Genomic DNA, 288,358 nt, shown 5'->3' with positions numbered 1-288,358 from the left:
CCACGACAGTGGGGGAGAACCTGAGCTGTATTAGCATCTGTGTCTCGGGAAAGAAGAGCCGGTCTTCTCATAATACTTATTTTTACAGAGCCACACCCATGCTTTTGACTTGCTACTATTCCTTTCTAGAGAGAGATCACACAGGCCATCTTCCGGCTTACAGGTGATGGGCAGGTATGATAAAGATATGTTCATGAAGTCTGAATGGTTGTCTGAGGACCTGAGATGATGCTATGGCTGGTTTATGTGTTATTCCTCTGTACAAACAGATCCTTGGCTAAGTGCAATTTAACTCCTTTGATTTGGACAATGAATGATGATATTGCTGTTATCTAGAAATAAATAGGTAAACTTGTGTGATCTGTGTTGGAGGAAGTAGTTCAATAATTCATGTGGAGGTCTCTACAGTCAGTTTCAGGTGCTTGGAGGAAGAAATGGGAAGGCAGGGCATGCAAAAGATACAGATTTGGTGCTGGACAGGTTGCTCGGAGATCAGGAGAACTTGCTGTTCCTCCAGAAGACCTGGGTTCAGTTTCCACAAAGTAGCTCACAAACTTCTGTAACTCTAGGTCCAGGAGATTCAAACACCCTCTTCTGGCCCTTGTGGGAACTGCATGTTCCCAAGCTTCTTCCAAGATCTCTCTCTCTCTCTCTCTCTCTCTCTCTCTCTCTCTCTCTGTGTGTGTGTGTGTGTGTGTAGAAGCAGGGGACTCACTTTGTAGCCCTACCTGGACTGGGACTTGCTGTGTAGACCAGGCTGGCTTCAAAGTCACAGAGATCCTTCTGCTTCTGCCTCCCAAGTGCTGGGATTAAACATGAAACATAAATTATTAAAGAGACCAAGAACTGAGAAGGGGCCTCCAATTTCCTCATTAATGCGCTGGCTTTAAGAAATGCTAAAGGAAGTTTTTGTCGCTGAAGGGAGATGAGATTTATGGGAATCCTGAGCCAACAGGAAACAGTGGAAAGCTCTGGAAATAATAATGCACACTGAGGTATCAAAATCCAAGTCTCCCTTAGATTTAAGAGAATGTATTTAAATTAAAAACAATACCACAGAACTAGATTATAAAGAAATAAGACACAAGAGTGTAAAGAGCAGAGGTGATAAACAGGGTCACACCATCACTAGTCCCTTACCTTAACAAAGGTATGTTAATTGCTGACACAGGTAAACAAAAAGTCATTGTCTAGTTGGATTAAAAGCAAATAGGAAAAAAAAAATCCCAACTGCGTGCTTTCTCTGGTCATATGCTAAATTTATATTCAAAAACAGAGCTAATAAGGACCTTCAAACAATAAGAACAGGTGTGCTGGGTCTTTGCACCCGAGCCTCGTTAGTTGTGAGCAACAGATGTTACAGCTTATTTTTGAAGGGAAAGGGATTTTTTTTTTAAAGAAATACTTCTTTATTACATAGTCTGAAGCTATTACATAGCTTCAAACTCCCCCGATTAATGTTTGTTTTGTTTTGTTTTTGATCTTTTTAAAGAATTAATTCTACTTTCATCTCAGTCATAGGCCCCTCCCTGTTCTTTTCCCCACCCTCCCTTCCACATCCCCACTCCCCCATTCCTTAGACTAGGGGAGCGAGCCCACCCACCCAAACACCCCAGCTCATCTATTCCCTGTGGCCTGGTAGGGAAGTCCCATCAGGGGGAAGTGATCAAAAAGCAGACAACACAGTCATTGTCAGAGATCCCCGACTCCCCTGATTAGTGGACCCACATGAAGCCTAAGATGCCCATCAGGCTTATCTTCTTGGGGTCTGTGCATTGTAGTCTGTCCTGTACTATATGGCTAAAATCCTTCAACCAAAGAATGGATAAAGATACTGATAGATTTACACAATGGAATACTACTCAGCCATTAAAAAAACAATGACATTTGCAGGCAAATGGATGGAACTAGAAAAGATCATCCTCAGTGAGGTAACACAGACCCAGAAAGACACACATGTTATATACTCACTTATAGGGGAAAGGGATTTACCGAAAGAAGCTGGACAGCTCCTAGGTTCCCCAGGTATGATGGAGAAACAGCGCCAGAAACTATGAATCTAGAAATAATGCCCCAAAGTGGCTGTTTGGAAACACAGTTATCCTAGGAGGACATGGACACAGAAAGTTGGACCACCAACACCCAAGGTGGCCCTGGGATGCGGCAGCAAAAACACTGCTCTTCGCTGCCTCCTGGAGAATAGACGCAGTTACTGTCCTTGAGGGACGTGAGGGGCCTGCGTCTTCCTTGTGCTACTGCGTTAATCCTGTCTGGAGGCACAAGTCCGAACCGCAGAGCTTCGGGAGACACATGTGGGTGTGTTTCGTGGCTTCAACAGACTACTTGACAGATTCAGAATACATAAGAAGGGAGCTGTGACTCAGAGATTGGGGCCTTTTCTCCCAGCAGAGAACTGGAAAGGGGATGGCCTGTGATACATCCCTGCCAGGGCCAAAGCGTTCAGTCAGACGCCCTGCTTATGATGTATGCTCACCCAGCGAGACAAGCTGCGTTATGCTCTCCCAAGCACTGGTTCGCTGCAAAACGGTTTCACGTTGAGTCAGCTGTGATTCAGCAAAATGACAGCAGTGAAGTATTTATTACAAAATTTTGTGCCGAATAGACCGATGGGATGATGTTACAGACAAGTATTGCAAGCGTTATTTCGGGGGAGGGGGCATCTCAGCCGGAAACAGTGGGATGGCTTGCCAGGGTAGCTGTTAAATTTGCTTTTGAGCTCACTGAAAATAGAAAGGTTGAGATGTATTCATGCCACTCAGCCTTATTCCCCCCCACCACACAGCAAAACAGGTGACATCTGCATGAGGTCAGCTGTGTCTGCTCTCGAGAGTCCATCACAGCTGGGCATCCTGGACCACTGTTGACATCCGTCATAGAAGGAGAGGGTGGGAGGGTCACTGGATCCTTAATTTATCACCCAGCCGCTCCTCTCAGCCATTTGTACGCAATTCTGCCTTACCTGCACGCAGCCTGGAATCTCAGCACAGGGCTAGAGTATGTAGCCGGAGGGGGTTAGTTGAGAGGCCCTCCATCTTCACAGCCTGAGAGAGCCGCATCCATACTGGGTGCTCATGTTCCAAAGTGTTTGCTCTAGGTCCCTCCATGTCCCCACTGGTAACTCCTCACCCACACTCTGTTAGAAAGCACAAAAACCCATTGGTTCCTCAGAGTGAATTTTGGTGGAAACAAGCTATGATTTGCCACTGGTATCTTAGAAGGTGGTTTGAGTAGGCCCCCTCCCCCCACCTCCCCTCAGGGGTAAAAACAGGAAGATGTTGAGTATGCTGGGCAGAGTTTGTGGATCGGCACCACCAAAGATATTTCATGAATTTACCACTTTGGGGTGGGAGATAACTGGAAGAGGCGCCTTTGGATGGAAGCCACACACACGTTCCTCTTTCTTGAAAAGACCGAATCCACAAAAGAGCCCTTTACTTCCTGATTAAGATTTAGATCTGATAATAAAAAGGGAAATGAAGATAATACATATTTTATGCCCCAGCCTCTCTGGAAATGATTAATATTTCTTCATGCCCCGAGGGCAGAGCAGAAGCCATTGTTTCACAGTCATTTGTGGATATGAAATACAGTCCCCAGTGGTGCGCGATACATCAGCCATGCAGGTTTACGGCTGTCCCCACCACGCTTCCTCAGAGACCGGTTATCCTGGAGTCATCTTGGATTCATTACTCGGGTATTTTGTAGTTATTTTATTCACAGAAATAATCTTGTGCTGAATTTTGGTACAAACCCCTTCAATAAGACTTCTTTCGGCCAGTGAGATGACTTCGGAGGTAAAGGGGCTTGCTGTATGCACCTGGTGACCTGAGTGTGATCCCTGGTACCCACATAAAGGTGGGCGGAGAGAACTGACTCCTCAAAGTCGTCTTCTGAACACCACATGAGTTCTGAGACCCAGGCACTCCCCACACATCACACACATCTCACGACAACGTCGATGAAGATGCTGACGGAGAAACCAAAGACTTTCTCATCTGTGACATAGACTTGGAAATATCCTTTTACAGAAAGTATTTTTAAAAGCCTGGTAGATGCTTATTTTAAAAATATTCCCGGAGTTAGAAAACTTTCCATAAGACTGTAATCATGGGGAGTTTAGAGGTGGCCCAGTGGCTAAGAGCATTGGCTGCTCTTACAGAGGACCTGCTTTCATTTCCTACCACCCACATGGTGACTCATAACCATTTGTACCTTCAGTTCCAGGGGATCTGAAGCCTTTTCTGGACTCTGTGGGTACAAGGCATGCAAGTGGGGAACATACATACAAGCAGGCACACGTACAAATAGTTTAAAAGTTCTTTTTTTTCTCCCCAAAGATGGTAAGCCTAACTTGCTCCATGGAAGCGTATTGTAGCCTAGATTCTGCCAGTGCTTCTGACTGCAAACACATGAGTGGTTCTCAACCTGTGGGTCTTGACCCCTTTGGGGATTACATAGCAAACATCCTGCATATCAGATGTTTATTTACATTGCAATACTTAACAGTAGCAAATTTACAGTCACGAAGTAGCAATGCAATAATTTTATGGTTGGGGTTCACCACAACATGAGGAGGAAGTGTATTAGAGGGTCACGGGGTTAAGGAAGGTTGAGAACCGCTGGTCTTGGAGGTATTAGAGAGGCGTTGTCTGTTATGTCTTGGCTGACTGCTTTATCCCAACAGGACTCATCTGTGCTGTTCTCCCTATGGCAACCCAGCGCTTTCTAGTGAGCCCCTTAGCAAGCTTGGTTCTCCAGACGCCAGTCCATTCTCCATCTTGTAGGTGAGGAGGAAACCCTAAGACTGAACTCTGTCTGTGCCACTCACACTTAATTGACAGTAGTCCAGTAATCCCACCACGCAGAGGGCTGTCTCCTAGTTGTGGGACACACCCAAGACCTGTGTGGGCCCCTCCACCATCTAGCTATGTCCTTCAGAAGAGATGAAGCAACGCTTTCCTTGTCCAAACTAATTTTGATGTGACATTATTGTTTCTTAGGCTGGAGCTCATGATCCAGTTTTATAGAAGGGAACACCGTGGTGACTAGAGGAGCATTGTCCCCATACGCTCATGTATGTGGATACTTGATCCCCAGGGGGTGGTACTGTTTGAGGAGGTTATGGAACTTTTAGGAGGTGGAGCCTTGCTAAAGGAAGTAGGTTGAGGGTTTACAGCTTTTTTTCTACTTCCTGCTCTCTCCCTCTATTTCCTGTGTACTGTCTGGATGGAAATGTCACTAGCCAGCCTCCTGTTCTGGCCCCTGTTGCCACAACCTTCTCACCATTATGGACTCTGCCCCTGTGGAACCATAAGGCAAAAATAAACTCTTTCTTCTTTAAGTTGCTTTTGGTCGTGGTGTTTAAATCCCAGAGACAGAAATGTAACTAATACAGACATGGACACTAGAATTCATCTACATGGGTAATTTTTGTCATTAACTTTGGGTAATTTAGAGGAGTTAACTAATTTTCCTCCTAATATAGCTATGAAAGGACAAAAAAAAAAAAATCCAGAAACAGCATCATCCTCTGCTGAGACCCAGAAGTCTGTAGCCAGAGGAACCAAGTTCACACCCCGAGGAAGGCAGGGGAGAAAGCTGGACTGACACAGCCTTCAGGACAGTCTTGGGCTTTAGATTTCCAGTCATGCAGCCACCTTTCCTCCGGGCTTCCTGCTCAGTGAAATAATAGAGTCTGTGCTCTGGAACTCACTTACCTAGGTGCCCTTCTGACTTGTAGCCTCTTCCTCCTAACGGCTTCCCCTCCAGAAAGCTACCCACTGAAATAAATACCTTTTTTTGTTGCTGTGATAATCACCGTGAGCAAGGTGACTCCGGGGAGAAGAAGTTCACGTTGGCTCAGTTCTCAGCCCATCATGGTAGGAAGTTTCGTGGCAGCAAGAGGCAGGCATGGCAGTCAGGGCAGGAAGCTGAGGGATCGTATCCTCAACTGCAAGCACAAGGCAGGGATCAGACTAGAAGTAGAACAAGGCTTTTACCTCTTAAAGCTCTAGGGACATATTTTTTCTCCGGAAAAGCAACTCCAAACCTCCCCAGACGGTGCTGCCAACTTGACTAAGTGTTCAGATGCAGAAGACCGGGGGTGGGGGGGTGGGGGGTGGGCTGCCACAGCTACTTTTCTTCCAGCTCTTTAGAATGGTTCTCGCTTCTGAGCCTCCTGCTGTGACTTTCTTTGCTTGCTATGCTGTCTTCCCCCACCCCATCACATATGACTTCATCCTTAAACCGTACAGGTTAGAGAGCCTCTGCTCTGAGCACTCACGGCTCACCTTTGCCTTCCCACCTTGGCCGAGCATTCTGGTGGAGCATCTATTTCCCTCATTAGACTCTGCCCCAAGAGTATAGGAATCATCCATTTTACTTAGCATTACAGTGTTCTCATTATGTTCTTGCACAGTGCAGGTTATTATCCAAAATATTTCTCCCATGCAACAATGGCACACAAATACTAGAAGCTCATCACTGGAGGCTGTGTCCCAGTTCCACTTCTACGGTGCAAAGCACTTCACCTGGGATGTGAGTTTTCTGAGCTGAAAAACTGAGAGAGCCGCGGCACTCACTCCTGTGCATTTAAACCTCCAGATTCCTGTTGTAAAGTTTTCCCGAGGAGACATAAAAACCACCCATGTACTTTTGGTATGAGCTTCGTTTCTGTTGCTGTGATAAAACCCCTTGACCAAAGGCAACATGGGGGAGGAAGGGGGTCTATCTACTTGGTTTGCAGTTCCAGCACCAAGGGGAAGCTAGGGCAGGAACTCAAGCAGCCGGTCACAGTGCACCCACAGTTAAGAGAAGAGAACAAAGGGCTTACCTGTCCCACTTGCTCTCATCCAGCCCTCTCCTTTCTTAAGGAACTTTCAGAATCCCACCTAGGGATTGGTGCCACTCACAGTGGGCTGGGTCTTCCTATGTCAATTAATATCCCAGATAATCCTCACAGACATGGCCACAGACTGATCTGATCTAGACAACTTCTGAGGTGAGACTCTCTTCCGAGGTGATTCTATGCCGTGGCAAGTTGATAGGAGTAACCAGCGCCCCCCCAAAAGAGGAGCTTACAGGCAGCTGTCCCACCAAAAAACTGTCATACCTCCAGTCAACTTTCTATCTTGTTTGTTTAGTACTTCTGAGATGACATACAGCTGAGGCCAGAGTGAGTTGTAGTTAGATTCTCACACCATTCAGGGGAAGATCCCTTCAAGGGGTAAGGTTAATAGGCCCATCCCCACAGACCTAGCCACATACTGTAGAATTCAGCAAGTTCATTTGTGCAATGCAAGACCAGGTCTTTAGCAGGTCACCACAGCCGCCCTGTTTCATCATGACAACGGTCAGGGCAATCCCAGTGAAAGCGTTTATTGTGCACGATTATTTAAGTTGCCTAGTTTATAAACAATTCTGTCATTATGTATGTTTCCATAGTAGCTTTATCCATGAGTTTAGGTGTGTGTCCAAACAGTTCTATAGTCTCTGTCTCTAGCTTGCTGTATGTAGCTGCACTTATGAGGATCACAACTCCATAGCCTAAGTATTTTTAAGTCTTTGAGCTCAGTACATGCCTGGTATTTTGGGAAATATGTCTTATCTGGTAAGTAGTTCACCAGTGCACAATTGTGTTTAGAACAAACAAATGTTTGCAAGGATAGAACTATAACATCCCTTTCCTCACTGTAGTGGTGCGAATGATAAGCGCTCCCTGTAGGAACAAGCATTTCAATAGTTAGTTCTCAGTGGATGGTGCTGCTTATGGCTAAGGAAACTGCCTTGCTGGAGGAAGAGCCCAGCCAGGAGTGGGTTTTAAGAGTTTATAGCCTTGCCTGGTTCCCTCTCCTCCCTCTGCTTCCTGTATGGAGATGAAATGTAATCAACCAGCTTCCTGCTTCTGCCACCATGCCATGCCATGTCATCTCTGTCACGACGGACCCTGTCTCTCTGGAGCCATCAGCTAAAATAAACCTTTTCTTCCCTCAGTTGCTTTTGGTCATGGTGTCTTGTCACAGCAACCAGAAAAGTAACCACGGCACTTGTTTACTCTGCCATCTCAATTGCTACAAGAGGATGATGTGAGGAAAGAAAATTATAGTGGTACCTTAATATCTTAACACCACCCCGGAACCCTTCGCTTCCTTATGCGGCTCTCTGCAATGTATGGGCCAACGTTGTTTACTGAGAGGTAGTTTGAGAAAACATGTAGACGTAAAGGAGAGGTGAGAGCTGCAGAGAGCAGAAGCAAGGACAGAGCAAGGGGAAAGAAGGGGAAGCCCCCCCAAATCTGCACAAGCCAAAGCATACTTTAATAAATTGTAAGGGACAGTATGCAGCCATTTTAAAGGTTAGTTGTATCTTTGAGGGTTAACACGGTACATCCATGGCATATTAAATTACAATGCAAATTGTAGTATCATTTGCGTAGAACACACACTCTCTCTCTTCCTCGTGTGTGCATGTGGACACTCTCACACACACACATGCACACACACACACACACACACACGACACACATGCTTGAGATGCCAAACTGTGGTGAGAGGTGAACAGCTAGGCTTCCAGCTCCTGTCACCGTACGCTCCACAGTGTGACGGACTCTGTGCCTCTGGACTGAAAGTGGAAATAACACTTTCCTCCCCTCAGCTGCTTTTTGCCAGGGTATTTTTGTCACTGCAACAGCAAAGCAGCAGCAGTCCAGGTTGGCCTGGAACTCAATCCTCCTGCCTCTGCCTCCCGCTAGCATTATAGGCATGTCCCATTGTACTTGACTCTACTTTTTTTTCCCTTTAATATTAATACCGTTATGAACATTTAAGTGAAGTCGACCTGATGAACACGTAAGCACTTTTGTATGTTGAAGAAAACTTTAAAAATTCAACAAAACCTCCCTTATTTTGAATGGATGCCAACAGCAACATTTGAAAGCCGGTAAAATAGCTTACGCTGTTGTTAATGAATCTGATACAGAGGAAGCACATAAATCCTGCCCTCCACATTCATTAAATGCCAGCATTTCCTTTTATGGCAACGGGGTGTCACTCCGTATTGTTTTATCACCGGCTGGGGCTCCCGTGGTTATGAAAGAGCATCATAAAACAAGACACCAGATGTGCTCGACACCTAAATAATCTAAGTCCTGCTCATTAAAGCCAAGATCAATAGCGTGGTGAAGACTCTAACACAGATTTCCTACTTACCATCTAGCTCAGCTCCACCTTCCCAAAGCTGCCACCCTTTAACACAGTTCCTCATGCTGTGGCGGCCCCAACCGTAGAATTATTTTCGTTGCTGCTTCACACCTGTAATTTTGCCACTGTTATGAATCTGTGTTTGCTGTTGCTCTTAGGCGACCCCTGTGAAAGGGTCCTTTGGCCCCCAAAGAGGTTGCCACCCACAGGTTGGGAATTCTCGCTGGAGCATTGTCCAGTTGGTTTCTCTCCCACTTACTGTGTCGCTGACCGAAGCTCAGCGGAATCGCCACATTTCACAGCTCTGCACCTGGCCTTCCCAGGCTCGGGGCACTAGCTCTCCTGGTAGACTCAGACTTACCCTCTCTTGTTCAACTTGGGCTTCTGTCTGCATACCGCACTTTGGAGAATGCCTTCATGTCAGTCCCCTACCTGAGACAAATCCTGCCTTGTCATTCCCATTTCTACGGTATATTGTTTTACCAACAAAATATAAGGTGTCTAATTCACTTTAGGTTTCAGAACCAAATATTTTTTAGTAAAAGTATGTCTCACACAGCATGGGAGAAATACTTCTATTAGAAATGTATTTATTTCTCTCTTACATAAATACTTGTATGAAATCAGGCAAATGTTTTGTTAGAAGCCCCGTTCTAGCTCATTCTAAGAGAACACACTATGCTGGCTTTTTAGAGGTGTCCCTATAAACTACTTGCTGATCTAGTGGTTTGAAATAACGGCAATGCCCTTTTCCCCAGTCAGTTCTGGAAGCTGGATGTCTAAAATCAAGGTGTACATAGAGTTCTGTTTTGTCCCCTCCAGGCAGACAGCCTCTCCACCGGGGGCTTCAGCACAGAGGGGCAGAGAGACGGCAAGTCACAGATATTTTTTTTTTCCCTCTTGACTTAGCAAAAGTATTTGGACCAAGGACTCATAATCAAATTATCTTGGTCCCTTTCCCAGGCTTAAAACTTCGAGGGATTAGAAGAATCTCGCAGGGACCACAGAATGCTGTGTTTTAAATTCCTGCTGGGTTTGATGGACATGGCGGAGGTGCCAGGAGCAAACAGGGCACAGCGCTACAAGAAAAGCATTTGTATACTCTCTGATAAGCCCTCCCAGGCTAATATGAGCATGCTCCCTTGGAGTTCATTGCCACGAAGGATGGAACCATGTTTCCAGGGTTGCCTCCACGGGCATCCTGGGCAATTGCACCGTCGTTAGAAGCCCCGCCCCTCAGTTTAATGGTCTACTGTTAACTTCTGGACAAGGGACCCCACATCTTCGTTTTATATTGCGCCTTACAGATTTTACTGTGGGTCAGCTCATTTCAGTACTTTTGGCATAATTTACAGTTATTTTGGTTTTCCTTGGGGAATGGCTTTTGGGTGAGTCAAGTGAATTTTGTAAGCTTTTTGGGACAGGGAACATAGACCTTGGGGGTCACTGGGGTCTGACGTTGAATCCTAGCATTGCTGCATGCTAGCTGCCGCTCCCTGCCAGCCTGAGTCAGTGCCTCTTTATGTGTCACTAGGAATATCTCTCTGGGTCAGGAAGACTTTCGTAAACATCGTGGGTTCCCAGCTCCGCGCTGGACACAGGGATTTAGACGTTGTTTTCACGACACGCTCTTGAGCAGCGAAGACAGCGTGGGGTGACCAGTCACATGGTATCAACTGAACATCTGGCCTTATGGAGCAGGTATTGCCAGCATGCCAGCTGGGCTCCCGGTAAAGATATGGCTGAGTAGGTAGATAAGGCCCCTGGTCTTCCAGTTCTGCTCTTGAGATAAGAAAGGAAATGCCAGAAAGCAAGCATGCAAATCTAGCAACCATAGAAGATCCGACAGTAGCAAATGACAAGGAAGCAGATCAAACGGCTTGAGGGATGGAGTGACCTACATCCAGGCAGGGTGGGGGTGCCTTTGGATTTGAAGCTAGGGGAGAGCTCTTTAAGGAAGCTGCATGGAAGCTTAAACCTCTTGGTATGAGGGAGAAAACTAGAAGCTCATAGAAGAGGGAGGGTCTCCTAGGCATAGGGGCGCAGAGGGCAGGTGTCAACTGGGGGGGTGCATATGGAAGATTGGAGCACCTCCTATTTGTAACCTCAGAATAGGTGCAGCAGTTGGTGCTTGGGAATAGCGTGGTCCTATTTCATAAGCAGCCTTGGGATCTGCCCGAAGACTGTGCTAAGGGAGAAGGAGCAAAAGTGAGCTGGTTATGGCCACTGAGGGCCGCTGCCAGTGCCAGGCGAGAGATATACATTCATTAATAATTCTAGTGGAGGATGAAGGACAGCCTTTGGAGGAGTGACATTAGTATTCGTGTATTAGTATTCCCAGTAGAGGCCTGGGATGTAGCTTAGTTGGTAGAATGCCTATGGTGTATGAAGGTCTAGGTTCTAATCCCAGCACTACATCAACCAGGCATGATGACACACTGCCTGTAATGCCAGGACTTAGGAGGAGGAGGCTGGAGGAGCAGGAGTTCAAGTCAGGCTTGGCTACATAGGGAGTTTGAGGCCAACCTGGGCTACATGAGACCCTGCCTCAAAAAATATTAAATTTAGATTATGTTTTTTTTTCTAAACTTTTTTTTCTAATGAGGTTGATGAGGCCAGTTTGTTTTAGGACTGGGAAACACAAATGAGATGGAGAAAAAAAAAGTTTGGAAATCTTGTCTCTGCAGCATCTTTGTGAATAATGAGGAGTAGGGGGAAGGAGACTAAAGATTAATGTGCTTCAAAACCGTAAATGCCCTGTTTCTTTAATCTGAAATCAGTGGCCGCCAGCCCATGGCTGGCCGTTTCGCATCCTGGACTGTTTTATTGGCTCGCTGCAAAAATCTTATAAATGAAGAGACCGGTGTTCCATGTTTGTTGTTCCCCTAGAGTCCTCATGTCTATCAGGGACCCTGGCAGAACCCTATCTCTTCCAGGACCCTAGTCAGTCAGAATCCTCCAAAGGAACGTATTTTTCCCCAAGTCAAATTTCTGTACTATGTTCCCTGAATCCTGTTTGCTAAGCGCGTACATAGACATGTATTTTATCTTGTCGTATTCTATGTGTCCATTCAGCATCTTTATCTAGCTTATCCATCACGCCTTTTTTCTCCATGTGTGTGTGTTTATCTAACTATGATTTATCGTTTATCCTACTGTTGCCAGCACCTTTTCTTTGTGAAATTCAGAAAAGCACAGAGAGTTTGGGAGGCTGAAGAGGCGGCACAGCACTTAAAGAGTATAAATTGCTCTTGCAGAGGACTCAAGTTCAATTCCCAGAACCCATGTCAGGTGGCTCCAACCATCTGCAGCTCCAGTTCCAGGGCCATCTGTGAGGTCTCACCTCATGTGTGTATACTTACACAAATGCCCATAATTAAAAACAAAGTAAATCTTTAAAAAAAAAAATGTTACTTTTAAAACCAATATATGATGTGACTAACTTTTATAATTTTAAATAAGTTTTAAGAATAAATATATCTGTATACATAGTCAAGTAATGCTTATTTTGTTTATGCTCGAGTTCTTTGTTTTTTACCTCGTGGCTCCAGATTTTTTATTAATTCAAGTGATTTTTCTTTTTTTTTTTTTTTCTTTTTTTGCTTTATGGCTTTAGATTTTATGTTTATTCAGAAGCTTTGGCCTGTCCCCAATATTGAATTTTATATTTTCTTCCTTTTGATGGAATCAGGCCGATTAAGCAAACAAAATGAAAATGCCAATGCTTATTGCATCATACAGTATAAATCTCTGCTCTCGTGGGGCTCTGGAATTGGAGATCTAGGTTAGAGATTATTTACTCCAATAAACTTTCTCTGGAGATGGTTTATGTAAATTTCTTTCTGCCACAGATGCAAAACATTTACTATTCCAAGAAGTAAACAAGCTGTGTGCTTGAGAAACAAGATAGGTCCCCAGTAGCCCATCAGATTCACAAGTGGGTTTGCAGTTTTATTCTTGGGAAATTGGCCAGAATGACTCTGTATCACCCACAGAACCTAATAATTACTAGACTGGATGCATTCTCAGTGAAGATAATGAAATGCCATTCCCTCACCAGGTCAGCCGGGTTATTTCTGGTAGCACTGCATTGTCCGTCTGTCTGTCTGTCTGTCTATTTATTTATATTTATTTGGGCTTGCTGCCAGTATGGTCATCTTGTCTGATAAGCGTATGTCTGAGAAGAAATTAAGTGAGCTACAGACCTCTCCCTTAATTCTGAAGCTACTTGACATAAGATTGCTGTGTATCAAAGATGTCTTTGATGATTCCTAGATTACACAAGTTTCTGAATGATATCCCCTATAATGTGACATAACAGGACTTAATTGCTGGGTGTCATGACATGGTATGAATATTCACATGAGTTTTATGCAAATAGACATAGGCTTTTGATGAGGAACATGATGCTGTGCACAGGTTAATTTTCCCCCAATGAATTTATCAGTTGGCATTTTAGAGATACTGTCATTGGAAGCACATGGAAGAACCAACACATCAAATTTGAAACAAAGACAGTTTATTTGGAATAAACTTTAAACAGCCGAAAATCAATTTCAGGAGCTGGGGAGATGGCTCTTCCAGAACTGGGATCAGAGCTCCAATCCCAGTTCCCACCAGGCAGCTCACAGCTGTCTGTAACTACAGTTCCAGGGGCTCTGACGCCCTCTTCTGGCCTCCTCGGGCACTGTATGCACGTGGCCCACAGACATGCATTTATTCAGAACACCCCCCCCACACACACACATAATAGAAACAAATCTTAATTTAAGAACATGATGACTGAGGAAGGGGGAATTTCTCGTGCCAGACAAAAGTTCTTGTTAGAAGGTTCGCTTGTGAGAGGGGTTAACCCAACAGTGCAATGGCTAACCCTCCCCGAACAGTTGTTACACTTTATTTGTGCCTGATGTGCGTAAATAAAGGAAATGTAGAAGGAAATATAGCAGGATGCCAGGTCATGAGTAGAGTAGGGGATGTTTCAAGGTTGCATGGGACGCTTGTTCTCGGCGTCTAAGTCTGAGCTCCCATTTCTGAGCTACGGAATGGTGCTGATGAGGTGTAGCCTTTCTGTGAGGGGAGAGCCTCTTCCTTCCATTAGTCGTGGTGTTTTTATTGTCTTTTTGAGAGAGTGTCGCACTCTGTATCCCCTGGCTAGCCTTGAACTCACAATGTAGCCAGATGATATGGTTCCCTTAACCACTAGCAACAGGAAATGAACCATATTTGGTGTTTCGGCTCCTCCCCCACCCTAGAGCCTAACCAGGAAAGGGTCCAGGAAGCTGCAGCACTTGCTGTGCTCCCTCCTTCCCCAAGACAGCAGACTCACCGGAGCAGGAGCCCGGGCTTGTTTTTGTTCTGAGAAAATGCTGTCTGGTGTGGTCCTTGGCAGTTTGCGAGTTTTAAAAATCACAAGGAAATGTTTTGTCAGTAAAAGCGTTCTGCTCTTGGGGAGCAGTTACATGACCAATAAGGCATCATTTCCCAGGCTCTAATGGCCGTAACCCATTTTAACTATTGCACATTAGAATATCCATAAAGCCTTGGTCATTTGTTAATCCTGTTTTCAAATCTTCATTTCTCAGTGAAGAAGTTAGAAAAGGTCAGAACTGCTGTCAGCCCTCGATGATAAAGAGCAGTATGGCGCTTGGGGAAATGGCAGCTCCCACAGCGTTAAGGACTATAAACTCTTTAAATTGAATTGTAAAAGTTTATAACTAATAAAGAAACTCTTTTAGATGAATTTAATGTTATTTGGCCGTTTGAAATATTTCACAGACGGAAACAGATGGCAAGGTCGTGAAACGGGCGTCATAAAATGTGAACGTGTCCTCCGAGTTGAAGATGCAGTAATGTAGTCATGGAACAGGTCATTATCTGTTTCCAACTGAAGTCAGAAGCTTTTGTAGCTCCCGCCTGTTACAGGAAGAGGGTCCACAGCTTCCACTTCCAGAAAAGGAGCCAAGCAGAGCCAACAGATAACCTTTTAGTGAGAAGAATAATAAATGTTTCCCATTTTCTCCTTCAAGTGACCTTGACCAGTTCCTTTTATGAGCCAGTAAAGATGTCATCATCTCTTGAGTAGAGGCAGAGGCAGAGGCAGAGGCAGAGGCAGAGGCAGAGGCAGAGGCAGAGGCAGAGGCAGAGGCAGAGGCAGAGGCAGAGGCAGAGGCAGAGGCAGAGGCAGAGGCAGGTGGGTCTCTGAGTTCAAGGCCAGCCAGTTCTACAGAGTGCGTTCTAAGACATCCAGGGCTACACCTGGAAACTCTGTCTCAAAAACCAAAAACAACAAAACAACAACAACAAAAACAATGGGAATTCCTAAGGCTGGAGAGATGGTTCAGGGATTAAGATCATTGGCTTTTCTTCTAGAGAGCTCTGAGTTGCCAACATTCAGGTCAAGTGGCTCTCACCTGTGTGTGTGCGTGTGTGCGCACACACGCACACACACACACCAGATGCATGCATTCATGCACACAGAGAACACAAGCAAAAATAAAGTAAATCTTACAAGAATGGGCCTGCACTGGCATGGAAGGGCAGTTTCACAAGCCGCCCAGCGCCTATGAAGGGAAGTACACTGCATTACTTTCTTTGCAGGCAGGTTCTTGGTCTTTTCATTCACTTAACAAATTAGTGAGGACCTGCTATGTGCTGGGCATCTTTTGCAGATGTTTAGGATCTATCAGCGAGCAACCAGACATAGAAGTTCATTTCTAATAGGATTTACATTCAAGTCAAGGGACCTCCAAAAAATAAGACAGGAAAACAGATTAGTGTGCCGGCATCGGTTCAGTAGCATGTGACAAAGCGAGAAAATACAGTTGCCAAAAGAAAACAAAACCTGATCCAAATAGATCAAGAACGCTGAGCAGCTCGTTGTGGTGGTAAACACCTGGTAATTCCGGCACTAAGATGGCAGAGGCAGGAGGCTTACTGGTTAGAGGTCTACTTGGGCTGCAGAGTGAGACCATGCACATATCTAAAAATAATTGCGAAGCAGGATTGTTAGGTCTAGAAGTAGCTACCCCCTTTTCAGTCTTTCCTCTCTTCCCCCAACTCCCCTTCTCTTCCTTCCCTACTCCACCTTTCCTCTCTTTCCTTACCCTCTCATTTTCTTTTTTTCCCTTTTTTTTTTACCTTTCTTCCCTCCCTCCTTACCTGCTTCTCATCCACATAAGCGTATATTAAACAAAAATAAGTCTAAAACCCGTGGGAGTACTACCCTGTCTTGCTCAGTCAGCAAAATCTCTTGAAAGTTTTCCACTTCGGTAGTTATTTTTCTAACATGTGAATAAATAAACACAGCAGGCAGGAGAGTTCTTTTCGGGTAAGGGACCTTCGGGTGAAGACAGGAGGGAAACAGACACGTGCTTCAAGATGGAGAGAGCTCCAGGGAGGAGGAAGAGCCAGGATCGAGGTGTGGGTGTGAATGTGTTTTCCACTCATTGCAAGGATAGAGGGAATGGGTGGGCGGCTCAGGATCATTTATGGTGCCTTTTGGGACCTTGCTGGGACCTTGGCATCTACTTAGTGTGGGGTGCACTGGAGATTCTTAAGCGGATGAGGGCTGTGATGTGACTTATGACACGTAGGGAATGTTCTGGGATCTGCTGGTACATACATGTCTAGCAAGCCAGGATCAAAGCAGGAAAACTAGGCAGAAAATAATCTTGGAGGCATGGGGCTCCTCACACCAAAGCTGGGCACTGGATGTGGTAAGAGGCTGTGGCAGGCTTGGCAAGAGGACCAGCATGCTGCCCTGCTGATCTTGGGCTGGCTGTGAAGGAAAGAGAGGGGCTGACAACGGCTCCAAAGGATGAAGCAGCCGTTCCCTGGCTACATGAGGCCAGAGGAGGATGGAGTTTGGTTTCCATTCAGAACAAACTAAGTTTGAGGAACATTAGTCATCCAAGCACAGGTACCCACTGAGCATGTGTATATATGCAAAAGCCTGGGCCAGAGATATGGATCTGAGAGTTGTCTGCGAACATGGCATTTAAAGCTGAATGTCATATGCTATGTGGTATGTGCATCCAAGGGTCTGGACCACTTGAACGCATTTAAGTAGGTAATTAAATGAGAGGTCTCCGGAAGGGCCCACGCTGGCTTTCCCTAGCTAGCTGAGTCAAACAGTAGAATGAATCACCGTGGTGACCAAACCCGCCTCCACACTCAGGAACTGGGATGAAGGGCTTCAAGGATGTAGCTCGTAGAACAAAAACGTCGAGCTGTTCCTTGCTGGGTGGCTTCTCCTAGATCCAGGATGGACATGGAGCCTGATGAGGCACAGAGAGAAAGGGAACATGTCAGAAGCCTGCTGTGTTTTGTTCAGGCATTCATTGATGACACACATCTCAATGATAAGTTCCAAAAGCCAGCTCTGCGCTAGGCATTTTACTCATGTGTGTGTGTGTGTGTGTGTGTGTGTGTGTGTGTGAGTTTGTGTATGTGGCACGTGTGTGTATGGGCACAGAGTCCAGAAGGGAGACACGGATTCCCGGAAGCTGGAGTAATAGATGTGGGTGATAGGATATGGACTCTGGTCTTCTGGAAGAGCAGCGAGTACTCAACCACTGAACTGTATTTCCAGTCCCGTGTACGACCCTTAGACCAGTGACCCGAGCCACACTGATCCTGCGGGACCAGGCACTAAGCAGATGCTTGTGAAACTCGATTCTTTCTTCATCCTGTAATCCTGACTTTTCAATGGGTAAAAAGGAAATGCTGAACATGGTCCCAGGTCATCATTGTGAACCACATACATGCTTTCAAAATGTCCAACAGCTCCTAGGAGAAGTCAAAAGAAACGGTTTTAGAGACATGTTTTATTTATCTCATTGCACTATCAACATTGTCATTTCAATAATCATTTTAGTAATGATTCATTGTCTGTGTATATTATTTTTCTTGTACTTTTCATACAAGCCTTACCTTAATCTTTAATTTTCATGTGAATCTAATGGTTCTGCTCATAGGAGTGTAGGGTTAGGGTCCATTCAATATAAGGCGTTCATTAATTTTTAGTTTTTATAGAAGTTATCTGTGTTCTGAAAGGAGTGAGATAGTGAAGTTCCAGTAGTTCCTAATACAGCATCATCCCTTTGTGGTGAAAATTTGGGTCCAGTATGTCCTGTGGTTGTCAGAATCCACACACCCTCAAGTCCTTTCTACACAATACTGTAACAATTAATACACAACCCGAACACATTCTCCTTGTAGCCAAGCTAGCTTATATCATCTCTAGGTTATCTTGAGAGCTAGCAAAATACATGTTATGTTAGGGGACAAGGACAAAGAGGTCTTTATATAATCAGTACAAACATATTGCAGTTTTAAAAATCACTTTCAGGGCGGGTGGTGGTGATGCACGCCTTTAATCCCAGCACTCAGGAGGTGGAGGCAGGCCAATCTCTGTGAGTTCAAGACCAGCCTTTTCTACAGAGCTAGTTCCAGGATAGCCGTGACTATACAGAAAAACCCTGTCTCAAAAACCAAAGAAGAAGGAGGAGAAGAAAAGAAAATTCAATCAATGCCACAGATGTGTACTTTATAGGTATATTTCCTTTTGCTTAGGTTGACCAGAGTACATTTTTTTTCTTTCTCAAAATTAAAACTATACTGGCTTTCTGCTTTTATATTAGAATGAAGATGAGTATGCCTTAAATTGAGACATTTATCCCTTTTAAATCTCAATATTTTAGTCTCAATATTTATAGATTACTAAATAAACTAGATCTGCTTATGTTTGTGTGAAAACAAAACCCCTCCAAAACATATTAATAGCTTTAAACGATGGTTCATCTTCATTGTCAGCATGACTGAATGACCTGGAAGCCCTGTGTTTGTGACGGTGCCTCCAGAGAGTTCTCCCTGAGGAAGGAAGACCTTTGCTAAGTATGGGTGGTGCTATCTTAAGGGCCAGAATCCCAGGCTGAACAGAAAGGAGAAAAGTAACATGCATTTATCTCTCTCTGCTTCCTGATTGCAATACAATGTGAGCAGCCTCCCAAGCTCCCACTGCCATGGGGGACTGTGTCCCTCAAACCACGAGCCAAAGAAAACCCTTAATTCTTGAGTTGCCTTAGTCAGAGTTTTGACCAAAGTCCCCAAAACAAACACAGCAGGATTCTGCTAATGTTCCCTAACAGTGTGAGGGTGTGCACTTGAGGAGACACATGCATGGCTCTTAAATGAAAGAAAGCTTATCCTTGCTGGGCAACACGGCCTGACAGAACACGAAGAGCCAGTAAGTAGTTGGTCTGGTGTAGCTGAGTCTCAGCCAGAGTCCAATGCTGCATGCTTAATCCTCAGGACCTCACGATGGGATCATGTCTACCAGGATTGAACTGAGGACCTCATGCAAGGGTGAGTCAGAAACGGAGTGCATGGTCCTAAATGGAACACTCTACCACCATCAATGTGCAGAAGTGGAGGCAGAAAGAATGCACCAAGCAGAGGACAGAAAGAGTCCTGTGAGATGCTGCCCTCTGGGCATGACATGGCTACCACACTCACGGACTCACAGCCTATATGGGCAAAATGCTATCCTCTGGACCAGACTTGGATATCACTCATAGACTCACAGAAGATGTAGTTATCTGTACAAGAATGATACAAGATGAAGCCAGCCTAGATCCCAGCATAAACAATTAATTGCACGATCTCCTAACCTCACCCCTTACTGAGGAGCTATTTGCTGTAATAGCTGTGTGTTTGGGGGTTTGGGGGAAAATCATTCTTTTTTTGAGGATGTGGTCACTGGGAGATTTCCCATGATCCAGTGGTTGCCTGATACCATGCACATATGAACACTAATTACTGGACATAGAGGGCTATAAAAAAAAGATGTGAAGTGTGATGTTGAGAAAGAGCAAATTTGAAAAAAACGAGGTGAACTGAAGGGGGAAGTGGGGAGCAGACAAGATCACATTTAGCCTACAGGTGTGAAGTTCTCAAAGGCAATAGAGGAATTGAAATAAAAAAAAAATGAACAGGTCATTGAACAATGTTTTGTATTCATACAGGACTGAACAAATTCCTTTTGGGTGTGGGGCTTTTTAGAGGCATGCGAGCATGGGTTGTGCCTCGTCAAGTACCCACAGTGTAGGTGGAGCTCTCTGGCTTATCTGGGTGATGAGCACATTATCCTGGAGTCAGGTTGTTCTGGAACTCCTGTAAAGAAATGATGACTTAGCTGTTTCACACCATCTGCTTGCCCAAGTGGCACAAGCCTGATCCTGGCAGACAGGAAAACTCGCCTGGAGGGGCCATTGTGAATCCATTCTGATTTCTCCTGAAAACTGAACCCCCTTCCCCCGCCCAATAGAATTTCGACCAAGGCAGAAGAAACAAATGGCTTCCCTACTGTTCACACTTCTGCCCCATCTGTGTCAGGAAACACCGTAAAAAGAAAGTTAGATTCCTGCAGCAATAAATATGCAAATTCCAGCTTTCTTCAGCAATGGCTAGGGAGGGCATCATTTCCCCCTTTACCACCTCAGAGTCCCTAAGCAGGCTTTGAAAGTGTTGACAAAGCATTTTAAAGCCATCTAGCTAGCTTTTGTTTGGATGCTAGCAATCTGTGATCCACACTCCCAGGGAATTTGAATAGAGTCTCTCTCTATCTCTCTCTCTCTCTTCCTCTCCCTTTCCATCCCTCCACCTTATGCCCTTCCTTTACCTCTCCCTCCCTTTCTTTCATCCATCTCTTTCTGTCTTCCTCTTCTCCCCTTCCCTCCCCTTTTCATTTTTTATTTCTTGGCAATGTTGCCATTGGATGGACAAATTACAGCTCATTTAATTATCTGCCTGCTGAGCTCAGGTTGCTACCAAAAAATCTCTTTCTATGCCATTGGTGAGGTAATGGCTTGAAATGGTTATGTTTATCCACCGTTCAATCTTTTGCTTCAGTCTTCTGCTGACATCAAAGGAGATTTGCCTGTGGAAGGATGAGGTCCTACTGTCAGGGTAGAAATGACTGTTTTCTGAGATTTGCATGGCGCCTACTTGGTTTTCTAGAGCTTTCACTGCATTCATTATTGCAAGTCTTCAGGATCCTCAAAGCAAGGAGTGTGGAGTTGAAACATAACCACGTATTTATACCTCTGGTCAGAGTTAGAACTTGGCAGAACCATGGCAGGACAGCACTCCTGAGCAGACAGCGTAGCTAACAGCTGTGCCGGTTCCGCTCTGTGGCCCGTGGCCAGAACAGCTGTGAACAGGAGCACCTAGAAACTACTTCTTAAAGGAACAAATAGGCAGCTCTTACAAGGCAGGCTGCTCCTGCTGTGGATGCCTGTCCTGTCCAGCCCAGCTTAGCTTTAGAGTTACACGCCAGGCCTAGTTCAGCTACGATGAGAACGATAACTTAGTAGTTGATACTGGCTCCAGAGCAAGAGCCTTGACCCTTTGCTTTCAGCCCTTTCTCACCTCTTGGCTGTGGGCAATTGTGTATGAACCTCATGTTCCTCATCTGTGGTAGAGAAGGCCATAGCTCCAACAGGTATACCATCAGGAAGGCTGGTTCAGACAATGTATGGAGACCATCTGTGTGTGTGTGTGTGTGTGTGTGTGTGTGTGTGTGTGTGTGTGTTTGCCATATCAGGAGCACCTGGCTCATGTTATAAATTGCAAACTGGGCAACAAGTTGGTTCTGTGTCCATGTCAAGTATAATAGTATGTGGTCATGAGCTTTGTAGTAAAGATTTTGGCATCAGCCTTTATAAATACAGCATCTGGTCCAAAAGGAAAATGTAACTTATTTAAGAGCACCATCAAAAAATCACCCCCCCAACCCACCTCCACTAATCATATGTGGAAAAACATTCTTGGCTGTGAAGAGCATTAAAAGCTTTACAACTAATATTCTTAAGTAATTGTTCAAGGTGCTGTTGTAGAGTCTCAGTGGGACGGTTTTGTTCCTTCATGGGGCTCAGAAATGCCTGGAGATATTTCTGAGTCTTACAAGTAGGGATAGAACTTTTTTTTACTGGCCGCTAGAAAGTAAAGAGCCTTTGTCTGTAAATTCTAGCACTCTGGTGCTAGAGGCAGGAGGATCAAGAGTTCAGAGCCATCTTCAACCACCTACAGGTGAGTTCAAGTTCAATCTACCTCAAAAAACTATGCAGCTTATGTCAGATTCTCTCAGAGTCAGCACATCTTGAAGAGAAATAATATATAATAGCATTGTTTTCCGTGTCTGCAAAGCTTAGAAGCAAGTGGCTGTTTTTTTGGCCATATGTCTTGGTAACAGACACCAGGACATGAACACTTCCTGGAATGTGTTTGTCAGATGGCAGCATCAAGACCGCTGTGTCTCATCCTGAGGAGAAGCCCAAACAAATGTTCTTCACAGTAATGGCTGTACCAGTTTTTAAGTTTTCAATTATGTGTTTACGTATATATGTCTGTGTGAGTGCAGAGCAGCTGTGAGATTCCCAATATGAGTGCTGGGAACTGAACCCAGGGCCTCTACAAGAGCTACGAGTATTCTTAACTGCTGAGCCATCTCTCTGGTCTCTCAAGAATATTTTTAATTGATATAAACAAACAAGCAAACAAACAGACAACCCAGATGTGCTGCTTGGTAACAAGAACCCTAAGTAAGCAAGACTCCAATAAACCTAGGAAGAACACTTTGCATCTAGAAGACATTACTTAGAAAAAAAAACAAAACAAAAAACAAAAACAAACAAACAAACAAACAAAAAACACCAAACATGTAAGGTAGGTAGAGGAGATGAATTCTAGAGAATTACAATGATGGTGATGATGGTGATGATGATGATGATGGTGGTGGTGGTGGTGGTAACTGTAATGATGACTATCATTGTGATGATGATGGTGGTTATGGCAACAGCAATGGGTGATCATGACGGTAATGATGGTGATTATGATAAAGTTGATGGTGATAATCATGGGGGCGGTGATGACTGTGGTGGTGGTGATGTCAGTTATTTGTTAAATATGGATGTGATGTTCAATAATGGTAGTTGAATTAAAAAAAAAAAAGAAAGAGGGAAGAGGATCCAGGCAATCCTGATGAGTCTTGATAAGCTAGGGGCATATGGCAGGGGAGGAGAACTCCCTCTTTCAGTGAAAGAGGATGTGGGCGGGAAGAGAGAGGGAGGGTGGGACTGGAAGGAGCTGAGGGAGGAAACTACAATCATGTTAAAATGAATAAATTGTAAAAAAATAAAATAATAATAAACAAAAAATAACCCCAAACCAAAACAACAACAGCAGACAGCAGCAAAAACCAAAAAGAGAAATGGGCTCTGGAGTTCTCCTCCCAAACATATCATCTGCCAGCAGTGTGGATCTGAGCCACTTGTTTCTCCTGTAAATCTTATATTTTAAGGTATAAAATAGGAGCAGTTGCAGTGTCATTGTTAATCTTGGTTGCGACCCTGATTGGATCTGACATCACAAACACAAACATATCTGGGTGGGTCTGGGTGGGTGTTGCCTGAAATGATTACCTGAGAGGAGTGTGGAAAACCCTCCCCCAGGATGGGGGAGGGGAGACCTTCTGGTGACAGACTGCATATAATCAGGTCTGAGGGGAAAGCTATGGCCTTTTGCCTGCCTACCTGGCCTCTTGCTGGCAAGGGCATCTAGCCTCCTAAAGCCTCTGTCCTTTGCTGCTGTCAGAACCCAGCTTCTTCAGTCTCCCAATATGGGCTGAAGAGGCATGGCTTCAGTCCTCAGGGCTGACTGGGCCGCTGAGGAGTCTAGGCTCTTGGACTGACAGGCTGTTCTGGAGAACACATGGTCTATCTAACCTGACTCATGGAAGTCAGTCTAATGAAGCCTTTTGTGATAGAACTTCACTCTATCAGTTGCTCTAGAGAACCCTGTCTGATACCTAAAGCATATGTGTTGAATTGCTTGGAGAATTAAGCAGCAGAATGACTGATGTGTTTGCCTTTAGTAAATGCGAGTTAAAAATAATTCCAGTGACCCAGAAACAGGGTGAAGGGAGCCGGTTAAAAACTGGGCCAAAGCGTAGTTACATCACTCAGGTCCCCACAAACACCGAGCAGCTCAATTGAGGTGGATTCTAAAACCCACTGAGTAAGCGTCTGGTAAGCCTTGAAGAGGAGTTGGCAGATATTAGGGGAAAAAAATACCAGTGACAGAAGAAGAAGGAGAAGAAGGAGAAGAAGAAAAAAAAAAGAAGAGGAGGAAGAAGACGAAAAAACATCTCTTCTCTGAGGTTCTGTGACCCTAGGAATCAAGTGAGGAAAGACGGCACACCAGGAGGAAACAAAACAAAACTTACTTCATCAGGGGGCAAGTAACAAATATGGAAACCCAGAAATGCAGTTAGACTTGGAGGTTTATGTAGCATGTAGAGAACTTGTGGACAGATTAAGATGGCTCTGAGCTTGTAGGAGAAATGAGCAGCGGGAACATAAATAATGGGAAAATGTATGGAAGATAGGCGCTAGGATGTAATTTTCTAGACTGTATTTGTTTGTTTGTTTATTTTTATGTGTGTGTGTGTGTGTGTGTGTGTGTGATGTGGATCTCCAAGACTAGCCGCTTCAAGGTCCTGCTGCCTGGACTTCCCTGCAGGGCTGGACTGTGACCTGGGATTGTGAGCCAAATAAACTTCCCTTCTCTCTTAAATTGCTTTTGCCAGGATGTTTTTGTTTTTGTTTTTGTTTTTTTTTTTTAATCTCAGGAAACAAAGTAAAAACAAAAGTTAGTGTTACAAGGTTACATATTTTTTTTTCCAGACCCTTTGGGGAAGGAGTCTAGTGTCCTTGGCATGATTTAGAGTTGTATTCTTGTTGCAGGACCTTGAAAGCGGACAAGTGAAGCAGAACAGCTGGAGACGGAAGTCTAGTATAAAGCCTCACAAAATTCCATATGGAAAATTAAGAATACCCCACTCCCAAACCATACTAAGTCTATCTACTGGAACAAAAGTGGAGGCAATCCAGATTGTTTGAAGACAGCCTTTAGCTTATTATGACCCTAAAACACACCTCTGGGTGGAGATTTAAGCTGCTAATAACACAAAGTTGCACACAGAATTACATGTAACAGCATGCAGTGAGAAGCTCACACTATGCAAAGGAGCCAAGAGGCCTCACATTAAGTCATGTGACCCCCCCCCCCTCCAGCTCTTTGGAGTAAGGGACCATTTGAGTTGGTGAATTTTTTCCCTTTGCTCCAGCCTGCATTTTCCCTTGGAAACATATCTTTTCTCTCTTTCTTTCTTTTTTTAAATAAACTTTTTATTTTATTGTATGTCTTTAATTACTTTACAGCCTGATCCCAGCCCCCTTTCTCCTCCTCCTCTCCTCCCAGTCCTGCCCTCACACTCCTTCCCCACCCCTCCTTCTCAGAGAAGGGGAGGCCCCTAAGGGCTACCAACCCACCTGGCACCTCAAGTCACAGGAGGAATAAATACATCTTCTCCCACTGAGGCCAGAGAAGATAGCCCAGCTCAGGGAAAGGGATCCAAAGGCAGACAACAGAGTCAGAGACATCCCCTACTTCCATTGTTAGGGGACCTGTATGATGACCAAGCTGCACAGCCGCTACGTATGTGTAGGGTTGGTGGTCCAGTCTCTGTGAGCCCCCATGGGCTCAGGTTAGTTTACTCTGTCACTCTTCTTGTGTCCCTGACCCTTCTGGCTTCTTCTAATCTCCCTCCCACCCTTCCACAAGACTCCCCCAGCTCCTCCTATTGTTTGGCTGTTGGTCTCTGCATCTGTTTCCATCAGTTGTTGGATGAAGCCTCTCAGAAGACAGTTATGCTGGGCTCCTGTCTACAAGCATAGCAGAGTATCCTTAATAGCGTCAACAAGTTGGCTATCTCCCTTTGGGTGAGTCTCAGTTTGGGCTAGTCATTAGTTTCCCATTTCCTCAATCTTTGCTTAATTTTCATTTCTACACTTCTTGTAGGCAAGACAACTTTTGGGCTCAAGACTTTATGGGTGGGTTGGTATCGTCCTCCCTCTACTGGAAGTTCCATCTGGCTATAGGAGGTGGGCATTTCAAACTCCATTTTCCTGTTAGGCTCTCAGCTAGGGTTAACCTCATAGACTCCCAGGGCCCTCACCTGTCCCAGAGATCCCAGGGATGCCCCCCCACACCGATTTTTGTTTTCTCTCCATGTCTTTTCTCTCTCCCCATATTTGTTCTCCACCCTCGTTACCCTTCCCATCCTTCTACCCTCCATCTACTTCAGATGACTATTTTATTTCCTCTTCTGCATGAGATTCAAGCATCCTCCCATGGGGCCCCCTTGGCTTCTTTGGATCAGTGGGTTGTAGCATGGTTATCTTGTACATTAATGGCTAATGTCCACTTATAAGTGAATACATACCATGAGTGTCTTTCTGTGTCTGGGTACCTCACTCAGGATGATCTTTTCTGCTTCCATCCAAACGCCTGCAAATTGCATGACATCTTTGTTTTTAATAGCAGTGTGGTATTCCATTGTGTAAATGTGCCATATTTTCTCTACCCATTCTTCAGATGAGGTTGTTTCCAGTTTCTAGCTATTATGAATAAAGCTCTATGAACATAGTTGAACAAGTGTCCTTGTGGTATGGTGGAGCATCTTTTCGATATATGCCCAAGAGTGGTATAGCTGGGCCTTGAGGTAGATGGAAATGTATCTTTTCTTAAGAAACTAACTCTGTCTCTGTTTCTGCCAAACTGTGTGTCTTGTCTCCATTCTTTGTTCAAGATACAAGAACCTGGAACTCCTGGTGGCTGTCCACCAAACTCTAATTTTAGGTAGACACCTTAACAGAGGCAAGGGCAAGGGGTGCAAGTGGAGAGAACTTTATTTTCTACTCCCACTGCTTCTCAATTGCCTTCTGCTCAAAACAACTCTTATACCAAAGTAATTTACATTGGGGTGGCTTGTTCTGACCCATTTGACTATTGAATGAGATATCCTCTTTAACCTGGTTTCATTGTTTCTGATCATGAGAGGCAACTTTGAGTTTTCAAGTTTCTAATGTAGATCTTAAAATACTCAAATGATATGGATGGTGGGTGTAACTTTGGGCAATTGTCCATGGAGAAATAGCAAGAGCTTGTTTTTTTTTTTTGTTTGTTTGTTTTTGTTTTTTTTTTAAACTAAGAATTAACTCTTTTTTTTCCTGGTTGTTGTTGTTATTGTTCTTCTTCTTATTATTTATTACAGTTTATTCAATTTTTAGCCTGGCTGTGGCTCCCTCCCTTGTCTCCTCCCAATCCCACTTTCCCTCCCTCTTCTTTCCCTATGAGACTCAGCATTAGAAAAAGAGAATGTTTAGCCAACTAATGGAAGGACAGACATGAAGGATGACCACATTCCTGTTAGTTGTAACTCCTTGCTCAAATAGGTTGTTTGCAGACCCAGCTTTGTTGTGAGGTCCAAGGTGCCCTCAAACTATTCTGCCTTTGGGTCTCAAGTGCTGAGGTTACAGGATGTTCCACTATGGCGCATAGCTTTAGAAATAACCCAAAATAAATATTCATTTTTATTTTTATTATTTATTAATTTATTTCTAGTCCTTTTTCTTTTTTTTCACTTCTACTTCTTTTTTGATGTGCATACTTATATGCACAAAGTAAATATCAAGATTAAAATATATAATGGTAAATAGTGAGAAGGGAATGAAACATTTTATAAAGTTATATAAAATAAGGTTGTCAGGGACGGCTTTACTGAAGGTTGGCTGTGAAGAAGGGACAGCAGAAGGATGGAGAGATGGTTGTGATATAAGTTCACATAAGGTAAAGTAATTGAAAGAGACAAAGTGGCCAAGGCCAAGGTCAGTCCGTGCCTAGCGTATTGAAGGAACAGTAGAGAGGCTGCATGTAGAATGAAAGAAACTTGGGAAAGGGTGAAAAAACTGACAGGTGTGGGAAGGGCACCAAGAATGCAGGAATTGTTTGTCCTTACGGGGTTTTATTTGGAGTTAAATGAGAAGAATGGCAAGGTTCTGGGCAGACAGGTAATGTGATTTGGTTTACCTTTTATCGGATCACCAGTGGCTTCAGAATGGGAAATAGGTGACAGAGACTCAAATGGTGGCCCAGTAAGGAGGCCGTTGTGGATGGCATCAGCAATGAGGAGGCCATGGCAGACAGAGATTGATGGGCAGCCTCACTGAGCAGATTGGAGAGGAAGAGAAATGTCGGTGTAGATATATCTGAGGATAGAAAGATCAAGGATTATACATGAAATAAAAGTTACCCAAAGGCTTTTAAAAATAGTTATGTAATATGTATCTTGCAGCTGTTAAATTTTGTGACCTGACTGGGCTAAGGGTCTCTAGGTGGCTGGGAATGAAACATCTGAAAGGCAGATATTTAGCTTCTAAATATAAAAACATTATAAAAACATTAATGTTTCTGGATGGTGGTAGTGCACACTCTTAATCCCAGTACCCGGGAGGCAGAGGCAGGCTTGTCTCCATGAGTTCAAGGCCAGCCTGGTGTACAGAGCGAGTTCCAGGACTACACAGAGCAACCCTGTTTCGAAAAAATAAACAAAACCAAAATCAGAAAATACCAACCCCAAACAAGAACATGACTATTTCATTACATTTGTTATCTTGTGTGTCAGGTCACATGTGTGTTCTCTCCTTCTACCATGGGGGTCATGGGGTGGAGAGAACTCAGGTCTTCAGGCTTCGCAGCAAACATCTTCCTCCACTGAGCCATCAAGGTAGCACTCAAGATGTCTTCCAGAATGGCTTAACTCCAGTGCTCACAGAACAAATATGTGCTCTGATTTGTTTGCTCTGGAGACAGACTCCCATTCTGTGCTTCAGAACGAGCCTGACCACAGTGTGTAGCTCAGAGTAGACCTGAATTCAACGAGGTCCTTTGTTCTCATCCATCTTTTCCAAGTGCTGGGATTCCAGGCACGGGCCACCACAGGCTGTTGAATTTGAATTTTTAGAAGGGTGATTGTGATTGTTTGGTTCATAATTTGGTTCATGATTACCCATTTACATATATAGGGAAAGCCGTCATTTTTTTTTTCTTCATATCTGATCCAGACGGCTTCCCAAAATGTCTCTCTGTGGTTCCTGAGAACAAGATTGGTGGTTCTGAGTTATGATGACAGCCAAGCTTTTTGAGGTAGCTGATCTTGATCGCTTCTCACAGGCTCCAGGCAGGAGGATGAACTGCTGCCCGGGACTTGGCACCACTTCCAGCCCCGTAAATCTGCTTTTGCAGTGCCTGCTGGGAGCTGTGTGACACGCTGGTGAGGCTTTTCAGCTGTGTCATCATCACTTGATGGATAAGGTGTCACCAGGAATAGATGTCTGTGTCAAAGGCCCAAGCTGGTCTCATCTAACATGATCAAACACAGTGCTAAACCTTGTCCATATCAAGAAAGTCCAGATCTGTGCAGCACAGTTTAAAACTTGAGAGTATTCTGCCGTGTCCAAGAACAAATCTGTGCTTTATACTTGATGTTTTTCTGAGGGTGAAGTGGATAAAAATAGCCACCCTCCCGTTCTGTGTAGACTTTAAATAGCCAGAGATTCCGGGCTAATGGAGTTTGTCACACCCTTCAGGATTTCTGACAGATTCTCTGTAATTATTTGCTAAGTTAGAGTCCACTGTGACATAACTATTTATTTATTTATTTATTTTTAATACTTATATATTTATTTTTAAATACATGCATTCAGACAATTTAGAGATTGTCACACAATGCCAGCAGCTGATTTATTTTGCTTAAGGGCACTGGTGACAAAAACTAGCACCAAGTGACATGTTTGGAAGAGCACGTGGCCAGCAAAGGGGGAGCCACCTATGTTCTATCCCACTGGAAGAAGTTCGCTTAAAAGCATTGTTTCAGTGACACCTTCTGTCAGAATGGAGACTGCTCCAAACTTGTCACAGTGTTCGTTCCCTTTCTCTTTGTGAGTCAGTTACAGATTGTGTAGATTGAAACAGCTCTTGTTAGGCTCAGGAAGGTACAAATGGGGCCTCTGTCCCCCAAGACAGTGGTACTGCTTAGTGTAAATGGGTGCTTTTCAGCCTTGCTCTTTCTGAGATTTACTTTATTTTCATGTATGTGTGTGAGAGGCTGTGTGCACATGAGTGCAGGCACCCTTGAGGCCTGAAGAGGGCGTCAGATCCCTGGAGCTGGAGTTACAGATAGTTGGGTCCTAGAAATCAAACTCTAGTTCTAAAGTGCAGCAAACTTGTTTGCCTTGTGGTTGTTGATGCTAATGAGCTTGAGACCATTTTCGAAGGTCACATCAGAACTATAGGGACTGGCCACTAGTGGTTAGAGCATGGGTGCTGTTAAAAAACCCATAGAATACAGGATAGCACTCCTCCCCCGCACACCAAGGTGTACCTTTCCAGATAGACAACATCGTGAGCTGAAAAGCCTTGGAGTAGTGAACTAAATGGCTGCCAGCATTTGTGAGACTTTAGGTACAAGGGATGTAGGATGCTTTTATAGAGGCTTGTAGACTTCTTTTGAACATCTTTTCATAATTGCCTGAATAGCAATTTTATGTGTATTTATTTATTAATTTTTGAGTAAAACAGGAAATGATCTTTTCTTGCATAACATTTTAGAGATTTATTATTTTAATTTATGACTGTTTCACCTGCACGTGTGTCTGTGTGCAATGTGTACTCAGTACCCAGAGAGGCCAGAGGAGAACATCAGATTCCCTGGAGCTGGAGTCAGAGATGGTTGTGAGCTGCCCTCCATAGGCTGGTAACCAAATCCCAGTCTTCTGGAGCAGTAGTCTGTGTTCTTAATCACTGAGCCATCTCTCTAACCTTTTGTGTAATACTGATAATAGAAATTTTTAGCAATTTGGAGAAAAGAAAACTCTTTGACAACATGTACTTTAGCTCAGAGATTTCAATTTTAAGAATCTATTTTAATGAAATAATTTTTTCACAGGCACAAATTTACATCTGAGAACATTTGCTTGTATTTTGAAAGCTTGTGACATGCTGAACTTGAAGCTTTATAATGCATAAATTGTATCTGGATAGAGCTAACTTTTAAAAACATATATATATCTATATATTAGATTTATTTTATTTTATGTTTATAAGTGTGTTGCCTGTGTTATGTATATGCACCACTTATGTGTTTGGTACCCTCAAAGGTCAGGAGGGTACCCTCAAAGACCAGATCCCCTGGGATGGGAGTTATGGATGTTGTCAGCTGCTATATGGGTGCTGGAACTGAACCTGGGTTTTCTATCTAGAAAAACAGCCAGGACTCTTAACAACTGAGCAACTCTCCAGTCCCTAGAGCTGACTTTCAAAACATGACTAGTATAGCCAAATATTAATAATTACCTTCAGCACATCAACATGAGATTGGTTAGTACATTCTGATTATACATAGATTAAAGTTATGTAACAGCAATAATGTTATTATAGTTTTTAAAAGTTGAGGTTAAGGTATCCATGGAGTTGGGGAGATGGCAGAACAGGTAGTTCATGCTGAGGAAATATAAAAGCCTGAGGTGAAGGGTCTGGAGAGACAGCTCAGTGGTTAAGAGCGCTGACTGCTCTTCCAGAGGACCTGCGTTCAACTCCGAGCACCCACATGGCAGCTTACAACCGTCTGTAATTTCAAGGGCTGACATCCTCACACAGACATACATGCTGGCTAAACACCAATGCACATAAAATAAAAATAAATAAATTATTTAAAAAAAAAGCCTGAGGTGGATGGCCAGGATCCACATAAAAAATTCTGAGCATAATGGATGCACTGGGCAGGGGTGGAGACAGGAGGATCCCTGGGGGCAGAGGTGTCACAGGCCAGGCAGCCTCCCCCAGTCAATGATCTCCAAGCCAGTGAGAGACCCTGCCTCAAAAAAGATGTGCAGGACATGTGCAGAGAGAGACCCCAGGCTGTCTCTGACCTTCATGTGCATGGGTACATGTGTCCACGCATGTTTACATACATGCATGCTCATAGTCACACAACTGCAAATATAATTTAATCGTTTTTTTTAGATTACATTTAAATTAGAAAGGTAAGTATGCATGGCAGGTATATGACAGAGGAGTAATGGTGGCGGCTTCTGAGACTTGGGATCATGGGAAATATTTGGGTTCTCTATGCTTTGTCCGAGTTTTATATTATAGGCATGAATTAGAAATACGCTCAAGTTACATACATGTTTAAACAACATAAGTGTTAATAGTTGAGTGTTGGAGTTTTGGAGGCCAAAAGAAGGATCCAAATCGCGTGTCCCTGCCTGTCTTTGCTGACAGTCGGCACTGCCTGTGCTCAGCCAGGTCACACCCCCTGGGCACTCCCTCTAGTACTCTCCAATTTTCCAACTTTCCCAGCGCTTGTGCAAAGACAGCATCACCTCAAAAGGAGATGAGAGAGAATTAATTCTGGAGTCACATATGGGTGACCGTGGCCCAGGAAACACAGATGCAAGTCCCTTCAAATTCCATCCATGTTCCAATGTGGCCGCAGGTGATGTGGTCAAGTTTCTGCTGTAACAGATCAAAGGAAAAAAAAAAAAAAAAAAAGTCAAGACACTTTTCAAACACCCTGGTTGAAACATCAGGTGCAGTGTGACTGTATCCCTAGATGTTTGGTTGGTGGAGGCTGGGGTCCTGTTTGTACGTTCCGGAGCATTTACCCAATTGTCACAATGGTATGAGATCACATATGGAGGAGGCCACCAAATGGCTATTAAGGGTGTGTGTGTAGAGTTTAACTTGGACTTGCAACATTTCCACGTCTCTACAGTCACTGGAGTGTTAATCAGTCACTCAGCCTTGCTGAAGGCCTAGTGGAAGAAGGCAGGTGTATCTCCAAAGACGTCCGGGGCTGTTTCTGGTTGGAGTGGGGTTCTGCTTCCCCTGAACTGCAAGACAGTGAGTCATGGACTAGGCAGAACTGGATGCATTTTTAATCTCTCTCTTTTTTTTTTTCCATCTAGTGTTGGAGGTTGAACTTAGGATCTTGAGCATGGAAGATAAGTGCTCCATTTCTGAGCTAAAACCTCACTCAGCCCAGAACTGGATAAGAAATTGTATAATGATGGAAAAGAAGTGGAAACAATAAATGCTTTGTGTGTGTGTGTTTTCCTGAGGCCTCACTGTGGTTGCTTTCTAACAATATGTGGTTGAGCACAAACTTACAAAAAAATATTTTGAAAAGGCGTGGGTTCCTGGAATGACCTCCTAGAAAGTCCGTATCAGCATCATTAGCAGGATTAAGCTATGGGATGACACTGCCTAAGAATTTTTTGGGGGGGTACTCTCCTCTTATTTCAGTAGTCAGCCACACATAGAGACCAACGTCAAGAAAGCCTGTTTATTTGATAGCCAGCACACCTCCCCTCCCCTGTCGTATTCACTATCTCTTTAAAAATGACTGCACCTTCCTAATTAACTTATAAAACCTCAGAGTCAGGGATGGCTATTGTTATCAGCATCATTAGCATTTGCAAGAAATCAGTTGTTTGTCCTAAAATGAAGCTTGGTAAATGGGCAGTCTTAGTGCACTGGGCTTCCCTTTAGGATGATTGTAGGAGGCAGTGTAAAACACTAATGAAACATTGATGAGGTCCTTAGCAAAAAGTGGACAATGGCAATAAATGAACTCATCTGAATGCCGATAGGTAGGCCTCCATTTTCACTTTTGAATTTGTGTTTAATTCTGAAAGGCTTCCAATCAAGCAAACCATCTTTTTTTTAAAACTTACAGTATTTTCACAGATTTTTTTTTTCCTCCTTAGGTTATATCTAACCAAACACGGTCTTGTGGTTTTACTTTTAATGAGTAGAGCTGTGGATTGCAAAATAAATATGCAGGAACCTATTAGCAGGCCAGTGAATTAGGGTATAAGGAGAGAAGTTTCTTACTACTCAAAGAACACTAATTTACATGCAAATGTACAGGAGGAAAAAAAATGTATGCTGGAATTTATTTTTAATGGGTGTCAGATCTCGAAAGGAGACAAGAGGCACAAATTGATGGCATCTCTGACACATTGTGGGCTTGGGCGGTGAAGAAATGGGCCGACGTCCTCAGGATGAACTATTTTAATAATAATCTTGCCACATGAGAAAAATTATTAATTCACCCAATTAACATTAGTATGTAAATTATTCATTAACGCAACTATCAGAATAAAATGAGAATTTCCAGCCTCATAAATTGTCCCCATTCTGCCTTCTACCGTGTAAGAGATGCTGCGTTTCGGAAGAATAGCACTCTGATGAAATATCATTACAGGAGGCACGGCGAAGCCAGGGCGGTGGTTGCTGCAGCGAATTAGCTCTCAGCAAATATGTGCGTTGGGCTGTTCCCCATGAATATGGGGCAAAGTCTACCAGCTATGTGTGAATATTTCCTTAACAAAATGGCACTACGTTGGTAGTGTCTGTCTGTCTGTTTCCTCTTCAGGCTCAGCAGCTGGTTTTCTATGGAGCAACCAAATGTGTCGTGCCAGTTCTCCATTCACTCTTCCTGACTTGGCCACCGTCTCTTCCTCATTATCCGGCCGTGATCTTCTTACTGTCTGCTGTGCCAGAAACGGCTTAATAGAATGGACGGAAGGGGAAAATACCCCGATCCAGGAATATCCAGGAATAGCTTCCACTGAACACCTCTCCCTTGAAACCAGGTTCCCTTCAACTTACGCAGAGAGCTGGAACCCCTCTACCAACTGGAGCCTTCGAAGTAACAAATCGGTGTGTTTTGTCTGGAGGAAAAAAAAAAAAATCTCCCTGAAATATATCTTTGGGTAGAGAATTTGTTGGATAATTTTACGTGTCTATGTAGTTTTACTGACATGTTATGCTTTATAGGTACAATACACGTACACAGCACACGTGTATCATGGTGGGTGTATGCATGATAAAGGGCCCCGTCCTGTGTTTTCATCCTGGCATCCCCATGAGAATCAAAGCTGAAGCACCCCCTCACAACTCACTCCCGTGGTTTAAAAAAGGGGCTTCCCCTGTGACCCCTGTGACCCCTGTGGCCCCCTGTGCACACTTGACTTCAGGTTTTCCTGGTCCTTCTCCAGCCTACGTGGTCTTTTGCTTCTCCTTGAATTCCTCTGTATTCCTGTTTCAGGGTTTGCATTATTCGGTTCCTCTTCCTGGAGTGCTCTTCCTCCTGAGGATTCCATGACTGCCTCTATGTTGTGTGTGTGTGTGTGTAGCGTACATGTGGACACGAGGAGGCCAGAGGCTACTGCTATGAGGTGTTCTCCTGCATTGCTCTCCAGCTTATCTTTTGAGGCAGGGGCTGTCACTGGATCCAGCCTCACAACTTGCTAGACTGGCTGGCCTGTGAGCTCTGGGGACTGCCTGTCTCCTGCACACATTAGGGCTACTGCCTGTTTTTATTTATTTATTTATTTTATTTTTTAGTGGGGTGCTGGGGATTTCAACATAGCTCAACTCCGCAGTCATTTATAGATCCTTGTAAAGGAGCTACCCAGGCTGTTTGTCACAGGCCCTTACTTGGAGAGCCGGGGGCGGGGGGGGGAGTAGTCTGCTGGCCCATCCCCAGCGTTTCTGATGCACCAGGAGCATGCGGCCCTGAGCCTTTCTAGCAGGTTCTGGGTGATGGTTTTGCTGCTGGCTTGGAGTCAATTCCCCCGAGAACCCTTCCCCACCACGTCTCATTTTAATCCTCCGAATGACACTTAGTATTATCCAATGTTTTCTTTTCTCTTTAAATATTTGTCTACCCTCTGTCATCTCAATGAGGACATAGTCTCTGTGAAATCCAGAACACCCTCTACTCTTGATTATATGGTATCTTCAGAGTCTACAATGAAACCCGTCAGGCGACAGATGACAAAATGGGGCTAGTCATTGAGACAAAAAAAAAAAAAAAAAACCATCCTTGGGGGCTGGTGAGATGGCTCAGAGGTTAAAAGCACTTGTTACTCTTGCAGAAGACCCGGATTCAGTTGCCAGGACCCACACCAGTTGACTTGTAACCTCCTGTAACATTAATCCCATGGGATGCACTATCTGGCCTTGGTGGGCACCCACACTCACATACGCACATAACCTGCCTTCTCCCTCCCCCACATACATGTAATTGAAAATGAAAAAGAGAAACCATTTTGCATTCTCATTTTGTTCCAGATACCAGGGAAGGGGCCTAAAGGGACCAGAATGCATAAGCATGGTCCTTTTCTGAAGGGCTTACAACCTACTGAGACATAGCACCATTGTCTCTAAGATATGTGTGATCTCCTATGGCCTGTGAGCACCCGTACTACAAACCCACTGTTGTCTCACAGCACAGCCGACAGTGGTTGAAGGGGGATTCTTACAGACGTACACTCTGGACGTGAAGTTGCATAACCTTTTGAATCTGCCTGTGCCTCGGAACATGGGGTTGGCAACCAGGAAATGCTGAAGTCTCTTGATTGGCAGCCTCCCGGCAGAGCTCATTAAGGATTTTCTATTTTTAAATGACTTTAGAGGGAATCATCATTATATTTTTTTCTCATTTGCATTTACAGAGCCCAGCAAGAAATAGGCTCTCGGGTTATTTTTTTTTTTTTTTTTTGTGGTTGGCCCTAGATTCTTTTTTTTTTTTTCCAAATTAATTTTTAAAGATAATCAGGAATTTGGAATGTTTGAGGCTGAGGATGAGAGAGATTTTTAAACACAATAATGTTAGGAAATTGAGTGGGTTAAGTTTTGAGAAAGAAATATAAATACCGAGTCAAAGCTGTATCTTATCCCCACCCCCACCTTTGGAGATCAGCTTGGCTACAGGCTGAATTGTACACTGGCTTCCTCTCTAGAAGAGACTGGCCTTTTATCCCAAGAGCACACTTTCTGTTTGTGTATTTGTTGCTGGAGGAAGGAGGAAAGATCATTTTGTAAACAAGCCAAAAGAAGTATGATTCTCCAGCCGCCAGATTAAGGCTGTTTATCATTCATTTCTGTAAGAATAAACAAGTTGTAATGTTTTGAGTGCATCAGAAGGTAAATAAAACCAAATCATATTACGGAATAAATCGGCGGAAAGCTGCCTCTGTCTTTCAGAGCAATTAGCTGGGTGATTCGTTATTGTTTTTGCCTTGAGTTTTACATTGGAAAATCAAATTTGAAAATTAGGCTGGGAATGATGCGAGGCATTTGCCGCATTTATTACCAATTACCTCTTGAAGGCTGTGTTTACTCATAAAATTATCCCAATTTCAACATCGTGAGCAAAATTCCTGATCTGAAAAAATTTGTTTAAAATTCTAACCTGGGGACAAAATTCATTAGTCAGCTCTTACATTATGTAGGGCCCTTGCGACAAGAAAGTGGCATTCCAAGAGAATTATTTGTTGCTCTATTGCTTTCCAAGGCCTTTGCTGTTTACAGAGCATGAATGGCGCACGTGCTGTGAAAGATGGTTTGTTTGAGATCGGTTTACACACTTGAATATGCAGAGCCTCTGTGGTTTCAAGTCATAATTATCAACCTGAAATTAAAGTCATTGGCATTTTGGGAAATGCTCTTACTTTTTATTATCATGGTGTTCTGTGCATGGGACCATAAATATTTCTGTACCTACAATATCTCTTTATTGGCTCTAAAAGGCAGATACGGAAAAGAGACAAAAGGATGGTTTTGGGGGCAGGACAAAGGTCACACTAAGAGCAGTTTGCTCTGTTCTCTTCTGGGCTCTCTTGAAGATTTGAGAAAAAAAAAAAGTAACATATCAGTCCCAAAGCTCTACCGTCTTTGGGACAAGGTCTTTCAGTGCTGGGATCCACAGTGACTCATTGCTACCGTGTTTTCTGTCTCTGCCCCAGTCCTGAAACGTACAGGGTGACCAGCTGCCCCTGAGTGGAGCTACGCGTAATGACAGAAAAGCAAATCATGAATGGAAGTGTGAGAATGAGGCCACGTGCTCCCATCCTTTTCCAGCTGCCCTGCTTGGGGTGGACATCTTTGACATCCCATACATGTGAGGCAGCCCCCAGTGGGGGGGCGAGCAACAGCCCTACCATGCACATCAACCCCCACGGGATGACAACGTTCCCTGATACAGCAGCATAACTGAATCTGTCCTCGGGAACACAGACATTGCACCTGTGAGGCAGGATCTCTTTGTATTAATTTAGATGGGACGTTATGCAAATGAAGACTCAAAGTTATAAACATTTCACTGGGCTGTTTACAGCATTTTGATGCATTCTAGGGGCTGCTTACGGAGTCCAGCCTGCAATATTAAGGCCATTAATCTGTACATACCATTACCTTTTTTTTCCTTCTTGCAAATGACATTTTTGGATACACCTGAATATGGTTGCCCTTTTGTTTAAAATTCTCTTTACAATCCAGTTATGCTCAGGTCCAGGAAATTGCTGGCTGATCCCAAATTGATTGGGTCAATAAAAATCTAATTTCCTGGCTGGCTGCGTCAGACTATTTCATCTAGAAAACGCTTTTGTGTTTAGAACTTCAGGAAAATGAGAAGAAATTGATAAGTATTGGGTACTTAACTACATTCTGGTCTTGAGTAAAATGTTTCCAGGCAACACAGTAGGTAGGCAGAGCTAACACCTACTGCTAACTCTCGTTTTCAGAGGCGGCGACAGCCAAGTTCCGCCACACACAGCTTCCCTTACTGCCAAGCACAGAGCCTGTGATTCAGCCTAGCCTAGAGCCTCACTAGATTTCATGGCAAAAGCTTGGGCTGCAGTGGCCCCAAACCGCTAGGCTGAGCCACCAGCTCTGACATGTCAATTAGAAAGATGAATAATTTCAAGAAACAGAAAAGAGATTCACTCAAGTTCGGCCACATTGGGAAGAGGAAGAGATAAGTGGTCTAGTCAAAGTCTGTCTTGGGGATACTTAGGCCTGCACACCGGAGGACTCCGGGGAGAAATTGAGACGTACACGCAGTTAGCCAGTCCTGGCAAACGTTGATCATCATCTCATTGATCATCTTGGTTCTGGCTCTGCCAGGCGCTCTGGAGATGTCTTTACTGATTTAGTCTTTCTGGTGAGTGCCACACCCTGTAGTTTACAGTTTAGGCCATATGAGAAGTGGGACTTATTTATCAGTCTCCAGTTCTTTGCTATATCTCATTAGAATGTATCTGTTGGGTCAGGCTTGGTGACTGACAGCTGTAACCCCAGTCCTTGAGGACCAAAGCAGAAAGTACAGGAGTTAGAGGCCAGTGTGTGTGTGTGTGTGTGTGTGTGTGTGTGCGTGTGTGCGCGCACATGTGTGTGCGTGCTCGATAGTATGTCATGGTGACATGATATAAGCAAGAAGCATTTTTACAGGGTTGCTCGTCCTATGTACACATGCAGACAAGATTAGTAAAGGTCGGCCAGCGACCATCAGCATTGCAGGTGCAACCAAGCTCAGCATGAATCCACTGTCTCAAGTCCCTCCTGACAGCTCCACTCCCTGCTTTTCCTCCCTTCGACAAGTCTCTCTTCCTTACTGGGGAAAGAGAGTGGCTGCAGAGACAGGTACCGAGGGATCGCCCCATTTGAGGGAGAAGGCATCTCTTAGCAAGAATCTGCTCTGCACGTGTTCACTCAGTTACGGAGGCCACCCAAGATATTCTAATGAGGGAGCTCCTGTTGGCCTCCTCCACAGGAAGGCAGGCGGAGGAAGAGCCAGAGATGTTTGGGAAGATTTCCCAGGGGAAATGGTGGTGGTGGTGGAGGAGGAATCTCTGTCTGCTAATTAAAAGAATGAACTCGAGTTAAAGAGCCATGAGGGACGGTTGTCGTAGTAACGCAACCCATGTAAGAAAGCGTTTCTGGACATCGCCATTCCGATCCCTGCTGGTCTATGAAGTGATGTTTGTTATGAAAGATGTCTTGTTTTCAGCCCTACACTGGGAAGACTTGGAAGATTTATGGTGTGACAGTCACACTAATCCTTCGACATAGGCAAGATGGATTATAATAGTATGCAAACAGTATTGAACAAAAACAGAAGATAGTTTCCCAGCCTCGTGTGTCAATGTTATTAAATGCTACTGAAAAGAAAATAATTGGGAAAACACATTCTAACGGCCCACATGCCTCTGCCCTAATTTATTCTGAGTGGCTAAAGCAGCAGTAGATGAGTGTGTCATATTCCAAATAATCTTATTAGGGTGTACTCAGTATTTTTACTTATGTAATATACAAAATACATCGGCTGGAAACAATTCCCTCTTTCAAGCTCTGTGGCTCAAACTGCAAGTCTCAATATGGCTCAGTGGGTCAGCTGAGTGTCTCCAAGGAGGGTCTGGGGGGGGGGGTCAACGAATCTCAGTTGACCTTACTCTGTGTTGACCAGATGTCTACTGAGTGGTTCTGTTTGATCACTTTTTCTGGTGGTTACAGAAGTTGTCGCTTTAGGTTGGTCTAAAATGGCCTTGGTCCAAACAGCAGGCCTCTTCAAGTGAGGTCTCATCCACTGACTGTCTGCTTCAGGTTTGTTTAAAGAGGAGGCAGGACTCCCGGACAGAATAGACACTCTGTAAATTCTCATCAAGAAGCACACCCGTGATGCCAGCTACATTGTACCGGTCAGCTAAATCACGAAGTTAACTCAGGTTCAAGGGCTGGAGGAGACTTCACTGCCCGTAAGGATGGCTGTAGGAGGTAGAGAAACAAAACGTTAGGAAAGGTGGACACACTTTAAAACTCAACCTGCAGTAGAAGGTGTTCTTTTTCTTGTTTTGGGGATGATTTACCAGAGTTGAGCAGAAACAGTGGTGAACTGTTATTCACTGGAAACAGTGGAATCAGATTCAATGGAGAAGATACCATTGGAAGAGTGTGCCTTGTCTTCTCGTGGACAGAGGGTTAAAGAATTCAACTTCATACAAAATTGTGGTGCACACTACTTTCTCACTTACGCCTGTGAAGGAGGCCACTAAAGACGCCTCTCCTCCAGAAGCAAGCAGACATTCTGAACTAGCTGGATAGAGTTGGGGTAATTACGTTTGAAATATTCTGCCTATGTAATAATACGTCAGGAAACCTAATACATTAAAAACAAATGTGGATATGCCAGAATTATGAAAAGTGGCTTATATCGCAAATACTTATAGCCTGCAAATGAACCCGAGACACAGGAGTATGGTGCGAAGCACTTTTATAGTTATATTTTATATAACTTTTGTAGCTATAGACAGGATCATAAAATACCAGCTCAGTTGATCTAGTTATAATCAGTGTCATCCGATAAATGTCTTCTTCTGTGCTTTAAGCATGTCACTACCACATTTGCTACATCTTATTTGGACATGTAACATTGGAGGCTTAAATCTGAGGTCTTTCCATCTTACAGGGGTCAAGAACAGGGGTGAAGCAGTCTTCTTAACATACCCTGTGTGAACCACACTCACGCCATCTTGTGAAGCTCCTTCATTTAGGTTGGACAATGACAGTTCCCCAAACTACAGTAATTTGACTTCTAGGACTGAAATAGTTTGATTGTCTGGATCCTTCCCTCTCTGTCCTAGTGGCTGCCAGCAATGGGCCGTCCAGAGAGATGGCTACAATCCCCACCATTCTTTAACTCACTCCTCCCTGGTTATCAACTATGAACCAAAATAAGGAGACCTCTCAGTCCCCTTCTCCCTTCCCCTTTCTTTGTAATACCCTAGTTTGCAAGCAGACACTGGGCTCTGATTCTTACAGCAGAGTACCCCACACTCCAGGCTTTTCTACCAAATCAAAGTCTCTCGTGGAGGTCTTTATTCCCTTGTCTGTCTTCCCAGTTTGCCGTCTTACTTCAACGCTGTTACCTACAGAGCAGTAAGGCATTCAACCCCGTCTTCCTGGGGTGCAGAGGTTGGAGGAGAAACGCCCTCCCAACTTCTCCTGAGGAACTCCTTTGAAACTCATCTTTTTCCATAGTTCTTTCCTGGCTTCTTTGTTTTCAGGTCGTTCTGTCCTCCATACTTCCATACCTCTCAAACACTGCAAGAGGACACTGGCAGACCACTCTCCAATCCGGCTCCAGCATCATTCCAATTTTCACAGTCTCCACTGAAAACTTTAAAAGAGATCTTACATCTATGCAATTACTCCATTGAATCGAAATCTTTTCTTCATTGTCTCCCCACAATTGAGATGTTTTACACACACACACACACACACACACACACACACACACACACACAGACATGGACACACACATACACACAGAGACATACACACATATCTACAAAGTTAGATCCATGTTGTATTAATTTTTTAAATTGAATCCCCTCGTGCAGTCTATATTGCACAGCTACTGAATGAGATGAATGGAATGTATCAGGACTCCAGCCTCTAATCCTTTGGAGTGTCTGCCTTCTATCTCTTGGTTTCTCTTTCATATACTATAGCTTTTTTGTTGTTGTTGTTTGATTTTCAACACTAATTCAATTTGCCACAATACTAAGATGGTTGCTAACTTCCCTGGGACATTTTGATTCTGTACTTGACCTTAACCTTCATCAAGGCTTTATCATGACCTTGAGTCTTGGCAGTTAGCCAGAGCTGTGCCATTTTGTAAAGCTCCTCCAGTTTGGTTGAATAGTGAACTGCAGAAACCACGGTAACTTGGTGTGCAGAATCCAGGTATTTTTTTCTCTATATCGTTGCCTTCCCAACCTCTCAACCTCTCAGTCATAAGATGTGGTTATCTACCAACCTTGGGCCCCAAAAGGAAACTTTTTGATCCATCACCTTGCCTTGCCTCTTCCCACTTTTCTCCAGTCACCCCATCCTGTTGGCACACAGCCACCTCTCTGGTTCCTTGACCTAGAAGAGCACCCTCTGTAGATTTTCCCAGACGAAGCCTGTGCTCTTGCAGAGTCCTTGGCTTCCTTGCTTGTCTTCTTTCAGCTGACTACACATCGCCTGGTTCCCTCCTCAGTTGAATTCCCTGCTTAAGGAGAAGCCTCACCTGGCTTCATTGTGGCCATACCCTCCCAGCACTCACTCAAGCATTTCCTGAAGTTTTGTAGGTTTGCTATCCTCCGGGGCCATAGTTTTAATTTTTTAAAAGGCATTTTTTCTAGGACCTGTATACGTTCCCGCTTTCTCTTACGAACTCATCCTTAGCTGTTTAAAGCTGCAACATGGTCTCCACTCAGTATATGTGTGGTTTCTTTTTTTTTTTTTTTATAGCATCTCTCTATCCTCTCCATTTATTCAATCAACAGCGAACACTTCCTGATTCAGTTTTCTGGAAGGGGAGACAGACAATCAACAGACGGCCCCATGATTTATCACATGTGGAGAAGGGTAAAGTCCCATAGCCGGAGGCTGCTCGCCTGAGGCCGATCCCATATTCTTTAAGTCTCTACAGCCAACAGCAACCTCAATGTGAACGTACTGACGCTTAACCTAGGAGAGCAGCAAAAAGCCGAGTTTCAGCCAATCAGGGACAGCCAGCTCTCACACCATTCCAGGCCTAAATAAGGCCCATCACACCATCTCAGGATGCTTAGCCGCAGCCAATCAGCTGGTGCCTGTACTCTGCGTCAGGGCCCAGCCTACAGAAAGGTTACCGTTCGTACTCCCCCAACCTCTTCTAGTTCTTAGGGCCGCCTGACTCATGAGTCATTCCCTGTGCAAATAAACTCTGAAATTTAATATGCATAAAGTTTTATTTATTTATTTCTTCTTTGAACAAGGGACACACGGGAAGAAATACTGAGGGAGCCACGGGTTTCGGTTTTAGACAAGGCGGCCAGAGAGGACCTCTCGGAAAGAGCGATGTGGAAGCTTAAATTCGAGGTAGCTAATTGGTTTCCTGAAACACACTGTGTGCAGTGCCCACTTGGTTCATATCCTACCAGCCTACAGACGTTAAGCCCTAGTGCTGGCTGAGCTTTTTTTTATACTTTTGAAAGTGTCTGTTCTTTATGGAAACTTAACTTCTGCGTGAGTCCTGTGTTTCATCCCTCAGGCTTACCATCCCACTGAACTTGGAACTAGGTGACCTTACTTGGGCGCTTCCCCACCATCATGGCCCATCCTCGACTAGGCTTGTGTCCTCTTGGCCTCAGAGTTAGTTGGAGGTAGGTTTTTATCACCTCCCCACTGAGAACAGGTGCCGCCAACACCACCAGAGTCTACTTATTTCTGCACACAGCAGAGAATCGATCACCGCTTCTTTGTCTCTGCTGGTTTAATGGATGCTCAGGGTGTTGGCATTGATTTTGAAATGAGAACATTTGCTAAGTAAGCACTTCTTCGGGGCAACAGCCTTTTACCCGAAGGTACCATCTCCAGTGTGCCATCTCCAGTGTGCGTTTCTTCAGAATATTAGGAGGTCTCTGAACAGTCTCAGAGACAAGTTCAGGGGGGCCCTGAGATGGATCGTTGGGGGTGAGGTAAGGAGTTTATTAAAAGAGTTACTGATGCCGTGCACAGATAGGAAGGCAGCAGCATGCCAGGGACACGGAAAAAGGAAATCAGGGCCCATGGCTTTGCTTTTGTTTGAACCTGTGTATGTTTGTTTGTGTGTGCATGTGTGCATGTGTGTTCATGTGTGTCTTAGTTTCATTTGCTCTTGCTGTGATGCAATACTGACAAAAGCACCTTAAGGGAGGAAGTGCTGATTTGACTCCTAGATCTAGACTGTAGTCCTGGATGGTAGGGAAGTCATAGCGACGGGAGCTCGAGGGAGCTGCTCATATCGTATGTACAGTCAAGAAACACAGAGGGAGAAATGAGCATATCCATCTGCTTTCCCCTTCTGATGCAGTTCAGGACCTTCTCCCTAGGGAATGGTTCCACCCATGGTCAAGATGGGTCTTCCCACACCAGTCAATGTAATCAAAATAATCTCTCACACTCATACTCAGCAGCTAACATAAAATATCAAAGTATGTTTGCAGGGTCACGAGTGTGTACGTGAAGGCTGAAGGACAGCCTCGGATGCCATCCACATTTGTTATTTTCAAACTGAGAGTTTAATATATGCATGTTATGTTTTGATCAAATCCACCCCTATTTCCTCCCCTGTAATTCCTCCCATCACCTTTTTCTCCCAACTTCATTCGTTCATGATCACCCCCCCCCCACTCCACTGTTGCCAACATAAGCTGCTTGTAAGCACTGAGCCATCTCTCCAGCCTGTGTTGTTTGTGCTTTGATGCCGTATCCAAAAAACTCGAGCCCAGGTAAATGATGAAGCTTTTTCCTCTATTTTCTTTGCCCGGAATGTTTTCAACTAGCCTACCCCTTGTCATTTCCTTCAGGCAGACGGCCAACTCGTAGGAGGAGGAAAACCATGCTAATTTTAATATTCTTGTTTTCAGCCTTAAAAGAACTAAAATGTTACTTCAGAAAGAAACCGGGCTCAGGTCCAGCCACCACAAACATCACTGCATCCCATGGTCTCTTGAATCTGATTCTACTTACTACACTCCACTGCCGGTGGTGGTTGCCATGGGCTTCTTTTCCTGCAAAGATACTGGATTAGAATCGGCTCACCACTCATTTCTGCATCATGGAGAAGACAGGGGCAGAACACAGCTCATCCTGAAATCAAATGTCGGCAGTGGAGGAGCAAACACGCAACAGGACTTTGCTGTTGCTGTTGCTGTAGTGTGTTTTAGTAGGGTGAACTGCTTTGTCTGGTGATGGTTCCTTTGTTTTAAAAATTTCTTGCAGTTGGATAAGTATAGTCAAGATCATATATATATATTTTTTCTGGTGAATATGTGTCTGTGGCCATTTACTCTTTGCCATAGACCTGCTTTGAGGAGCATGTGTCTGGGACATCTCATTAGAATGCAGTGGCATTCTAGTTTGCTTTATGTCGCTACGATAAATGCTGTGACCAAAAGCAACTTGGGGAAGAGATGGTTACAATTCTAGGGTGACACTTCACCGATGAAGAAAATACACTCGTGGCTTGCCTACAGGCAGGATTCACACTTGAGAGTCTCTTTCCCCAGATGACTCTAGTGTGTGTCAGTGGACAAATAACTAATCAGGAGAGGGAGGAAAGGGCTTACTTGGCTTACAGTCTTAGGTTGAAATTCGTCACTGCGGGGAGTCAGGGCAGGAGCCACAGGGGACCACTGAGTTGGTTGTCTTACTCTCTGGTTCACGCTCAGGGCCCCCTGCTTAGGAGTGGTGCGGCCTACAGTGGGCTGGAACCTCTCCCATCAATCATTAGCCAAGACCGTCTCTCACAGACATGGCCAGAGGTCAGCCTTATTGAGGCGCTTCTTCAGTTGAGGTTCCCTCTTTTCAGATGACTTTTGGTTTTGTCAAGTTCACAAACCAACCAGTTACATAGTGACTGGTCGTGGCGTCTATCCCCTAAAATCCCCATTTAAACCAAAACCAAATAGAAAAGTGAAAAACAAACAAACAATTTTTCACCACCACCAGCAACCAAGAAACACAGGAACAAGAAGAGGTGGCCTACTTTTCTCTTAACTTCATATTTAGGATCAGTCTTCCCAGTAAGTCTTGAGTAATACAGTTCTTAGTGGAAGTAAACATCTGTATCTAAATAAAATGCATGTTTTTAGCCTCATTCTCGATTGAAAAATACTGCTGATGACTATAGGCTGAATGTCTGAAAAATTTTCTCAATTCTTGGTCCAATGAGAAGAAGTGAAAGTCACATTCCAGTTTGAGTGTATCAAGGAAATGTTACATCACTAGATCATGCAGAGAAAGCTTTGGGGTTTACAATAATTCTACCTGTGAGACATTACATCCACACATAGACATACACACACATACACACACAGACATATACAGACATGCACATACACAAACTTACACATGGACACATGCACACAGACATGTATGCAGGTATACCTCTAAGTGCATATGACCACCACACACACAGACATGAAGGCACGTGTGTGTGTGTGTGTGTGCACGCACACACACACATATACACACACATACACACAAACAGACATGTGTAGGGCCCATGTGAACTGAACTACTAGGGGAACTGGCCCAGAGCAAGAGTGAGGTTGAGAAGTGTCCAAACCCTAAAAACCTTGAGAGCAACAGGGGTAGCGATCACTCCCTCCCTGTTCTGTGCCTGCATTTTCTGGTACAAGTAGTCCTGCTACCCCACCCCCACCATTCTCCAGGTAGTCATGCAGCCTGGTGACCTAGACATGTCCAGCTAGCACCTGGAATTCCTCTCTATGCAAGTGAAGCATGCCTAGCACCTTAGCCCCACCCACCCGAAAATCCCTCTCCACCTCCCCAAGGCTTATATAGCTCTTACTCCTCCCAATAAAGAGAGCTGTATCTTTGAAAGAGCTGTGTCACTGAAAGGGTTGTATTGGAGAAGGCTATCCCCACCTCCCAACCTCCCAGCCAAGCATCATTATGTAGCCAGCATCTGTATGCCTTGGTGCCTGAACTCTCTAAGTGGAAGAAATGAACCCTAGGCGCTAGAATGACAGACATAATGTAGACATACACAGATACTCATATAGACACATACATGCACAAACACACAGATACACACCACACACGCACACACATATACACACACACCCTCACACATACATAGATTAGCACACATACTCAAACTTGCAAATATATAAACACATACACATACCACATGTATGCACACACTTACAGAACACATGCACAACTACATACACAGATAAACACACAGGCACACATGTATGAGCATGCACACAGACACACAAATGCACAAGCACTGACATAGATACACATACATGTACACACAGAGAGACATACACACAGAGATACAGATAGCCTGACCTCTGTGCCATAGCCTGAGCCCCAACCTTAATCTGCTAGTCCCTCCCCTTTCTATGGAAGATGTCTTGGTCCCCACAGACAAACAAGGCAAATGACATTTGTCTTGGTAGCAGTTGCAGATTAATGGCCTCCTCAAATGTGAAGACTAAAAGAAATGATAGCCAGTTAGAAGAATTAATCATTTTCTGACAGCTCGCCTGAACAGACCATTTCCTCAGCTCTGTGGGAGATGGTGCACCGTCTTGGCCTGAAATCCATTCAGTTATATATCAACCATTTCAAATAAAATAATTATATATATTATCATGTTTGGTGTATAATGTATTTGCAACAGCCTTCACAGTTTTCAATAAAAAAAAATCCAGAATCATGAAGGTAGGAGATAGAAAGAGGGAGAGGAGGAGGAGGAGGAAATAGAGGGAGAGGGGAAGAGAGAGGGAGAGAGCAAGTGAGCGTTGGGAGATACATTTTCAATGAACCAGGGGGATTCCTGTCAGCTTTGATTTTTAGTTAAATGCAAACAACAACAATACTGAAAACATGACCAAAGAGCTCTGCCTTTAAAGTCAGATAAAAAGCACACAGAAAAGGTGAGCATTCCTCCTCCAAAACAATGCCCCCAAGCTAGGAAACGTAAATAAACCTTGGCTGTTTGTCCTGTTTCTCCTGCTTGACCCATGGGAATATTTCTCTTTAATACATACTTATTTTATTTACTGTTATAATGGGTCAACATCATAAATGTTCATTGTCCTTTAGTGAGAACTGGCAAGGCATATTTGGATTTGGCAATGTTCATTCCAACCTTAACCACGAGAATTGGAAATACAATTTGTAACTAAGTTTTAAAATTATTTTATGTAAATAAATGCTTGCCTGCATGTGTGTATGGGTATCACGTGTGTGAAGTACCCATGGAGGCCAGAAGAGGACATCGGATCCCTTCAGACTGGACTTACAGGTGGTTGTGAGTCCCCATGTGGGTGCTGGGAATCGAACCAGGCCTTCAGGAAGAACAGTCAGTACTCTTTTTTTTTAAATTTTTTATTAATTACACTTTATTCACTTTGTATTCCCCCTGTGGTTCCCTCCCTTCTCCCGTCCCAATCCCTCCCTTCCTCCCTCATCTCATGCATGCCCCTCCCCAAGTCTACCCATAGGGGAGGTCTTCTTTTCCTTCCTTCTGATCCTAGTCTATTAGGTCTCATCAGGAGTGGCTGCATTGTCTTCTTCTGTGGCCTGGTAAGGCTGCTCCCCCCTCAGGGGGAGGTGATTAAAGAGCAGGCCACAGTCAGTACTCTTAACTGCCACTCTCTGACCCAGTATCAGTTACTTTCCTCACTGTTACTAAATATCCAACAAGAAGAAACTAAGGAGGAAGGGCTTATTTGGGGCTTACAATCCAGGAGAAACAGTGTGCCAGAGTGGGGAAGTGATGGTGGCAGGACAGGTGGTGGCTGTCACATTGTATCCACAGTCAGGAAGCAGTGAGGGATAAATGGTTGTGCTCAGTTCATGTTCTCTTTATTTGGCGGCCTGGAAACCCAACCCATGCCAGGATGCTGCTTGCATTCAGTGTGGGTCTTCCTACCTCACTCAGAAAGTTCCTCAGACATCGCCAGAGGTCTGTTCTCATGATGAATCTAAATCTGCTGATGTTGACAACAAAGATTAGCTGCCAGATCTTTCAGTCCTGACACACCTTTCTCTGGTAGCCCACCTTTCTCTGAGTCAGGCCCTGCCTTGCTTTGCAGAGCCTGTCCCAGCCCTGCTTTCTCCTCCTTCAGAATGGAAACAAAGCCGCTTTGTAATCCACACGGTCCTACGATACGGGCTTGCGAATGTCAGCCTGATGGCCTAGCCCTGCCTGTGCTCATTTCAGTACAGTTGGCAAGCCCTCCCCCCCAAAAACAAAAACAAAAACAAAAACAAAACAACAACAACAACAACAAAAATCTTTAAAACATTTCAAATGGCTGGAAAGACCTCAAATGGAGAACATTTGCAGCTTGTGAAACGAACAGGAAATTCAACTGTTGGCTTCCACAAATAAAGTTTTATTGGCACACAGCTACTCCGTTGTGTTAAGTGTTTTCTGTGACTGCTTCCATGCTGCAGTGGCAGGGTGAGGTGTCTTAGTTAAGAGACATGTGCAGCCTAGAATGCCACAGATCTGTACCATCTGACTTATTCCAGGAGGGGGAAAAGGGTGCCAGTCTCAGCTGCTCTCCGTCATAGCCCAGCTCTGTTCTCATTTTCCACTTCTTTCCAGGAACCACATGGCTTCCCGAATTATTTTTCTTTAGACACAGTCATCTCTTTACCTGGGCCCTTTGCTTCACTCTACCAGAAGATATAGTTTTAATTCCACAGGGGCCTGCGCTTTTCCTCTTGTGAGTGAGTCAGACTCCGCCCTCTTCCTGAGACCTTCTGGGCAATGCTGTTTTAAAGCTCAGACCTCCTCTTTTTATTCTTTCCTCTCTTGCCGTTGATGTGTCCTCAGTATTCTCACATTTTCAAGTTTTTGCCTAATTATTTTGTCCAAGCTTGCTGCAGTGTAGCGATCAGTTGCTGAAGGCCTGGTGGCTTTCTGCAGAGCCACAATACACACCGTAAAGAGACTGTTTTCTGAATGTTTTTAGGGGGTTATTGGATCTACTACTTCTAAGTGACAAGCTACCACAGCACCAGTGAGGAGACAGAGTTACATCACTGTCATTGTCATCATTCCGTCCCCTCAGTTCCCATGGATGCCTCATCTGATAGACTCTTGGTGGGACCAACAGTGCAGCGTCCTCAGCAGCCTGCCTGCTTTGTTCCTTCACAGCTGAGGTCAGCCCAGGATGCTCACCCTCAACCCATGTTAAGAGAGGTGTTTCTGTTTGGGGTGCAGCAAGCAGTCTCCTCTCTTAGTAGAGCTGAGTAAGTTGTTTGATCATGGCCTCAGCTGCACCATCAATAATTAAGGGAAACATCTTACCGGCGTGCATCTTTGGATTTTCTTTTTAATTCCTAGAGGGGAAAAGCATTTAATGAAACAGTCAAGTAAAACTGGCTTTCCTTCAGAGCTGAATTTCAATGGGAACTGCAAACAGCATCTATAGGATCACCGAGAAAATGTACAATATTGGATACTCCTGCCTAGACAAATGCGAACGTTCTCTCTCTCTTTTTTTTGTCTGTCTGTCTCTCTCTCATGTGGTTATCTGAATCTGTAATTGTTCATGTGTGCAACAAGCAAAAGTTGACATTTAGTGTCTTTCTCTATCATGCTGAGCCTTTTTTTTTCTTTAAGCAGATCTTTCTAAACCTGGAGCTCACCAATTCAGCACAACCAGCTGACCAGCTTGCTCCAGGGATCCTCCTGTCTCTGCCTCCCCAGCACTCGGATTACAAACATGAGCTACATCACCCAGCTTTTTGACATGGGTGCTGGGGTCCAGTCTTAAGATCTGAAACTTTGACGATAAACATGACCAACAGGGCCATTTTTCTAGCCTATGTTAAACTATTTACAGAACAGAATATCCATTCAAAGTAAATGCAGATTCTCTGTAGGGCCTAAGATCGTGTCCCGACCTCATCAGGGTTTTGTACGAACTTCTTAAGATAATGGCTAAATTAGTCAGCACAAGCTAAGCAGCGCTTCAACAATGAGTATTGTACAACCACAACAGAGCTTAGTGTCGGAACATAATAAAATTTTCCATGCTCAGTACATCCCAGTCTGGTGCCAGTTAGCAGCTGTCCTCCACCTGGGTCACAGGGTCTCTGAAGTTACTGAGGCAGAGAAAAAAACAGAGGACACACATTGGCTCTGAGCTGCACTGGTTCCCTTTGCCCTAACATATCTTACCCCGGAGGACAAGTATGGGAGGAGGAAGCTGAGCCAGGCAGAGATGGGGATGGAAAGGCTTGATCTGCAATCTGTGACCCGGAGATTTTCATGGGGGGTTGGTGGAGGTGGCTTTCCCTAGCCAACTGCACCATTCTGTCTTCTTGTCGGTTTCAGAGGGGGCAGCGGGGAGATGGAGTCTCACTCATACCATTTAATCGATAGATATCCCCTTGCAGATGCTCTCATTCAGATTGTTTCTGATTTGCAACGGCAAAAGAAGGGGGGAAGGTTCGTTCTTTAGTTAATGTGCACCCATTAAATAGGCCGCCCCGCCCATTGCCCCAGCTTGCTTAGGGTACTTGGTACATTTCTCTTGAAGAGAACAGTTCAGGTTTGTTGGGATGCTTGCCATTTCTTTTATAGTAGCTGGGAGGGCAGAGAGAGAAAGATGCTGTTACACGTGAGCATGATCTGAACGGGCCCAGAACCAAACCTAATATGTGTCACGTATACTGTGTGTCTATCCCGAATGAGGTTGGGCCAGTGTGACCATTTCCAGAACACATCCCGTGGTGTGTCTGCCACAAGAGGCCACAAACATATCCCCTACATTAAGATTCAAGACCATAGAGAAGGTCTGTGCCACCCACTGGCACCATGCAAAACGTTACAGCAGACACACAGGCTGACCATTATTTGCAGAGTTGTGTGTTTACATGTCACGGCTGAAGTCAAGCTGTTATTATCTTTATTATAGCTTAGAATGATCAGGCATAAAATCAATGCTCCCATATGCTTCTGGTAATACAACTTTCTGGGAATCACAGAGTAATTCAGCCTCTGTCACAAGGGGCTCCTGCTGTGGCCTGCTGGGAGTAGACGGGAGGAGGGCATTTTTGTTTGTTCGTTTGTTTAATCTAGATATGTTTTGCTCCTGCCTTTTAGCTGCACACCCTGCTGAATGTCCAGCTTTTGTTTGTGTAGAGGGCTAAATCAATACTTAGAATAAGTGATTAAATACAGCCTGAAGATGCCAGTCATGGGTTCATTCATTAAGGAGGCAGCGTTGGGGAAGACAGTGAAGAGCAATACAGAAAACGTGAGTTGGAGCTAAAGGGGGCCAGGATTCTAGTTCTCACTGTCCTTTTAAGTGGCTCGTCAACCTTTCCTTTGCTCCTGCATTTTCTCATGTGTTTTGTAGGAGATTAATCTGGAACATTCTAAAAACCCATCCTCCACTAAATTTTTTCGTTATGCGCTCTCTATAAAAGACAGTGTGAAGTCCTGATGAGACCTGATAGACTAGGGTCAGATGGAAGGGGAGGAGGACCTCCCCTATCATTGGACTGTTGGAGGGGCATAAGAGAAGAAGAGGAAGGGAGGGTGGGATTAGGAAGGGGGTGGAGGAGAGGGCTACAGCTGGGATACAAAGTGAATAAACTGTAATTAATAAAAATAAAATAAAAAATAAAAAAAGACATGGTGAAATTAATCTGTTCTTTAGAATGGCCCCTAAAATAAACAGGTTTGGTCTTTTTCTTTTGTTTGAGACAGGGCCTCATCTATCCCAGGCTGCCAGTGAGTTCACTAGCCAAGGATGACCCTGAACTTCAGATCCTCCCACCTCTGGGTCTTATCTGGCGTGTTGGGATGGCAGGTGTGTGTCACCAGGCTTGACTGGAATCGACTTTTGATGCAATTGGTAAGCATCCAGTAAAAACGTTAAAATAATTAATAATATACCTCATCTTAGGAGAAATAATTCTAAAATAAAGTCATCACAACCTGTTTCTAAAAATGAAAACATGCCTAGGTAGGAGGTGAGTCATGGAAACGAACAGCTGTTCTTTCTGAGTGGCTTAGAGATGGTACTCGGTTTTTTTTTAATGTCTTCAGTATTTTGTAAATTTTCGAACTCTAGAATTAAAGAAAATCCTTTTTCATTGTCTTTAAATTTGACCACTTACTAAATATCTAAATTTTTATCTCCTCTGGTGTCTCTCAACCCATGAGGACACTAGCCCTGCTTTCCCTATTTCTAAAGCACATACTTATAAAATAATTATAATGAAATAAAATCAGAAACAATATAATTCAAGATTGCATATGTCATATGTGTGGAGGGGTCCTGTGACCTCGGGCACTGAGGGAAAATAACAGAATCTCAAGTCTCCCTCTTATCTTTATTAAATGCTTATGGAACTCACATCAATAGGACAATGGAGACCTGTCCCCATTTCTCTTCTCCAGGAAGAAACAGCTACAAGAATCTGTGTTCCGTACTGATGCCCACCATCCCCATCATTTCTCACCAATCCCGTTCATCTTTCTGTTCCCTGGGCACAGAGTTTGCCACGTGCCTTTGTAGTTCCCATGTGTTTGTTCATCTATAAAGGGTGTCACACCTCCTGCTCTGGCCTCAACGTCATCATCCTTCATCAGCTCCAAGATGCCTTTGGCCTTTAAGGTACAGCGTTATGTTACATGCCACAAGGAAAATTCAGATGCTGCTAAGAAGCCCATGGCTTATGATTAGATATGATACGCATCCTACTTCTGAGATGCAAAGTGGAAACTGAAAACAGTGAAACGAATCTTATCCATCTGAAGCCAATTGTGGGGCACAGGAAGGCTTGCTCATACGTGGCAAGGATGCAGAGATTCAGTGCCCTGGATCAGACTTGAGCGCCATACCTTGGGTATAGCGCTGATGTTAAGCTGAGCGTGGTGGTTAGGATTTGAGAGAATCACACCAGATGATAAGCCATATCTGAATGTTGCTCAAGACAAAAATCATAAACATACTTAAAGCACCACGAGCTTTTGCATTATTATTTCACAACTCAGTTGCACAGTTCTATACCTTGGACTTTTTGCCTGGCAATGCCCAACATCGTGTTGCAGTGTCAAAAGGTTGGGCTTGTCTGCTGTATCACACTCATATCCAGCACACAGTGTGTCCTCAGTGGTTACTAGTCCCCGTGCACTGTAATTTATCATGGTAACCGTCACGTCACCTCCACTGTGAATCTGGTTCTCACCATCAGAGGAGTTTCTTCCTCCGACCCAATGACAGTCATGTTCAAAGTCTCATTCTCTCTTTGTTTCCCAGCCTTGAAGTACAAGCTTTGAGAACAAGGAAGGCCATATCACCTCAGGAGCATGGACAGAAACACATGTAACCCCAGGAACATGGACTGAAACACACACAGAGAGTCTTCAACCAGCCTTTGAAGCCAGAAGGAGCCCTAGATGTTTGCTTTTCAAGATCTCCTGACACTTTGGTTAAAATAACAGAGTTCATCGGAGCCCTGTCATGTGGAAAGATGTAGGAGATGCGATCTGCTTCACACACCTTACGACCCACTATGCCTGCCCCATACCATTCTTCTATACTCAGCGGCCATTCAGAAAGTCAGCAGATGCCTTAGATACTGCCAAAGGTCACACAGGGGTAAAAGTGGATGTTTGTGTGTAGGTGGATGTGCACACGCATGCTTAACACACACACACACACATGAACACTTACCCAGGGCTTGAAAGGAGAACCATCAATCACTCAGGTCTAGGAACAGTCACTGTCCCTTACTCTATGGTAACTCTACAGCTGGGACCTTGCAATAGCTTTTCAGCCATAACCCCCTTTGATTTTTGTGAAAACCCCATGAGGTAGGCACAGTAAAACCCCCAGTCCCTAGGAAGGGAACTGACAGCTCAAAGATGGGGGAGCTGAAGTGAAGCCCTCTTTTCCTTTCCTCAGCTGTCCCTCTTTATATCCCTTTCCTGTCTTCACTGAGTTCTGGTTATGCTGCCTGGACTGGCCTTAATGTCCTCCTGCCTCCAATTTCCAAGCAGCTGCCATGACAGGTGCATGCAACCACACCTAGCCTCCACGACCTCTAATTCTAGAGTCCCAAATGTGAGTTCTCGACATATCTTTGGCTCATTAACTTAGTGTCAGGACCAAGTCTGTAATCACTTGACTTTTCTCTGGAATGTTGACTGGTTTCTCTGCCAGTGATCTTTCCCACTCTGGGATTTAGATAAATTGTATTCGTTCATTTTTTTTTTTTTTTTTTAAGAGTGCTTTGGTCCTCTACAGAGCTGTGTTTGAAAGACAGGATGATCTGCTTTGGGTGAGTTTAGTCCCAGAGAGCAAGCCAGGCTGAGAGCAGAGAGTGGGGAAGTTAGATTCCATTAATGCTTCTAGCCCAATTCTGTACTGGGATACAGTTCTGGAAAGCAAAGAGAAACAGCTCTCAGATAAACCAGCATCATTACAGCAGGCATATGGCTCCCCCAGATAAACAGCCAGGCTCTGATTTCTCTCCTAGGAAAAGCACAATAGTGTCCTTTTACATTTGATGGCTTGAAGTCCAGGGAAAGCAAATGTAAAGACTTTTGTTAGGTCTTTGCGGATTTCATTCCCTTTGTTCTGTTTTTCTCCCTCTCTCTCCGGTGAGGCATGCTCTTGAAAACAGGGCAAAAATGAGGAAAATTGTAACCAACAGCTTCGTAAATATGCGGGTCATTTTCCTTCCTTGTTCCCTTTGGAAAGAATGGCGTTGCAAATTTAGCAATTCATTTCCATTCCCCGGAGAGACAGCAACAGCAGAACTATCTGTTAAGAAATGTGTGGAGCTGCCAAAACCCTGCTGAGCAGGGCTCAACATCTGGAAATCAGACTGTTGCCAATGCAGGGTGTGAGCAGGCGAATTCTCCCGCTGTTAGCCGCAGATAAAGCCATGCTCATTAAGGCTTAGAGTGATGTCCAGGGATTCGGTTTGACTGTTCAAATCCCTATCATCTGGTAGGGGTCTTGCTTCCTGTTCCTAAAGCCTCCTGAAGGAACACATGATGCCGTTCAGTGCAAGGGATGACAGCCCCTGCATCGAGTTTCTCAGTTAAAGGCACCTCCTTTAAACACACAGCCACCATTGGATTTATAGTCCACGTTTGCTTGGAATTTAACCCAAATGAAATGTTCTTAGTCAGCCCTTCAGTTGATGTCCGTAATGATGTGTCTGCAGTCTTACTGTAGCTTTCGATTTTCTCTGAATTATAAAATGGATTTGAACTGCTTCATAAATTTTAACATCAAAATTTGTGACTGTAGATGCTTGCCACCGCAAAGCAGTCTCTCATCCCCATGTAAGTCTGTAGCACACGACAGGCTGGGCTTGGTGGTACCTGACCGCAAACCCAGCTGCCAGGAGGTTGGGGTATGTGGACTGTGAGCCTGAGGTCACCTGTGTTATATAGCAAGAGCCAGTTTCAAGCAGTCCAGGCTTGGATGCAGCTTGACCACAGTCCTCGCCTGCTGGCTGTGTGTGCACAGCCCTGGGTTTGGTCCATAATGTCATGAAAAAATATATATAACTATGTAATTTAAAGCATGACTTGAAAGCACAATGCCTCCCTCCAGGGTTCAGTTCTAGCCCATTATTCAACAACTTCTCGCCTCTAATCTCTGGAATCATATTGCTCTGTTATTAAATGAACCGTTAACTTGCGGTAACAAAGCTGACCTGGAGGATTCAGTCAGCATCCGGATGAGCAGAATCCTGTTGATCTTAGAGAAGTGGTATGGAGCAGTGTATTTGTTTTGTACATCATGACCGTCTCCTTGCTACTGAGTGGTTTTCTTCAGGAAACAGGAAGCTGGTGAGCAAACTGAGGCCATGTTAATGAAATGTATCAGCAATCCATATACTTAAGGGATTAAAATGGGGCTAATTATAATTATGTATAACGATGTCTGTAGTACCATATATAATTATAAGGTAATAAATAATTCACAATTAATGTTCATGAGTTAACAAGAGACTGCACACAACTAGCAGCAACAGAAAACACAGAGGAATGCAACGCCACGCATTCATGCTTAACAGAGTTTGCAGGAAATGCTTAGACGTTAAGTGTACCAGCCTGCATGGACACAGGCTTATATCTATCACCATCCCCCAGACCATGTCCTTTGCCTTTCTCCAACCTTCCACTTGTAACAGACAAGAACTGCCACCCTTGGCTTTTCCGAGAACTTTCTGCCAGTGAGCTCAAACCATTCTTTTGTCTCTGTTACCTTTCACTCAGAAAAAATGCCTTGCATTGAGATTATAAGTGCGATCGCATACAATAGCCAATTCTTCTCATTGTTTGAGCGCTACAGTGCATAAGCTGTCTTTTCTAGTCTCCTTTTCTCATCATCAGTGGACCTTTGTGCTGTTTCCGGTTTAGTGTTGCTATAGACAAGCTGCTGTGAGAACATTGCTAGGTGAGTCATGGAAATATGTGTTTTCACTGCAGCCCATGTACAGAAGTAGAATTACTGGTCAAACGGTGGGGGTGCACACAAACTTATGTGAGACAGGCGGATCATATTCTAAAACAGTCGGGCTATTTCCCCACCCCAGGCACCAGTGCGTGAGAGTTCTAGGTGCTCCACAGCCTTGTCAGTGTTTGATGGTGTCAATCTTCCTTGTTTCAGCATTGTGGGATTCATACATGCTTAGGCATTAAGTGTGTTAGACATACACCGTGAGTGTCACAAAGGGGCAGCTTGCTGCCACTGTATCCTGTGTTTTTCTGGTGAATACATGTAGTGTGCTTGCGAGCTTGTTGGCCGGTGTGTGTGTGACACGCATGTGAGTGCAGGCAGACATGGACCACAGTGTACACACAGAGGTCAGAGGACGACTTGTAGCAGTTGGTTCTCATCTTCCTCCCTAAGCCTCCACGAGGGGCTTTGAATTCAGGTGGTCATGGGGCACCTCACCCATCGAGCCCGCTGAGTATTAGTTTTCACCCTTTTGCTTTACCCATAGAGTTGAGCCCTCCTTTGTTAAGCTCTCATCTAATGCGTCTTTCCCTTTGCTCAACCGTGTCTCGTTTGGTAGTGTCATGTAATGCAACTGTTAATTATTATTTTTTTTTATGTCGACCGACCCGCTTCATTTTCTCTTTTCCCTACCTTTCTTTGATTTTGTTTTCCTCCATTTCTGATTTCTTTTGAATTGGACGTGGGCCTTTAAATGCATATTTTATTTTGTGTTTTCCTTGGTGTTTGTTCTCTTGGGTGTTGTTTTTGAAGAGATTACTCAGGATAACAACAAACATCCTTAACTTACTACAGTCTTCTTGAGTTCAATTTGTGCCACTTCAAATATAACTTTAGGATCCCATGGGAGTATGCGTAGTCTGCCTTCACAATACTTTCTGTACTGTTAATTTAGTTTTACTTTTTAAAAGCTTTATTTGTATGTGCTTGGGTGTTTTGCCTGCATGTCTATCTGCACCACGTGTTGCAGTGTCCACAGAGACCAGAAGAGGGCACCAGATCCCCTGGGACAGGAGAGGCAGATGTTTGTGAGCTCCCATGTGGATTCTGGGAACCAAACCTGGGTCCTCTGTAAGAGTGTCTAGTGCTAACCACTGAGCCATCTCTCCGTCCCCTTATTCTTATTTTTCTGGTGGCTTTTACTCCATCATAACCAACTACAGAAATCTCTTCCTTGTATCAAAGTCAGCAGAAAAAAATAGGTTTATTTAATCCGTGATGACTTTATTTTATGTTAGGAACCATGGTGGGTTTGGTTTGGGAGATTTAAAGCTATAAGTGATTTCAGCCTCACTGTCTATGGGAAACAACTCAAGACGGGCAAAGAGCAGCAGTCCATAAAAGAAAGTTACAGTAAGTCACTTTCTGTAAGTCACTTTCTGATGGAGGACTGGAGTCTCTCTTAGGCCATACAACCCTTGGGGTGCCTAAATGGTACCCAGTGTGGGTGGCACCCACAGAGTGTGGGAAAGAACAGCAACAGAATGAACCAAGCAATGTGGCTGTGGGAGCGCCTAAACAGATGTATGTGCCTTCAACTAAGACTTCATCCAGTAAGACCCAGACAACCGCCGGGTATGTACAAACAAGGGAACACTTCATTCAAAACTTTTAAAGAAGGACTGTCATGGCAAAAAGGTAAAGAGCGTATTATCGGCTTCGGAAATTTTGTATAGGAGAGTGTTGCCAGCTCAGCAATCACGCTGACAACGTCAGGATAACATGTCTAAAAATGTGGTTCCGTCTTCTGAAAAAGTCCACCATCTGTTTGCAGGAGTCAGCGAGGCAGAGTCTCTTTATGGAGCTCTGCACACACTAGAATTTGCTTCACAGCCCAGCCTTGATCTCGCAATCCTTCTGCCTCTGCATCCCATGGGCTGAGGTTACAGGAATGTGGTGCAGCCACGAATAGCACTATTTTAACTGTGCACAAGTGTTGTATCTTTCCTATGGCAACTTGACAACTTTATTGAATGGATATATATTTATTAATTTGTTATAGGTAGCAGTGAAATCAAACACCAGAAGTAAGATGTTATGAATTCTCACTTCCCTTTCACAAATGGAGAACCTGAGACTTAGAGAAAGTACTCCAGCCAGATGCCTTTGCAGAGCAGAATTTGCTCATTTATTTACATTTTGTAATGAGACAGGCAAAGGGATTGCAAGCCCAAGGCTGGGCTGTGTAGGAAATTCTAGTGTGGCCTGAGCTACATAGAGAGACTTCTGCAAACAAAAGATGGAATTTGTCAGAAGATGGTACCACATTCTTAATAAACACACACATACAACACACACACACACACACACACACACACACACACACACACTCATGAGCAAACTTCAGACTCTATAAGTTGATTAGAATAACAGAATAAAAATTTTAAAAAGAAAAAAAAAACATGGTTTATCAACATTAGGATACAGAAAATAAAATCAATTATTTTCAGATTCCTTTTTTTTCTAAGATCTAAGTGAGAAAAGAAGTTAAACTTAGAGTAAATGCCACAAGATGCTGAATAAAACAGGCTGACAAAATCAATAGCTTTTTCCATGTGCTAAAAATGGTGACAGAAAACAATACAGCATTCTTGAAAAATAAAAACAAAAGTAGAACCAATAGCACAGTAAAGTAGAATTCAAAGTGAAATACAGAGGAGAAGAGAGATTGATATACATACTTCAACTTGAGAGAGACGCAGGGCAGCCAAACTAAACATGAAAAGAAGCAAGATGCCTCAGAGGAACATAAAAGAAAACAGGAATGAAGGAGAGCCACGGCTGTTGGATTAAGGCAAATTAAGACGAGAGAATAGTTATCTGAGTCATCGCCCGCTCATTAAAAGCCGGGCTCTGATTGGCTTAGTTTATCAGTGCTGCACTCTGAGCAAATTCCCAAGGTAATGAGACAGGTCACCTATACATTTGTTAACAGGCGCGCTGGAAGGAAAGGATAATGAGATTCAGAAGGCATGGAAAGGGCTGCTGATGGAGTACGCCAACCTTCATGCAAGTCTTCCAAAGGATGACCTCCTTTGCAGATTATGACTTCCTGTGTCTAGTAAATTTCTCACAGAACACACACACACACACACACACACACACACACACACACACACTGCAATCCTGACTGTGACTTTTTTTTTTTTCGGTGGCTTTTCATGCTCAGTGATTGTCAGCTGGCCAATGTATGTGCTTGCTCTAGGAGGAGCCAGCCGTTGCCTATTGATTCAGTAAGCTTTCCTCCCAGCTGGGCTGCGGGGCTGAGCATCACTAAGCAAGGACGTGACCGCATCACCTTCTTGCACAGCGGCACTGGACGACAGGAGCTCCACACCACCAGCCTCCCTGCCTGTCCGGGTTGTGAACTCGGTGGGTGATATTTTTAAACCCAAGATGAGAGAATGGCGAAGCTGGCTCTGACTCAGACCTTTGTGCAGCTACAGCTGTTGCGCTCTTGGCTGAGCCTCAGAAAGACAGAAGACGGTTTTTGTTTGTCTTTTTGGTCACTTTTGACATTTCATTTCCCCTAGTCTTGACTATGGTGAACATGTTACCAAAGCTTCAGTGCCCAACTGTACTCACAGCACAAACTTGGACAAGACAGCAAACTGAAAAGAGACAGTAAGTTTTAGGCATTACCTGCTTTCTTAGTCACGGTTCTATTGCTGAGAAGAGACACCATGGCCCCGGCGACTTTTATAAAGGAAAACACGTAGCTGGGGCTGGCTTACAGTTTCAGAGGTTTAGTCCGTTGCTGTCATGGCGGGAAGCATGGCGTCATGCAGGCAGACATGGCGCTGGAGAAGGAGCTGAGAGTTCCACATCTGGATCCACCGGCAGCAGAAGTGAATGCCATGACAGGCCTCACTTGAGGATCTGAGATCTTGAAGCCCGCCCCCACAATGACCCGCTTCCTTCAACAAGGTCACATCTACTCCAACAAGGCTATGCCTCCTAATTGTGCCACTCCCTATGGACCAAGCATTCAGACACCTGAGTCCTGGGTAGGGGCATTTCTATTTAATCCAACACGCTGGCCTTAACCCCTCAAACCTTCAGCTGGCCTTGTCTCAAAAGCTACATCAGGTGGTGACTAGGGTCTGGTTTGCCAATTAGAGTTTATCAACTCTCAAATAGTGGCATTCACTAGTTTTCATTGACCAACGTTATTAGAGTCAGGAGTTTAATGGCATAGGAGCCAGGAGCTGGGCTGGAGGGCCAGCCAAATCAGTGCCGTTAGACTAGATACGTGCCTTACTAGGTACTAGACCTAGAGTTTGTTTTGTCTTAGTGTTCCGGTGGGATGAGAGTCCCAGGTCGCCATCCCTGAAAGCGTGTGCATGCAAGCAACACGGAACGGCCTAAGCAGGTTATATTTATATAGTTACAAGCGAGCGCATATGTGTGTATGTAACAATGACAACTAAAGAGAAGGCCGGGAATTTGAGAGGGAACTGGGGAAAGGAGAGCATGGGAGGAGTTGGAGGGAGAAAAGGGAATGGAGGGAAATGAAGTAATTATATATATATTTAATGATAATAATAATAATAATAATAATAATAATAATGAACTGAGTCCATCATGGTGGAAAAGAATGGCAGGAATCAGTAGCATGAGTAGGAATCTGAAGTAGAGAGAGTGAACTGGAGGTGGAACACGGCTATAAACCCTCAAAGTCCGTCTCTAGTGATGGGCTTCCAACAGCAAGCCTGCCCCTCCTAAACGTTCACAGCATCCCCCCAAACAGTGCCAGCAGATGGGGGCCGAGTAGTCAAAAATGCCAAGCTGGGGGCCAGTCTCCCCAAGACTACACTGACTAAGTTGGACTTCTGTAAAGACTGGGCGAAATGCCACGTGTAAGGATTATAGCACAGTGCTTGGCACACGGAGTGTGCTCATTACACACACGCCTGCTGTGTGCTGAACCTGGGAAAAAGTAGGCCCTGAGGAACGCCTGTGAATGCCGCATAGCCTGGACACAAGATGCCAGTGCTCGCTAATTTGGTGTCGTGTCCCTCAACAGCTACCTAGTTACTCAGGCCTGCCAAAGGTGACCATCTCAGCATTTCTACGCGCTCTACCATGGCTGTAGAAGCATTCAGCCGGGAAGTAAGAAAGTGCTTTCACCATTAGCCAAAGACACAAAAGCTTAAGCAGCTTGCCCCAAATTCTAGGCTTCACCAAGATGATGTGTCATAGAGTGATGACCGCAGGGGCCAGCCACAGCTACCGAGATTTCCAAGCTCAGGTTGGTGAGGTCGCTGCAGTGTTGCTGAACTCCCTACCCCAAACTGCTTCCTTGGGGCTCACTGTGTCCTTCGGGTGCACAAAAATGTCACGGCCACCATTTTTGGCAGATGATTTCAGGGGCCCAACTTTGTTTCTACTAGCAAACCCATGGGCAATTTGTCTCCTGCTAAATAGTTTTAATGGGCTTTCGGGATGCTTTACCCTCACCTTGTGCATTTTGTCATGGTGGGTATGGCTGTTGTCTTTCAGTGTGGGAGACTGCCACCCCGGGGTGCCACCGTCACCAGTACGCTGGCAATCTTTATAAGCATCAGCGAGATTGACTCCTGGTCCTGCTGCCTTCTGTGTGATCATCATGGTCTTAACACATGTATGAGAGGATTCTGCCAGCGGCTTTGTCGACCCACAAGCCCACTCTCTCATGAATAGGTACCCATTCCCGGGGCAATCAGGAAAAGTGTAGATTCCTACAGAGGCCCCTAAGTCTAGGTAGCTGCCCTGAATTCTTCTGATAGTGTTTCTTTTCTTCGAGTTTGAAGCATGCCAGTCATTTGTCAAATTGAATTTTTAATGGCTGTCCTTCTAGGGAGGGTAATCGGCAGTTGTCTTCTTTGTCACTTCTGTCAGTCCATGTGCCTCATCCTGTCAAGGCCTTTTGTCTAGGTTGCTACTCTTTAAGGTCATTTCTATTCTGTTCTAATTATCCAGTATTGGAAATTTAGAAGAGGCTCCTTCTGCTATGCATTCTTGTGATTTGACCTCTAGATAACCTCTGTAAACCTGGGTTTGAAATACTCTTCTGAAATGGTCACAGTCCCTCAGAATACCCACAACGTGGCATGAATTTAAAACTGGTTTCTCTGGTCAGTCCTGTGGAGACCTGACTTTGACCATTTTCAGAACTTTTTGTTACATGCGTGTAATATCTTTGGATAACAATGCCCATTGGAAATAATTCTCTACCTGTTTCTGTCTGTAAGTCTACTTACTTTCTCTAGCCGTTATTATGTGGTGTTTCAACATGTGAAGCTAAAGAAAGTGATACACACACACACACACACACACACAGATAGAAGGAGAAAGAGAGAGAGGGGGGAAGATAACTTAGTTGTAGTGAGAGTGAGAATAAACCTGTTGAACAGGATGTATAAAAGACAAAATGTGGGCACAGGAGAAAGAGAAGCACTTTAGATCAAGACATAAGGTAATTCAGAAAAACTGAAATTTTTGCAGATGTTGAAATGTCCCTAAAAATGATCCTGGGGCTTCAGGATCAGCATACTTTTTTGGCTAGTAAATATTTTAAGATTTGTAGGTCACACATTCTGTCTCCATGTTGGATTTACAGGTAAACAATCATAGACCATGATGTCTATAAAGGGGCTTGGCAGCGTTTCAATAAAGCTTTCTACAAAAATATGTCTGGGGCCAGATGTGGGTCACCAGAGCCAAACTTTGCTGTCCCTGACATTTTTGATTTCCTCTCTTATCTTACTACTTGCAAACAGAAGATCTATCTTGCTATTACATGTCATCAGCAGCCATCTTAGAAGTAGCTTAGACAGTTGTGCTGCCCGGAAGTCTCTAGGTTTGCTTTCCCTTTCTCGGCATGCAATCCTAACATAGTCCTCAAACTGTCAACATCTCTAAAACTAGTTATTTAATTAATGCATCAACAATAATAATAACAACAGCAATAACAATACAGTTTCTAAACTCCAGCCATGGCCGTGCGGCAATCCGGTTAAGGCATGAAGGAGTGGAAGGGCCACGCAGTTCCGACGTCCTAGCAGTCAGGGTGCTGCTTCCTAGCGCTCATCGTGTGATACGCACACCAGGGACCACTGTCTTCTTTGAATGGATGCTGAGACGGATCCATGGAGCTTGAGGGGACCAGGTTTCCAAGGAGCCAAGTGAGGTGTGCGGTGCGTAAAGCGAGGCGTGCCATACGTAAATCTGGCAGGATCCAAAGCCCTTGTTCTTAGATTCATGTTGGTTCTCTGGAGGCTGGAGAGTTTGCCCAGCAGTTCAGAGTGTTAACTGCTCTTTTGCAAGACTAGGTTTCAGTGCCCAGCACCCACATGGTGTCTCTTAACCATCTATAACTCCAGTTCGAGGAGATCCAACGGCCTGTTCTGACCCCTGCAGGCATCGGGCACACACATGGTGCACAGACATACTACAGGAAAAACACCTGAACCCATTAAATATAATAAACAATTTAAAAATGCATGCTGGTAAGTCAGCTGGTTCTGGCTGTCTCTGAACAAAGAGATCAGCAGCTTCAAACCCCACTTTCTAAATGGTTACAGAGAGTGTGGTGTTAATGCTCCTTGATATGCCTTAAATGAATATCTGAAACGACATTCAGCCATTTAAACAAACACGCCTGATCAGGTGCCAGGTCTCTGTTCTGCTCCAGGGGCCTGGATAGTATTTCTGGATGTTATTCCAGAAAAAAAAAAAAACTGGTGTGCATTATTCATAGAATGCAGAATACACCCAGTACTCTGAAGAGCAATTGATATAAGTATAAAAATATTGCAAAAACACCATGATCCATGAAGGCTCAATAATTAATACTTGTGTGCAAGATTTGTCTGTTTTTTTTGTCTGTTTATTTATTTATTTACCCATTTAGTTAGTTAGAGATAACATCTTCCACATAGCCATGGCTGGCCTCGTAATCATTTCATAACCCGGACTTGCCTTGAACTCATAGCAATTCTCCTACTTTAGACTTTCAAGCAGTAAGGGCACAGATGTACAACAGTGCATAGCCCAATTTCGTTTTTTAAAATGTGTGTGTGTGTGTGTGTGTGTGTGTGTGACTGTGTGAGTGTATGTATGTATACATATCTGTGTGTGCACCTGTGTATTTATGTGTAGTATGTGTGTGTATGTGTGTGTATATCTGTGTATGTGTGTGTATGTCTGTGTGTATGCATGTTTTTGTGTGTGTATATGTATATGTGTGTAGCAAGTGTGAGTATGTGTATGTATTATTGTTTTTCTGAAAGAGTATCTCGCTATGTTGCCCTCGTTAGCCTATCACTCACCATGTAATCTTAGCTGGCTGTGAACATGCAGCAACTCTCTACTTTAGTGTCCCAAATGTTTGTTCCATGTCCCAAATGCACATGCCACTACAGACAGCTAGAAACCCTTATCTGCAGGATCACTGTGGCTGGTTTAAATAAATCACCCTAAACCTTGGGTCGGGGGAACATTGGGAAGAAAAGACTATAGAAAAACTAATAAACAAACAAACAAACAAATAAACAAATATTTTCCTTTAAATATTTAAATCTGTAACTAAAGACAAAGTCACAGTCAGTGGCCCAAATGAGTTGAGCAGGGAAGTTAGTAAGGGAGAAAAATGTAAGACAAGGTCCCTTGGGCCAAGCTGGGGAAGGGTTTCATAGCAGCAGCAGCAGCAGAAAACAAACATGACACAAGCGGAAACAATCAGTGAGAAAAGGCTGTTGTCAGAGGAGGAGTGGGCACAGAGCTAAAGAGAACCAGTGCAGGAAACTCGAGCACCACCCTGATACAACTATCTCATATCTCATATCATATTAGCAACTATCTCATATCAACCAGGAGCAACGTGGAGTCAAGATGCTTGCAATTATTTTATTTAAAATTCTCTTTGTATATACATATAGTGGCCGTGTAAATTCATATATCTAAATATGAGTGCAGACACCACGCATGTGGAGGTCAGAGAGCAACCTTGCACATTTTTTCTGCCTTCTGATTTGTTTGTGACATGGTTCTTTGACGTTTGTCACTGTATTTCAGGCTAGCTGGCCACCAGCTTCCAGGTTTACCCTGCCTCCTCTTCCTGTCTTACCATAGGAGTTCTGGGATCGCAGATATGCAGCCAGCTTTATGTGGATTCTGGGGATTCAGACCCAGGTCCTCGTGCTCACACATTGCTTTATTCATTGAGACATTCTGCAACCTAACATTTACTTCTCTCTCTTTTGTCAGTTGATAAAATTAAAATTCTGAATGGGATTTCCCACTGGTGAGTGACACACACATGGGCTTGAGCACACACACACACACACACACACACACACACACACACACTGGATGCTGTCATAGAGTACGCATAAGCAACTGCTAGCTTTCCTAGGCTAGTGTAGGCAGCCACCCCTAGCCCCTCCCAAGAAGACAGCTTGCATTGCTCTAACATCGCTGGGGAGATGCGGCCCTTGTGGTGGCTTTACTGTCAAAGGAATCAAAAGAACCCTCAGTGGAAACAGGGGACTGGACATGAGTAGTCATCGACATTGTAACCTCTACCAAGAGCATCCCCCTCAAACAATTAATTCACAAACAGTTCCGCCTTTATACTCAGATTTACCTGGGTAAATGGGAGACTTTATCATGAAATGGTAACCTGCTTATTGTATTTGGCCAAATCTGATCTCAGATAATTAGCTTTCAGGCTCCCAAATTATTCCTAAAATGCAAATTGGCTTCCTAATTTCCCCATCCCAAACCGTGGTGAGATATAATTACATACCATTAAACACCTGCTAAGCTAAAGTGGATGGGTGGGGGAGTTGAGGAATATGGAGGAACTGAGCCCTGCTGCTGTGATGATGGGAAATTCATTTTCATTGCCTGAAAACTGCAGGATGAGGTGGCCTGTCGACCCGTAGCCTAGGTAAGTCAGCCATTGGTTGTGTGTGTTGTGGATAGCCTCCAGGATGCCTGTGTGTTGTGAAAGTATGCATGCCTGTGTGGGAGCCAGACATTGACAGCCAGTGTCCTCCAACATAGTTTTCTGTATTATCGTCTCTGAACAGTGTTGATATTCGGAGTCTTCCAGTATGATTTTATGATTTTCTATATCTTGGAATAGGGTCACTCAATGAACCCAGACTCTACCAGTTGGGCTGATTAGCTGGCCTGCAAATGCCAGGGACCTGAATACCCTCTATCTTCCAACCTCAGGGTCACAGATATGCATGATTATGTCTGGCCTCTACATGGGTGCCAGGGATCTGATCCCAGGTCCTTGTGCTTGTCCAGTGGCCACTTTGCCATCTGTACCACCTCCTGGTTCTGTTTGGTGTCTTGATTGCATCTCTGACTCATGCTGTTCTAACTGGGCTCAGCCAATTCAATAAACTTAGTGTTATTTCAAGTCAGATCATGTAAGTGAAGGATCAGAAACTCCCTTATCAGCTCTAACACCAAGGTATCTATTAATTCAATATTTTATGAGTGTCCATGGCATATCAGTTATTAGGCTAGCTTTGAGGTGTCATGGGAATGAAAAAACTAAAAGAACAAATATGGTTCCAATCTGAGAGAATTTGGGTTCTTCATCTAATACAGAGTTGCTGGGTTGTGGGCAAGGAGTCATCCTTTATTTCAGAGCATGAAAGAAGATTACATAATAAAAAAATTCTCAGTTGTTTCCAAATGCATTTCCCTGCCTGACAGCACTAATGTCACCTGAGAATTTGGTCTAGATACCATCAGAGAAACCTTCAGACACATTGAATCAGATTCTTGTATTTTTAAAGAGTTTTAAAGATTATCTTATTCTAACTGTGTTGATGTCTGAGTGTCTACGTGTGGATATGTGCACACGAGTGCAGGGGCCTAAAGAGATCAGAAGAGGGCATGGAATTTCCTGGAATTGGAGTTCACAGGTGATTGTGAGCCACCCAGTGTGGGTGCTAGGAAGGGAACCCTGTTCCTCTGGAAGAACGCCATGCACTCTTAACTATGGAGCCACCTCCCCAGACCCCAATACTGTTTTAGTAAACACTCCTGATGAGTAATTCTGGCTTGTCTCATATTTAAAGGCAACCATTACACAGGGAAGAAACAGCCTTCCCATCAGGCCAGTGGGTGAGAGCATATTGAGCACATGCCTGTCTACCATGTATGAAGTCCTAAGTCCCCTCCTCAGTGCCACAGGAAAGCAGATGTGGTGACACACACTGGCAGTCCTAGCACTAGAAGTCTGAGGTCATCCTCAGCTACATCACAAGTTCAAGACTAGCTTGGGATACATGAGACCCTGCTTCAAAACACCAAAGGAACTACATAGTCATTCTTGATATCCTTCCCAACTCAGCCAATTCTCAAGGAATGAGGCATGGCCTCTTCTAATAGGGAGACAAGTAGGTGTTTTTCTTTTTATTCAGTTCTCCACATGAGTTCATTGTTAATCCAGAATTTTCTAAATCCAGTCCCTACTTTTTAAGAAGTAGGGTACTAAGAATAGCTCAGGATCAGTAAACATGATCAGTGAAGAGGAAGGAGGAGTATATTGTGATCTTTGACACAGAACAAGAGTTTAAAGGTGCAAAGAACAAGTGAAGGAAGGCTCACCGTTATCAGGGATACATTACCATGATGAGGAAGGCACAGCAATAGGAACAGAAAGTGGTCAGTTACACGGAAGCCTCAGGAAGATGCAGAGAGAGAAATGGATTCTGCATCTCCCCTCAAAAGTTTCTCCCTTTTATTCAATATAAGACCCTAGCCCATGGGATATTGTCAACCAAATTTAAGGGAGGTCTTCCTTTTTCATGGACATAAGAATACCTTCACAGACATACCAGAGATAGCTGTCCATGGTGACTCTAAATCCAATCAAACTGACAGTTCAGATTAGCCATCACAGGGATTTTGAGAAGCAGTGGTGAGGAAGAAAACAAATATTATCCATATAATTTAGAATGCGATGCAATCTCCCTTGGGCAAACCTACTACTATTTTGTGCCATGTCTTCATTTGCAGACCATAGGGGTTTGAGTCAGGTTTGACGATTAGGCCGGTCATTTTTCCCAATCAGAGAAATCATGGCCGTCAACGAGATAAAATGAAGATGTCCTTGCCATGTTTAGAAGTGATTTGCAAGTGACTTAGCCTACAAATAATGGGCTGGGATTTACAGCAAAGGGTTTTAGTCCTCCTGAGGTCAGAGCTCAGGAACTCCTAACTGCATCTTCCCCGAGTCTTCTTGCTAGGAAAATATGTTCAGTGCGTCTGCATGGGCAAGAGGGTGCCTGCAGTCTAGACCATGGACATTCAGCCGTTCTATCAGCAATCAGCTAGTTTGAGGGTATTGTGAGTGAATGACTTATTCTGGGGCAATGGAGCATGCACAGAATTTATCACTTCATGTCCTAGTGAGTGAAAAATATGGCCAAGCTCGTTCAGTAACTCCTTGAAGTCATCTCTGAGGCAATAGATTAGTCAGTCTCACTGAATGTGCAAGCTGTGTTGATCATTCGTCACTGGGAGGTTGACATTCTCTTCTCTCTCTCTCTTTTTTTTTCTTTTTGTCCCAAGAACGTGAACCATTTAGGGGAGGGTGAGCTTTTGGATTGCTTCTCGCTGTCCCCGACCTTGGCCTCAACTGGGATGCCAAAGAAGACCGTGGTGTAGTCAGGTTCATTTGCTGCAGATGGTGCCTCAGCCATGCTGCAAAAAGTTGGACTGCTCATCTGTGCATTGCATCAGCCCTGCAATCTGCAAAAGTTGGCTTGAACTTGCAGTGGGAATTAAGCAAAACCAAACAGTGAAAAGCGAAGAAGACAAACAGAGCTGCATGTGGACTGGCTCCACTAAGAACAACTCGGAGACTCACATTTTCGCTCTGAATGCCCATCAATAATTCACCTCACAAGGAAAATGGACAGTGTCCTGCTTTGTCTTCTTTTATAACATGAGCTTGCTCTGAAGTAGATAAAGCTTTATTTTTGTTCAGTCCCATGGAACAAATCATGTGCTTTTTAACACATGCCAGGCAAGCACACTACAGCCCTGGCTAAAAATAAATTCTCCATGAAGCTTTCGGAAAAGTCCTTTATTCTGGATGAGCACGTGATATCTCTTTTAGGAAGGTAGCTATGGATTGCATGATATATTCCTACATTTTGAAAAGGTTAGTCCAGTGATGAGATAACCATGGGATACAGGTGCCAGTGTGCCAACCATCAGTGTCCTCAGCAAGGCATATTTAACACATCAACTAGTGCACAAGATAAGTTCAGGTCATTTTCAGGCATGATGGATGATGAATCCAGGCATTTAGGTCACATCATTAGGGGTATGTTGGTTCCCCTTTCCCTGCTTTTTCTTGTTGTGTTTTAGTGAGGCTTTTAATTCATTGTAGCCAAATGCTTTCTAGCAGCTTGAGACACACTCTGAAAGAATATAAAGTCTGATGGGAAGAACAATTCTTTTTCCTATAATTTTTGTTAAAGTCCTTTGAGGTTGTTATATTGGCTTGGCTTATGCATGTACAGCCACTTAAAAATTACTATTGTATTTATGTGCCATGGCACACACATGGAGGTCAGAGGAGAAATTAGTGGGGTCAGTTCTGTCTTTCTGTCCTTCTGTGGGCTCTGGGGATTGATCTCAGGTCTACAGGTTTGTACAATAATTGCTCTACCTGCTAAACCAGTGTGTATATTCTTGAACCAAAGGTGGTAGCCAGTTGGAAACGTTCCAACTGGTTATGCCAAGGGTAAGGAGTCTCATGACTCCCTGGAATAAGCTGAATGGATTCCATTGTATATAAACCCTCCCAGACTACATTCAAGCAGATTTCTGTTCAAAGAAGAAAAGACGATTATTATTAAAGAATTGAGAATGGATGGTGGGTGGAAAAAACCAACCAACCAACCAACCAACTAACCAACCAACCAACCATCCAACCAGTCAGCCAACCCACCAACCAGTCAGCCAAGCACACCTTCCTACTGGGGCTTGGAATGGGAAGATGTTTGGTATCAAAATTCCCTCACATCATCTGTGTGCCCTTTAGTAAGGTTCCTAGTGAGGCTGCCAGGCTCAGATCGCAGGGAAAGAACATCACGGAGCCACTCACACGTCCTCCCTACTCACAGCTCCCTCCCTCACCAGTTTTACATGTCTCTCAGCACTCACATCTCCCCCAGCACTCCCTAGCTACTTAATCCATCCCTGGAATGGGGCCATTCTACTAAACCCAGAACATAGCTCTGATTGAAAAGAAATTCACAGCCCTTGTAAAATAAATATTTTAAAAATTATTTATTTCTCTCTCTCTCTCTCTCTCTTTCTGTGTGTGTGTGTGTGTGTGGTGTGCACATGGCTGAGTATACATATGGAGATCATATGCCGGTTAGCCTGACATAGGCAGAGGCAAACCACAGCAGACTCTGTCTCTAACAGGGTAGAAGGCAAGGACCCGTGCTTGAGGTTGTCCTGGCCTCCTTCCACATGTGCATTGTGGTACATATGCACCAGCACTCACACATGGGAACATGTGCACACAGACACACGCACACATCACACACAAGTTATAAAGGTTCCAAGAGCTTCGCCTTCTTCATCCATTGTGTCAATAGCAAGATTAACAGTGATAATAACCTCTCTTGCTGACAGTGGGGAGGGCCTAGCTAACCATTTGAGAGTCACTGCTCCCCACACTTGTCACACAATCACGCAGTTGCCTCTGGAGAGCTGCTCCTTTAAAACAGGGAATTGTAGATATAAGGAGACCAGTCACCTGCGTTCTTCAGGTTTAAAGGGAGGGCTGCACACAAATGACCTCTTTGTGTTCTCTCAGCCCTGTCCATACCCTATTTATAAGCATGCATTCATTTGTTCACTCCTTCACTAAGTCACCTGAGAAACACTGAACGTCTGTCTGTCATCTGTCAGGCACTGGGATTCATCAGGGATGGAGACAGAGAAAGCCAAGCTCATGGGGAACCCATAGCCACCCATCTGATGGGCACTGAATTTAAACCAATAGTGAGCAAGCTAAATACACCAGGCAGTTAGACCCATGACCTCATGGTGTTAAGGGGGAGGTGGGGAAGAGATTTCTTTCTGGATTTAAAGAGACACAATCAAATGCAAACTCTGCACCTTTATTTGGTCCCATTTTTTTTTTTTATTTTATTTTAACAAATCAACTGAAAAACATGACTTGGAAACAACTGGGGCAATTTAAATGCAGCCTGGGAACTGAGCCACATGAGAAGTGTGGTGGAGTTAGCTGGGGGTATGGCTTCATAGTTAAGCTCCTGGACTACTCTTCCAGAGGACCTGAGTTTCGTTCCCAGCATCACCTGCATCAGGCAGTTTCACCGCACGTCTTAGAAGAGGGCCCCTGGGGTTGTGAGCCACTGACCTAGGTACCAGGAACCAAACTCAAATCCTCTACAGGAGCAGGAAGTGCTCACTCTTAAGCACTTAGCTGTCTCTGTCATCCTGGCCATTCTCCTTCCAATAGCATGCTACTGCATTTAATTTTACCTGTTGTCTGTGAGCTTATCAGTACAATCGGAGCCTGAGCCATACACTCAGGGTTGCTGAGGTAAAGCAGAAAATGGAAACGTGAAAGACGAGGTCTGTCTTAAAGGACCTAGGTGGGGGTAATGAGGGACTTACAGGATAGGGGATTGGAGTCTGGTTGCTAACTGTCCTGTGCTCAGTCTGAAAAGAGAAATGGGGGAGCATGTCAGATGGGGCTCCCTAGAGGAGATCGTCTTGTTTTGGAACTCTGTTGGTAGGCTTTGAGGTATAGAACAGATCAAGAAGGATTTTATGGGGCCAACAACATGGCTTAGGAGATAACATTCTTGTTGCCAAGTCTGAGGACCGGAGTTCAGTCTCCAGAGCCCACCTGGTGGAAGGAGAGAACTGCTTCCCTCAAGTCGTCCTCTGACCTCCACATGCAGACCATGGCATGCAAATCTAGTTTTTTGTTGTTGTTGCTTATCTGTTTGTGCTTTTTAAGAGTGAACTAATTTATATCTTGCACTCTTAACGATTTTAAAAATTATTTTTACCTATGTGCGTATGGGGAGGCCGTGGTGGGGGTACCCATGGAAGAGAGAAGGTGTTGGCTCCCCTGGATCTGGAGTTACAGGTGGTTGTGGACACTAGGCTTAGAACTCAACTGCTTTGCAAGACCAAACCAGGCTCTTAACTGCTGAGTCGTCTCTCCTGCCCTGTATCCCACTCTTGTCAGCTGCAGCTCAAGTTCTGCTTCCTAACAGCAGTGCACATGGCAGACAGAGCGCTCCACAGCGTGTGGAAGAAACGGCTGTGCGGGAAGATCCCTGAACCGCAAAAGCTTCCCTCTATCAGCATGCTAAACCCGATTCACTGAACACGTATTCCTAAACAAATTGCTAAATCCAACCGTACACGAAAGCTGAACAAATAGAACAATTCTATATGATTGGCTGCAAACATAGGGGGGAAAATGATGAATGGAAGGTTGTATTACTTCAATGTATCACACCCCTGTGAAGGCTGGAGACTTAAAACAGAAATCTTTAGACAAAGTCTTTCTCAGGTGGGCATGTTGCTATACACCTGTTTAGCAGCCTGGGAGGCTGAGGCAGGAGGATTGCTACAAGTCAAGGTTGGCATAGCTTTGTGTGTGTGTGTGTGTGTGTATCTGTGTGAATACTCATTAGTTATAGAAATTTCCCAACATACACAAAACTACAGAGAATAGTACTTGAACTTCCTCCTACGTCCTTATGCTGATGAACCAGACTCAGCTTTCCCACCCATGATGGAATGTGGTTTTCATCTAAGGCAGTTTGCTTTTTCTTTCTTCTTTAACTACTGAGTTATTTTGAATTAATCCTGTATAACTCATTGCTTGTACCTGTCAGTGTTTCTTTTTGTATGTCAAAATTTTAACATAGTCATCATGGCATAAAACAGACAGTTCTTTAGTTTTACAAACTACCAGTGTTTGAATTTTGATCATTTGACAGATATTCTATTTTTCTCGTCTGTTCTTTTTCCTTTGAGATGAGGGTCTTGTTGCATATCCCCAATTAGGCTGGAATTCCATGTGTAGTGGGGACAAGGTTCTGAGCCACACATGGCTGGCCTTTGCCGATTTTCTTTTCAGCTGGCAGAGACAGTAAATATGTTTGTCCCAAAACACAGAACGCTTTATACAGCTATTATTATCCGCTTAAAGTTTATGGCTAAATATTTTTACTTCATGCCTTTGAGTCAACATCTGAATCTATTTTTTCATACATTGGTTTCTAATAGTGTCAACATAATTATGTATTTGGCTTATTTCTTCTTCAGTTTTGCTGGTGTGTGACTGACAAACGAATATTGTCTGTATTAGAGTGTGCAGAGGCATAAGTTTTAAAAAAGTGTGTGTGTGTATACATCCCTGTGTGTGTGTGTGTGTGTGTGTGTGTGTATATACGTGACCATGCCATAGCAAGCATGTGGAGACCTGAGCACAGTCTCAGTGTTGGTCCCTGCCTCCCACCCACTGCCGCATACACGAGGTTAGCTAGTTTGGCAGCATCCTGTTTCTACCTCCTGCCTTCCCCATGAGCACTGATCTCAAAGGTGCACAGCGCCAGACCTCACTCTATGTGCTCTGGGGCTCTGAACTCCGTTCCTCACGCTTGTAAGTGCTTTACGAACTGAGCCATCTCTGCAGCCTAACTAAGCATGAAATTTTCACATGTATGTGCTGCAAAATGATTACCGTGCCATCCCTTATAACATTTACATTTATTTTTCTCTGATGATAAGACCACTTGGGATTTACTATTTAAAAAAAAAAGATTTTATTTTTATTTACGTGTATGTGTGCATGCATGCAGGTGTTGAGGAGGCCAGAAGAGGGTGCTAGTTACCCTCCTCTGCCCCCGATGCAGTTACAGGAAGTTGTGAGCCACCCAATCAATGTGTGTGTGGGGAGGCTAAACTCAGTTCCTCTGTAGGAGCAGTTCATGCTTTGAAAGACTGAACCATCTTTCCAGCCCCTGGAGATCTACTTTCATCAAATTTAAGATAAACAATTTGTTAGTATTAACTATAGTCATGATTCTGAACATCCACCCCAGGGCTTATGCCTTAATTTTATTCATATTTATGTATATGAATGCATATGGTTGAGAACGTATGTATATGCATGTGTCTAAATATTATCATTTACAGATGACATCTTATATGTAAGATCATTTACATCTTACATATATTATCCTTTTTATACACATACTATCAATCATATTGGTAAATATGTATGTGTGAAAATGTAGTACCGATATTTTTAGAGTTTTGCTTAAGACCCACACCACAATCACTGCATTTTAAAGCTATTTAAAATAATTTCTCTTGGGCGAGGTGGTTTAGTGGCTAAAAGTGGTTGCTGCCAAGCACAACGGCTTAAGTTTGATGCCTGGAACCCATGAGCTGGAAGGAGAGAACTGACTGCTGACTGTCGTCCTCTGACCTTCACACGAGCTCCTTGGCATGCTCATCACCCCTCCCACACAACACAGGTAAATGTAATTGTTTTTCTTCGTAAGCCACCACACAATACCTGTTAGGTTGATTTATTTATTTTATTACACTTTCCATTTTAAAAGCTGCTTGACTTTTAACGTTTATTTTATTTTTTCGTTTTATGGTGATGAAACTTCCATCAAATAGTCATTTCGCTTCCATCTGGCTACCGATTTGTTTCTCCCCTTGTCTTATGGATGGCCTTTTCAGTGTCCCGGTTTTCCTTGCCGCTGGCCGCTAATAGAATAAGCACTCATGACGTACGTCTTTATAAGGAACATTCCTTAGATAAGGCGTGGATGTATGTGAACACACTTTCCACACCTTGCGTTTCTGGTAAGTGATGTTTTCCAGAGGTGTCTTCATGGCAGCCGCTGGACCCTCCTCTTTCTTCCCAGTCACCCGGAACCTCGCAGTGCAGATGTTCCATTGCTTATTAAAATAAGCTGGCCACTCCGGGCATCTGGGCTGGCTCTGATCTGCTTTGCAGTGAGTGAGTGGTTTTGAACGTCCTGGTGGTTGTTGTTGGAGTGACAGAACATGGGATCTCGAGAAGGCAAACCTCCAGGCACACCTGGGAGGGATCGGCAGGCCTCTGGGCATGCCTGTGAGGGATTTATTTTAAAAGCTGTGTTAATGGATGTGGGAAGACCCATCTTCACCGGGGTGGGGCCACTCTCTCTACTGGGATCCTGGACTGTATCAAGTGGAGAAAGTGGGCGGGGCACCAGCTTGCTTACTTCACTCTGCTTCTTGACCAGCAGCTTTCAAGCTCCTGCTGTCTTGACATCCCTGCTGTGATGGGCTGTGAACTGTGGTCAGGGCATTTTGCCACAGCGAAGAAACTAAGCCCTTTTGCCTTTTGTGCAGTTTGTCATGTTTTGCCGGGTGAGCCTTTCGCAGAGCTCCCTAGAAGAGGATGAGCTGGGTCAAAGGTTAGGTGTGCCAGCCTCTGAGTGCCGCACTGCTTCATTTCACAAGCCACTTTGTGTTCCAGCCGGCAGTTTACAATCGCTCTTCATTCCCCACAGCAACAACGAGGGATCGCTTCTGTCAAGCTGATACGCAAGCAATACTTCCCCTGAAATCCAGGATGTCAGACTGTCAGAGCAACCTCAGCAAAAGCACAGCCCTCACTGGACACCAGGCGATGCTGATGTTTCAAAACTGAAGCTTGCAGCAGCAGCAGCAGATGCAGACGGCTTTTCTGGAGGGACCCCAAACCATCAGAGGCGGCTTCCAAAAAATAATCTCTCTCACCCTGGAACATGTTTCAATGTCAGGGCAGGACGAATGTTGATGATGTGTGTGACACCAGCCAGCTCAGAGGAAGCCAAGTGTGGAGCAGCTTCGTTTTTTTTGTACTGTGTTAGTGACAGGGGAAAGAATCCACAAAACCCAACTTGCATTCGGCAGTTCTCCCTGCTCAGTGTGCTCTTAAACTAGCATATTTTATATATATATATATATATATATATATATATATATATATATATATATATATATAAAACTGTTTTAAAATAAGAAACCTAGACAAACCAGGCACATCCTTGTGAAAACATCACAGTGCCATCTTTAAAAGGGGGGCTGGGCTGGGGAGGCGGCCCGGCGGGTGAAGCCGCTAAGCCTGAAGGTCTGAGTTGGATTCCTCAGAACCACACGGTGGAAGGACAGAAAAAAGACTCTTGCCATAGAGACTGAACCACCAAGCAATGAGCAAGCATGGGCTGGTCCTAGGCCCCCCACACATATGAAGCAGATTGGCATAATACATAAACTAATTAAAATGAGGTGTGTTTGAGGAACTTCTCCACTATTTGCAGTCAAAGAGTCCCAGGTCCACTACTACTGATGTTTATCCCTCCTTCACTTTCTTTTCAAGGCTGGGCATGAAGCCCTGGCACTGAGTACCACTGAGCCACACCTCTAGCCTCATCCTTCTTATGAGATGATGAACATGTGATGTTTAAAGTCTATTTGCATTTTTTTTCCTGTGGACCATCTGTTTGTCTCTACTTTTTATTTTTTTTAATAGGATTGTTGAAGGTTATCTTTTTTTTCTCCTTGCTTCTCCTTATGTCTTAAGAGGATTAATCCTCTAGTCTAATTTGCTCATCATTTTTCCTGTTTTGTCATTTTTATTTTTACCTTACTTGCAGTGCAAGCATTTATTTTTAAGTAGTCAAATTCACCAGTTGTTGCCTTTTGGTGTGTGTCTGGGCTTTAAATTATAATTAGCAAAAACCTTCTTCTGCAAGTCGTAGAGACTTTATTTAAATTTTCCTCCTAATAGTTGCATTGTTTTGTGTGTTTGCTTGTTTTCTTGACCTATAAGCCTCCTGCTGTTTGGAAATTGTTGTGTACAGCATGATAATTACAGTTAACTTTACCTTTCTGTTCATTTCAGTGCAAGTATTTCAATAGCTGGTATTAAAATGTTCACAATTGCCCAATGCCATGAATACGGACGGTTTTGCACTCAGACCCCATATTTGGATTCCTTTTAGGGTCCATTGTTCTATGTGTATAAATAACAATACCATGCTATTTTATTTTAGAAGCCTTACATAGGTGGGATGGCTAAACTTGACTGTCAACTTGACAGGACTGGAAAGAGGGAAACTTATCTGTGGAATTGGCTAGAGGACTGGCCTGTAGGCATATCTGTGGGGTGTTTTCCTGAGTGCTAACTGATGTAAGGGGTCCCGGCCCACTGTAGGCAGCACCATCCCTAGGTAGGTGGTTGGTATCTTTCCTATGTAGGAGGGCCTGGGATATGCAAAAAGGAAGCAGTTGAGCATGAGCCAGAGAATGAGCCAGTAAGTAGCATTCTTCAGTGGTCTCTGCTCCAAGCTCTGTCCTGAACTCCTACCTTGGCTCTTCTGATGATGGAGTGTAACCTGGGAGATGGAATGAATCCTATGCGCTTGGTTTTGATGTTTGTTGTAGCAACAGAGAGCATAATAAGATGTTGTTTCCATATGTAGTAAGGCCAGCCATTCTCCATCCCATGATTATTCTGACTATTTTTGCTTTTTATCTATGCTATACAAATGTCACAATATCCTTATCTAACAAGAAGGGAAAAGTACTATTGTATTTCTCACTGGGACAGTGTTTAATTAATTAAGTTACCGAGAATGGATATGTTTACGACATTGTGTTTCGCGTGAAGCCACATCTTTTCTCTTGCTTGAGTTCATCTTCCAGTCTCCTGGGAGTGCTTTCCAGTGCTCTCCATGGTCCCCGAGCACTTCTTGTCAGGTGCATGTTTACTCAGCCACTTGTTTTTATTCTCTTTCTCTCACCATATCTCTGAACTCAATCATCTTGAGTAATACATGTGAAAAGGCCACTGCTCCGGGATGTTGATTTTATACTTGCTACTTTATTAGATTATCTTACCGCTTGTATTCATTCTCAACTAAGTATTTTTTAGGCTTTTCCAAATATAAAAATCTGTCATCTGAAAATAGAGATACCTTTCCCTTAAAAAAAAAAAGTTTTAGGTTCTAATTATTTTCCCTTATTGTTCCACAATTTCCTAAGCCATAAGATGAAAATAGTAACTGTTATTTACTGCATGGTTTCATTGTGCATATAAAGTGATTTAAAATATGTAAAACACCTGGTGCCATGTTTGGATTGCAATAATCCCCAATTAATATTGTGGTTATTTGAATATATATATCTGTATAGGTGTGAACTCATCTTTGATAAAATGGAAACTGTAGAGTTAAGCAATTCTTCCTAATATTAAGCATTTACACACATTTAATTCGGAATTATGACACATTCTAAAATCACTCTCTGATTAGTTTTGTAAAATCTTTGATAATATTTAAGTACTATTTTCACAACATTTTATCATATTCATATATCGTCTCTGTTTCTATTTAATATTTTTCTTGCTATTGGAAATAAATAAAAATACAGTACTCTTTACTTATATCAGATATATTTAAACAAAAACATCTATATGTCACTGGCTTAAGTGGAGAAATATTTTCAGATGTATAATAAAAGTGAAGTTTTTTTTTTTAATTTATGTCTAGAGGAGTTTTGTGGTACAGGCCTTTAGCCTCAGCCACTGGGAGGTTGAGACAGGAAGATTAGTTGAGTTCAGGATTGACAGGTCAATCTGGCCAACATAAGAAGACCCTGTCGCTTTAAAAAGTCACTCCATATCTAAGGTTTTGCATTTTAGGAAACATTAATGGGTTCACACAAAAGACAGGGGTCTTATTTCCATTCCACCAGGGGCTCTGACGCTTAGCTGAAATATCCTGTTACCCAGTGCACATCATATGCAAAGCATGCTAATTATATTCTCATCCAGTTTTTAATCAATCTTCGTCATTCTATCAAGGATGGTTCTTTGATCTCAGTGATCTGTAAATGCTTGTGGAATTAATTAATTAATTAGCTGATCTGGTTGTTTTTACCTCTTTGTGCACAATGCTGGATGAATGGGAATTGCTACACCATATTTCCTTCTGTGGCTTATGGTTACTGGATAATCTGCAATAACAGGGTGAAAATGCAGAGTCAGTAAGACCTCACATTATTTTACAAAGCTGATAAAAAAATAAGAAGACAGGTACAGTGGTGCACACTTGTAATCCCAGCCCTTAGGAGGCAAGAAACAAGAGGAGCAAGAATTCAAGATCTTCCTTGAATACAAAGCAAAGAACTGACTCCACAAAGCTGGCCTCTGACCTCCACAGGCACTCCATGACATGCATGCTCCTCCCCCACTCCGTTTCTCCCCCACCCCAACTCTCTTTTTCTCCCTCCCTCCCTTCTTCCACCCTTCCCTTCTTCTCTTTCTCTCTCTTCCTTCCGAGTCCAGCAGTAGCCTAGGCTCTCCTGGAGTGGAAACAGACATGTGAGTTTCTCCAGAAGGCCGGTTCAGGTGGTGGTTGCTTCTGGACTGGAATGGAGGACCCCTGGGGATCAAAACTTTCATTTCTCTCATCAACGATTAGAACAATCCAGCTGAGGCCCATGTACTAGGCGAAGCTCCCAGTCTCACTGGGAGAGATGGAGATGTGTTTTCCACTGGGTGTCACAGTTAGCTCTTTTAAATGAGGCTGGCCCCACATAGCAATGGAAACTCAGGCGTTCCAAAAGCCCATGATTGCTGCTGCAGTGTTACAGCCCTTCGCTTAAGCCACTTTATTAATGGCAAGGGCTTGGGCAGAAGCCCCAAACCGACTGGAAGGCAGGTTCTGTGAGATACAGTTCTGTCGAGATGCAAGCCAACAGCTGCTGAGGCAGTTCCACACACTGGTGAGCAGTGGAAGCCTGAAGCAGCCGGCATCATGTGGCTGACTGGCAGCCAAGCCTGGGGAGTTTGGTGGTGAATTTCCAGGGAGGAGTGGAGTCCTTCCTTCCCCAGAATAAATGACAAAGCTCAGACAGTCATTGTGAAGGAATAGAGTGAGAGAGTTTATTTCGAGAATCAAGGACTTAGAAACCTTGGGCAGTGGGAGGGGTTCCGAGAATGAATGTGTTTGATTCGCTGGGGCTAGAGGTGCCAGAGATACTTGATTTATATGTAACAGCACAGCCCTATCATAAGAGGGGAAACGCAGTACTTAATTATCCTATGGGTGAGGAAAGAGCTCCAGGTACAATTAAAGGCCATTGGTTGAAAGCCAAGACACCAAGACATCTCATTAGCATAGAGTGGGTGTTTCCAGGAATCCCCAGGTGTTTGCTGAATGGGTTTCTTATCAGGAAAGGGTTGGGATTGTAATCTCTGAGAACTACGTGTCCTTCAGTAGGAGATCTGGGATTTCCCAGATCAGGCAAAGAGGGTACCCAGATGAGAAAGGGAATCCATTGTCTTGTACCAAGCTCAAAGGCTTTGACCTTAATAGCAGGATCTCTCTATCTCTCTCTCTGTCTCTCTCCACACATACATACACACAAATAATAAAAGTTTATTATCTTTTTTAAAAGAAAATAAGAGCATTTTGTAAAGCATGCTTCTCCTATGATCTGCTTTGTTAATTGACATAGTTTGTGAGTTTTGAAAGAGCCATCTGTGTGCTATAACCAGAAGGGTCTATTTTTCTTCCAAATGTCTGACAAATTAAAGGATCCCAGGGTCCAAAGCATAACATCCCACAGTGTGTGCTTCATGCTAGATGTGGCTACATGTCTCAACTCAAGACAGGGACAAGAATAAGGATAAAAGGAGAATGAGGGGAAAGAATAAGGCTAAGACCTGGGCTTGGGAGAAATAGAAGTGCAAGACTTGACAGTCACTCAACAGCATGGGTTTCTCTCTGACCCTGCTGGGCCTGTTTCTGGTTGGCAGAATGGGGTCACTAGGGTTTGAATCTGATATGTCTCCACAGGCCCATGGTTTGAATACCAAGTCCTCAGCTGACAGTTTTGAGGGCTGTGGGGCCTGGCTGGTGGAAGAAGTTGGGAGAGGTGTGCCTTTGAAAACTATGCCCTGTACTGATTCTGGGCTAGCTTCCTGTCAATACCATAAGAACAGCAGCTGCCTCCCACACTATGGTGGAATAAAATCTCTCTGAAACCTTGAGCCAAAATAGCCCTTCTCCCTTTCTGCTTTTTCTCTCTGGCATTTTGGTCACAGGGCACTAACATAGCCAACACAAAGAAAGAAAGCAGAGTCCTAAAAAGGGAGCTGTGCAGTCTGGGTGACAGCTGACTTGTGTCTGGCTCTTCTCTAAGATGGGGGTGGGGCAGGAAAACTGGGGCAGCCTTCTTGTGTTCAAGAAGTATGTGGTGTGCTCTGTATCGCAGGAACATAAGATAATGACCCAACGGTATAGGAGCGTCACTGCATAGTGAAAGTGGTGAGAGCTCAAAGCAGACAGCCATCTCCTCATTCGTTTATCCACAGGGAGCATTGCCAGTTCTTAGGGTCAGAGACAGACAGCAAATGGTCACCACTGAACCAGATAAACAGCCTCTGCTTTTTGCCATTTAACTTTGCCATTTCTCTTTCTCTCTTTCTCCCTCTCTCTTATTATTATAATATATATTATTTTGATACAGGGTTTCACTTTGCGGGGCTAGCCTAAAATTCTCTATGTAATCCAAGCTGCCCTCAGACTTATCACAAGCCACATGCCTCAGGCATGAGGGCTATGAAGAAGGATAGGAGCGATGTGGGTAGGAGAGGGCTTCCAGGAGAAGAGGCTGCACCAACACTTGAAGAAGGTGGGAGAGTAAGGCAGAGAAGGGAATGGCGTTTTGGATGACGGCTCTGTAACCTACAAGCTGGGAGGCTGGTGTGTGTGTGTGTGTGCAGGGAAAGCAGTGCTTGGACATCTTTCAGACCAGGGGCAGGTTTTATTTGCTGTGAAATCAGGATGATTCTTGGACAGAGAGAAGAAGCCGAAACTCCCAGCAGGTGGGTCATGTATACACTGGGATACAACTCCATGGATTGAGAGAGCTAATTGGATACCATCAGCATGCTCCCCAGACCTGTGGAAGCTGGGGTGTGAAGGAAAATTCAATCCCCCCCCCCTCAGTGGTCCACTGTAAAGCAAAGGTTTCAACTGGCCGTGGAGGAAGAAGAGACCCAACGGTAAACCAGTGAAGCAGCATAGCAGAGAACGTAGTGAGCTGGCGGCCATGGAAATGGTTTTCTAAGAAGTGGGGAGAAAACAGAGACTGTGCTGTGAGCAGCCAACCTTTACAGGTGGACATTTGATGGCGTTGAGTAAGGACAGCAACTGCTGGGAGCGAGCAGCTAATGGACACAGATCTAGAGATCCCATAACCACAGGGGTTTGCATGTGACCTCAGAGGGTCAGTCTGCTTCTTGGTGAATGCTTTATTGTCTCCTTTATTTTTTCTTTTAAAATTTTTATTAATTACAGTTTATTCACTTCGTATCCTCCCTGTAGTTCCCTCTCTCCTCCCCTCCCAACCCCACCTTTCTTTTCTTTCCCTTCTCCACCCATGTCTCTCCCCAAGTCCACTGATAGGGGAGGTCCTCTTCCCTTTCCTTCTGATCCTCGTCTATCAGGTCTCATCAGGAGTGGCTGCATTGTCTTCTTCTGTGGCCTGGTAAGGCTGCTCCCCCCTCAAGGGGAGGTGATCAAAGAGCAGGTCACTGAGTTCATGTCAGAGACAGTCCCTGTTCCCATTACTATGGAACCCACTTGGACACTGAACAGCCATGGGCTACATCTGTTCAGGGGTTCTAGGTTATCTCCATGAATGGTCCTTGGTTGGAGTATCAGTTTCAGAAAAGACCCCTGTGTCCAGATTTTTTGGTTCTGTTGCTCTCCTTGTGGAGCTCCTGTCCTTTCCAGATCTTACTATCTCCCCCTTCTTTCTTAAGATTCCCTGCATTCTGCCCAAAGTTTGGCTATAAGTCTCAGCATCTGCCTTGATACCCTTCAGGGTAGAGCCATTCAAAGGCCCTCTGTGGTAGGCTCCTGTCCTGTTCCTTGTCCATCCCTCCTCCGATGTCCATCCTCTTTGCCTTTCTAAATGGAGATTGAGCATCTTACTCAAAGTCCTCCTTCCTGATTAGCTTCCTTAGGTGTACAGATTTGAGTATGTTTATCCTATATTATATATGTAATATCCACTTATGAGTGAGTATATACCATGTGTGTCTTTCTGCTTCTGGGATACCTCACTCAGGATCTTTTCCAGTTCCCACCATTTGCCTGCAAAATTCATGTAGTTTTTTAAAGACCTGCTTGTTTATTTAATTGCATGAGTGTTTTGCCTGCACAAATGTGTGCCCTCAGAGGCTACACAATAGGCTATAATAGGATGCTGGATCCCTTGGAGCTGGAATTATTGATGGTGGTGAGCTGCCGTGTGGGTGCTGGAAACCGAACTGGGGTCCCCTGCAAGAGCAGTGGGTGCTCATAACTGCTGAGACATCTCTTCAGCCACATCCTTGCTTTTCTTTCTTTTTTCTTGAAACCTTGTCACACTGTGCACCCTAGGTTGGTTTGAACACTTAGACCTCCTGTCTCAACCTCTGGGAAAACAGGCAGCTCTGTCACACCTGGCTGTGAATGCTAATTAAAACCTATTTTTCTTGATATTTTCCTATGATGATTTGCAAATCCTTCAGAATGACCATCCTACTTTCACAATTTTTTTTTAACCAAAAATAGCTAAGCATTTGTGTGAAGGTTTAACTACAATTATGATATAATGGCAACAAAAGACTTGCTCAGAATTTAGAAGGATCAGAGTAAATACAGTACAGAACACCTTTCAGTAGAATATGCATTAACTCTTACTAGTGTATGTAATGTGTGAGGACATTTAATAATATGGGAAATAGTCTTGATACTTTTTTTTTTCAGTGAACAAAATAAACAAGACGCAACACTTCCATGTTATCCCTTTTGCATGTTAGGGTCTTGTTATCTCATGTCTGAGATTTCTTTCTCTGAGTGTGTGGTTTAGAACAAACTAAGCCATGACAATACAGAAGGATCCGTTACTTCAACATGTAATCCCTACTCAAGTGAGCATCCCTTCCTCCCTTCTTGTTCAGCACCTGTGTGGGTTGCAGGTCTATGGTAACTGGTACAGAGGTTTTAGGATGCTATAAGCATGGGAATTCCTCACTGGCTATCCCATGCAACACAAGAAGACCACATAAGGCCCTAGGCAGTCTAAGAACAGGGTTCTCCTCTCCCCCACCTTTATGCTGTGTGTGGTTTCTGTCTGACACACAGATAAATGCTTGTCCTAGACCAGGCTCATTTGTATAATCTTCTGTCTTCTGGTACTCAGAACAGTAGGGGATGATGGGTCCCTGAGGGAGGGCAAAGCAAGATGGACCCTGAATCAGGCAGAGCAGCCTTGAATAGAATTGGGGGTTCGTCCTGCACCCTCCTGAGGCCCCTCTCCATCTATATTTCTCAAATGTGGTGTACTGTGGGACTTAGAACTAGAATCTGAAGTCTACCTTTAAATTCTGGCTAACCAAATATCCTCGGCTTCTCCTTTTCGTTCATGTATAAAAAAAGGAGTTTTAAAAATGTTATGTTTCCCTGGAAGAATGTAAAGTTTCAATGGATGGAACCTGTGAGATCTTAGAAGACAGCGAAGCACACATCAGGCTACCATGTTACTAGCTACTGTCTCTATCACCATCCATGCCAGCTCCATAACATGACCACCATCACCACCACCACCATCACCATCACCACCGCCACCATCACCACCACCACCACCACCACCACCACCACCATCACCACCACCACCACCACCACCACCACCACCATCACCACCACCACCACCATCATGCCATCCATGATGGTCAGAAATGATGGCCCTCTTTCAAAATCGTGTCTTCTGACTCTTATAATTTGATTTGTTTCCTAAATATCACATTTTAACTCAGCAGGCAAGCAGTGTCTAGGAGTCCAGCAGTGTCCTGACCACCATCAAATCTTTACCGTTGGACGTTTATCATTCAGTGACTGCCACTGCTTAACAGCTAACATGGTAACAATGACCTTTGACAGTTCTCTTGCCCCATTCCCATCTAGGAGATCAAAAACCCAGAATGCAGTGGAAGTTTTGGTTATGTTGTGTAGTTATGCTTTTGTTGTAATCTCAAGTGTGAGATGCAAGAATGTTTTTCATTTATCCACAGCTGATAACAGCCTTGGGAGAAGCTGAGTGATCTTGTCAGCTGATAATAGCCTTATGAGAGGGCGCTTGATCCTTGTCAGCTGGAAACTGCCTCATGCAGGGGGCATGGCTTTTGCCAGCTGAAAAACATCCTGGTGCAGACTCTGAGAAGGAGGATAAGGAGAATAAATAAGAGGAGATAAGAGGAGAGAGAGAGAATGCTTTAATTTGAGATGTTCCTGGAGAGAAACTCTTGGGAGAATGCTTCAAGAAGTTTGCTACTGCCCCTGCTTCTGCTGGTGGTCCTTGTTGCTCCTTTGCCCTTCCTGGATTGCTGGATTGCTGGATTGCTGGATTGCTGGATATCTTGACGATGAAGAGCAGAATCGCACCAAGGAACTACATCTAAAGAGGTCTACATCCCCTGTCCTTACTAACCTTCTTTCTCCCCTACTTAGGGTTGGGAGGTTGGAAGGGAAGTAGAGGCTTACGGAACCCCAAGCAAAGCAGGCTTTCTAAAATCAAAGTCTATACCAGAATTTGTGTGTTTAGTTTTTCAGTGTATTTGGGAATAAACGCTTGGGGTCAGCATCGTACCTGAAACCCTGTGACAATGTTCTCTTTTTCTCTCTCATGCTTGTAACTGTTGGGTGTCTGTCTTTACCATCCCGTGCCACTGTATTACAGCAGACTCGCTTGCCCAGTCATTCTTCAGATCTTCTTTCTGACAAGGGGAAAACAAAACAAAAGAAATAAGCCACATTTGTGTGAGAAGTCTGTTTCTTACTTCCCTCAAAGATAAGGTTTACAATATGAGAGTCAGACCCATGAGAGATGTAAATGGAAGACTTTCCAGGACACACACTTCAAGAGCTCACCAAGTCCTCTTTGTCTTTTTCCTTGTTTGAAATACAGATGTGCTGGCTGGAGTCACAGCAGCCCCTGAGCTATTGTGAGGTGATCTTGAGGGTGAAGCCACACAGGAAGAACAGGAGCATATAGTTCTAGAGTCGGTCTTCTTCAGTCCTCATGCTAAAATAAATTAATAAATAAATATAAAGCCATGCATTAACCTATGGATTTTTTTTTTGGCCTCTTATTCTTCCAGATCTCTAATAAACTCCTTAAACTGTGAACATTTTTTCTGAAGCTTGGGCATGCCTGTAATCTCAGCATTCAAAAACACCCCAGCAGGAGGATGTTAATTTTGAACCCAGCCTGGGATATATAATGAGACTCTGTCTCCACCCCCACCAAAATAAAAATTTTAATTATTTTCCCATTGGATTAGCTAATACCAATATTATTTTTCATAGCAAAATATTTTTCTTACTTTTATGACAAATTAATAAGTGAACCAGATTAGCACATTTATGTTAATAGATGCCTGACATTGACCAAGAATATGACACGTGTCTGAGCAAAGACAGTGGTCCCTTCCGACTGCCTGTAAGCTGCCAGACAATCTCAGTTGACGTGGTTCCATTACATTTGCGTCCCCATGCACAGGCTGGATCCCACAGCAATATTATAAGCACCGGAGTACGTTCCTCAGGATATCAGTGACATTATCTACACTTCAAACTTAGTGGGAATTGAGTCTGAAATATACCCCTTTTAGGGCATCATGATTTTTTAAAAGCCTGTCTTCCACTACAAAAAAATAAATCCATTTTCAAATGAGAAAGCGCGTTTTAGATGATTTGTGTCAAAGTGAGCCATTTTCTGTGGAATATATCACTCTCCATCAGAAATGTCATTTTGAACATCAACATCTGTAAGAACATCTCAGAAACACATCGGTCCAGAATTCATCAGCAAGCCTTCATTTATTTATTTTTCTGTACTTTGTGGTCTCAGAGCTTTGGTCCTTTTGACCTCCTGTGCTGTTTTAACTTCATCTGAGGAGTCCTGATGGGAGTAGAATTCACAGGTTGCAGTTAACAACTGCCTCATCTCCAGAGAGTTCTCTGCCAGGTTCACAGGGGTTATCTTTAAAGCTGAAAGAACGCCTCTGTGCTGTTTTCAGCCCGAACATTGCAGAAAAGTTAAGATACAGTATTGCTTACAAGCCACTGGCATTCAAAAACTAAGCATGCATTTGGGGAAGCCTGGGAATTGTTTCACACAATTGGATGTATAATGATTCTACATCCTTATTTGTTTAATAACTGCGGTCAGTGGAATACTCATTTATTGACTTGTCCAACAATCCATCCATCATTGGACTCTCTTTAAGGTGAAAGGTGAAAGAATTAGAAGTAGAACTCATGGGCCCTCAAGGGGCTCAGTAAGTAAGGGAACTTGCAGCCAAACCTGACAACTTAAGTTCAAGCTCTAGGACCCATGTAGAAGAAGGAGAGAAATGATTCCTGCAAGTTGTCCTCTGACTTCTACAAGCATGCTGTGGCATGCTCACATCCACACATGTACATAAATACTCTAAATAAGTAAATAAATGAAAAATTAAAAAAATAGATAATGCATATCTTAACAAAAGGAGAGAAATCAAAAAGAAAATATCCCCAATCAAACAAAAAAGTAATAGTCTAAGACAGTTTCATGAAAACAATGGAACAAAAAATAATCATTGGACAAATCTTGGTAGAGTGACCAAAACTATCAAAAAGAACACTTAAGCCCAGAGCTGAAGCTAGAGCCAGAGCAGGAACAGCAGGCAGAATGCCTTCTTGACTTGCCCAAGAAGGACAATGAAAAACAGGGAGATTTGTGAACTGGGAAGAGAAATAGAAAACAAGGAGGAATCTACATATCCTTCGATCATGTCCTCTCACAGGGACAAGGGCAGGAAGACATGCTCTGATTTCTGAAATGATGTTTTGGCTGCATCGGCGTGAACACGGAGGCACCCTGCAATCAGGGAGGCTGTTAGGAGACCATTGCCACAATCCGTTTGGAACGAGACCATGGCCTTTTGGATGAAGAACCCATGCAGACTGTTGGCTTACAGTGTGTTGGACCTCACATTTGTGCAGCTGGAATGTAATGACTCCGGATTGCACTGTGAAAGGTTTTGTCTTTATTTCTATTTTCTGAGCGAGGATGCTGGAGTGAAGAGGTTCAATAGTCACACAGAGTTACCCAGTCAGAAAATGCGACAACATCAAGTGAGTCTGTCTTTGAGGATGATGCTCTTGGGTGGGTGCTGTGATCATGACTTCTGGAGAACTCAATGCCAGTTTTCATGGGAGGAATGGTGGGAAAAAAAGGACAGGGGAGCATTTTGTTCCAGATCCTAATGAAGTCTGTTAGAGTCTGAGATTTTATCTTCTCTGCAAACGTTTTATGTGTGTGAGAATATGTGTGTGACTGTGTGCGCAGGTGTACTTGTCTGTGCATATAGAAGTCAGGGGATAACCTCAAGTGTCATTCTTTGGGCATCTTCTAACCCCCACCTTATTTTTGAGATAAGCTCTCCCACTGGCCTGGAATGTGCCAAGTTGGCTAGGCTGGCTAATCCAGCCAGCTCCAGGGAAGAAATGGCCTTTGCCTCTCCACCTAGTCCTGGGGTTACACATGTGCACCCTTGCTTTTTTTCACATGGTCCTTGGGGATTGAACTCATGTCCTTGTGCATGTAAGATGAGCACTTTATCAACTGAGACATCTCTGTGGCCTTAAAAACATGTTTTATAGCTGGCAGGAGACAGGAGACTCTTGGGCTGGAAACGAAAAGCTTTATGATGTGCAACAAGCAGCTTGAGCCTCAGGAGTGAAGGGAATTTTAATCCAGCAACATGGCTGCTCTGATCACATTCAAAGACCTTCTACATCTGTGTGGTTCATCTGGAATGCAGACACACCCTTAGTACACATCTTTAATCCCAAACAATGAAGGTAATGTTGGATTGTAGAAAGAGGTACCCATTAGTGATGTCTAATTGAGGAGCAGAAAAAGTGACAAATCAGAGAAACAGGATATTCCCAACTTTCATGAGAACAGAGGAAAGAGAAACAACTTAAGAGAGAACATCACAGAGAGAGAGAGAGGGAAGCAGTTTTACTTGGACAGTTGTACAGAGACAGGTTATAGAGAGAAAACAAGCTAGACACGGGTGAAGACAGTACAAGCCAGAGAATGAGACTGAGACAGAAGATTAGAACTTATTGCCAGAGTTAGTATGAGTCCAAGCAGGACAATTCAGGTAGAAGCCAAAAGAAGTGAGTTTGAATCAGTCAGCTTGGCAAGTTTTGAGCCAGACTGCTGAGTTGAACCAGCCAGCCAGAATTCAGAAAGACTTCAGAAAGGGTGAGCTTATTCATCAGTAAGAATGTTTTCAGAGGCTGAAAAAATTCTAGGCCTAGATTAGATTGTATGGAGGCCAGAAGCTTCCAGGCCTAGATTAGCAGATGAAGCAGTAAGCCTCTGAGATGACAATTAAATCAGGTGAATAAAAGTTACTCTTTTAATAAGGGGGGAATGAGGGGAGGGGACATGAGGGTAGGGCTGGGATGGGGAAGTTGGGGGAGGGTGGGATCAAGCTGTAAAGTGATTAAATTTAAAAAGTTACTTTTACACAAGAGTCTCTTGGCTTCTGTTGCCTTCCATGAAAAATGGGGGTTGTAAAGATTTTCAACAAACAGGTGTTTGGGCAGGTTTAACAGCAGGGGGGAGAATTGCACAGAAGTCTTTGCTGCAGTAACTGTGAGTAGATGTCAGGGGTACTTATTGCATGCTGGGTAGGTGGTGAGAGGGAATGATACCCCACCCTTCAGTCCCCTCATTGCAAACAGAGCCCTGACAAGTGACAAGGGCACAGAGCAGTCAGTGATGGGTTTGCATCCGTGCTGTGTCCAGGGAGAGCACACAGGCAGGGTCATGACCGTGACCTGTCCATCCCATACCTCCAGCTTTATCCTTCAGGATGCAGAATGACCATTGCTGCAAGGTCACTCCCTTGTAATTCATACACACTCCAACACAGCTCTCTCACAGCTTTAAGAGGACGTAAGGACACACAGGAAAAGTCAGGGGCTGGGACAAGAGTGTGAACATTTTGTGCTGTAAGAGAATTGCCCCTTGCCAGGCTCTGGAGGGCTTCACACCTCTCCCACCACAAAGTTCCTGACTCTGTAAAGAGAAATGATTGTCTGGTGATTCAGTGGTTCAAGGATGTGAGGGCTCCCAGCCAGCCTTCTTGATATTCTTTCAACTTTCCTTCTAAATACAGCGTCCTTACCCAACAATTTCACAAAGGATGAGAGGCATTGGCCACTTCTACATCTCTTTCAATGTCACATTCTCTGCAGAAATTCAAATTCACCTTTCCAGAGGCCCCTGGGGAATGTTTGCTTCCTTCTCAGTGTCTATGTGTGGTCACGTGGTACTTATCTTTCCTAAGGGGCTTTGCTGGCCACAGGAATAGACAGAGGTTCCGTGTCTTACCCCTTAGGGTTGTGGTGATGAAACACCAGAAACCACATTGCTTAGAAGTGACACATATTTACTTATTGTGGTTCTGGAGACTAGGCCCAAGTTCATAGCATCAACCAATTTGGTATGGGCTGAGAGCTTGCCTCCTGGTTCAAAGAAGGTTGGCTTTCTGTGTCCCTGTTTAATGGAGACAGCAAGAGAAGCTAATCTGTTATGAAGGATGCTAATCCCATTCAAGAGCTTCACCCTTGGAAGCAATCATCTCTTACAGGCCCTATGGAGTGGTGTAATATCATTGTGGTCATGATTCGGGTTCAACATAGGCATTTTGAATATGAACCTGTAAATCAGTATCCAGAGCACAGTGTTCTGAGACTGGAGAACAAAGACACTGCTTGAGCCTACTTGGTAACATGCTTTCCCTGTAAGCCTGAAGACCTGAGTTTGAGTTCCACACTCATGTAAAGTATGCCAGGCATGGTGGTACTTGCTTGTAATCAGAGCACAAACAAAACAAAACAAAACAAACAAAAAAAAAAAAACCCAAAAAAACCCCAGATACATGTAGATGCTTTTATTTTTATTTAAAATTTTTTAATGTATTTTATTTTTTTACAATTTATTCACTTTATATCGTACTTGTTACCTACTCTCCCATCTCCCAGTCCCACTCTCTCTCTCTCTTTCCCCCCATCTTCCTCCCTTAGTCCACTGAAATGGACTCCCCTACTATCTGACCCTAGCTTATCAAGTCTCATCAGGACTTCCTGGATCCTCTTCCTATGTGGCCTGACAAGGCTGACCCACTAGGGGGAAGTGATCAAAGAACAGGCAACTGAGTTCATGTCAGAGACAGCCTCTGCTCCTCTTACTAGGGAACCCACATAGAGACTGAGCTGCCTATGGGCTACATCTGAGCAGAGCGTCTAGGTCCTCTCCATGCATGGGCCTTGGTTAGTGCATCAGTCTCTTCTGGGCACCACGAGCCCAGACTTTTGGCTTTGTTGGTCTCCTTGTGGGGCTCCTGCTCCTTCTGGGTTCTTTTATCCCCCCCTTCTTCCATAAGATTTCCTGTGCTCTGCCTAAAGTTTGGCTGTGGGTCTCTGTGTCTACTTTGATCCCCCCTACTGGGTGGAGTCATTCAGAGGACATCTATGGTATGGCTCTTGTTCCCTCTTTTCTGCCTCTTCCAATGTCTATCCTGTTTGCCATTCTGATGAGAATTAAGCATCCTCCCCAGGGTCCTTCTTGTTTAGCTTCTTTAGCTCTGTGCATTTTACTATGTTTATCCTATATTATATGGCTAATATCTGGTTATAAGTGAGTATACACCATGAGTGTCTTTCTGCTTCTGTGATACCTCACTCAGGGTGATCTTTTCTAGTTCCATCCATTTGCCTGCAAATTTTATGATTTCCTTGTTTTTAATAGCTTCTTGTAGCCTCCTGGCCAGCTAGGCTAGCCTCCTTCGACAATCCCAAAAGAATAGTGGATGGCACCTAAGGATGATACTCAAAGTTGATTAGTAGCAAACAGTGTTTGGATACTGTTCTATGTCTTTCTCTTTCAGTATGCTTCCCATACTCTTGCCTACACACACACACACACACACACACACATACACACACACACACACACATGAGCACACATACACACGTAAGAAATTATTGGCCTTTGTGTTGGCATGTTTCTACCCTGTCACCCTCTGGTATATAGACAAGGCCTCTATCAAAGGAGGATCACAGGATTGCTACAATCTGTAAGCCGGCATCACTTTGGAGGTCGTAGTCTCTGCTGGTAATCGTGAAGCTGGCTCTGTGCTTGCATGCTCGCGGCGTGGTGTGGTGGTGGACGCAGAGCCCGCCGCTCAGTCTGGCTAAGAGCCATCCTTCCGTGAGCCCTCTGTAGGGATTCACTTTGTAATCAGACTCAAGCCCTGTGTTTTCAGAGTACTCCCTGGCATATGCTGCTGACGGGTGCAAGCAGAAGGCGTTGGAGAGAAAGCTGCTCTGTGCCTGGAACCTGCTGTGAAAATCCCAGACAAGCACAGTGCAGGCTCTCTCTCTCTCTGCTCTTCCTCTTGTTGTGCACATTTTGGTGTATGATATGGAAACATGGTTTCGTTATAATCCCAAGTGGGGGATTTCAGTTTGTCCTGTCCACACCTGTTCATTGTCTCTTGTGGAGCCTGCTCTTTGCCAGCTAAAATTAGTCGACTACTGAGGACTTTGAGGGGTATAAAAATGATAGCCCAGAGGAAGAAAGGTGGTGGCTTGGAGGAGATGGAAGATGGCTGCTCGCTGCTCTTGCTGTCCTTGCTGGTTCCCTAGACTTCTGGATTTCCTGACGATGGACATTGGCATTGCCCTCCAAAGTACCCTACAGTCTTACCCAGCAGGAAGAAGTAAAGAGAGCTGTTTCCTTTCCCTTACAACCTTCTTTTTTCCTCTACCTGGTGTTGGGGGTTGGCAGGGAGGCATAAGCTTTAAGGAACCCCCAAATAAGGCAGCGTTTGAAAACTAGGGTCTATACCCCACCCCCTCTTTTGCTTTGTCTTTTTGAGACAGTGTTTCTCTGTGTAGCCCTAGCCCGGGACTCAGAGGTCTGCCCATGTGCCATCACACTGGGCCGCAGGCTATTTCTCACTGGGTCACTCAGCCTCTGTTCAGCTTATGCTGTTTCCTCATGGGTTTGGTCAATGCTGTTTTCCTTCTTTTACCCATAGTCCCCATATTGGCAGTCATCTGTAGGGGTTTCAGTCATTTGCACATGATTCTACTGACGTATCTTTTTTGTTGGTCCCCTTGAGACCTTGTTTAAAACAAACAAAGAAAAAACAAAACAAAACAAAACAAAACCCGACCTAGGCTAATACAAAAAGTGTGCATTAATCAGAAGTTGTCTGTGAATTTCTCAAGGGGTTTGCATGTGCAGAAATGTTGTCCTATTGAAACCGCAGCAGCAACATCGAGAATTTATTGTTAGACTTCAGATTTGTAATCACAGGATATTTTTCATGGAGATTTATTTTATGCTATTAGGTCTATATTTTTTTTAAAGGTTTAAGAAACTCTAGTTGTGTTCTGTAGGTCCAACTCAGCTCATTTATCATGGGAAGAGTTGGTGGGTTATTGAGATTTTGTTCGAGGTCCTAGATTTCTGTGTATCCGGAACTATGTATGCATTTTTATGTGGATGACTCTGTGTGTGCATGTGTGTGTGCTTGCATGTGTATGCATGCATGTGTGTGCAAGTATGCAAATGCATGTGTATGTACATGTGTGTGTTCACATGTAGGAAATCTAAAAACGCATTATATACACACACATCTCTGTATGTATATATGTATGTATGACTGACATTAATGCCATGTCTGACTAGGGAACTGGTTGAAACTTCTCTGAGCTGGGCTGAGGAGAAGGCTGAGTGGATAAGGTGCTTTCTATGCAAGCGCCGAGGACTGACTTTGGATCTCCAGAACTCGCGTGGGCCTGTAATCCTAGCACTGTACGGGTGTGAGAAGCAGAGGCTGGAGAATCCCCGGAGTCTCACGGGCCGGTTAGCCTGACATAGGCAGAGGCAAACCACAGCAGACCCTGTCTCTAACAAGGTAGAAGGCAAGGACCTGCGCTTGAGGTTGTCCTGGCCTCTTTCCACGTATGTAGTGTGGTACATATGCACCAGCACTCACACATGGGAACATGCAAGTACGCGCGGGCACACACACACACACACACACACACACACACACACACACACACAAGCTCTCAGAGCTTAGCTTCTTATTGAGTCAGTAGCAAATTAACAGTGATAACAACAGGTCTCACACTGACGGTGGAGATGGGCGGGGCTAACTGTTATTAGAGTCACTGCTTTTTGCACTAGTCACATATTCACTTAGGTCACAGTCCTCCGGCATCACTGAGGTATAAAACAAAAGTTATTTATTTATTGAATGTTTGCAATTTGGTATTTTGATATCCCACACACTGTGGAATGATTACTAATCAACTTATCCATTTTTTTTTTTTTCATAGCCACCACAATTTCCCAGGAAACTTTCATTACATTGAATGGGCAATACTGAACCCTTGCTTTAACTGAGTGTGTGGAATACATCTGTTTTCACTAAAGCGATTCAGAGATTATTTCTGTAGTAATAATATATGTATCTCTACTTCCAATTTTCTTTTCAAAATGCTTACCAAGATTAAAAGCATATTTCTGTATGTTTTTAATCTTCGACAATTTCACACATACGATCCTCACTACCCTCTCCCATCCTTTCTTTCTCCTGATAAAACCACCTTTCTTCCCAACAGGGCTGCTCCTACTTTCTTGTCTCTTTTTTCCCCGTTGAGACAGCGAGTTTATTAAGGTTGCTTTCACGAGCATGCGTTGGAAGTTAGTCATTACTGGGATGTGGGAAGCCTGTCAGAGGCTACACTGCTAAAGAAAACGACACCCCCTCTCTAGCAGCCATCAACTTCCCATAGTCCCTCAGTGAGGGTTGGAGCCTGCTGGGACCCTCCCTGACAAGTGATGAAATGCTGAGGGGTCCACTTTTGTGTAAGCCTTGAACCAGCTTCCCATGAGCTGGGGTACCTCTGTGCCCGACCTTCCCCTTCTCCCCTCCCCGTCTTAGAATCTACCATCTTTAAAACTTTCACATGTGTAGTACTGCATGTTAACTGTGGCCACCATCTGCATGTTAGAGCCACGCCTGCCTGGCCACTCGCTCCTGTGCCACCTGCAACCATAATTCTATTCCTGCTGTGAATTTGACATTTTAAAGGCTCCGCCTGTGGGATGGTACGGTATTTGTATTTTTGTTTTGTCTTGAGGCAAGATCTTGCTCTGTAGACAAGGCTGACCTCAAGCCTGTGGGCCTTCTGCCTCGGCCGCCCAAATCCAAGCATTTTGGATGTGTAGTACCATGCCGGCTTCTGAATTTGTAATTTCCATGTTGGCTTATTTTACCTGCTCTCAGGCCCATGATCCCCAGCTTCATCCATGGTGACAAAGGGTTTCCTTCTGCTCGCTGTTTACTCATTTGGGGGCTGAAGAACTGGCTCAGTAGTTAAGACCACTCAGGTCTTTTGAAGAAGATCAGAGCTTGGTTCCCAGTACCCACATGACTATTCATAACTGTAATTCTAGCTTTAGGATATCTGATACTCTCTTCTGGCCTCTGCTTATAGTACACACAGGTAATGCACTTAGATACATGCAGGCAAACAGCCCTATACATACAATAATAATAAATAAATCTAAAAAAACAAAATAAAAACTCACTTGATGTTACTAATATTAAAATACAGATATTTGTGAAGATGTGTTTTGCAAAGTACTTCATACAAGATGGTTTTACTTTTTCAGATTTATTTATTTTATGTGTATGGATGTTTTGTCTGCATGTACACAATGTACAGTGTCTATAGAGGCCAGAAGAGGTCATTGGATCCCCTGAAACTGGAGTTATGGATGACTGTGGGCTGCCCTGTGGGAGCTGGGAACTGAATCCAGGCCGTCTGCAAAAACAAGTGTTCTTGCTGCCGAGCCATCTCTCCAGTCCCCCATCACACATACTTTTAAATATGCATTTCCAAAACTAATACTAACTGAATGAATGACTTGGGACAGAGAGTCCAGTGTGCTTTCACGAACCCCATGTCTAGACATGGTCCAAGACCTGAAGTTCTCATTGACCATTTAACTTTAGAGGCCATTAGCAGTTGTTGAGCCAAAGATTTCCTAAGCACTCTCACCCTGCCAGAACTCAGAAAACCACAGAAGAGCAAAACATCTCGGGTCTGGATTCTTTTAAATTAGATTGTGAAATATTTGTACATTTGTTGATCTGGCTTTTTTCTAGCTGGAGCTGGAAAAAGTTTAATGAAATATCTGTGCAGCAGATTTTATTTTTAAAGGATATCTGGGAGCAGAACTGTAGCACCTGCTGCCGCTGAAGGTCAGCTCTTCACCCAGTGGGCGAGCCCTCTTCTGTGTCTGGCTCAGCGGCACTCAGCAGACCTGTTAGGGGATACACAGCCAACTCTGCCCACACAGAACGTCCACTCGGGCTCTTCGGGCTGCCTGAATTCTGCTGACTCATCAGCTGCACCCCGCCCCCCCACGCTGACTTTTAATAATGAACACAAAGGCGGGGTACTGTAATTAATTTCTTCACTCACTAGTTCATTCAGTCCATCCTCCCCAAAGAAAACTTTTGCAGAAAGTAAATCAGGATCTGGGCCACAGTTTTATCAACTTGACACAGGCACAAAGCTAGACACAGCTGGGCAGAATAAAGCACAGTTAAGAAACCCGCTCCACCAGGTTGACCCTTTGCACGTGTCTTTGGGGCATTTTGTTTTGATTGCTGATGGTTATGGGAGGGCCTGGCCCATGGTGGGCAACGCCATGTTTTAGCCAGGGGACCTGCGGTGCATAGAGAAGATGATGAGTCAAGCAGAGGAAGCAAGCCAGGGAGCAGCATCCTACCGTGGCCTCTGCTTCAGTCTTCAGATTCCCACCTTGGCTCCACTAAGTGATGGTCTAGAAGCTGAAACAAACCCTTCCCCCCCCTAAGCTGCTTTTGGTCATGGTGCTTGTCACAGTAACAGAGAAGCACACTAGGATAGGCTTTGAGGTAGCTCACTTGGTAATGTGTATGCCATGAAATTCAACGCCCAGGACGCACCTATAAAATGATGGGCTTAGTAGCTTGTGCTTGTGATCCTAGTGCCAGGCAAGCAGAGATAGGCAGTTCCCTGGGGTTCTCTGGCCAAGCAGCCTAGCCTGCTTGGGACAATGAAAGACGGTGTTTCAGAAACCAAGGTGAGGAGCTGGAGAGATGATGGCTTAGAGGTTAAGAGCACTGGCTGTTCTTCTAATAGGTCCTGAGTTCAATTCCCAGCAACCACAATTTTTAATGAAATCTGGTGCCTTCTTCTGGCCTACTGGCTCACATGCAGGCAGAATACTGTATACATAATAATTACAACTTAAAAAAACAAAAAAACAGAACAATGTGAACCTAAAGAATGATACCTGAGGTTGACCTCTGATGTCCACATGTGTGCTCATATGCTTGAATCAGCATATATACAAACACTTATGTACACATATACATGTACACATACATCAATATACATGTGAAAGTAAAGTAGAATTTATTTTTAAATTTAAAAAAAATTTTAATCTCGTGTGTGTTATGTACATGTGTGAGCAGGTGCCCTAAGAGGCCAGAGTGGAGAGCATCTGACCTCTGGAATTGGAGTTGCAGGTGGTTGTGAGCTGCCTGAGGTCTTTATCACACCCAACTCTGGTCTTCTCCGAGAATAGCAAGTGCTCTTAATGGCTGAACCACCCTCATCCTTAGGATCCCTCTATATGTTCAAAGGGAACAGCATGCCTCCTGATACCTAGAAGAAAAGCCAGAGGCTTTTGCTGAGTCCATGAGGCCCTGTGTGGTTTGAATAAAATGGCCCCATAGGCCCACAGGGAGTGGCACTATTAGGAGGTGTGGCTTTGCTGGAGTAGATGTGGCTTTGTTGGAGAAAATGTGAAAATGTGTGATTGGGGGGTTTCGGGGTAGGGAGTGGGCTCTGAAGCCTCAGAAGCTCAGGTCTGGCTAGTGAGTCTTCAGTCTCCTCCTGCCTGCGGATCAAGATGTAGAACTCTCAGTTCCCTCACCAGCACCATGTCTGCCTGCATGCTGCCATGCTTCCCGCCACGATGATAATGGACTAAACCTCTCAACGATAAGCCAGCCCCAATTAAGAGTTTTTCTTTAAAAGAGTTGCTGTGGTCATGTTGTCTCTTCACAGCACTAGAAACCTTCGCTAAGGCAAGCCCTATGAGGTCCTCAGTGCACAGGGCTGCGTCCACATTACTTATTTTTACTGAGGCATCCCTGTTCGCTCAGCCCCAGGTGTGACCACCTTGCCCAGCATGCTCTCCACTTTCACAGGATGCTCAGCTTAGAGATTTCTTCTTAGGAAAGCTGCCCTACCCACTCACTAAATTTACTCTTCTGTTGACATACTTAAAAAAAAAAAAAACCTCTTTTATTTACATTTATTTTATCTTTTTCTCCGTACTCCACTCAAACTCCTTCCAACACCCCAACACCAGGTAGGAGAGAGAAAGGGTTAGTGGGAGAAGGGGCCCAGTTCTCTTAGCTGCTTCCTGCCGGTTAGGGTCGTTGGGTTCCTTGGAGACAGTCCAGTCCTCCTTTCAGTAAATCTCCAACTTCTTGTCTCACAACAGCAACCAGGAGCAGCAAAGAGGAAGCAGGGGCAGCCTTGTTCTTTCTCCCCCTTCCTTTCTGGGCTCTGGCATTTATTTTTCTCTCTAGAGTCCTCATATTTAAACTATCTGCAGCTGGTAAGGAGCTCACATGAGGCAAATCATCTGCTGCTGTGGACCATCTGAATCAGTCCCACATCCCACACCTGGGATTAAAACAAAAACATGTTCATATCCACAACACTTTTTCTTCACAAGTGGCACAGCAGTGCTAGAGCTGAGCTAGTTTAAACCACTGAAATGGTGCTTCTACTCTGCGCAAAACGTCCTCTTATTTATAAAGGAATTTATGTATAGAATCAGAACCCAAGGATTATTAATGAATTCTTAGATGAACACATAAAAACAAAAGAAGGAAAAGCTCGCATTTGGAAAGATGTGTTCAGCTTGAAATGGCAGAAAAATTTAAATAAAGAAAGGGTGAGGGTTGAGGCTAAACTGCAATCACACCCCACTTGAAAAAGTTCAGAGCTGGTAAAAAAAAAATAAATAAAAAGAGTGCCTGCCACCCATGGGGCTGGCTGGTCTGACCCTCAACAAGGGCTTCCTGGCCTCCTATGCCTTTCTTGCAATCTTCCAGTTAACAGCACAGCAAACCCGTGAAAGAGGAACAGTTGCTGGTGTCATTGACGAACAACAGCAGAGTGGATTTCTTCAGAGAGGAGCCCCACAATCAGCGTGTGCGCTCTCTACACACGCCCTAGCTTCGGAATATATTCAAGTGCATGACAGATGCTAGCTAACCCCACCCTTTCTGTTCTGGTTTCAGAGACGCCTTGCAACTCAATTCCTCTGTAGCTCCAGAGTAGCCACAGGCATTGCATAGGCAGACCAGTATGTCTCTGTTTCAGGAGCAAGCTAAGGGGCCTTAGCCCACTGCCCACAGGGGTGCTGTGCAGGGGTGTGGTGTGGTGTAGCTCTTCTGGAGGGCAGGTGGCTGGCTTGCTTTTAAATACCTGTGGTGCAGCTAGAGTTCGAGCTGATCCCCGAATCCTAGATTTTAAGTGCTGTGCTGTGCTGACTCTCCTAATGTTGGCTCATACAGGACGTCAAGGTCACTGTGCTTTGTAATAACCATAATAAACCTGTATTGAACAATTAATACATACCAGGCACTAAGGATCTGTCTCTCTGTCAGTCTGTCTGTCTGTTCGTCCATCCATCCATCTATCATTATCATCATCTATCTACCTATATCAGCTTTTATCTGTCTTCCCTATAGTTTATTTAACTATCCATAAATCAGCTATCTATTATCTATCTACCAAGATATCTAATCCAAAGGTTCTCAACCTGTGGGTCATGATCCCTTGGGGGTCAAATGACCTTTTCACAGGGGTCTCCTAAGATCATTGGAAAACACAGATATTTACATTATGACTCATAACAGCAGCAGAACTACCATTATAGAGTAGCAACAAAATAATTTTATGGTGGGTGGGGTCACTACAGCATGACGAACTGTATTAAAAGGTTACAGTATTGAGAACTACTGATAATCTATCTATCTATTAAGAACTACTGATTATCTATCTATCTATCTATCTATCTATCTATCTATCTATCTATCTATCTTTTAGCTATTTACCATTTGTGGCCAATCTATTAATATTTATTATTTATCTAGCATTTATTTATTTATCATCTATTAACTATCTATCACTAGTCCATTTACATATTATTGATCTATCTTTCTTTCTTTCTTTCTTTCTTTCTTCATTCCGATCATCATCATCATCATCATCATCAGTCTGCATCCAGTGATCTATTCTTTCCATGTTGAAGAAAGACACCCACCACTCAGGATCAACAAAAAGCCAAATTTATAGTTTACTAAGCCTGCAGAACCCCAACCCCCAATCTCCGTCACCCACTAAGGCTCAATGACAGAGCTGCTATTGCCTTTCATAAGAGTGAGCTATAGTAATTTGGGGCTGAATTTGAAACGATTTTTGACAGTATGGACTACAATGAAAATGCAATTGCAATGTTTTTTTTTTTTCTCTTGAATTTCGATTCTGACAGCATCCGAAGCTTACAACAATCCTATAAACAAAGTGGTATATACATTCGATGTATGAAAAAAAAAATAAGCAGATGGGCATATAGACCGTCAGGTAGAAATTATGTGTATCACGTGGTCCCTGAGGCAGGAAAAGGTAGAGCCAAGATTTTGATAATGGCCATATATCTGGCTCCAGATCCAGGCTCCTCCTCAGCATGACTCTGTCTGAGTTCATGTTCTGTGAACAACACAAGCTGACCACTTGCTAGCCTTCAAGTCCATCCCTACCTGAAACTGGAACATTTCATTCCCTTTAGCTCATCATTTGCACTGGCCCCATTCTTCCTTCTTTTAGGTAATAGGTTTAACACCCACAAGGCCAAACTCCTTGACGTGACAAGCACAGCTATTTAAGGTAATTGTTCCTACTATTCTAGCTCCTAACCAAAAACTCGGGCTTGCTTTTGTGGAAAGGTTAATAAGCAAAAGTCTTACTTCCCAGGACGTCAGGACAGATGGATGGCTCTGTGAAAGGAAACAGGAAATTATAGCCTAGCTTAGCCCTGATGGCTATGTTCTTGACTCCAAGATCAACCTTGTGAAAGATTAAATGAAAGGTTAAGGGAAAGGTAGGGCTTTATCTCTATAAATTCCCAACCCATCTTCTACAGCTTGGGGGATGAGACAGCTTCGGTCAGCTCTAAGGGGAACTGGGAGGACTGGAACTAGAGATGCCTAATCAGACAGTTCTGTAGCTACCACAAAGTGCCAGACTGACCCCGGTGAATAATGAGATCAACTTAGGTGAGTATAAAATCCTGGAAAGCGGTTTGGATCCCCCTGTGTAGGCAGTTTACTGAGAATGTCTTAACCATGTGTGATGATACAGCAAAATAATCAAGAGTATGGCTGGAAATGCATGCCTTAAAAATTACCTAGATTAACTCGGTGTGTGGGCATATCTGTGGAAATTGTGGGCCACGCTGTTCCCTAGGCAAAAGGTCTTCAACAATGTCAGAGTGGAGAAGGTTAGCTAACAGCACCCATGGATTTATCACACAGGGCTTGTCTTAGTCGGGGTTTCTATTGCCGTGAAGAGATGTGACAACCGAAACCCCTATAAAGGAAAACATTTCGTTGGGGCTGGCTTACAGTTCAGAGGTGTGGCCCATTATCATCATGGTGGGAAGCATGGCAGCCAGCAGGCAGACATGGCGCTGGAGGTGGAGCTGAGAGTTCTACATCTTGATCTGCAGGCAGCAGAAGGAGACTGTTTATCCTCTCTGCTCTTGATTGCGGTAGGGTACTTTAAGTCCCTGCCTTGACTTTCCCACGGCAGCTGACTCTGTTCTGGAACAGTGAACCTGATAAACTGTTTTCTTCCGCACATTGTTTTAGCTGGGATAGTTGTAACTACATCAGAAATGAAAAGATGACTCCACACAGAGTGGGCACCGTGGCACACAGCTGAAGATGGTTCTTTATTCTATGCATCAATCACCCAGCTATCCCACTGCATCTATTACCAAAATAAACATCTCTCTCTATCTACCTATCTGTCTATCATCTTTCTATCATTTATCTTTCATCTGCCTTCGATCTACCTATCACCTATTTCCAACGTAGCCACACCTCTTTACTATCTACCATTTATGTGTTTATCATAGCAGTGCTCCAGTGTGTGTATAGAATGGTGTCATCATTCTCTGTTACTTGCACAAAGGGAAGCTTGCCTAGCGAGGAGTTTCTCATAGCGCACTCCATCCTTAAATAATCCACAACCCTACGACACACAGGGTGGTCTTTGAAAGCAGAGGCTGGTTATCTTGCAGTTCTGGATGCAGGCCATCTGCAGAGACATGTTCGCAATCGCAGCCTTCTTGCCTTTTATAACTTCTGACAGCCCTTTGCACCCATTGTCTGGTATGCGGTCTCTACCCCTTTTGTACGTGCGGTATTGTGTATGTGAGTATTTGTGTTTACACTCATACATGCAAAGAGACAGCATGTCATTGTCCTGGAACTTGCTCATTAGGCTAGGCCAGCTGGAAAGTGAGCTCCTGGGATCCACCTGTCCCTGCCTCCCTCGTACTGATATTTTAAGTGTGCACCGCCATACTCAGCATTTCCCCCACAGGTTATGGGAATCAGACTTGGGTCCTCATGCTTTCAAGGCAAGAACTTTATTGACCACACCCACATCTTTCATTTTCCTTCTACAGGTTTTTCAAAGTGTCCGTCAAAAATCCACCCCAGCTTTTTTATTCTCTGTTCATGTCTACAGGGACTGTGGGGGTGCCATTCTATGGGCAGGCCTCTCAATGCCTTTACAGCTGCATTGTTCCTCAGTGGTCATACACTGAGAGGTGCTGGATCTTAGGTACTATCAAGATAGATTTTGCTGACGCTTCCGAACTCCCACCAGAACAATTTCATCTCTGTGTATTTCAGCACATCACGTGACTCACAGAGATAAACATTCAGCTCCCTTTTTATGAAGGGTAATTTTAAGTGACAAATGGAAACAGAAATGTCCGAGTAGATGAGGAAAGCAGCAAGTTTGAAACACTGCATCTGTTTTCTAAAAATAAGCTCGTCTTTAAATTTAGTGTCTGAACACGCCACGTATTTGATGCTCTAAGCCTCAGAACGCTATAAACAGTGTCATTATGAGGCACACAAGCCTTGATGATATTACAGCAATCTCAAAGTGTCTGAAGAACAGATCTTAGGTTAAAAAAAAAAACAAAAAACCAACAAACTATTACTTCTTGAAATTTGAGACAATAACTGAATAGGCTCTAAATGAACCTGATAGGACATGCTTAACTAGACTGTCTCCATCCGTGTCTGTCACTGAGACTGCTTATTTGTTCTAATGTAAAGTTTGTTGCCATTTTAATAGTATTTAATAGCACTCACAGATTTCACTCAACCAGATCCTTCAAAGCCAGGAACATAACCAGAATAATTTTTTGGCTTTTGTCTTAAGTTAGTGGCTACCTACCATAATTTTCAATTTTTGCTGTATAGTTAAATGAGACCAATGTTTAATTTTCAGTGCATGGGGAAAAAAACAGTAACATTCATGTATGATGACATGTCAGTCTTCAAGGATGAGGAAAGATAACTGTATAGAAAAATAATCATGTTATCTATAAAGAAACAAAGATGGATTTTAGGCCAAGCCCCCTTCTAGCAAAGTGGAGAGATGTGTTTAGAGAACTTTGACCATTATTAAAGGACAGTTTCCAGGAAAAGATTAAGTCATGATTTTCCTGTAGACATGTTTCCAATGAACATGTGTTGATGACTGATGTTGTAATTGGTTCAAATGAGAACAGAATCAGGCTTGAGGATGACACATGCGTAGACCACATTCCTAACATTCTTAAGATCATTGGTTTTATTCTTAGTACCTGGAGAAAATAAATCTGGTTTCTATCCAGGGTGTGAGGGAAGGTGAGTGGAAACTATCAGAGGGGACGTATTTTGCCTATCAGTTACCTACAATTTATAGCTTTGCAACATAGCCAGAAACCAAGAAACAAGGCTTGATCTTGACACTTCAAAAGCAAGCGGTGGAGCTGATGAGATGACTCAGCAGATAAAAGCACTTACCAGACAGTCAGACACCCTGAGCTCCATCCCCGGAAGCCACGGTGTAAGAAGAGAAGAGACTCCTGTATGTTTTGAGCTAACCTCTACCCACACATGTGTCCACACGCATAATTACACACACACACACACAAACACACACACACACAATAAAAATATTAAAAAATTTGAAACTGTGTGTGTGTGTGTGTGTGTGTGTGTGTGTGTGTGTGATGAAACGCAAGTGGAAATCAGAGAATCTGAGGAGCGGATTCTCTGCTTCTACCATGTAGGTGTCAGATACAGAACTCAGGTCCTCAGGCTTGTCGGTAAGTGGGTCAGTCTGCCGAATCAGCTTACCAGACTAATTAAAAAAAAGAAAACGTGTTTAAAGTCAGAGAGACGGCTCATCAGTTACGACTACTTGCTGCTCTTGCAGAGGACCAAGTTTGGTTCCAGCACCTCTGTTGGGCACCTCACAAGCACCCATAACTCCAGCTCTAGGGGACCTGATGCCTTCATCTGGCTTCCATGAGCATGGGCATACACGAGGCATACACTCATAAGGGCATACACATGTATATATAAGTAAGAAATAAAATTTAAAAGACCAAATATTATCTTTTATTCAGATAAAATGCTAATGCAACGTCCAAATGTTCTTACTTCTGTCAGAAACAGTTTTATTTCTATGGTTATTTGAATAGGCCGATGTGAGAGTAGAGTTTGAAGCTTACATGGGAAATCAAAGAAATATTTAAACTATATTAGTTTGGGTTAGAGTCTCCCTGCAGAGTTTCTGCAAAACAGACTGTTTTTATTGCAATATTTCTTTAGAAAGTCTGTGGAGTATTTTATTTCATTTTACCAAAGCCCAGGAGCACGTGGGTTCCTTAAGAATTCTGATATTGAGTATCAGTGATTGCCAGTGGTGCTAGGTGTGTTTTCTTTTTTTAAAGGAAGACAATATTACAGTAGTGATCTTATTTCACAGTGTAAGCCTAACAACTTAGAGTCTATTACCTTGTCGAGGGGATACAATGGGAATAATTTAAATGTCCATCAATGAAAGGAGAAGAAATAAAATGCTATTGTCATGTGATGGGCTGTGATTCAGCAGTTTAATAAGTTAGATCTACATATATTAATCTGTCCACATCTCTGCAGAATGAAGACAGGGAGAAGGAGAGTTGTAATAAAACAGATGTAGCAACTTACGATTTTTAGGTGCAGAAAGATTTAACCATGTATAGTATGCTTTCTATGCTACACTGGGAAGGAGCACACAAAACCACCTTTATGGCCTCTATTTAGGAAAGGGAGGAGGGTTAAAGGGGTTTTCATCGTTGCTGGTGTGACAACTTGATGAGATATAGAGTCACCTGTGAACAGGTCTGCAAGGGTTATCTTGGTTAGGGTAATTGAAGCGAGAAGGCTTGCCCACTGTGGGCAGCACCCATTCCCTAGGTGGGGCCCTGGACTGTATAACGAGGAAAGGCGCGCTGAGCACAGGCGTTCATTTCTCTCTGCTTCTTCACTGTGGATGTTATGTGTCTGGCCGCCTCACCCTCCTGATGCTAGGACTTTTCCACCTTGATGGGCTGCACCCTGAAACTGCAACAGAGTAAGCCCTTTCTTCCTTCAGTTGCTTTTGTCAAGGTATTTTAAAGAACTGATTCAGGGTCTGGAAAGACCGCTCAATGGTTAAAAGCGTTTACAGCTATTGCAGAGGATTCAAGTTTATTTCCCAGAACCTACATGGTAGTTTACAACTGTCTATAACTCCAGTTCCAGGGAATCAAGGGCCCTCTTTTGGCCTGCATTTATTTGATTTCTTCTTCTCTTCCTCCTCTTCTCCTCACCTCCTCCTCCTTCTTTTTTTGATTGAGTTTTAATTATGTACATGTTCTTGCTTTGTTTTGTTCTTCATACTCACCCTGGTGCTCTAGCTCATGGGATGGGACTGGCCACATTCAGGGTGGTCCTCTCCTCTCCTCCGAGGACACCTCACAGACATGTGCAGACATCTGTCTCCTGTATGATTTTAAATCTTACCAAGTTTGACAATGCATATTAACCATCACAGTTAGCTAAAATACAGCAAAAAACTAGACCAAAATGGCAGCGTGGAGTTGAATGAGAAAGAAACCTCTTCAACATATGGTCACCTGATTCCATACAGCCTACATCCTATCTGTATTAGATGCCACCACAATGAAGCACATGGTGACACCACAAAATAGGGTTAGAAGACATTGACGGTGTTAGGCCAGAATTGATGTGCAGAAAGCTTAAAGGGGCTGCAGTGTGTGAGGTAAATAGGAGTTTGAGAAGGGTGGAAAAACTATCAACTGAACAAGGAACAGCATTTAAAAATGTCCCAGGCCAAGCCTTGTAGCATAGACCTGTAACTGCAGCTAAAGCAGAAGGACCACAGATTCAAGGATCATCTTGTTGTTGGACCCTGTTTTTTAAAAAACAGTAAAATTCCAATTGTTCAATTTTACCCATGGACTCAGGAGCCAGATGCTGTGGTGAAAACTTGCCAGCTCAGAGAGGCAGAGAAAGTACCCAGCTGATCTTCCTACTCAGCTGACATTCCAGAAGGAAAAAGCCAAAGCCCCCTTTCCTTCTCCAAACTGTCTTAAATACCCTACAACTCGATGCTCCTCCTTTCTATTTACTCCCTGTCAGCTGGTTTCTTTTTGCTCTGTCTCTTGACCTAGGATTAACTTTATTAAATCCTGTTTACAGAAAGCTCTTGGATTAAAGGTGTTGATTAGGGCTGAGCCACACCAAACAAGATACAGGTTTTTATAGTTCACAGTGGGATCAAATATCCTGCAACATCATCTGGATTTCAGAGTGAATTCAAGGTCATCCTGGGCAGCTTAGAGAGACCTCATCTCAAACAAAAAAAGCACAATGATGGCGGAGCATAGCCTGATGGCACAGTACTTGCTTAGCATACACAGAGCTCTAGCTTTAATCAAAACAAAACAGAGATGGAGGAAGGAGGAAAGCAGGAAGAGTGGAGAGTGGAGGGGAGAGAAAGAGCAAGAGAGGGAGAGAGAGAGGATGACTATGAATCTATACCAGTACTCTGACAACCAGATGCCAAGACAAGGAATGTATGTGGATATGAGAAAGCCACTGGGAAATAGTGAAGAAAGGAACAATGGTCACGGGTCTACAGAGAAACAGCATCAAATGGATTCTCTTTTTATTCATATTTAAATTTACCATAAGAATCAGCTCACCTGACTGTGGGTTTCAACAAGTCTGAGGATGAGTAGTTAGCAAACTGGATATCCAGGAAGGCTGATCCTACATTTTCAAGAACCTGATTGAGTCTGAAAGTGGGAAAAAAAAAATAGTACCTGAGTCAGGGAGAAAAAGCTGCTCTCACTCAGCCTTTCTGTCCTCCTTAGAGTGTCAGTGGACTGGGTGAGGACATCCACGCCTGTGAAGGTTATCTGCTTGGGCTGTGGACACCTCTATGACATTTACACACATCCAGCGCAATGCTCACCCGAGAGTATCCAGATATGCCGAGGCCCAGGCAAGTTGACATATGAAGTGAGCCATCACAAGGAACAAGGAGGAGTAGCCTGGGAGAAGCTTCTGGCTAAAATGTCTGCAAGAAAAAAAAAAGGGGGGAGGAAGGCAGAAGGGCAGGGCTGGGGCCTCAGCAGAGAGCTAAGAAAGCATCAGGCTGAGGTCTCAGTAGGAAAGGGCTGATTGCAGCAATGCTTCCCCATCTGGCTGCCTCAGCCCAAGGAGAATGTTCACTGCTGTGAGCAGCACTGCAGAGCCTCAGTGTGGCAGCTGCAAGGTGTCACTAATGATGACCCCGCAGACAGCAGTGTGCCTGTCACAGACCTGCTCTGGAGATGGGTCAGGTGATTACAGGACAGAGGAAGAAGAGGGAGCCGTTCCGGGGAAGCCTTGCCTTCCCTGCTGTGAACACAGGTCAAAGCAAGGATCTTTACTAGTTATCTCATTATCACGGTGACAAAACAGCCTAAACATTACATTTTAGACGCAAAAGGGAGGTGTTAGACTGGATGATTGAATGACAAATCATGAGAATGTTCATCGGGAGCAGACTTCACGTTGGTCAGATCACTGAACCTTCATGAGTTCAGCTGAGAGATGCAAGGTGTGGTACTCAAGTGGATGGGACTGGAGGCATAGAGACAGGGAGCAGGTGTCTAAGGAACATCTGAAGACCACAGCTAAGCACTCAGTGACAGATTTGATGGTAGTGATCTGGAGGAAGGCAAACATCTGGATGCTTCCTAGGTTTCCACGATGGTGTGAGTAGCTGGATTGGGACAGCACACATGCATTTAGAGGAAGCTGACTATTGCCCAGCCTATTCTCTCTCTCCTCCCCTCTCTCTCCTTCCCTCCCTCTTCCTCTCTCTCCCTCTTTTTCTCTCCTTTCCTCTTCTCCTCTTTCATTCCCTTCATCCTCTTTCTCCCTTCTTTCTTTCTTTCTTTCTTTCTTTCTTTCTTTCTTTCTTTCTTTCTTCCTTTCTTTCTTTAACAAACGAGGTCTCATTTATCTTGATCTTGCCTTGCACACACTACACAGCAGAGGGCTTGCTTGAAACATACACTACAACACCAGGTTTCTGCAGAGTGGGGGATGAGACCTAGGGCTTTATGCATGCAAGGTGAGCCAGCAGTCTACTGAGTGAGTCATACACCCGGCCTCACCCAAACACATAAGTAATAACGTTTGTTGTTGTTTTTAATTATAGAGGCAAAATGTAGCCAAATTGTCAATTCCCCATTCCCCCTGTAGCCAGAGGCTGTGACATATGTAAGAGGCAGATATCAGAAGCCTTATGGGGATATATTTGTTCTCAACTAAGAGGAGAGAGTCAATCTCTAAAATAACAAGACAAATATTTATAGCTGAGAAGCACCAGAGAAAGCAAATAAGATCATCCACACCTGAAAGTAATAAAAAAATGAGAGAAAAGAGGAAGGGAGAAAAATGAATAAAACAAATAGGAAAACAGGTTAATATACCTAAAGCCAAGCACATGAGGAATCATGTTACATTATGACCATATCAGCATGGTTGTGTAGACAATAGCAGCATTAAAAATACAGGGAACAAAAATATCTGGGAAAAAAAACCAGACAATTGCACAGTGAAGAGTCTGAAACTTCAGTGCTGTTTTCCCAATAGTCAATAAAGCAAGCTAACAGAGGAACATTGACCTGGCCTCATATTTTAGAAGTCTGTTTCCAATAAGAGCAGAAGGGACATTCCTCTCAAAGCCACACACATTTCTAGCAGGGCAGACTTTATTTATGGTCAGAAAATAGGTCTCAGCAAAGAAAATGTACTCAGAGATGCAAACTATTCTCAACCATGATGATATTAAAAGAAAAACCAACAACAAAAGATACCTGGAAAGTCCCCAAACCAAGCAATGTACTGTCCCTACTACAAGGTTCAAAGAATAAATGGAAACGAAAAGAATTTTTAATTTAACATGAGAAAATGCAACGTTTGAAATGGATTGGATAGCACTGCACTCCAGCAGTAATTACAGGAAATCTATAACGTAGCAAGCTACTATCAGAAAAGAAAAATCAGGACTGGAGAGATGGCTCAGTAGTTACGTGCACAGAGGACCTGGGTCTGATTTCCAGCACCCACACTGAGGCTCTCAACCATCCATAACTCCACTTCCAGAAGACCTAATGCCCTCTTCTGGCCTTTGTTGGCACTTTATGTGAGGAAAAAAATACCCATACACATAAAATTAATTTAAAAAAAAATCTTTAAAAGCTGACAGAAGGCAGTATCTGTGAGCATCTTAGCTTCCATGTTGAGAGAGGGAAAAAAGGAAGGGAGAAGAAAGGGGCAGAGAGACAACAAGACAGAGAAGAGACAGGAGAGAGGAGGAGATAGTGAGACAGAAAAAAATAAAAAGGGTAAGGTAAAGAAAGGAAGAGTAGAAATCAAAAAAATCAAGAAAAAGGAAAACAATTTATAATAACTCAAAGTGGAAATAACCTGAACTTCAATTTGTAGGAAGAATAATGAGTACATTGTGGTATATCCATTCACTAGAATACTACTACACAATGAAAAAGGAAGTATTGCTACACTCAACAAAATGGACCAGCTTCAGCATGGTCCTGCATATTGAAAGGATCAAGACAAATATCTACATATGATTCTATCTATAAAGAAATATACAAAATGTACATGTAACTTAAAGAGACACAAAGCAGAGTGGCTACTAGAGGCTGGGGTTATGAGTGAGAGAGAGGCAGGGATTAAGAAGGAGGGGGATGGTGCGCTCACCATTTTGCTATGGTAATGATTTCCCAGGCCTATACGTATGTCAAAATCAACAAAACTTTATGCTTGTGCAGATTGATTGTATCAATCATACTTTAGTAAAGATGCTTTTTAAAATATGTGATTGTTACTGAAAAAATAACTGTTAAATTTGCGTATTTTCTGCTACCCGTGTGAAACAGAGTTGTGTTTTTAAAATTCCTTGTGTCTTAGAATTACATAACACAGCAATAAATGTGTTTGACCTGAGACTCCAGTGGTTGAGATATGACAGGGCAGACTCCTTTGGAATAATGGTTGGAAGGCAGAAACTGTCTTTAGATGTATCGAGATCAGGACGTTCTGATGCCAGGCCCGATAGCAGGAAGATCAACAAGTTCAAGGCCAGCCTGAGCTTTAAACAGTTTAAAAACAGTATAGATAACTTCAAATCTCTCTCAAAGTGAAAAGCATGAAGTGGGCAGTTGTTTAAAGTGTGCTGGGTTTGTCCCCAGGTGTTCAAAACCAAAATTAAGTCACTCTGCTAGAGGCTGGTAAACAAACAAACAAGCAAACAGAAAACGAGTGGCTTCCCGGCTTGTCATGACTCCTCACAGATTGTCCCTGATCTAGTCTCTACATGGCATCCCATCTTCCTTTGCGATGCATCTTGGAAAGCCTACGTTTTCTCATGTGTTTGTGAAGAGAGATGGTCATGGGATAAATTTGGAGTGCATATAAAAGTGGTGAGCGTGTAGCTAGCTACAGCCTTGGATTCACAAAAGGGTGCCTGAGAGGGCCAATGGGTCCGTCTCATTATCTTGTAAATGTGGCTGTTTTTTTTCCCGTCTCTAAAATTGATGAAACACAGAAATGAAAATTTGAAAAGAAAACCCTCACGGACAGAACTTCATGGTATTTTTGAAGTGACAATGAAATGCTTAGTCTTAATTGCCAGCCCTGCTCAGAGGCAGGCTCCGGTGTCACGGCAAGCCTGTTAGTCTTTCTGTGTGAGGCCCTTGCACTGTGAAATGTGGATCTCTTCACAGGGCACTGAACTTCTGTGGGGACTCAGCAATACTGGCAGAGGGCTTTGGATGGAAGACTTCCCTCTTCCGGCATGCTGCTTCCAGACCTGTTACCATGTCTGATTAGGAGGTAGAAAGCTGGTTCTCAACCTGTGGGTTGTGACCCCTTTGGGGCTCAAATGACCCTTTCACAGGGGTGGCATAGCAGACACCCCGAATATCAGATACTTATATCAAATTTTATGACAGTAGCAAAATCACAGCTATGGAGTAGCAACAAAGTAATTTTATGGTTGGGGGTCGTCACAACCTGAGGAAGTATATTAAAGGGTCCCAACATTAGGAAGGTTGAGAACCACTGAGGTAGGGAGACCCCAGTGTCCTGCCCACAGTCACTGAATGAGGGAAGCAGCCAGATGCCCTCTGCAAGACTGATTTCTAATTTCGCAGCAGCCTCTGGGCGTATGCATCAGGGTGAAGAATGTCAGCACAGCAGCGAGCCTTTGTCATCTGCTTGCTTCTCCCTTCTCTCTTTCTCCTGCCCTGGCCTCGGATTTTCTCAGATCCGCTTTGCCATGACCTACAGAACAAACCCCAAACACACCCCAGAACCTCTCCGGGAGCACTTGGGATCACAAGCCTGTTTTTCTTTGTGCTCCTATTAAGCTGACTAGAGGTCTGCTCACTTTTTGTGTCCCTAGATATGAAACTTAAGACTTGACAGTCACCCATGCAGAAAGTAATCTCATTTTCGAAAATGGTTTTTGTAATACATTGGTTAAATAACACACACACATACACATACACAGGAGAAAATGAAAAGCCCTGGTGTTCTTTGCAACAAAAAAACCAAACATTGCTAATATTTTACTGTTGTTTAGTTTTACTGTTGTTCTGTACAAAAAGCAAGGCAGATAACCCAAACACCCTCACCATCTCTGGTGCCATTATAGATTCTCCTCATCTCAAGGTCCCAACCTGACCTTCCTCCTGACTTGGCTGCACCTATGCCCTCCTGGGTGGTTGGTTGTTCTATGCCTGCCCTGACCTGCTGCACTGTTGGTTGGGTAGCACCTCAGCTCCATAACTTCTCTATTTCCCACCTTCCAAAACTATGCAGTCTGCTCCCAAACAGGAGCAGTTGTACACCTGTTAATTTGTTTTATAACATCTCTAGGTCCCACTGATAGCAACCTTTACTGGGACTGGGACAGGGACTCCGCTTTCTTTCCGTACACTCTCCCCACTCTCCACACATGGTCCAAATAACACTTGCTTCATGAGAACTCCTGTATCCATCTTAGCATTGGGATGGAGATTTCTAGCGGATGGCTACGATGATTTTTCTCTTGGCTTGGTTTTGTTTTGGCAGAAGACTTCAAGGTCTGAAGGTGGAAAACATCTAGGGAATATCCTAGCAAAGAGCTAGGCCATCTGTGAAAGATTTCCAGAAAGAAGAGGTCAATCTATGTGCAGGCTGGGCACACACCTCCAGCCCACAAACGACATGGCAGTTAGAGGGGGTTGAGAAGGAAGAGAAGCCAGTGCCAGGGAAGTGCACTTGCTCTGACCTTTGTGCCTTGGGATGCATTTCTGGAGCAGAAACTGCTCAGATCAAGGGTCAGAGGGCATCAAGGACTTCTTCTCCTCGGCGGGCAACATCTGCGCTTGTTTGTAGCAAAGGATCTAGACTTAAATTCTCACCACTGGTTAGTCTTCTTTCCTAAAGGCTTTTGGGGTAACTTCCTCTAGAGGCGCTTTCGAGGGCCAGTGAGATGGGTCACATGGTAAAGGGCTTGCTGCCCGCGCCTGGAGATCTGAGTTCACTCCCTGGGATCCACGGAACACTGAAAGGACAGTGCCAGTCTCACAAAACTGTGCCATGGTCTCCACACGTATATCATGGTACACACGCCCACATGCATGCATACATATAAATATACAATACACATCATAACTAGGTTTTTTTTTTAAAGAGAAATGCATTTGAAGCCCCCTTTAACTCATTTTCTCATTGATCAGGTAGGTTAACCCTGAAATGAATAGATCAGTCACTCCTTTGTGATTCCCTCCTTTTCAGTCAAACTCCTTCCCCTGCCTCCGGGGACGAAGAATGTTTCTCCTCTCTCTTTCCAGAATACATTTCCCATCCTGTCTTCTCTGGGACAAAGGATCCTACCCTGCCGACTGGAAATACAGTGTGGACAAGAAGCAGTCAAAAGCTGTTGACAACATCATGAAACCCCAGAAGGAGGACTTGTGGAAAGATGGAGCATCCAGAAGAGGCAGAATCAAAAGCGAAGAAGAAGCAGATTCAAGCCCAGTGACCTGGCAGATACCACTCGGCCAGGCTCACAGGCATGTGGAAGGTAAGCTGTGGTCATAGACCCCAAAACGAAACAGCTTATGTTACATAAAGATTTCTTATTATTTTTTTTTTCAGGTAACAAGCCTGGCTGGGCAACTTGTCCCAAGCGGATCGCAAGTGTGGCTCCATGAGGTCACCCAGCAGCTAGGTTTAATGAATCCCCAAAACATGTGTTCCATCCTTGAGTCCGGTCTCTTAGTCCAGGAAGGGGGAGGAGAGCAGGGAGGGAAAACAGCCCCTGGTGAATGCAGCTGTGGTGCTGCAAACACCTTTCTCTTGCACCCTGTGCTCCACTTGGCCGCAGGTACTCAGAGGAAACCAGCCCTTTAGCTATCACTGTGGAAGTATCCGAGGACAGGCTTGCTATGCCTGGTGGATCCAGACGTTTATTCCATGACTTTATTGTTCGTGGGATGTAGTGATGCAAAGAGCATCGTGGCTGAAGGGCAGGCCCAGGTGTCCCACCTCGGGCATCAGAGAAAGAGAGAGAAGGGAAGGGGCCAGGCCAAGAGATCAACCATCTCCAGCGAGCCCAGTCTTTCCAGCCAAGCCCAGCAGCCAAGAGTTTCTAGCATTGTCCAATAATTTCATCGAATTAGAAAACCGTCATTGATTAAACAGCGCTCTCATGATCCAGTTGCCCCCCCACCCCCCACTGTGTGAGACTTGGGCTTCCACACAAGAGCCTTGGGGTAGACTATAGCTCTTTATCGTGTCCCCATCAGTGTCAGCACAACAGGCACTGGGAAGCGGTGGGCCTGCCAGTGATTTCTAAAGCAACGTGTCGCTTCTGTCCTGCATTAAACCCCTCAAACACTGAGGCGTTCTGTCGCTGCCTCTGAAGTCGTCCTATTGGAGGCTTCATGGCTCTGTGACTGGAAGCTTCAAAATTCCCCACTGAACTAGGTTCAGCAATCCCGGACGGCTCAAGTAATTTCCAGGTAGGTCTCTAGCACTTTCCAAAGGGAGACTCTACGAGAGAGCAAAAGGAAAAAGTGAGGCTGGGAGAGATCTCGGGCTTTGTGACCTGTGTGTCATTCAAGGGAGCACATTGTTAGAATTATAGAGCGCATTCCCAAGATCTGACAGCAGGGGGCACAAGTGAGGCGCTAGGGCAAAACATTGAAGAAGGCTCTCAATGTCAGAGCTGCCATGGCAAAGATCCTAAGAACGCATACTTCTTTCAATCACACAGGTCGCTTCTGCTAGCTGTAGCCCTGATACTGCCCACGACAGCAAAGTATTTACTAAAAAGGAACGAGCGAGCATGTGTCCCAAGGAGAATCCCACTTGTTTTTTGTTTTTTTTTTTTGTTTTTTTATTGTGACAACTTGTTGACACACTACAAAACTGCTAGATCCGCGAGAACAGAAACCTCTCAACTGCAGCTTTGCAGAGCGAGACCTCCACACCAGGCCCGGTGGTCTGCCGCTTGAGAACAAATGCAACGTAGCACAAACACAGAAGAGGCTCTTGTCCTGCCTCCAGTCAACCGATTGTTACTGTCATTGTTAGCGTGGGTTAGTTCCCTCAGTTGCTCTCCACTTTGTTTTTTAGGGCAGCATCTCTCCCTGAATCTGGGTTTTTCCGATTGGCGAGGCTGGCTGGCTAGTGAGTCACAGGCCTGCTAGTCTCTACCCATCTTCCCAGCACAAACGCCCACACTCCCACTTCCTACTCTTACGGGTGCTTGTAACTTGAACTCGGGTCTTTGAGATTGCGCGGCAACTGTTCACCACTGAGGCATCTCCCCAGCCTCTGTCCTTCTTATTGTTGAGTTACTGAAGACAGACTATTTACAGGAACGCAGAGGCGTCTGGACCTTTCCGGAACAAAGGACAGGCTCCCCTAAGTCTTACACTTCCGTCGACCGCCGCTGAGCACCGAGACTCAGGCTGTGTGGCACGTGTCCAGCGCCTTTACCGAAAATAACTTGAGCTCCCACCACCCCCTGCCGCTCTCAGTGGGAGTGTCACAGGAGCCACAGAGGCACAGCAGCCTCTTCTCTGGCAGGTCAGACAACTCTAATGAAAGCCGCTCGGCTGTCGCCCGAGAGGAGGTTTGCTCTGCGCCAAGCCGCTGCTCCACCAGCCTCCACTAAGTAAAGACAGATGACTGGGAAGTCACCCCCGATCAGGTGGAGGAAAACGTGGAACAGCTTCGCTCTCCAGGTACTCGCTGCTCCACTCCTTCCTTCTCATGACCAGCAAGTATGTATAATCATAGTTGCTCACAGCCATCCCTAACTCCAGTTCCAGGGCCTCTGAGCCCTCTTCTGACACCTCTGTGAGCACCAGGTTCACACTTAAGGCATGCACATACGTGCAGATAAAACACATAAAATAATATAAATCGTAAAACAAAACAAAACAAAACTGAACCCAAGTGTGAGTGTAAGGGGCATGCCGTGGGATGGGTCATCCAGAAGTGTCTTCCACATGCCTGTGTGCACACCCTGATAAAGCAGAGTTGTCAGTAAACAAATTAAATACGGTACATGGGAAATCAGCTATCACCTACATGGGAACTAACACGGAGCCTTCAGAGAAGAAACGGGCACAGGAGCTGGAGCCAACTTTCAAGTGAAGACGGAAAGGATGAGACACTTCTCTGGGATGCATCAGGGGAAACATGGTCCAGTCAGTGACAGTGTGTCTAGCAGAGACAGTGTGTCTCAAAAGGCTGAGATGGGGGCTAAGGAGAGAGCTCAGTGGGTGGAGCACTGGCTGCCTAGTGTGCACAAAGCCCTGGGCTCCATCCCAGCTCTGCATGATGCACAGTTACAGTGGTTATAGTCCCGGCACTCAGAGGGTAGAGGGGAAGGGTACCAGAAGTTTATGTTTCTCCTTGAAGAGCAAGAACGAGGCTAGCCTGAGATACAGGAGACCCTGCCACAAGACAGACACACAGACAAACGATAAATAAAATGAGTAGGCTAACACACACACACACACACACACACAGAGGCAGGGATTCTAAGGAAGAGGGGACAAATGTGTGTTATAAAACAGGTCTTAAGGATTGAAACTGAGTCAACAGCAGGAATTGAATCGATGTTTTTGGTGTACGGAAGGCTTATCTAGAGAGAAAGGAAATCTCCTGTGGTGTGTCTACATGTTCGTGATGAGTGCCGAGGGAGTCTGTGGGCCTGCTGGATTCTGTATCTCTTAGGGTCTCTCTTTTCCTGCCACCATTGGGATTTGCCTCATTTATAGAAGAGTTAGGGGCTGTCCTGTGATCAGCACACCACACTCTATAGTGTTTGTGCTTTTCGGTTTAATTTTTGTTTTTTTACCGACCATATAAACTGCATTCAATCTTGAGATTGAAAAATCATCCCTTCCCCCCCAAATCTAGTGTGTTGTTTTCTAGTCTGATTTGATCTTCCTTAGTTCCATACCTGTTTTTCTCATCTATAGTTTCTGTTACTGGATCACTCATTTCCAGCTTCTTCTGTATGGACTCATTCTCTTTCCCTGTGACACTGTAAATGGTTGGTCTACAACTGAAATGTTGAGCAGATGTCATTCAAAAACACTTCTGTTTTATAGTTTCCCTGGGAAGGACTGATTAATAGTGCAAGCTCTTCTAAAACAGCCCTCCAAATGACTCCACCGTTTTCCTCGTTGGGTGAAAGATGGACAGTTAAAACATCATTTTTCATAGAACGGAAACACAGAGATACAGCAGATAGTTCACAATATAGGAAAGAATTCTTCCCATCAGGATCTCTGCTTTCTAGCTGTCCCAATTTAGTCTCAACTCTATGACACATTCTTGGGTGATTTCTCTTCTTTGACTGACTAATACCCATCAAGCCAGGATGACTAAAATGAGATTTCCCACAGAGAAAGGAAGTTCTGTATGATGGTAGAGATGAGAGGAATTTGATGTCACCAGATCTAATGACCTGTGAAATAGATGACTCTTTCTCTGTGACTCTCACTGGAGGTTGCCCAGCTCATTAGCTCTGACTGGGGTCACCTCTGATGACCAAGAATGGTCTAACTTTTGAGCAAAGGAAGAGAAAGAATAGATCTACCTTAGAGATCAAGAGGCAACCTCATGCTCATGACATCAGCCCTACGTCGGCCCTTTGGAATACTCATCCTTCTGTCCTTGCAGTCCTGGCCCTATGCTGGCCAGCTATGGGATGGTGGGCACGTTCACCTCTTCTCAGCCACAGGTTCTGTAAAACCTAAGCGCTAAAACCACGATCACTCTTCCCTCAGCAAGGCCCGGAAGGATGATGTTCAGAGGGTATCAGCTGTGACAAACTTAAGTTTGCTGGTTTGCTTGAGGAAGGTCACAGAAGCAGGAGGAGCTGGGTCAGACCCTTCACACCCCCTCCCCCCTCAGTGTTCTAGGAATATTTACAGGCGTCCACGTTATGGAGGTTTGCATGGGAGCTTGGAAATTGCACAAAGGAGCCGCTCCTTAGCGGGCACAGGGGAGCATACAAAGGAGAGAGCACCGCCTGATACAAGCTTGCTACTTTGATAAAGTCCTAAGATTTATTGATCATCTATCAATCTACACAGAGCTGGGGTTTGAGAACAGATCAGACAGGCCAGAATCAGTTCCGGGAAACTTGGAGTCCTAATGGGAAGACAAGCTCAAACACTGAAAAAGGGACAATAGATACAAGCCTAAATCTTGACAGCAGGGAGTCCTCATGGAAGAGGTGAGCATAAGCCTCTTAGGCGTATAGAGATGGCTTTCTCTGTGCGTGTAGAGGTCACAGGTAAACCACGCAGCTCAGTGTCCCTGGACACAGACACACCCGTAATTAGCTCCTCTGAGGAAAAGATGGGGATGAAAGGATGGTTAGGGTACACACAGCCGGTAAAAAGGAGTCCTGTGTCCTTTTCTCTAAAAGACAGGTAGGAACTGGGAGCTTAGCCTTGGCTGTTGGCTGCTGTGCGCAGGGATTGGCGGAGCGCGCCCCTGGGGAGAGGAGGTGGGATCAGAGCAGCTGGGGGCCAGGTGGGCGGAGGCCGGGGAGGGGGGGACCCCTGTGCTCCTCCTTCTGGGCCATCTCTGCTTCCTCCTTTCTCTCTCTCTTCTCCTTTCTGGTCCTTCTCCTCCTCCTTGGGGGCCGGATCGGCTCCTCCTCCTGGCAGGCTGCCGCCCAGTCAGCTGACACCGCGCTCCAGTCTCGCCTCTCCGCTGCTCTCCCCCAAAGTGGCTGCTGGGCGCCGGCGGGCCGCCCACTTTCAGGCTTTGGGGAGACAGGGAGAGCGATGTGCGCCTTCTGACGCCTGGTTTCACTGCATCGCCTTGTCAACTTTCACTCCCTCAGCCTCTGTCCTGACCCTCCCCACATCCCTCCTGGAAGCCACTCAGAGTGCTGTGCGCACGCTGGGGGCAGCAGGGTCGCTGTCTGTCTGGGATGGCTTCCAATTTTAATGACATAGTGAAGCAGGGGTACGTGAGGATCCGGAGCAGACGCCTAGGGGTACGTATCATTGTTTCCGTGCTCCTTGTTCGCGACTTCAGGGTCTGTGTCTGCGGCCAGCATCCGAGCTCCTGGCGCTGGGGACTTGCACGGTGGCCCTGGCAGCCCATGTCCCAGGCTACCGCGGCTGCGACGCTAGCGCCAGCGTCTGGGTAGGTCATGGAGCTATCTTTATCTCTCGGATGGCTTGACTTTCTCACGGTGGCCACCGGAGCCCATTGACTCGGAATAAATATTTCCCGGTAGCCATGGGTGCTGAAGCTGGAAAGCCCGGCATGATGCTGAGCCTGCCGGATGTCCCCGGCCAGCATGCCACTCGCGCCAACTTAACTTTTCCAGGGGATGGATGCAGGCCAGGACACAGGGCAGATCCTCCGAGGGGGGGATCAAGGTCAGTGCCTCTCTGGCCCCGGGGACTCAGTTCTGCAGCTCAGGTGTTAGCAGAGGTGGAGAGAGCCGGCGCTGGGTAAGGCCGACTCCCTAGCGGAAGCTCAGATCTGAATTCCCCTACTCCTGAGCCTGGGCAACGGGTTAATGTTTTTTGGAATCCACCTTCCGATTCCCACTGGACGATCATTTCGTGTGGAGCATGGTGCCTGCGTAGAGCTCCTGGGATACGAAAAAGAATGAATGAATCCTGGTGGCTCCTTTACGACTGCTTTTCTTTTCTCTTGTTGGGGGCACTTTAGGACAGAACCATCTTGCGTCTCTTTGGGTTTTTAAGTGATGGTACAGTCTTGGGGGAGGGGAGGATATTGGAATATGTATACATATATTTACATACTTACATACATACATACACACATACATACATACATACATATATACATGTATATGTGTGTGTGTGTGTGTGTGTGTGTGTGCTTGCTCGTGCTTTTCAGGCTACCTCATTTCTTCTTGCCATGTGTCAGATACCGTGGCTGTTTTTGTTGCTTTGCGTTTGCCCGAGGCTGGGGGATGAGGCAGGGCTGAGAAGTAAGTTTACTTAGGAAGGAAAACTACTGTGATGAGAATGCCAATGGCCCCGCTAGGGTGAGTGATACGTTGAGTAGCTTTCTCCACAAACTTTTTATTTGGTCTCTGTATTTTGTTTTAATGTGCCTTTAATTTGACTGAGAATAAAAGAAATTTCTCAGTAGTAACCATGGCTAGAGAAGAAAATGTCTGCTGGGGAGAAACAGTCTGGACTGTTATAAAACTCTTCGCTGGTTCCTTTGGCCTATATTATTCTTTCTATTCTTTCTTTCTTTCTTTCTTTCTTTCTTTCTTTCTTTCTTTCTTTCTTTCTTTCTTTCTTTCTTCCTTCCTTCCTTCCTTCCTTCCTTCCTTCCTTCCTTTCTTTCTTTCTTTCTTTCTTTCTTTCTTTCTTTCTCTCTTTCCCTCTCTCTCTCTCTTTCTCTCTTCCCTCCTTGCTGGTTACCATGTTTGAACAGTGAAGTTCTCTCCTCTATGATGATAGCACACACAGTGTTAAGGAGAGCAGTACCAAAACCAACCAATCTTACTGGATTTGCTACAGTTAATTGATTCTCCCCAGGGTTCTCAACCAAGTCACTTCATGTGAGGTGGAAGAAATCATGAGAGCCTCACACTTTTTATTATCTTGTGGGCTGCCAAGTGTTACAGTTTTAAAGAGAGTGTTAGAAAGCCACGTTCAAATATTGCATTTGCTCCATCATGTCAATGGAAGGGATAAGGGCTAGACATTCACTCCGTGCTAGAGAGCATTCCAACAGGAAGAGGACATGCATTATTGATGCACAGAATATGAATTATTCATGAGGATCAGAGTTGATGCCAAATCCTGACAAGGGTGACTTATAGGAAAAACTGGTTAATATCACTTTCAAGGTTTTTTCTATATTATTATAATTGACATAATATGGTCTTGTGTGCACGCCAACAGATTTTGGATAGCTAGTCGAGGCAAAAGGAGAAGAAATGGAGTCTAGTTTGCATTTGTTTTATATTTACAGTATTTTGGATGGCCCAGTTTCTCAAGATATAATCATCTTGACTGTGTTTCCTTAAATATAAAAAAGAATATTCATTGAACTGTGGTTGTCACGCACAGATAGAAAAGTTAGTCTACAACCATATAAGACAGGCCTTATTTGGTAACCTTGGTTCTACCAGTAGATCAGTCTGTTAAGCCGCTCTTGCGTTATAACTTAAAAAGAAGGCCAATTACTTTGTCACCAGGATTGACATTTTAGGAGGTGACCCTTGCAAATGTAGAGGCTTCTTGGTGGAAGCGACAATAAGGACCAAAGTCAGGAGTGTTGGTGGTGTTAAGCTCGGCTGTATACAGTCTGGAGCAGTGCTCAGTGTATGGATTCTAGCCACTGTGTCAGTCCCAGAGAGCTAAGGAAGTGGTGGCCGCAGACTCAGCAGGCAGAGGGTATATGGTGACACGCCCAGTGACCACACAGTGTGGAGGATGACCTTGCAATTGGCAACTAATACGACAATGGCTTTACTAATGGAATCCAGACAAGCGACTGTGGAGGAGGGTCATGTCTGGGAGTGTTTATAATTAAACAAGCAAACTGCATTTCATGGCAAGCAGCTGTTGTGTCAAAGAATGTCCCCAGGTTTGGGAAAAGATAAGACAGGAATGAATTCCGCTTGCTTGACTCCTTAGGCCGACGACCTTTGACCTTCCTTGGCTTCAGTTTTCCAATGTCTATACAGCGTGTGCTTTTAAAGATGCTCTTGTGGCATCAAAGAAGATAATATCGGTGCACATGCAGACAGCGCCCGTAGATAGTATTGATTCTTATTGCAGTTTTATCTCTAATGTGACCAAAGAAGGATGGCGATGCTTCTGAGGGCTGTGATTTCCTTACCTTGTGTGAACACGTCCAAAGGCAGATTTTTATCATCATTACTATTTAAGTTTACTTTAATGAACACATCAAAACATGAAGGTTGTCCATGTTTCTGGTACCATGTGCTTTGATGTGTGTGTGTGTGTGTGTGTGTTTTAAATGTTTAACCCAGGGCCAGTGTCTTTATCCTCACTCACTCAGTGAAATCACGTTTCTTTTTTTTTTTTTTTTTTTTTTTTGAGGCAGAAATAGTTCTCTTAACTCTAGATCTTTCTCTCTTTTGGGTGAGTTTCTTGCAAAAGGTATGTATATAAATCTTTAATATGGTTTGTAAATAAGACAGAACTTTGTAATTAGGCAACTTGTCAATAGACAGGAAGAAAGCTGAGAACACCTCTTAGATGGCTCACTGCTGCCTCACCTTCACCTAAAGTCCCAACCTTTCCCCAAGCCACCAAAGCGGGTGTAAACCGATTCTTCGCTTTGAGCGTCAGAAAGCCAGATGAAACCAACTCCTTTAACTCAGCCATCTCTGTGTCGTTGTGTCTGCACTCCCTAGAGCTACCCACACTGGCTCCTCCAGGGCTCGGGCTATGCCCTGGGAACAATATTTGCTCAGGAATGTTGATGTTTCTATTTGGGGAGCTGATGGGGAGGAGGGGCCCAGCTATCTATAATTATCTAATTCTCCAAAGACACTCTAGATTTCTTAGATGGGTGGAATAGGCGGTGTCTGCGTCATTAACCCGCTAAGCGTGTTATTTAGATGGATTACACTTGGATCTTCGTTTGGTTTCTTTCTTTGCAACGGAGAGAGTTTTCTATCTATAATTATCCTGGCTGATCCACAATGTAATTCTCAGGGCTTAAATTTAGACCTATTTTCTTTATCTACACATAGTTCCTCAATGACTTAGTGTTTAAATAACCTTCTTTGCTCTAATCTAACAACTTATCAGCCTGGACTACTTGAGCTCCTTGCTGACCAGTTCTCTGTCCACCTCCCCAACCAAAAGCCTACGGGGTTTCAAGCTTCCTGCACGTGCAGCCTTGATTGAGTTACCCACTCTTGCTTCTCCTAGCATTATCTTCATCTTAGCCATCAGACAGCATTTTGGTTGCCCTGGCAGAGTCAATCCTAAGCCAGAAACCAAGCAAAACTGACACCATTATCTCCCCTTCCTTGTCTCACACCACTCCAGCCAATCCAAGGAGAGGCTTTGTGAGCTCAGTCTTTGAGATGGATCTAGAATCCGTCTCCTGTCATCTAATCAGCTATTGGCACCACTGTGGTCGAAGCCCTGTTCTTTCTTCCTTGTAGGATTTAGGGTAACTGCCTAGTGTGTTCCCCACCCCATTCTTATTCAACACCCAGTCCCCTGCAGCTGAGACCTCCATTGGTTGGTATGTGTTTGTTTCTGCCCCTCCCTCCCTCCCTCCCTCCCTCCCTCCCTCCCTCCCTCCCTCCCTCCCTCCCTCCCTCCCTCCCTCCCTCCCTCTCTCCCTCCTTCCCCCCTTCCCAGGTGTTCTCTAGTCCCCTCCTCCACTTTGCTTAGCTCCTACCTTCTCAGTGAGCACTTTCCAAACATTCTTGCTTTTGTCTCCCTGCTTCTGATTCCCTAGACATTTTTTTTCCTTACCACCCTGCACGTTTTAGTCTGTCTACCTATTTGTTTATTACTTGTATCCCCGTCCCCACTAGGGAACACAGGATGAACATGGGATTTCTCTTGCCTCTCACAACAGCTGTGCACAGAGTAAACACCCAGTGAAGACTTGCAGAGTGGCTGGAGGGGGAAGGTCTGGACCACCACTGCCTCTCGTGTAAGGGAGCGTTAAAAATCTCAGCACAATGACTAGGTGCTATACATAGTGTGAGCTTTACAGCGTTTACCAGCCTGACGATTCTGTACGAACAGAGACTCTCGATATCCACAAAATACATGATCATCACAAGGGGCTCAGCACAATGCTTAGCACAGATAAATCCAATTAATATTTATTACCGCTCTGTTCTCAGTCCTACAGTTACTGTGGGAAGAGATGGCTGTACCTGGTTGGTTATTTTCTTAGCCTTTACTCTGCCAACTCTTATCTTCAAAGCAATTGCTGTTTAGTTAGAAAAGCACACTGAAAGTCCAAGGGATAATTTATGTGAAAGCACAAATACCACTGGCCACGGATGCTAGGGATTGAGGCAGTGCTCGACTTTGTAAGGTTTTCCACGTTATTTGCAGAAACGTCCGTAATGCCTCCTGAAATGCCAGCTAGAATGAATGTGCTGGCCCAGGAGAGTCCCCTCTTAATTTAGGTGTCTTGAAAAGCAGATGGAGAATGAACAGATCTTAGGGAGCAATATTTCCTCACCCCTTCATTTCCTTGTTTCACTTGGCCCAATGTCCCAGCGAGGATTTCATATTTCATTTAAGGCTTTTAGCTTTTGATTCATTTGTTACAGAGCCCAGATATATTTGATGCTTTTCTCAGCACTGTGACCAAATCCAGTTCAGAAGCAGCTTAAGGGCGGTGGGGGTGGGGTGGGGCAGGGGGTTTTATTTTGGCTCACTGCTCAGCGGCTACAGTCCCCTGTGGAAAGGAAGGCATGGTAGCTGGGGCCTAGCAGCCTGTAGTAGCAGGAACTGACAGAGGGGGGGCTTGAGGGTGTAAGGCACTCAGTCAGGAAGTAGGCATGGCCCATAGCCATCAGAGGTTACCCTGAGTGGCACCCCACTGTTTCCACCACCTCCTCAGATGATGCTCCAAGCTGGGGCTCATGTTTTTACAGATGAGCCTGAAGGGGAGGTTTCCTATTCAAAGTATAATACTTGAAAAACAGGAATCATCATATGAAAGTCATATAAATAGACCAGGGCCATGTTACCCCTTTCTGATATGGGCTGAGGCACCTTCCCACACAGATGCAACTATCCAGGAAGGTATGTGAAGTACTGTGTACCATCCTTCCGGGACAGAGGAGTTTTGGGTGAAGTTAGCCAGTGGTGAAATGAATGTCTGGGTAGACCCTCTGCACGCAGTGCGGTAAAATCCTTCAGACTTCTGGCTCCATCTCACAGCTCCACTGACATGATTTCCATGTCAAGAATAACTTTCCAGCTCACACGATGGTCCTCCTGGAAGATATGATTAATTGTGCATGTATTCATCTTTTAATTATCATCACCCAAATTGATTTAGCAATGAACGGCCAATTTAATGGCTTTGTATGGAGACATAAACCAAATTACTGATACGATGATATCCCAACATCTGTCAGTGTGGTTTTCAAATTATATGCATTAGGTGACTAGCAATATTTATTTTTAAGAAGCCTTGCCATTTTTGGTGAGGAATCACTCACCTTTTGTCCTTCAAAAAATTTTGTTTTCCATTTGGGATGCCTCTGGGATCATTACTTTATCATATGTCAAATGTCTACTGTGCTTGTGTTGCGCTCCATGCAAACCACCTTCAACAGGTCCCCTCAGTCATTGTCCTTACTAAACTGACAATCTGCCCTCAAAACCTGTGCTGCTGACTGGTCGCTTATAGGTTCACAGCCGTCAAAGGTCAGCTGAATGAACAAGTCAGCTTTGGATGGGGAAGGATAGCTGGACATGACCCCCTTTCTCCATGTCTGTGGAATGTGGGAGGGCAAGCTTCAGTTCCCTCTTACTCGAGAATTTTGGTTCCAGCTGGATGGAGATCAAGCCTTCGGAGGAGAGTGTGAGCTAGGAGAAGATGACGTTGCCTCTCTCCTCCGCCCCCATTCCTGTGAGATTCAAAATGAAGTTGTGAAGTTTGAAATGCCACGAGACGTACGTGAAGGCAGGAATTAAAATAGCCTCTTTCTAACATGCAGCCGGGTGGTGTTTGGATGAGGACTTGGAAGCTGATTTTGGGAGCATCTGTGGGCCCCTCCCACTTTACTAGAGATCTGAGCCTCTGGGGAGGTATGTGTTGTGCTCTGGCATGGGGTACTCAGCCAGCCTCAGGGGACAGGATTTGGCAGAATTCTTTGTGGTGACATGGCACACCTGTGAACCTGTCTTAGGCTGATCCCAGACCTCGTCCAAGAGAATCATGATTTCATTTGTTTTCATTGGAAACTTTTACTTTTATGTAATTGTTGGCTCACATGAAGTTGTAAAGAATCAAGATGGAGGGCAGGGGAGATAATGCGTTTGGTGAAGAACCTTGTTTGCAAGAGTGAGGACCTAAATTCAAATTCCCAGAACCCACACGAAAAAGCAGGGCACCCCAGAGATGGGAGGGGCAGGTAGGAGGAGTTCGGAAGCTCACTATGTGATGAAGTCCCAGGCCAATGGCAGAGTCCTTCAGACACCCCTCACTTTCCCACACTCATTAACTCTTGACACTACTAACTTGTTTAGTTCTATGGCTCTGTCATTTCCAGAAGGTTCTGTGAATGAAACCTTGTGGAGTCCTTGGGGATGGGTCTGGTTTTACTCACAGTCATTCTCTGGGGCAACAGCCAGGCTTCCTTGGGTGCTGTGGGTGCTATGTGTATCCCACGGTAAGGATGGTCAGAGGCCCTTTAAACCTTTCACTTGTTGAAGGCTGTCTTGGTCCTGTCTGGATTGGGCTGTTATAGAGGGGTTAATGCGACATTTGTGTGCAGGATTTTGTGTGAATGTAAGTTTTCATAAGATACTTGGGAGTACATTTCTGGGCTGAATGCTAGCTGTAGACTTAGTTCCATGAAACTTTATTAAGCAGGGTTCTTTAGAGTAGAATAAAATAGAAAGTGTGTATATGTGTTTATACACATACATGTGTATATGGTGTGTGTGTGTGTGTGTGTGTGTGTGTAATAAGAGTCACTTAGATGGCTTACTTCTTAGGGGCTATGATTCCAACAATGGAATGTCTGTGTGCTGAGGACACAGAGACCTGGTAGCTTGCTCAGTACACAGTGCTGGATGGCTCAGCAACCCCAGACCTATGTTGGGGGTCTAGAGGTTCCTGGAGAGACACTGGTGTTCAATCCAAGTTGGAGGGCCAGAGAAGCAGGAGTCGGCTGACAGCAGTGAGAGGCAGCAGCGCTAGCTGCAGCCCCATGTGCTGGGGAAGAACAATGCAGACAGATGGCAAAATGGCCTTACCCTCTGCTCTAGTTGGAAGGTGCTTGCTTCCTTTAGCCAGTCAGACCTCTCTGGAAATGCCATCCCCCACATGCACACACACACATGCACACACTCACACGCACTCAAGTGCACACATGTACATGCACACAGACACAGGCGTGTCTTCTAGGCTAGTCTAGCTCCTCTCCAGTTGACAAGCATCAAGCATCAAGCAGTCTCGCTATTTTTATATTCATACCAATAGAGTGTGAATGACCCAGTTTCTCTGCATCTCCTTCAGGAGTTGAGGCTACCTTAGCTTACTTCTGGCCTTCTTTGTGTGTGTGTGGCTTACTTGCGGTTTTCATGTGCATTTCCCTGAGGGGGAGTACTCTTGACTGTCTTGTTATGTTTTTCTTTGCCATTTGTGTACGCATGTACGTAATATGCCTGGGTTGTCTTTCCACCATTGGGTTTATTCGTGATACACATGTCTTTTGAGATATGTGGTTTCCAGATAGCTTCTCACAGTCTATAATGTCCCCCCTTTCAGTATGGATAAACTTGTAATTCTTAGAAGTGTGTGTGTGCTGTGTTGTGTTGTGTGTGTGAGCATATGGAGGTAGGAGCAAACTTGGAGGGTCAGTTCTTTCCTTCCATCCTGTACAGGTCATCAGGCTTGACAGAAAATGCCTTTATGCAGTGAACCACCTGGCCAGTGCATACTGTGGCCTTTCATAGGGCAAGTCTGACGTTTCAGTGAAACACAGGGCAAGGTTCACTTTTGGGTATGGATGTCCAGTTTCTCTAGGACCTGAAATTGTCTTCTCCACTGGGTACATTTCTGAGCAGTCTCTTCTAGCTATTGTTCTGTGGACATGCAAATGTGCTGTGGGGTGTCTTTGCATGTCTGAATGGCAGGCCTACAATATGGTAAAAAGCTCAAAAATAATTAGCTACATTAATCTATTTATCTTTCAGTATAAATTTTAAAATAATCCCTATAAGTAGAAGGCTTACTGGGAACAGTGCCTTTTTCTTATTGCATCTTCATAACTGAGTGCTAGTTTTTTTCATGATGGTGATGGAGTATGTTGGTTCTCAGATTCTTATTTTGAATCTCAACTTGGCCAGTTACTGACTCAGAAACAAATCACCTAATTTCCCTTTGTTTCAGCCTCTTGAGATAAAAAAATAATAAGCATAATAATGTACTTCTCACCAAAGAATGGTCTGTCTATCTTACTCAGGACCTAGCTCATAGTAGGTACTCAAGGAATACTCATTGACTTTTATTTATCCACCTGCTTACTTATTCATTTATTTATATTATGTGTGTGGTTATTTTGCTTGTATGGATGTCTGTATATCATGATGTGTGCAAAATAGTACAGAAATCTTGGGATTTTTTTCTCCAAAATAGCTGTGACCTGTGTCCAAAGCCAAACAAGAGCTGAGAGCTCTTAGTTTATTGTTTAGTTTGAATCCAAAAAGCGACCTTGTGTGACAATAAAGAAGAAATGGATTCTGAGAAATAGAAAATAAAAAGGAAGAAAATAAAGGAAGGAAGATGAGGAAAGTGGGGGAGAAGGGCTGTGTTCCTTTTACAGGGAAGAGTGGATGACTTTCACACGGCTATGCTATGTTTAAGTAGCTAATACTTTCCATTACATGTAAGTAGTATAAATACAAGAACAGGAGCCCCCCAACCCCCACTATATGAATCACCTCCCAGGATAGCTGGACTCAGCAGAAGCTTGCAAACGTGTACAGAGATTTTTGCTCATAGATAAGCATCAAAGTGTGTTCTTATAGCTCAGTCTACATATAGAATATGCTTCTCTTACTCCTATTTATTGTTTATTTTAGTCCCTCCTCCTCCATTTAACTTATATTGGAGCAATTTTTGAAAACTTATGGGTGTCAATATTTATTTGTTTAGTTGTATTACAATTTCTTATTTCTTATTATTTTTTTGGTGTGTGTGTGTATGTATGCACACGCATGGCTGTGCACCTGCCATGTCATGCCTGTGACAGGGGATGGTCAGAAGGCAACTTTGTGCCAAGAGTTCTTTCCTTCCACTGCCCATGGGCTCCATGAATTGAATTAAATTCTCTAAGCTCATGCTGTAAGTGCCTTTACCCAATGAGCCTTTTTTCTCAGGCCCCTCTGCCACACTTCTTCAAGCAGTCCACCGTAACAGACATCTTCAGCTACTTTCTATTTTCCCTGCTTAAACCATGAAGGGTGGCACGATGGGCATGATGAGATGAGTAGTGAAAGCAAGCTGCCCTTACAAAGCCAAGCACATTTACAGATTGTATGAACAGAACTCAAGTTCCTCCAGGGACTCTGTACCTGTGAATGACCATCAGTCCTCATTGATGCAAAGCTGTGGCTCAGAGAGGGCTTCTCCCCCCAACAAATACACACATGCACACACACACACATATAATACACATAACACATCCAACGCACACTACATATACACACCATGTACACACACACACACACACACACTCATGTTTAACCATTCTTTAGTTCAGTAACTGACTCTCGAACTCTATTCTGATTCTGCCAAATTGATACTTTAAATTAAACCAAATCTTCTCTCATCTTTACTTAAACCTCCCAGTTCTTTCCCCTTGCACAGGAAACCAAGACACGGTGTGACAGACCCCATGACCTCACCTGCTATGTGTCACCGTGCACTTCCCAATATTCATGAGGAAAAACACCTCCTTGCATTCCCACAGAGAGCAAACTCTCTTCTCTTCCTCACTTCCCTCCATTTTCTGTTGGTTACAAACCTCTTCTGTCTTCCATTTTCTGTTTCTCTGACCCCTCAACCCCAGGATCCCAGATGCGGGATCACCTAAGTGGGCGTGGACACTCAGCATGTGTAGATATTTAAGTAATTAAAGTTCATTTTTTTGTTGTTATTGTTGTTTGCTTTTGAAGCTGGGGAGATTATTTAGCTGTTATTCTTGCTTATTCTTGCAGAGAAGCCAGGTTCAGTTCCGAGCACCCACCCTGAGTGGCTCACAGCCATCCAGTTTCTGCTGATCCTACACCTTCCTCTGTCCTCTGCAGCACATCAGTCTCCCATAGGCACTCATACATCATCAATCAATCAATCAATCAATTTCTTTTTTTTTAAAGTATTTTTTCTTATACTCTTTGGTACATTAACCATTTTCAGAAGCTTATTATGGCAACCATTCCAACAATGTGTATATAGAATATTTCCATCACTGTAGAGTGCTCTGTTGGACGACGCTGCCATGCATCACTTCTGTATAACACTGATTATTTCCATCACTGGGCTCTGTTGGACGATGCTGCCATGTGTCTCTTCTATACAACATTGATGGATGGCTTAAGTGATATGTTTTGATGATTTTAGCTTCGCTAGGCTGTGAGTGCCACAGGGACTCAGCAAGGCTCTCTCCAACGTGTTGATTCCCATGTAGCCATCTCTCAGTAGCTAATTGTTGAAGCAAAGAGTGAATGGGTGATAAATGGATTGAAGAATTCTCTCCAGCACTTGGTTTCTGTACTTTTCCCCTTGTGTCCAGCAGGCCTTTACAGAAGGACCAACACTTCTAAACTTTTACTTATGTTCTCTTCAGTACTCCAGTTGGAAAAGGCTAATTCTTTCACCATTATTACCTGGAAATATTTAAGCTTTCTATGAGGGTGGCATTGCAGAGTCCATTTCCTGACTGCGCAATGACTGACGGCTACTAGCCCTGACCTACAGGGTCTGTGTCACAGTGTACCTCCAGGAAATTGCCCTTCCATTCGTGGCAACTCCAGTGAGGGGCAGCTCTGTGAACATGCAAATTTGTGGATCGAGTACAGGATCTGTGGAGACCTCAGTAGACAGTGTCTGACAACTGACCAGACTCCTTCCAAGGCACTTACTCTGAGAATGCTCCACAGTGTGTGTCTTGCATGCCAGTCTGCTTCCCAAGATCAATCAGCAACAGCATGGTGAGTAAATGAGATGCTCCAGGTCTGGTTTGAGCTTCTATGGAGGCATTGGGAGCACTCCTGGGCTTCAGGACCGAGCTGTAGGACTGTGGTTCTCCCCCATATTTGACACAGTGTTTTCACAACTGAAGTGGTTCTGCTACTCTGGAATCCTCCTGGCTCTTCAGTCCTTCTGTTCTCTGTCAGAAGAATGCAGAGGAGAATGGTGTGGAGGATGGCTGGAGATTTTACAGGAGAGAGCAGAAGGCTTTCATGGGGTGAGAGTGCACAATGCCTGTGAAGAAGGATTTCTACTCTTTCTAAAGTCTCTTGATAGTTTTACTTGAGGGGCATTTTCTTGTCAGGATGATTGGCAGGCTCATTGGATTGACTTTTAAGGGAGGGAAATGATGGCGCCTCCTTTTTTCCTACCACAAAGCCCCCAGCTAGGAAGTAATCTCAGAAGACTTAGGTCCTTATCTGTTAGTAGCTTTCTGAGCAGTTCAGAACTCACATCTCTCCTCTTGCTTCATTCTTTTGACTGGATCATAGTGTTGTAGCCAGGGTTTGTCTCCACGTGTTCCTGATCACAAGGAAACCATCCCCAGAGGCCTCCAAACCTGGGAGTAGTTGACTAGCTAGCTAAGAGACCTGTAATTTCCATAAAAGGGAAATTAAAGGGTTTATTTTATATGCTGTTTTCTTAAAACGCATCGGTCTCTTTACTAAATTTATCTTTATTTAAGAATGATTGGTTGTAATTTGAGCATGTACTCATGCATGCATGTGTGTCACGGTGTGCCTGTGATGTCAGAGGACACCCTCTGAGCGACGGCTCTCTCCTTCCATCATGTGAATTCTTGGGACCAAACTCAGGTCATTGGGTTCCAGAGCAAGCACCTTTGCCCACTGAATCATCTCCATAATGCAAGATTCATCTGTTCAAGCGAGGGGTGTTCTTGAACTAGCTTGTCACATTGACCTGTACAGGGTAAATGATCAGTATCAACTGTTTTCCCTTGTGATGAAGAAACCACAAGAATAAACAACAGGTGAGGGTTATATGTGCATTGCCTGGACTTCAGTTTTGTCATTAGAAGCCCGATCACGGCTTTCCCAGGGCAGGACTTGCTTATGAATGTTCACCACAAGGCATTCTGACTGCCTTGCTGAGAGCCTGAAGGAAGGAAAGTGCTCTTGTCTGGCCTTGACTCCATTTCCCCCTGACAGGGTGTTTGGCCATCCAACAGCCCAGCCACTGGGATGAGAGAATTTGGATTGTTTTTCCTCTTCACAACTGTGGGTGCACTGGGTGCCCTTGACTTTTGTACATCAGTAGGGAGATGGAGCTACAGAGGTACCCTGACCAGAGGATGTTTTGATATAGAGTAAAGATTTAGATGCAAGCATCCCCTAGGCTGCTGGGCTACCTTTTAAGGAGGCCGGCCATTCTGAATACGGTTTAGAGGAGTTCTTTCAGCATACGGAAATACATTTCCCAAGTTAAATTCATTTTAGCGAGAGAGTCACACACAGGATCAAGTGTGTGAAAGGGAGATTGGATATTCTGTTGGCCTTTAATATTGAAGCTTAATTTTCACAGATTTCTAGATGAAGTTGAATAATATAAAATGAAAAAAAATTTCTTCTATTGCTCCAATATTAACTCAACAGATGGGTCAGCTCCCTGCACATTAGGGTCATATGTCTCAGAGAATCTGTAATTTTGATCTTATATAAGCATCAGGCATATGAATTAAAAAATAATGGTTCTTATTTTATCTGCTTCAAGGTTCAAGCTGAGAAATACGCCGGCATATGATTTGAATACTGACAGAGAATACGAGAGCTATTTTAAGGGTTTCTTACTACTCTTTCATACACATGCCATGAAGGCTCCACTAGGTTTCAGAATGATATGGTTAAAAAAAAAATACCATGAGTTCAAGTTTTGAAATCAAGGAGAAGTGCAGAGCCCTGGCACTGGCAGAACCCAAAAGGTTCATAGAGATTTGATGGGAATTGCTGCAGAAGCTGAGGTTGAGACTTTCTGACTTCCATAAAGCTCTGCTGTGGCTCTCAGGAACTTTCATCACTATCATTAATTTGTGTGTGTTAGGCATTTGTATCTGTGTCTATACGTGTGAGGGAGGCATGTTTGCCCAGTGTGGGATGTATGTGAGGTCAGACATTAATATTTTATATCTTTCCACATTGCTACTCTCCTCTGTGTTTTTAGAGGTAGGTCTCTCCCCATTTTGCCTGGTGAGCCCCAGGGACCTCCTTGTCTCTGGCTCCCAAACACTGGGGCGGAGGCACTTTTTGCATGGATACTGTGGTTCTAAACTCAGGTCTGCACATCTGCGCAGAAAGCAGTTTACCTACAGAGACATCTCCTTAGCCCCAGGGCCATGTTTGTAAGTCATTACAGTCTGTGACCCTGGCCTAAGGACATACACCTCTGTGAGGCGGCACACAGCTCTTTGTTTCTGAGCATGTACATGCTTCTCAACTTCTCTTAAACCAGAGAGATAAAATGGTGGGATGTTTGGGAAACTGAACAGAAGACTGGATGCAGAGTGTTTTGTAGGTGATTTTGAGAAGCAGATTTTTGGGTGCAGTGTCCTCTCTGATTTTTCTCCTGTATTCCTGAGCCACGTGCACCATCAGGAACCACGTGAGCCTTGAATGAGCAGTGGAGGAACCACAAACCAAAGGCTTCATGTCTGCCCACATTGGGCTAAAACTGTTGTTAGTTAAGATCTCACTTTAAACAGGCTTGCACTAGAAAATCATGTGAATACATCAGTTTTTTGAGTCTGTTTCCATCTCCTTGTAAAACACTCATAGAAGTCGATGCTAGAGAATGAGACTATTTTAGTCTGTTAGTGTAAATAGAACATAACACTAGGAACCGGGTGGTATATAAAAATAGGAAATCACTTCTCACACTTCTATGGGGGATGTCTGGTGAGGGTTCAGTCTCTGCTTCCAGGATGGCACCTGGCTGCTGCAGCTCTGGAGGAAAAAATGTTGTGTTCTCACGTAGTGAAAGGTAGAAGGGCAAAAAGGTGACAAAAGGTTCCTTTTGGTTTTCAGGTGTGTGTTTCTATCTCTCTGTGTATGCGTTGTGTGCCTGTGTCTGTGCATATGAATGTAGTTACTCATAGAGTCCAGAAGAGGGCGTCACATCTCATGAAGCTGGAGTTACAGGTAGTGTGAACTTCCTAACTGGGAAGCTGGGAACTGAACTCAGTTCCTCTGCAAGGGCAGCCAGCGCTCTTAACCACTACATCATCTCTTACCTGTTTCTTTATCAATGCGTTTGCACTCACTGTTCACACTCACACCCTTGCAGTGCCTCAAAAAGAAATATTTTGACCATGGGTTGAGACAAGAGAATTTTTAGTGAGCCCGTTTTTGAGAGAGGGTGGGGCCATATGTTCATATACTGTGTTGTTCGAAAAGATTACCTCCATTAGTGTCAATGACTTTTCCTTTATGTATCCATTGGCACCTTGGACAGGGACAGGGCATGCTTATCCCTATGTAAATGTCCCCATTTGTCACTCTCTTTGTATGTTTTCCTTAGGAGGAAACTACTAGGTGACTAGGCACTACAGAATAATTGCCCAGTCTAAAACATTTTCAGATATTTTGATGACTGAAACAAACTATCATTTTCTGTTTAGTAGCATTATTAATGTTCTTTTAATTAAGAGCATTGGTAGCTCAGGGTGTCAGTGACGCCTCTTTTAATATCAGAAGTTGGGACACTGAGCCATTTCTCTAGTTATTGTGTTTCTCCGGGGAGTGGTTGCAGGTCCAGATTACATGGGAGAGAAAGGTAGGGTTTGGATTCATGTGCTCATACAGACCAATGTCACAGCCCGAGAGTATGCATGCATTTTCCATGTTAAAATTTATATAAACCTATCACACTGATACAAAAATTATTTTAACCCATCTCCCATCTTTTATCCAAAACATTAAAAAAAAAATATGATCACGAGTAGCATGTATGTAAGATATCAGCTGTCGCAATATCTGCCTGAAAGCGTCTAGCCTGTCTTCCATAGGATTGGGTTCTACCTACAGGGAATCAACCAACCATGACCCCAAGGTACTTGTCTGAAATTGTACCTGTTCTGGAAGGGTACAGATGTTTTTCACGTTGTTACTTCTTAAAAAATCCAAGAAAACAACTGTCTGCACAGCATTTGCACCTTGCTAAGTACTATATGTCACCTGAAGGGGATATGAAGTCCCTAGGGAGATGTGCATAGGTTGGATGCCAGTTCTAAGTCATTGTTTTCTCAGGACATGAGCACCCATAGATCCTGGTCTCTGTGGTGAATCTTAGGAGCCGTCTGTTGTGTGTAGTGAGGGACAGCTGTGCTGTGTTCTGTTGTAAACATCTCCAAAGATGATCATGAGATCTTTGGGATTGTGTTCGTGATGTCTACGTTGATTTGATAATTAAAGCTTTGGAACTGTCCCTCATGAGGAAGGACACCTAGGCTGTTCAACATCGACCTTGTTTTGTACTGTGTCCTTGGAATGGTTTGATTATGGGGCTAGAGAGTTTGGATATCTTATGTTCTTGATACATGCTATATTAGCTTCCCTTGGGGTCGTGGTGATCTAAACTCCTGCCTGTGCTGCCTGAGGGATAAATATCAATGCTTAAAATGACAGTTCTGGGGGCTGAGGAGACAGCTCAGTCATTAGCTTGCAGAGTGACTGTGAGGACCAGACTTTGGATCTCCAGAACCCTCAGAATCACTGGGTGGGAGTGGAGGCCTGCCTCAGAAGGTGGAGACGGGGGATCCCCAGAGCGAGCTCACTAGAGAGATGAGACTCATCAAACCCTGGGTTGGAGTAAGAGACCCTGTCTCAGTGACTGAGGTGGAGGACTAATTGTAACTGACTCTCCATTATCAACCTAAAACCTCCACACACCTGTGACCACACATTTATGTGCACAGAGATGAACATGCATCCATCCATGAGCACACACAAACACACACACACACACACACACAAAGTCATGGAAACAGGAAAGGAATATAAAATAAAAGTACAGAATACAGCAGGGTATTGCAAGAAATACGTAAACCTAAGAGTCATGAAGTAAGAAAGCCTGCAAACTGGGTCTAGTGAAACAGGCAGATGAAAGATGAAGGCCACGAAAATAAGAGAAAGACCTCCTAGACCAGTAAGTTCACTCAAATTTAATTTCGCTCCAGGGCAATGTGTGTCTGTTTTGGAGGCATTGTTGACTTTTATGTGAAATTGTGCAGAATTGCTCCAGACCAGACATCGCTGTCACCCCTAACATCAGCGGCCAGCAATATTAATGCCTGTGCTTAAATGAGTTCCCGCGTGCAAGTGTGTTTTGCCATCATCTCTGGCCAGGCGGAATCATCTAGTCATCTTTAGCATCCTCTTGTAGGTTTCAGACCTTAGCATGAACTACACACATGCATGCACACACACAGTGCTTTGTGACGTCTGTGATGGAGAACCTCTGTAAATTCTTTCATTCGTCTAGGAATTTCATTATAACCAGAGAAAAATTAAGAACACACTTTGCGAGGGTGAAAAGGGCCATCTTCGGTGCATTGATAATCGGCCTCAAATCATTCCTCTGAAGGTTCAGACTTCATTTATTCCAGAACTGGGAGAAGGCATATGGTATTGATTTCTGAACTTTGAGCAAATTCTGATTCCTGAATGGATGCCATGAATTCAGTTTGCTCATTAAGATTGCAGATGATGGAAACATTGGATTTGGCTTTGGGGCTTATGCCCCGTTGATAACGCAGTGTGTGCACTAAAGGCTGGGAAGGCCCATTGGCAGAGAGTGCTCCTGGTCTATACATCCCTGGCTGCCTGTGGAGGCATTCCTGGCACTGTCAAAACCCACAGGAACCACAGATCAATTTAATAACCACACTGCCAGCAGCTGATTGGTTTAGTAGTTTCTAATATCTAATGTACTCACACCCATCTGTGGAGCCCTAGATTTCACTCATTCATTCATTTTTTTCATTTATCAAGCTTCCTTGGTTTACCGAGGAACGGCCGCTTAAGACTTAGATCTTGCTGCCACAGATAACGTAGCCTGGAACAAACACATAGATGAATGGTAAGTGCTGGTCCCGTGCACTACACTCTGTTATTACTCACTTTACTGTTTCCATAACAATTGTTACTATTTCAGGAAGCATCTTGCAGTGAAACGTTTTCATGGCTCTAGATTCTGAAATGGAAAATTTAAAAATGATGCACAACGGAAACTCACTTTTCATTGTCTTTCTTTCAAAAAGCCACCTTCTTCCCTCCAAAGCGGCCATTAGTTAGGTTCTTGTGCACCTTTCCAGCCATGTATCTGATTTACGTCAACATATCCATACACATGTATCTGTGAATCTTTACATGTGTGTTGTGTGTGTATCCCATTTTCTTAAACGACATGTATCGCATACACTGTATTTTCTATTTCACTTAATGCATCTTGAAAAACCTCTCCGCACAATTAGAGATATCACCTTCCTGCTGTCAGATGAATAGTATTTAACTATATTAAATATTCTGTGCATTTAATATTTATGAACATCATTACTTTTCATTTTTATTGAACACGGCATTGGAATAAGTGTGTTTGTGCATAATTTCTTTCTTTTAATGACTGAAATTGTGAGTTTAAAGTGGAGTGAATTTTTATAGCTGTTGGAGAATATTTCTTTGAATGACAGTCTGGCAGTATTGATCTCTTTGGGACACTTCTGTCTCATGTGTAAATAGAGATACAAGTGTGTGTTTGTATGTGTGTGTGCACTCTAGTTTGCACAAAAACCCTAATAAATGCAGAACAACTCAGTGAGAGACACTTGCATGGATGTGGGAAATGGGGTGATGGGAATCAGAGTAGAGATAATTATGAAATAATGTTTGGTTTAGGCCTCTGTGTCTCTATTACTTTTTTATTTTTATTAATTACAGTTAATTCACTTTGTATCCCAGCTGTAGCCCCCTCCCAATCCCACCCTCCCTCCCTCTTCTTCTCCTATGCCCCTCCTCCAGTCCAATGATAGGGGAGATCCTCTTCCCCTTCCATCTGACCCTAGTCTATCAGGTCTCATCAGGACTGGCTTCTTTGTCTTCCTCTGTAGGCTGGTAAGGCTGCTACCCCCTCAGGTGAAGGTAATCAAAGAGCCAGCCCATGAGTTCATGTCAGAGATGGTCCTTGTTCCTATTATTGGGGAACCCTCTTCGACACTGAGTTGGTATGGGCTACTTCTGTGCAGGGGTTCTAGGTTATCTCCATGCATGGTCCTTGTTTGGAATATCAGTCTTGGAAAAAACCTCTGTGCCCAGATTGGTTCTAGTCATCAGGCAAATGCAAATCAAAACAACCCTGAGATTTCACCTTACACCCATCTGAATGGCTAAGATCAAAAACTCAAGTGACAACACATGCTGGAGAGGATGTGGAGAAAGAGGAACCCTATTCCATTGCTAGTGGGAATGCAAACTTGTACAACCACTTTGGAAATCAATCTGGTGCTTTATCAGACAGTTAGAAATAGTGCTTTCTCAGGATCCAGCTATACCATTCCTAGGCATATTACCAAAAGATGTTCAAGTATACAACAAGGACATTTTCTCAATCATGTTCATAGCAGCTTTATTTGTAATAGCCAGAAGCTGGAAACAACCCAGATGTCCCTCAGTTGAGGAATGGATACAGAAATTATGGTACATTTACACAATGGAATACTGCTCAGCAATTTAAAACAAAGAAATCATGAAATTGGCAGGCAAATGGTGGGATCTAGAAAAGATCATCCTGAGGTATCCCAGAATCAGAAAGACACACATGGTATATACTCACTTATAAATGGATATTAGACATATAGGGTAATCATACTAAAATCTGTAAACCTAAGGAAGCCAATCAAGAAGGAGGACCCTGGGTAAGATGCTCAATCTTCATTCATAATGGCAAATGAGATGGACATTGGAAGAGGGAGAAAACAGGGAACAGGACAGGAGCCCATTACAGAGGGCCTCTAAAAGACTCCACCCAACAGAGTCTCAAAATATATGCTGAGACTTATAGCTAAACTTTGGGCAGAGTGCAGGGAATCTTATGAAAGAAGGGAGAGATGGAAAGACCTGGAGGGAACAGGAACTCCACAAGAAGAGCAATATAACCAAAAAATCTCCATTAATTTTTAAAAGCTTTCCTTTACTTTAATTATGAAGTTAAAAATCAAAATGTGATTTACCGTTATATGGCCGTTTTTCAATATATGGTTTTAAAAACTTAAGGTTGTATTTTTCAGGCTGGTACTGGGAAGTAGAGCTCCAAGTGACATGTGACAGTCTGACAGCAGACAAGCTAGGCATGGCCTGGTGGGTATGAGCATGTTACACGAATGTGAGGAGCTGAGTTCAAGCCTCAACACTTCTGTAAGGGTCAGGCCTGGCTGCTTAGGCACCTGTAAGCTGAGCACTATGAGGGGTGGAGACAGGAGGATTCCCTGGAGCTTGTAGGCTGCTAGTCTGACTGCAATGGTGAACTCAGTGAGAAACCTTGTCTCAAGGGAATGATGCACAGGGGAATAGAGCAAGGTACCTCGTGTCCTCTCGTTTCTGAATGTAGGTGCACACACACACACACACACACACGCACACACACACACACACACACACACACACACACACACACACAGCATACATGGCCTGGTAATGGTCTTGAGCTCTAATTGTTTTTTATTCCTGCTTCTTTGCCGATAATGGAAAAACAGTACCTTTCCCCAAGTTGACAGTCGTTCCCACATCAGCTCAGTTTCTGTGACATCCACAGGCTGGTTTTTCTTTCGTTTAAATGCTCTGCTTTAATTTGGGATGAAACTTTGGTGAAGGACTGTTAAACCCCCCGATATTTAAACCAGCCATTGAAGCTGTGCTAGGTGAGGTTGTGTTGGAGAAGCCTAGCGATTGGGAAATATTTAGTGAGGGAGTTTGGCAGGGGGCAGGAGGGGGGTGGGGAGGTTGGCTCATGGAGTCTGGGGGGGCATTGAGGGAGGGAGATGGAGATCAGCTTAGACTCTCTGTGTGACTATTGTTAGGTCCAACACTGTAAGCGCGGAGAGACCCAGAGAAGGAATCCAATGGCTGACTGAAGCCATGCAGAGGCCGGAAGCAGGCCCTTCTCAGAGCCTCCAGCCCAGCAGCATCAGCAATGGGGTGTCCTTTGGAGGGAGGGTGTTTGTCAGTCAGTATATAGTATAAGAGGTACTTGGCTGAGCTTTCTTAGGGGCTGGTGGGAGATGTGGCAGGCAGCTGCAGCTCAACATATTGAGCCATGTCAACCCAGGGAACCATCATACCAGATAGTGTGAGTAGCAGCTGTAGTGTGCACTCGGGAGTCTCCCAGACTGTACAAACAGTATGGCCACTTCTCTTCCACCTCCTGCATCTTGTGGGATACTATGACCTGTGCGGGAAAGACATTTCTTCCAAAAGGGAAGGTCCCACCTTTTACTGAGCTGACACGAAATAAATCTATCTCAGTAGATAACTATAAAAATCGGTAGAGTGCAAACCAAACTGTATGATTAAATTCCAATTAGATGCATTGCTGGGGTGAAGACACCCAGCTCAGGATTTCCACTATTGAAAAGAAGATTGGCAGAGCTTGGGGGCAGAGGTTTTTAAATGACTATTACCAAGTGAATAGAATGTTCTCCTTGGCTCAGCCCCAGCGTTGGCACTTACTGTGAGAGGCCGAGATAGCTGCTGATTCCTTCCATGGTCAGACAAGACTGTGTGGTGCTTTGATTGGTCTCCTTTGCATCTTCACGTTTTTTTAGTGAAGGAAGGAGAAGGCAAAGAATAAGACAGCAGGGGAGGGAAGATCATAGCCCCAGAATGCGTGTGCTCTCCTCTCCATCCTCACTTGACTGAAGACTCAGCTGGTCACACATCAAAGACAAAGGCTGTCTACAGCAAAGACTTATGGGCTTTGAGGAAATAGATGGGAAACCAAAGCGTGCATTGGCTTATATCTCTGAAGGGTTGTTTGCTCTCTCTTATCTATGAAAGGACTCTGAGGGGCTGCTGTGCAAATGTCATGGCTCTGAGTTTCTGGGATCTGTTTGTGGAGGGAATTTTCCAGGTCCCTCTCATTCATATTTCCCCTATTGGCACTGCATGAGTCATCTCCGAGTCCTCTGAACTCTTGAATTTGTGATCCCCACCTCTGAGGGCCCAGATTGGAGTTGGTGATGCAATCGATCAGCAGTTTGATTTGAGATAAGCCACTGAGATTCTCTCATGATGAGCTATTACTCTTGCCGAATCAGATGGCAGCCTGTGAGAAGCACTGTGCTCCGGGGGCCGCATTTGCCCTTTGCCCCTCCCTGCTTGTGTTCAGAGGTGAACCTCCACTGGGGTGCAGCCACAACGCTCATTACATCCTGCCTAGGATCTGCCTCTGAGCTAATTGCGTGTGGTCCCACTAAACCAAGAAAGTTGGCTGAGCCTGGATTAAGTGAGCTAAAACAGGTAAACTCAGGCCACGTGCGTTTAATCGCTATGGTGTTGAGACATTGAGTAGAGAAAGACAGACAGAAACACAGAAACCCCTTGCTTTATAAAGCTTACAGCCCTAGAGTCGATTGTGGAGGCAAATGAAACAGAAATGGAGTATTTTGAGTCTTTTAGTGGTATGGAGAGGGGGTGGCTTGTCTTGGCTATGCCCTTGACATACTCAGAAGAGGGACAGTCAGTTGAAGAATTTTGCCACTGTCAGATTGGCAGGGTGTGCTCTTGATTGCTAATAGATTGAAGAAGAATTAGCCCACTGTGGGCAGTGTCATCCCTGGGCAGGTGGCCCAAGACTGTGTAGAGCGCACAGCTGAGGTAGCCGGAGGGAGCAAGCCACTGAGCAGCATCCCTCCGTGCGGTCAGCCCAAGCGCCTGCTTGAGTCGCTGCCTTGGCTTCCTTTGATGATGCAATGTGACCTGTAAGCTAAGTACCCCCCCCACCCCCCACCCCCCCCCGCAGATTATTTTTGGTCAGTGTTTTAACAGTGACGGAGAAGCAGACTAGGACGGGAGTAAAGACAGAAGAAGGGAAGTGTGTTTGTGTGTGTGTGTGTGTTTGCGCGCGCTTGTGCATTTGCAGGCATTCAAGTAGGATTTAGATTGGGGTGATGGGGGACTCCCCCCCTTAAAGACTAACTTCTACACAATGTCTCAAAGAAGTGGAGAGAAGGAGACAGGTGGAAGTAAAGACTGGCACGGACATGGGGCTGGGGTGGGAGTGTCTGGAGTGTGGGAGGAACGGCTGCTAGGACTGCAAACCTGCCTGAAGCAGAGCGTGTGGTGGGGGCCTCCGGAGAGACTGTCTGTGGGGTTTCATTAGCCACGGAGGGGGGCATTGCACTTTGTTTTGTGTGAGAGACAGGACCCTGGAGGGCTTCTGAGCAGGCAACTCACACACTTCAGATTACATTGTAAGATACCATTTTGAAAACACTATCTGCCCTCAGCAGGTCCCAGGGGGTGTTGGGAGCATTATGGTGGCCTCTGGGAGCATGTATGGTGAGCCCTACAGCACTTACTACTGCTTGTGGTGGTGGAGGTGGCCCTCGGGAGCCAGCTATGACATAGATTGGGAAAGCAAACATACAAAATTTCTCGGCAGATGAGGAGTCCTTCGGGAAAGAGAGAGGGAAGTCAGGGATGATGCTGATTCTTCGATTTGGCCAACAGCTAGAATGAGATGACCGTTCTCTGAAACGAGAAAATGGAGGCAGAACAGTCTCTGAGGGGATGATCCCAACCCATCACGTTGATTCAGAGACCCCAGTTCAACAGCTAACTGGGAATGGAAGAGCTGGAAATGACAATGCCCGATGCCGTGTGGCAAATGGCTCAATCAACCTTAGCTGCCTTTGTTAATGTGATGGATGTTGAAGCCAAGGACTTCTTCTGTCAGTGTTAATTTAAAACCTACTCTGTGTCAGTACTAGAGATGAAGTGGTGCCTGTGACTTCCTGGGGTGAAGGGTCAATGCCTGGCAGCGCAGCTTTCATGGATCATGGGCTGCCAGGGTGCAGACTGTCATTTTTCTTTTGACATCTGTCACTCAAAGGTTATTTGATCTTTATGTATTCCTGTGTATTAGTGTGTGCATACTTGTGTGCGTATGTGTCCATGCATCTGTGTGTGAGTAGATGAGGGTGTGCAAAGGTCAGAGGACAACCCTGAGTGTCTTTGCCTCCTACCTTGTTTGAGGAAGGGTCTCTTGTTCTCCACTGGCTTGTTGGTCCACGAGCAGCCAGGGATGCTCCTGTCTGTCTCTCCTCTCCCTGTAGCAGCACTGAAGTTACAGACAACACACTACCCACTTCATCTGGATTTGTGTAGTCTCTCCGGGTCTGAACTTCATCCTCGTGCCTTTATAGCAAAGGCTTCATCCACTAAACCATCTCCCCAGTCCCTTAATCTCTGTGTTCTTGTCTTTGTCTATAAAGTAGCGGCATCAGCTTGATCAACTTTATTTACATAGTGCAGCTTGGCATTCGGTACACCTTAGCTCTCAGCATAAAGGATTCTATAACACTGTTTATTAGTTTCACAGACATTTGTTGGCTACACGCCACATGCTAGGAACTTCAGTAGCCTTGAAGATGTAGTGTGTACACCACTGAAAAAAGAGCCCATCTTCAAGAGCATAGCAGGGCTGGAAGGAGGAGCAGCTGGCAAGAAAGAGAGGTGGAAATAGAACTGAAGATTATATAGACAAAAACGCTCACAGTCTAGAGCAGGAGCGTCCAGGAGAAACCTAATATGAAGCCACACACGGGAGCCACAGGTGCAGCTTTCGATTCCAAGGAGCCATGTAATGAAAGTAAAATGAAATCAGTGGAATTAGCTTTAATAACATTTTTAATCGAGTGCAGCAAAAATATTTTCACTTGAACATGTGAGAATTGTAAAAACGACTTGTAAAGCATTTACATTCTTTTCCCTCTAAGTCTTCAAAAACCTCACAAGCATTTTATTAATGTCTCCATTTGTGTCGCTGGAGATGCTTACCAGGTAAAGATCTGGGTAGCTGATGGTGGGTGTGTGGGGCATTCTGGGTCTCAAGTGACTCTGGGCATGCTCTAAATTGGAAGGTCAGGGAGAGCCAAGCTGTGTAGGGATTTGGGGGTCCCCTTCACAGTAGATTCTGAAGCAAAGAATCTGGCACGGGAGAGTGTGCTTTCTGAGGTCATTGGAGGTCACAGCAGCAAGACAAGTGCAGGATGAAGAGGATAGTCTCATGGCTTCAAAAATCTCTTATGGCTGGGTCCTCACAGACTGTGACGTTTTCTGAGTGTGCTGAGAACCGATGGAAGACTGTAAAGACGGGATGTGAGGAAGTTCCCTGGGACTGCTGTGCCAGAATGAACACAAGGGGACCAGGATGGAAGCAGAAACCTATCACACATGTGCAGGTTCCCGCTTTGGAAGGCCAGGGACATCCTGGGGAAAGTGAGTGATAAATCAGAGTCATCCAGGCAAAGCCGGCTTGAGATGGAGCTGCATGTAACACAAAGTGTGTTTGGATCCCAGTCTCGCTGATGCTTTGGTGCCTTCACCAAAACAACTTGCAACACACACACATACACACACACACACACACACACACACACACACACACGCACACACACACACACACATACACATTACAGGCTATATTTTGCTAATATTTGCTTTGTGTGTTACGTGTATTTATGTGTGTATATGTATGTTTGTATGTGTATGTATGTGTGTGTATGCATGTGTGTTTAAGTATATATATATGTGTGTAGGTGTGTACATGGGTATATTCATGCCAGAGGTGCCCATCAGATGTTATTCCTCAGGAGCCAGCCATCTTGGATTGTGGGACAGACTCTCTCACTGGCCTGGAGCTAGCTGACTAGTCTAGGCTGTCTGCCAGTGATCTCCAGTGATCCCCCTGCCTCTGCCTCCTTGGTGCTGGGATCACAAGCCTGCTTGTGACACTGTGCCGGGCTCTTTTTACATGGTTTGAGCAGAAGTCAGATCCCTCTGCTCTCCAACTGAGCTACCTCTTCAGCCCTTAAAATCTCTTTATTTACACCAAACACACCCTCGTCACACATGCATGTGTGCACAGAAAAAAAAAAGTTGTTTTTCGCCATTTCACTGAGCTCTGTTATGGAAATGACTCTTCTAGGCAGAGTGGATGCCGTACACACAGGCTGGAGATCCACAGAGACACGGTCGTATGGCAGAAGCCTGAGACTTGTATGGGTTGTGTTTAGGGAGGTAGGAGGGTGTCGGAGCTGTTTCACGGGTGCTGTGTAAGGCCGTGGCAAGGATTCTCATATTTTTGTATGTGATGGGGGCTTTATGAGGGGTTTTAAGCCAGAGAGGGTGGTCCAGGACTTTGGTAAGCTCCTCTCATTCACTGTCTCATCCTTCTTGCCTCTCAACACGCTGGAAGTGAGAACAAATGAATGATTTTGAAGCAAGATGGTGACATGAACATTTATCACAGACCAGAATAGTCTCCTCTCTGTCCTTTCCATTTTCTCTAATTAAATTCCGTAAGTTGGAAGCATATGCTGGTGAAGACCAAGCTTTAATCACAGAAAGAAATTTCCTTCAGGACAGATGGCTTGCCAACTTTGCCTGACCCCAGCCGCCCCCTCTGCAGGAGACAAACACTGCCTGGAGCCAATCTATTGAGAACTGTCCACTTACGCAGAGGCAGAGATCTGAAAACATTCCTAGGAACTCTCAGGCAGCAGTGCTGATGCTTTTAAAAGGACCGATTTGTATTTTCTTTTGTTTGCACTCTTTATCTGTTCCTCATGAAACCCCCTGGAAAAGACTCCGCCTTGATAAACAGAGTAATTTGGTCTTCCCCTGTGGGAGGGTCTTTTTTTTTTTTTCTTTCTACCTAGACAAAGAGAATTGGAGGAGGGGACAAGGAAGGGGGAGGGACTGGTTACCTATCACCCCACATGTTCAGATCACATGTTCCCTGTAATTCATGTATGCCAAATGACATATATGTAAACATTTTTCCTTTTGTTTTCTGTGTATGCGTGTTTCCCTGCATATATGCCTATACACCATGATGTCCAGTGTTGGTGAAGGCTCAAAGAGGGCCTGGGACCAGAGTTACAGATGGTTGTGAGCCACCATGTGGCTTCTGGGAATGGAAATGGGGTCCTCTGGAAGAGCAGCTAGTACTCTCTGAGCCATTTCTTTAGTGGCCCTCCGTGTGTGTGTGTGTGTGTGTGTGTGTGTGTGTGTATGTGGGTGTATTTGAAATCCAATTTTAAGCCTTGTACTTGTACAAATTTTAGTTTAATAGATTAAAAACTAGAGTAAGCCATTTCATGTTAAAGTTTGAGTGATGGTTATGGGTGTTTTGTGGCCAATCTCACTGAGTCAGCCAAAGTTGTAAAGTTCAAATTGCGTCTGAGTCCAAAATCTTCATATTTAATAGTGACTAACCAGAAGAGTAGAAAATATGATGGAAAGAAGAAAGGAAATGTTGGGAATTTTGTGGCACCTCCCCCCCTCCAGCTTCACAGTGACTATTTCAGTCTCTGATCTGTAGCCCATCCATCCTTTCTGTTCTTGGCTTGTTTTCTCTTATGTCACCCTGGGGGTCTTGCATGGGATTGGAAGGTTGCCTGGATTTATGTGCTCACTGGGCTAGAATTGCTCCCTTTGTCCAGCCATTAGGGGCATAGAACACCTCCAAATGACTCTTGATTCTGCTCCTGGGCCTCTGCAGTTGAGAAAGAGCAGCCATTCAAATGGGAATGAGTCTGTGCGCTCAAGAAAACTGGGTCAACATTTCTGTCCACTGTGCCTTCTAACGTGGCAAGGACAGAGAAGCACTGTAGCCAGATTTGTGGTTACAATATATACCTTAAGAAGCCGTGCTCAGCTACCTGGGAGAAGCTCACTGCAACAGATAGATTTATAGTAAAAAGCAGACAAAAGATTTATTCAATGTGGCCACACTGGGAAGAAGAGCAAAGAGATGCAGTGACCCCATCTAGTCCAACTTCAGGGCCCTCAAATAAAGATTCATGGAGGTGGTAGACAGCTGGCCCAGCAGTTAGAAGCGCTTCATGCTCTTGCAGAAGATCTAGAGTTAATTCCCAGTACCGTATCATGCTTCACAACCATCCATAACCCCAGTTCCAGGAGATTTAACAGGCACACATGCAGTACACATACATGCATTCAGGCAAAACATGCATGCACATAATATGAAAACAAACCTAAAAAGAATACACAGACACATTCTCTCTCTCTCTCTCTCTCTCTCTCTCTCTCTCTCTCTCTCTCACACACACACACACAGAGAGAGAGAGAGAGAGAGAGAGAGAGAGAGAGAGAGAGAGAGAGAGAGAGAGAGATCTAAGCAGTCCTGGTCAAGGTATGTTCCTGCCAGCACTGACCCATCATTATAAAGGCCTCCAGTCTGGCTGGCCAGGCTTTTATTCTCCCAGCATGAAATTTCTGGGGAAACTCCAATTTCTTGGGACCCATTGCTTTAAAAATCTGATAGCTAAAGTGTCTCTTTAGAATGTATCCATTTCTTCCATTTACAGCATCAATTAAAGCCACCACCCTTCAACCCAAAGGCAGCCATTCACGACAGCCCCTACGAACAGGGTGTTTTCTACAGTGCAGAGCTGATGAGCTAAACACCCACATTAATCCTTGCCTTGACTGTGGGAGCTGGTGGCACCGCCTCCCAGCGCAGAGGAATTTCCCACACCCCTTCCACAAGGTTAACAGCATTGAAATAATGACTTCTTAACTCCATGACCTTGACCAAAAGGCCCAATTCCTGGAGGCTCACGCTGACTCATGGATGAAATGGGATAGCGGTAGGTCACCTTAGAGCTGATGTACTGAGTAAGTGTGGTGGTGGTTGGTGCACTTAGGGGTTGCGTACACGCCATTGGTGATGTTTTACTAACGTGCTTACCTTATTCACGTTCCTGTGGTAAGAACATCCTCTGAGCAAAAGATGCAGGCAAAATGAATAAGGCAGAAAGGCGGCCCATAGGTGTCATGGCACGCAAGTTCCCGCCCCTAGCTCAAGAGCTACTGAGAGTTGACAGCTGCTGGGGGAAGCAGAGTCAGTTTTCTTTAAGGATTAGAGTTTACATTTCCTGACTATTAAAACTCGTCATTTAGTCTCAGACCAGACCATCACAGCTCACTTCTACCAGCGAGGCCACGCAGCACAGATGTTCCGTAGCCTCCGCAGACAGCGCTATAGGCTGGATATCACATGTCTACTGGGGACATTTTATATCCAAATGTAACAGCTGGCAACGTCTTTGTTTTTGTCTCAGGGTATAGCGAGAGGACGCAACTGAAAGGGTGGCATCCTGGGGCGGTGAGATAATAAGCCACATTAATTACATTTCTGCTACATTTAGGTACACACAATTCCTAGCAAGCAAAATACAAAGCAAGTACAAAGGGTAGGTAGCTGACCTTCACGGAGCGTATGCGACTTGCCAAACATTGCACCAAATGTTTTTGTGTTCAGTGTTTCACGTTGGTTCTCGCCACAAAGGCATTGTCGATACTTGGGACACAATTTCTGTTACAAACGAGGAATCTGAGGCTAAACCGTCATAGGTAATTTCCATCTCACAGTTCCTATTCTTGAGCAAGGTGTAAGTTTACTTTTCATAACGGATTCATGTTATCTAGGTAAGTGAAATTTAATGAAGTCGCGAGCAGAGCAAACAAGCCCCACATGGAAGCTCCCAGAATCCTGAGAGCTGTTTTACAGCTCGGGAGAAGCTGAAAGCGAAGAGTACAGGTGTTTGTTAAAGTCTCCAGACTGGTTGGCATCTATAGGCTACAGCTGCCTCCAGGCTTCAGCAGAGTCACGCTGCTCCTGACCCACCTTAGGTTCTGTCATGGACGGACCCTTACTTCCAGTTGTAATCATGGGTCAGTGTAGAAGAAAGTGGTATTGTTGTTTTGGAGAACCTGTGCTGAAATTCCTAGTTGGGTATTTATTAGTCTCAGAACCTCTCTTCCCCAAAGTAGGAATGACTGCAGTCCTTAACCATTTTGGCTGCTGTGAGCAGGGTAGATATGGATGGGTGAATGACGCAGTGTCATAGATTATGCTAAATCTAAGTGATTGACACGAGGTAGTGGCTCATAAACGAGATGCGGTTGCTGAAGACTTTATTCGAGATAGTCAAAAGCTCAAACACCTTACAGTTATTGACAAATGTAGGAGGAGGGCTGGGTATGTGTAATGGCGTCTGACACCACGGCACCCAAGCAGCTGCTTCTCACGTTGACAATTGGCTGTGCTCAGCCCTGCCAGTTTCTCCAATTTTGTAAAGCAAAAGTGGGTAGACAGCTGATCTTATGTGACGTTGACATAAAAGTTTCCTTAATGTTCTGGAGGCCAAACAGTCACAAATAACCACTGGGAGGGGGCTGTCTTTCTTTCCATACCTGATCTTTTGTTTTGTTTGTTCAGTGTTGTGGAGAAGTTGATGGTAATACAGAAATGAGTTGCACAAGGTTAGGACACACACACACACACACACACACACCACACACACACACACAGCTTGTCAAAGGAAAAAGAAAACAGCAAGAGACTACTGAGGCTGGAGAGGAGTGGACAGATACATGGAAGGGCTTTAAATAGCTGAAAATGACTAATTTGTCTTCTTGAGAATATCACAAAGAAAACGGACTAGAGACGTAGTAAAATTTTGAAGAAACATGAAAAAAAAAATCCTGGGTGTTAAGAAATCACCCCATATTAGACCAGACCTTTGTTTTTAAAACTCTAATTCTTTCACACCAGGGCAGCTGAACAGAGGAAGGTTGGCTGGCATGAGTCAGAGGCCCGTGGAGCGACCCCGCCCCCAGTTTTGCAGTTGGGATTCCTTACTCAGTGTCTGCCGGCTCTTTGTGCTGGCTCTTCAGTGTGGTGCGGCCGGAGACCTTGACAGGCCTCCGGGTGCTCACTGCTTGATAGGACTGCTCTGCACCTCACCTGCCAGCACTGCTCCGGGTGCTGGACACCGGACTTGGAACTCAAGCCTCCCGGTGGCGGTTCCCCTGGGAAGTCACATCTCCTGGCTTGACAGATGTGAACCTGACATTTCTCTCCTCTTTCATTATTCTGAATAACTCTAGCATTCACCCTCTCCGTTGTCAGAAGATGTCAAGCCTCAGAGACCGTGGTCTGACTTCCAGTTATGGACAGAGAAGCAGGGATCCCAAGGATTCCAGAAACGGCAGCCAACCCTTTTCATGCTAACTTGGGTTTAGGTGTACTTAAAAAAAAAAAAAAAAATCAAAACTTAATGGAGTCTCAAATATTCCTTTCCCTTTTGCCAAAGAATTTTAATTTATATTTTAAAATATACAGCGTGTTGCCTGGTAACCATGGTATCCCAGCTTTCTGAGAGAAGTTTTGCATTTTTGTTTGCTACTGAGGGGGAGTCAGGAAAAGAGCATAGAGGACAAGATTCCTGGAGAAATGAAAGAACAAACTGAGTGTCTTTCCTGGACCGGAGGTCACCTAAAACTGCTGTTCTAAAGGATGTCTGATATGCTGTCCCTGTCTGAGGCCAGGAGGACTGTGGTCACGGAGCTCTGCACTGTGTTGTTAACCTTTCCTCTGCTCAGTGTTTGAAATGAGCTGAAACAAACCTCCCTTCCTCCTTGCTTCCATCCTTCCCTCTCTCTGTATTTCCTCCCTCCTTTGCTTTCTTTCCTGCTCTCTCTTGCTTCCCTCTCTCTTCCCTCTTTCTTTCTTTCTTTCTTTCTTTCTTTCTTTCTTTCTTTCTTTCTTTCTCTCTCTCTCTCTCTCTCTCTCTCTCTCTCTCTCTCTCTCTCTCCTCTCTCTTTCTTTTCTTTTTTTTTGAATTAGCTATTTTGTTTCATGTTCATGAGTGTTACGTCTGCATGAATGGATGTACACCACATGCCTGGTGCCCAGGGAGGTCAAGGAGGGCATCAAATGCCCGAGGACTGTATTTATAAACATGCTTGTGAGTCACTATTTGGGTATTAGGAAATAAACCAGGGTCCCCTTCGAGAGCAACAAATGGCTTTAACTGATGAACCATCTCTCCTGCCTCTCCCACTATCTTAAACTCATGAGCCACACAGTGTTCTATAGCTGTGATTCCAGGCTCTGAATTTGGGATTAACTATTATTGATTTGTTTTCCTTTTTTTTCTTTTTTGTTCTGTCTTGTTGCCCAGGGTTGTTCTGGAATTCCCTATGTAGCTCGTTCTGGCCTTGAATTCAGTGCAGTCCCTCTGCCTCTGCCTCCAGAGGACTGAGATCAAAGGCACCAGGCACACTGCCCAGCTTTTTTTTTCTCTTATTTTAACTTGGAGAGAAAGACCACTGATCCAGTTGAAGATCTGCTTGCTTTCTCCCTGTTTTCAAAGTCAGTCCGGGTTTGTAAGTATCTTGCTCAGCCAGGTGACACTGAGCTGGGCGGAGCTCCATCCGGAGGTGCTGGTTTCCTGAGCTTCAGCCACAGTGCTCAGGACGCCTTCCCACACACAAGGACAGAGGGTGGTTCTTTACTGTCAGTCTGTCCTGTGTGTGTGTGTGCGTGCGTGTGCATGTGCCTTGACTGGTAAAATAGGGATTTACTAGGGAGTGTGACTTAAGCTAAGGAAACCAACAGGCTTTATCCATCTAAAAGTGTTGATTGGTTTGCATCCTTGGGACAGGGTACCTGTTCATAGGACACTGTCATGTACAACCCCTCTCCAAGCGTTCCTTCCCAGCTGATTAAATCTCAGTCTTCTGGGAGGAGAAGAGCAATGAACCTTGAACACCATACTTTTCTTTTTTTTCTTTTCTTTTTATGTATGGAGTAGCTTTCCAGGCCTGGCTGATCCTGGCAGTTTTAGGTATGCCCCTGGCATAGCATGTTTCAGGAAAAGCCAGCTGCTGTCTCAGAGGGGAGACCTCACTCTTCTGAGATGCTCTTTGGCATCTCTGTCGAGGATGCATTGCCGGTCCAGCCGGTGGTGACTTTTGTTCTGATTCTTCCCAGTGCTCTGTCCAGGTGATGTCTCCTCCCTCCCACTGGGAACATATGCTGCTCTGATATTGCATGATTAACCTTCGTCAGCAATTAATGTGTGGCTTATTCTCGCTGTGGAGGTTAAAGCAGGACTATAAATGGCGAGGCTAACACCTCTCTAGAATATCCTTTTGTTTCCGCTCCTCACCTGTGACCGCATTTGCTCTCTGTCTACTTAATGTATTTACAGATGGTATTTAGACATTTATATAAATACATATAGCCCTAGAAATGCAGTCCTTTGGGCTGCTTAGAGACAGGGTCTCACTATGTAGCCCAGGGTGGAATAGAATTTGGAATCCTGAGTTAGGATTGTAGGCCCACATCACTATTCCTGGCTTGGTGTATACATTCTTTTTGTAAGAAGTTTCCTTTATACTGTCCCAGAAAACAAAACAAAACAAAACAAAACAAAACAAAACAAACCAACAACTCACATGGGGAACTCACATGTATACCTCACAATACTACATTATTGTGGTAGTGAAAAATTCAAAACAGTGCACATGTTTGTGTTCTAGTTAGCTCTAACTGTCTACTGGACACAGCCTAGAGTCATCTGAGAGAAAACCCTCTATTGAGAATTGAAGAACTGCCTACATCAGATTGGCCTGCAGGCTTGTCTGTGGGGGATTGTCTTGATTATTAATTAATGTAGGTTGGCCCAGCCCACTGTGGGTGGTAGAGCGGTCTTTTTTTTTTTTTTAATTTTAATCACAGGTCATTCACTTGTATCCCAGCTGTAGCTGCCTCCCTCTTTCCCTCCCAATCCCACCCTCCCTCTCTCATCTCCTCCCTGCCCCCCTCCAAGTTCACTGATAGGGGAGGTTCTCCTTCCCTTCCATCTGACCCTAGCCTATCAGGTATCTTCAGGACTGGCTACAATGTCCTTATCTGTGGCTTAGCAAGGCTGCTCCTCCCTTGGAGGGAAGTGGAAGATCAACGAGCCAGTCATTGAGTTCATGTCAGAGATAATCCTTGTCCCCCTTACTATGGAACCCTATTGGATACTGAGCTACCATGGGCTACATCTGAGCAGGGGTTTTAGGTTATATCCTTTGTTGGAGAAACAGTCTCATAGAAGACCCCTGTGCCCAGATATATTTGGTTCTTGTGGAGCTCCTGTCCCCTCTAGGTCATACTAACTCCCCCTTCTTTCATATGATTCCCTGAACTCTGCCGAAGGTTTGGTTATGAGTCTACTTTGATACACTGTTAGGTAGAGTCTTTCAGAGGCCCTCTGTGGTAGGCTCTTGTCCTGTTACTTATTTTCTCCTACTTTCAATGTCAATCCCCTTTGTATTTCTAGGTGAGGACTGATCATCTTACCCCTGGTCCTCTTTCTTGTTTATCTTCTTTAGGTGTATAGATTTCATTATGTTTATCCTATCTTATAGGTCCATATAAGTGAGTATATATCATGTGTGTCTTTCTGCTTTTGGGATTCCTCACTCAGGACGATCATTTCTAGGTCCCACCATTTGCCTGAAAACTTCATGATTTCCTTGTTTTTAATTGCTGAGTAGTGTTCCATTGTGTAAATGTACCACAATTTCTGTATCCATTCCTCAACTGAGGGACATCTGGGTTGTTTCCAGGTTCTGGCTATTACAAATAAAGCTGCTATGAACATGGTTGAGCAAATGTCCCTGTTGTGTACTTGAGCGCCTTTTGGATATATGCCTAGGACTGGTATAGCTGGATCTTGCGGAAGCAGTATTTCTGATTGTCTGAGAAAGTACCAGATTGATTTTCAAAGTGGTTGTACAAGTTTACATTCCCACCAGCAATGGAGGAGGGTTCCCCTTTCTCCACCACCTCTCCAGCATGTGTTGTCACTTGAGTTTTTGATCTTAGCCGTTCTGATGGGTGTAAGGTGAAATCTCAGGGTCATTTTGATTTGCATCTCTCTGATGGCTAAGGACATTGAGCATCTCTTTAAGTGTTTCTCTGCCATTCTATATTCTTCCACAGAGAATTCTCTGTTTAGCTCCATCCCCCATTTTTTTAATTGGATTGCTTGAATTATTGCCTTTTAACTTCTTTAGTACTTTATATATTCTGGATATCAGCCCTCTGCCAGATGCAGGGTTGTGGAGATCCTTTCCCAACCTGTAGGCTGTCATTTTGTTCTGACAACAGTGTAGAAGAGTGGTCTTGAGCCTTGTGAGAAAGGTAGCTAGGCATGAGCCTGTGTACAAACAAGCAAGAAGACTTCCTGTGTGGTTTCTGCTTGAGTCCGTGCACTGACTTCTCTCAATGGTAAGGTCTGCCCTGGATGTGTAAGCGAAATAACCACTTTTCTCCCCTACATTGATTTTGGTCATGGCACTTGTCACAGAAACAGAAAACAACTGCAAGCATCTGCTAAACAGGAGTCATTAAATCACAATCAACTAGCTAACATCAAGGTATTTCTGGGAAACTTGTTTTTTTGTTTTTTTTTTTTTTTTTTGCATTGTTAAGATGCCATCTTCCCTGGCTCTTGATCCAATCCTTATCTTGACATAGCCCCATGATTTTTCACAGCGAGTTGTAGCTGTCTTGTACTCATTTTCTTTCTCCCCTCTGTCTGAGAGTTCTTGATTACAGTGGACCTGGCTGGACAAGCCTGGACAATCTCCACCCCAAGATCCTTCACCGAGTCTCACCTGTGGATCATCTTTTATCATTGTCAGTACAAGACACAGCTCTTGTTCCAAGGCAATTAGCCTGAGCCAGATTTGAATTGACTACAGCTTGGGAACAGATTCTTGAAGGCCGCATTCCACTGTTGGTGCTGTCTGATGACATCTTTTGCTTTGGGGTTGGTGGAAGGAACCTACCCATTTGTTAAGCTAATATGCTTCAAAAATTTTACCTAAGTAGTCACAAAGATTTAAGGTCAAATGCAGGGGTGGGTGATAAATGGCTACTAAGGGACTAACATGGTCCAAAATTCTTTGGGCTCTGGATCTACAATATTCCAACTCTGTAGAGTCATGAGGCTCAAGTCAGCCAGCCTGTCTACAGAATGTTCAACATAGAAATGGCTTTTCGGAGGAACTTTGGTTGACAGTAGACAGAAAACCATCTTCCCCTCTTCTGGGATTGCAATGTGGACATCCTTGAAGGGAGCCTTTTCTTGCACACAGCCATATACCACATTTGCCGAAAGGGCATGTGCAGGAGTTGAACTTGAACGGATGGGCATTTCTGGGGGAGGAAAATCCTAGCTTCCCAGAAACTCAGGCTAGCCCTGAGGATAACCTAGACTGCTTTGAGCCATCTGGGTTTGTCCAGAGCAGGCTTGATACAGTCCTGTGTGCTGAAGTAAGTGGGGACTGCTTTGGCTGGGAGCTGTTCCTGACACAACCCATCTCTTTCTGACTCTACTTACTGTTCGCTCTCCACATGGGCAGGGGAAGCATGAAGAGATGTGTATGCCACAGTGAAATGTTACTTGCAAAATGTCATGCACCCGTAAGCTAAAGGTTGACAGCATCTCAGGGTGCAGTTTCTATTTCCTTGCTTCTCTGTGTGTGATTCCTCAAGAGGGTAGAAGTGTTTGTAGTTGTATAATCCTGTTAGAGTGAGGAGAGGAACTGTACTTAAATATGCATGCCGGCCCCATTGTCAGCTATGGATACATATTTCATTGCAGTAGGAATATCTATGGACACGTTTATGGTGCGGGGGTTGGTTTTATTCAAATGGGGATTCTAATTCAGTCTTAGGAAGAACTGAGCAGCATTGTTTCAATGTGTGCTTCTTAGGAGATAGTAAGGGTGTGTTCTGAGCTCTGTCTTATTTATAGAGGCCTTTGCAGCAGATGGAGAGACAGCAGAAAGGGAAGGAGCTGATTTAAACTTAACCCTTTGGAAACTCTCAGCTTCAGCAGGCATGGCCTGTTTTCCTGTATCTTACGGAGATTGTGCAATTGTTTAGAAGCCAGCTTTTGCTCTTGTAACATTCCCATTAAGGCTTTCTTCATCCTCACAGACATTCATTCCCTCTAAAAAGATGAGACAATGTCTGGCTAAGATGGTTTGATGTTGGCTTCATGCTCACACTGACTGACTCAGTTCAACACAGGTATGTACTCACTCAATCGAAATACGCATACTAAGAAATCAGGATTTCTTTTAGTAGACTGAAAAATAGGGACTGCTCTCAAAGAATGTGTGGCCTGGAGTAGACTCAAGTCTTATCTTACAACAAAGTCATTATTATTATTGCTATTATTTTAGTTTTAAAACAGGGGTCTCTCATAGCCCAAGCCAATATATACCTCAGACTAGCCTTGAATTTATGATCCTCCTGCCTCAGCTTCTTAAGTACTGGGAGTTCAACTTAACAATGACGCCTTTACTGTTCTTGCTTCATTTTGTGGCACTGCATTTAAAACTGCTTTCTTCTCAGAGGTGATTCCCTTTCCCCCAATTCTCTCTTGGGCTGGAAAGCTAAATGCTGCCATATAGCTAGAGTCAAGCTTACAATAGTCTTCTAAGTTCTTTATACTTGAGAATTCCAAAATATTACCAAATTTTCCAAAATTTATTCCAAAATTTATATGTGTATAAAATCCCTAAAGACTCAGCAGCATGTGCTTGATTGAAATATAACATCTCACTCTTGCCTATGGTCTGCCCATGAGTTTAAAGATTCGCATCCTAACCCTTCTGCCTCTTGTGATCACTTGCTAGCTCCGTGTTAATCTGGGCTAACCTGGTCTCACTTTCTTCACTTGATATAACAGGTGACACTATGGGCTCTGACAGGTATCAAATGCTATTTTGCATATGCATGAAATAGGAGGTTGGTTCTGGCATGATTGAGGCAACGTGAGGTTGAATAACTCAGCTTCTGTGTAGTCACAGCTTAGCTTAATTTCTGCCTTTGCCATTCAGAAGCCTCTGTGGGGATTCAGGTACTCATTTCTTATCTCTGAGCTTTAAGCTCCTCTGGTAAAACAGAACCATCATAATCTTTCCTGTACAGGATTGACTGAGCTGCCTCTGCTGGTCTGGGTGGCTCTGTCATGGATGATACGCACCATCCTCCAACGCATATGCTACAATTCTAGTCCTCCAGGTGATGGGAGGTGGGGCTCTTGGGAGCAGAGGGCCCTTTGGAAACACATTTCAGGCCTTGTGAAGGAGATTCAAGGACCCCGTTTCACACACAGCAACATTTCCCAGTCTCCAGGTCCGTGAGATGTAACTCCTGCTGCCTGTAAACCGCTCTGTCTGTGGCTTGGCAGTCTGAGCGGACAAGGGCCTTCTCCCAGATCTTGGTGCGCATCCGGTCCTCCATTAAGCTGTTCCTGTACCTCTCCTCCTGATCTCCTCAGGGACTCTCTGTGATCCCTGCTACCAGAATCTCACTTTGCCTTGAGGAATTTGGGAATCCAGTTAAAGTCCACCCAGGAAGGCGTCAACACATCTAGGCCTCCAGTGTACCTCGACAGATTTTCAAAAAGTGTTATGAGTTAAAATTAATGCTTTCTGTTCCTTTGCACTCTGACCTTCACTCTTTTGTATCGAGAAGGTGGATATTAAGAAGACTGAAAGAGTTACAAGGGAGCCAGCACTGAGGTGGCTCAGTGGTTAAGGCTCTTGCCTATCAATTTATGACTCCCATGAGTTTTTCTCTCACCCCCACATGTCCGTCAAATGAACAAACATACTAATTTTTTTTTTTGAAAAAGGGACATAATACATATTGGATGTTTAGTGCCTGTTTCACAGTAAATATTGAGAAGTACCAGACATTTAATGTTAGATTTGTGCCAATTTTAGTTATAAATCATAATCGTTATTGTATCCTCTTCTAATATTGTCTTTAAATTTTAGCCCTGCCTCCTAGAACTTATGAAATGATCTATTCTTCTCTATGAGGACATAATGTTTGCTGGCTACTGTGTTACAAGGGTAAGGCCATGACCATGCCCTTACAGCACTCTCAGGAGGCAGAGATGCACTCCATATTGGATCCGGGTCAAGGCTGAATGTGACCTGTTGGCGGATTCTTCAAATAACTAGTTTGCACTTTAAATAGATGTCACTAAGTTTGCAGCACCCTAGTCAGAGTCGAATAAATAATGGGTTTGTAACTATACTGGAGAATTTGCCTCTATGCTGTGAAATAAGCAATTTTCTTTCTTTTTTTTCCTTTCGAATGAATACTTGTCTTGGCTTCAAGGAGATGGGACAGCTTAGAAAGTGCGGATTATCTGTGGCCAGTCTGACCTGGAGCTTTCAGTCACACTTCATTTCATCTTCCCAGGAGAGAATCTTGTTGAACACTCTCTTGGGCACAGCATGCTCTCACTGGCATGGTACACAGACCTGCCCTCTGAGGCTACCTGGCCCATCCCGTCATTGAACATTTGAAGTCTTTCTGTGTGTCACTGCGCCTCTCCTTTGCCTGACACAGTTGTTTGGGCCGAAGGCATCTCAGTGGAATGTGCAACCCACTTCCTCAAAACCGTATGTCCTTCCTTTCCATCTTAGCCAAGGGCAGCTCTCCGTCTCTGCTGTAGGGTACGGCCTCACACCTTGTCACCCGGTCTGCTGCACATCGGCTTGTCTTGTTCTTTTACTCCTGCGTTGCTTGATTTTTTCGAAGATGACTTTTGAAACTGAGTTCAGTCCGTTGCTCAAGATGCCACACATTTTGTATCATATTTAATGTTAAGTAGAGTGACTGTAGGTGGCCTCTGATGGGCCTGTGGCTCCTGCTTAGGTCTCCTCTCCTAGATCAATCCACTTCTGATCGGTTTTCACCTCTTCTTTATCACGGCAGGTGCGTTTTGCCTCTGGTGCCTTGCTGTAACGTTTTTCTCCTGTGTATGGCTCAGTCGCCTCCCTTCTATCACCTGGGCCTCTGCTTCAATGATGCCTAGCAGAGAAACTCTATGCACGCTCTCTGCCAAAACTGCGTGTTACCCTTCTCATGGCCCTATTCTCTGTCATCTGACTTCATGTCATTTCCCACCAGTTATAGCCCTTTTAAGGATGTGGCTTCTGATGAGAAACATGTGCTGTGCTGTAGAACATGAACCTTCTATACAGTCTGGATCTTTGGCATATTAGTTCTCTTCTGACACTGACCCCTGGGCTCCCTGGCAAATCCTTCAGATGAAGGGTTCTGTCCATGGAGCACCCCTATATCGGACGCCAAGAACCAGTGAACCTTCTAGGCTGCCAGTGTTTCTGTTTAGTTTGCTTTCAGATTTGAGTGTGTCTCTTGGTTCCCCTCTCAGGCCTCAATAAAGAGAACACACACTTTACTTGCACTTCCTGGATTAGTAGGAAGGTCACAGCTCAAGAGTAGCCAGATGGAATAAATGCTAGGGAGGAGGTATACAGGGCTCACGTAAGGTGTCCCATATCCTCTTGGGGGTATGCTCTTTTGTGTTCACTAACCCAGAAGCCTCTCAATTCCTGTCCCTTAAGAGTTTTATGAAGGTCTCCTGACAGAGGCACGAGTGATTGTGTCAGTTCCCATTGCCGATAAACTTGATCGTCATCACTTCTCACCCTGAAAGGCATGGCTGGGGCTGAGAGTTCCACCCTTTAAAGGATTGGTTTCTGCGGTCACCAAGTGTCAGGTGAGGTTGGAAGGGGCTTGTTACAGGCAACAAGAGGTGCTTATAGAACCTCTGTCACTTAGGAAGTTTCAGGAGCTCTGTGCCAGGGGCTGGGGATGAAATGGGATCCACAGCTGTTACCATATCACACCAACGTACCTGCTTCATGGATAACCGAGGTGTCAATCATCTTTCTTCACCTTCAAATTAAGCTCCTTAGAAGTGCATTGCTTCTCTGGTATTTACCACCCGGAATGCCTGCGACATCGCAGATACTCTGTGCTTGACTCAGTTAACAAGCCCCTTAACTAACCTAACAGTTAATAGAGGACACCAGGAAGTACATGCAGAGGTGAGCATGGGAAAATGTGTTCTCCTCAAGGGTGGGGCAGAGAGGAAGAGTAGGGCTGCTCCTCATGTCCAGTTTGAGTTTCCCATCCATGATGCTTCGTTTCTCTTTCTGTGCCTGAGTTTACCAGCCTCCTCGAAAGCATTTCCCAGGCGAGTCTGAACCAGTTTTCCACTAAATAAAAAGGGGGAGGGGAGGCATGTAAGTCATTGCTTCGTTTTTGTTGAAATTATAGAAATTAGGTGTTACACTAAGATTTTCTGACAAGTGTATATTGAAGATTTATTCTGTAGGTTAAAAATTAATTCAACCTTTAAGACACTGAGTGATTTCTCCCTTGGATGCCAATCCCACCAGCAGAAATCATCATTCCAGGTTTTAGCCCCCCAGTTCTATTGTTCTTTCATTAAGGTTCACCCTGCCCCATCTGTCTCCAGCTTGGAAACAAAACAAGGCTCCATTTTAACCTTTCCCAGCATTCCTCTCCACTGGGTTTGATGGGGTCAGATTTCAGAATCGCCTCATTCCCTTTTCTCTTTGCTCTGCTAATGATGTTGGATGGAGACAGTCTGTTTAGACAGAGTCTTGCCTCTGAGGGGCTTTTCTCTGCATTGTGATGGGTCCCGGACAGCTTGGCACCAGATCCACAGAGCACTCTAACTAGTGAATATTCAGGGCAGAAATCTATTTGTGCCTTTGATCCAGAACTGGCAGCCTGGGGTGCTGGCTGCAGAGTGAAAGGAAACCTGGAAGGCAAAAGTCCCCTGTAAAAGACCTTAGAAATCACAATTGTCTCCTTAGAATTCAAACTTTCTTACCACGGACTCCTGGTTTCATTATGAACCAAATAAGTGCTTGGCAGAGAGCAAGAATGCGTAGTTATAGAACACACAAAACCAACGTGAGAATATAAAAAAGACACCCCACTGCAGGAAGTTCCGCAGAGCTGTGTAATTAAATTAAATTGTGTTTTCCAGAAATACCTGGAGCGATTCCATCTTCCAATAATAGACAGCTTTTTGCATGCAAGGCTATGTCTAAAGTCTCAGGATAAAAAAAAAAAACAAACTTAAAAAACAAAACAACAACAACAACAAACCAGTAGGGCTGTCTGTTGTGAGAAAACAGCTTGTCCCCTTTCTTCATATTTGTTTGTTTGTTTATATCAAATGTTATCCTGAAAGGCCAGGGCAATTCTGTATTCACGAGCAGAGGCATTTTCGGATCAATTGCTTGCCACAAACAGGTAACGTCTATGAAACAACGAGATTTGATTGGACATAGACAGTGTTTACCAAGGCACAGTCCGCCTGGCTTATTATTTTGCTGAGCGGCAGCTCACAATAGTTGAGGCTTCTGTATCAGTCTGATAAGGACACTGAAATAATTGTCCCTTAAGCGGAGGAAGGACCCTCGGGATGTCTTTCATTAATATTTCGCCATAAATTGGAATCAACTGTCCTAATCCTCAGGAAGGCAGAGCTTTGGCCTGTGTGTGATAGGTGAGGGCTTCCTTATCTGAACAGTTGCTGGGCTACTTCTAATGGCCAACCACAGAATATTTGCTTTAAAGTTTCTCTTATCTTTTTGTTTTATTTATTTATTTGTTGTTTTGGTTTTTGTTCTTCTTTTCATGTGCATTTGTATATGGTGTGTGCCTGTGCATACGTGTTCACATGTGTGTTTGTTTACGTGAGTGCACATGCCAGCGACTTGGAGTCTTCCTTGATCACTCTGCATCTTATGCTTTGAGACAGACTCTCAGATTTGAACCCAGAGCTCACCTGTATGGCTCGTCTCTGTTGCCTGCTTGCTCTGGGGATCCAGCTCCACCTTCAGAGGCTAGAATTACATGGGTTCCTGGACTTGCGCAGCATTCATGCGGGAGCTGGGACCCTAACTTTTTTTTTTTTCACACAGATTGGCATTTATTTATTTTTCTCTTTTCAATTTTTTAATTTTATTTATTTATTATATATTACAGTTTATTCACTGTGTATCCCCTCATAAGCCCTACCCTCCTCCCCTCCTGGTCTCACCCTCCCTCTTCCTTCTTCGAGCATGCCCCTCCCCAAGTCCACTGATAGGGGAGGTCCTCCTCTCCTTCCTTCTGATCTTAGTCTATCAGATCTCATCAGGAGTGGCTGCATTGTCATCTTCTGTGGCCTGGTAAGGCTTCTCTCCCCTCAGGGGGAGGTGATCAAAGAACAGGCCTATCAGATTATGTCAGAGGCAGTCCCTCTTCCCATTACTATGTAACCCACTTGGACACTGAACTGCCATGGACTACATCTGTGCAGGGGTTCTAGGTTATCTCCATGCATGGTACTTGGTTGGATGCAGAAATTGTGTTACATCTACACAATGGAGTACTACTCTGCAATGAAAAATAAGGAAATCATGAAATTTGCAGGTAAATGGTGGGACCTGGAAAGGATCAACCTGATTGCTGTCCCAGAAGCAGAAAGACACACACGTTATATACTCACTCATATAAACATATAACATAGGGTAAACCTACTAAAACCTGTACATCTAAAGAAACTAATCAAGAGAGAGGACCCTGACTAAAACGCTCACGTCTCATCCCAAAGGGCAAAGAGGATAGACATCAGAAGAAGAAGAAAACAGAAAACAACCTAGGAACCTGCCACAGAGGGCCTCTGAAAGGCTCTGCCCTGCAGACTATCAAAGCAGACACTGAGACTTATGGCCAACTGTTGGGCAAAATGCAGGGAATCTTATGTAAGAAGTGGGAAATAGTAAGATCTGGAGAGGACAGGAACCCCACAAGGAGAGCAACAGAACCAGAAAATTTGAACTCAGGGGTCTTCCTAGAGACCCTAACTCTTATATGCCTGGCAAACACTGAGCCGCCCCTCTAGCCACAAAAGGGCTTCGTTGTTATTGCTGTTTTTATTCATGTATATATATTTTGTTTATTACATGTCTGGCTGTTTTGCTTGCATGCCTGTGCTCTTAGCCACTGAGCCATCTCTCCAGCTCTGCAAGGCATCTTCCATCTCACGGTTCTTCCACTGCTCTCAGGAAGCTGCCCTTACCTCCTTGCTCTTCCTAGATTATCATGGCCATCACACTAAGCTCATGTGCAAAATTAGCCTTCTAGAGATGAAACATTATGATATGAGATTAGTAGGGTTTTGTTTGTTTGGTTGGTTTTGGGTTTTTTGAGACAGGGTTTCTCTGTGTGTAGCCCTGGCTGGCCTGTAACTCACTTTGTAGACCAGGCTGGCCTCGAACTCAGAGATCAATCTGCCTCTGCCTCCCAAGTGCTGGGACTAAATACGTGTGCCACCACACCTGTCCCTGTTCGTTTTTTTAAGTGGAGGAAGCTTTCTTCAGCTTCTGGGTGAGCTTACCTCAGGGAGCTAGTTCTGCCCGATGACTGGCAGTCACCAAATACACCCCAGGCAGTGGCTTCCATGTACATAATCTCTTCTACAGGAAGAATAGACCAAGATTCAGCAGAATGAGTGTAGATTTATTTAGAAAAAAATGAGATAGACCTGCCACAAGGCTTTCATGGGAAGAGCACCAACTTGCTGTCCTACCCAGTGACCACTTAAGAGGAATGGGTGGGAATTCAGTAAGAGACTGAGGTTAGCTTTATTGAGAGTGGCCACCTTTGAATGCACCAAGGGCTGAGCCACTTCTGGGTCCAGCAGGAGACGTGGTCACATATTAGAGTGGTCAGCTGGGCACCAGACTACAGAGGGCATTTCACATTTAAATGGAGGGAGCGGGCAGCTTGTCTCCACCTTTTGTAGACTATAGTTGTCTTGCATATTTGCATATGCAGATGTGTGATGTCTACAGGTTTTGCCTTCTCCCAGGTTCTTCTTTGTTTTTGTGTGTGGCCATTTTGCTTGGAGAGGCTGGGGTGTATTCACAGACCCAGAGCCCACCCCATTCCTGACCCCTGCATAGTCTTCCAGGCTGACCTGGCTTTGCATCAGTTGTTTCCTAGTGGTAAATACTTCAACTAAATCACCTTGTTTCCTATCTAGCACCAGAGTGAATGCAGCCATTCTGATGTGCACAAGAAGAACTAAGTTTCTAAAGTAGAATAGCTTGATCAGGTCTCCAGTTGCCCTCATAAGGTTATCTAAACCATATTTTCCTCTGGTCTGGAGATCCTGAACCAGCTTTCTTTCCAGTCCTAATCCAATGGCTTACCTTATGGAGACTATGACTCATAACTCATCAAATCTGTATTATGCTATTTGCTTACAGCCAAACTTGTGGCCCATTAATTGCTAAGTATTTGAAATGATATTACCTGGATCTGTGTTTGTGTCAATCTGTTGGAGCCATACTCAAAAAGCCAAAGTGGAACATATGGATTCAGGTGAATCTTGAATTCCTAGCTGCAGAACCTCAGTGCTCTAGAGGAACAGAGATTAAAACTGCCATACAGCCTGGATGCCAGACAGGGAAGCTTTGAATCAGAATGGCTAAGATAAAAAACTCAAGTGATAACACATGCTGGAGAGGTTGTGGAGAAAGGGGAATCCTCCTCCATTGCTGGTGGGAATGCAAACTTATACAACCACTTTGGAAATCAATCTGGCACTTTCTCAGACAATTAGGAATAGTACTTCCTCAAGATCCAGCTATACCACACCTAGGCATATATCCAAAAGATGCTCAAGTATACAACAAGGACATTTGCTCAACCATGTTCATAGCAGCTTTATTTGTAATAGCCAGAAGCTGGAAACAACCCAGATGTCCCTCAGTTGAGAAATGGATACAGAAATTGTGGTACATTTATACAATGGAATATTAATACTACTCAGCAATTAAAAACAAGGAAACCATGAAATTTGCAGGCAAATGGTGGGACCTTGAAAAGATCATCCTGAGTGAGGTATCCCAAAAGCAGAAAGACTCACATGGTATATACTCACTTATATAGACCTATAAGATAGGATAAACATACTGAAATCTATACACCTAAAGAAGATAAACAAGAAAGAGGACCTGGAGTAAGATGATCAATCCTCACTTAGAAAGACAAATGGGATGGACATCGGATGTAGGAGAAAACAAGTAATAGGACAGGAGCCTACCACAGAGGGACTCTGAAAGACTCTACCTAACAGTATATCAAAGCAGATACTAAGACTCATAACCAAACCTTCGGCAGAGTGCAATGAATCATAAGAAAGAAAGGGGAGTTAATATGACCTGGAGAGGACAGGAGCTCCACAAGGACCAAATATATCTGGGCACAGGGGTCTTTTATGAGACTGTTTCTCCAACCAAGGACCATGTATGGATATAACCTAGAACTTCTGCTTGGATGTAGCCCATGGTAGCTCGGTATCCAGTTGGGTACCCTAGTAAGGGGGACAGGGACTATTTCTGACATGAACGCAATGGCGGGCTCTTTGACCTCTCCCCTCTACCCCCCGAGGGAGGAGCATCCTTACTAGGCCACAGAGGAGGACTTTGCAGCCAGTCCTGAAGATACCTGATAAACCAGGGTCAGATGGAAGGGGAGGAGGACCTCCCCTATCAGTGGACTTGGAAAGGGGCAGGGAGGAGATGAGGGAGGGAGGGTAGGATTGGGAGGGAATGAGGGAGCAGGATACAGCTGGGATACAAAGTTAATAAACTGTAACTAATCTTACAAAATAAATAAATAAATAAATAAATAAATAAATAAATAAGCAAAAAAGAAATTCTGGGTGAAGTGAGAGCAACATCCACCGCAGAAAAGATAGAGAAGGATAAGTCGATGTTAGGGTGGGCAGAGGGCACTGGCTTTCCTTTGTCTCCTAACATGCTTAGTACTGATGCATTCAGGGTTGTGAAACATTCAGTAGCTTCCCTCTCAGCCCAGCCCATCCCACGGTAGGTGGATGGAGGAAGCTGGACTCTCAACTTCGTTTACTCCTACAAAGTTATGGGGAGCACCCGGGGTCCAATTAGTGTCTGGCGAAAAGGCTCCGGCTTTCTTCACATCCTTTCTGGAGGCAAGGGCAACTCAAGACAGACTTTTCGGAGACAAGTTTCCAAGAACGCATAAAGAAAGGATTTAGATGGAGGCCGCTGGCTTTGCTCCTGGAGCGCTTTCTTCTTACTTCTCCATGTCACTCGGGAGTTACTTTTCTCAGTATCTGCCGCCATCCAATTACTATGTGGGGGTGGAGGAGGCAGCAGGCCTTGCCTCTGCTAGCACCAAAAGTCTCTGGAGAGGATGTTCCGCAGTCACTGTGGGGGCATGGCTTCTTTATGATGGAGATGAGGGTCAGTATTTTTCCAAGTACAGACGCAAGGGCTTCCCACATACTCAATCTCTGAGGCAATTATTTATTGATTGCCTACAGGATGAAGCATACTAGGCTGGAGTTGGGGAAAAAGGGACGACGAATATAGACAGTTTCTATTCATTGTACAGCGACAGTGGCTGACACTTATTAAACAGCCAGTTAGACACCTAACATTGTTCTAAGATGCTGTACAAACTGTAGCTCCTTTGATTCTCTAAGCCAAAAGTGTGTGTGTGAGGGGTGGTGGGGGTTGGCGCTTTCTATCACAGCTGTCCCAGAAAGGACAGAGGGGTTAGATGACCTGCTCAGGTGCACACAGCATGTTCATTTTATTTTTTATTGCATGTGTATATGTGTATGTGTGTGTTGACATGTATGTGGGCCGCTGTAGGTGCTGATGTACATCAGTGTGTTGAGGTCAGTTGACATCATCTTCTTCAGTTCAGTTCAGCATCTTCTTTGGATGTTATCCACTCCATTAACTGAGATGGTTTCTTGCCCTGAGCCCAGAGCTTGGTGACTCAGCCGATCTAGCTCTCCAGCTTGTTTTAGGGATCTTCTGTCTCTACCTCCTCAGCACTGAGAAGCAGTCACCTGGCTTCTGAAAGACTTGCTGGGAATCTGAACTCCAGTCCTCACACCTGTGTGGCAAGGGCTTTATCCCCTGACCTAGCTCTTGAGCTTCAGTATGCCTATTAAAAACAACATTGGAGACTAGGTAGGCTCTGCTCTTGGCTTGCATCACCCATCTTCTCTGGATGCTTGGGCATACATGGATGTAGGTGTGACGGGCAGAAAGTCCCATCTCCAGCGGAGTGAAGTTGCAGATTAGTTGGTGGTTTTGTTCCTAGTAAGGAGGGAGCTTGAGGTTGATCCCTGGAACTGCATAAACTGAGCATGATACCCCTTATTGTAATCCAAAAAATTGGGAGGCGGAGCCGGAAGGATCAGAAGTTCAAAGTCAGCTTTTCCTACATAGTTAGTTAGTTAATGGCCATTCTAGGCTACTTGAGAATCTTTCTCAATAGAAGGAGGGAATGAGAAGGAGGAAGAGGAGGAGGAGGAGGAGAAGGAGGAAGAAGAGGAGGAGGAGAAGGAGGAAGAAGAGGAACAGGAGAAGAAGGAGGAGGAGAAGGAGGAGGAGAAGGAGGAGGAGGAGGAGGAGGAGGAGAAGGAGGAGGAGGAGGAGGAGGAGGAGGAGGAGGAGGAGGAGGAGGAGGAAAACCTGGTAGTATAGGAGGCTCCCTGCAGTCCTGGCTCACAGCTTGTCTGAAGCCTTTGAGTTGCGTGCAGGCTTGAGACTTTGTATACCCACAGCTGCCACTCTGTCATCTCCCTTTCTTACAGACCGATCCTTACCCTGCCACTTTCTCTTGGCAGTCGCTTTTCTAGCCATTCTCCAGTGCAGGCACGAGGCCAGGAGATGCTGAGACCTGTGGTGTGATTGGCATCTCCTCTAGCCCTGTCAGAACTTCCTGGCCCAAACTAATTGCTGCCACCTGAGTCTGAAAAGTCTTTGAAGGTTTGACTATTTTCTCTGGGGACAGCAAGCGTGCCTTGACCTGGAAAGCAAGCTGGTGTCTGTGTGAACCTGACCTTAAAGCGGCCTCTGCCTTGTCAGAACTGCTCCTTCATCCTGATGCTTATTTTTCCAACATGAGGAGTCTTGTTCCTAGGGTCTCTTCAGGGAGGCACACCTGTCATCAGTGACTCTTCTTCCATTTGGGTTACAAGCTTCAGCTGAGAGGAGGCACCTTTGCCCACTATCTTGACCTGGATACTGTTAGCATTTTAAGCTTCAAATTACTGTGGCTCATTTCTGTAATGAGGACTGCTCTGTGCCCCACAGTATATTTAACGGCAGTCCTGTTCCCCATCAATCTGTAGTAGCTCCCTCATTGTCACATCCAAATACGTATTTAGACATTGTCTTTTGGCCCTGGCAGGCAGCATTGTCTGCTACTTACAACTTCTGACCCAGTCACAGGAAGCATTTGTCATCAGCAGCCCTGTGTTATTCAGATGTCTCGGAGCCTTCTGTTTCTGTGGCTCTGGTTTAAAACAGTCAGCTGAAAGTTCCAAAAGTAAATAATTCATAAATTTTAATTTGTACACTGTTCTTGGTAATGTGACAAGAGCTTGTAAGGTCCAGGGATATACTCTGTTCTTGCCCGGGGCATGAATCCCCCCTTTGTCCAGAGTATCTATGATGTACACACAACACTTTTATGAGTCACTTGGGAGCTGTCTTAAGCTTCCTTTTCTGTTGCTGTGCAGAAACACCCAGACAAAAGCAGACGGGTGGACAAAGGGTTTGTTTTAGCTCGCAGTACATGTTGGGGAAGCTAAAGTGGCAGCAGCTTGAAGCAGACGGTTGCATCATATCCAGGACAAGGACCAGAGAGAGATGAGTACAGTGCTGCTCAGTTCCTTTTCATGCACACAGATTCCCAGCCTAGAGAATGGCGCCACCCACAGTGGGCACACCTCCCCACATCAATTAGCATAAGAAAACCCACACAGACTTGCTCAGAGGCCTGTCTCCCAGATGATTCTAGATTCTGTCAAGTTGATGATAAGCACTAACCATAGCAGCAGACGTTCATTTATCAACTCAGATGCCTTGGTATGGAAGTACCTGGGCTCAGACCAACCTTATTTCCCTTACTCGTAATCATAAAGTGCAAGGTCAGTGATGTTAACCCTGAGACCTTTCAAGAGCAAGCTGTCCAGGTGCTTCCTTTAGATAGCATCTCACATTGCACAGAAAAGTAGAACAGAACACGATCAGATCTTTAAAAAAGTATTTATGTGTCTGTGTGTATATGTGCACACATTATGAGAGTGGTGCCCACAGAATCCAGAAGAGGACGTCACATCTCCTGGAGCTGGAGCTAAAGGAAATTGTAAGCCACCTGACATAGGTTCTGAAACAAAACTCTGGTCCCCTGAAAGGTCAGAAAATGCTCTTAACCACTGAGCCATCTTGCCAGCCTCTGCAACAAGATCTTGGTAGACAGCGGACAGCGCATGCTAACCGAGCTTGTACTGGAATGGGTTGCATACTTGCTACAATTGTTCTCTTATATTTAGCTTTTGTTCTAATTTCTTACTGTGCCTAAGCTATAAAGGAACTCTGTTATAGAGATGTATGTGCAGATAGGAAAGCAGGGCATATATATATGTATATGTATCCACACACACACACATACATACATACATACACACATATTGGTACCATCTGTGGTTGCTGAAATCTGCTAGGAGTCCTGAAATGTGTCCCCTAGTACATGGAAGCCTCAGGGAGATCTTTTACCTTTTTTGAGTTTTGGTCTCACTGGCTAGACCAAGCTGGCCTTGAACTCACACAATTCTACCTGCCTCTGCCTCCAGCAAGAGCATTAAAGGTGTAACACCACCCAGCCCAGCTTGGGAATGGACGGGATGATACAGAGCAAAAAGGACATTTCTTAGCATTTCAGTGATTTGATGGCTAGACTTGCTTTGCCCCTTCTGTAATCACAGCATATCAGAAGTAATAAAATAAATTATGCAATTAAGAGATGAACACGAGACCGGTAAAGCAATAATCTTTGCGAAGCACTCCTCCACCCTCCTTCTCTTCTTTTCTTCCTCATCTTCCTCCTTCTCCCCTTTTCCCTCCCTTTCTGCCTTTTGCTTTTCTGAGAAATGGGCTCATGTATCCGAGTCTGTACTTGAACTTCCTATTTAGCAGTGCATGTCTTGAACTGATCTCCTGGGCTCTACCTCTCAGTGCTGGGATTACAGGCTTCTACCAGCACACCTGGTTGATTCGGTGATGGAGATGGTATTATCCGGGGCTTTGTATATGCTAGGCTGGCTCTGTACCAACTGAGTATACAACCCAGCCCTTGAGCTGTGCCTCTCTTAATACTAAATTTGTGATGCAGAAAACAAGATTTTTCTTTATATTTTAAAGACCATTACTCAGTTGACTCCACAAGATATGTCATTGTTTTTCCTACATAAGAGCCAACAATAGAAGCAAATTGTATTCTTTGATTACTATTGTAATTTTAGATAAAACATTCTTCCCAAACGCTGATGGCTATTTGCAGGCAGTGGTGAGCACACACAGAGACCAGGCTGTTGCCTCTTTGATGGCACTTTATTTGTTCTACGAATAACTTAGCAGAACTTCTTTTACTGTCAGGAATGAATTCTGTCCCCGGAAAAGGAGTTCGAAAAGAAAAGGACCAGCTTGCAGGGCTGGGGGGAGGCTTCACTTGGTAAAGTGCTCTCGGTACAAGCGTGAGTCCAGACCCCAGCACCCATGGAAAAGCTAAGCCCAGTTGCATCTGTAATCCTAGGGCTGTGGAAGCAAAGCCACGAGGTTCTCTGGGGCTTGGTGGCTGGCCAGTGTAGCTCAATCAGTGAGCTCTCTAAAAAACAGGTGGGGAGTGACTGAGGAAGACACCCCACGCCAGCCTCTACATACGTGAGCACACCTGAGTTGGAGGATACCCGCACATTTGCACATTTTTCCAACATGTATGTACACACACACACACACGCACACACACACACACACACAAATAACCAGTGGCTATTGACTTGAGCTCAGGGACAGGGCTTGACCTGGGAGGCAGGCAGCCTTGACTTCAAAAGTTGACTCCATGGTGTGATAATCTCGTGTCTTTGCCACTGGTTGTCTTGAGGCATAGTTTCAAGCTCGCAAGGACTGGACGAGAAGTAAATCAGAGTTGTAAAAAAGACCTGCCTGTGTGCACACAGCCGGACAACTGTCATTTAGGAAGCGGGGCAAAGTCCCTGAAGAGGAGACATAATAGTGATAATATTAATAATTAATGTAGCCACATATTTAAATTATTCTCATCCTTATAAAGCAGAACAAACATCACCTTGCAGATGCTTTCATTTCCCCATTCCTTTAAAGCAAGAATAGACTTCAAAAAATAACTGTTTCTTATAAAAGTTACATCATTTAATTTTGTGTACGTGTGTGACACCCATGTTACACAGTATCCACATGCAGGTCAGGGGTTCTGGGAATCAAACTCAGGCTGTCAGGCTTGGCAACAAGCTCCTTGGTCCATTGGGCCGTCTTGCCCACCCACGAATAGGGTTTTGATAGGTTTCTTCCCCATAAATCATCCTCGAGAATCCTCAGCTGTTCCTCGTGACCACTCGGGTTTCCTTCTCTTGAATCTTGGGCTTAAATCTTCACAGCTTAGTACCTTTTACCTCTCTGCCCTTTGGCGGCAGCATCTGTTCCTTGTGAGGTTTTTATTTGTTTTTTTTTAAACAGTGTTTTCTCAACCATGGAATTCATTTCTCTTCCTTTGTTTGAGAGTGACATTCTAATTTCCTACACATAGCCCCAGCAGGCATGGAAGGGCTTTTGCCCAGCGTTGCTTCAGTAATGTGGGTGCGTAGAGTCTGAACCACACTGACACTTTCCCTGAGATCACCCCAGCGGTTTGCTTTAGAAAAGACCTTTTCCAGTGAAAACGCTCTGACTTGGGATCTTAACATTTTGCCACCGTATATAGATGGTTCTGTAATGTTGTTAGAACTCATTTCTAATTACAGGGATATGTTTGCTTCAGCATAGAAGGGAGTGTATTCAGGCGGAGGTTCTCTGGCTTTAGAACAGAACCCACTGATGTTTGAAAAACACTATATGACAAATGGCTGCCATCAAAGATGGCCATTTCCACAGCATGAAAGCCTTTCTTTGCAGCATTAAAAAGAGCATCTCACGGCGTGAACTTTTAAGGGCAAAATGTATTTTATGGTCACGTGAAATAATGCATCTTTTAAGCTGGTGTCTCTACACATGATTGAACGTCAGGCTTTTTCCACCACCACTTTTATAATTATGTCAAAGTGTGCTTGGAAATGCTAGGTCCATCCTGAGGCTCTTTGATATCCGAAAGCATCACTTACGAGATTCTGGGAATTTTGTGAGTTTGTAATATGATATTTCTTGATTCATTTATTTACTTGTTGGTTCATTTACTCAGTCACTCAAATATACCATCTATATGTATGTATACATACACACACACACACATACATATATATATATATAGAGAGAGAGAGAGTGAGAATGAGCTTGATATTCTTTGAGGCCTTAAGCATTTGATATGATTATGATTGTGAGGAGATGGTGTGTGGTTTTATCCTCTGAGAAGGAAGGCAAAGGACAAGGCTGCCATTGGCTCAGTGGCCTTGACTCTCAGTGTTGATCTGAAGTCACTGTGTAAGGCCTGGGGTGCTGTGGATGTGGTGGGGGCAGAGTTTCTGACACTATGGGAGATGCTGCTGCTGCTTTTAGATGGTGCTTCTCAACTTCCTAACGCTGTGGCCCTCTGATACAGTTGTGGTGACCTCCAGCTCTTAAGTTATTTTCATTGCTACTTCATAACTGTGATTTTGCTACTGTTATGAACCACCATGTAAATATCAGATGTGCAGGATATCTGGTACACTATGCCTGTGAAAAGGTCAGGTGGTGCCCGAGGGGGTCACGACCCACTGCTTGAGAACCACTGCTTTAAGGCCTCACCTACTTCCAGAATCATCCGCTCTCACTCTGGGCACAGCTGTGTGAGGCAGATGATGTTAGCAAAGTTTATGCAAGAGCCGTCTTATGAAAGCGTTTCATACGTCCACTGACGGGGAGGACCACTGAGGTGCTTCTCCCTAATCATCCCTGCAGCTGCATGCAGGACCTTGTACATAAACTGAACCTGCGTGGCTCATGCATGTTGCTGAAGACTCCAGTCATCTAAAATTGCCCAGAGGCACAGCCAGAAGGACGTCTCAACAGATGTGTATTGATTGGGCAACAAGAAGCCAAGTAAGATGAAGAAGTAAGGAACCGGTCTGATGCAGCTCGCCGAAACAGACTGGCTTGTGACAGCAGTGGATTTGGCATCACCCACAAATGATGTCAGTTCCCACAGTGAGGAGCTGGTAGAGTGAAAACCCTATGGTCAGACAGAGCCCCTTCCCCTCCGCCAATCATGAGGGTCTCTTTAAGCCTCACTGATTCTAAGAGAAAAATCTGGATTTTTGACATCAGTTGTGATAGATACACTTTCATCCATTAGTCCCAGGGAGACACGCTTTCTCTCCATCAGTCATGAGTAGGCGTGCTTTCCAACCCCTCCCCCCTTCGGCAGCAATTTTAGAGAGAGCCGGCAGAAACAAGTCTAGAATCCCATATGATGCTTCAGTAAACAAAATTTAGCCTTGAAATAAAGGTCTCAACATAAACTAAGAATGGCAGTGCTCACCTGCAAACCCAGCACTTCGCAGGTGGAGGTAGAGGGATCAGAAGGTCTAAGTCATGCTTATACTACGTAGTGAGTTCGAGGCCAGCCTGAGCTACATGAGATCCTGGCTCAGAAACTCAAAAGAGTATCAGTATTGAGATGACAGAGATGATAGGATACCCAAGATAGACATTAAAAGAAACACTGTAAAAATGGCCCAGTGAGTAATTATAATCATACCTGAAACACATGGGGAAAAATATCAACAACCCCGGTAAGGAAGTAGAAGGTTCTCTCAGAGAATTGAGACACAGAGAGGGACCAAATCAATGTCTAGACTGGAAAAATAAGTGACTGGGATGGAAAAGTTAATGGCCTCAACAGCAGAGTGAGACAAATAGAAGAAAGGCAGAAAACAGAAATTATAGAACAGTTGAAACAAAGAGAAACTGGGATTTAAAAACCCTGTGGTTCTCAGATATGTGTGTGTGTGTATGTGTTTGTGTGTGTGTATGTATGTATGAAATAGTAGACTCCCAAGGAGAGGAAAGGAAAGGGCTGGAAAGGGCACCCAAAGACATGGTGGCTGTGAAGAAATTTATTTTTCAGTTACTAAAAGAAAAGCAGCCATCAATGCAAAATTTCACATCTTAGAAAAACAACCTCTAGGAATAATAGGGGAAGTCAAACCATTGGCAGACAGGATGAATGAGAATTTGCCAGCAGCAGGCCTCCTTCAAAAGAGTAATTAATGGGAGATTTCTAAATAGAGAAGAAGCAGTTAAGGAGGGACCCAGACACATCAAAGGGGAAGATCCCAGCAAGCAAATAGATGGGTGGAATTGAATGATTGTTCTTTTCTGAAGTTTTAAAAATTATCTCTGAAGGTTGAAGCAAGAATCATAACACTCTCTGATGTAGTTCTAAATGTTTATGTAGGAAATACTTAAGACAGTTATAAACAGTTGAAATAAATGACAATAAAGTTAACGAGGTTTATCCTGGGCAGACCATGAATTACTTTCATAGAAAAATCTGTGTGTGACTGTTAATAGAAGCTTCATTCATAACCTCTAGGAACTGGAGACAAGCTAGAGGTCCTTGAGTGACTGAATGGCAATAAACTGTGTCACGCTGACACCTGAAATACACACAGGGGGTTAGACTGGGGAAAATAGCCAAACCCAAAGGATGCATGCTGGGTAACTGTGTGTATACAAGATTCACAAAATGCCACAATTGCATAAAAGGATTACAAAGGAGTGATTGCTAAGGAATCACAGGGACATGAGGTATATAGGATGAGATTGTGGTGATTAAAGGCAGGCGAGGGATCCCATGGTGATGGGAAAACCATATGGATGTCTATAGCCTGGCTGTGATTTTGTACAAAGGTTATTTGTTTGTTTGCTTATGTGTGTCTTCGTGAGTTTATGTCCACCACGTACACGCAGGTACATGGAGGCCACAAGAGGGTGTCAGAGCTCATGGAATCTGATCCTTTGGAACTGGAGTTACAGGTAGTTGTGAGGCGCCTGATGTGGGTGTTGGGAACCAAACTCAGTTCCTCCGGAAGAGGAGTAAACATCCCCAACCACTCCCTTGTTGTGGAATCTTAGCCTCCATCCTAAGATTCACAAAGTATTCCCTCTAAGAGAAATTGGCGAAGGCCATGCAGGATTCCCCTGGGGTATTTTCCACAGTTGTATATAAAATCCATCATTTTCTTCAATTAAGATGTTTCATTAGGCCTGGGAAGATGACTTAGAGGACAATGAACTTGCCAGGAAAGCATGGGGGTGGGATGGAACTTGGATCCTCAGAGCCCATGGTAGACATGACTACGGCCTGTAATTCCACTGCTGACAAGGCAGAGACAGAATCCCTGGGGCTCTATTGGCATGCTGTGGGCTCACTGAGAGAACTTGCCTCAATGGATAAGGTGGAAAGCAGTCAAGAAGGACTCGTGATATCAACCTCAGGCCTCCACGAGCCTTTATATCCATCTATGTATGTGAACACATATGCCTGCATGCCACATGCATGCACATTAAAAATGGTTCTAGCTTGTTCCAAGAGAACAGCCTCTTGTAGCAATCAGAGACCATACAATGCAGAGCTGTGTGCTCAGAAAATAATAACCCTGGGCTTGACAGCTCACACGTGAATAAATCCAACCACAATCAGTGACTAGAACAACTGACCACTAAACTGCTCTAATTGTTGGTGCTGATGAGGGGAGATGCATTAGTGTTTGAAGCAACTAAGATTTGAGGGTTTTTGTTACACGGCATTAGTTAACTAACTGTTGCAGAAATTAACAGGAAAGTATCAGCCGTAAGAACTAAAATGGACGAGAGTCTGGAGGTTTATTCCTTCATCCTTGGTCAGGGAACAGATTGTTTGTTGAAGCATATCTTTGTGTCTTAAGAGAGGTGTCAGGATTTAAACTTTGGATGTATGCACACTAGGCAAGCACTGTCTCTTTAGGCTATAATCTGAGCCTTCCTTTTGCTTTATTATTATTATTATTATTATTATTTTGAGACAGGTCCTCACTAAGTTGCTTACGCTGGCCTTGAATTTAATTTGCAGTCTGAGTAAGCCTTGAAGCTGAGATTCCTCTGATTCAAGTAGCATGTCTCCAGTGAAGTAGGAAAGTCAGAGAGTGGTGGGAGATGCCCTCTGACCAGTGGGCGTGGAAAGGAACATAAGGTCTAGCACCTGCTGTCCCACTGTGTTACATCGAAGTCCAATCATTTCTGTTTTAAATGCCTTCAAGGGCTCAGTGGATGTGTTCTACCAGAAGACCAGGCTCTAAGACGTTTGTCTACAATCATCCTCAGGTACCAACCAGGTTAGTGGTGCATCCTGGGATAGCTGGGGTTTGCTTTGTTGTTTCCCCGGGAGTGTAGTGCCTTCTGTATGATTGATTTTTAGAAACACTTTCAGAATTGAAGGCAAATCTGTCTGCTGTCCTTGTTTCCGTGCCGCTCGCCATCCACACGTGGGTGTTACTCCACTGTGGAGCACCTGCTGCATACTCAGCTGTGCTATGACTGCTGCAAAGGTGCTAACTCATCTACAATTCCAACACCAGCATATCGAGGAGACAGTACTTAATGTATTTTAAAAGTTGTCCTAGTTTTTACCATCAACTTGACAGCCTAGAATCACCTGAAAAAAAAATAAAATAAAACCAGTCTTGGTTGGGTAACTGTGTTTATCAGGTGGGTTCTGTGGACATGTCTGTATGGGATTGTTAATTGAAGTACGGGGACCCAGCCCATTGTGAGAGGCACCATTCTGAAGGCAGGTGGGTCTAGGCTGTAAGAAAGCTAGCTGAGCATGAGGATGAGTGAACCCGGAAGCAATCCATCAAGTAGCCTTCTTTTATGGTTCCTGACTCCAGGTTCCCACTCTGATTTTCCTCGGTGATGGACTGTGATGGGAGACTGTTAACCAAACCCTCTCCTTCCCAAGTTGCTTCTGGTGAGGATGTTCATCACAGGGACAGGAAGCAAGCTAGAACAATCGTCAAATAAAATCTTGTTTAAACAGACTCACCTATGCAATATATACCTAATTACCCACTTGTTATTCATAGCATTAAGTCTATATAAAGTGAGATGGTTAACAGGCATGACAGACTCAGCATATCCGTTATCAAACCTGACATCCTCATACAGTACTTGGTTTTCCACAGCATTGCTTGTTATTAGTAACGCTGTCTTTCCATTTGCTGGGAATAAGCATCTTGAAATCATCCCTGGCACCTCATGTCCCATCCCACCAGTAAATCCCGTTGATTACTTTTACTTAATTTGCTTGCTGCCATGACCAAGTGCTTTACAAAGCACATCTTATGGAGGGGAAGATTTGTCTTCTCTCACTGTTTGAAGGGGTAGCCTGTCATGGCATGGGAGATATGACAGTAGGAGCAGCTCGTGGCAGGATAATGAAGATGCTTGCTTCCATTTTGCTGGGCCGGGAAGCAGAAAGATTGGCCAGGAAGTGGATCTGTGTCGTAACATACAAGATTCTCCCTCCTCCCTAGGAACCCACTTCCTCCATCTGGACCTTGCCTCCCAAATGGTTCACATCTTCCCAAACTACAGCCATGAGCTGGGAGAGTTAAATGCTTGAGAACAGGAGCCTGTGAGGAACATTTTTCATCCAAGCCGTAAGCGTTACCTTCGGGCCTCATGCAGCATCTCCAGCAGGTCCTAACTAGCCACTCTTCTGCTGGTCACCACTCTGTGCTGCATCTAACACCTTGGCTTAGATCTCATCCAGTCAGGACTTGTCATTTCACTTTCTCCCTCACTCCAAGGTAATGACCAAGTCTTTACAGTGAGAGTCGGCAAAGCTGCCTAGTGTGACCCATGGTCACACCTTTTCTCTTCCCGATCACTAACTGTGCCCTCATCCCTGTAGATCTGCCAGACTCTGCTCTGACTTGTCCCCCACTGGTACCCTCATCTCTGCCAGCTCCTTGTTCAGCTCTCGCCTTCCTCTAAGAGTCACTCTGACAGGACCTGCCATGAGCCACTTCCTCGGCTCATGTTCCTTCATGGCTCCTCACCAGCGAAGGCTGTATTGTTTGTAGACTATATGATGAATATACAAATCCATGTGCAAACATGCTCACACAGACACGTGGGTCAGATTAACCGGAGGAAGCCCAATCCATGTCTTAGGTTCTCTCACTTTTATTTATATTTGTATCCCTTGTGCCTAGACAGTGTCTGGTATCTGGCAGGGACCAGATGCAGATTTGTGCATAAATTATTGAATGACATCAGCTAGAATTCAGTGTTGGAACTCAATGTTTGAATTCAGGGCTTACCCAACTGTTTAGATTTTCCAGTGTCTCTTTGTCTTGGTTTTGGCTATGGGCTTTATTAAAAATAGGAGCTAGATTAATCCCGTGAATGTAATTCTTAGGGAAAAAAATTCTTATTTTATTGTTTGACATTTTCATACACACATAGATTAAAAAGAAAAACATTTGTGTATGCTCTTTTGCCTGCATGTGTGTCTCTGCAACGTGTGTGTGTGTGTGTGTGTGTGTGTGTGTGTGTGTGGATAAAAGAGGACACCAGATTCCCTGGAACTGGAGTTACACATGCTTGTTACAGCTGCCATGTGGGTATGGGTCCTTTGAAAGAATAGCCAGTGCCTTGACCACTGGGCCATCCCTCCAGCCCCATAATACACGCTTTGATCAAATGCATCCCCAGCTCTCCTCTCTGACCCGTCCCTCATGTCCCTCATTTCTCTTTTGCAGTTCAATTCACATTCTACTTTTCCCACTCTGTACACCTGAGAACAGAAGGGAAAAAGAGCTGGAAAATGTACATAACCAAGTATTGCTTTCTTGAGACTGGTCTACTGTGCACAGGCCAGAGAATGGCTTCCTGCATTCAGCCAGAGTGAACTGAGAAGCTCGTGGTGGATTTCAACACCTTAGAAGCTCTTTGAAAATAATATACGAGTGTCATTATTAGCTTTACAGTGTTGTGGCACCGGGGACCCAGCCCAGGGTCTCACCTCTGCATAGTAGACAAGTGTGCTATGTTATTGCTTTGGATTACACTAAAGGGCTTTACACGTTTAACTACAGGACGCAGAGTTCTAAGTGAAGACTATGAAATGAAGAAGGCTGTAAAATAATGGCACATGAAAGGGGAGTTTTTGCGTGTCTGGAGGCTTCATTACATCCTTCTTGGCTTCTCCTTAAAGGCAGTAGGAATCCTGGGAAATGCCTTAAGCAGAACAAAGATGTGGTCATGTTAGTGCCTAAAGATTGCCCTGGTAGCAGATTAAAAAGGTTGGATTGAAAATAGAGAACTCTGAACTGCAGAAGCTGCTGGCTTGGGTTACAGGGTCAGACTCCTGCAGAGAAATCAATGCTTACCGTCTCGGCTTAGAGAGTAAAATGCACAGATGTAGTACATTGTGTTGGAGAGATCGTTTTATTTTTTAAAAAGAAATTGTATGTGTGTGTGTGATGTTTGTATGAGTGCATGCTAGAGGTCTATGTTATATGTCTTCCTGTATTGCTCTCTACCTTTTAAAGGTTTGTTTTATTTGTTTGTGTGTGTGTGTGTGTGTGTCAGAGAGAGTGTTTATAAGCTCGCATGAATAGCTGAATGAAACCTGTTTACTAGATCAATATACATAATATATGAGCACACAATGGGGGGGGGGTTAAAACAAGGATTTCATTTTTAGCCTTAATAGTTTTTTATACTTAACAGGTTGCTGATGGCATTTTCTGTGATCTCCCCATTATCGGACAGTATCATTTTAATGATGGGCTGTTTTCAGTTTGCAGGCAGGACATGATTGGAGCAATCACTGTGTGCATCATTTGTGTGCTGCGAATGGTTTCTTCAAAGAACCCTGTGCCTACATGTTTTCACCCTGTGCCCACATGATTGTTTGCTTCTTTAATTTTTTTCCCCTGTGGTGAGGCAGCCCTAGAAGTTTCATTTCTAAGTCAATGCACAGGCATCATTCTGCTTCTAGAATGGTTTTTTTAATTTACACCATTAGTCTGTGGTTGCCACTGCTAATTTATTGGCCATGGATGCTTTTTGAGCATTTCAAACTCTTTTAAAACACACTTTGTTTCATGATAAACTATCCTATTATTTTGCAGAGTTTTCTTTGCAGTGAATTTAAACTGATCCTTCATGTCTACAGTGAAGTTTTCTCCAAATTAACATTTTTCCCTTTAAGAAAACTTCTTACCCATGGTTAGAAGTCTTATTGTTTCTTCATTATTATTTTTTTTTTCATGAAGCACGCTATTCTGAACTAATTCACTATTCTGTGAAGTGAGGTTAATAGCCACCCCACTATCAACACAAATTAGATCTTGGGGAATACCAAAGTTTGTGAGCTTCAGCTACTGACTTCTGAGGGTCTTCATGGGGAACATGGGGGGGTAGCTGAGATAGCACACTTCAAAGACCCAGCCTTCTGCAGTTGTTCACAGGCCTGGAAACTTACCTGCCCTGCTCTCAGGCATGTTTCAAGCCAGTGCTATTTTGCTGTCATAGGAGAAATGTGCTGTTACTGGCCTGCAGGATGGAGAGGATCTATTGCCGGCCTCACACCTGTTTCCTGTGTCTCCTAGCTTGCACTCGTCTCTCTTGATTTCTAGATCATATGGGACAATGACATCCTCTATGGATGCTGGGGAGTCTTTGGACTTCAGCATTTTTACTGTCTCACAGGGATAGAAGAACTGACTCTGAGAGGGCAGAGTCAGACACAGGGAAGGACCCAGCAGGCATGGCTAGCCCAGGGGTTCAGCTGTTCAAGGAATCTGTGAGCCTGGATTCTAAGATTGTTGCCACCATGACTATGGAAACTAGTGAGGCTGAGTATTAGAGAGGCAAGAGAAGATATGGGAAGTGGAAAAGTTGCTTGTGGTACTTTTCCCACCATTAGCCAGAAGTCAACTTTGTTTGCTGTGCTCTGGAAAACAAACCGTTAACGTGGACATCAGGATTTCCCTAGGAAAGCTAAACCCCCAGCAATGCATAAAGCGGTGCAAGAGTCAAACTCTCAGTAAGGAGTGAGCATCTTGCTCATCAGCTCTAAAAGGAAACATCTAGTTGTAACTGTGTGTGCTTTCGTCTGGACCACTGCTTCCCCGCTGAGCTGACTTCTGGCTTGTTTCAGGTAGCTTCAGGACCCTGGGCTGGTGTCTAAGCTCACTACTGCTGTTGTTGCCCCCAAGTAGTGCACTGGTGACACTTTTCATGCCGCACAGAATTGCCAGTAGAGTTCAGTGAGGTGGTATATTCAGAGGGTCAGTTTTCTGCACTAGGAGGAGTTCAGAGGCTGTTAGCTTTTGGTATTCATATTCTGAATGAGGAACATACTTGATTTGTTTGGGGGAACTTTAAAAAAATTGGGGAAGGGTCAGAGAAAAAAAAAAGACCAATTCAGGACTACGAGGCTAAGGGTATAGCTTTAAAGTTAGGGTAATGCTCGGGAAGAGGAAGTTGATGTGAATGCAGGAAAGAAATGCTGGCAACATGGAAAACAACAGACACCTACTCTTTTCCCCTACATACAGTGTGTACTTTAGCCTTCTAGATCAAAAGAAATGATGAAAAAAAACCCAACACCATCCCAAAGTTAATGAGTGGTGCTCACATTCTGTAGGAGGGGCTTATGTTCAATGCCATCTACACTGAGTATTGGGAAGTCGTCAGGATGGACACTAGAGATTTGGTGGAAGGGATTTAAGGAGCTTCAGGCTAATATTTTAATATAAGTTTATCGAAGTAAGACTTTTGGCTTGTGGCAGAGGGAGAATAAATGGGATTCTTACACGAGGCATATCTGCCTCCTTGTTTCCCCCAAGCAGGGGTGTGTCAGGTAGGTTTTCTTTATGTTTTTCAAAGATGGCCCAGAGCTAAGACTTGAAGAGTTCCACCACAGAGAGATCAGTAAATCAAGGCTCACAACCGAGATCAGGCCCACTACAAGTCAGGGGCTGGAGTGGCGGCTCAGAGCTTGAGAGCACTTGCTGCTCTCCGAGAGGACCTGAGTTTGGTTGACAACATCCATCCTGTGCAGTTTACAAATGAGCTTCTCCAAATTAGGGGTTCTGAAGATTTCTGTAAAGGTTCATCTTCTTCAAATATGGGGTCTCAGATCAATGTCCAGCAGTTTGGATGGTCATTTTTGAGGTGTGACCAAGGCACTTAAGAGAATGTAAACAGAGCGGGTGATCTTGATCAGTCAAATCTTAATGTGTCTGTCATTTCCCAGAAGCCCGTGAACTGATAACAAAGCAGCCAGTGTACGAGCCTGTGAGTCATAGTCTTCATATTCTGTCCATATCATGGTGATTCCCACTCTCTCCACTTGGAGAAGTTTGGCAATGTCTGATGACAGTTTTAGTTGTTGGCTGGGGGGAGGGAGGATGCCACCATGACATTTAACAGATGGAAACCAGAGGTGCTAGGAAGCATCTTACATGGCACAGACTGCCCTGTTACTAAATATAAATAAATAAAACAAGTAATCTACACCCAACAAGCAGAGGCAGGAAGATTGTCCAGGAGTTTGAGGCCATCGAGGGCTATTTGGTAAGGACCCCTCAACCCAGCACATTGGCATTAGGTTATCTCAGCCTCCACATGAAATTTCTCTGATACCAAATTCTCTGCTAGTAATATATTTATCATTACCTACTAACTGATAACGGGCAGTGAATCCACCCAGGTGAATGTCAAATTCTCAGAACAGAGTGAGGGCAGCATTTGAAAATGAAAGTTCAACTTTTCAGTAGGACCCACACATCGCATCGTAGTTCATCTTCAGTGTGTGCCTCTGGAACTCAAGATGGCAAACTGAAAGGTTGTGTCAAGTAGCACGGCACGGCCCTTGTGGGAAATCTCCCATCCCAGAGTCTCAGCGCTACCGAAGAATTTTCTTTGTATAAAATTTATAATTGTGTTTTTTATTTATTTAGTGGTGGGGTATAGTTTACACCAAGGGGTCAGAGGAAACCTTTCAGGGCTCTGTTCTCTTCTTACCCCATGCTGATCCAAGAGATCAAAACTCGCAGCAAGGTCCTCCACTCCTTGAGCCATCTTGCCAGCAGCAACCCTTCTTGGAAAATTCGTGCTGTCAGTCCCAGGTGGAAAGAAAGCATTGCGCCGTCTGAGAGAACGTTACAAATAACTCAAGGCATTTGCCTGAAATTAAAAGGTAGGAGTGTGGGGTGTACGCTGGAGGGTGAATGTACAATGGCCTCATCACAGTTGGTGCTGATTAGCTGCCTTTGCCTCATCTCTAGGACTCTGTATAGTTAAGGGTTCTTATGAATGCGCCTGGGCCACACTTGGAGCCCCTGGTGGGTGATGGATGTAGATAGAACAGAGGAATGATCTGGAATGGATTCACCCTGTTGCCATTCTGTTCTGTTTAGTTGCAGACTGGGTGTTTGCAGGGTGAAATTCATCATCTACATCTGCTCTCTTATGCCACAGACAGACTATTCTCACTTCCTGAATAACAAATTCATCTTAACCCCTTTCATAGTTATTTTACAGCTAGGCTGCACTGACTTTCTTTCTTTCATTTTTTTTTTAAGATTTTACTAAAAACAAACAAACAAACAAACAAACAAACAAACTATGTGTATGTATGTGTCTCTGTGTTGGGTATATGCAAATGGTGCAATTCCTAAGGAGGCCAGAAGGGGCGATAAATACAGTGGAGCTGGCATTATAGGATGTTGCGAACCACCCAATGTGGATGCCGGGAACTGAACTTGGTTCTCTGCAAGAGCAGCAAGTGCTCTTAACCTCTGAGACGTTTCTCCAGCCCCCACACATGACTTATAGAACTTTGTTCATGTTGTTATATTGCTATAATATTGAACTTTTGTGCCTTGATGTTTAATAAAACAAAGAGAGAGGCACACAGTGAGAAACAAAAGCTCCCTAAACTTCATACAGATGGATCAAAGATGGCACTCATTAGACATGCTGCACAAAGAGGGATCTTTGGCTTGCATGCAACAGTCTTTGGAAGGGAGCCAGGCAAAACCTGGTCCAACTGAGAAGAAAATGAACAGATCTCCAAAAGTTAAAAATGCTCTCATTAAAAAAAAGTGGGTCTGAAAAGTGGAGACGTACTTAGGGAATTGAAAATATCCCTCTTACTGGAAGTATCTTTTCTTGCAGCGGGAGTATTTTTATTTTTATTTTTACATGCCCTCTAGAATGTTCAATTTCTGAGCCCATTTCAAAGACATGTGAAAAAAAAAAAACAAAAAAAAAACAGGTTTCCAATAATAGAAAGACAGTAAGAAACCTTTTCCACACGCTTGATTTGAACAAGCGAGTGACAGTCATTGCTGCTGAAATTACAGTCCTTGGGTACAATTTTATGGAGCCAATTGACTCATCTGCTCTTCAGACACACGCGGGATGTTGATAGGACTTTCTGCCAACAGTTCAGAATACTAATCTTTACCGGTGGCTCCCCACCCCAAGGAGAACTTTTGTGCACAAATCTCCCCCCTGTCGCTTTCACTTGTCTTCTTCTTATGGTTATTTAGTATTTTATTAGACTGTGATTTAATGGCCAGAAAGAGAGGGTGCAGAGGTGGAGGCAGAGGAGGACTGGAGAGGAGTGTAGATAACAGCTATTCGGTAGAGATCGAGCTATAAACATTCTTGATCATTTTGTAATCAAACGTTTTGTTTTGACGCAGGACCTCAGTACGTATTCCTGTTGGCCTGGAACTCCCTAAGTGGACCAGGCTGGAATTCACAGAGGTCTGCCTGCCTCTGCCTCCCCACGACTGGGATCAAATGTTTATGTTAGCGTGCCTAGCAGCATTCTACTTTTGAGGTAGTTGTGGATGTACATTCAGTCGTAGATTTATACCACACAAAGATCCTTTCCTATTGCCTAGTTTCCCGGGTAATAAACTCCTCCCCCAATACAGAAAAAAATATAAAGAAGCAGCTGACATTGATACAATCAAAATACAAAACGGTCCCTTACTACCAGAACCCCACGGAGCCCATGAGACCCCACCAACTTCCCTTCACCTCCTGTCCCTTCCCTCCAACAACCACTGCCGCTGCTCCCTAGCTCTATAGTTTTGTGTTGACAATGTGGGCGGCGATGTAGAAACAGCTGTCCGGTAGGATATTTGCCTAGCGTGCATGAGGTTTTGGGTTCCAGCTGAATGTGAAGTGTCAGTATGACTGTGTCTCTCTCCCTCTGTGTGTGTCTCTCTTTCCCTCCCTCCCTCTCTCTCTCTCTCTCTCTCTCTCTCTCTGTGGGTATTTATAATACATGTACATGTGTGTACTCGTGTGCATGTCTGAAGCCAGAGGATGAAGGTGGCTGCCCTGCCCTGTCTCTGCATTGTGCCCTCGAGGAAGCATCTTCTACAGAACTCGAAGTGGGGCAAGCCACCAGCAATCCTGCTGTCTTTACCCCCAACAGCACTGGGGTTACAGACACCATGATGCCACACCAAAAAGTTTACATGGATGCTGGGGATTCGAACTCAGACCCCCAGTCCTTGCACTAAAAGTGTGAACGTACTCTTGGCCAATGAGGCACCTCCCCAGCCTGCTTTGTTTTGTTATGGAGCCTCATTCTCTGGAGATTCAGCCAAGCTGTTACCCGTAGCAAGAGGCCATTCTTTTCCTAGTTAAGTAGTATTCCATGTGACTTAAAATCATCATTATATATAATAAAAATATTTTAAGAGCTTATAATTTTATTTGTAAATCTGCTTTCAGCTAGTTTTTGTATGGAGTGAGTGTTTTAATGCTTAGGTCAAGATCATTTGTTCTTTGCTCTCTTCCTCCCTCTCCTCTTCCTGTGCTTTTTCTCTCTCCTCTCTCACTCTCCCTGTGGATGTCCAATTGCCCTATACCATTTGTTGAAAGGTTGTTTTATTCTACTGAGTAGCTGTTTCAGTTTATTTCCATGTTCTTGTATCCCTTGGAAGATTAAAGCTACGCAAGATGAAAGCTGATAGAACTGACTTGCCTTTTATTAATTCTTCTGGGTACTTGAGGAATAAGAAAATTCTAAGTCTGGGAGGATGAGGGTGGCCCTGTCAGCCAAGCACTAGCTCTCCAAGGGTAATGACATCACTTCCCTTCCCAGCCTGTGGGAAAACTATGGTGTGACCATTTTCTAAACATCAGAGGTGTGTTGCTTAGGCAAATTCTTCACATCCTGTGCTCACATGTGTGCTTGTAATCACAGTGTCGGGGAGACAGAGGCAGGCAGACTCCAAGTTCATATCCAGTCTAGCATAAACTGTGAGTTTGGGGCCACATAGAAACTGTGTCTCAAAGAAAGTGTGTAACACCAGAGATTGCCCTCCAGCCTCCAGGTGCACACACACACTTGCATGTGCATCTGTACATACGTGTACACATTAAAAATAAATAACAAACACATTCTATTGATTTATGTAGCATATTAAATTTTATTAAGCAAATAAAACCCCCAAACCTATTCTTGTGAGCCCCAGAAAATATTATTAAACATTTCTTTGTCTTTTTATGCATTTTGATGTAATAACGATCACGACACTGAGGTTTTACTCTGTCACTGCTGTAACATGTTACAGACATTTTCCCTGACATTACAAGTTTTTTCTAATATTTGGTTCAAGTGAGCTACTGATGCTATCTGCTCCTAGACCGCACGTGCATTGCAAGCGTGGCACAATTTGCTATAAAACACCATGTCTCATGTCTATACTGATGAAGTTTCTAATGCAATGAGGATGCATTTTCTTATATATGTATACCATGAGTTACATGTGAGAGACATGTATCATGTGTCTTAATATGTACCACACTTGTGCGATACTGTGGCTGACTATTTCACGACAATTCCATACATGTAAAGAATGAATCTTGACCATATTTATCCCCATCCTCCACCCACCTTCACGTTCCCTCCTCATGTTTTGTAACCCTCTGAGACCAGTTAGCGCTGTAAGCTAGACTGTCAACAGGCCTTGCTGGCTCGATCTGGGGCAAGGCTCATGCAGGTGACGACAGCTGCTGTGAGCTCGTGAATGCAGCAGCCATGTCATGTCCAGAGGAGAGCACTCACAGCACTCCTCCCATCCTCCAGCTCCTACAGTCTTTCCACCCACCCCCTCTTCCAACATGTCCCTGAGCCCTATTGGGGCGGGACAAGTGATACAGATGTCTTAATTAGGTCTGAGAACTCAGCAGTCTCTTCGTCTTGGCACTGTGACCACTTAGGCCTGTTGCGCTGTTCTTCACGGCAGAGAAACCCAGATCTAGGAGTATAGCTATAAACTTTTAGGAACGCCTTGACAACTGACCGTTTAGGGAAACAGCAGGATAGGTTTCTTCTTAGAGGCCAGTATGCCTACCTTCATCTAGATGAGCAAAGTGGGCTAAATTACCCATGACAGGAGCATGATAACTTTGCCACTCCTTATTCCTGAAGACGGAATCGTTTCTAACTCTTGTCATTATGACTAAATAGTTAACATCTTACTATACATCCAGAGGCATCAGACATTCATTAGATTCTGTCTTCTGAGCCGAGCTTCAGAGAAGAGTGTGTTCACCTCCTTATCCCACCCGAAATGAGACAACTAATGGAGGTTAAGTCACTGTGGCAGGTGGATGGATGGTATATCCCAAGGTTTCAGACAGTAGTAAGCCCAACGTCTTTACCCATCTGCCAGGTACTACCGGATTTTTATTTCTGGAACTTTTCCCTGAAATATAATAGTGATCTATATCAAAACATGGAGAAATATCCCCTCACGTACACACCTGTTTTGATTCCAGTAATTGTCGTGTCTGAGGTGGTTGAACTGTTGATGCATTTCCTTCTAGATTTATCAACGATGCTGGTTAGTGTTCAAGAAAGCCTCAAGCAAGGGCCCAAAGAGGCTGGAGAAGTTCTCAGATGAGCGCGCTGCTTACTTCAGGTGTTACCACAAGGTAAGGGCCGGCCGGAGGCTGCAGCTCTCCAGGCCTTGGCTTGGAAGGAGGTCACTTGGACTTGCTGGGAAAACATATCCAAATGATTGACAAAGGTCCTGAGTGTGTGTGTGTGTGTGTGTGTGTGTGTGTGTGTATGTTGGAAACAAACATCATAATGGAATATATTTGCTTACTGATTGTTTAAAACATGGGTAATGTAAAACTGTTCCTCTGGTTTCTTGGTCTTTCAAAATGGTTTTTCTTTGCTCTTGAGACTTTCGTGCACACACCCAGTGAAACACAGTTACGGATGTTATTTGCTCTAATCGGTGGCATGGGCCTGGGAGAGAGGGGCCTGAAAATGAGGAGGACTAATGTGTCATGCAGCAGCCAGCTTTTTTCAGAGCATCAGACGGCTTATATCCTGAGGGTTAAGAAGAGTCGCATGAGGATCGTTTTCAATCACAAGGACACGCCTCGTGGATAAGAGCCGCTGAAGTAAACTCCCTCCCATGCACTGCACCGGGAGGGGCATGAAAGCACATTCCACGAACAATTCTGTGTTCTGAAGAAACTGAGGTCACGAGACTCTCGGCTTATTTTTTCGGAGTTTTCTCAAAAGCAATCAGAATTCTCACGCAATGCCATTCTTGGACTGCGTTCTGACAATACCCACCCCTATTTCCCTTGTCCAACTCCCCTCACATCATGCATAATGTGACTCCCCACCCCAATTTTACATCTTTTTTCCCCCTTCTAATCTACTAAGTCCATGAAATGGTGCCCATACGGGCATGGTGTGGGACTATCCACTGGGACACAGAAGGTTGGGTCTGGGTGTCACTGCCCTTTAGACTTTTGTGTAAAACTGGTAGAGACTCATCCGTATAGGAACCTGGCTTGGCTGGGGAACTGAAAAGGCTTATCTTATACAGATACTGTGGGAAAACAGTGGTGTGCCACAGAATCCTCATGTGCTCTCTAAAGCCAGACTCTCTAATCCTATCCTAAATGACTGGAACCCAGTCAGGTGCATCCAATGTGCTGGTTGCCTGCCAGTTTGTCCAGAAAACAATGCCAAAGGCATGACTTAATGCACTTTCTTGGGAGGCCTTCCCTTCCAAGGAAGCTTCAAACACCTAAAGCAGTATTTGCTTCATAATTTGGACAAATAATATAGATTTGATGTCTCTATTAAAAGTGTGGCTGTCCTCAGCTTGTCATGGGGACCTCTCTGCACTCCCCTCATCTCCAAGGTTCTTGTGACCTTTGTTGAAAGAATCCGAATGAGTCAGAGAATGTTGCAGAAGGCAGACATGGGTTATCACAGAGTGAGCCGCTCTGAAGGGGTAACGGTAGACAGTGGCAGGAGAGACCAGGCTGATCTACACTGTAGGCAGGATTTATACTATTCCTAAGGCCCCCAGAGGAGTCAGTGTTCCCTGAGGGAATGATTTTCTGTGCAGGGGGTTAGATTGGCAGGTGCATATGGACTAATTCTTAAGGGAGAGGACACAGTACACCTTTGCTTTTTGCTATAAAGCCTCTGCTAGACAGCACTCCTCTGAGCTTCTTCATTCTGAAGTCATGTCTGTACCCAGGGCAAGAGATAAGGCAAGCTCCCCTTCCATTGACCACGATAGGATGTCTGGTCAATTCCTGGTTTTTAAAGATGCTGACTAAGAGGAGGTATGGGTGTGTACCCTCACAGACCTTCAAATCTGTCAGTGTGATAACTAGAGATCTCTTCTTGTCACAGCCTCACGCAGCTCTCTCTTTCCAATTCCACAGATTTCTGTACCATTTGATCGTTGTATGTGGCTACCCATGCCCTTCTGTCCTTCCTTGTATGTATAAAGCTCCAAGGAGCTCCAGAAATACTTCATTCTTCACAAACCCCATCCTGGGTCTATCCCATACTGGGTATGGGAGAATGAAAGAGAGCAAGAGAAACAGGCTGTGTTTTGCCAGAAGACATGAGTGCATCTAACAGAAAGAAGAGAAGTAAGGTTGACTTTGTAGGGGCTTTCCCCAATCCAGTCCATCAGCTCATGGTAAAGCTTCTGTGTTTGAAGTGTGTGGGGGCTCCACATACTTCCCACAGCCCCTCCTGACACGTCTGGGGACCCAGTGGTTGGACTACCTATTGCCGGCTCACTGGAGTGTGCATGACATCACTTCCTTCAGCCAAATCCTTACGGTGGCCTGTGGGCATTTGAGTTCCTGTGGCCTGTGACGCCTCCTAGGTCAGGATCTCCTCTTACCCTGCTCTAGGGTCCTTGGCTCCTGGAGTCTTCACACATTTCTATGCTTGCGCTTTTCCCTTTTTCCTGGAAGTCTCTTATTCCTCCACACCCACGTGGCTCACTCTTTTAGTTCAGGGATTATTCAAATTCTTCTTGGGTAATACTTTCACTTAGCCTTTCCTTTAGAGTAAGTTCCCTCAAGGCTTCCCTTCTGCCCTCCGCTTTCTTAGTTTCCTTAGCAGGTAGACTGTGGATGCTCTCACTTGCTGTTCCCTGGGGTCTCCTTCCCCCACATTAAAACAAGGTCCACCATTAAAACAGGTTCTGGTGTAGGGTGAATAGGAAGAATAAGCTAACTGGGGTACAGCCCCTCTTTTTCCTGATTTAGGTACTTTTGTAAGGCAAAGGGGTACACACGCTCAAGTTCCCTGGGGTCTCCTTCCCCCACATTAAAACAATGACAGCAGGCTTTGTGTCTCTCTTAGTTATTGCTACCTAACATGGAACAGAAAACTCGGTGGTTTTTAAGTATTAAGGAAAAAAAATATCAAAAGGACCATCTGAAACCAGGAAAAGGATTTTTAATTTGTAAGACATTGGGTGGTCATGGTGATGGGACTGAAAGAAAATGCCAGGACTTGGAAGTTTTAGGACAGATTTAAAATCTTTGAACCTGCATGGGCTGAAAAGGGGCCCTTGGCAGAGGAAGGGGAGGCTGAGGACACACTCAGTTACCCTACTTCGGGATTCTACCTGCTGGCTTGTGATTTAATATGTAAATCTTTGGGGAATTTGGTAAGCTCGGTTCTCTTTCATCTGTAATCATCATTAAGCAAAGTTCAAAGCCCTAGCACTGAGGAGGAATTATCTCCATTAAGCCTGCAAGCCCTTGATGGGTTACTGTCGCCCATTCTCTCTCTTTACTCTTTCAAATCTGATGTGTTTAATATTAATCTCTTGGGGGCATATAAGTAATTCTGAGATGTGCATTTTTTATCTAAATGCTGTGTAATTTATGAATCTTGATAATATCATACCAAGGTTATGAGTAGCATGCTGTGACCAGATTTCACAATCTATTCCAGTATAAATAACGAGATTTCTAAAGGACACTGGGAAATGTGTACTGTGCTCTTTGATCAACACAGGCATGGTATGGAGTCTGAGGACACATCCCTTGGGTAAGAAATCCATAGTGTTTGGCAATGCATATCGTTGTTGAGAATACTGTCTTTAAGTAACAGTTTTGCATATCTGCATCTTGTTTTGAGTTTTAACAAAGAAGTTGGCTGCAAAGTTTTAAAACTTAGTGCATGCTTCACTGAGCACAGAGCTAAAGGTGTTAGCTCTCCTGGCAAAAATGGAAAATAAATATATAAATACAAGATGCACAAGGGAAAAAAAAAAAAACAGCTTCACTTTTTCACCTCCTTCCTAAAGGTCCTCTCCAGCACCCTGAGCTGCCAGAGAGGCCATGAAATTGATTAACTGTAATTGTGACAACCTGAGGACTCCGGTGACTTTAGATGTGGTCCCTGTCCTTCTTCTGAAATTCGAACTCCCTGTGTTCATTCAGGAAGGAAAGTGTCTGACCCTGCCAGGAGAAACAGGTTTTTTTTTTTCCACGCTTTACTTTGTGGGGAATGGAGCTGATCAGGGCACACTCTAAGGTAGGAGGGGCTGCTCCCCTGCTTGCTGAGAAGGCCTGGGTTCTATCCTGGTTTTGCCTCTGTGTCTGTTACTGTGCATCTCTTATGTAGTTGTTAAAGGTTCTCCATTCCCTCCCCTCCCCCTTACTCTCTTCTCTTCCTGTTCTCCTCTCCCTTTTACAGTTTCTGCTGCTCTCCCTTTCCTCTCCTTCTTTTCCTTCCCTCCTTCCTTTTTCTTTATCCCCTCCCCACCCTCTCTTTCCCTCTCTCTCTCTCTTTTCCACCCCCTCCCATGGTTATTTTCCTCTCCTCCTCTCCTTTTATTCCAAGCATCCCATCAAACAAATAAATTTGATTCTAACAAAGCCCCACCAGGAACATGCTGCTTTTATCCATGTCCTCATTCTCCAGTGTCCACTGGGCCCACCAGCGTGTCAACAGTAAACAGCAAGGAATGACTGTCCCACTGCAGCACACACACACACACGGGATTTTAAAGCCACAGCTTTCTCATTTGCATTCTGACTTTGGTCATTTTATCAAGCCCCTTTTGGTTTATTGTTCTGTCCCCATCCTGCATTAATGACTAGTGTTTACTGGAAACTACTCTTGTGTTTCCCAGGATCGACGTCACACTGTGTTCTTAGATTTTGATGAAATGAGACTCTATGTTCTTCACAGTGAGCTAATGGCCACTGCCCAAAAAAGGACTTTTTATTTCTCTGTAATCAACCTAATCCCACCCCCTCCCTCTCCTTTTTCCTCTCCCTCTCTCCTTCTCTTACTCTCTGTTCCTATGCCCTCTCATCTTCTGTGTATATATTTGGGTCAGAATTCTTTCCCTGGTAATGATTTGACTCATTATTTTTTACTTAGTTTTCCATTCTCTGAACACTTCCTCTTTTGATGTAGCCGGCTGTAAGACGTCTTTCTGAAATCTCAGGATATATCCTAGGCTTTCCTTTCAAAGCTGAGATATATGCTGGGTAGCTGTCCTCTGTTCACACATGAAATTATCCACCAGGTTGTATTCTGAAAGTGTCCTTTCGTGCACAAGAGCATGGCTGCACATCTCCATATATGGAATGATGCTTATGTGTAGATAAGTTCTCCAGTTGTAAGCCCATCCAGACCCACAGTTCTGGTGTAGGGTGAATAGGGAGAAGAAGCAAACTGGGGTACAGCCCCCCATTTTCCTGATTTAGGTACTTTTGTAAGGCAAAGGGGTACACACGCTCAAGTTCCCTGATGTGTGCTCAAAACAGAATTAACTTTCTTTCCACCTAAGCTTGATTCCACTCTGCGGTTTCCTGGCTTGTGGTTTGGCACCTAGATCCATGCAGCTATTCATAGCAGAGTCTAGGAAAGCATCCTGGATTCTCGCTCTTCTTTCTCTCCTCTGTGTCCAGCCTCTGGTCAAGATTGCAGTCTTCCCTCTGCACAGAACTTCTGCCTTTCCTGGTCTACGTAGCAAAAAGTGACCATTTCTCACAATCTCTGCCTTGTCCCCTCCTCCCCTGTGACTCTCCTGGACCCATCCTGAGTTAGTCTGCTGGTCCACTGCATGGAGGCCCTGACACACCGATGCTCGTGACTGATGCTCATGATGTTGTATTGGCAGAGGTTGCTCCCATCCTTCAGTCTTCACAGTTCGTAAAGTTATAATTTAGGATTTTTATAAAACAGCACATCTCCCTTCAGATAAATCTCAACAGTTCTGGAAAGTGTCATAAAACTAGGAAACAAAATCTGATGTCAGGCCCTAGTCTCTATCTCCATAAACATGACTAATAGGTTAATACATGCTTTTCAGATCATTTGCCCTGTGGAACATGTAGAACCACATTGTCATACATATGGAGATCACATCTCCAAAGGGAAATAGGGTGATTCACTGCACATTGTGTGTAAGGAGAATCTGAACCAAGGCTTCTTTCACGCTCTTGGTGGGTTGTGCGTAAGTTGTAGTGTCAATGCCTTTGACATTCAGAATATTCTGGTTTGTGACACAAGCAGTCCCTGATGATAGCATATGAGTATGCTTCCTTAATAAAAATGCTCCAGAGGATGGATTGCTCTCATCCATTGCAATTTCTTCCACAAACTGATGCACAGGAGTGTTTCTGATGTTTCATTGATAAGAATTTGATTCTCAGGAAGACCTTGTGTCTCCCTTGGTCCGAAAACCATGCTAACTCCTGCATTCTTTTCTAGAAAGCTTGTCTGGGATCAAACAGGCACAGCCAACTTAGGCAGCCCCTCTGCCTGCCAGAGTCCCTTCTACAAGCCTCAGATGCCACACGCTGTAGTGGAGGCACCTCCGTAAAAAGGAGGACCCAGGTCAAATGGATACATTCCCGTTGTTTTACTTCTACAAATAAAGAACACTCTTCAGTAGACAGTTCAAATTTGTCACTCCGACAGGCATGAGTTTGGTTTATTTTAAATGACCAAGGATACAGGGATATTTTTAGAAAGACAGAAACCCACTAATACAGGGGTTGGGCTGCGACTGTCTAGACTTGTTCTTTGTTCAGAAGTGTGGTAGAAAACACTCGCCCACAGCGCCTGTGTTCAGAGGCTCTAAGCAGTCGAGAGTGAAAACAGTGCTTTGGGCTCAGGACTTTGCATTCAGCTTCAGCAATCCTCAGTTTGCTGGTTCCTCTCTAACCACCATCTCTGCCTTTTAGCCATTCTTATTTTTATAGAAAAGTCAGTGTGAAAAAGTTAAAAGTTTTAGAATGCGTTATATAAAACTCTTTTGAAATTTTTAAATAGAAATGTTTATAAGAGTGCCCTAAAATCTGAAGCATCATAATTATGTGATAATAATAACTATAATTTAATTTAGTGGGTTACTTAGTAACACTTCAGGGCCTGTGGTGGGCTCAGAAAGGGACAGTTTTTATACTGTCTTCATTTTGAAGATGACCTACAAAAGTCGAAGGGGTTTATGCCTCTTCATTTTCAGTAGCATAATGGCCTTCATTTTTTCCCTAAGAATGAAGTAATTTGAGGCTTCTGCAGAGATTTTCAATTTGCATACACAAAGTGAATCGCTCACTTAATTCACTCAGTCCCACAAGGGAAAAAATAATTAGGATTCAGCCAACAAAGGCAAGGCAGAAAATTGCCTTTTAGGCAGTGGTCTCATTTTCACTTGGTAAACATAAATAAATCATGATCTATAAATTACCACAAGCAGAAAACAGGCGGCCTTGGAAGTCAGGTCCTCATTTGCCCGGATGTCTTCAGACAACAGCTCACCAGGGCAGGGCTGAATCTTTCCAGGCAGCGCCTACTAATCGCATGATTCCATCGCACACATTCCCTGTTCCTCAAGGGAATTTGCCTTTAAACCTCCAATTGAGTGACTCTCCCCTTGAAACTCTAGATGAAATTTCAACCGTTTCTTCATCTAGTTGCAAAATTATCCATTTGGAAAATTGAATTGTGTACTTCATGATTGTTCCCCAAGTTGTTATTGCAAAACCCTCTTAACAGCAAATTAAACTTTTAAAGTATGGCCACTTTGCTAATTGCTGCCTGTTAAACATTTATTTCAGCAAACACTATCACTTAGGAGACGAATAAGACATCTGGCATGTAGCTTTGAAAGAGACAAATTAATTTGCAGCCTATTTTTAGTAGTTTTAAGTTGGTGGGCATACTTAAGATTTATCAGAAATGGGAGGGCGTTTGCTATTTCTTTCTCTTCATGGGCCTGTGGTGATGTGTACAATAATAGTCTTTCCTGCCTTTCCCCTAGATCCGCTCTAACCAAGGGGAGAGATCAGCCACTCATTGGCCCATGGACTGTGGGGCTCTCCTGATCCCATTTTTTGTCCTCTTCTCTGATTCCCACCTGCCTAAGGTTAAGGCCACAATAAATGCCCAGCTACACACAGCTCCCACATGGTGCCCTTTACCTTAAGATTCCAGTGACACTGCAGGCCCATTGTACTGGGAACACCTGGCACACGTGGTAACCTTTGCAACACACACACACACACACACTCTACATACACACTCACATCACACACACACACACACACACACACACACACACACACACACACAGCTTTTCCTATGATGTCATAAACACCTTGGGGAAGAAATGGTTTATTTCAGCTTATAGCTCAGTTCGTGACTGAGCAAATTATTTTGCTTGGAAATTTATTTCTGTTTATTTTCCCCCTTAAGCCCCTGCCTGTCCTTGAAACCCACCACAGGGGTCCCCAGTCCTAACTGTAGAGTTGAGCCCTCTTTGCTCCTTTACTTACTTAGTGGTGTTGGGGGGCTAAGCAGAGTACCCTACTTGTCTGTATTTGAACTCCTGTCTCCGCTCTTTACCAGTTGTGGGGACAAGTTAAAACCCTCACGGTTCAACTTTCCTTTATGTTCAATATAAAAATTATGGAAAAGATTGAGGACTGTAGTTGATATGAAGTATAACTCGATCCTTGGCATGTCAACTCGGAACTAGATAAACGTTAGTCACAGGCATTGTTATGGCTTCATTACAGTATCTGTTACCCAGAGCTCTGCAGATTGCCCCAGACAAGGCTGAGAATGACCCTCTCACTCTGGAAGCTTTTGGATATTTTGGATTAGACTCCTTGTACCCTTTCCTTTCACTCACATGGGCTTGATATACATAATTCTTGGGAATCCTCCTGCCTGGTTTCCAGTCCAGTGTCCCCTGCCACTGGTTAGGAATAGACCAGGTTGGAGCACATTGTTGAGGTAGCTACCATTCCTCTTGTGTTCATGGAATCTGGTGGCAATGCCCACCCGAGGAGTCCTTAAGAATGTTGTACTCAGCCGGGCATGGTGGCACTCACCTTTAATCCCAGCACTTGGGAGGCAGAGACAGGCTGTGAGTTCAAGTCCAGCCTGGTCTACAAAGTGAGTCCAGGAGAGCCAAGACTACACAGAGAAGTCCTGTCTTGAAAAACGAAACAACACTCCCCACCCCCCAAAAAAGAGAATGTCGAAGCTCACGGTTCCTAACGCTGCTAACTCAGGGGAAAACTTGGTGTAAATGCCAGAGAGAAAGCGAAGTCAGGAAAGGGAACGGTCGCGGTTGGAGAAGAGGACCCAGCTTTTAAATAGAGCAGTCAGGGATGGTGCCGCTGGAGGGACCCTGCATGCCAGTAAAGGGAGCACGGGAGCTTGTCGGGGCATGGCTGGGAAGCGCTTCTGTGCGGAAGGTGAACAAAAGCAAAGAGAAGACGCTGGTTCCGCGGGTCATTAAATGTTCTGTGAACAAGACCAGCTCCGATGGGCTCTAAAGACAAGGTTATGTTTTTCAAACGATTCAGTCTAGCTTCATTCAGGTAGTACCAGCTTTCTTCAATACAGTGACCTCTGGGAAGGTTATAGGGACAATTTGGCTGGGTTTTAGAGAGGTATGTGAGAATGTTCTGGAAGTTCTAGGGACCGTCCACTACACAGTCTTCGGGCGTAGCTTTGTCGCTTCCAGCAGGGGAAGGAGAGCCATTTCTCTGAGAGGAATTTAGGGAGCGTGGGAGGAAAATCTGCTGTTGGGCTGTATCTTGAAATGAGTGAATCAGATTTTTTTTTCAGACTGATTTTCAGGCAGTACCTTCCAACACGATCAGACACTGGAGCCAGAAAGCATGCCACCCGACAAGGCAGCCTTCTGTTATTTCCTACACTGCTTCAGGAAAGGCGAGCTGGCCCGCCCACACCATCTGTCCAGAGTCTGTTGAAGGGGAGATGCTGTGATTCAGGGTGATAACTTCAGTGCCTGGCTCATGATGGAGTACAGGAATTACCAAAGGGTCGAGAGTCTGAGCATCGCCCATTTCAATCTCATCAGAAATGTAAGCTAAAGGGACCGTCCTCTCCACCTGTGCCCATTTCTTATCATGTCATAAACAGAACTCACGGCTGTGATCAGCTTGGGTTGTGCTTGCTGGGAATTCCACGAGGGCACGTGGTGGCTTGGAGTCCAGAGACATGATCCCCGTCCTCAGCGGGCTGTGTGTGTGTGTGTGTGTGTGTGTGTGTGTAACACCTGAGGGCATACCGGCAAAAGCCTGAGGAGGGTGCCCCTTTGTAGAGACGATTGCAAGGCTAAATGATGTGCATTTATGCCAGTATACACACAGGACAGTGAGACTTACTCACTTGATTAAAATTCCTTAGGCTCGCATGTTTTGAAATAAAAAAAGATAGATGGGCATGCAACAGCACTTACAAGGTGCATAGAAGCTGATGTGAATGATATCTATTTCTACCATCCATCTGACTACCTGTCATCTCTCTTCTATCATCTACCCATGTCTGCCTATCTATCTATCTATCTATCTATCTATCTATCTATCATCTACTGTCAATATATTGCTATCATCTATATACCTACATACATGACTTACCATCACTTATTAACTGTCTATCTGTAATCTACCGTTTATGTCATCTACTATCTCCCACAAGTCAACAAACACATCTATCAATTGCCTACTGTTTACTATCCATCTATCTACCTACCTATTTTCTACATATCTTTGTGTTTATCAATCGTCTTGTATCTACCTACCTACTTATCATCTATTAATCAACATATCTATGAATCATCTGTCATCAATTATTTATTATCTATCACCTACCATCTATCACCTGTCTATATATGTACACATCTGTCTATCATCTGTCATGTGTATGTACGTATGTGCGTACTTACGTATGTATGTATGATCTATCTATCTATCACCTACCTACTTACCTGTCCACCCACTGACCTATGTCCTGGAAACAAAGTGTAAGATTTTGTACACACTAAGCAAGTCGCTCTACCACTGAGCCACATCGCCAGTGCCTGTCCTATACTTAATAGTTGTAATGTCTGTTATAGAGAGGCATCGTGGGAAAAACAAAGAAGTCTACCATGTGGAGCATTCCACACGAAGTCTGACATGATCTTTTCTGAGGGCAGACATCATTTACTAAGTGTGGAAGACTCTCTGCAACTGAGAGGCCCAGAGATACAAGAGCAAATGCCCTTTCCAAGTTCTAACTGGGTCCTACACGGAGGAGATGTGTGTGGGCATCGACGCAGCTCAGAGAAACTTCAGGAAATTTCATACATGAGATATAAATTAGATAACAAGGAATTCTTGTCTTCTTTCTTAACTGCATAGATAACAGTTCAGTGATGCGAACCTTGTTATTCATAAGAAATTCTTATTGGAGCCGTGGAGATGATACATGTGATGACTGTAATTTACTTTCAAAAAATGTCAACCACAAATGAGTGTTTATGTGTGCAGGCTCTCAAGAGCTTGCACTACATCTGTATGTGGAGAAGGAAATGAAGCAAATAAAACTAATGTGGAGTGGGTTGTTAGTGCTGATTTGAGGTGGAGGATGCATGGCTGTGTTTGTCTTTCGGCATGTTTTGTTGAAAGTATTCAAAATAAATCTCTGCAAAAAAAAAAAAACACCCATAAATGCCAAAATCCCTTCAGAAATGAACAGAAGGCTGAAAACAAAGGCTTTTTTTTTCCCTCTGTATTGCTTCTAGCTTCAAGTGCTGGGATTAAAGGTGTGTGCCACCACCACTCGGCCTATTATTTATTATTATTATTATTATTATTATTATTATTATTATTTTGACTAAAGGATTTAAAGGAGATAGGAAGACTACAAGGGGATGGAAGTAGTTCCTGAAATAGCAGTATTCCTCATCATACAATTTTAATACATTTAACACATATAGTAAAGTGAATACATTTGTAAATATCAGCTCTGTGAGACTCACAACAGATCCAAAATACAGAGAACAAGTGTTGGTGAGCCACAGACAGGACGTCTAGATCATATCCTATATCCGCAAGGAGGGGAGCTGAAGGACTGTAGGGCCAGAGGCTGTTAAGGACAGGACACTGTACTTGAGAACTCAAAGCACCCGTAGTGGCTGCACAAGATCAGGCCAGTGAATGTCTAGCAGGAAAGGAGGTAGGGGTCGCTCATGAGGCTCTGCTTCTAGCTGAGGAGTTGTTGGCTGTTGATGGCTGCTGGGGGTGAAGATTAAGGTTTCTTTAGGGGAGTGGTTTCTGGTGCATTGACCATACTCGGGAGGGCAGCTCTAATGGGTCTCAGTGGATTATAGTCATGTTTTTTATAAAGGACATTAAATTGGGAAGCGTCATGAGGAAAGTCATAAGATGAATTGGAACAGGGAGAACGGAGGAGGGTGCATATGATAAAGGTATGTTGTAGACATGCCCGAAATTCTTAAAAGAATAAATAATGTTGGATGTAAAAAAAAAAAAAAAAAGTTGGTTCTGTGTTTAAGAAATAGTCACCAAAGCTTCTTAGGTATTTGGCCACATGCTTGACTTTTATCAATATGAGATGAAAGAACACAGAAGCCAAAAACAAACAAACAAACAAACAAACAAACCATGATGTGATTGTATTTACATGGAGGAATTTTTTTGTTTATTGCCTTTAAGAGATAAAACTAGCCAGTGGTGAGAGGGTCAGTGGCAAGTACTGGCCGTGGAGAGGAGAGAACGGCTGCAATTGATTATGTTTTTCCGCTGGTCGGGGTGCTGCCTACACAGGTGCACCCAGGCAATGCTTCACAGGACTGTAGCCTTGACCCTCTATTTTACCAGATGTGATTGGTCTATGGGCCCTGCGCTAGGCCTGACAGGAAGAAGATGATGTTGGTGGTGGCCTGAGCTTTAAAACCACGATGCCAAGTGTGTCCACATTAGAGGAAAATCCTTTGGGAGACTGAACTCCTTTGCAAACACTAAAGGCTCAAGTAGGGGAGGTAGATGTAGCTGATGAGACATTTGTTCTTAAACTGGTACTTTATTCTAACTTAGAAATGAAGATTTGGAAGCCTGCTTTCCTACCCCTGAGTGATGTGCTTCTATCGTTTTGTCACTGTGTTCACTGTTGGTGGCTGCTGGAAGTGGAGAGTGGCTTTTGTTTTAGCGATGGGATCGATTTAGCCTGACCGTGCTTCAGAGGACGGGCTCTGCACGTGCTGAGCCTCTGCAAGGGTTTGGCCTGCTCCCTTCTGCTGGGCTACATCCTCAGCTGAAGTGAAGCCTTTCGAAGACACAGCTTAGGGCCTGCCGATCATCATGCCGTCTCCAAAAGCGTTTGCATCTTCAGTTGTGTTTAACTGTTGACGTCTTCAGACATTCTGTTCATTCATCCGCTGTTTCAAAGCCAGAAGCTCCAGTCTGAGTAGAGACCTACCTCTCCCTGTGGAATGCTGCTTACATTACTTGGTGGGTTCTCAATACAAGGCTCTCTGTATTTTGTTTAGTAGTAAGGATGTTACCTCGCCCTGAGAATGGAGGGGTCCCCTGCAATTGTGTAGTGATCTGTGGTGTGGCTTCTCCTGGGAACTTGACATAAAACTGTCACTATTGAGATGAGCATTAGGGTGGGATTCATGTCTTCAATGGATTAGACCAGCTTTTCAGTACACTGAGTTGAGAAAATGGTATTAAATCACTCAACTTCTAAATCAGAACTGATAACCAAAGTTTTAATATAGCCCATGACTACTGTGTGTATTTGTGTTGGGAATCCAGCCTCTTGGATAGAAGAAGCAACATCATTGCAAAATATTGGCTTGATATTTGAGAATAAAATTCTGAAAAGTCTTGGCAGCCAGGCAATCAAATAGAGGCTGTATTAGCCACATCTGCTGTGGTGATAATTCCAAAGTCTTGGTGGCTTACCGCAACGCATGTTTATCTTTTGATTTGTGCCTGTCAGGGATCTGGTCAGGGATCTGGTTGGCTGTCGATAGAATGACAACAGTCGGATAGATTGACTCAGTCTTGATTTTGCAGCCTGCTGAGACCTAGGAAGGAGGAGGAGAAGATTTTTTTTTTTCTGGGGTTGGAGAGCTCAAACTCAAGAAGGAAGCTAGCTAGTTATATGTACAGGCGAGGGTCTTCTTGCAAGTGGCTTAGCTCACATGCTGTTGAGTAACACACATGGGGTGGCCAAGTCTAAAGCCATCAGGAAACAATTGGAAGGGCTCAGAAGGAGTGAACCATTATTGATAAATAACCCAATCTGTTGCTGAAGATAAAGTCTGATGTGAGCTGCCAAATGCGCCTTTGGTTTGGTTTAAATGCCTCCAAATGTTGGAGATAGAGAAAACTATTTATCACAAGCATGTCTTAGCCCTTTCTTCTCAAACTGCCACGTTCAGACAAGTACTTTAAGCACAAGAAAAGTTCCTGCAAAGACATCATTTTCTTTTGTCAACTGAATTTTCAAGGAGCCTCTGTGTTCTATGAATTCCAATTTTGTTCATAGTTGTTTACCCCCAGGTTATCCAAAATCAAATGAAATGAAAGCCTATGTTGGGCTTTTGAAAGTAAACATCCAACTTATAAGAAAAATCAAACTTTTTAAATGTCTCAATATTGATGTTTTCAGTACATCCTATAGATTGTTTTGGTCTTCCTCGATAGCTACAGACTTTGGCTCCATTTCAAGAAGAACATTTCTGGAGTTGATGACCTCAAATACGTTCTGGAAAAAGAAGAGAAAGTTAAGGCATCAAAGGAATGTCATTATTAAATCCAAAAAGCAACCAAGCAGGTGACACACACACACCACACACACCACCACCCCCCCCCTGCCCAAAGAAGCAGAAGTTACTTAAGGTTTCTCAGTTTGCCTACCTATTATTGTTTTAATGTGAAGAATATGTAGAATGCACCTATTTGTTTACATAACACTAAGCTCACAGTCTTCTGGTATTTTCTTCCACCGCCATCCCCCACCTCCACCCCCACCCCTGGTCTAGGCAATAATAAAAGCATTGTACCTGGATCCATTCCTATTAGTACCTTGCCCTCTGTAATTTGTCCTGTAGGCCACCCTTATCAGATGTTTCTGCTTGGGCCATGAAGTATGATGCACTTTATTGTCTCTCTCACATGGGAAATACAATTGTGAAACGGAACCCACAGCCGCAAAGACAGCAAGTCATCCCATTCTGGGTGGTGACCCCTAGGATACTTGAGGGGGAAGTGGATCATGGCGACATTTGGTTCACTCCTGCCTAGCAAATGAGAATTGCTTCGTGGTGTTCTTGTCTCCGTGGTCACGTTTCGGGCTGCTGACTCAGGAAGGTCAATGAAAACAAGTCAGTTTCATAACGGTAGCAGAAACAGATTGGGGATTTTTCCCTTAAAGTTTTATCATTGTGGGGGTTTGATTTTTGTATCACCTCTACGCTTATTTGCTTTAAGTTTTAAATCATCAAAGCTCTTTTGGTTTCAATAAATTCATTGTAAGAGAAAAAAATTGTTACTGCCATTAATTTAAAATCAGTATCACTTGCAATAAACTGAAATTAACATTAAAAAAAATACAACGAAGGGGCTAGAGACATGGATCAGAGATTAAGAGCACCAGTTGCTGTTAAGGAGGACCTGGGTTTGGTTCCCAGCACCCACATCACATGGCAGCTCACAACAGTTTGTATTTTCTAGTTCTGATATCCTTTTCTAGATTCTGTGGGAATCAAGCACATACGTGATGCACAGACATACATGCAAACTTAACACCTCTACAGATGAAATAAAATTAAATGTGAAAAAGTACACTTAAAAACATTATTTTCAGTTATGGCATTTTAACAGTTTTTTTTTGTAGCCCCCACTGTTGCTGCTTTAAATGTGTATGTGGCAAAATAGGCACAGGCATGCACACACATAAAATGGCATCTACCCTTTGAATAATTTCAGGGTGTTGGAGATCAAACCCAAGGACGCACATGTGTTATGCTTCCAACCTATCCTTAAAATGTGAAGGCAAATATTGTTAATCATGTGCAAATGATATTATTGTACTCCAGATCTCTATAATTATTCATTTTGTTCCCCTGGAAGTCTGCCCATTAAACAGCCACTTAATAATCCCCGCTCCCCTTGTTCCAACCAACCACTTTCTATTTGTGGCTGTTCTAGACTCCTCGCATGGCTAGAATCAGGTAATATTTGTGTGGCTGTGATGAGCTCATATAGGATAGTACTAAATGTTTATACTCATTTTGTCAGTGGTAAGATTTCCTCCTTGGTTCAGACTGCGTAGCACTGCAATCTATGTCTACACTACCCTTTCTTTACCCATTTCTCTGTTGAAAAACACGTTCTCATCTTTGCTGTTGTGCAGGACGGTGCCATGGGCGTAGAAACAGCAATGCTGCTTCCTGATCATTATGGTTTGAAGGTGAAATGTCCCCCACCCGTTTGTGAATTTGAAACCTGGGTCCCCAGCTGGCAGTGTGATTTGAGGGAGTTGGGTGGACCTTAAGGAAGAGGGCTCAACAGGATGTTGGTTATTTTGTGGCAGGTATTGAAGGCTTTAAGTTAGTTTTACCCTTCATGTCCAAAATCAACAATTCCGTCTTTAATTCCCTTGGATGGGTGCCCCAAAGTGGGTATTCTGAGACCTGGTAATTCAATTTTCAATGGATAAAGACATCTATGTCTTCTATATGTTCTCAAACCATTTTATATTGTTACCATAGAACCCATATTTACCAAAATATTTCAGCTTTCGTTTTTTTAATGACAGCCATTCTAATGAATGTGATGTCTCATTATTTCTTCAGTTAATTTGCGTTATTGTTATGATTAGTGATGTCGAGATTTATTTACTTGTTTTCCATTGAATTCTTTCTTCCGGAAAATACCTACTGAGACTTTTTGTGGCTTTCATTGTTGTCGTTGCTAAGTTGTAGACGTCCTTCATGTGTTAGATACTCATCCCTTGTCTGGGAGATAGTTCACAAGCATCTGCCCCATTAAAAGCATTCAGTATGGGAAGTCTGGGGTTGTTTCTGAACCTACAGATAAAACTCCCAGCTATTTACCATTGGGCATGTTGTTGCATATGGGCTTTTCATGTCTAATTCTCATTATGTTGAGATAATTTCTTTCCATTCTTAGATTGTTACTAATTTTCGCAAATGCTTTTACCATTTATTTATTGTGATCTTTTTTTTCTGTTTATGTTTCATATTAGATTGATTCACTTTCTTATGTTGAACCATCCTTGAATTCCAGGAATTAACGCTATCTCAGTAATGAATGTGTGAGATGTGATTTTTTTTTTACTGCCAAAGTTAGTTAGTTTACTAGCATTTTTTTTTTTTTTGAAAGTTTTACATCTATACCAATCAGATCATTGGCTATGTTTCTCTCCTTGTAATGCTTTTGTCTAGCTTGAGGATCAGGGTGATGCTGGTCTCATAAAATGCAATCTGACCATTCCTTCCTCTACAACTTTTTAAGGAATATGAACATTTGCTTCTTATTTAAATATTTAATAGAATTTACCAGTGTAATAATCTGGTCCTGGACTTTACTTGCTGAAAAACACTCTAAAATAATTATCAATGGTTGTATTTCTGCACTATTTATAAGTCTTTGGATTTTCTGCTTCTTTATAATTAATCTTTATAGTGTGTTTTCTGTTCAACTGTTCACTGGAATCCTAAAACCTCTTTCATTTCTGATTTTATTTATTTTGGGGGAACCACCAAGTTTTCTGTCACTTATACCGCCTTCTTTTTTTCTTTGTCTAAGATTCTTCAATTTTGTTAATGTTTTCCTAAAAATCGACTCTTAGTTTCATTGATTTTTAAATTGCTTTTCTACTTACTACTGAATTTATTTCTGCATAATTTTTATTGTTTCCATCTGCTTAGTCTGGGCTTAATTTTTCCATCTCCTTTTTCAGTTCTTTCTGGTAAAACGTTGGTTTGTTCAGTGATGTCTCTTTGTTTAATGTTGGAAGTGCTGCTGTCCCCTTCCCTCTTAGTCCTGACTTCACCATAGCACACAAGTATGGTGTGCTGGGTTCTCATTTTGACTATCTAAAAAGATATTTTTAAGTTTTCCTTCTGACCTCACTTTTAAACAATTATTTGTTTAAGGGCAGTATTCTATTTCTACCTGTTTGGATTTTTTTTCCCCCGTAAATTTTCTGTCACCTACACTGGCCTCAAACCCCTAGCCATCCTTCTGTTTCAGCTCCACAGTAGCTGGTACTAATCCTTAAGGCGTAGCCTGTTCCGGAGAATGTTCTGTTTGCCAGGAAGAAAACATATTCTCTTGCTGTTTGGTGGAAGCCTCTGTGTATATCTGTTAGCACCACTTTCCCTTCAGTGATGCGCAAACTCTCTGCTCCCTCATTAGTCTTCCGTCTTAGGCTCCAGCCATTACTAAAAGTGGGCACTCCCATTGTTGTCCCGAGGTTTATTTATATTCTATTGTGAGGTGGTGCCTGGATTTACAACTGAGATATGTTTTGGGGGAACTGATGCCTTATCATACAATATCTTTTCTTATGTTTTGTAACACTTTTTTTGAGTCGAAGTTCATTTCTTATGATGTAAGAAGAGCCAGCCTCCCTTCCTTGTGTGTATTCATGTTCATGGAAGGCATTTTTCAGTCTCAGGTTATCTGTGTCCTTGAGTCTGAAGTGGCTCTTTAATTTGGGCTTTATTTGTTCATTAAGCCATGCCATGTGCTTTTGATCAGGGGGTTTAATACATTTACATCTTAAGTAACTACCAACATGCAAGGCTTAATTGCCATTTTCTGTCTTCTGTCTGTTTTGTGACTCTTTCGTCCTGGCTATTGTTGTTGTTACAGCAGTCTTTCTTTGGTGGATCTCTTATGAGGAGTGTGTGTATGTGTGTGTTTGCATGCACACATGTTATTATGATAGAGGTTAAAGCATTTTAGATTCAATTTTCTTTTTTTTAACCTAATAACTTCAATTATAAAATCATGTAAATATTATATTCTTCAACTTCTGCTTTATAAAACTAATGTAAAATATGTTTTTATATTGTGTACACATGAATATACTTTATGGTTATAGTGTTCTCTGCTTTTTTGCTTCTATACGAGAATTAATAATTAATGCACCCTTACATTATTACAGCAGTATATATTTGTCTATCTACACCTTCATCAGCAAATTCCATACATTAATGTTTCTGTTTAGTCTTGTTTCAGTCGGAAGACCCCTTTAGCATTTCTTGCAAGGTAAGCAGCGGTGAACTCTTCAGCTTTCATTTAGGAAAGTCCTTATTTCTCCTTTATTTCTGAAGAACAGTTTTGCCAGATATAGAGCTGTTATTTATTCCTTTCATCTTGGGCTACATCATTCTATTCTTTTCTGATACCTGAGAAATCTTGTGATGATCTTTGGGAGGTCCAATTAATTCTTTCATTGATTTCAAATTTTGCTCTTTGCCTTTAGCTTTTGAGATTGTAATAGGGATTTAGCTACAAAGTGCTGCACTGTGGGTTTCTTTGTATGCATGTTAATTAGCATATGCTGGACTTACTTTCCTTCTCCACACACTGAAGAGGTTTGGGTCATTCTTTCTTAAGAGAAATTTTTAGTCCCTCTTTTTTGTTTTCTAGAACTTTCTTAATGTACATGTTGGTATAGGTGATGGTCTAATTGGATAAAGTCAAATGACCTGTGTTGAGATTAACTCTCCTATCTTCTCCATCAAGTTTGTGTTGAGCTTCTGCTCCAGTTTGGTCTCTGTGATTGTCCTAAAATACTGACTGAAGCATCCTGATTGTGGAAATGTTTATTGGGCTTAAGGGTTACACTTCACCATCAAGGGAAGACGAAGCAGGGACCTGGACGCAGGAGCTGAAGCAGACACCATGCAGGAGTTTTGCTTACTGGACTGCTCTCCATGGCTTGCTCATCTTGTTTCTTATACAATTCAGGAACATCTGTCCTAGGCGTGGCACGACTCACCGTGGCCTGGGCACCCCCGCATTAATCATTCATCAAGAAAATGCTCCAACAGACTCACGCACAGACCAATCAATGGCAACAATTTCTCAGTCAAGATTTTCTCTTCTGGGTGACTCCATTTTGGCTCATGTTGACAAACCATAATCAACAATCCTCACCGGTGAACTTCTCCACTCAACTATTATTTTCCAAAAATTCTAAAATTTCTATTTGTTCCTTTGTATTTTGTTGATTTTTTTGTTGTTCATGCCTTGTGTCCACCCCCAGTGCTTTGAACACATGTAAGGCATTACTTCTTAACAACTTAACATGTGATTCATATACCTCTGTTTCTTTAGCATCAATCCCTAGCAACATAGTGTGCACTTATGGCTGGGATCTGTTTCTTTGTATCTTCCATGCCTTGGAACTTTGTGCTGGGATCATCGCATTCGAGAAAACAACCACCTTCTCCCGACTTAAGGGCAGCCTTCAAACAGGAAAAGACCTTCAGGCAGCCAGGCTGGAAATCCTGAGGGTGTCTCAAACCTTCTCTGTGATACCCCCTCCTGTGAACTTGTACATGCACATTCTAGCTGAGAGGCACTTAAAACTTTCAGGAGCCTGTAACTGTTGGCACCTGTTCTTGTCTGACTGCCACGCTGAGGGTGCTTTGAAATGAGGCTTAGCTGCCCCATTCTCTTGTTTGTGGTCCCAGTGCCCTCTCAACTCTTAGGCTAGGCCCTGTTAGGGAGGTGAGCTGGCAGGATGTCAGCAGTCAGTCCCTCTTGTCTTTCTCATGAAAGTCTGAGCATCAAGTTATCCGCCTTGTTTCGTTCGGTCTTCCATCTTCCTGCTCAAGGGCAAGTGGGCTCTAGGATTTTTCTTCCAGTTGCCCTCTGCTGAGCTGGCAGAGGATGATGTCGTAGGGAAATATCTAGTAGTTTCCTGCAGCTGGGGTGGGCTCTGCGCTCTTCTGGGACCAGGGAGCATTTGCCTGGCTTCTTGATTTCTGGAAAATAGGTTGACTTGTACGTTATGGACCTGGTGTTTTGTGGGAGAAAGGACTTCACTACTGATATGCTTCACCCTCAACAGCAGCTTACAGTTCTGTCTCCTTAAGGAGTGGTTGCATGGTCGATGGGGAATCTTTGCTGCATGCAAATCAATTTTAGCAGCTTCAAGAAAAGAGAGTAACTTTTTCCCTCTGAGGAATATGGCATTTGCAGGTGACCTCATATTTTCTCTTACGCCTTGAGGCTCGTCTTGGATTTCCCTACCCAAACTTGGAGAGTCATGGAATAGTGAGAGAAAGTAGAATCAAAAGGCATGAGTGGAGACTGTACAAACACACACACATGCACACGCACACTTGCGCAGGCTTCTCTCTCTAAACTTGCATTATATCTCCTGTGGGAACAATGACACATCAATTTTATGAGGAGCATATCAGAAATGTGCGTTCATAGCCTTAGTAATTTGTAAAGCTTTGGCAGAGTTAAGATAGACTTCTGTTAGGAAAGATTGTCAGGACAAACATTATGTTTTCAGAGTCAGAAAGAAATGTGGGAAATAGAGTGGGAAAATAACCCCGCTTTTGGCTAGATATTAGGATGAGTCATGGTGCTGTGGGCAGAAGGTGACAGGAAGCTGTGACGGGGGAAAAGCTCTTCTTTCTGTGACTCCGGAGGGGAAATGTGATTTACCTGTGGTCATAGCCTACACACCCTGGGACTGGGTGTTCTGTGGGTGTTCCCCTTTATCCATAGTCTTTAGGTGCTGACGCTGGTCAGCCTAGAGAGGGAATTTGCTTAGTCTGCTGGGGACCACATTGTCTGGCCTGGCAACCTTCTTCTGAGGATCCATGTAATGGCGACTGATTATCTTTCCCCCTATTTCTCTGCTGTGATGAATCAGATTATTTTTCACTTCTCTCCGAAGTCCCTGATGAGAGTCTCATTCTTGGGTGTGTGCAGGAGAGAGGGGAAGGCATGAAGCACAGCTGTACTGATAGCTGATAACGAGGAAAGGAAATGCAGCAGCAAGAAATCGGGGTGCTGCTTCTCAAAGAAGTGAGCATAGATTGAGATGGCCATGATGGAAGTACCAGCGTGTGGGTGCAATTAGAAGGAACACAGCCAGTGCTGTATGGGCTGAAGTGGGGACTTTGCTCAGACATGGAGGGGAACAACTTAACTTCTGCAGTAGTTTTAAAAAGGTGCCAATCCTTGTTTATTAGACATCTAACTAGCACTGAATATCATTCTTACCTCAATCAAAATAAATTTAAACCTTAGGGGTAATGTAAAATAGTAAATGTCCCCATTCAAGACAGACTGATTTTTTTTTCTGTTTTTCACACTTGCTTTTATTGAATCATTGAGTTATTCCTGTTTCAGGAATAAATACATTAGTCTCTGCATGCATGTTTTCTCTTTCCTGTATGTGCATGTGCCGAGGAGAACTACAGCCAGGCCGTTTCACACTGTACATTTGTTTGTGTGTCGTATTTTTCTACTGCCTGCCAAAAGAAAGTTACAGAAGGAGTTTTGATCAAGTTGAAGAGAATAAAATGAAAAAAGGGTGAAGGATCTTGATCTCCTTCGAACTCTCTGCTTTGCACAGCCCCCGGAGAAACTGTGGTGCAGGTATAAGGTACATGCAGGGTTGGATTATTCTGGAATGGAAGGGAATGAAGGGCAGGAATCAGTGTTAAAGGCAGTGGACAGAGTCCTTGCTAAATAATTTGGTTCCTACCTCAGGGCCCTTGAAACCGGCTGTTTCCTAAGTCCCATCTGCTTGGTCTCAGCAGCACACAAGAATCGTTCCATCAGGTCTTTGGTCTCCTGTTTCAACAGTTTCTTCAAAACAGAGCTTCCTTAACCTGTTATAAAGAAAGGTAGCAGTTTCCTGAGCACAAACTATGCCCTTTCACTGGGCAGCAAGCTCAGCATATCTCACCCTTCTGTGCTGGCTAGTCACTTTATTTATGTAAAATTCAGTTTGGAAGGGTAGTAATGCTGCCTCCCACTTGACTGAGAATAAATGCTAGGATCTAAAAAAAAAAAAAAAAGAGTAAATGAATAGATAGACAGGAAACAAACCAAAGATCAGATAGTGTGGACTAGGGACGAGTACAAGGAAGCTGCTTGGGGAAGGACTATATTTCTGCTCCAACTAAACTGAGTGGTGCCAGCCTTGATACCGTTATATGTTGAAGGAATTAATCTGTCTAAAAACCACGATGCAAAGCCTATTCTACATAGATAGTCAATTCAACAGAGCACCCAATTACTATAAAAGTTCTTTTCCGCCACAAAAGAATTAAACCCACACCTTTTGAGACTCTTTTTTTTAAACTTTTTTATTTTTTATTAATTACACTTTATTCATTTTGTATTATTCCCTCATAAGCCCTTCCCTCCCCCTCCCGTTCCCACCCTCCCTCCCCTTTCTGCATGCATGCCCCTCCCCAAGTCCACTGATAGGGGAGGTTCTCCTCTCCTTTCTGATCTTAGTCTATCAGTTCTCATCAGGAGTGGCTGCATTGTCCTCTTCTGTGGCCTGGTAAGGCTGCTCCCCTCTCAGGAGGAGGTGATCAAAGAGCAGGCCAATCAGATTATGTCAGAGGCAGTCCCTCTTCCCATTACTAGGTAATCCACTTGGACACTGAACTGCCATGGGCTACATCTGTGAAGGGCCTCTGAAAGCCAGAAGAAGAAAACAGGAAACAAACTAGGAACCTACCACAGAGGGCCTCTGAAAGCCTCTGCCCTGCAGACTATTAAAGCAGATGCTGAGCCTGATGGCCAACTGTTGGGCAGAGTGAATGGAATTTTATGTAAGAAGTGGGAAATAGTAAGAGCTGGAGAGGACAGGAACTCCACAAGGAGAGCAACAGAACAAGAAAATTTGAACCTTCTGAGACTCTTAAAGGACCACGGTGTGGTTTGAATGTGAAATGGCCCCCATAGGCTCATGTGTTTGACACTCAGTCCCCAGTCCGTGGTGGAGTTTGGGGAGGTGACAGAGCGTTGAGAAGATGGGTCCTCACTGGAGGAAGTTCGTCACTGGGGGGGGGGGGGGCGGGCTTTGAGGTTTGACAGACTGGCCACACTTCCTGTTCTTTCTCTGATTCTGGGCTGCCAGAGCAGTGTTGTGGGTTGGCCTCTTTCTCTTTCCACCATGCGTTCCCTGCCATGGTGGACAGTAAAACTCCTGGAACTGTGAGTCAAAATAAGGCCGTCCTTCCTTACATGGCTCCTGCCAGGGTGCTTTATCACAACAGAAAGGAAACTACTAAAGCCTGCAGAGAAAATTGAAGGATAGGTGAGTGAGTCACGTCACTAGCACAAGCTCTGTTGCTCATCCTCTTTGAGGTCACTTAATCCATCTTTGACAGTCACCTTTGCTGTTTAGGCACAGGTCTGGAGCCCACCCCCACCCCCCACCCTTTCAAATAACAGTTCTATCAAATAAGACTCTGCAACCTTATCAAAAACGCAGCCTGGCTACAAAAACCTGATTTGTCCCATGCAAATAGTTTGTTTGTAAAATAAATAAATAAGTAAATAAATAAAAAAGCACAGCATTTTATCCATTCTGTCCCAGTGTTGTCGTTTATAGAATAAAACGAGAAAAGAAAAAAAAAAGCACATTTTGAAAGTGTCATGTGACACAGTGGTATCCGTGGAGAGTGTTTATGCTCTTTAGCATGTGCGTTGAGCAAGGGTCTGTCTAGACTGCAACGCCTTTGAACTCGAGACGTGTAAATGTGTGGGTGGGGCTGGATGGGGGAGTGTGCACACGCTCAGTGCAGAGCTCTGAGCTTGGCATACGCCTCTGTTTTGGGAACCAGTCATCCTTTGTCACGTGCAGTCCTGACCCTGCCTGCCCTGTGAACAGTCACTCTCCTCCCTGGAGCAGCGAGCGGGGGTGTCGCTTTGCTTATTACCAAAACCAATTTCCAGAATGGGTAATTGTGTTCTGACTCATGCAATTCTCCTGCATTTCCTGGCTGTTTCCCATGACTTATGTCTTCCTCTTGGCCCCTTAATGGATATGTAATGAAGCAACATATTTCAAAGTCATGGCTGCATTTCAGACTTCCTTTAAGTAATGTCTCAGTGGAGGGCCAGCCTAAAGCCTGGCGCATGCATGCCCTACCTGTGTCCCAAAGGCAAGATGCTGTGTTAAAAAGACTAACGCCTTCAAGCAGAAGGTGACTTCTGGGGCTGCAAGCTTTTAAGTGTCAGTGTTTCAGAGGAGGTGAAAGTGTCCATCTGCTTTGCTTCACAAATGACTTCTGCTGGTCTTAGCCATGAACTTGGTGGTATGAGTTTAACCTTCTTCAGCCTCAGTTCCCACCTCTGAAAAAATCCTGATAGTACTAACATACATCTCCAGGACTTTGATGAAGACCAAACAGGCATACTATCTGGAAATGCTAAGCCCAGGATGGAGCTCACAAGGAGGTTCAGTATGTGCTGCCCGGAGGTCTGATCATTTTTCTTTGATGCCATCCATCAGGAAGTCATTGCCAGATGACTCAAGTCTCCCTAGGAGCTGGCAAGATAGTGATTATAACAACAGGAAATCAGGCAGAGCTTCAGGTCCCATGTATGGCAGCTTAGGAAAGGGAATGACTGCCCCCACAAGGTCAGGGGCAGTCGCCCCAGGGAAGCAGACTTCCACGATAAGTTTGTAGGTGAGTCTAGTCTTTTGCTCACAAGGTCCATGGATTGAGTGACTTCCCAGGAGAGGACAAGATCTGCATAAAGCCCTTGCTATAGGCAGTGAGGGAATGAAGAAATTGCAAGGGAAGAAACTGCAGACAAATGGATACACAAGCACACAGAGAGTGTGGGAGCAGATGCAGTGCTGGCTACCTCAGCCACCCAGAACCTCACTGGGTCCATTAGGTGTAGCACAGCCAGAAGGGGTGTGCTGGTCTGGAGGGCTTGTCAGGGAGCAGCCTCAGGTTCTAAACATCTGGGATGAGGAAACTGCAGTTGCTGTTCTTTGCACACACTGGTCACTCCTTCACAGAATGATCATACTGGGACCCCTGAGAACTGTGACAACAAATCTCTTGAGCCTGGCCCCTGTGGGGGAACCAACTTTGCAAATGCCCCATGAGTCTGAGGCCTTGCAATCCTGGACATGGTTGTGCCCAAGTCAACAGTGTACATTTGCTGGAGCGTTCTCTTGGGTCTTGCTCAACTCCCTACAGACAAGCTCTGCGTTAGACCCTGGGAATCAATAATGAAACTTATGTAAGTACAGTGCCTGCCATGAGGAGCCAACAGTCCTTAGCAGGACAAGAACTAAACCAGTCACCTAGAGAGCCAGCGGAGGGTCGAGAAAGAAGTCACAGAAGGTATGCATTGTCTGTCTTGGGAAAGCTTGGATACTGGAGTGGAGTTCCCGTAGTAGGAAATCACTGAGTAACTGAAATCTAATTTAGTGTGACTGGAGTGCAGTAGGTAGAGAGGAAGGGAGGCTCTAAGCCTGGGAAGCCACATGGCTTATTCTTGCACAGAGTGGAGTCCAGTTTGTCAAGTCCATGGAAAACTTGGGGACATGGTAGAAGCATGCTGGAGAGTTGGCTGTGGAGGGGACACAGAGGGTCGAGGTGGTCATTTGGACACAAGGATTTGGATTTTCATGCCAAGTGTAACTGGAAATCTTGGAGGTGTTAAGTTTCGTGCATTAAAAAAAAATGCCTGAATCAGGCCTCCAGGTTTCAAAGATCACACGCTGTTTGCACAGCGAATTCCTGGGGTTTAAAGTAGAAGTAGGGAGACAAATAAATAATTATAAGGAGGTGGCAGTGGCTTAGGTTGGGTCCCGGCACCAAAATAAACACACAAAACAAACCAACGGTTGTGTGTGGTAAGTGCCAAGGGGGTTGTTGCAGGCTGGGGATAAGCCATGTCCTGTAGAGTCCCTGGAGATGCTGGCGTGGAAAGCCTCTGTGGGGCACTCCGTGGCATTTCACGCTGATCAATTTGCATTTATACTATAAGAAGGGCCACTGGAGGTTAAGAAGCCGGGAAATGAAATGATCAGATTAATGTGCCCATGGAGGGTGTTTATTTCTCTTCCCGGGTTATTTCCTAAGGCAGGCATTTATTGAATTTAGGGTAATAGATGAGAGAGGTGGTCCAGCATCACTGCAGGCCAAGATTGATGGGAGGTCTATTCCTTTGTATAACAGTTAAAGGGGGTGTTAAGGGGAGTTTAAGCTTGCCACTGTGAAAGGCTTATTTATCTTGTAAATAAATACTTACCAGAAAGCCACATACGCCTTCCTCCTGGCAGCCCCCTTCCACTATGACAGGATCTCACCCTAGCAGAACCTCCATGGTGGATACACCATGAGTTAACATCCTTTGTCTCAGGGGAGGGATTTTATAAGTGTCGGTGGATAAGATTCTGTATGTGTTGGGGGGAAGGCACAGAGTGGATAGCGGGGCATCTTTGCTACTGTGTTCTGTGCAGTGTTCTCCTATCCTAAAACCGAGACCCATAAGCACAAAGGAACTCAAAGTAAGTCAGAGAGAGTGAGAGCAAGTGTGTGATGGGGTCTCTGAGCTGTGATGTATGGCTTGACTGTTGATCATGGGGGCAGTTTTTGAGATTTTTGACCCTTCACCTCTGATGTGATAATTCCACGATTGGACTGGATCACCTTTGCTTTGCTCCCATCCTCCTAGTTCATGCTTCGCCTTCACAGCTGCAGATGTGTCCTGTGGGGCTGGGCTCACAGGTGATGAGCTCTCTGCTCTCAGGTGGGTGGGAAGTGTTTGTGCAGAGCGTGTGACCAGACATCCAAATCTTGATTTTTTTTTTTTCAGGTAACAGAACTCAACAATGTGAAAAATGTAGCCCGATTGCCAAAGAGCACCAAGAAACATGCTATAGGGATTTATTTCAATGACGACACTTCGAAGACCTTTGCTTGTGAATCAGGTTTGTCTGAGGCAAGTGGGGGAGGGGTCTTTGGCCTTTCGTCTTTGAGCACCTGGCATAGAGGATAATATACCTTTGTGGGCGTTTTGTTTCGTTTGGTTGCTGTCTCCACAGATCTTGAGGCAGATGAGTGGTGCAAAGTTCTCCAGATGGAGTGTGTGGGGACCAGAATCAATGACATCAGCCTCGGAGAGCCTGATTTACTGGCTACCGGGGTGGAGCGGGAGCAGAGTGGTATGTATGCAACGTTTTCACCTTTTATCTCTCTCATAAGCGGTTTTTCTCCCTTATGATAAAGCACAAGTCATCATCACTATGTACACTGTGAGTTATAAAAATGTATGAAGTAAGTTATAATAGCAATCAATGTTAATAATGCAGGGAATGTTTTCCTCAAAAGTTTCGTAATGTATAATAAAAAAGTATCCACACTAATGGCTTTTGTCAGAAATTTTGAGGACTACGCAGTGTACCAGCTGAATAGAAGACGCCTTATGAATATTCAATTGCCATGTTTGCACAGGCGCCCCAGCCCATCGGTGTTAGGACTTCCCCCATTTTATAGATGGGCTAAACACCTCGATCCAAATGTACATTAGTGCTTGAATTCAGACTGTGATGGTGAAGCTCCATTTACAATGTACAGGCTTTAAACTGTGATGATTTTCACCTTGCCTTTTCACTTAAAATATGTTTGAACACTTTCCAATGTTTTTAAACAGAATTTAACTCCCCCCTCCAACAATATTTCATCAAGTTTAAACCCACTTAAAAATCTGTGATAAAAATATTCAACCCTTGAGCCAACTCGGCTCAACACAGCATCTAGGAATAAATCTTTTAAAATAATAATGACCAAAATATTCATGAACATTTTAGCAAAAATCAATGTTGATTCATAGTACAAGCCTGGAATAATAGCTTCATCTTCAAATAGCTGAGCCCAGTGGCTAGGGAGATTGGACTGCACAGTTCTGCTTCCGGGCCTGACTTGATCTATGAGCCCATCTCAGAGTGGAAAGGGCTCTGGGTTACCTGGATTGATGGCAGACACGACCGAGGTGAAATTGCACTGGTACTCTCAGTGCGCAGTCTAGTTGTTAGTTAAATCTGTTTCCCCCTCCCAACCACGGCTGTGTCTTCATGACACATGGACAGCCTTTGCTCACGCTGGATGCACTGTACCTGCCACAGTCTGTTGCCGCACAGCTGTGTGGATCAAGACCCGGAAGTGCTGGCTCTTACTGAGGAGGCTGGAGATGCAGAGGGGTGAAATCATTTGCCAAGGCCATTCACCCCACCCCAGATCGGCTCTCATTCAGTCAGTCAGTGTAATGCTGGACAGAGGGGAGATGGCCAGGGCCCTGGGGACACAGTCCTGGCATGGAAAGCGTGGGAGAGCTTGGTTGCTGTCACTCTCTGGAGTGGCTGGTTCAGCGTTTAGCTTTCACACATTTGTATCTGTGGAGTCGTAGAAACTCAGTGCTGAAATGCAAATTAAGAACCATGCCTAAGGTTTCCTTTTTGTCTGCCAATGTTGAGTGCTTGGGTTTTCTCTTATTGTAGGCTTTTACAAAACTCTACTATTTCTTTGAAAGTACTTCATAATCTTATTTTGTAGGCATTCAAATAAGGGCAATTAAAATGGTTTCTCACCAAGAGTGTGCTAGGCAAGCACTCTATCACAGACCTCTCTTTCCGCAACCCCGCTAATTTATCTTAAAGCAAATCAATTTGCCTCTAAGAAAATTCATTAACAATGATCTCTTTTACCTCTTACTTACGGAAAACAGTTTTGTATCCATGGGTCCAGAAATCTCAAGGGACATAACTGTTTCATGATAGTTTCTAGAAAGCACTCAACATTTGGTTATTGATATTTTAAATTAAATTTAAAAAACTTATATAGCAGGTACCTGATCCTATTCATGGAAAAAAAAAATCTTGCTATAACTACTTACTAAGTTCAAATAAAATATGGAGATTTTTGATGGTTGTTCTTATGAAACAGCTAATTGAGAACATAACTAATATAAAATTGTTAGTACCACACTCTTTCCAGATGTCCAGGATCTAATATAGGATGAGCACACAGAGTTGTGCTTGCAAATGCCATTGTATTTCTACGCTTATTTCACTTAGAGATTTTTGATTCTGTAACTTTTTATGTCAATGGATTTTCTAAATAGTAATAATAAAAGCAGTGTAACTGTGTTCAGGTGAGATCTTCTTTACAGTCACCAGCTAGTTTTCATAATCCTGGTGACATTTTCAACAGTTGCCCCTGGAAGCAAAGGGCTGGCTCTTTGCAGAGTTGGCTAAAGAAAGTCCTTTGTTCAAACTTTTTAAAGTATATGCCTTGGCATCTTCACAATTGCTGGTCCGTTAATTACATGCTGTTGCCGTGGGGTGTGGCTTATGTAATTTGGGGTACAGCTTGATTCAGCTGATTATAGAATCATAAGCTGATCAGGACTCTTAGGACCACAAATCACAAACACATCCTTTTGCACCTGTGCCTTTTGTGAATACAGACCTGTAGGTGTAATTAATGAGTGAGCTGCAGGGGGTAAAATTGCTTTTAGTAGTTTCATTGCTCTGGTCTTTTACTGGCATATTTTTTATGATGCAAATGAAAAAAAGCCTGAAAAAGCTCTCTGTTCATGTAAATAGTCTTTAGTGTGTTGACACCCGGAGTGTATCATTATGCTATGTAATAACACCTGCGTTTAAAAATGTATTTTTCTGGGATAGTTCATTTGTAACTTTCACCTTGCTGAATGTTCTGCCGAACAAACCCTAGCATGTACATAGTTTTGAAAGCTTCTGTGTTCCTGTGATGTTTTTTGCTCTTTTGTTTCTGGAAATTGTGAACTGACCCTCTGTTTTTCTCCCAGAGAGATTCAATGTGTATTTGATGCCATCTCCTAACTTAGATGTACATGGCGAATGTGCCTTGCAGATTACATATGAGTACATCTGTCTTTGGGACATCCAGAATCCCAGAGTCAAACTCATCTCTTGGCCGCTAAGCGCCCTGCGGCGGTATGGACGTGACACCACGTGGTTCACTTTTGAGGCGGGGAGGTGAGTTCACGGGTTCTCACACACCCTTCCCCAGTGTCTGCTGACCCCCGTCCACTTCAGATCACTTTGGAAAATTCAGAAACCGTGGCCTTCTGGAAAGATTATAGCAGTGCTCGGGCACCAGCGGTTGTGGAATAAAATTTTATTTCTTCTTTGTAGTGGATCTGGGAAGAATGGGAGTTAAGCTTCTACAGCTACCTGTACGCTGGGACTACATAACCTGGATTCGGTCATAACAGTGTTATTAAGAATAAATAAAGGCACAAGGAAGAACAGCTGGGAGAGAGCCTAGAAAGTAGTAGGCGCTTGAATCAGCCAGAAGTGAAAAGCAAAGGCATCCATGTATGTTATGACTTAGAGTCTAGGAGTGGAGATGGCTGCAGGCATAGCTTCATTCAGGGCTCAGTTGACAGAACAGTTTTATTGGCGAGCTTTGCTTCTTCTAGCTTGTCTATTTCCTGGATGTTTTGGTGACTTCTGGGAGCTTTGGAGTTCTCCCAAGCACAAGCCAATGGGAGACAGACGGGTAACTACGATATGTTGATCGTTATATTCAATAGGAGACTCCGGATCTGTTCTGAGCACTTTGCACAAAGCTCATAGGATGAGCACAGGGTGGGAGATGTCTCTCAAAGCATGGGGGTGGGAGGGCTTGTTGCTTTTGAAAGGAGAGAGATGCGAGGTTTTAAAACCAGTAGCATTCCTTGTTCCCAGGAGAAAGGTCCAAGGGGGGTTATTTTGTTTATGGGTGTGTCTCTGGTAGCATGTGTATGTGTATGTGTATTTGATGTGTATATCTGTGTATGTGATGTGTATATGTATGTATATATGATGTGTATGTGAATACGAATGTATATGATGTAGCTGAATATGTGTTTATCTGTGGTAGTATGTGTATGTGATGTTCATATGCATATATATGTGATGTGTAAGTGATTGCATGTGTGTGTGTGTCGGTGGTAGTATGTATAGGTACATGTATACATGTATGTAATGTGTGTGTGTGTGTATGTGAGAGTGGGTACCCTCAGAGGGCAGAAGAAGGCATCTGGTCCCCTGGAGCTGGTTGTGAACTACCGGATGTGGGTACAATGAAGTAAACTCCAGTCTTCTGAAAGAGCAGCACGCGTTCTTCACCTCTGCATCATCTCTGCTGCTCCTATATCATATCTAATCTTGTCAGCCTATCATCCCTTAAGGAAGGCCCGTATCAGGAAACCATTTGCTATTCCTCCTGATCTGTGTGCTACTGTATTAACACCCTGAGCTTGAATTTCGTTTTGGGACCCTTGCTTGCTTTTTTTCTTTTGGAGTCTGGGCACATGTAACCCGAAACATCTACCTTTTGGTGGTAGCTGTGGGGGCGGGGCAGAACCTCCTAGCACCTTCTCCCCTTCATCGCTGGGATAGGAAGACTCACCTCTATTGCCAGCTTTTTTCCTTGAAGAAATTCGGAGATGAAGCATAAAACTTGTAATAAACTGTATACAAAGAGTTGTCCCAGCAATACAAAGTAACGACTAACTTATTTTGGAGACCTGAGGATATATTGCATCTTTTGTCTGAGGTGTCTGTCTTTAGTCTGGCGTCTTGTGTGCTTCAGGGTCCTGACATCTCACTTGCTGGGACCAACCTGTCAGAGGCTGGAGATTTCCATGGGAAGATCCCACTGGCGGGAGTTATTCTGGAAGCAGCCCTACTCCCACTTGCCCTTTCCAGAAATGCTTTGTTTGGAGAAGGGTGGCAGGTGTTCGGCGCGCTTCCTCTTAGGTTTTGAGTTGGCTGCTGGGTTCACATGCTTCAGTGTCAGGCTCTGCCTCACCTCAGAATGATTTAAATTAATACCCTGGATTTTGCCCCTGCAGGAGTGAGAGAGGCTCAGGAGACATTTGTCAGAATGTGGTAAATAATTTCTACACATGAATGCCTTTCTCTGCTGACCAGAGCGGGGGAGTCTTGCTTTCTGTGCCTTTGACATCATTTCAAATGAAATTTTAGGTACGCCAAGAAAGGTGGAAACTTGAATTCCGCGCACAGAAATTTCTGAAAATGGTTTTTGCTTGGAACATGAGGTTATCTGAACAGACTTGGAAAATGAGTAGTAGCTTTTCACATAGTTCACACTAACTGCAGGCTAACTGGTAAGGCGACATTGTTCTGGGGAAGTTGGACTCTCTTCTAATGGAAGAGGCTATAAGTAAAACAAAAGTTGTGCTGATATCTCTTAGATATTCATGACTTGTGTTCTTGGTTCCAGGCCATTGAACACTCTCTGAGAGTTTTATGGGTGATTCATTTCTTATTAGCAAGGAAGAAGAAGTAAGAGACAGGGTATTCTCTTTTCTCACTATGTTGAGTCGAGGAATTCGGACAGGGTGCTGGGTCACACGCAGTCTTGCTCAGGAGAAATGAAATCCTCTTCTTTCTCCAGAAAGGGAAAACTATAGTTTTCTGTTGTGATAAGGTGCTCTGACCAAAAGTAGTTCCCAGGACTGCCCTTACTTCTGATCCCAGGGTGAGTTCAGGCCAAGGTCTGGCTTCTCATCTTTCCCTAGACACGTTCCATCCCCATCATCTCCCATCATACTCACATCCATGATGTTGTTCTGGATGTGGCCCCAGCTTTCCTTTGAGATAAAGATGTGATCTGAGACATCCTCAAAGAGCAGCCAAGGTAAAAACCAGTGGGTAAAGAGAAAGGAGGAAGGAGGAAGGGGATCACAAGATACCAGCATGCCTGCCTCTGTTGCCCTTCTTGTTCTTTCATGCATGAACCAACCGCTGAGGAAGTTTTCCTCTTGTGCTTTCTAAAGAGCTGACCAGCCTGCACTGCTGTGCTGTTATGTAAAGCCATTAGTCTGTTTGATGTATTTTTTTTTTTTTTACTGCCTTGGGCCCTTCCCCCATTATACTGTTTTGCCAAGGCCTGTAGTAACATTTTAATGTGTTGAGAGGTGCTTATGAAATAGCTCTAAGCCAATCAGTCAGACAAAGCAAGTAGGAAGGGAAGGCTTGTGGGCCAGCATTAGAAAAGGCTGAACGGAATTCTGTGAGAAGGCTAGGTTTTGTCTGTTTCCCACTCTGTGGGCCATTCAGGACAACCAAAGGGCACCAATCCCTTAGCAAACAGAAGAAAATTCCAACATTCTAACCGGAGTCCATGTGTCTGCTTTACTGAAGAGTTCTTTCAGGAAAGAGTGTCAAGAAAGAATGCTTGAGGCTCTAGCCATTTTGATTTCCTTTGTTCCTTTGTTTTTGATTACAGCACTTAAGAGATTTGAATGATGTCACTGAGGAAAGGATATGCATGATGTTTTTCAAGAAGAGACACTGGAGGGGACTGGAGATCTAGCTCAGGTGGTAGAAGGCTTGCCTGCTATGCACAAAGCCTTGGCTTTGATCCCAAGCACTGCTGAAACCGAGTGTTGTGCCTCCCACCTGTAGACCCAGCACTCAGGAGGTGGAGGCAGGTAGATCAGCAGTTTAACTGCCTCGAGTTGGAGGACAGCCCGGGACGATGACTCTCTAACTCAAACAAGGAGAGACATTGTCCAAAAGGGTGATTTTTCTTTTAAAGAGTTGTTCTTGCCAGTTGATGAGTCATAATGTAGAGGAAGCACTGTAATGTAAGCATCAAATGCTATGACAGGGTGCTCGCAGCCATCCTGCAGGTGCTTCTGAGTTGATGGATACCTTTATGCCCTCAAGGGACAGGGAAGTCGTTTTAAGTAAGTAAATGAGAAATGTCCTATGAGAAATAGCTGGTGACTTAGAGCCCTTAAAGAGTCAACTAAGGTTAATTCTTTCTCTTAATAATGAAAATTCTTATGTTTGTGGAAAAAAATGTGGAAAAATCACATCTTTGAACATCTCCCCCTGGTCAGGGTGAGGGTGGGGTGGGGTGGGCAGCCTTACCAGGCTGCAGAGGAGGAGGATGCAGCCAGTCCTGATGAGACCTGAAAGGCTAGAGTCAGATAAAAGGGAAGGAGAACCTCCCCTATCAGTGGACTAGGGGAGGGGCATGGAAGGAGGAGGAGGGAGGGAATGAGGGAGAGGGCTACAGTTGGGATACAAAGTAAATAAATTGTAATAAATAAGAAAATTAAAAATCACAAAGCCTTGAAGAGCTTTGTGTAAGGTAGTGGAATACGGTGGCTTACATGCAAAAGAAGCAAGAGCAGAGTTTGCAATGGTGTAAGATGTCTTCATGAAACAAACCTAACTGAAGAAGGCCTTGAATCTTAGCTTTGGTGTGTGATTGTACAACTTATTTAGGACTTTCTGCATACAACTTAATAAACAAAATTCCATAATCAGCTTCATGAGCTGATTGAAACCAAGCTGTCTTTTTCTCCCTTCTCGCATCTCTCTTTGTCTTCCTCATAAATCCATAGTCAGTAAATTTAAGCAATATTTGCCATTATTTGGTGTCCCCCCCAACATGGCTGTGGTTATTGGGATAACTGTGAAAATCAGACTGGAATATGTCATTTTTTATGGCATTAATTGTGTTTACTAGACAAGATTAGAAGACAACAGTGGCTTGAGCTGGACACGTCCTTGGCTTCTTTACTATGCTCTACAGTTTCCCAGACACGAACAAAACTTAAGCAGCAAATAAGGTAGTGTGTATGCTGTCAGCAAGAGGTTCTGAAGTGGGAAGAGGGGGCCCTGGATGGTTAGAACAAATGAATACAACCTCTTACCGTGATTGAATAGATCCACACTAGAACTCTGCAGTGTGGCTGCATATGATTTCATTCAAATTCTCTAAAGTATTGATAGTGGCAGCTAGAGAGATGGCTTAGCACTTAGGAGCACTGGCTGCTCTTACGGAGGACTGAAGTTTGACTATTAGCAGCCACACGATAGTTCACAACAGTCTGTAACTCCACTTCCAGGGGATCTGGTGACCCATTCTGACCTCCACAGGCAGCAGGCATGCATGTGGTGCACAGACACACAAGCAAACAAAACACCCACGCACACAAAGTAAATATTCTTACATTAAAAATATTCATAGTAATTAAAATATATTTGCATATGTATACACTAAAATAGTTGTAATTAAAAGAATTCATTTTGTTCTTGCCCAACCATGTCTGGCTAACTCCCTTTATCAGTTTGTTTCTGGATTTTTGTGGTCTGGGGCAGACATGACCATCTTGTCAATGTTTGACGTCAGTTCCTAAAACCCATATACATTGTCTTCCATGAATAATTTCCCGTGTGCCCCCACATTAATTTAGCAGAGCCCTGTCCCTGAAGGAGGAATGATGGGTTGTATTTAATTCAGTCTGCTGGCAGGAAGCTGGACCAACATTAGATCTGGGGTTTTGGAAATGAAAGAATCCTTAAGGCTGTTGTCTGTGTGGGGAGTAAGACTAGCATGGAAGAGAGAGAGAACCCCATTTCACCCTGAAGCTTATAGCTCATGTGGTGATTTTCTGCTGAGGGATTACTCCTCAAGTAGGAGGAGGCATTAATACCACTGGGTCCCCTTTGGGGGAAAAAGGTGAAATATAGCATTTTACTGAGAACAGAGACTCAGTACTTATCTTCTACTTCAATTTATGATTCAAAAAATAAAGAGCAATAAAAGCACCAATCAGTACACATCAGCCAGGGATGCTGAATCCTTGCCCACTATTACAATAATTAATTGGACATTGACCGTTTTTGGTCTAGTTAATTTTATTTAGCAAATGTGAGCATGAGCTCTGATCACATTAAGAATAAATGGACTCAAGCTCTCGGTACATTGCCAGGTGTGGTGGCATTCCTGTAATCTCAGCACTCAAGGGCCAAACACAGAGTGCTGTTGCAGGTTCAAGGTAAACTTGGTCTACCCCGAGTTCTAGGCCAGCAAGGGTTACATAGTGAGACCCCATGCCAAAAACAAACAAGCAAAATCTCAGCATGTCTATCCCCTGGGAGCTGGGTTTTCAGAAGGTTCTTGGTTTTTGTCTTTACAGGATGTGTGAGACTGGTGAAGGACTATTTATCTTTCAAACACGGGACGGTGAAGCCATCTACCAGAAGGTCCACTCTGCTGCCTTGGCCATAGCTGAGCAGCATGAGCGCTTGTTGCAGAGCGTGAAAAATTCAATGGTATGTTTGGAATGTCTTCTGTCCCGCATAAGCCACTGTAGAGTGTGGTCTGGGAACGTACACTTTACATACACAGTTGGTTTGTGTCTTTACTTAACATTGTAGGACGTGGAATGATGCTATCCTTAGAACTCCCAGTGTGACCAAATGGCAAACCATCCATACATGTCTCCATCTACTTGACCTTTAATGATTACTCATGAGTATCTGTATTTGTTGTGTATGGTCTGGAGGATGACCGCTGAACAGCTGTGCTTTCAATTTCAAATGAGAGGGATTTTTAAGCACATAGCAAGCAAATGTTAAAAGAAAACTAACATGAAGGAGCAGGTAGAGAGAAGCAGCAGATAGGTGGCAAAATGTCGTGGAAGGTGCTCGCAACGTCAGCAGAGAAGGCTGGGGTGCTGGGGTAGCCTGACTGAGAACAAGCAAACATGACATCATCAAATTGAGGCTTATAACATGCAGCAAACATCACTTGAGAGATCGCATTCGAGATACCCAGCTGTGATTTTTTTTTTTTTCTCAATGGGTACCCTTCTGGTTTCCTTTCTGTTCCTACCTCAGGCATTTTTATACCTTGGGATAAACAGTAGTGATGTCTTTTGGGAACGGCTTGCCTTCTCACTGTTCTCAAGGATGTAACATACCCTTAGTTCCTTGCTGTTTCTCTCTCCCCATAAGAAAATCAGGGGGCCTCTGGACAGGGTGTTTTAGAGGACACTTTGAGATAAACATGCCTGGGTCAGAAGAGGAGGGGGCTTGTCGGTAAGATTAAACAGCGGTGACAGTTCGGCAAAGTAATTTACATCACAACATAAACATTGACATGAGTGTGCCTCAAGCTCTCTAGGCTCAGCTGTGTTCCTTGCCTGCCTCTGCATGTGTACGCATGTCTCCATCACATGTTATGATTTCCAGTGTCAACAGATGTGCCTAAAAATAGAAATGATAGAAGGCTGAGGGAAACTGAGGAGAAACATTCCAGGCTCAAATGAAGGATTTGAGTCTGGGTATGATAGCATGCAGTGAGTAACTGAGGGGAATGGTTTGCAATTCAACTACAAGTGCTTTCTGAGCTGAAGAAAGCCCGAGACAGCACACATAGCAGTTCCCCTGCTACTGCATGACGATGCCATGACATGATCGTCCACATGTGTGTTTGGAACACCACTCTTTGCATTGCACACTTCTAGGGACTCTGACTTGAGTATTCTTCAGTATCTTGTAGAAGGAGAAGAAAGATTTCTAGAAATCTTTAAAGTTTTTATTGATGTATTTGTCTGGTTTGGTTTTTCTCAGATGGGGTTTCTTTACAAAACCCTGCCTGTCCTGGTACTCACTGTGTAGACCAGGCTGGCCTCGAATTCACGGAGATCGACCGACCTCTGCCTTCCAAGTGCTTGGATTAAAGGCGTGCGCCACCAAGTCTGGATCTTTAATTTTTATTTTTAAATCGTGTATGGTGTGTGCGTGCGTGCGCGTGCACATACGCACGTGTAGGTACAAGCATGTGAGCTCAGGAGGTGCCCATGGATGCCAGGAGAAGAAATCAGATACCCCGGAGCTGGGGTTTTAGATAAGTGTGCACAGACCAACACAGGCGCTGGATGAGAGGAACTGAGTTCCAGTCCTCTGCAAGAGCAAACACCCTCTTAACTGCTGAGCCATTTCTCCGGACTCAAATATCAAGAACTCTTAAAAGGAAACACAAAGGATAAAAATGCCATAGAGACAATAAAAACAAAGAGGGCTATAAGTTTGGCGTTATAAGCTTTGGGGAATTTGATAACCATTTGAAACTGTGTATGTAACTTTTGTTTTGGGGGCAGGCTTTGAGGAACCAGAGCTCATGGCTGACAGAGAGGAGAGCACCAGGGTTGAGTTGCATATTCTGGTTCAAGAGTTGGCTGTGTGGTCATAGGTGCATTTTAAAGGTGGTTGGGGTTGGGGCTGTGCAAGCTGTGAAGCCTGGTGGGAATTAAAAGGGCAGGTGAGTCACCTTGTGTGGGAGATGGTTTGCCAGACATTTGACTAAACCTTATTCTGCTGTAGCCATGAGGATGTTTCTGGATGAGATCGTATTTTATTTGGTAATCTGAGGAAACAAGTTTGCTTTCTGGGGCATTAGAGAATTCCACTCCACTGGTTGGAGGCCTGGACAGCTCAGATGTGGGATGAATTCACTCTCTTTGCTTGAAGGTCTTGAGCTGGGACATTGGCCTTTTGCTGTCTTCAAACTCAGACTTGAAGTGACACCATCAGTGGTCATGGATCTCAGGCCTTCATGGTGCAGCTTGACACCCCCACCTTCATAATTACACAAATCACTGTCATACTCTTTCTCTCCCATTTTCTCTCACCCTCCCCTTCTCTTTCTTTCTCTGTCTCTCCTTCCCATCCCTGATTAATTTAACCTGCGTGGAGAAGACACCGATAATTCAGACTCGGGCCATCACTGTCACTGTGCTCGTGATTGCCGCCTTGCAGCCAGACCTAGTTCCAACACCAGCACTGCACCGCAGAGTACAGCAAAGCTCTAGATCCTTCTAAGCGCCAGTTTTCTACTTCACAGAATAAGGAAAGTAACAACGAGTTAGGTTTACACAAGATCAGCTCATAACACATTCAACACAGCCCCCTGCTGAGCAGACCCATCGGTTCAGGCTGATCTCAACAACAGTTACGTCTTGCATCATTCATCTTTTTTGCCTGTCGTCTGTCTGTGTTTAAGTAGAGACAACCTAAAGATAGCTCTGTGAAGAAGACTGATGGTTTAGAACGCAGACATCTGTGGGGAGCTATGATAAGAGCCATGTTCACCACAAAATCCACCCATGATTGAAGCGCTTCAGACAAGGGAGGTTGACAAGAGACAGCGAGTCCTCTTGCTCCTGCCGCACAGAAAGATACCCATAGCCAACTTTTGATTGTGGCGCTTCTGGAGTTTTAACTGGCTGGCATGTAACAAGTAGAATTGTTTTGAACACGTGACTTGCAGTAAGCTCTTCGTAAGCGAATAGCCTTGAGTGTTGGTCCTCTCTGTCCACCTTGCTTGAGGCTAGGGTTTCTTGTTTGTGGATGCACGCCTAAGAATAAGTGACCTGGAAGCTTCTGGGTAGTCTCCTGTCTCCGCCTGCCTGTCCCTGTAAGAACACTGGGATGACAAACTTACTTACATGGCTTTACAGGTAGCCTGGGGATTCAGACTGAAGTCCTCATGTATTTTATGTAATAAGTGCTGGCTGAACTGTCTCCCTAACCCACAGCTATCTCTTTGAGAAAGCTTTGTACAGCATCCATGTCCTCATAAAGGAAGGATTTGTTGTGTGGTTATGTAGTACCACACTATATGGATAGCACATTAATTTTTGTAGCTATGTTTATGGAGCTAGACACGTGACTCCACAGTTAAGAATGCTGGCTGCTCTTCCCGAGCACCTGGGTTCAATTCCCAGCACCTGCATAGTGGTCATGATTATCTGTAACTCCAGTTCCAGGGGATTTGATATCCTCTTCTGGCCTCTGTGGGCACCAGGTATGCAAGTGGTGCCCAGATACACATGCAGACAAAAACCCCATGTGCATGAAATGAAGTAAGAAAATTTAAAACCCTGGTTCAGTACAGTGCTCCGTCTGTACGTACTGGCAGCTGCTTAGCGTCAGCTCTTAAATACCGAGTCAAGGGCTCTGAGTACTTTGAAAGATTTATTTTTTTCCCCCCAACGAGCCCCCCAAGCCTTTCTTTAAGCATATCTGTACTCAAAGTATATTTGTTTGTCCTTATACCTACCAATTCTATCTCAGGCAGGAAAGATAGCCCAGAAGGATAAATGACAGAGAGAGACAGATAGCGCAACAAGTCCTTTCAAGCCTAACCGGGGAGTGTGCGGCTGCTCCTGACTTGGCTGTTTTTCCCATTAGATGCTTGTCAGATCCTAAGGAAGTTTCAGTGAGATTACCTTATTCGAAAAGCCTTAATTAGCATAAATTGGTTCTGGAAAGGCGGGCTGGGGTGTATGTGTGCATGTTTTCCCATTTTCGCTCTCCTCATTATTTCCACTAAAATTAATCAGGGATATGAGTAATTCATTCAGATCATCCCTCTGAAAATTTAACTAGAAAATAATGTCATTTGCCCTTAATTTGCTGTGTGCCTCGTGAGCTCCAGGAGGCGCGTGCTGTTTCAAGGCAAGCACATCCTGTTTCAGATGAGATGAGCATCCACATGGGATATGAGTGGCATTGCAGTTAAGCTGGGGATTGTGGAAAGCCAAACACTAGTATATTTTAATCAGAACCCGATTAGGGGAGCAAAGATACTCCATGAGACAGTGGAACGGAGAGAGACCGCACCTGTCCCGGGGTTAGTGTTTTGGTTTTCTGTGCCTGAGCTTGGAGTCACCGAGGGCCAACTCCTAGCAACGACCTTTTCCCTCCTGCTGGTCTGCTTCTGAAGTAGCCAGCGTCGGAACTGGCAGAGGTAGTGACAGTTACCTCTAACCTTAGCCTCTTTTTTTCAGGAAGCCCCAACCCACTGTTCTTCATTGCTGCTGTAAAGCCCCGGTAACTGCATTCACTGAGTGAGTCTACACCATGGGGCTAGTGGGATCCCACTCCAGTTGGAGGCTATAGCCTTGAGTGGAGTGTCTAGATCATCTCAGTGACCGCTAATCTCAGAGATCGTCAGGATGAGTCCGTGGCTTGGATGGTAGTAACAAGTGTTATGGTAGGCTGATTTGAGACTCTCCAGTGATACCCATGTTTTAATTCCCCAAATTGGTAAATATTGCCTTAGAGGGGACAGGGCTGCTCAGGTGATGGCCAAGTGAAGGACCTTGAGATAGGAAGAGTGGTTAGATTTTCAAAATGGGTCCAAAGTCATCTCAAAAACCCGATAGGAGAAAGAGAGTCAGACACCGGGTAGGAGGTGACAGTGAGAGCAGAAGAGGGCAACGAGACTCAAGATGGTGCTGGCAGCTAGGGCATGACTAAGGGTGTAGCAGCGTTCTGACAGCTGGAGAAAGCATGGATACGGAGTCTGCCCCCCAAAGCTTAAAGAAAAACCTGTCATGAAAAGATCTCCAATTTCACCTGGAGAACCTAACTGCAGTCATAGGCTTCCTGAACAGAAATTGCTTTAAGGTATCAACTTCTGGCAGTTGGTTACCACATCCCCAGAAAACAGACACCTATGACATCATTCAGAATAGAAGGCTGGTGTGTTGTTTGTCTATTCTGTAACCCGCAGCCATTCTAGAGAATTTTCTGTATTTTCTAACCTTCTTTGTGACCCTTGATTGAAGGCCCAGGGTCAGCAGTTTAGAAGTGCTGGGTTTAAGCTGCCTCACGGTGACTCAGCATTATGCTCTTACATCAGTACCTCTCTCAACCTTCATCGGGGGAGCTTCTTCTTGTAATAGGTGGCGATAGCCACGGAGACCCACAACTGTCCAGGTGAAGAGAATAGGAGCCCATGGAGTGCTCAGCAACAAATGGGGCATCTCTATAGTACCTGCTCCTCCCAAGACTTGGGAATCATTGTGGAAGAGGTTCATTAGGTTGTGAGAGCTAGAGGAAGTTATGACTCAAAGGGAACGAGGCTCTCAGGCAACAACAGGGCAGTTGTGAAAGCCTACCCCAGACCTGTGTAAGCACAAGCTAGACCAAATTCCAGCAGAGAGAGGGGAGGTAGACACAAAGTCCTTCTCCTAGCTAAGGAATTATTGGCAATTGCTAGAAGTTGGGACAGGTGGAGTTGGTATTGTTGTTGTTATTACTGCTATTACTGTTTTAAAGGGTGTGACTTCCTGTGTCAACCATGCCCCAGTAGATGGCTCCACAGTGAAGAGTAAATGGGTAGCATAGACCTGATGTATTTTTAAAGGTAAGGACACAAAATTGGGTAGGCAGAGAAAGGAGAGTGTTTCTGGGGGGAGTTAGGATGCAGAGTAAATATGATAAAAACACATTCTACAAAATTCTCGAAGAATTAATAAGAAGTACTAGGGTTCAGAGGTGGAAAAGGGGGGCTGGTGAGATGGCTCAGCGGTTAACTACATGTGCTGCCCTTGTAGAGGTGGAACGGGCTTCTGAGGTATGCCCCCTCGTGCTGTGTAGTTCTGTGGCAAACCTCTAGACACGTTTGCTTTCTGCGCAGGAGTTTAGGGAACCGTGGTTCTAAAAATTCTAAACGAATGGCCAACATGTAAAAACTAAAAGGTTTCACCCAAAACTTTGCTTTCTGTGTTATGAGGAGCAGTGAAAAGGTCAGGCCACAGGGAACAGACAGCTCGACCTGGGAACACTGGAAATGCCCACTCAAGCCTGCCCTCTGCACACAGACTTGGACCTTCTGTCCTCTGAAGTGGCCCCTGCTTTTGGTTGTCACACTCAGTCAGGAGAATCCCTGCCTGTGCTGTGGTCAGGTGCTCTTTAAGATGGATTAGTAAATGAGTAGTTTTCCATTGCTGCATGATAAGACAGCAATGTTCAGGGGCCATAAGGCAACAAATGTTTATCTGTTCATTGGCAATGCACGCACACACACACACAATCTCAGCTTGAGGGGGTCTGGACTTTGGGCCTATCTTGGCTGGATCCCTCTGCCTCAGTTTCTCCTCAAACTGCTATATGTTGTCAGTTGTGGCAACGGTCTCATTTGCAGGTAAGTTTGGGGAAGGAGCGACTCCCACAGTCATGGTTATTGGGGGATGTTGTTTCCTGCTGTACAGTTCGGAGCCTCAGTTGCTTACTAGTGAGGCAACGCCCCGCTCTTTACCACATGGGTCTCTATGATACAGCCACTTTGTTCAACAAATTCAGCAGTAGAGTCTTCTTGCAATCCCACTGGGGACAATTATGGAAATACCACCCCATTTTCCTGACCTAGTCTATTCCAGATTCCACCCCCTTCCCACAGTCATGGAGAGACTGACCACCCATGAGGGTATGGACACCAGGAGCAGGAGACAGCAGGACTACCTCAGCATCTGCCTCCTACACCACTCTATTTAATGCTTTAATCCTACTTTCTTTGTATGGTTCTCGCTCTGTTTACTAGTAACTCCACTCATTTGGCAACGACCTGCTTGATGCTCTGCTCATTAGTAATATCTTCACTGCCATTTATCCAGCCTCCTGCAACAAGCCAGAGACTGTACCTGGCTTTGCTCTAAGTGCCTTGGTAATACGACTCATCCATTCATTCTTCTCAATCACGTCTTCATTCGTAAGTGCTAACCGAGGACCTACTATGTTGTGCTGTGTCACACGGATTATGATGTTCATTAGTGAGTCTTAAGGTCCCTTGGGCCTTACACTGAAACAGACTGCTACTTTCATGGTTTTGACCTGGAAGAAACAAGTCACCACCTCCTGCTTGTACAGATGAGGAAAGTGGTGTTCAAACCAACCAGATCATTTGCCTGCAGCAACGAGGGCTTGATGTTATTGGAGCCAGGAATTCTGGGAAGTCTGGTTCTAACTCTGCTATGCTTCTTTACACTGGCTTGAAGTATTAAAGCTCCATCTGGTTGGTGTTTTCACCTCTGACTCATCTCCCTCAATATCAGAGCACCTCCCCCAAACAACTGCTACGTATGTGGGGGAGGGGAGGAGGTCCCTTCGGCAGCCAGCTATTTTTGCCACCTCTGAGATCTGCGTCTATGATAAAGTCTAATTTTAGGAGGAGGCGAGGCAGCCTGTGGGCGCTCCTCATTCCATAAGGAGACCTATCATCCTGTCATTCCAGGATTTACTTCAAGGCGTGTGTCCAGGGTGGAAATGGCCTGCCACTTAGCAGAGCTTTTTAGGGACCAGAGAGCGGGCTCAGTTGAGAGTGACATTAGGCCCTGTGGTGGTTTCTCCCACGTAAGCTGAATCCTGATGTTCCACAGGCTTGAGACCGAAATTGGAAATGCCTTTTCCACACACCTTTTGTTGTAGTTGTTTAAGGGATTGATTTATGGCCAAACGGGATTTTTTTTTTTTTTTTTCAAAAAACATCTTAAGTGAACTTATAGAATTCAAGTGATACCTTCCATTACTCTTGAAACCAAGTCAATTTACATTCAGTATATTGTAAGTGCATTCTGATACACATACTATACATACATATACACATGTGCTTATAGGGAGGGGCAATAGGGCTTTAAAAACTCATGCAGTCAGCTTGGATGTCGTTTCAGACTCCGCAGTAGGTGCTGAGGGGCAAGGTTTATATACACCTCTCTCATACTCCCCACTGTCCTCTCCTTGCCTTCTCCTCTCCAGACCAGATTTTCTTCTTCTATTTATGGATTCTGGTTAACTGTGTTAACGTTAACATACTGCTTAGAGCAATTAACGCCTTTTTTTTCTTCTCCCAAATTAAAATCTTTTTATATCCCGACATACTAATTATACAGAAAAACTGTATAGAATTTTTGCCAACTACCTGCAAAGCAGTGTGATAGATAATGTCTTAAAGAGAACATACCCTAAAACTAAAAAGAAAAAAAAATCTTCGGTGTCTATGTCTGGGAGTGGTGGTTCGTGTGTGTAATTCAATAGTAGGGAGGCTGATGAAAGAGGGTCATGAGTTGGAGGTCAGCCTGGCGCCACCTAGTGAGTTCAAAACCAGCCCCAGCTACACAGTGAGACTTTGTTTCACCATATAGAAATGCTTCAAATCTTCAAACAAGTTTGAAATTTAGAAAAGGAGCTTGGATTTGCAACATTGAAAGTGCGGAAGGCAGCTGGTCCTGAGCTGCATGAGAAAGCTACCCAAGCATGAACACGGAAGCGGGCCAGCAGGTGGTGGTCGTCTGTGATTTCTGCCTTGATTTCCCTCAGTGATGTACTGTGACCCCGGACATAGAAGCCAAATAAGTCCTTTCCTTTCCTTAAATTGTTTTAGATCAGGGTATTTTATCACAGAAACAGAAAGCAACGGAAATACCATTCATAAAAGAGTAAAAGGGAAATTGTGCTCTCAGTTGTACTCAGGGGGATATGGTACTCTGCCACAGGTCAAGGTCATCTTCCTAGAGCAGAGTATGCTGAGTTTTAGGAGGAACAAATGTTAGCTACGTGGCTGACTGCTGGTGGACTAATGGTGACACTCATTGAGAATTTACTGTGTGTGAGGAACTGTTCCAGGAATTAGGTATCTATTAACATTTGATCTTCAGCATGCCCACAAATAGGGCAGTTTCATCCACTGTTAGGCCTAGGGGTTTGAACTGTGGACACACATCTAGAAAGGGATCGAACTGTGATCCCTTAACTGAGTGGCCATGGTCTCCAGCATATACTTGAGGCCCTGTTTCATTCATACTCAGCTAAAGTTAAAACAAACAAACAACAACAGAAAACCCAACTCAAGATATGTTATGTTTGTTTTTTAATGTCTTTTATATTTGGGATTCCTTAAACCCTCTCCCTTTCAACCTCCTCCCCAACCCTAGGAAGGAGAGAGAAGATTATTGGGGAGAGGGGACGCAGACCCCTTTACTTCTCCTGGCTAGTTAGGGTTGATGGGTTTTTTAGGGCTATACCAATCTCCATCAACAGCAAGCAGCAGCAAGCAGCCACCTCCAAGCCACTGTGTTGGAACTTTTCTCTTCATCTGTCTGCTCCAAGTCGCCACACCGTCCATCTCTGGTTCCTCCAAACTGCCACATGCCCCACACTTTCTTTCTCCGGGCTTTCATATTTATATCAATCAGAGTCCTAGACCACGCCCTCTCTGTGCTGCATGAGGCATGAGGCAGGCTGTTGCCAGCTGGCAAAGACCATGCCCTGCAGGAGGCATTTATCAGCTGTGGACAAACTGAAGCCCAAACTAAAATCATTCACTTGAGATTAAAAGAAAAGCATATTTACATAATATAACTGAGCTTTTAAAGAAACCAAAACTTCCATTACAAAGACACAAGTTCAACATGATTTCCTTGGAAATTAATAGTAGATGGTGGAATTACCCCATGTTTAAAAATAAACATTTGAGGGGCTGCAGTGGTAGGTAAGAATGCTGACTTCTCTTGGAGAGGACATGGGTTCAGTTCCCAGAACCCACATGGTACCTTACAAACTTTAGTTCCTCACAACTCCAGTTCCAGGGGATGTGATGTCCTTTTTTGGCCTCCATGGAAACCATACTCACTTGGTACACATACACACATGCAAACACTCATACACATAAAATAAAATAAAAACCAATGAATCTTTAAAAAAGCAAACATTTAAGACAGAGCACTCTGTTAATTCAGATATGGTAGATGCTGATGGGACTTGGGTTTTGTTTTTTGTTTGTTTGGTTGAGTGATTGATTTTTTTTTTTTTTTTAGATTTCCTTAAGTTTTCTTTCTTTTTTTATTTTTTATTTTATTTTTTTATCAGTTACATTTTATTAACTCTGTATCCCAGCCGTGTCCCGATCCCTCATTCCCTCCCAGTCCCTCCCTCCCTCCCTCATCTCCACCGTGCCCCTTTCCAAGTCCACTGATGGGGGGGACCTCCTCCCCATTCATCTGATCCTGTTTTATCAGGTATCTTCAGGACTGGCTGCAAAGCCCTCCTCTGTGGCCTAACAGGACTGCTCCTCCCTTCGGGGGTGGGGAGACCAAAGAGCCAGTCATCCAGTTCCTGTTAGAAATAGTCCCTGTTCCCCTCACTTTGGGATTTTTTTTTTTTTTTTTTTGAGACAGGGTTTCTCTTTGTAGCTTAGGCTGTCCTGGAACTTGCTCTGTAGACCAGGCTGGCCTCAAACTCATAGATATCCACCTGTCTCTGCCGCCCAAGCTATGGGATTCAAGGTATGTGCCAGCCAGCATCTGGCAAAACTCAGAGTCCTTGCTTAAATTTGCTGTGACTCTTGGATATGAAGCCCACCTTGTGCGAATACCTCCTCTTCAGCCTCATGACATCATAAGGATTTGGACCACACATAGTGATATGCTTTGACTGGATGTTCCCTTGCTCCACAGCTGGAAGTGCCTGTCAGCAAATTCTTGTTCGGCTCAGGACTATGGTTCTCTAGCAAAACAAACACCGACTGTTCCCAACAGACCATAGCTCTGTCTGTAGACTGGAAACTGACTCTCAGCACTTGAGGAAGTGGCTTTGTCAATGGATGCTATCTTGGAGGCCTCAGGATAAGACAGCCACAAAGCTTGTCCTCAGCCCTTGTTCTTTTAGTTTGGTCAGCTGAGAGCAGAGGCCTCTGGGTGCATTGAGTAGACCACTTAGACAATGGTCAGTAATAGGGCTTTTCTAATGTCAGTCATGGTCAAGTTCAAGATGGGACTGGTGGTGAGGACACAATGAAGGTTAATGGAATCAACTCCTTGCAGCTCCTAATTTATTGTGAGACATCAATGATAAATATTGCTTTGCAAACCTGTCTAAAGGACCAGATAGTAAATATTTCAGGTTTTGAGAGTCGTGAGTTGTCTCTCTCGTTGCTGTCCGTCTGTCTAGTCCCTCCTTCTCCTTTTTCCCTTATTCTAAATTAAATTAATTCATGTATTGTGTTTGGGGAATGCACTTGCCATGGCATTCCTGTGGAGGCCAAGTTTCTGAAGTTGGTTTTTTTCTTTTGCCACATGGATCCCAGGGTCATCAGGTTTGGTGGCAAATACCTTTACCTACTGAGCCATCTGGTTGCCCCCTTTTAACAAACATGTCAAATCTATTCTTAGGATACTGGAGTTTCTCTTGCAGGCAATAGATTCCTGATCTGACCCCAACTCTGAACCTTCATTCTTGAGCATTAAATACAAATGTTGTTATTTAATAAATCCTCCCTCTCTGACCCTGATAAGAATTTACCAAAGGCAAAAGCAAACAACTCAAATACCTATTAGTTAAATCCAAGCCTGTGAAGGAATTAATCAGAATCTATCATTGTATAAACACCATCATTTTAGGGACATCATTCAGAAGTGGTCCTAGCTTATGGATACCCCCAGTTGGAAAAGGCTTTTTCTTGCATACCTTTGAGCTCTGACTGGCAGTTGATTGCCAGAACACCGTGGGCAGGGCTTTTGGAGTTAGAGCTATGATGGTTGTCATCAGATATTAAGGTTTCAACATTCTGGGGTGATCCAGTTCAGGGCATCTGCCGAACTGGAAATCGGCTACTTAATGGGTTTCTAGCCAAGTATTTACCAATCTGTCCAAGCATGAAATGCAGGTTCTGCTCCACTATGTAGCCATCCTGGAAGGTGAAATGTTATCTTCTGCTTCAGTACAGGAAGCAAGGAAACATTGATGGATGTTTTAAGCGACAGACCAGGGACCCTGTTATGACTGCTGAAGATCATGCAGAGGTCCTGCTAGCTGGTATATACAAGACCGTTTGTGTTTGGTTTGCCAGGTAGTGGCTCAGATAATTTTTTATTAGAATTGTTTCTAGTGTTTAGACTGGAGAAATCCACAAGAAACAGAGATTACTACATTTTTACAGAGTAAGAACATCTTATGGATACCGAGCCTGTCTGAGATATGGCAACAGTATCTTTAAATGTCATTGAAATGATGAATGATCTTCAGCTTTTCACTATTCTTATTTATTTATTGTTGTTTCAATAACCTGGATCTTTTGCTCACATAAGCAACACAAATGACCTTGTTTAGGGGAACAATTTGTATATTTTTTCTTTGTGTTTTGTTTTTTTCAGCATGTTTTTTCTCTTGATATCTTTTTGCATTGAAGATTGTGGTTATTAAACTACTATCACAGAGTTGTTCTTCTGGGGAGTGCCAGAATACATCTGAGAGTTTGTGCTAGAAAACAAAGGCAGAGTGTGTGGGTTTGTGGGTGTGCACAAACACACACCTGTGCGGGCATGGCTGAACAGTAGTTTGATCACTGACTACACTCCTCTTTGGGAAAGACAACAAGGCTTTTGTGTCTTTCAACCCACGACAGGATACTAATAAGCTTCTAAAGGCTCTGTTCAGTCTGACCAAAATGATGATCACAGAAATTGTATCATAAGTGGGAATACTTTTGAGAGTTGACTCTGTCAAGAAACGGGTCGGAATGGTGGTGGAAGGATCGTTCAATGGTTATAAGCACTTGTTCTTTCAGAGGACTTGAGTTCAATTCCCAGAATGCACATGGTGGTTCTCAGCCATCTATACTCTAGGTCCAGGGGGTTCTGTGCCCTCATCTAACCTCCATAGGCACCAGGGACACATGTGGCATACAGACATGCATGCACGCAAAACACATATAAAAGAAATAAATGGGGCTGGAGAGATGGCTCAGAGATTAAGAGCACTGGCTGCTCTTCCTCTTCCAGAGCTCCTGATTCAATTCCCAGCAGCCACATATGGCTCACAAGCATCTATAATGAGATATGGTGCCCTCTTCTGGCGTGCAAGTGTACATGCAGGCAGAATACTGTATACGTAATAAATAATAAATCTTAAAGAAAAGAAATAAATGTTAACATTACATTTAAGAAGGAGGGAGCTACGCTGAGGAGATAGACCAGCTGGACATACCACATAAGCATGAGGACTACACTTCAGATGGCCAGAACCCATGAAAAAACTGGATAGGCTGCCTGTGATGGCCTGCCTGTGATCCCAGTGCACAGGAGACAGAGGAGAGGGTCCTCAGAACACTGGCTAACTAGACTAGCCAGATTGTCAAGCTCCAAGTTTTCTGAAAGACTGTACTCGGTGTGTGCACATGCTTTCACATGCGAGTGCACATACCTATACATTTGCCCACACACGTGAGGACATGCATGCACATATGCACAAAGCAGAATACGGTCAGGTAGTGATTAGGCTCAAAATGCAAATGAGGGGCCTTGGTGAAAAGGTTTGAGGATTTTCAAGATGGCAGCATGTGAGCATGGGATCCAGCCTGGAGCCCTATGCTTTGTGTGTACACAAAGTCAGCCCCCACTGAAAGGGCTCCCTATACAGTAAAATTTATAGAAAGAGGATCCAGCCAGCCAAACAGGATCATGCGGTTACTCTAAACTATGGATTCTCTTTGAGAGCTTGTCATTTTTATTAGGGATCAGTTCTTAATAACTGGAGTCAATGTTGGTTGCCACCTCTTGTGATTCAAAGTGCAGCTAGTAGAGAGAGCGACCCAGAACATTGCTACCATCCTACAATGCACTAGACTGAGAAGAGCCTGGTCCCAGCTGCCCAGGGTTGGCACCAAGGTTGAGAAAGATTAAGTTCTCCTAAAGATGACTTCTCCTCCAAGGGGCTCAGACACTGATGGGCCAGTGAATCTGAAACTGAGTGCCATTTCTACCCTATATGATTGGCTTTTCTAACTTCATATGTGGATAGTCGTAAGGGTGTCTGCTGGGCGCGGTTGTGCCGGTCACATGACCTGGTATGTATAACACACTGGTAGGAGATTTCACAAACGTGCTCTGCCTGGTGGGAGCTGGCCCAGAAAACAGCTACTCTGCTTGAAGCTCTGGGGGAGTGGGACAGAAACAGGCAATGCAGGGAGTTTGGCGGACGGGCTGTATGATCAATGGAGGTGGCGCACTGTCAAAGAGCAGAATCAAGAGGTCTTGTCTGTGGGGCAGAGGCGGGATGAGCTCCTAAGAAGGACTCCACAAATACGCACACATACACCTGCTCTGCATAGCAAAATCTAAGCAAGTAACAAACACTGGCAGTGTGTCCATCTGCTGCAGGAAACCCTGCTGCCGGCCTGGCACTCCGCCCCGAATTTAGTCTCAGAGTAGAGATATAAAAATGAGTTACCTCTTCTTTGCTGGTATGTGTTTGGATGTCTGCATCTGCTGAGTTGGATCCCGGGAATCGAAAGGGTCAATCCAATTGTGTACATGCATGCTGAGGCAGGGGCCATACCTGGATGTAATTCGTCAGGAGCTAGCCATCTTATGGTTTCTGAGATCGTCTCATCATTGGCTCGCTGATTAGCTGAGCGGACTGGCTGGCAAGCGCTACAGATACGCCTATCTCTGTCTCCCCAGCACTAGGATTTTTGCTTTATGCATTACTTTTTAAGGTTTTAAAGTGCGCATGTGTGTTCTTGTATGTGTGTGTGTGCATACAGGTGCTCCTTGAAGGCTAGAGGAGGGCATTGGGTCCCTGGAACACTGAGTTCTAGGCAGCTGCGAGCCACCGGACATAGGTGCTGAGAACCAAACTTTGGTCCTCTCCAAGGGCAGTACCTGCTTTTAACCACCGAGCCATACTTCCAGCCAGCATTAACTTTAGAAGCCGCCCTTTGAAAAAGTGGCTGGTGCACAAACCCACAAACCTCTGATTGTCAGGACTAAGGCCATATTTGTCTGTAATAAACTCTGTGTAGACACAAGGCTCATAGCTTTGCTGGATGGACACAATACTACATTAGAAACAGAAAATAAAACAAGAACAAAAAACAACAAAAAATGCCCAACGGCAAATTCACTCCCCTCCTCCCAATGCCCATACCAGGGTCAGGTACCAAGCAGGTCTGTTTTAAAAGGCATGGGATGCCCGCTGCCTAATGATGTCTCCTACCAAGTGCAGGTGGGAAGTTTTTTCCATAAGAAGGCTCCTGAAACGAAGGGAGCAATGGCTTTGTTTTACGCGTGTGGCTGAGGACTCATATGGCTCTGAATAAATTGATGTGAATCACTTTCATTTCCCATGAAAATAACCATTGGAGTGCATCTGGTGCATGGCAGAGAGCTACACTTGGCAAATTGGCCCCAAATGGTTGATTTCACAAGCAGTCTGCTCGTCAAAGCTGTAAGCCACAATGGAGGCTTTGTCTCAGCCAGCTTCCGGCTCACCAAGTCATGTTCATGTGTCCTTTGCGTGGCTTTTTCTTAGCATGAAAGAAATCAGCCTTCCTTCCTTCCTTCCTTCCTTCCTTCCTTCCTTCCTTCCTTCCTTCCTTCCTTCCTTCCTTCCTTCCTTTCTTCCCTCCCTCCTTCCTTCCTTCCTTCTCTCTCTCTCTTTCCTTCCCCTATTTCTTTTTCCCTTTTCTTCTTTTTATTTATTTATTTTTTGAACATGTATGTATACTTTCATGGACATATGCACTCACATGTCTGGGTAGAATGTTTGTGAGTACATGTGTGGAGGCCAGATATCAACCTTGAATATCATTCCTTAGGTGCTGTTTACCTTGGCTATTTCTGTTACGGTTTTGTTTGAGACAGGGTTTGTGACTGGAGCTCCTCATGCAGATGATAGAATATTTCTACTCAGACTCTTTGAAGCATTCACATTTGGTCAGTTCATTCATCAAGCATTCAGCATCCACTTTCTTTGTATTAAGTGCCTACTGTGTGCCTGGAATCCTGGAAGGCACCAGGTTTAAAAGCCTGCTCAAGAGACCTTTGCTCTGAGGAAGGAGAATGCTGCTCAGAAGAGAACATGCTCTCCTCTGTAGAGAAAGCAGTGCCATTGTGAAAAGAGAGCGTAGCATGGCCAAAAGGTGGGCTTGTAACTACCTCTCAGACACAGAGGAACAGAGCAATGGCCTTTTATTCAAAGTGAAGCTGCCAGCCTTGGTGCAGTGCCACCTGGAGTACAGAAATGCACGCAGTGGGTTGATGAATGAGCTGTAGAACTGAGAGTGCAGACTCCAGGCATAGAGATGGGGGCTGGAGGGAGGGAGCCAGGAGCAGAACACTGAGCTGGTCGGCTTGGTTGGACAGGGTGCTAATTAGAGCCAGAGAAGGCGGTTCCAGCTGGCTCTCTGCTGTGAGTCTGCATGCTTTCTCTTTCTCCATTTCCACCACTATTCTTGGAGCTAGGAACCGGTTTTTAAACCTCATTTAGTTTATTTTTACATAAACACATGCATGTAAAATTTAACTAAGTGTAAAATTATGATCATATACATGCTTAATTCTGCACTTTTTTCCCTTCTCATTCTTTGTGTGGATCGAATTTCCCACACTCTTTCTTTATCAGAAACCCCTAAAACTTGTTAAGGAACTCATGTGCAGCCAGGCTTGGTGGCACAGGACTGTAGTCTTATCTCCTTGGGAGACAGGAGGATTATGCTTTCAAGGACTGGATGAGTTAGAGGGAGTTCAAGTCTGATGAGGGTGATATGCTAAGATTCTGACACAAAATTAAAGACCAAAAGACCTGGGGGTGTAGTTCAGTAGGAGAACAGGTGCACAGGTTGTGTGGGACCCCAGGGCCAACCCCAGTCCACATGAAGGAAAGGAAGCAAGGAAAGAACCCATATGTACCCTTGTTTTCATACAACCCCACACTGTACAGAAATCCCAATCGACATATACACACACATACATAGATAACAAGGAATGGGTTTATAGGGGTCATTGTCAGCTTTAAAAAAACACCATCATGTGACATTAATGAAAGTTTGCTGCAGATTTTCTCACTTAACAAGGAATAGCCAGTGGAAAATAGCATATAAATAGAGTTCAAATTCAGGTGTCTGCCCTGTGTCATATTTATAAATAAAGTTTTATTGCAGGATGGGTATGCTCCCATTCATTTATATCCCATTGCATCTATTTTACACAGAAACAGCAGAGATGTGTAGCTCTGGCTTGGGACTGTTTGTCTGTGTGGCCTATTTGTCAATATTAGTGTCTAAAGTGATTTTCCAGGGTCTGGAGAGAGAACACATTTATTAATCGTATCAATGGGAATATTGAATTACTTTCTGTATTGATTAATGCCTTCAACATATTTCTGCATATAAATTTGTATCTAATGTTATGTTTATGGGTGTGGTGCTATCTATCTACTGGTGGCCACATCCTTAAAAAAAATGGCTTCTGTTCCCCCAGTAGCCATCAACTCCTAACAGTTTTTCAGTTGGGGTTGGAGCCATAAGAGCACAAGATAATGTCCATGCTGGAGTGCTGATTGGCTTAATCTTGAGCAGGCATCCGTGGCTGCTGTCAGTCCATGAGTGCAATGGCCATATTCAGAAGACACGGGTTCACGAGTGCAATGGCCATGCCATGTCCACAAGTCAGCATTCTATGGCACTTTCTGATATACCAGCTCTTACATTCTCTCCACGCCCTCTTCCACAGTGTTTCCTGGACCTCGGGGAGGTTGGTAGAGTTGTCCCATTTACGGAAGGACACTCACCAATTACCTGTCGTTGGCACTTTGACCAGTTATGAGTCTCTGTGTTGACTGCTGCAAAAAGAAGCAAAAAGAAGCGTCTGTGACCAAAGTTCAGAATAGCACCGATCTATGGGTATAAATACAATTATTTCAAAAGCTGTTTGACAATATCTACATCTAACAACATAAACATTTTGCCTGGTGTTCGAGACAGGCTTTTGCTAGCAAACTCTGCATGCCTTTGAACCTGAGGTCCTGCCTCAGCTTCCTGAGGGCAGGGAGTACAAGCGTGTGCCCACCACAAGCGACACCTCGCCTCTTCCTGGTGATACCAGCTCCATTTCCCAGAGGAGGAGGCTGAGGCCCCAGTGCCTATGACTCTTAAGGGACACAGAGCCTTGGCTTTGCTGTCAGTCACCTGTAAGGAGGGAGCACTTTGGGGGAGACTTCTCCAAGTTCAGCAGATAAAGACTGTGAATGCCTGTGTGTGGGAGTGTGGTAGACCATCGGAGCTGTGAGGCTGAGGGCCAGGAAGACGCTGTGGCTCTCAGCTGTGTGACCAGGGTTGGTGAGCAGCAGGTCCCTGGGTCCTGTTCACCGTGTTTCAGCAGGTGAGGGGAGGGCATTGCTGGGCACAGCTTCCTGTGTCTCTCGGAAGGTGCCTTTATGATAGCATTGGAATCTCCATTTCTAGAGGTCCCCGGTGCAGGAAGCACCTGTTGAGAAGTGGGCTTCTCACAGTGAGTGGGAGTGAGTCCAAGGACGTGGATCCTTGGTCCAGAATAACAGGAGGAAGATGGAGTGTGCCCTTAAGAACAGTGACGGTCTCAAACACAGAACGGAATGGGAGCTACGTGCTTTAATACACTTTACAGGTACAAAAAAAATCCACGGTAAGGCAAGGCTATGACAGCATCGAACAGGGAGCAAAGTGTCAACTTGGGCACAATTTCCTACTTGGCTAAATGTAGTGACGTGTGCCGCCTTTACCAGCATTCCGGCCATGGATATTTCTGGTGTTTTGAGTGCTTAGGAAATCAAGAGCTTGTTGGGAGTTCTCTCATTGGAAAGCAGTGGATCCTGATAATTCCTCTTCTGTTTAATTTTGGCCAGCAGAGGAAGGAGAAAGTGCCCAAGAGCTGGTCTCAGTGCCATGCCTCTTACTATCCACTGACCCCCCTCTCAGCCACCATGTGGTTGCCCCACAAAGATCACAGGAAAATTGCTCAGCAATGTCTGTGTCTCCTGGGTTCCAGAGAACCGGTTGCTGTCACTTAGCCTAGTGATTAGCATTTTAAGTAGTTTGTATTGCTTGACTGAACCTGCCTCTTCAAGGGGAAAGAGCCTGGAAGAATGAAGCCAGGGTATTTATCTCAATCCATAACGCCAGACCAAACTCTACAAGATGTATTAGTGAGAAGCTACGACAGGCATTAGTGAGAACCCGCCGGGGTGTTTGACAAACCTCGGAAATGTAGATGTGTCAGGCGCTGCGGACTCCATGAGCACACGCTTGGTTTTCAATGCCTTCGGAAGAAAACCCCTTGTGTAAGACTCATGTTCTTGTTCAAGGTGGGCCATTTGACCATTTGGTCTGGACTCTGTAGAAGCGAACCTGAAATTTAAGATCTGGTTCAAAACCCATTTCCCCATCACAAGATAAGTGAGCACTCCTTTCAGCTTAGAGACTTGAGATTGCACTGGGATGCAGCGAGAGTCCTTTTTCACTTCTGGCTTTCTTTGCTAGTGTCCTTTGGAGGGGAGTGGAGGGCTGGGACAAAGAGATGGGATGAGTGGGAACTTGTCACCACACCATGCTACGTGGAATACAAAGGCATTTTGTCCCTTTAAGTGTTTTCGGGGAGCATGACTACCCCCCCTCTTCCTGTTTCTGGGAGGGAGAAATACCCATCCAGCCCTCAGTGTGTTATTCAGAGTTGCCAAGTCCTTTCAGCCAATGAACAGGGTGGTATGCAAATAGGCGAGGGGTAGGATTTGATATGGGATGCATTCATTTCAAAATGAACATGGCATAAAATATAAATAGTGCCAAAGAAATTGTTCTTTCAGTTACTCCTTGGATCTCTCCCATACTCCCACACACCCCTTGACCTTATTTTTCTTTCTTTCTCTTTCTTTCTTTCTTTCTCTTTCTTTCTTTCTTTCTTTCTTTCTTTCTTTCTTCCTTCCTTCTTTCTTCTTTTATAAATAGACATAAGAATTTATGGCATCTCAGATTAGTGTAAGAAATAACTTTTTATTAAATGCTATTGAAAAAATATATTTATCAAATTACATTGTTTTGATATTATATATAGTCTTGTACAGATAAGGCTAGATCACACTGAGAAAAACTATCAAAGGATGTAAAATTTAAATTCAAAATACAAAAGTAGGTGAATGCAAGCAGAAAAAAAACTGGTTGTTTATAACCTTGGAATAAAGAAAGTTTTCTAATGTGACTGAATTTCCCAGGAATCATAAAAAAATGAACAATTTATACTGCATAAAAATTTATCTTCTGTAAAGAAAAAAAAGGCACAAAAGTCAGAAGATGACTCACAAAAGAGGGGAAATACATGCAAGCCTCCTCTTTTTTTCACTTTTTAGAATTTTATTTATATTTTTATAAATTATAGTTTATTCACTTTGCAGTCCTGCTGTGGCCCCTACCTCATCCCCTCCCAATCCCATGCTTCCTCCTTCATCTCCTTCCATGCCTCTCCCCGACCTTATGTTTCTTTTTTATTATTAATTTTTATTTTTTATATTAATCAGACCTTATGTTCCTAATAAATTGATTCATCCCACAAATATGAGAATGTCCCCATACCTACAGGAGTACATTCCAAGATTCCATGATCCCTGAGAGATGTCTGACACCATTGCTACTGACTAACCACACACACACACACACACACACACACACACACACACGCACACATGCATATTCTTTTAGGGGAAGATCGTAGTTATGGACACATATTCAGAAAGTATGGACTGTGGCTAGATAGTATTTAAATTCATACTAGTGACAAACTCATTCAGAGCCTACATAGAAAATTGCTACTCTTTGCCTTTAAATTCATTTTCTATACTTTCCCAAAGACTCATCTTTTTTTTTTTTCTTGGTGATTATAGTTTAGTCTGTTGCACAATAGCCTGAAGGTGAGGGCTCTTTAAGAACGAAAACGAAATCACCGCCTCATGGCTGCCGTGATAGGGCAGCGACATTTAAAAGTAATTTTTGAATCAGTTGAAAACCATCTTATTGTGCAAGTTAAAATTAAATTTTGAAGCCCATTTGAAAACTGGTCCCTGCAGCAGCCACCTCTATATCAGCTCTCCGAATGAAAAACTGGGGTCAGCAAGGAAAAGGGTGTCAGGAAGCAGAGTGGGTCACCTTAAGGCGCAGTGTCTCGTCTGCCAAATAAAACACGGCCAGAAAACAAGCAGCACAAGTCACTGTGCAAGGAAGGCGTGGGCTGCGACAACACGGAACACAACAGGTTCAAAGGTGTCAGGACAGCCTGTGCTGGAGAACATGGAGAGGGGGATGTCGTAACTGTACCCATTCATCCTCCAGTTTGTACTGCAGCAATACGACGCGTGCACATTTTATCTTATTTTTAATCGTATGGGTGGGTGTGCACAGCCACTTGCAGGTGCCTTGGGGGGCCAGAAGAAGGTGTTGGAACCCCTGGAGCTAGAGTAACAGGTGGTTGTGGGTGCTCAACGGTGGGTTTTGGGAATGGAACTTGAGTCCTTGGCAAGAACAGTAGGCACTCCTTTTTTTTTTTTCACTCTTTTGAGATTTTATTCATTTTTTGTTTTATATGTATATGAGTGTTTGCCTGGGTATACATCTGTACACTGTGTGTGCTCAGGGCCCAGAGAGGCCAGATGAGGAAGTTACATCCCCTGGGACTCGAGTCAGAAAATTGTGAGTCGCCATGTGGGTGCTTGGGAATCGAACCCAGATCCTCTGGGAGATCAGCCAGTGCTCTTAACCACTGAGCCATCTCTGAAGCCCATACATATGCATCTTTTTAAAACAGGTAGACAAGAAATACACCAGCATGTTCACAGGCTTTATCTGTCTCTCTTTGTCGTTTGCTTGGAGCTGATTTAAGATCTACCTTAAGATATGCTCCTGTACTTCCTAAGCACAACAGAAATATATCAATTGTGTGAGAGAGCACAATATATTACAAGTCTGGGAACAGGTCATAAATATCACAAATATTGGAATACTTTCCCCTTCTTGCTGCCAGACAAAATATTTTCAGATCCTGTACAAAGCCTTCTTGGGGTAGGAATAGAATCGAGCATGCTGCGATTTCTTTAATTTATTCCTGTTTCTCTCATTGTTCTGTGAGTGCACAGAAAGCTTCAAAAAGGTTTTATTCTATCTCTTCTGTTTACTTACTTAGCATGTGCCTGTCTGTTGCTGTGATTAAATACTGACCAAAAGCAATTTGGAGTTAGAAAGGGTTTATTTGGCTACAGGTTATAATTCACCATTGAGGGAAACTCAAGGCAAGAGCCTGGAGGCAGTAACTGAGATAGAGGCCGTGAAGGAGTGTGGTTTATTTGTTTGCTCGTGGCTCATGGTCAGCTACCTTTCTATACATCCCAGGCTACCTGCCGGGGATTGTGCCTCCCATAGTAGGCTGGGCCCTCCTATATCAATCGGCAATCTGAAAAGGCTCTCCAGGCTAATTTGATGGATGCCATTCCTCAACTGAAGGTCCCTCTCCCTGGAAGTGTCAATTTGACAACAAGACTAACCAGAGCATGGGAAATGGTGTTAGGAAGAAATTTAATTGTGTCACAGATAGACAAACAGATAGAAGCTGGAGAAGCCAATGGCCAGGACAGGGGATGCCAAGAGACAGCTAAGGGTGGAGTAAAAGGAGAAAGTGCAGTAGCTGAGAGTTATTCTTTTCTCCCTCCTTCTCCCTCTCCTCTCCCTCTCCCTCTCCCCTCTCTTTGTCTCTCTGTCTTTCTCTCAGACTGTTGTCTCCTCTGACTCAACTTTGCTACAGTTTATGCTGAAAACATCCTGGAAATTTGTTGTAAACACACACATTCACACATTAACAGACATACATACAATGTGTATATACACACACATACACACAAGTACACATGCATTTACACACACACACAACTGAGAATGTTATCAGGATTGCATAGGCTTGGCTGGGGATGCAGCTCAGCTGGTAGAGTACCTGCTGAGCATGAGGGAAGCGATGGTCTTGATCTCCAACACCATATGAACCAGGTGTGGTAGCACATACCTGTAGTCTCAGCACTTAGGGGGCAGAGGCAAGAGGAGCAGAAGTTCAAGGTCATCCTTGACAATATAGTGAATTGGAGGCCAGCATCAGCTACATAAGACCCTATCTTAAAGAAGGGAAGGAGGAAGGGAGAAAGGGAGGAGTGACGAAAGAAAGAGAGAGGAGAGAAAAAAGAAGGAAAAGAATTACATAAGCTTCAGAGGTCTCTTAGGTAGAAAACACACACAGGTGCAGGTATGGCTCCTGACTCATTTGACTCCACTGTCCAACTGCATCCTGAGCCATCCTTTCAGGGCTGGGTTGAATGGATGAACAATGACAATATTGCTTGCACATGGTCATTGCCTGAGTCCTCCTTGGGTTATTTCTGATCGCAACCAGGGGTAAGTCAGTCAGCCCAAGAAGGATGATTTCAGGACCCTGAGTCTGGTGATCTGCCAGGTGATAATTCACATTTGCTTCTGACCAGGGTCACAGCATGACCCGGGACTGACTACATCGGGCAAGAATTCTACCCAGCCACGCTGTTCTATTTCTCCAAACAGCTCTGCTGCAGAAGCAAATGTCTGCAGGAGAGCAACATGAGGCAGGATTACAGCCAAAGCCCCTGCCGCTGTGCACTCCTGGGCCCAGATTCACAAAAGGCACAGGGAACACATTCCTGTCAGTCAGATGAAGGATCCAAAAATGCTGGCAGGTAGAGAGTGGGGTGGATGGGAGGAGTCAGCTGCTGTTACTTTCCAGGTCCTGTGTGTGCCTCATAGCCTGGTCATTAAAATGTTTTCTTTCTCAAGAGGGTTAGTAGGGTTTTCTTACTAGAGGAAGGGACCCCGACAATGTTGCCTTCACTGCAAGTGCTGAATGACTCCTCAAGGATCTGCTAAGGCACCGCCACTCACCTCACTTGCTCTGACCAGTGACCATTCAGGTCTCCAGAGAAAGTTGCAAACAGCTAAGCATAGTTATTAATGCAGCCCAGTAAACATCTATAAACTTTATGGGACTTTATTTCTGCTACTTTTTGAGGGGTTACCTCAACTGTGCCATTCTCAAGCATGAATTTCGCAAACGACAATGTCATGTTATGATATCCGACGGTTAGAATGTGCCCAGGCTCTAACTTTCCCTGACATCATTTGACTGGGAAGAGAGACACTAACCCGCGGTCTCACGCTGTTCAGGTAACTTGTATCTTAGGTACGACAAGCTAATTTTACAGCTTTGGTGACAACTTCCCTGAGATAGAAGCATCCATTATCATCTTGGTTTATAGAGGACAGGCACACATCTCTTTGAGTTATGTAGTTAGTGTTTTATATTTAGAACCACGAGGCTGTAATTAATTCCAGAACAGCCTTCTTATCTCTTAGGAAAACCCTAGGAGATCAGGCGTTTCTGCTTTTCACTTCTCCTGAGAATTTCATGTAAGTGGAAGTATACGAATCTGATGTTATTTATGGAGGCGCCTTTCACCAAGTGCAATTATTTCAGGTTCAAAGATGTGATCACATGCATCCGATTTGCTATTAGTTATTTTTTACTACAATATGACTTTTTTAAAAAGGTTCATTTATTTTGTTTTCATTTTGCCTACTTACATGTACAAGTACCGTGGTCATACAGTACCATGGGGACCAGAAGAGGGTGCTGTGTCCCCTGGAACTAGAGTTACGGATAGTTGTGGGCTGCCATGTGGGTGCTGGGAACTAGACTCGGGTCCTCTACAAAAACAGCCAGTGCTCTTGACTGCTGTGTCATCTTCCCTGTCTCTCCCGATAATTTTGATATTTTGTTTATGGTTCATTGACTGCCCTTTGCAACCCGGGGAATAGACATGGAAGAACAAACTACTCTTTCTGGTAACATGGTGCTTTCAGTATATCTGAAACCCCAGCCACGTACAGGTTCAGTGCATGTATTTCATGTATTGAGTATTTCATGGCACTGCGCAGCATCTGGACTCTCTCAGTCTGGGTTAGAAAGAGCCATGGGTGCATCCTGATGGCGTAAAGAGAAGGCGGGATATGGGAGTGCAAGGAATTTGTGGTCTGCAGTAGGCGGAAGACCACTTGACAGGCGCTAGCAAAATGATGAAACGATTCGAATGAGAACAGAACTCTGAGGTGAGTTAGACCTACCTAGCTCTTTGGAGGGAAACGGAGAGGTGTCATCTCTGGGGCAGATTTCAGGAGGGCCTGTGGGTATCAGGATGCTGGAAGTGGGGAGGACCCTCAGGCTTGGGAGCAGAAGTGCGATGGCATCCAGTCATGGTTGGAAGTGGCTGAACTGAGAGGTGAAGGCAGCGGCGAGGCACAAGACTAGAGTGTAAGAGATAGGACACCTTTTTTCGAGCAGCTGCCCCTTTTGCTGGGCAACACTCTGCTCCTCAGCTGGTTAATTTGAGAGACTAGATCGTCCAGCGTGCATGCTTCATGCGGACACAGAGACAGCACGGAAGGCGGTTTCCTTCTCGCTATGGTTCCATGTGCAGTAGAGCCACGTGTGTGTTAGGAGGGATGGGACATGAGTGCATGGGTCAGGCAGGATGTTCGGTTTGTCTCTCTTCCCACAGAGAGAGCTCGGGTGCACTGGGTAAGTTGGAGGAAAGTCCATTATGGTGTTGAGGCTGGGAAGCTCTGCACAAGAAGGGAAGTCAAAGGTGATCCAGACAAAGCCCTCTACAGCTGCCTCAGACAGTAGCTCTTGGTAAACTGGGGGTGAGCAAGGTGCCGTGGCTATCCTGGAGAGGGATGTGGCCATGCCACACAGTCTTGCTGTTGTAGCCACACACCTACCAGTGCCCACGTTTTGAAAATGTCACTTCTTCCATCCTTCTTACACGGACCTCTTCATACCAGCTGTGGTGGCTAATAGACTGTAGGATCACCTGGGAGATGGGTCTCTGGTCATGTCAATGGAGGATTACCTTTATTGTATTGAGGTGGGAAGGCTTCCCCTCTGTGCGAGGCACCCTTTCCTGCAGCAACGATCCTGGAGAGTATTAAAAGGAGAGCAAGAGTGGAGCTGCAGCAGAGTTCACCCCTCCATTTCCTGACTGTGGATTTGACATAACCAGCCGCTTGCACACTGTTGGCATGTACCTTCCACTATGAGCTAAAATAAACTATTTCTCCCTTAAGCTGTGCTCCTCAGGGCATTTGTGTCACTGCACAGAAGCATTTCCAACCAGAATGATATTCTCCATGTTCTGTAATTTCCTAGAAGCCAGGCCCAGCCTTCATGGACTGCCCAAGCTGGACCACAGTGTACCAGTGACGGCACACGAGCCTATGGCTGTCACTGACCTTCCCCTAACCTGAAGCTTCCACACTTCGGTGAATGGAGATCTCCCAGGAATGCCACTCTCCCATTGCAGCAGGATTCCCCAGGGTTTTGCAAAGCTGGAGGAGGTTCTTATTTTCCAATGTGCAAGTATTAGATAGATGGTTGAACAGCCACGTGGTGCGGAAGTGTGGAAAGTGTTTCATAAAGGAGAAAGGTCCAGTTTGCTCCAGCTACCCAAATGCAAATGCTCTGACATGGCTGCTAATTGACATTCCTGTGAGTCGTGCCCACGAGCACTGATCCTGCAGCTCTGTGACCAACTGCCAGAAGCATGGAGGAGCACCAATCCCTCCCCACCAATCCCTCTCCACCAATCCCTCCCCACCAACCCCTCCCCACAATCCCTCCCCACCAATCCCTCCCCACCAACCCCTCCCCACAATCCCTCCCCACCAATCCCTCCCCACCAATCCCTCCCCACCAACCCCTCCCCACAATCCCTCCCCACCAATCCATCACCAAGCGGCTCAGGGACAGCGACTTGGTGATGTGCACCATTCAGTTGTTTTCACATTGTCCAGCGACACAGTCCTTTCTTGTCACTTCTCTCCAAGGGCAGTGTTTAAAAACTGGTCCTTTCATAGAATTGGATATTCTTTCAAAGGGCTGAGGGAGGGATAAGAAGCCAGGCTCTGTGCTGTTCTCCACAAAACATGACACCAGTGCCATTTCATTATTGTTACTAAATAAATAAGCTTTCTAAAAATACCTCCAGATAGTGCCAGGCCATCGAAACGTATTTGCAGTAATGTAACAAATAATTAGAAATGACTGCTATTTCCCAAGGGTTTCTTTTATATTAAAATTTTATTATATTAAATATAATCTTATATTAAGAAAATCAAATCACGGGGGTGCCCACACTAATCTTTCTCCTTCCTCCAGCTCTCACATTACATGCAAAAGAGGTCAGATGTCACCAATCACCAGTCAACACTTGATTTTCTTTCTTGGGAACTTTTCTTGAGGGCAGAAAAGGCTACAGACGCTTCCTCCAGGCTCAGCCCTGGCAATCCTTCCCACCTTCCAGCTCCAGAGTCCATTTTTATGGACTACCGTCTCATGAAACCCCATGCTTTTTTCTGATGTCATGTGGGGACATATTTTGGTAACGATGCAGTTATGACAGGGAGCAGAAATTCAATCCGGAAACAGTGAAGCAGCGCATATGAATTAAATTATCTTTGAGTGATTGCTTATTATCTTTTTTGTAAGTTGAGTCACATCAGCTACAATGAGTTTTGGTCTCCAGGATATGATGCTTAATATCATTTGGTCTTATTGAGGGAATGTGCCTGCATTATGTTTGAAACTACCCAGTCTGAAGGAATATGTACAGGAAGTTCCTTTCTTTAAAAGAAAAAAATTTAAATGGGCTTTGCAGATCACCATCATTATCACCACTGTCAGCCTTGTCACCCCATCATAAGCAACATCACCATCACTACCACCGTCGTCATCGTGACCACCATCTTCTCGATCACCATCATTATGACTACCACTATCACTTTTACTGTCACCATCCTCACTACAATTGTTATCACCATCACCACTATCGCCATCACCACAACCACCACCACCATCAACATCGTCACCATCACCAGCACCATAGTCATCATTGTCATCAACCCCATCCCCATCATCATCACCTCCATCCCTATCATCATCATCATCATCATCATCATCATCATCATCATCCCCATCATCACCTCCACTTCTTTCCCTATGCTTAGTTTTTCCTAGGCAAGGGCAAACATGCATCCTCTCATCAAATTCTCATGCAGCTCTGCAGGGCAGGAACTTAATGCCGCTGACAGCTATGGTCTGCTGCTCTTCCTTCTTGATACAACATACACACCTGTTTCCTTTCCTGTTACTTACTTCTTCTGTTTCCAGGGAAAACTGTTTGCTTTTGTGTCTCTTGGTCTATCCTTTTGTGTCTATCAGCAACTAACTGCAGTAGGCCTTGACTGAGGGATACTTAGGCAACTTCCAGTTTTTTTACTGATCACAAAGCATGTACTGATAAACATCCTACACAAATCCGTGTCTTGGGCAATATTTTCTCTCTCTCGATCTTTAAAGAGCTATAATGGCTTCCTCAGTGCTCAAGCACTGATGGTATCAAGTTAGAAAGCAGTAACTTGCTGGGTGTGGTGACTTACACCTTTAATCCCAGCACTCAGGAGGCAGAGGCAGGTGGGTCTTTGTGAGTTGGAGCCCAGCTAGGGCTACACAGAAAAACCCTATCTCAACATCCCCCCACTCCATGCCCAAAAAGAAAATAGTGCCTGTACCCTGGTATGAGAAGCTGTATTGTGTATACTTGAGACCAGTGCTCAGACAGGACAGTGTGCAAGAACAGCTTCCCCTCAACAACCCATCTCGTACATGGGGTCCTAGCTGCTTTTCTCTGGCATGTCTTTCCTGTGTGGTAGGTCCCCTGCTGTGGCAGAGCAGGCCTCTGATCTTCTCAAGACCTTGGATGCTTGTGTTGGCCCCTTTGCTCCCTCAGTGCCTAGAACAGTGGACAGCTGAGCGAAGGCACCTTGGTGGAGCAGACAGATTGCTTTTGTTTTCTGACACTGGCGACAGGTCCAACTCAACCAGCTGGGCTTGGCCTGGGTCTCAGCGGGGCTTGTCTAGCTCTAGCCATCACTCTCTTTTCCTGGTTGCCTCGCTCTCATTGGCCTCTGTTCACCATCACATCCTTTCTTTGTTCTTCCAAGAAGGTCTCTGCTTCCTTTTCTCCCTCCATGAAAAGATGCCTTCCTTAAGCACTGATTTCTTGCATACCTACTAGACTCAGGATAAAACAACTAACATAATTGCCACACATCCTCAGCTCAGCTCTATTGATGGCATATTTAATAGAAGTGCAGATGACTACATTATTTTGGCCTGGCGTGGGTGACCCACTTAACCCCAGAATGGGTGGTAAGGTCACGTGCCAAGGGCTAGAGGGGTTGAGCTGAGGGGCAGTGTGGCCCCCAAAGGGTAGTTGGGTTTGCCAATAGGATGAAGCATGGAGCTGAAAAGCAGGCAAAGCCAGAGACCGCCCACTACCGAAAGTGGATCCTTAGCGTGCGGACAGCTGGTTCTGTGGTTCGGACACTCCTGCCCTCATGTGTCCCACTCTCCCCTCCGGCAGGTCTCTGTGAGGCTCTGCCTGGCTGACTCACCTCTCTCTCTCCTCTCTGATTCCAGCTCCAGATGAAGATGAGTGAGCGGGCCGCCTCGCTGAGCACCGTGGTGCCCCTGCCCCGCAGCGCCTACTGGCAGCACATCACAAGGCAGCATAGCACAGGGCAGCTGTACCATCTGCAAGGTAAGCAGAGCACACTGCCTGCCTGCATGGGGGCCTGAGCCCGGCTGCTCACACCAGGGGCTGGTTAAGCTGCCGTGTGCCACTGTGACACCTCCCAAGTTGATACTCGATGGAGTATCTCCATCGAGGCCTCATGACCCTGGATACTTCACCTTTCTGGATTCCGGGTCCTCAAAGGTTTGCTTCTATCAATGGCATTCTCAGGGAATTTGTTTAAAATGTAGATTCTTGGGCCTTTAGCCACAGCAGTCCTGGGTCTTGATGTACCACGAAGTAACCCAGCAACTCGTCTTTTTAAGGGACACCTGTGTGAAGTTTGGCCGAAGGCTAGCATCCTGGTTCTAGAAACAGTCCTCTGGGCTCAAGATTAATGGGTCAGCATTACTAGGGAACTGCTAGATATGCAAATTTTTGAAACTTTCTCCGGGCATTCTAAAATAGAAGGGGGCAGGGCTCCTCCAGCCTTCAGTGCTTGCACAAGACCCCAGGAGCTTTTTCTGAACACTCTTGGGAGGAACCACTGTTGTGGGGCATCCTTGATGCAGGATTTGGATGGCGAGCACAGCACCTACACTGGAAAAGAGTTTGCCCAAGACTGAACTCGCTGAACTATGATTGTAGCATCCCAGCTCCATTTCTGTTGCTGTAACAAATACCCTGAGCATGAGCAACACAGGGGAGAGTTTATGGAAGCTTACAGATCCAGGCAGTAGTTCAAGGCAGGAAGTCCAGCAGCAGGTCACATAACACCCACATCCCAAAAGCAGAGAGAAGACTCAGTGGAACCCAGGGATGTGGCTCAGTTGGTAGACTGAGGCATGGTCTCAAGCTGCCTGCCTGCTGACTCAGCAAGCTTGCTTCACTTTTATACAGTCCAGGACACAAAGTAAGAAACAGTGTCACCCACAGTGGGCTGGGTCAGTTAACAGTTAGGACAATTCCCTGCAGACATGCCCACAAGCCAACCTAGACAGATAATTCTTCAACTGAGAGTCTCTTTTTGGGTGATTCTAAATAGTGACAGGCTAACATTTTAAGCTAAGCACCACATGTAGGGATGGATGGATGGATAGATGGATGGATGGATGGATGGATGGATGGATGGATGAACAGATGGATGGATGAACGGATGGATGGGTGATGGTTAGATGGATGGATGGATGGATGGTTGGTTGGTTGGTTGGATGGATGGATGGATGGCTGGCTGGCTGGCTGGATGGATGGATAGTCACAGAAAAAGGTATCCTTTGTCATCATTATCAGCTCTGTGCTCTAGCCACATCAGCTGCCCTTCAGCCCTTCTTGCTGGCATCCCTCCCTCCCCTAGCACGTGGGTTTTTTTTTTCTGGACTATAGTACTGTTCCCACAATTCTACCTTGTTCCTCCTCACTTTCCAGGTCTCTCCTGAGTGTCCCTGGATCTCCAGGGACTATTTTACTGTTGCTGGTACACAAACCTGGTTAGTGGCATGCCTGAGATGGAGGAGCCAATCTCCTCAATTGGAACCAGATCACAGTTTGAATTTCATTGTTTTGTCACATGACCACTTTGATAGACACAGCTACCCTTCTGGGAAGCAATAATATCCAGGAGGGCAGGCGTGTCACAGCTGGTTCTCTCCTGTTGCCTTCTGTGTCTTGCACAGGGTCACTATCATTTAATGAAAGGTGGGATGTGAGAAAGCCCCAAGTCTTCTTTCTTCCTGAGATAGGGTCTCATGTAGTCCAGGCTGGACCTTGAGTTTCTCCTGCTTTTGTCTCCGTATTCTGGTTGCTGGGACTGTGGCGCTGTGTCTGGGGGACGGAACCGAGGGCTTTGTGCATGCTAGGCAAGCAGTCAACCAACCGAACCACCTCCCCAGCCCCACTGAGCCGTCGTGACCCCATGTCCTCCAAGCTGCGTTCATCAGCAGTGACTGTGTGTGTGTAGATGTTGGGGAAAAAAATGGATCTTGAATGTCTGGATCAAGAACCAAGGGAAGGGCAAACTCTGCTCAAATTACCTATGTCAATGGAGTTCAAGCTGAGGTTTTCTGATATCTCTAAGTGATTTATCTGAAAATCACACAGACCTCTAAAGGAGCATTTAGCAAACCAGTTTGAAAAAAAAAAAATCTCACTGTCCCACTGTCCCAAATTTAGGCTTAGAATGCCACCTACTGGTAAACCTGGAAATAGAGTTTTATTATAACATCTGGCTCTGACTCTGACTTAGGATGCTTTCATGAAGCTGTACTCAATTCATGGTCTCTGTTCCTCCCGTGATTCCAGTTTTCATTTAGAAAACCTCTTCTATGGTGAGAATTAGAAACCAACATGCAAAGGCCCTTTATCATAAAATCTGGGGGAAACCCATGAAAAATAAAGTCAACAAAATTTTGTGGGCCCACATAGCCAGAGGACTCAGCAATGCAGCAGATGACATGATTAAAAGGAAGATGTCGCGATGTAGGCAATGGAAAAACAAAAACAAGAACCCTCACAGTGTAAAAACTGGCAGAGAGCTCACTGTTGCACCCTGCAAAGATAGTTCTGTGGTCAGGCCAGTTCAGCTGGAAAAGTGCATCTCAGGCAGGAAATTAAAGCATGGTGTGTGTGTGTGTGTGTGGTGTGTGTGTGTGTGTGTGCATGTGTGTGTGTGTATGTATGTGTGTGTATGTATGTCTGCCATTAGGTAGTGTTTTCATCCTCCTGGAGAAGACTGCCACAGCTGGAGCTGGCAAGAGCAGTCCATCCTCATTCTCATCCTCTCTGTTGCAAAGATTTATGGACTAGAGACATGGTGATCATGGGACTCATGCATGGAGCAATAGGCAAGACACCCATGTTCTGAGTCCCTGGCAGTTTCATCAGATGGTCCTTCGCTCTGAGAGGAGACCCTAGCCCCAGCATGAGTCAAAGGACCACATGCTAAGATGAGGATGTTGTCATAGGCTTGAGACCAGCCCTTGCAGGTTCATATGCATTCTTGGGAGGATAGACCCTCGGAGCCAGTGGCTAGGCTGGGGCGTTTGTGTTGTTTTCTGAATACTTGTGTTAACCCTCCTACAGGCGTTGCTTGCACAGCAGTTAAGAGAGATGCTACAGGCTAGGCCCCGAGGCTTGGGGAAAGATGACAAGCCAGACTTCCAATTCATGTCTGCAGGACCATGGGTGACATGAAGTGGGTGGGTGGGCGGGGGGACAGCACAGAACTGGTAGGACCTTTGTCAAGGTCACATGCAGTAAGAGCTACATCTGAGAGTTGACTGAAGCCACCTCTAGTCAGCCATGCTGTGGTGGGCCAGAGCATACCTGGGCCCAGGTGTGTGGACTCCAGGCTGGTACTAGCTTTCCATCATCCAACATGGACAGCAAGTGGACATGGACAGTAAGCAAACAGAGGACATAAAAATCTCTCCAGTCTATTTCCTGTCTGTAAGCCAAACCCAGCTTTTAGGCCTTGCTGAAGGATTTGGTTCAGCAACTGGATTTTACTTAGCCCTGTGTGGTTGGCGTCAGTCAGTTTTCATGGAAGCTTCCAGAGTTTAAGGAGCTGCTGACAAGAGCCTCACACTTGACTCAAGATGTGGGTTTTTCCTGAATATCCTGTCTAGGCTGTCTGCTCCCTGCAGGAAATTATTATCAAACTATAATGAAGACATATATATACTATATACTGGCTAATTCTAGCACCACCCATAGACAGTATGTTTCTATGTTGCAGTGTGGGCATCAGAAAGAGACTAGAACACTTGTTCAAATTTCCTGGGTGTTGAGAAGTAATTCCTGGACACCTGGGAATGTTTAACATCATTACCACTGTGAGCCAGAGATTTGCTCTGAGTTCAGATTTGAGGCTTGTAAGTGTCCAAGCCTTTGTTTCTCACATGAGTGTGTGTGTGTGTGTGTTTGTGTGTGTGTGTGTGTGTGTGTGTGTGTGTGTGAGAGAGAGAGAGAGAGAGAGAGAGAGAGGGAGAAAGAGATGCAATGATGACATGGGTGTGTGTGTGTGTGTTAGTGCATGTATATGTGCCTGTGTGTGACATGCATTGATGGCATGCATGTGAAGAAGTCAGAGGACAACTCTTGGGATTTGTTCCCTCCTTCCACCGTATGGATGCTGAGGACTGACCTCAGATTCCCAGGCTTAGAGGCAGGAACCCACAGAGCCATTTCACTGGCCCCAAGGCCTTGGTTCTCTTTGCATCTGGTTTAGTTTGGGGCCGGGATAACTCTGCATACTTACAGCTCACAAAGCCCATTGCAATTCCCTTAATCCCCAGCAGGACTGGGTGGGAAAATGAAGCAAAATTTTCCCTTTCATCTTGGAGAAGTGGGTGATGAGCTCTGTCTGTCATTGCCTGTCTTTCCACTCAGGTACAGGATCAGAGAGGATGGAGGCTGAGGCCTAAGTGCTCAGTCAGTGCTGTTTTGACACTGGAAAGCAAAGTTAGACGAAGGCCTTGGGGCCACACAGCCTCACGGGCACCAAGAACCCATCACTCAGCAGTTAAGCACAACGTAGGTTTGAAAGTGTGGGTGGAACATCTAGGCTTCCTTAGCCCCCCATCCCTGTCTGCCTTGTGATCCCGCTCTGTGTACCCACTGAGAACTGGCTTAGCCATGTAAAATTCCTGCTTGTGCCACTCCAAGCCAGCAGGTGGCAGTAAAGCATTTTGGCTTTATAAAATCAAGGAACTACGGCTGTCAAGCTGGAGAAACTGGTTTCTCCCAGCCCCTTTCTACCCCATCCCTGTGTTTCTCAATACAGTTTCACAGGAATGCCCTCACTCACCCGTTGCGTGTCCACTGTGGCTGCTACTGCGCTGTTGTGTCTGGTTAGATTTATTCTCTGGCCCTGTATGGAGGAACCATGCCAATCCCTGTGTCAACTCCCATGGTGGGGTGCGGGGGAAGGTGATTCCTGACTCTTCACTTGGTTAGAAATAGAGAAAGCTGAACAATATCTTTTATTTAACAATGACATGAGGAAAGAAAGCATGATTCTGAGTCAGGTTTGCAAAGAGTGTCTATACCAAAAGTCAGTCTCGTTTTGTGTTTTTCTCCCATTTCCTGTGAGTACTATGGCTGGGGGAGGTACTACAGATGAAAATTCTAAAAGTTTCACAGCTGCTAACAGATCGACCAGGGCTGGATGCAAAGGCCAGATGCAAATGACACGTTAATTATGCACACCCTAGTAGTGATGCATATTTGCATATCTCTGTGAGTGACCTTAGGAATACAGTCTCCCGGTCATGAACATGCTCCCTCTTTCTGGTCAACTAAATCAATTGTATTAGGAGCCAGTTTGATCATGGGTTTTCCCGAGAGAGAGATAACGGTTTGTTCTTTCTAATTCTCTTTTGGAAAAGATGTCACCAGCCCTCTGAAGCTTCATCGAACAGAGACTTTTCCCACCTACCGGTCTGAGCACTGACAGCAACTGCCAAGAGCCTAGCACATTTGTGCTGTGTCAGCCACAGACCCACATGCCGGAGGACACAGAGGGACAGCCAGGGAGAGTGCAGAATGAAGAAGAGCAGCTTGGCGCCCTGCTAATGCGTGTGGCCATGGGAAACGCTTCGATACAACATATGTATATATATATTTTTTCCCTTTTTTCTTTTCTTTTTTTTTTTTTAAGATACAGCCCCTAGCCTCATGGAAGCACGTGGGATAATATTGGCCCACCCCGTTTTTACAGCTGGACAGGAGGAGTCAGTGTCGTGACTACAGACTGATTTTCTACTGCTGGCAAGCCCTCGGTGCGCTTCTCTGTCTGTCCTTTCGTGGATTTGTGTGATTTTCCTTGTGTTTCAGTTGTATGACGGTCGGTATGGACAATAAAACGCCTCTTCATTACTTGTTATTTCTTTACACACTGTTCCTCGGTGACTAGTGCTGCGGTTCTGGTTCACTTATGAACTCACATTTGGTTGTATTCCCAATGAGTTACAGCAACGTTTTCACCCGCCCTTCTTAGCGAAGACCCCTCTCAAAGGACCCTTCAATATCACTTACAAGGCAACAGCCATTCATACCCCTCATCCTTCAAAAGCCTCTGTTTTTAGTAGACGACTCATATAAGGTGTTTTAAAATGAGCAACCATTAACACCCAGAGGGCCCTTGGGTTCTGGTGACAGTTTTCTCTATGTCCTTAATGTCACTGGGGGGTGGATACACTGGAAACAAGAGTTCTGCACTGTTTCTGGTGAAAGTCCAGCTAAATTTGACCTTCAGGTTTTTATAATGGAATTGGGCTTGAACACCACGTGGGACTGTATGTTGTACAGTGTCCATTGTATATCTTTTAATTTTTATTTTATTTTATTTATTTATTTTTCCAGACAGGGTTTCTCTGTATAGCCTTGTCTGATCAGCTGGCCTCAGACTCACAGTGCTCTGCCTCCCAAGTGCTGGGATTACAGGCATATGCCACTGTGCCCGACTCCATTGTATATCTTGAATCCAAATTGACGTTGATGGCCTGTGTGTTCCTTTGCTGAGTCTGGAGCTACAATGCCGGGCCCTAGAGCTGAGCCTGTCACACAGCTGTCACTGCTGATCGATTCGTGTCAGGTGGACAGATGAAAACAGAAGTGCAGATTCAAACCCTTGGAATGGGATTCTTTCTATACGGGAGAATTTGCCTTGAATGCTTACTTCTGCACACCAGGTCCCTCTGTAATTGTTATTTTCATGGAAACAAAAATCTAACTAGAGTTTCAGGGAGAAAATATTGTAGAGGCCCTCACAAGGGCCTTCAAAACCCTATTGTTGTTTGAGCTTTTCTAGAAGGGCTCAATAGCCACCAATTATAACCCTACATTTCTGGCTTTGCTAAAAACCCAAGTCTGCTGAGCTAAACCCACAGCTTGTGAGAGAGCTGAGATCCCAAGGACACTAGTGGTCAGGACTTTTCTCAGGGGTGAGAGATTTCAGGAGAGAGAACTGAATTCAGCTAACAACTAATGAATGGCTTAGGTCCACATAAGGGGCTTGTTGCTCTTGGTGCTCATAGCGTGCCCAGAATACATCTGCACTTTCTGGGTTCTCTGCAGCTCCCCCCTCCCAGTTCTTTGCTCTTCCTTCTCCCAGATGTATTAATTTTCATCTCTTGAAAATGTGGTTTGCCATGTACATTTTAGTGCCTCTCTCACGGCTCATTTTCTTTCTGGCTATACCTGGCTTCTCTTTTCTCTTCCTTTGCTTTTCAGACGGTTTCATAAGTGATTCTCCCAGATTCCCTCGGCCTTGGCAGACAATGAGGAGATTAAGTTGAGGAGCAGATAAAGGAAAGGGAATGAAAGAAATAATTATAATTTTAATGAAGTCGAAATTGCCAAAGCAAGTCTCAAGCTAATGATGTGCAGAGAAGTGTTACTGAATGTAGTTAGCTGCTAGCGAGGTCTCTTTGGAGATCTTGAGGGAAAGAACCGTTGATAAGAAAGCGACTTCGGTTAGCCACACTGGCCCCGACTCCCACTGTAAATATTTTAGTTACTCTGTGTCATTTCCTTTCTCCGGCAGCTCTGTGAAGTAAGGTTAGCTAGCATTCCTACTTTTCCGACAGGCAGTGTCAAGCAGTGCTTGTAAACAACCACTACAACCCATGAACATGTGCCCACCAGATGGGAGGGTCAGAAGAGGACTCAGGCCACCCAATTCCCATGCCTGGACACTAAGCTCCCAAGACAGCCTGCGGGCAGAGACATCTTCCTAATCTCCCAGAAAGGATTAGAATGTAGGTATCTGGAGTTTGTGCATTAGGTGTTCTGCGTTGCCTTCCTGCTTGAAAGCAGGCATAGACGGACAGGTAAGGCTGTTCTAATAAAGCTTTATTCATAAGCACAAAGGGGCAGGCTACTTATCTATGTTGTAGCCGCCAACCTCTGCACCCTCTCTGGATAACAAGGGCCCCATTTTCAGCCCATGCCACAAGACACTTAGCACTCTGCTACTAGCCCTTCGGCCATTGGAATGTTGATTTGAAGTCAGTTTTGGTCTTGTAAATTTTTTCTCCCCAGGGTGAATGGACACGTGCAGATGGGGGCAGTGGGCAACACTACTCAGACATAATTAAAACTCTCAACTAAACGAGGGGATACTTCACTGACTCAGTTGGTGTTTCAGTTGTATTTGAGGGGGAACTAAAGGGTGAGCTGTGTGTTTTCCTTTGCAGGCTCGGCCCATGGTTGCAAAGATTTTTTTTTTTTTTAATCCGCTTGAAAGCAGGAACACACAGAAATATCCAAGTACCACAGGGAATGACTTTCATTTCTGGAGTTCGTCTGTTAATTTAGACTCGCCCAGGGGTGTGCCAGGTTACACGTCACTAAACACAGTGTGCCTAAATCCAGAAGCCTAAATCACGGGCTCAAAGTGTTCAAGCCAATTGCTTAGGAAACAGGAAGAAAAATAGACACTTGTATGGAGGGATATTCTGCTGGGAAACAATATTTTACTTTTGAGAGAGGAGACACTGTGTGTGTGTGTGTGTGTGAAAGGGAGAGAGAGATGATGATGATGATGATGATTCATAGACCCACATGTTTGGGCCAGAACATGGTATCTGCTGTCTTCTTCCACCACTATGGCTTTGCTGCCTTGAGACACAGTTTGCCACTACCAGAATCTCATGGAACCCAGTTTGTCTGACCCCCAGGCTTGGGTGCAGGCACACATAGCCACACCTTGCTTTTTATATGTGTGGTAGGGATTCAAACTCAGGGCTTCCTGTTTGCAGAGACCATGCACTTCTACTCACTGGATCATTGCCCCAGCCCCAAGGTTCCAATTCCTCTATTGCTAAAATACAAACATGCCTGTGTAGACTTTCACTAAGTCATCGGAATTACTTTTCCCTTTCCTTTGAGGTGGTGGGTTCTGTACTCTGAATTTGGGGTGGAGGTATGACATCGTACACTGACTCATTGCAATGCAAGCTCCTTGAACGCATAGACTCTGATTTGGCCCAGCTGGCACAGGACTGCTGGTGACCACTTAGCTGAATCTGTGAGAAAGCACCCTGTTATCATTCACACTGTCACTGACTGTTGGTAAGACATTCCTTCTCATGGGTGGTGGTGGAGCCCAGACACTTTGAATAGCCACCTCCAGATAATCTCAATGCACTTGGTTAATGATATCAAATCCCATGCTAAAAAAGCCGGAGAGGTCTGAGATGGAGAGGGCCCATCAGCTTCAGATTAAACAGCACTGGAGGCAACTGGCAAGACTTTGTCGTTCAAGCTGCTCGTGGGGGATCAGCTGAGGACTCAAGGGGGAGCCCTGAGAATTCCAGCACCCAGGTGCGGAGATATCTGTACAGGCAGAGAAGGTGTGTTGTGACTGCAGCTCTTCAAGTGTCGCCTCCGTGGCATTTCCAGTACCTCTGCTGTGTTTGCTTTGTTGCTATAACAACTAACAAGGAGACTCGGTTTGACTTTCTTTGTTGCTCCGAGATGCCTTGAGAGCAAAGCCGCCTGCACTGCTCTTTTCTGACGGAGAAGGCCCAGGAGAAGCTCTGACAGAAAGCACAGCCCAGCTGGGCAAGGCAGGACTGGGAAGGAGGTGAGAATCCAGCTGCTGCTAATGAAGGCCTTGAGCCACCCATCAACCATCCAAATCTGCTTCCCCTCCTCTCCCCCACCCCTCCCGAACACAGCGGCAGAGCTTTCTTTGTCTTTGGCTCTTGGTGGTGCTGCCTTCCTTCCTTTCCCAAAGCAGATGTGGCTCATATCCACAAATACTACAGGCGGGTATTTTTGATCCACATTTTGCTAAGCCTTCCCTGCTCCTACTTGCAGGTGTATACTGTTTTTATATTTGCATGCTCACATTGGAAACCCTAAAGGGCTGAGGACTTTGTTTCATTCATCATCTGGTTGGTTAGTTAGTTATTTTCTCGGTACTTACTCTTTAGTCCGGGCAAGAGCATGAATGGAACATGATGGAGGTTGTGAGCTCCAAGCTCAAATGCCAGGAGCATAAGAGGGTCAAAAGAAGACTGGATCTTGGAAGAGATTTCCAGGGGCCAAGGAGAGTTAAGACATACTGTATTACCAGCACACAGGTGGCTTGGCAAATAACCTCTAGCAGATACCCATCGGCATATATGGGCAGTCTACAGACAGGTTCAATCACACATCCAGACCATCACTGAGGGTGCACCATAGGTAGTTGTACAGGCATAACACACCCACACGCGTGCACACACAGAGGCTGATCCCCTGACCTTAAAGTCATATTTGTATAGAATCACACAAATCTGCATTCTGCCAAAATAGCTACCTAACAGATTTCATCACAGTTTACTTGGGGGGAGGGGGGGTTTCCTGGACGGTCAGTCCCAGACACTGGGTGCCAGTCATGTTTTGTCTGAACTCAGACCTGACACCCATATCAGCCCCATGTTGTCTAAACATAAACTTGTCCCTCTGGCCTTGTGTACTCAACAGAGGTCTCTATAGGGAAGATCTGCAAACTCTGGTAATAGGCCGGCCAGCACTCCACTTTTCTAAATAAAGTTTTATTGACACAGAGTCATGCTTGTTGATTTAGACACTGTGCATGGAAAGTTGCAGAAGAATTTCTCTGTACTCTAGATGGGTTCCCCACAGTCTTACTTTAATGATAAGGTGTTCAAGAGCCAGCGGGTCACCCAGGTTTTAGACTGCTGCAAAACATCATTGGTATTATTTAAGAAATTAAAGTCTGCTCAGGAGTCAAATGGTCAGCCTCTTCTTGAGCAGGCCTGTGCTGCTCACTGCAGAGGCCCTAGTTCTTTCCTGTGCCTGGAAAATTCTTGTCTTGGCCTATTCCTTCAAAAGTGGTTAGTGGTCTGTTAAGAAGATGCTCCCGACCGACATGGCTTGATGATGTGTGAGGGTACAATACTGGCATGCATACCTTGGTGGTAACCAACACCTCTCCAATCCTGCTTAAGACCCATTCCACAGGAAGAAAACCATTCCTGGTTCCAGAAACCTAGGGCTGGCGAAGTCATGGATCTTGAAGGGGATTCTACAGCCATTGCTCTTCTATAACAGCATCATCTAAATTTTTGATCTTATACCCAACAGATAAGTATACTCCCTACCTCTCATTATAGAAACTTTTCTTTGCAACAGAAAACTACAACCAATCAAAATGCAGAATTGTGGAGCTCGGTCACAATGTGTGTATCTACAAAACACTCCTGCACCTTAAGACTCAGGGCACATTGCTGGAGAGGGAGGCATAAAGATGCTAAGAGGCAGAGTATCGTATCGGGAAGTTTGCTGTGAGACTGTGTCTCCTGGTAATGTCAGAACCACACTATAAAGTTTCACCAACATCATTGACTAAACATGAGCTGAACAAAGACCACAATAGGCATGCCAAAGTAAACAGGGCAAGTCCACCAGGCCCCATCCTAGGCAAAGAACCACGGGTAACTAAGAAATACCAAGAATAGGAGAGATAGTCTTCCCTGGGAAAGAGCAAAACAATTGGTTATTCAATACCAAATGGTCATCCCTCAAAGCATACATATAAGTAACACACAGACTGAACAGGTTGTATTTATGTATTTAGGAATGTATATGTGTAAATGTATGTAACAACAATCAATGAAAAAAGATGCCGCCAATTTGAAAGAGAGCAAGGAGAAGTATGTGGTAGGGTTTGGAGGGAGAAATGATGTAACTGCATTATCTCAAAAATAAAAGAAATTAAAAAGAATATAACCTAACTGATTTAACTGGCAAGGAACCGGACGTCAGATCAAACACAGAGGTGGCTAATGAAAGGCAATAGCAGACTACAGGTAGCTCAGGACACGGATGCTTCTGCATCTACAATGCTCCACAATCCCTCGGCTTCAATCAGCCTGGAGAATCTCCAACTCCGCATTTCCAGGCAACTGCAGAGCCCAAGTTTACCTTAAGCCCAGTCTGTGCTGGGTCTCAGGATTCCTGAACCTGGTGTAGACTGTCTCCTTAAAGGTAAAGCAGGTTTTTGGTTGTGAGCCTAGTCTTTAATGGCTGAGTCACGGCTCCAGGTCTGCTCTTCCAAAGGATCCACATGGCCGCTCACAACTGTCTGTAACCCCAATTCCAAGGGATCTGACACCATCACACTAAAGTACATAAAGCAGAATTAACCAGCAACAAAAAAGATAAAGCATGGAGCAAAGGGGCTGCATTTATTTCATTTTCTCAATCATTTCCTTGCTCTTGCGTGAGCTTCCCACCTGCAACTCATGTTCAGTCTTTAACCCTTTCTGACCAACCAGTTATTCATTAACCTCAGCTGAAAGAAACCAGGCAGCTCCTAGGCCAGCTGAAGTGATTACAGAGTGCTCAATAAAGCATTTGTTTTCTTCATCACTCGGCTTCTTTGAGAGTTGTAGGAAGCAGAGAAAGGAAGAGGGGCATTTGGTTATCAAAGGGAGCCAGCTCCCACATTTACTTTCCTTTAGCTGTCATGCAAATTTCCAGCCTGAGGACTCAGGACACTTTGAAGATAAGAATCACGGACGCTCCCACGGGAGACTTCAAACGGGGCGTCTGATTCTGTGATTTACGTGCAGAAAGAAGAAAAGAGCAGCGAACAATAGCAGAAACCTCGCTGGCCATCAGGCTTGAAAGCTAGCGTCTAATTCTGATTCTCTTGCCAGGAGGAAATACAGGTTAGGAGCCAGCAGGTCAGACGGACCGGGTGGAATTTCCCGGATGCATTCCAGATGTCCCATAAGGCTTCTTGTGTGTGTGTGTGTTCGAGCTTTTGGTGTACGCTGAGTCAAACTAAGGTAGGATAGAAATGGACACGGAAAAGGATTCTACGGTCTGGCTGAAGCCTCCCTTGCTGGCTGACCATCAACATTTCCCGCACAATTGACGATGTCTGTTTTCTCCCTTCACGGTTGCAAACTCTTTCACTCCCTGCACCGCCCCCTTCAATAATTCCCTCGTGCTTCAATTCTGTGTTTAAACAGTCTTTAATAAACATGGCTCCCCTGAGAGCCAGCCTGCGCTCCCAGGTTGGTGTGCTGCTTTCCCTTAGAGTATTTCTGTTTTTAATAAACGCAGACTCCACTTCCTACTGGCTCATCCCGAATTTTTTTTTTTTTTTCCGCATCAAAGCCAAGGATCTGGTTTTAGCTGGCCTGATAGGTACCTAAAAGGTTAAGGGACTTCCTCCAGCTGTTGTTACAGATGTGCCTCCCCCCATCCCCCCATCCCCACCCCCACCCCACGGCTGCTGCTTTGTGGGCTTGGAGCTTCACAGTGCATAAACAATGCAAGACCTGAACACAGGATGCTCAGCTCTAGTTGCAGCTCACCTAAGCCAATGTGCCCGTGTTGTTGTAGCTTTTACTACTTAGAGATCTCCGAGAGCAGGTGTCTTTGACCTCAGGCACAGTACCCAGAGGCTGCAGTGTAAGTTACCTTACATTTCCAGACACCTGCTAATTGTCCTCAGCCAGCCTGCGCAGAAGGGGCATTCATAGGGAACTCGCTGCACTTCCGTCCTTCTGCCCATACTGTGTGGGAGAGGTTTGCCCGGGCAGGTAGGGAAGATTCTAGCACTGAATTTCAGTTGAGGTTCTCTTGGGGTAAGCAAGCTGTGAAGGAATTAGGAGAGGCGCCAGAATGTCAGAGGCAACTGAAAACTTTCAAATGCTAACATTTCAGAGTCCTTGACCCACTCTCACTGCTTGGCACAAAAGTAAGCCAAAAGAGCAGCAGAGGCTTTACACTGAGCAGCAAGCTAAAGGGTAAATGGAGGACAGTCCACAAGCCATTCCGTCCTGAGCTGGGGCTAACGAAAGATAAAAGGTGAGCCTGGGGTCATAAATCTGGCTAGCTCTCTCCTGTCTCAAACATCCATCCTGAGTTTGGGGCTACACAAAACAATGTTTAGCTGACCCTAGATTAAAATGAATGATAGCAGTAGTAATAAAATGTGGTTGATTATTTCTTGTTCATGGTTGCCTTGACCAAGGTTTACATCATGTTGGGCAGAACACGTTTCACGCAAACTCTTCAGTGGACCACGACTGGAGGCCCTTGTTTTTGTTTTGTGTTCCTCTTCCAGGGTCCTCACCTTGATTCTTCAAGGTGTAACTTTCTGATTCTGATTAAAATCTCCTCCTTTACTCCTCCTCTGGGAAGACACATGAGGGAAGAGCTCCCAACTTTAGGCTGCCTCCCCCAGGGATCCAGGTGATTGTCCAGTTAATGTGTGGGAAGCTCACAGCTGTTCAGAAAAGAGGGGTAGCTGGGGATCTGAGGCTAGTCCAGAGAGAGGACTCCACAGACACCTGGGGAGATCGTGACTGTCCAGTTAGGAAAATTATTCACTTGGAACTGTGGGTCCTCGGTTCCTTGAATTTTCATGTCTTTTACTTTTGTGTTTCTGTTTACATACGGGAACTCGGGATATCTGGAATTTCCCAGTTTTAAAGTATTGGGAATGGATGTAAAGAAAATCTTGTGCAGTTGTAATTTTTTGGAGAGCGAAGGGCAAGAAAAACTATGTCTGGGGGCAAAGTTATCAGGAGGCCCTGCATTCAAGCTGCTCAGGTTAAACTGAGTTGCTTTGATTATATAGATTGTTCATTGTTCATTAATGTTATTCTGAGCGGGTGGGGGAGGTGATATGGCACCCAAGGCTTCCTTGACTCCCGAGGTTGGAGGATGGGAGGCTCTTTCTTCAATTTCTTTTGCTCTTTCCATCAATTCATTTTTTTTTCTTTTGCTCTCCCCTACTTTCACTAATCTACTCTGAGACTTTAAAATGCTGGTGCCTGAATTCATCTTCTTTAGCTGACAGCGTGGGAAGTTTTATCATAGGCCTGACAGCCCAGTAAATGCCTTTGTCCGGATTTTATGAATAAATGGAGGGATAAGATGAAACTCGACTATAGCTATCTGGAAGCACAGAACATTCCACAACCTTGGTCTCTTTGTGAAGGTCTCTCCAGTCAGTTTTTGCTTTTTTCTTATTCATCACCCTGCATACAGAAACCCAAGCTAATATGAAATTGCTTTTGTGCTGTAACATTATTTGATATGTAATCTCTAATATCTGTCAAAACCTGCAAGATGTACTCAGGTGGTAGAGGCGGATTGCATCCAACACTTACCCAATGACAAACAACTGTTGATGACAGGTGCCTGAGAGAGAGAGAGGGAGGGAGAGAGGGAATGAGGGAAGAAGGGAGGGGGAGAGAGAGAGAGAAAGGTCATTTTCCTGAAGGTCCATACTGTGGACCATGGACTATGGGTCAACTATGGCCCACACAGTCACAGGCTCTGGGGCATGCAGTCAGTGACAATGAATCATTCAGTCACAGGGTTTGGGCCATCTGGTTAGAGGTGTATGACTGAGTCCTACCTTCTGCGACTCATTATCACATAACTCTAATAAGGAATGAAGCATTTGTGCCTCAGTTTTCCCTTCTTTAAAATCCCCAAAGCCAAATCTGTGACTTCGTGGTTGGGAGCACCACATGATATAAATCTCTGGTCTGAGCCTTTCACATATTAGGTTTTAGGAAAGCTTGTCCATTCTGGAGCAGTAGGTATAAAGAAATGCCTTCTCTTCTGCCCTGGGGTTCATGGCAGAGGTTCATGTGGTGGAAGAACACGTTAGCAAGAGAAAAGCAGACACATTCATTTACCCAGAAATATGTGCAAAAGAAGTGAAGAAGACCCCAAAGACTCAGGTAGACTTGTGTATTTTATGGCAGTCATACAGAAGGGTAGAGGAATGCAGCAGTATCTACCCAAGGGTGATAAAGTGGTCGGGGAGGGACGTATCACAAGGCCTGTTTGTCCAGCTTCCTCCTGGTGTCCATGTATGGTCTCTGGGAGTGTAGCACAGGAAGGGATTGGGTGCGGAGGGAGGATGAAGGTCAGAGAGCAGCCCTGTTGTCTTGTTGCTCTGATAGCATACCCGAGAGAAGCAGCCTAGGAAGGAAAGTTCACTCTGGCTCGCAGTTCTCAGGTACGGACCATCGCGGTAGGAGAGCCATAGTGGCAGGAGCGAGAGGCAGCTGCTCACAGCTCGCCCACTCACCGTCCAGGCACAGCTGAATGCCAGTGCTCAGCTCAGAGCCCCAGCCCATAGAATGGTACCCAGTACATTTAGGGTACATCTGCCTATTTCAACGACCCCAATATAAAATAGTTGCTCACAGACGCGCCCGGGTTTCCTTATAAACCCCATCAGGTTGACCCTCAAGAAGGACTGCCCATCACAGTGACCTTCCCTTTTTAGCTATTCACTGAGACACCAAAGATGCCAGACTGTGGGGTATTTTGAGGTCATGAACAGTCAACATTATTCAAGAGGCAAGGGTTCTTAGATTGTCCATCTAAGTGTTCTGCAACATGAAATGTGAATGCTAGGAGATTCCAAACCAAGCAGAATAAACATTGACCTAATCCCCATATGCCTTAACTTCTAAATAATCAGCTTCAATTGGCATAATTTCCATACTTTTCTATGGGTGTTTTTGTGTGACTTGGCATATGTGCATCATTTTATCATGTCTACAACAAAGATACCAGGATCTAGAACATCTCATGTTCTAGAACTCAAGAAATTCCCTCTTGATTCTTGATCAGCAACTCCTTCTACCCTCTGTCCTGTGAAAATCATTTACTAGCTTTTTTGCCCTTATAGTTTTTTTCTTTTTCACAATAAGATATGCAGTGATTTTTAAACTGTGGGTAAAATGAAATTATTGGATTATGATAATCACTTTGTTTGTTATAATGAAGTAAGACAGAAAATACCAAAGCAAACCACACTTAATGAGGATGAATATGCTTTCTGGCATTTTGATCCTAGGTGAGTGTTTATGTTTCTGGAAGTGTTCTGTATTTCTTATCATATGTCATACTTTTTGGAAAGTACCACAACGTTCCTAATGATCCCATTAAGGGCATCAATTGATTTTCTTATTTCTGTGACCATGTACCTGAAAAGAAGCAACATAAGGGGGAAAGAAAAGATTTGGCTCATAATTTCAGAGGGATGTACTCTAGGGGTAAAGCATTTCAGCAGATGGCTCTACAGTGGTGCAAGAGATACCTAGGACTCCTTACCTTATCATGATCTAGGAAGCAGAGACTGAGCAGGAAACAGGGCCAGATTGTCACACCTCAAGTCGGCCCTCCTTCTACAGCAATCTACTGCCTCTATTCTCCTGAAGGTTCAATAGCATCCCCAAACAGCCCACCTGCTGAGAGCCTCATGTTCAGGCACAGGAACCTGTAGGAAACATCTCATCTTCACACACTAAGTCTAGAAGAGTCTTGAACATGAGCTTAAACAGTTGGTAAGACTGGGGGAGAGAAATGGTAGGGATAAGCATAACTCAACAACCGCCCTCCCCCCCTTCAATTAACTTGTTGATAATATTAGGCACTTAGCCTCAGCCCTACATGGGGTGCTGCAATTCACAGGAGGCTGAAAGCTGCAGGCAGGATGTGAAGGTACCCAAATAATGTGGCTAAGAGAGTGGGCTTTGGCATCATACTCAGATTCTTGTCCTCACCCAATTACTTAAGGTGCCTTGACCTTAACCTGGACTCCTGACCTCTCTGGTGTCTAAGTTCCCACTCCAAGCAGTGCTGACCATGATTCCAACTTCAGAATCTCAGTGAAGCCAGGGTTCCTCCACTCAGTCAGGTCTGGTGGATTGGACTGGTTTGTCTCTGCCATGGCAGAGTGGTAGGTGTAGGATATTAATAGACTCTTGTCCTTTTGCCTTCTGGATGACAGTGGCATCCTTTCCTCCCATTGGGACAACCAGAAGAATCTCCAGTCACTGTCAGATGGCCTGTGTGTGGGGCCGTGGGGGGGGGGCACGCATAAAATAAAAATGTCCCTGCTCATAAATGACACCCTCCTCCCTCAGCTGTACAATGATCTATGCATACTGGTGACACAGTCCATTGAGGGAAGGGGTGGGCAGCATCAGTCCAGGCAGCAGAAGGGCCTCAGTGTGCAGGGTCCTGCATCCTCTGAGATGGGTGAGGTGAGGAAGCAGACTCGAATCTTAGAAGCTCATGTCTCACAGCCGGACTACCTGGTGCTGCCTCTGGGCTTCGCTCCTTCTAACTTGGTGTGCTGCAGTGAGTTGTGCAAACAGTCTGGCCCTGTTTGCTCATTTAGAAAACAAGAATAGCAGCCATCCCTCTCTTTCAGAGTTTTTGTGAAGATGGTGGTATAACACACATAGAGTGCTGAAGACAGTGCCCGGAGCAGTTATCACTTTAGGGAGTGTGAGTCTTGGTTCACAAGGATACTGATTAAAATAGACCGTGAGCCAATGCTCTGTGAGTATAAGCCTGGCTGTGACCAGCCCACTTGTATCTCTCAGTATGGCATGGAAAATCCCATAAAAGCACTCAGTCTTAGGCCAGGTGCTACCCCTGGTTACACGCCACAGAATCTAACAGAGTGGTGACTGTCTATTTGGTTTGAGTTTGCTAGTGACATAGTCCATAGATGGCATGTGATAAACATTGGCACTTGGAGCATTTGTGTAGTGTATATGTGTGTGTGTGTGTGTGTGTGTGTGTGTATGTGTGTGTGTGTGTGCATGAGCTGTGCATATGGGAGCAGGGAACAACTTTGGGTATTGCCCTTAGGTGTTGTCTACTTTATTTTGAGACAAGGCCTCTCACTGTTCTTGGAATTCAGCAAGTGGGCTGGTCAGCTAGTTAGGGAGCCCGAGGATCCTCCTGGCTTAAGCACCCAACATGCCCAGCTGGTTTTTGTTTTATTTATTTATTTATTTATGAACATGGATTTAGATGTTCTAACTGTTTCTCAGGCTTAAAAGTCAAACGCTTCATAGACCAAAATATCTCTCCAGCCCCCGGCAACTCCCTCACCAACAGTATTTCTCAGCAGTAAGAGTTCGAGCCAACCTGATTCACACTGTGAGAAGCAGCTGTGATCTGGGCTTCAGGTCACCAGCCCCGCCTGGCACGGAGAGCCTGCTTGGCACCGGGTAGAACCTTCAGAGAGCTTTCTGTAGAGAGACAAAATACCTAAGGCCGTGCTTGGCCAGCAGATAAGATTTAGCCCGGCCCAAGGAGATGTGCGCCACATACCCTTTTAGTTGACCTAGAAAACAACCTCAGAGTCTCGTGCGTGATTTGTATAAATAAACAGAGCCTGCAGAAGTAGGCGCTATGGATAGAGGTCATGATTTCATGGCCGCGTTCCAGTTATCCCAGCAGTCCCAGAGGACAGAATGGCCCAAATGATCTCAACTGGCTACCCTGAATTTCGTAGTCTTCTGCTAGGCTGAGAATTACCTTAACTTAAGTAGTACTATGGTAGTTTCATTCCTATGTTGGGACCAAAGTCTTTGAGAACTTATGGTTGTTGAGGCAGACAATGATGGTTTACATTAACTTCATTTTCTCCTTAGAATTCTTCTTAGAAATAACCCCAGGTTTGTTTTCGAAAAGCAATGATGACATTTGAAGATAGTTTGCTAGATTCTCTGAAGTGCGGTGGGTGCAGTAATATGGTGAAAGATGTGTGCAGAAGTCCTTACAGGATGCTCCTCTGTAAAACACACCTCTAGAAGCAAAGATGTCTATCTTTCATCTTGCTCAGTCTCCTTCATCTTCCTTAGCACGCAGATAGATGTCTGAAAGTGGTAAAGTGTTTCGCTTTCCCCAGGCACAAAGGTGCTTGGTAAAGATGCTGGAGAGAAGTCAGAAGGATCTTGAGTCCCTGTGAATAGCTATGACAACTTGTGTGTGACTCTGCTGTTAAGGTGGAAGTCTGGCATTTCTGGCACTCTGAGCTCCATATCTTATGACAGACTCCCTTTCTCAGCTGGGTTTTCTGTCTGTCTGATCTGGGAACCCCAGATCCTCTAAGGAGTGTCACATAGCTCTCAGGGGGATTACAGGCCCAACCCTTTTCTGATAAGAAAACCATTCATGGGCACTTGGGGATTCCTGGAAGCACCCACCTTACACTAATGAGAGGTCTCGGTGTCTTGGCTTTCAACCAATGACCTTTAATGGTACCTGGAGCTCTTCCCCCACCCACAGGGTAGTTAAGTACTGCTTTTCCCCTCTTATGATTGGGCTGTGCTGTTACATGTAAATAGAGTATCCCTGGTACCTCTAGCCCCAGAAAATCAAACACATTCACCCTCAAAACCCCTCCTACTGCCCAAAATCTACAAGTCCCTGTTTCACACAAAATAAATGGGCCGGCATCATCTATTTCACCATGACCGGCTGAGACTCATCATTTATTCTAGGGAAGTATGGGCTCCCCTCCTCTTTGAGGAATTCATCACTGGACTCCCAGAGCTTGACTAGTGGTCAGGCAACCATGTGCTGCTGGCCGCTGTAAGCTGCAGCTATTCCCTGGCTTTGTCAGCACAGATCGCTGCTGCCATCTTTCTAATGCCACTGGGCCCGCCACAGTGCCCAGCTGCGGGAGGCTGAATGTTCCTGAAGCAGCTGTTTTGTCTGCCAGAACAAAACCAGCCTCCTATCTCTGCCTCTTTCAGTTTCAGAGCTCCGAGCAAGCCTTCGTTGCTGGCTGCTCAGAAAGCAGCCACTGACTTGCCCAAGTCAGGTCTGGCCCTCGTTGCCACCCAGCTTGGCTTTCAGAGCCCTGAGCTCCTTTGATCCTGTGCTTCACCCCTTTTCACCTAGAGCATGCACTTCCATTTTCATGTTTGATGGGCCAACCTTCCTGGGAGAGTACCCGACAAAGCCTAGGCTCCCGCTAAATACAGAACAACAAATGTGTATGCTATGTATGAACCTGTATATAAAAAAAATCCTCTTGCTCTTAGGAGATGGTTGTGTAAGCATGAAGAACAATGTTGAGATCCTAGAACCCATGTAATTGTTGGGTAGGTGTGAGGGCCCACCTATAATTCTAGCATCAGAAGACAGAGAAGGGGCTCCTCAAAGCAAGCTGTAGCCAGTATCAGCATGCTGTCATTTGGACTGAGAGATCCTGCCTCATTGACTAAGGTGGAAGACCAATTGAGAATGATTTCAGCATCAACCTTGGACCTCCAATATATGTAAACACCCATACACATACACATATTGTATACCCTACACACACACACACACACACACATACACACATATACACACACACACACACACACACTAAAATTAAAAAAGAAAAATTATCTTTGATTAGATTCCTATAAATTTTCCATAGTACATACAACCAAGAATATCTTAATTACTTTTCTTTGCTGTGCTAAGATACCATCATGAAGGCAACTAAAAAAAAAAAAGTTTATTGGGCTTACAGTTTCAGGGGGTGAGTCCATAACCATCATGGTGGGGACTATGGAAGCAGGCAGGCAAACATGGTGCTGCAGCCGAAGCTGAGAGTTTATATCTGAGTTATAAGCACACCTCAGGAAGAAAGCAAGAGAACTGGGGATAGCATGAGCTTTGGAAACATCAAAACCCACCCCTCAGTGACACACCTCCTGTAAAAAGGCTTATAATTTTTATGAAATAGCTCCACCAGCTAGGGAACAAGCATTCAAATATATGAGCCTATGGAGGCCATTCTCATGTTTATTTATTTGTTTTTAATTTTTAAAAATTTGTTTGTTTGGAGGAGGGAGCCCAGAGTCTCACTGTGTAGTTGATAATGGCCTTGAACTTCTGACCCTCCTGTCTCCATCTCCCCAGTGCTAGAATTACAGGTATATGTGACTATGCCCAGTTTATACAGTACTGGGAATTGAGCCCAGACTTCATGCACTCTAGGCAAACACTCTACCAACTGAGCTACATCCTCAGTCACTGTCTTAGTTAAAGTTCTACTGCTGTAATGAGACTCTGTGAGAAGCATTCCCTTGGGGCTGTCCTATAGGTTCAGAGGTTTAGTCCATTATCATCATGGGGGAGTCATGGCAGCAAGTGGGCAGACATGGTGCTGGAGAAGAAGCCAAGAGTTCTAAATCTGGATCCACAGGCAGCAGGAAGAGAGTGGGCCACTGGGCCAGGCTTGAGCTTCTGAAACCTCAAAGCCCACCCCCAGTGACATACTTCTTCCAACAAGGCCATGTTACTCCAACAAACACAACTACTCCAAGAAAGCCAGTGTCCTAATCCTTTCAAACAATACCACTCCCTAGGGCCATTATCATTCAAACCACTACACTACTGGGCGTTTCTTTCAGTTGTGTTTAGCAAACATGAGCATGACAATCTTGCAGACATATGAACTTGCCATCACAGCCTCTCAGTGTGTAGGCTTCCTGTTGACGTGATTTTACATGATAATCCAGGACTCTTTTCATTGACACACAGCAGGGTCTCACTGTGGGTTAAGGGCCAATATATTGGCAATATATATGTATTGTGAGAAGAACAAATACAACTTGGATTATATTTCTCACACTAATGCAAACACACAATAAATAACAATTTCATGCCTTTTTATCTAGGAAAGGGCCTGGGAAGCACAACTTTTACAAGCTGTGAAGGTCATTTTGCAGCCCATGTCTTTTCATCTCAAAAGAATTTTTTCTTACTTCTTGCTCATTTTTCTCTCCACAGTTTCCTGTCTGTGGATAAAAGGATACATTCAAAAGGATTTGTGTGTGTGTGTGTGTGTGTGTGTATGTACAGAGAGAAAGAGACAGAGACAGAGAGACAAAGAGACAGAAAGAATGTAGATTCAAAAGCTTTTAGCATCTCACAGAACTGGGTTTGAACTCCCATATGACTTTAGGCAAGCCCTATGATTTCTCTTGGCATCAACTTTATGCCATTGATTGATTGATCAATTAATGTATTACTCAAACAACACTTTGAACGCCCTCTGTGGAGGCACCTTCTTAAAGAGGCAGCACTCTCAGGATTACAGGCGTATACCTATGAACTTGCGGGGCCCAACATGTGGCACACACTTGCTACCTAGGAAATGTTGTTTTTATTATCTTCCCTTCAGCTGTGGGCTCCCAGGCTCCCGCACAACACTGTTCCTGCTCTTCTTGCTGGACAGAACACTGGAATTATGAAAGCAGCTTTCTTGCAGAATCCAGTCCTCTATCCTCTGCAAAAAGCAATCCCTTCTACCTGAATTTAATTAAGACCCAGGGCTCCTTCTCTCTGCCATTACAGCGCTATCTTGGCCTCCCTCTTCTAATGATTTTGTTCTGTATAACTGTTTGTAAAACTCATTCTCCAAACAGGACAAGCAGAGCGCTTGGCACTTCTATTAATTCAAAGACCCATTTAACCAGCTCTCATCGCAAGAACCATCAGAATTTCGGGCTGGCTTTATTTATTTATTTTTTGTTGTGAGGGATTTTTTTTTTCCCTCAGTCTCACGGTAACTCCTTTATATGTTCCTGTGTGAAGAAAGCAATTGGTTATTAGAAAAATGTGTATTTACTCATTATATTATACTGTGCCACATCAGAGCACATGGGGATTTTGTAGTTTGTTATAGAAGTGTTAAATATAATTTATATGTAAATATCCTATGCAAAGGGTTCCTTGTATTTTTTTCTACTTCATGCAGAAAAGGCCCACAGAGCGAACTGAGACAGGTAGAATGATAGATCCCATGGTGACGAGAAACCACATGTATGCAAAGTTGCCAGAGGGATGAAGAAAAGATTTCCCTTGGATCAATGTATTTAGATTCTGCATAAGAAATATGAGGGTTTCTCTCCTAGAGGAGACGGAGACATATGGCCCATCCCCTCTGGTGTCAAAGAAGCCCATTTCCAACCTGTTTCTCCATGTCTGGGACTGAAGTTACAGAGGCACTGCAAGGAATGAGTGATGGTCGGGGGAGTTTGTAAGCAGAGACATTTATGAAAGAAAGGAGATCAGTGTTGCTGGGAAGGTGTGGATTTGTTGGAAAGAGTACACAGAGAAGAATGTGTAGTCCTGCAAGCTGGAGACTGAGAGGGGGCAATTCACAGAGCATCCAGCTTGTCCCCAACCAGTGAGTGAACCAGGAGGATCTTCTGCCCTGACCCGTGAAAGCGTCACACATGGGCTAGTGTGGTTGCCCCCTTTCTGGTTTTTGCATGCGGTGTTGGACAATGCATCCGCTGTGTGCACCATCCTTGAGATGAAATTCAGAGGGTGCATGCGATGATTCCCTCATCCGCTGTTGCTTCCACTTTAGCTGGTCTGTCCGACAGGGATGATGCCTGTGTGCCAGCAGAGATTGCCTTCATCTCAGTATCCCTGGCAGGTACCATCATCAATCACAACACTTTCCTGGCAACATCAGATAAAGTCTGATGTTCTTGTCATGGTGCTCATTAAGTCCTGCAGATCTGCCTCTTGGACATCTTCTGTCCTTACTCTGTCTTTTGCATCCTCACCTCCTACTCTCTCCCTTGGCCTTCTCACTTCTCCTATGTCCAGTCTTTTCCCTTTCTTACTGCTCTGGTGGGCTTTCTATCTCTGCCTGAGTCCTCTTCTGTTTCTAATTCACACCATTGGCATGCTCATATGAATTCTAACCTGGCGTTCTACTTAAAAAAAAAAAATCGTTTACTACTCTTGTAGAGGACCAGAGTTCTGTTCCTAGCACCCACACTGGGTGGCTCACAACTGCTCCTAACTCCAGCTTTAGGGGAGTTGGCCCCCCACAAGTTCCCACACTCAAGCGGACATAACCATGTGTAGACACATACAATCAATTACAAATAAAGTAAGTCTTAAGAAAACGTGCTGTACCCCAATCGTCTTCTGACCCATGAGTTTCTGATCCCATGCCCTTCCCATGTGGCACTGATCCCTTCTAGCATATTAAAAGTTTAGTTCAGTTTAACAACTTTGGCTTATCGTGGTTCTCTTTTCTATTATATATGGTTCATGAGGGCAAAGATCCTTGTTTTACTTTCTGACCTTTCTTAAGCACCCACGGCAGGCAGTATCCTGTGTTCGGAAGGTGTTTAGTAAATATTTAAACTGAACAGACAGAAAGCAGTGCATAGAAGTTTAGGCTTGTGTGTGTGTAAATATGTGTATGTATTTACATAGATACACCCATGCAGGTCTGTGAGTAGTATATATATGTGTTCATGCACGCAACGGCCACCAAAGGACCATCTTAACCAAATAGCTTCAATAATAAGTGTAAATATCAGGATCATGAGATTTAGGGTAAATTAAATTTGTTTTGATGAATATCAGTCTATTTTGCCTGGGCTGTGTACAGAATAAACAAATAGATAGGTAACCTCTAAGAATACTTAAAAATAGCAAATTTACAAATTCTGAAATTAAAAATTCTGAAAAGTTTACTTGAACTTGGATTGAAATAGGGAGCAGAACCGGCTTTCTTGAGACAGTTAAATGCATATTTGCTAGGAGTCTCCGTGATGAAATCAGTTCGGTCAGCTCTGTGGGGCTCTGAGGTCTGGGGACTTCTCGGCATGGAGGAGGCAGTCTCGATAGCAACATTGAGTCTTCAGTGCGCATGCTCTCCGGTAGGAACCCCTGGAAGTATCTGACCAAGCTATGTTAGCCTGCGTCTGCCTCTCTTTCAGCTGAAACCACACATTTTATCTTCTGTAGAATTATATTAAATTCTATTCTTGTGCCACCGTTTATATGACTTCTGTCTGCTTTAATTTTCTTGCTTAAAAATTCTGACAAGAACATCATTAAAAAGGCAGAAATGGGGCTGGGGAGAAGGCTCAGCTGTGAAGAGTGCTTGCTGCTCGGTGCAGAGGACCCCAAGTCAGTTCCCAGCACCCACACAGGGACTCAAAAACCACAGTTCCAGAGAACCCAGAGCCCTCTGGCCTTCGAGAGCGCCTGCATTATGGAGTATGCACAAAGTCATGCAGGCTCACACACACAAAAGTAAAAAAAAATCTTTTATAAAGAGTCAAAAATGTATGAAAATTAATAAGCATGAAACAAAAGGTGTTTGTACCCAGTAGACATATCTCCATTTTAATATTTTGTAATTTTGTTTGAAATATCATTCAATAATTGAATACAATTTTGTGTAAGATATCATTGGATAATTTCTTTAAAAGATAAAAATGATAGAATTTTTTTAGGTTATTGAAAATTCTAAAATCCACACATTTATTCATTTCTCATATTTTATTATGCGGGTTTTGCACGAAGCAGTCTTTGTTCTGTATTGCAATGTTTAGGTGTTTTTCCAAATGTCTCCTGGTACGAACGGTGTTTCAGTGAGAATCTGTGGATACATACTTTCTGTTGTTAATCGTGGAAGGGACGTCCCTGAGTCAAGGTCCATATCACTGTGATTATTCAAAAACATTGTTCAATAAGTCTGTTCTCTTTCAGCTGATTTTCACTATGCCTATTTTCACTATGCCTGTTTCCTTACTCTGAACAAATATTACCACGAAGAAAACTAGCTCTCCTTTTTCCTAAAGGGGTGAATCTTGAAATCCTACCTGTAGGTACTAGAATGTATAGTCCAATCATTGCCCGTTTATGTAGCATGCTGCATTCCTGGTGGGGACGGGACCGTTGCTTATGTGCCGAGGAACTGCTCTTTCAACTACAGCAAACTCCTTTCTTTTTAAAATAATTTATTAGACTTTGAGTTAACTTCCTAACTTTGTGGGTTAGAGGTCAACTGTGTTACTAGGCAACAATGACCAGAGCAAAACTCACCACCCAGCCAAGCTAGGTATGGGGCTGGGAGCAGCGTGGATGAACCACAGTTGTGTGATAGAAGGCACCATCTTAGGGTGTTTCTGTGTACGAGGTCGTTGACCATGAGGCGTGTTCCTTGAGCGGAACTTGAACTCCTATTAAAGAGAAGTACCTCCCCCCCGCCACGCCTCCCCACCCTTGGCTCTTTCTGAGAAGACCAGGTTGTGCAGGGGCTATCAATTGATCCCCTCAAAGATGACCTCAGTAGTGCTACATTGTGACAGTTATCAAATATCCAGGGTTAAGTCTGTTACTCAAGCAACAGAGCTCAATGAGCTTAGTTTTCTTCCTCGTTTAACAGGAGCCATAATGGTGTGCATTGGTGGGGCATGAGGGGGGAGGGGAAGACAAGCAAAAAACCAGCCGCAGGCCCCAGTTGACAGTGTGAGTTGTTCCTTCACAGAACAACACTATTAAGAGGATTAACCTGGAGAGACGGTGCTGCAGGTGTTGTTGGTAGAGTTCTTGCCTGGCTCTGGGTTCAACCTCCAGCATCATATAACCAGGTATTATGGCTCATGCCCATCATTCAGCACTTAGGAGCTACAGGAGGCAGAAGGATCAGAAGTTCAAGGTCACCCTCAACTACATAGACACTTTGAGGCCAATGTCCACCATATACTAGATGGACCCTTGTGTGAGAAAGAAGAAAGAAAAGAAAAAAGAAACAAATAAGTCTTGGTTTCTGAGAGATCTCAGTCCATAAAGATTTTGCCTTATAAGCAAGAAGACCTGAGATTGATCCCCACAACTCACATATAAAAACTGGGTGGAATGGTGCTTGCCTATAATCTTAGCCCTGGGGAGGTGGACAGGTGGGTTTCTGGGCTCCCTAGGCCAGTAGTCTAGCCTGCTTGATAAGCTCTAGGCCACTGAGAGACCCTGTCTCCAAGAGAAGACGGGTGCCGATGGCACCTAGGAAACAGCACTGAAGGTTGTCCTAGGGCCTCCACAGGCAGCCAGGCATTCCTGTCAGTGTGCCCAACCCACACGCCCTCACTCACGAACACAGAGAGACACAGAAGACCAGCCTGGCAGGTCAGTGAGGACTGTGCAGTCATCCTGCCCTCAAAGGACTCTGTCCGGCAGACGCTTTACTGTCGCCCATATGAAATTGGTTTTCTTGTGTTAGAAATTATTATTTTTTTCCTCACAGAAAGAAATATCAGAATTACTTTTAGGAAACTGCAAACTATAATTTGCATATAAAAGAGGACAATCCAGTAAAAAATTGATTTTTAAGAATTTGGAATAATATGAATATGATGATGCTATAGTTTGCAATACTTTGCAAAAAACTTCTAAAAGTTGATATTTTTGAGGTTTTAAAAAAGTGTTGCTTAAAATTTTATACAAGTATTCATTGCATTTTGAGCATGTATGCTCATACCCTCATATGCTTGGTTTTGTTTTGTTTTTATATTTTCCCCTTGCTTGTTAGTCTTCTTTGTTCCCTAAGTGATTTCATGTCTTCTTTTATATCTATAGGCACACACGAATCTAGCCACTCAGGACGCCAGCAAACAATCAATGAGACCTCATAAAATTAAAATGCTTCTGCTTCTGCACAGTAGAGAAAGCAAAGTGACAAGGCAGCAGACAGGATCTTTGCTAGCTATACGCCTGACAGTGGATTTGTATGTAGACTACACAAAGAACTCAAAAAATTAAACAACGCAAAAATCTTGCAGCCAAGTCAGTCAGTGGCCCAACGAACTGAACAGACAGTTCTCAAAAAGACGAAGCACACTTGGTTTGTGCTCAATATGAAATCCTTGATTACTCTTAGACAGGCAAGTGCATCCTTTGATTTTTCAGCGGAGGACTGGCAACGATGGTGCTTGTTTTAGTTTCAAAGATTTGCCTGGCATGTTGCATGCATTTTCTAGACATCCCAAATAGGCAGCATTTTAGGAGCACCAGTCAGACACAGGGAAAAGAACAGAAGGAGAGGCATGGAGAGGAAGAGTTGGAGGGAGCACCCATCAATAATACAACATTGCAGGCAAAGCAACTCTCAACCTTCATTGTAATTTAGTGGAGTAAGTACCAAGTGTATGCCCATGTTATTGACAGGAGACCAGAGAGGCAATAATACACATTCCCCAGCTCTTCTGGGCTGGTAAGAATTGGCCTCACTTACTCTCTGGAATAGAGAATTTGGGGGAGTCTCCAAGTGCATCCACCCCATCTCCCACGGGTCTTTATGGACCTCCTTTTCTCTACAGGGTCATTTTCTTGAACTGAATGGAAAGGGGTGCTTCCCAAGGGCTGGAGAGTCCACCAAGCTAATGGTAAGCCTCCTGTGCTTGGGGTTCTAAGAAAGCCTGCAAGGGCATCAGCAGGAGAGGATGCAGTTGTTTCATTTCTCCGAGGCTCTGAATAGTGAATGGTAATGCAAGCTTGCTCCAGGCTTGAGTCTTCCCATGATGCTTTTGGGCTGTCTTTGACTTCCTCAAGGCCAGACCAATCAGTAGCAATGCACGCTAGTGACGGTCTCTATGGGCACCGTTCTTGTAGCTGTAAGTGCTATCTTGACTGCTATTAGACTTTTTATGAAAATGCTTGTTCTTGCTTTTGGAGCAGAGAGAGATTCCTTTGAAGTGTTTGGCAACTGCTACCAAGTTAGTCTGTTCCAGGGAAGTCCCATGCCTGGCACGTTTTTCTGCAGTGAACGGTATCTTCCAGGTCATTGAAATGAATGTTTTCAGCTCTTAACTTCACCCGGCCATGGCTGCATCATTCTTCATGTTTTCATTCAAAGTTCTTCCCTTGATTCCCAAGACTGCCTTAGGGTCCATTTGCCATGGACCCCGAAAGTCCCATGTCTATATCTTTTTACTGTTCCCATCGGGCTGAAATCTTGTCTGCATTATTAATCCCCGAACTCTCTGAATTTTCGAGAACATCTGAAGAACAGGTAGCAAAAGGTTTTTAAAAATTCTCTCTTTGGAAGAATTTAGCCGTGCACACAAAACTTGAGCAGACATATAAGATCAAAGGCACCGTGAAGCTAATCATGCAGGCGACATGGAGCTTATCACATAAAAGTTCCTGTCAGTGTTTCAGTCCATCAGGTACCTTAATCTCCACTATGAGACCTTGCCTGGGGTAATTCAGATGGCACTTGGATGTCTCCTGCATTTGCCATCTCTCATATCAAACGCCCTTAGAGGCGACTTAACATTTTGTAAGATGACCTAATAGACGGTGTAGCTGCATGGTATAGATAGATAATGGTAGATGGGTAGATGTATGAAGTTGATGGATGGGTGGATAGACAGATGGATGGGGGAATGAATGGATGGGTGGGTAGACGCATCCGTGGGTGGATGTATGAGCAGATCTCCAGGAAGGTAGATGGGTATATAGATGGTTGGATGTATCCGTGGATGCTAGGATGGATGTATATGTAGACAGACTTGTGAAAAGATTGGTGGGTGGTCAGCTGGCTGGCAGAATAGATGGGTAGATTCAGTAGCTGGGTATGTCCTATTGGAGAAATTCCCTGTACCAGGCCCTAGGGGGGAAATGGTGGGAAAAAAACTAAACTGCTCTCTAAGAGCTATGTTCCAGGAGAAAAGGGTGGCATTTAAATAAATAGGCATTTAATACAATGGCAGGGGTGATTACTGCGACAGCCCCAGCCCAGCTGAGTAGACAGGCTGGAAAAGATGAGAGGGGGAGAAACGACTTTAAATAGACTAGGTGAAAAGGACTTTGCTGAGAACTGAATAAAATAAAGGAGGGAGCCTTGTGAATGCTGTAAGGAACAGGATTTTAATGAAGAAACAGAGCAGGGGCTCTGGGGTAGGAGGGCAAGGGTGAGGCTTCCTGGGAACGTGACAACAGGGGAAGATCAAGTCCAACTGCTGGAAGTTCTGAAGTCACATGAGGAGTTAACTATC

At 44.4% G+C, this 288,358-nt stretch overlaps 1 protein-coding gene and 1 long non-coding RNA gene across 2 annotated transcripts; one reads left to right on the top strand and one right to left on the bottom strand.

Moving 5' to 3' along the window:
• Positions 1-2,614: 2,614 nt before the first annotated feature.
• Positions 2,615-5,978, bottom strand: LOC132653519 (uncharacterized). The gene is made up of 3 exons (XR_009591250.1): positions 5,840-5,978; positions 2,981-3,154; positions 2,615-2,741 (listed from the first exon to the last, which is right to left on the bottom strand). It is a non-coding gene; the product is annotated as an uncharacterized LOC132653519 (long non-coding RNA).
• A 115,482-nt stretch (positions 5,979-121,460) lies between these two features.
• On the top strand, positions 121,461-263,621 carry Dok5 (docking protein 5). Its single transcript, XM_021631241.2, has 8 exons — positions 121,461-121,773; positions 190,766-190,873; positions 218,411-218,525; positions 218,640-218,759; positions 221,423-221,612; positions 227,588-227,723; positions 257,639-257,759; positions 263,117-263,621. Exons 1-8 carry the CDS (start codon positions 121,708-121,710, stop codon positions 263,179-263,181), a joined length of 921 nt encoding a protein of 306 aa, XP_021486916.1. The 5' UTR covers positions 121,461-121,707; the 3' UTR covers positions 263,182-263,621.
• Positions 263,622-288,358: the final 24,737 nt, after the last annotated feature.

This window comes from Meriones unguiculatus, chromosome 4 (assembly GCF_030254825.1).
Source record: "Meriones unguiculatus strain TT.TT164.6M chromosome 4, Bangor_MerUng_6.1, whole genome shotgun sequence".
In the NCBI taxonomy this organism is placed as follows: domain Eukaryota; kingdom Metazoa; phylum Chordata; class Mammalia; order Rodentia; family Muridae; genus Meriones; species Meriones unguiculatus.
The sequence above is the reverse complement of the archived record's forward strand: the minus strand, read 5'-3'. Positions and strand labels throughout refer to the sequence as shown.

What these genes read in the sequence shown, in the direction of transcription:
- Dok5 (XM_021631241.2), top strand. Translation starts at nt 121,708, where the DNA reads ATGGCTTCCAATTTTAATGACATAGTGAAGCAGGGGTACGTGAGGATC. An exon ending in ACTTCAGGTGTTACCACAAG is followed by an intron (nt 190,874 to 218,410) that starts GTAAGGGCCGGC and finishes TTTTTTTTTCAG; the next exon opens with GTAACAGAACTCAACAATGT. An exon ending in GACCTTTGCTTGTGAATCAG is followed by an intron (nt 218,526 to 218,639) that starts GTTTGTCTGAGG and finishes CTGTCTCCACAG; the next exon opens with ATCTTGAGGCAGATGAGTGG.